The sequence below is a fragment of the Juglans regia genome, chromosome 2 (assembly GCF_001411555.2).
Source record: "Juglans regia cultivar Chandler chromosome 2, Walnut 2.0, whole genome shotgun sequence".
Taxonomy (NCBI): domain Eukaryota; kingdom Viridiplantae; phylum Streptophyta; class Magnoliopsida; order Fagales; family Juglandaceae; genus Juglans; species Juglans regia.
The window spans coordinates 33,794,828-34,045,566 of NC_049902.1; the positions used below are offsets into that span (position 1 = coordinate 33,794,828).

The following is a 250,739-nucleotide window of genomic DNA, read 5'->3' on the forward strand; positions in this document are numbered from 1 at the left end:
AAGAAGTGGGGAGGAATCCCTCAAACAAAGTGATAAAGCTACTGGAAAATAGTAAAGCAGTTTTTCAGAAGTGGAGCAGGAAGCTAAGTATAGGAGGACAAAAGGATATTGAGGAAAAGTCAAGGCTATTACAGAGACTTCAAGAGGATGAAAATAGTGGTAATGCATTAGTGATAAGGAGAGTGAAGGAGGATATGAACCTGCTGCTGGAAAAAGAGGATCTGAGGTGGCGACAGAGGGCAAAGGCTAATTGGTACATGCTTGGAGATAGAAATACTAAGTATTTCCATGCTTGTGCCAATCAAAGGAAAAAAAGGAACCTGATTAGAGAGGTGATGAATGAAAACAATAGAAGAGTTATTGGTCATGAAGAAATTGAGCAAACTTTCAGGAGGTATTTTATGGACCTTTTTCAGACTAGCAATCCCAGTGAAGAGGTGATAGAGGACTGCATTGGAGGCATTGAAGCAAAGGTTACCCCAGACATGAATGACTGGATCTCGAGGAGCTTCTCAAGAGAGGAGGTGGAAGAGGCAGTTAAACAAATGGGACAGTTAAAATCCCCGGGTCCAGATGGTTTTGGAGCTTGTTTTTTCCAAAACCATTGGAAGATAGTAGCTGAAGAAGTGTGCCAGGCAGCATTATCTATTTTAAATGGTAACTCTATGGACTCTGCCCTTAATTACACTTATATTGCTTTGATTCCTAAAGTTAAAGACCCTTTGTTGGTTAGTGACTTTAGACCAATTAGCCTTTGCAATGTCATTTACAAAATTGTGTCAAAAGCTATCACTAACAGATTTAAGAGTGTTATCTACCATCATCTCCCCCTCCCAAAGTGCCTTTTTACCTGGGAGAATGATTAGTGACAACATTATGATAGCCTATGAATTACTTCATTCCATGAAAACAAGGAAGAAGGGGAGGGTGGGAAGTATGGCCATGAAGTTGGACATGTCCAAGGCCTATGACCGAGTGGAATGGAAGTTTATTGAGGCAGTAATGATTAGGCTTGGTTTCTGTGAGAGATGGGTGAAGCTTATCATGAAATGTGTCTGTTCAGTAACATTCTCGGTTTTGATCAATGGAAAGGTGGGCCATACCTTTAAGCCTTCAAGGGGGTTAAGGCAGGGTGACCCTTTGTCACCCTACCTTTTTATCCTTTGTGCTGAAGGGTTGAGTTCGATGCTCAATTGCTATGAAAAACAGAATTTGATTAGAGGTGTGCAAGTGTCTCGAGGGGGGACAAGAATCAATCATCTTCTCTTTGCAGATGATTGTATTCTGTTTGGTAGAGTTAAGTTGGAAGAATGGGATAAGTTTCAAGAGCTTCTATACAAATATGAGCAAGCCTCTGGCCAGCTTCTTAACAAATGGAAGACTTCTATTTTTTTTAGTAATAATACCAATGAAGGGGATAAGAGAAGGATTATGGTGGCTGGGGCTTCTGTGGCTTGCGGCAGTTATGAGAGATATCTAGGTCTTCCAGCTTTGGTAGGAAGATCTAAATACAATTCATTTAAAGTATTGAAGGATAGGGTTTGGCAGAGGATCTCTAGCTGGAAAAACAGCTTCCTTTCACAAGCTGGAAAAGAAGTATTGATAAAGGCAGTGCTTCAATCTATCCCCACGTATACCATGAGTGTGTTCTAGCTCCCTGTGAAGTTGTGTAAGGATATGAATGGATTATTTTCAAGATTCTGGTGGAGGAAGCAGCACATGGAGGGGGGTATCCAATGGAAGAAATGGGAATCTTTGGGGTTGCAAAAAGGGAAGGGAGGCTTGGGATTCAGGGATTTGGAAAGTTTTAACTTAGCTCTCTTAGCAAAGCAAGGGTGGAGGCTAATCAAATATCCTGATTCTCTAGCAGCAGTGGTTTTTAAGGAAAAGTATTTCGGGCATTCAAGTTTTTTGGAGGCAAGGCTTGGCAGACAACCCTCTTTTCTGTGGAGAAGCATCTGGTCAGCAAGAGATTTGCTTCTTGAGGGATTGAGATGGAGAGTGGGGGATGGTAGTAAGATTCAAATATGGGGCTCTAAATGGATGCCAACACCTACATCCTTTTCAGTCCAGTCACCAGTGTCTATGCTAAGGGAAGATGCAAAGGTGGAAGAGTTGATTGACAAATAGAACAGAGCATGGGATGAAGGGAGAGTGAGAGCCATTTTTTCAAGTGAAGAGGCAGAGATAATTCTTAATATTCCTTTGGGCAGAGGTATGGCACATGATAAAATTATATGGGGACCTTCGAAGAAAGGGGCTTTTACTGTCAGTAATGCATATTATCTGCAACTTGAAAGACTGAGAAACAGCAGAGGTTCAAGTTCAGATGCAGAAATGGTAGATAAAAGATGGAGGAATATATGGGATTTAGAAGTTCCAGGTGTGGTCAAGTTATTTCTATGGAAAGCAGCAAGTAACTTGCTGCCCACAAAGCAGAACCTACTCAAAAGGAAGATAGTGCAGGAGCCAAGTTGTCCAATCTGTCATGGAGAAGAAGAGTCAGTTATCCATGCTCTTTGGGAGTGTAAAGCAGCAAATGATATATGGACTGATAAGAGAAGCCTAGTACAGAAATGGAGTTGTAAGGAGGCTGGTTTTATGAAGCTATGAGAGAAACTGATGGCAAGATTGAACACGCCACAGCTAGAAGAGATGGCTATCATTTTCAGAAGAGTGTGGCTCAGGAGGAATGAATATGTTTTCGAAGAGAAACTATCTTGTCCTAGGAAAGTCTTCACCTCAGCTATTGAAGGGCTTGAAGGGTACAAGAATTCTAAAAGGGTACAAAGGCAGGAAGTTCACTCAGTAAGTGTAGAAGAGAATAGACACATATGGCAGTTACCAAAGGCTGATTATGTGAAGGTTAACTGGGATGCATCATTAGATTTAAAGAGGAAGAGAATGGGGGTGGGTATTGTGATTAGAGACGAGAAGGGAGAGGCACTGGTAGCAGTCTGTGATCAGAAGAAGCATGTGCAGGATCCATTAGTGGCAGAATGTCATGCACTTTGGAAGGCATTGGAGCTATGTAATGAACTGAATTTTCAAAAGGTAATGTTGGAAGGAGATGCCAAGAATATTGTTTCAGCTGTTAACAGTGAGGAGGAGGATCTGTCCTCTGTTGGTTTTATAGTTGATGATATACGTTCAGTGTTCAGAAACAGACCAAATTGGTCTTTACATTTTGCTTATAGAGAAAGAAATATAGTGGCTCATACATTAGTAAAAGAAGCTTTGAAGGTTGAAGAAGCCAAGATTTGGATTGAAGAAGTTCCAAGTGTTATTGTAAACTGCTTGAAAAAAGATAAACGTTGTATTACTTAAAGTTTGATTAATGAAGTTTTTGAGGTTTATTTCAAAAAAAATAATAATAATAAATTTAATTAATTTTGCACATGAATCTACTCTTCACCCACCCTGTTGATTTTCTTACATAGTATTAATTGGAAAGTTTACCAATTATCTTGGTCAAAATAAACAAGCCAATTAATTTGTGATCGGTAAGTTCCAATTGGATGGCATGTTAATAGCCTAGGAATACGATCCAACTGCATTTCGTTAAAACTTATGATATCCTTTTATTAGTACAAAAATAATAGATATTTTTATCATTTTTTTTTTTATCAATTGTATTACAATGACCAAAATCTCGCATATTTTGTACAAACTACTAAATGAAAGTTCATGCATTATATTGATTTTCAATCACATCTAGCAACAGAATTTATAAAAAGCTTTTAAATTATCTTGAGAATTTATCTAAAAATACACATTTCCTTGAGATTTAAGCTTTTTTTTTTCGTTGAATAGGTTTATCATTTGAAAAAATTTGTTCTCTACAGTATACATATCTAGTAAAATATTTACGTCATATAATTTAATTTGAAAGACATTTTAAAATTTAAATTTTATAAATCAAATCTTACCATTTAAATTATGTGAATAATGTTTTCTGTATATCGACTTGAGAATATAATAACATTTATAATTTATTTCTTTTGGCCAAAGTCATATACTATTATTGTAAAGTAAAATGCTTGGTGCTCAAGTTGTTTTCACATCCACAGCAAGGTTTACATGCTACGATGACCATAGAGGCATGTCGTTCTCATTAGAATATGAAAAGGGTTTGCGGCCAATCAAGGCGAAGTTTAAAAGATGGTTTGGAAATTATTTTGAGTAGAGGAGGGGACGCACGCCGACAGAACAGAAAAGTAAAATACTTTATTCTCATGAGTGGCACTATAGCCACTGAAAAATTGAATAGTGCGTTTTAATTTTTTATTTAATTTTATGTATTTATTTAATTATCATAAATATTTTTAAAAAATAAAAAATTTATAATATCATTAAAAAAATACTTCTTTACTCGTTAAGTTAAAAAAGAAAAATATTTCAGAAAAAATATTCAAGATCCTAAGCATTTCTCTATTCTCATTGATATTTTTTGAGCCGAAAAATAACATCTTATTAATATATTTTGATACAAAAGTTGACTAACTAATGTAAAATATTAGATATATTTTATAATAAAAATAATTTTATAATCTTAATACATCAAGTTCTATCAATATGTAAATTTATTTTTATAAAATTTTTTTGTGACTAGCCCCGTTTGAATAGAAATATTATCAACCTATTTCATTTCATTTCATTTCATCTCATTATTATTATTTTTTTAAATTTTTAAATAAAATATAATAAACAATTAAAATTTTAAAATAATAATAATATTAAAAATAATATTATAATAATATTTTATTCATCTAATTTGATCTCATCCTACTATTTAAACGAGAACTAAAATATTTCTCATATACTTTAATATCTCGCCTCCAAAATGACATAGGTAATGAAGATAATTTTCAGTGTATTAAATAAGAAAATAGTACTAAAAATTATTGTACTTTTCTTGTTTAAAACAAAATAAAGTAGAAAGGGCATCGCCGAAGTAATTTAATTACAAACCACACAAGGACAGGTAGTTAAGAAAATGGAGAAGCCTACTCCTATCGAGAATACCCACCGAGTATGGGTATTGATTGTGTATATATATATATATATATATATATATATATATATATTTTTTTTTAAGAAATATTCTAATTATATAAAGATTACATAAAAATAATTTTATAAATTGACGTAATTTAATGTGGTTCGTCAGATTATAAAATTATTTTTATTAAAATGTAGACCTAACGGATCAGATAAAGGCACGTCAGTTTGTGAGATTATTTTTATGTAATTTTTTTGTAAATATAACAGTTACTTAAAATTAAAGAATTATTTTTTAATATTTTTATAATTTTTTAAAAATATTTAAAGAGTTTAAAAACAGATTTTAAAAAAATTACATGTTTCGGTGAGGGGGTGGATGTAACAATCCCCCAAGAACATAAACATGGTTGTTGCAGAAAATGAAACAAGACAGGCCCTTGAACTAGGGTGAGTTTGGTTACCAAACTTATCTTAACTCATCATTACAATTTTTTTAAATTTCAATACAAAATATAATAAACAATTCAACTTTTTCAAATCTCAAAATAATAATAATATTAAAAAATAATATTCTAACAATATTTTATCATCTCAACTCAATTCAATTCAACTCACTTCAATATTCAAACAGGTTCAGTGCTGTAGTACTAACAGATGATGCCTTGAAAACAAACAGAAAATGGATGAATTTCAGATAAAACTTCAATTGAAGCAACTTCTACTCAAGTCGTGCAACTCCTCTTTCCAGATAACCTCGAGAACTGGAGAGAATATTGATAATTACGGCCATTACCATCACTCCAGGGGAAAGTTCCCCCATCTCTGCCATTTCAAGATGAACAAGAAACCTCAATTCACTGAAACAAAAATGGGGATCATGCACAAGACACCTGGACTAGATGGTTAATTTTATTGTTCTCTTATTTAACAAGTCGATCGATAAATCAAAAGAAATTTTTTTTTCATCAATTACTATTTATTATTGTACACTCTATATAAAAAACACATCGCACCTTATAAAAAACACTTTTATACTATTAAAAAAAAATTTATAAATTTGAGGTATGAAAGTAAATAGTGACCGATGCATAAAATTCATCAAGTCAAAAACCCTCCATTCACTTCACACCCTATATGGGCCAGCTCCACTTGAAATTGTCTGCCCTCAACCTTAAAAAAAACCACCAACAAACTCCCGGCACCTCCTTTCCATCTTATTTTTCAACAAAATCCATAATTTCCTCCTACACCATGTCTTCCCTTTTACTCCAAATACATGTATGGTGTTCATCGTTTGACACCACCCTCTTTCAAAATTTTGGTGGTGCTTCAATCCTGCCAAGAAAAATAACCTAACTCTAAGCTTGAGACTTGATTTGCCACCCAAAACTTATCGAAAGGATTCAAGGATGGCAAATTTATTTCGATGATAATAGGCTCTGGGGTCTGGACTCTGGATACAAGCACTCAAAACAAATGCCTTCTAAACTCCTTATTTGTTTTCATATATAGGATAAGATGAATTGAAATAAAAGTTAAAAATTAAATAAAATATTATTAAAAAATATATTTTTTAATATTATTTTTATTTTTAAATTTTTAAATATTAAATTATTTATTTTATTTTATATTAAATTTAAAAAAAAAATTATAATAATTAAATGAGATTAGAAAATATCAAAGGCGTGGGTGTGACCGATGGATACCTTCTTTACCAGCCTTCAAACCCACACCCTATTCCCGACCAACTTCCACTGTTTCTATTTTCATCATTCCCCAAAGCCCTCGAAAGTGCAGATTCAATTTTCCAACACTAAAGCCAAATGCCAATGGGAAATTCTCGGTCAAACTACTTATCTTGAACCGATGCAAGACCTCCACGCAAATGTCATCACAATTGAAGAAGAGAGTGAAGCTATTGATTCACTATGCTTCACTGACACTGACGATACAGAGCATCTATTCATGAATTGCAGAGCATCTATACAGAGCATCTATTTATAAAGTAATATGAACAATTCCCAGCTTGGTCAATCCATATGAATCACTTTCCATGAAACCGAATGTCTGGATGGATAAAAATGATCATGGATCCCCACAAATGGCTTGGAATATACATAAAGAATTCTCAATTTCTTGTCACTTTACAGTCTATCCTCTGGTTGCCATGGATGAATACAACAATAATGGACAAGGCACCAAATACCATACTACAAGTGGCACATACAAAGGAACTCTTCAAACCAAACAGAATGGATACCATCATCCCCTGAAGGATCTTTCAAACTCGGTTCTTATGTGGGACTCAAATTCATTTGTTGTGGTGTATTAAGTTAATGGTCTTATAAGTAGCAATGATCTTATGCACCACATTGTTTTAAACGAGACATAATTTATAAAAATAATATCGTTTTATGTAAATATATTTAATTTAAAATTTAATTATATAAAAAATTATAAAGAAATATAAACCTATCACTTGAAATGTTATACATGTGATTTTACAAATAAGATTAGTCTAATAAATAAAGAGAAATAATATTTATAATTATAAAGAATTTAGGCTGCGTTTGGATGTCAATAATAGTAGTGAATTGAGATGATAGAATGAGTTTTGTAGGGTCTATCTAAAATGAATTTAAATGTATTTGAATGTTAAGATAAATTTAGATGTATTTATGAGAAGTTGAAAAAAGTTATGGGTTCTACGTTTAAAAAAATTTTGAATTAAGATGAGTTTAATAATTTAAAAATTAGGTACTTAAATGTTAAATTAAATTTAAAATTACATTGAATTAAGTTGAAATTAAATTACTTAACAACTAAACGGGACCTTTATCACCGCACATAATTTTTAAAAAAATTGATAAATATAGAATTTATATAAAAATTAAAATTTTTAATAATATATCGGATTATTTAAAAAGAAATACGCGCTCACTTGTAGAACCTATCATCATACTTAACATTATTTATAAATAAATAAAAAATAAGCGTACGGACCCCAACAAAGGAGAAGCCACGATCGTACATGCAATCAAGACGTGGAAGGACATATTTATGATGAGAGTCCCCACCAACCGGCAACCGGCGCAACTCTCCAATGATATAATGGCGTGGAGGTGGCATATAATGGTACCAATCCACCGAAGCATCATCCAGCCAGTCCTAAGAGACATGACAAGTTGACAACGATCTAACTTCTAACCGGGAACTAGGAAGTAAAAAAAAAACTGAAAAACCTACTTTAATTACGGTTTGAATAGTAAAATAAGATGGATTGATTTTAAATAAAAATAAAATAAAATATTATTTTTAATATTATTATTATTTTAAAATTTTAAAAAATTATAATAATAAAATAAAATAAAACATTTTTCTTATCCACTAAACGTGAGAGGAAGGATATAATAGAGAAGAGAGAGAGAGAGAGAGAGAGAGAGGCGGGGAGTTTAAAGTTGAAAGAGGAGCAAAAAGCTGGCGAGAGAGTTTGGTTGGGAGTTTTGTGCAGTGTTGCTAGTACAAGAACCAGCAGCAGACGCAGTGATGAGATCACAGAAATCTTTAATCCTCTTTCTGACCAAACACTGCCGCTCATCAAGAGCTCGTATAGGCCTATAGGGAATTCTTCTTCCTATAACCTTAATTTACTGTTCCACCACCCCCACACAAGCCTCTCTCTCTTCTCTCTCTCTGCCTCTGTCCCAGTCTCACACAGCATGGAAAAACTGCAGGAAGATTCCCAAGAAGATCCCTCTTGAAATTGGGTGTATCTAGTTCCCTGGGTTTGCTTGGTCAAGTGGGGTATTAAACTATTTACCAACAAAAAAAATTCCAGTTTAGTTGGGGCATTCTGGGTGTATCAAAAGCTGTGTAAAGAGACAGTAAAAGAGAGGCAAAGAGATGGGTTAGGCTGAATATAGAGTTGGCCTTAGCCTTCTGGGTCTGGTTTGTTGTTTTCTTTTTTCTTTTTCATTTTTTTTTCAACTTAGAGGGCTTTGGTTTCTGGTGTTGGGTAATGGAAACTGGGAAAACTGAATGGCAGAGCCTTTTGGGAGAGGCAGCAGCAGAAGTATCAGGTCTCAGTTGGGTGGCAGTTGCACAAGCAACAAGAGGAGAGTGGGAACCAAAGGGAGAGTAAAGAATCAACAACCCACAAAGAAAAAGTGTGCTGCTGCTTTAAAAGCTGGAAGGGGAAAAGCACAAGGGGCCGAGTCTGGATCCTCAAAAGAATCATCATCATGAACATCAAAACCCAGTTCTAAATTCAAGGCATGTTCAAGAAGAGGGAGAAGAAGAAGAAGACGACCAAGATTCCACATCACAGCAAAAAGAGCATCACCATCATCAACAGCAAGAGGCAGTCTTTCATTTCCAGCACCACCATCTCCATCAAAACCAACATTTGTATGGAGGATTAGACTCACAGCCACAACCATCGCAACCTCCAAAGAAACGCTCTCACTTTCCTTCTCCTCAAACTTGCATCGAATATGCAGGAAAAATGGGAGAGAACCACCACCAAGCCACAACATCGTCGAGATTGGGGATAAGAAGCGGAGGCGGCGAGATCGTGGAGGTTCAAGGAGGCCACATTGTTCGCTCCACTGGACGCAAGGACCGCCACAGCAAGGTCTGCACCGCCAAGGGGCCCAGAGACCGTCGTGTCCGTCTCTCCGCCCACACCGCAATCCAGTTCTACGACGTCCAGGACCGGCTTGGCTACGATCGACCCAGCAAGGCCGTCGATTGGCTCATAAAAAAAGCGAAGGCCGCCATCGACGAGCTCGCCGAGCTCCCAGCGTGGAACCCCACGACTTCGGTCACCACCACCACCTCACGACAAGAGCAGTACAACCAGCAGCCGCAGATAATCGACGAGAACGAGAATACAATCGGTATCCACCGTGGTCCGATGGATACCATTGCTTCAAGCAGTAGGAGGACAACATCTGCAATGGTGGGCTGCGATGGTGGTAGAGTTTCAGAAGCTGATATGCATAATCTTCAATCAGTCCAGATGGGCCAGAACCCGAATAATAGTTGTAGTTTTCTTCCACCATCGCTGGACTCGGACTCTATTGCTGAAACAATCAAGTCTTTTTTCCCTACGGGTGCATCGGCGGAGACAATGCACTCTCCTTCGCCGATACAGTATCAGAATTACCCACCAGATTTGCAGTCGAGAACTAGTAGCCAGAGCCAAGATCTGCGGCTCTCACTTCAGTCTTTTCACGACCCAGTTGATCTTCTGCACCGGAACCAGCACCAGGCCCAGACCTATCATCATCAAAATGAACAAATGCAGTTTTTCTCCGGAACAACCCCATTGGGTTACGGTGGGTCCTCCTCTGCTGGGTGGTCTGAGCACCACCAACACCACCCAGCAGATACGGGCCGGTTCCAGAGAATGATAGCTTGGAATAGTGCTGGTGCAGACACTGGTAATGCCAACAGTGGAGGCGGTAGTGGATTCGTCTTCAATTCACCACCGCCACCTCCTTTGTTCGGCCAAAACCAGTTTTCTACACAGAGGGGACCCCTTCAGTCCAGTAACAACACCTCTTCGGTTCGCGTTTGGATAGACCCGTCAATTGCCACCGCCTCCGCTTATCACCATCAAATTCCGCCAACAATCCATCAGTCCTCAACATCGAGCATTGGATTCGCCTCCGGCGGATTCTCCGGGTTTCACATTCCAGCACGTATCCAGGGTGAAGAGGAGCACGACGGCATCTCAAACAAGCCGTCTTCTGCCTCCTCCGATTCTCGCCATTGATCGATCAGAATAAAGCGACCGATTTCCCTCTCTTTACGAGGTGCTACCTTCAAAACCCACTTCTCAAATTCATCTAAAATGCCTCATTACCGACTTTTAACTTGACTTTCCAACAAATAATCTACCTGTTTGTTAAAATGCTTTTGCGGGACTCTTATCATGCACTAGGAGAACCAAGAAGAGTAGTTATTATGTCAATAGAGTAATGGAAGAGAGGAGACTTTCAGTCAATTTGATCCGATGGCGTATCCCGTGGGAAGAAGAAATCTGAGTACCTTTCAGGCTATTCGGTCCGCGGTTTGTTTAGTTTCTATCATCTGATTATGTTCTAGCTTTGTTGTTATGTTTGAGTGGGCTCCTAGAGCTCAACTTTGTTTAAGTTGTAGGATTGCTGTGTTTCTGTCGGCAGACTTCGTACATGTCATGCTGTTTGATTTCACTTTCATTTCTAGCGTTTCCAGCGGTGAAACAGCAACTAGTTTGTTCTAATAAACCTGGGCAGAGTATGGCTCTGTTTCGAACATTTGTCATAAAACCCGGCAAAACCAGATCAACTAATATGTTTCTTTCTCTTTCACCTCGTCTTAGAAATGGACTGGACATCTTCTTAAAGAATTGCCAAGTAGATGAAAGGTTTTTTTTTTTTTTTTTAATCATTCTGAATGATTTGTGATTGCTATGTTCCTTTACCACTTTCCGCTGGAACAGTTATAATTTCCTTCGAGGGTTTCCTTAGACCTGCAAAAGGAATTAAAAGATTATCTTATCTTTTACATCTTGCTCGGATTTTGGGATCAGAGGACTAGAGGTCATTTTCCTTGTACAGTAGATTGTTGAGAAGAAAAGTAGTTTGTTCCACAATTCTCTCTCCTCCCAAACTGAAAAGGAAAAATGGAAAATTTCTGCTTTTGTAGTGTCGTATCTTCTTACTGCCGATCTTTATAGCCTCTTTAGTATATATAAACTAACTGGAACAGTATTCACTAGGACTGCGAAATTGCTATAGACCTCACTCTTGAAGGGAAAGCAAAACAAGGATGAATCTTGACAACTAATTTACTCAATTAGTGCCAGTTAGGTGGGGTCTAGAAAAGTTGAAACCCCTATATACCCATATTAGTAGAATCTGGTTTCCCTTATTCAGCCCTCCTATGTATTAGATTTAGCGTGTCTTCAAAAAGGTGATCTTAGGATGCATGCAACAAAGGTTTAGATTTAAATAAGTTGTGAAGTCCGCTTTGCAATTAAGATCAGGTTGGTTTGGAATGATTGTGCGCTTTTGCCATGGGAAGTGGGCTAACTGGAGTAGGAGGAACCATGAAAGCGGAATTGATTGAACACATGTTCAACATGCTCAATTATAGAAGAATGCATGACAGAATGGATACTACCAAAATGTATTTTTGGCCATCTGTCTATGGTCCCCTATCCTTTAAATATCTGTGCCTAATAAAATCACTTCAGCCTAGGTTGGAACTTTCTTCTTTTCCCATGGGAGATTAGGGAGAAACAAAATAAACACATGGCTTATATATTGTTGATACTACCCCTTCCGAAGAATGTCGGTATCAATGGAGGAAAGGTGCTGCGACACCTTTAGAATCAGAAGAACGCAACAATTAGGTGGGGTATGGAATTTGGATAGTAAGATGAGATAGATGGTTTTAGATGAAAGTTGAATAAAATATTGTTAAAATATTTTTTTTAATATTATTATTGTTTTGAGATTTGAAAAAGTTGAATTGTTTATTATATTTTATGTGAAAATTTGTGAAACTTGTAATGATGAGATGATATAAGATGGGTTGAGATGATTTTAGTATCCAAATTGAGCCGCCAAAATCAGCGTCTTTCATACGAAAGGAATACGGTAAAGTATTGGATTCTCTCTAGTTCATTGGAAATTCAGTATTGAAGAATGGTAGAGAGGAAGGTTAACAGTGGAGGAAACAATATTCTTGTTGCTATTCAAATGCTTAATATAATATGTACAGGGGATATAATAACATCCTTTGACAATCCAGAATATGAAGTCTTTTTGTCTTATTTTACACCTGGAGAAAATCACACTAAACCAAATAAGAACACAAGATACACTAGAACCCCAATCAATCCGTGCCTCGCGACACCAATCAATAAGCAAATTCTTAGTTGGATATCTGCAGTTTTAGGCCAACTTAAAGCTGCTGTTCTCTGCTTAGACAGCTTATTTCTCGGTGGTTGGCTGCACTAAGTCTTTTGCTTTTGTGGTTCCTTTCTCATTCGAAAATGCCGGTTTCACTGAAACTGATATTTTCTTCTCTGGCTGGTTTGCCACTTTGTTTAGTGTGCTTTGCTTGGCCTGCGCTTTGTTTGAATCTGCAGAATTTGAGTGAACCCGGATCTCCCAAGGGCGAGCAGCTATCCAACGCTCCATCCAGCTCCAACCCCAGTTTTCTTTGCCAAGACTGTAGGAAGCCTGGCCAAGATATTGGCTAGAGTTGGCCCTCCACTGCAAATCACATTCATGCATAAAATTCTCAAAAGGAATCCATAAACATAATTAGTATTAGAAGTGAGGATGAAAGTGGTTTGTCATGGTTTGGCAGAGACCTGATGAGAGAAGGCATATGCCATGGCTCGCTCCCGCTTAATTGCTGCTTCTTCTCTCTGTCGGATCCTGGAAAGGATTTCCTCCATGGTTTCAGAGCCACCGCACCACTCCACCTGTTAAGCAAATTAACAATTGTTAAGCCAATGGTGCCATCCGTCTCTGACCAATTGCCATTACCATTTAGCCAGTGCAGCAACAAGAAGAATATTACAGGAGGCTGTTCGTTCAAATATTGGATGAACGTATCTGAAAAGAGTGACGAGTAAAGCACATATACCAGTCTCAAACGCAATAGAAATAGAAGAAAATTTCTCCTTTTTTTTTTTTTGTTGTGCGTTGGGTATTAATAAATCAGAGAGAGGCATAACAGCCGTGCTTTGAACAATACTGGCCGCCCACCAAGACAGCATAATACTAATATTTGTTGAAGGCAATGAAAGCATAGGTGTAATGATAAGTAGGAGAAGGTTAGAGTCAAGAGTGCCTCTAGCTCATGAAGCTTGGCTTCGAATTTCAACTGATTTTCCGACTTCTTTTGCCTAAGTCGGCCTTCTGTTACCATTCGGAGTCGGCGAGCTCTGATTTGGTCTTGTATCCTACTCCATAAATGGATATGGCTCAATGCAGTTGATGCTTGCTGCGTGACAGTCTGATCCTGAATCAAGCTCTGATATCTCACCGTCCCCTTCTTTAGATGGCACACTTTTTTTCTTACCTGCGTTACATAAGAGGCAGCAGAGACGACTGTGATGATGATAGAGTTGGATGGTATGGGCTCAAGCTCAAATTTTCGAGTACAGTTACACAAATGGTACAAGCTAATTTCTTGAGATATACATTTTGTATCTTTTAACTATATATATGTCTTGTATATTCGAATCTGACTCTACAATTCACCTAATCAATTAAAATTTGTATGTGTTTAGTCTATTTATTAAGTGAGAGTCTGGCTCACACGTCATGGGGAGAGTTAAATATGAAAATAATAAGATCTCTTGTGGTGATTTCACAGATCTAACTGTGAAAATTATGTCACATTACCTATTTTTCAATCATCTTAAATAGTTAAAATTGGACGAGAATACCATTTGTCAATTTTTTTAATAGTCAAACAATCTCTCTTGATGCTGAAAACATGTACATTGCAACTTAAAAAATAATCTACGAGAAGAGAGGTATTTGTCAAGTTCTCATTTAGGCACATTAGCATGGTGGCACTGCCTATATATATAGGTACACCACCAATAGTTGAACACCAAACAGAAGCAAATAAAGATATTGGGGCGAAAACTATGCATATGCTTCATACTGTGGTGAAATATATATACCATATATGCCCGAAATGCAGTTTGAATCCGAGTTGCAGCTATATCTTCTTTGACTGGAACTGGAGGAACATCAGGAAGATTTTCAATGGGACGATCATTAGAGGAGCTACTTGACTCGTTATGAGAATGATCCTTCGACTTTGATCCATTTGGTTTATCAGTAGTTGAGTGTACCTATATATGTTGTATACCACAGTATATTAGGGAAACGTAGTCATCAAAACAAAATGAGAGAGAGAGAGAGAGAGAGAGAGAGAGAGAGAGAGAGAGAGAGAGAGGCAGGGCCACTGCAAGTTCATACCACCAGGTGAAAATACATACAAATACTAATGCTTTATCAACTATACTTAATAATTAAACATGTTAAACTGTTATGCTTACCACTTTCGGCTTCTTTTTTTTCTCTCTCCAAAGGCCTTTTTCTCTCCACCCAACTTTTGGCCATCCTTCCATTTACTCCTCCGCTGGGTGGGGGGTTGGAGCTTTGGCTCCTCCCTCCCTCCTCTTGTCTAGCGAACACTGGAGCTGTCTATAGTATTTTCTTTCAATTTTTCCATTATTTTTCGTCCGTATCACCAATATGTGCTAATCTATTGCCTATCGGCCTCTTACGACCACCATGCACCTAGTCAATAGACTCTCTAGCCGTCGATTTGTCAGATGGTTGAAGAAAACTGATCAAAAGAGTGGCGCGTGAGTCTTACGTGCGGCTCATACTGCGTCGCCGCGCCAGGGAGAGTCTGCCTTCGTCACGCGCAGCACTACTGAGATATGTGGCTTCGGATCTCTCAGATCCGACCACCCATTTATTTTCTAGATTGGCGCGTGAACCACACGCGCCTCCATAGATAGTGAAGGTCCTATGCTTGCGTATCAACGCATCCTCCAATTGCTACATTCCTATATTCCAGCTTTCCCTAACTGATGATTGAGACCAAGCAGTCATGGAAGTCTCCTACAACCAGTTTAGACAAACAAGATGTAGCATACATCGATTCATTGTGACTAAAAGTTGCAGGCTTACAGTCTGTTTATTAGACTATGCTGAAACCGCTTTAAGCGGCTTCCCCTTAGTGGGAAATGGGTGGGAGCCAATTTTTGACTCCAGATCCTCTTTTTTTATTCCACTTGTGTTGCATTTGTTTGTTTTGGGATGATTGTTGGGGACTCCCACCCCATTCAATCTAGTATCATGTAACCACTTAGTTTATCTATGAATTTGCTTGCTTAGGACGAAAAAAAAAAAAACATGTCAAACTATTTACCTTTGCTTGCTTTGATCTATCTTCCTTCACTCTTTTTATGCTAATCAATGACCTAAACCAGTCTCCTGAACCCATTGGTATTGATCAGAATGCAGAAGGTTGGAATGAAACCTAAGACAGACCTGGCACAAAAAAGTTTCCTCAGCCATTACCATAGATTTCATTCATGTGTGCAAGTAATAGGGGAAAACAGTAATAACAACATGAATCCAGTTCTGATATCATCCAAATCCTGTTGGGTAATAATATGTTGGCACTCGAGAAGTAAACAAGGATATCATCATCGCCAGCACAACAATTTAAAAGCTACAACAGAACAGAAGGCCACAAGGATTTGTATGCTGCAAGGGAGATAACTCTGCCAGAAAACACCATCATACATTCAAGCACAAGAAATGGAAGTAAAGATAGATGGTTTAAGGAAATGCATACCGGAGAAGAGGCAAATTAGGCATGGGCCTGGGAGGAGTTCTGGGTAGTTTTAAAGGTTTGGAGTATAATTCAAGAAAAGAACAGTGAGAGAGAGAAAGAGTTGCATGGTCTCTCTCTCTCTTTACACGTTCTCAACTCTCAAATGACAACCCAACTAAACTGAAGCTGCTGTTTGATCTTTGGAAGGTCCGCAGTCAAAAACATTAACACGGGCTAAAGTTCCAACAATTATCCCGAAAATTTAAAAACATTTATGTTACATTCCGAGTGGGTCCTGTGCAGGTTATGTACTCTGTAATCAATTGGCATTGCCAACCTAAAGGTTGATACGCTGTAAATGATGTGGACTATGAAGAAAAAGGTTTAAGTTAAGAATGATATGGTCCCGGCGGGGCTCGAACCCGCGACCTTCGGCTCATAAGACCAACGCTCTAACCAACTGAGCTACGGGACCGATTTGGGACAGATATTCCCTTCTCTTATTTTGATTTAATTCTGTTCTAGATAGGTAAAAATGCCATTTATTAAGATAACGGTGGCCAAGTTCATGTAAATTAAGGATCGAAAATGTTTGCAATATATTAGAATTATACCTAGGCGTACAGTCAACTAGTTAGTTACTTCACCATTTTTGTAACAAAATCTATTGATCTGTTTCTCTAATACAATAAGCATGTATTTATAATTTAGAGTTACTTTATTTTTAAACTGTTGTGTAAAACACACCATCTAGGTAATTTAAATAGTAAAACTTGATTTGTAAAATTTAAAATTTAAAAATTTATCTTTCATATCAAATTATATTATGTGGCGCTCTTATACACACCGGCTTAATATATAATTGAATTTCTTTATAATTTATAGTACCTCAAATGGCCAATGACTCGATAGATCAAAAGAAATATAAAGGAAACTATTGAAATAAGTTTATTTTATATCAAAACCCCAATTGATCTATATGACCAAGATTAATATTGCGACTTTCATGTACTAATTAGGACTTAAAAAGTGCTTTGATTAATAGATATTATTATTTTTATTTTTCAATTAGATCGAACACCAAGTACTTAAAAAACAAGTTTAATGTCCGAAAATTCCAAGAAGCAATTGAAGAATAAAAAAACCATAAATCTTAACTCTTACTAACTCACCAAATGAGTGATGACTAATATGTACTAATTAAAATTATCCAAGTATCTTTATAACGCAGCGGGAATATCTATCAATTCACTCAATAAATTGGTTAGTTGTCAAACATGCAATTAATTTAATAAACAATCAAATACATAAAATAAACGAAGTGCGTAACACCAAGATTGATATCGAAAGGAAATATTTTAAAGAACTCTTTAAAGGTAAAACCATACGAGGCAGCCAAATCTAAAAAAATAAATTTTATTATTTGAAAATCAATTACAAGTAAAGTTCAATAACAAAACCTTTGTCAATTGACACTCTTACTTGACCAGACAAATGATCAATTTGTCTTCTACCGCAGTAGCAGCCAGAACCTCTGATGATCTTCAAATATTGACTTTTCTCTAGGAACTCCGGTTGCTGAAATTTGATCACCTCAACTTCAACACGGAGTATATATATATATGCACTAAAAAAAAGAGATAAAACACTAGAAAATTTTCTAAGAGAATTTTCTCACACTCAAGTATCACTTTCTGAGATAAACAATATGAAAATTTTTTAAGGAATTTCCTCACCAAAATATGCGCTAGAAAGTGCTATAGAAAATATACAAATATGAATCTCTACTGATTCTAACCAATAAGATCCCTTAAATAAACAATCTGAAAATCAATTCCAATTACAGTAGTATTCTGCTGATGGAACAAATTTGATAGGAGTTTGATATGCAGTAGGACTCCGCTGACGGAATGAGTCTGGTAGAAATTTGATCTGCAGTAGGACTGTGCTGACGGTTGCGAAGTTGTCTCCTAACGGAATGCTGACATTTCGCGATAACTCTTTGCTGCAGTAACAGATTTTAGATCAACCTCTTCTCTATATAAGTGCAGATTCATTGGGACTCGATTTTTCTACTTATGACTTATCTAAACAACCTCTAATATCTCCTAGATAAACTTAATATTATTATAGATAAAATCAATAAATAATTTATATTCATCTAAAATTAATATCGTAATGTTAGGATAAATTCTATCATTTTAGTCACCTAATCCTTTATAAATTTATTAACTTAGTTATTTAGTCTTAACCAAACTTTTACATCTATACTAGCTATTTATGATTTTTTTATATATAGCTAGCTGGATCGAACCATGAAAGTACTAATGCATGCATTCTAGCTAGCTGGTTTCAAGTACTAACTATTTCCTCTTAATCAAGTGTATAGATATACATCAGCTGGATCGAACCATGCTGCATGCATAAACGTTTCGGTTTTTTTTTTTTTTAATATATATATTTATATATAAATAGAGCATAAGAAATAACATGAATTGATCATATACTATAATATATCTGTGAATATTAATCCAGTGAAAACATTCGTTAATAAAATCTTTCTTGATTAATTAGGACATTCACTATAACATATTTGATCTATTGTGATGGATGAAACTGTCACAAAAAATAAACAAACCATCATCAAAATTTTTTTTGTGATGGTTTAAGATCGTCACCACAACTATCACCAAAAATGTATCACAAAAAGTATTTTGTGACAGTTTATTGTACAACCGTCACTATTTTTTTTTTTTTTGACGCCTTACTAGAGATATAACATTCGAATATGAAGTTTTTTTTGTGACGGTTGAATTCCATTGCAGAAAGTAACGTTCACACGTAACGAATAACGTTTGAATGTTTAACCGAAAGATTAGCATTGGAACGATAAATATGTAACATATATACTATATATAGATAATATAGTATATATATAGCTAGTATAGTAATCCATATTATATAGTTAGTACTTTATTAATATATTGTAATCTAATAAATTGTAGTCTATTATATACTGAGGAATCTGTATAGTATATTTATAATATATAGTGGTCTATATAGGTAGTTTAGTGATATATATATATATATATAGATTAGTAATCTATTAATATATAATTAGTACATTAATATATACTTGGTTCTCACCATGACTTTGGCATGTTGAGAACCACTGGAGAAGATCGATCCATTAATTCTTATTTTTTAATTTTTTAAAATAATTTATTCATTTTTTATTGGAAGATCATGTAAAGGAACTGGCTATATGTTTTTATTAAATTTATATATTTTTTATATTTTATAAAAATATGTATGATGATTAGGACCACATGAAGTAATGTTACAGGCTGAACTCAAACCCTTACGATCATTAGCAATTAGTTAAACCATTATTAATCCACTCAAACATAGGATGGTAGAATCCGGCCCTTAAATGGCCGGCCAGGAGGACGACTTCTCAAAGATTGATGCATGCCTAGCTACTTGATCGAGTCAGAATAAGCTGCTCAATATAAATTGAGTAACGATAGATACAAACTTTAAAAGGACAATTTATATACAAGTCTGTAATAAAAAAGTAGATCTTATTAATAAATAATATTTTTTTTATATATTTTTTAAATGCATGTGATTAACTTTTTTACAAGGACTTATATGCGACTTGTCTATTTGAGAATTGTATAAATTATTTCTCATATAAACTTAGTCTTAAATTAAATATTTTTAATGTTTCAATAAAGGGATTATTATATTAAATATAAATTTACGTAAAAATCATTCTTGTGAATGTATGATAACGAGCATATCTTAATGTGTTTAATAAAAAATAGCTAGTAACATATATTTTGAAATGAAGTTAATATATATAAATATATTTTTTCAACTATTTTTGGTTAATCATATATATAATTAATTATGGCGGCCAGTCGACTCATTTAGGATTAATATGGAGGTCTTTAAAGGCCAATTGAATTACATATACTTTCTCTCAGTTTTTATGTAAAATTATGTTAATTCGATCAAATGAGTTATTCGAGTCAGTTCAACCTATTAGTATGAAACGTGTTGAAATGGATCATGTCGTGTCAATCTATTTTATAGATAATTAATAATGGGTCAAAATGTGTCGTGTCGTGTTAACTCGTCATTTTCATGGATCATATTAGAATATGAAATTTGACATGTTTAGCTTAACGTACGTGTCGTATTCGTATTGACTCATATAGTATAATATACATGCTTTGACACGATCCGTTTACACAACTTTCCATCCCTACTCCCATTTGAGGTGGCGGCATTAAGCCACCTGGCTATGAATACAAATTGCAAATTATGTAATACGTTGGGATGCAAAAAGTAAAATACAATTTTTTTAAGAACTCTAAAATAATTATTAGACTAATGGTACGGGACGAGGGGGCTAAGGCATATGTAAGAATATATATATATATATATATATAAAATATGACATAACTCTCTATATATATAATAATAAAATACATGTTGTTTAAGTACATGTTTGAATGCATATATAAAAAATAAAATATAATCAATTATACTAATTGAACTCGTCGCTCTTTTAATAAATAAAATTCATCAATTATGGGATTTTTGCTAAATTTTTCAACAATTGCCTTCTCAATATAAACTACTATATAATTTTTAAAAAAGTCATCCTCTATTTTGTTTTGAAATCTTGTTTTAACGATATTCATAATCTAGAAAGCTAGTTTAATTTGTAGTTGCTGTTAAAATTAGAAGTGTCAAGACAAGTCGAATCATTCTGTCAACTAGATAATAAACATTGGCATTTCCAGTAATTTTCAATACCCGACATAAATAAGAAATTATAGACAAGTCTTGTAGATGTAGATGATAAGGCATATCATTAATTCTTGTAACGTTGCACCTGAAATTTTAGTTGATCTTTGTCTTGTTCAATAAAATCTTTTGGATAAAACTTTCTCTATAAGATCACCTATATATATTCATGTCAATGTTAAATGATCAAGTTTTCAACTTCTCTAGTAATCCATAAATTTTTTTTTTTGGGGGGATATTTTGTCACCGCCACCTCCCCCCCCGCGCCCGCCAGGGCCGCCTACGTTCGTCCATGCTAATTAACAGCCGTATGTGATATTGCAAGCGTGCATCGTATGCAAAACCAACCCTTTCATGTATCATTTATGTCAAGTTCTGAAGTTTTCAACTTCTCTAGTAATCCATAATTTTTTTTTTTTTTTTGGGGATATTTTGTCGCCGCCCCACCCCCCCCCCCCCCCCGCGGGGGCCGCCTACGTTCGTCCATGCTAATTAACAGCCGTATGTGATACTGCAAGGCAAGCATGCATCGTATGCAAAACCAACCCTTTCATGTATCATTTATGTCAAGTTCTGACGTGGCTTGCTGCACGCATTTAGTTATCTCTATAAATAGCTGAGTTGCACTTCGACATTGAAGCACAAAAAACCCACATCGATCGACAGTGACTTGCAGTTTCTGCATACTACATATATACAGTACCCTAAATCATCTGAAATTGGAAATAGATCAGAGATCATCATGTCATTCCCAATTTCAGCAGTTCCTTCTTCAACCCAAATTGAAGCCTCTGGAAAATTAGTGGGTCGTAACTTGGCGCATTTTAGTCCCAGCGTATGGGGTTCTCATTTCCTATCTTATGCTTCTGATTCCAACGTACTGGTGAGGCGATACTACTCGATCCCTACATATATATAATCTTATTTATTACATATATATATAGCAATTAATATATAATTTCCTTTCTCATGATGTGTTTTACGTAATTTATAATAATTTTGCTGCAGCATGCATGCTATGTAAATTTGTGGTCGAAATATTAATATTGTTTTTACTCTTTGGAAATTTTCTTTAAAACAATACATGACCTAATTAATTAATTAATTATCAAGTAAATAACTTAATTTAGGTGAGGATGTACAACAAGTAAGTACTACTCCTAGCCTAACTTATTCCAGAATAATTAATCTCGATATCTTGATCACTTATGCACTACTACTGTCACATGTACAATGTACATGATCACGAACAGTACCAAGTTAAACGAAGGCCACTTTGTACTACTGTTTGTTCATCAACTTCTTAATTTCTTGTAGGGTAAAAAATATATTGTAGCGTTTCTGCTTAATTTCTAATTATATTATTTAATTTCTGGATTCTGATCACTAAAGACCGGATTTATAACCTAAAGAACCAAGTTGCCTATGATCATTTCCTTAATTCTTAGTATATGCAGTACTGATCATGATCTTATCGGAAACAATCTTTTATGATGTGAACAAATTATTTTCTTGATCAATTGTGTAGGACGCAGATGATGATCATAAAATCATGCAACAAGTTCAAGAGTTGAAGGACGAGGTGAAGAGGATGCTAATTATATCTCCCGGTAGTACCGATCAAACGCTTTCAGAAAAGCTGGATTTGATTGATGCAATTCAGCACTTGGGTGTTTCATACCATTTTGAAAGTGAGATCGACGAAATACTGCAAAAAGCGCACAAGATCAACCCTCCTTGCTTTAATAACATCAATATTATGGATCATGCTGCAGATGACCAGCTTAAACTTTACACCATTTCCCTTTGGTTTCGATTGCTTAGACAACAAGGTTATGACGTTTCATGCGGTACGTACGTAATTCTCATTAATTTGTTCTACTAAATCTCTATTGTTTTCTCCTTAATTCGGGGAAAACTAATAATATTCATGAAGTGAATCATGTATATATAATAACAGCATTCGATCCCTCCCTCATTTGAACCCTGCATGATCTACTGCATGATGCTAATATCAGCATGAACAGCATTAATATTCACAATAGCTGAATTCTTCTTTATCTGTTCTGAGTTCTCGATCACTAAGTACTATTCGTGTGGTTGTGAAACAGACATTTTTAACGAGTTCAAAGATGACAAAGGTAGCTTTAAGGCATCCTTAATTTCTGATGTGAAGGGCATGCTGAGTTTATACGAGGCTGCCCATCTTGGCATAAATGGAGAAGACATTCTAGACGAAGCCCTTGCTTTCACTACCACTCATCTTGAGTTAGCTGTGAATCATATAAGACCCCAATTGGCAAAGAAAGTAAAGCATGCTCTGAACCGGCCCATCCGCAAAGCGTTGCCGAGGTTAGAGGGATTATACTACATCTCTATCTACAAAGAAGAAGATTCATACAGCGAAACTCTGCTCAAGTTTGCCAAGTTAGATTTTAACGTATTACAATCACAACATCAGAAGGAAATAGGCGGTATTACAAGGTATATGCGTCCAATTACTTGATATATCGATCGCTGAGGCTTTTTATTTTGTCCTTGGCGCATGTATATTTTGGTGAAAATGAGTCATAAATTAATAGCTGTAAAAGAATCGTACGTGTATTATATACTACCAGATTTTATTTGATTGTCATAAATTATAATGTGAAGTTAAGTCGAATTTCTCGTTCAGATGTTGGAAAAATTTGGACTTCACTGCAAACCTGCCTTATGCGAGGGATCGAATTGTAGAGGGCTATTTTTGGACAATGGGCGTGTTCTTTGAACCCCAATATTCTCTTGCAAGAAGGATTATGACCAAAGTAATAGGCATGACATCGATTTTAGATGATACCTACGACGCCTATGGTTCATATGCAGAACTCAAGCTCTTTACAGAAGCAATTGAAAGGTTCGGTCGAGCACAATCACTACAACAAATTTCATTTTTAGTGACGAAATTTATTAGGGACGAATTTAATTAACGTCATTTTTAAAAGTACTAATTTGAGACAAAATTTAAATTTTGTCTCAAAACATGGATGAGGTTCTCAAGGCATTCGAACAGATAAATATCCGTCTGAACTAGATTTTTTGTAACGAAATATATTGTTTCAAAATTAGAAATATGTTCGAACATAGAGTTAACGTTTTTTCAAATGGTTTAGAGTTAATGTCTTTTCAAATGATTTAGTCTCTGTTAGAATAATAATTTTGGTGAAAAAGTTCATATAATTTTGCGAGGGAAAGTTCAAAACTATTTTGAATTATTGAAATTTTACGATCGAGCGAGGGTTTTTTGGTGGGGGAATCTGGCCGGATGGTTGCAAGATAGTTCGAACTCAAATGGGTTTGAACTAATTCGAACACTACATTTATTCATTCGAACGACTTATTTGGTGGGAAATTATAAAAATATTGGCGGGATTTTGATTCAATACTTTTGAACGGAAGTGTTCGGCTCGAGCAGTATGAACTTAGTTTGAACCCAATAAGAAATTTAGTGCTCATATTATAATTTGGTTTAAAAGTCCATTTTCCATAAGAAATTAATTAGTTTATAGCTTAAAAACTTTTCTCAGTCATACACATAATTTAGATGGTGAGATATGGAAATTCTTTGTTGTTTGAGCTTCAGATGGGACGTTAGCGCCATAGATATACTTCCCGAGTATATGAAGCTAATTTATAAGGCACTGCTAGATGTTTACGATGAAATTGAAGCAGAGACTGCGAAAGACGGTAGACCATTCTGTGTGCATTATGCGAAGGAATCAGTAGGCCAACAATTCCTTTAGTACTTCCAACTTTATTTTCCCTTTTGGACGAACAAGTTTACATTGACCTTGGATATTTTCTTTGCAGATGAAAAAACTAATCCAAGCTTACTTTATCGAAGCCAAGTGGTGCAACGAAGGCTATGCTCCAACAATGGAGGAATACATGTCTAATGCCATGACGACGTCAGCATATCAAATGCTAGCCCCAACTTCCTTTCTTGGCATGGGAAATATTGCAGACGAAGAGGTCTTTAAATGGGTATTCAATGACCCTAAAATTCTGAGAGCTTCAACAATCATTTGCAGACTCATGGATGACATTAAGTCACATAAGGTATAACGAAATACTTGTCATTTTCCCTTTGATATTTCACCCCAACATCGTTTTTATTTTGTTGACACTTGCAGTTTGAGCAAAGCAGAGCACATGCTGTGTCAGCGGTTGAATGCTACATGAAGCAGTACGGTGTTTCGGCAGAGGAAGAGGTATACAAATTGTTGGGGAAAGAAATCGTAAATGCATGGAAAGATATCAATGAAGAGTTACTCATGAACCGGACTGCAGATCATCATGTCCCGATGCCCATCCTTGAACGTGTTCTGAATCTTGCTCGTGTAATAGATTTGGTATACGAGGATGGCGATGCGTATACTGATTCTAATATGATGAAAGATTATATTGCCTCCTTGCTCGTAAATCCTCTTGTGCTACAGTGATCGATGCGCGTCGCGCGCGCGCGCGCGCATATATATATATATATACACACACACTAGTAGGGTTACCATGCACCTTGCATGCAGCTACGTACGTGTTCCCTTCAAATAAAGGTATTTTCAATTGCCCGTCTGCAATACATGATGCACTGTAAGTGTTTGTGCTTGTTGTCTTAATGTATTTATCAATATATGGAATAAGGTGAGAACTGGTTGATGAAGCAAGATCAACAACATGTATGCAAAGATATTAATGAATCGATATCATGCATGGACCACATGACTTTTGAGTCCTTGGAGTTATCTCTTCGTTGTATTTGCTATCAACTTAGCTTAAATCCGATCTCGAGGATATATATATATATATATATACACATATATATATATATATATATATATATATTAATTAAGTGCATGCATCATTTCACATTGTTGACACTAGACCTGAGCAAAATACCCGTTGAACCCGTCAACCCATTTGACCCGATCAGATCCGTTCGATAGAAGACGATTTTGCATCAACGTCCGGTTGAACCCGATAAATAACGGGCAGACTCGACTCTTATAAATATTAAAAAAACAAAAAAAAAAGACTTCAGTGTTCGATCTTCAGACACAAACCCTAGCAGCCAAGTCGCCCATGTTGGTCATCGATGATTGCGAATCGCCTGTCGTTTCATCTGCAATCAACTTCGGATGACCATTGATCAGATAAGATTTTACGTAGATTTCATCTGCCCTTCCCCAACTCAGGCTACCGTTGCCTCTTCTTCAAAATGCTTCAAAATAAAAATACCATTGTCTGGCTCTCACTCTACCTCTTCTTGCGTTCCCAGAAGTTCAGCAGCGCATTCGAGGATCCGCATTATACAACGACCAACGATTTGTTTACGACTAACACTGTCACCGCGTTCTCTTGTTTCAACAAAACCTGAACCAAGAAGTGCTTGGTTCTATAGATCCCTTCGCCATACCTTAATAGTTCCATTCGTTGAGCCTGTGAACACAAAGGCATCGAAGCCTATGACGATGTTGCATCTTCGTGGGCATTGATGGACTCCAATATAACAAGCCAAGCTCTTCATTCAAACTCATGCACAACACCTTGTCGAAGTATTTGATGTGAATGACGCTGCGATGGCGTTGGACTTTGTTAGGATTTTCGTTTTGCTTCTAAGGAATTTGGAACTTTCGTTTTGTTGTGAATGAGGAATTGAGAAAGTTTTCTCAGACTCGGTAAATCAAATTCATTGTTGCGCGAGAATGTCTTTAGTAATTTTAGACCCGACCCGCATATTACGGGTCGGGTTGATTTGTCCTGAGTATTCGGGTCGAGGTTGGGTTGGGTTAAAAAACAGTGCAGGTTAGACGGGTTGCATGCCTAGTTGACACGTGATCTTATTAATTAACATATCCAATAATCAGGATGTTCCAGCATGCAAATTAACCGAGCGAAGTCTGAAGGTTCGCTGCACATGATTTGCAATAGAAAATTCTTCATGACAATTAAAGCGGCCCCAATGTTCCTGCATGTGGCTCATGGATTTAAACACGTGCATTAAAAAAAGAGGGAGAGATCAGAATTAGAAAAAATCTAATACCAAAGACTGATTAATCATGGATTATTATATTATATTATATTATGGTTCTTAAAAACTCTCAAACATATGTATATAGGACAATAGATTGCGTAGGGATTTTGCAGTTTGAGCAAAGAGCACATGCTATGTCAGGGGTTGAATGCTACATGAAGCAGTACGGTACTGTTTCGGCAGAGGAAGAGGTATACAAATTGTTAGGGAAAGAAATCGTAAATGCATGGAAATATATCAATGAAGAGTTACTCATGAACCCGACTGCCGATCATGTCCCGATGCCCATCCTTGAACGTGTTCTGAATCTTGCTCGTGTAATAGATTTGCTATACAAGGATGACGATGCGTATACTAATTCTCATTTGATGAAAGATTATATTGCCTCCTTGCTCGTAAATCCTCTTGTTCTACAGTGATCGATGCACATATATATACTAGTAGGCCGGTTACCTTGCATCTTGCATGCTACGTACGTACGTGTTCCCTTCAAATAAAGGTATTTTCAATTGCCCGTCTGCAATACATATATGCACCGTAAGTGTTTGTGCATGTTGTCTTAATGTATTTATCAATACAAGGAATAAGGTGAGAACAGCTGGTTGATATATGAAGTAAGATAAAAAACATGTATGCAAATATATTAATGAATCGATATCATGCATGGACCACATGATGATGACTTTTGAGTCCTTGGAGTTATCTCTTCGTTGTATTTGCTATCAACTTAGCTTAAATTCTCGAGGATATATATATATATATATAGGACAAATGATTGCGTAGGGATTTTGCTTGGTCCCTTTTTTTCTTTCGTTGTTAGTTGGGCTAGCTAGCTGGATGCACCCCAGTACGTACTATAACAGCGCAGCAGCAAGAAAAATGTAGTGTTCAATTAAATAAAGGAAAATTAATTACTAGTGAGGATTTATGGATTTTTTATATTCGGTCGGTCGACAACTAACTAGGGAAGGACAACAACTCGGGAAGGGCAATAACTTTTTTTTTTTTTTTTTTTTTTCCCCCCTTAAAAAATGGAAGTACTAAGGAAACCTACGAGGCATCAAACAGGGATCTAGCACCAGCAATTTAAAGAAAATTAGGTACGTAATACACTATATATCTAGTTTCTGAGCCTTTCTCAAAGGGAAACTACATTATTGACTATACTCTTTAAAATTAATCGTGCCCTGAAATATTATTATTTATGTTATCACCTTCAATATATATATATATATATATATATATATATAAAGTGCATGGGCTGCAACGTTAAAAAATATATTTTATGTGAATCTAAAATTTACTCATTTTTTTAAAAGAGATACATGAGGATTAGACACTATAATAATAAATATTATATCTTCCTAATACTTAAAAGCTTGTATAAAGATGAACAGTAGTGAATAGTAATTCAGTTTCAATTCAGTTTCATCGTCTCATTGCCTTCTCAAATTCAGTTCCAATTTTAGTCTTCTTCTTCGTTCAGTTAGCATGATTTACAGACTTAAAATATCTAATCCTTACATACAACAATACATGTAAAATATCTGATCTTTACATATAACAGATGAAATATCTGATCTACACACTTAGAATTCAGATTTACAGAACAATTCTCAAACTCAACTCCAAGAAGAAAAAAATTTCCCGTGCTCTTGAGATTTCTTCTCGCCGTTGATACGCGGTTCTCTTCTAATTTCACCTCTAACTTCTGCATCTTATTTTTTATTTTCTCTGTTTCTCGCAAGTTTTTTTTTGTTTCTCCGTGTGCGTTTCCGTGGAGGAGACGGAGGGCTGCGCGTGGGGGACTCCGAAGGTGGGTGCGATGGTTGCTGCCTTGAGGGGGACTCCTCGGTGGTGGTCGTGAGGTTCGGTGGCCACGTACGGCGGCATAACATGAAACAAATGGGTGAAACCCATTTCCGTTCGGTTTTCGTGGGGGAGACGGACGGCTGCGCGTGGCGGACTTCGAAGGTGGGTGGGACGGTCGCCGCGTTGAGGGGGACTCCTCGGTGGTGGTCGTGACCTTCGTTGGCCGCATACGGCGGCGCAATATCACGTAAATGGGAGAAACCCATTTCGGTTCTCTTTCCATGGAGGAGAGCCATGGCTGCGCGTGGGGAACATTGGTGGTGCCAGAGATGCTCGTCGGCGTGAGGGGAACACGCCGGTGTTGGCGGTGATCATGGCCGGGGCTCGGCGGCACCGGGCTCCGCTGGAGGAGAACCACCCGTGCTCCCGGATCGCCTAGGAGAGAGAGAGAGAGTTTACAAATAAATTTTTTTTTCCTACAAATCACTTAAAAAACTATTTATATATTCTATTATTCTACAATTTCCCATCTGAAAATATTAAATAATAGTAATTTTTTTTTTTTTACAACTTTACTTTTGTTCTTACTAGAATATTATATTGTTGAATTTTTTATATAGGTTGAGCTCCGTGAAGTTGAATGTGGAAACAAGATATCCCAACAACTAGCTACTTATAAAAATATCAAAAGTATGGATCTTTTAACTTTTTATTTTCATACTGTGAATTAATAACTGAAATAATTTATTTTACTTATCTGATTCTAGAATCTTTTAAGTCATTTATTTAATATAATTTATTCAATAATTATTCTGCATGAACTTTGAGCTGTTTTAAATTATAATTTCGAATTAGTTTAAAAATAATACTACGTTTTAAGAAGATTTTTCCTGATATCTTCCACTGTAGATCATCTAGAATCTTTTGCAAATGTAGCAACTTTTATATAACTAATTGATAAAATAGAGTACATACTTATTAAAAATAATATTGTATATAAACTTATACTCTAAAAGATGCTTGAAAAATAAAATAAAATAAAATAAAATAAAAATTTTAAAAATGTAGTTTTGGATTAAATAATTATTGGATTTTAAAAAATGAGACATAACAGTTGAATAAAAAATATTATATATTTAAAATATTTTTAAATTATAATTCTTTAATTATACCTCTTTTACTATTATTTTACTACTAAGCAATTTTTTTTCCTTTTGCTATTTATATCTGAATTAAAAACCTCATAATTTATTCTTATTACATAATATATAATAAAATTAATTGAATCAATCAATATAATCATATAATTTAATTAAAAATAAATTTAATTTTATAAAATTTAACATTCTTTTGCTCTTTGAGTTCATTTTTATCATCAAACAATATCAATTTCTTAAAGTTGTGAACTTATAAACTAACATTCCGACATAATTAAATGTTATATCTTATTAGTTATATATGCATGTTTACAGAATTTTTTTTTTTAAAAATTACTATAAAATTGCTCATAAAATTTTACCGACAAATTTAGTTCTATATGTAAATACTTACATCAATATTTACAGTTTTATCCATATAATTATACATAATCAATTACTAAAATGTTGAAATTTTTAAAAATCAAAAATTTAATTAACATGCATATATAACTAATAACATGCATCTAAAAGATGCTTGAAAAATAAAATGAAATAAAAATTTTATGAATATTAATAATAAAGTTTGTAAATAATAAATATGTAGTTTCCGATTAAATAATTATTAGATTTTAAAAAATGAAACATAACAGTTGAATAAAAATTATTATAAAATTAAAATATTTTTAAATTATAATTTTATAATCATACCTCTTCTACTATTATTTTACTACTAAACAATTTGTTTTCCTTTTAAACAATTTGTTTTCCTTTTACTATTTATATTTGAATTAAAAACTTCAGAATTTATTCTTATTGCAAAATATAAAATAAAATTAATTCAATCAATCAATATAATCATATATTTTAATTAAAAATGAATTTAATTTTATAAATTTATTCAATTTTTCATTCTTTTTCAAAAGAAAAAATGCTCCTTCTTCTACAAGACAAAAGTTATTCCTCCCCCACAAAAAACATTAATATTTTTCATATATTTTTTTAGTCATCATAAATATTTTTAAAAAAAATAAAAAATTCACAATATCATTAAAAAAAACACTTCTTCAATCACTAGAGATTAAAAAAAAAAAAAATTGACAAACGTCCCTCGGACATTATCCTACTGCTAGTATATATATATATATGCCAGCACATTCGCTGCCAATGAGTATCAAGATATGACATTTTGTTAAGAAAACGACAATGTCTCGAGAAGACAAAACAAGAGTACAAAAATATATACAAGCAATACCTTGGATCTTTCTGTGTCTTTGCCTCAGGTTTTGCTTCTAGCTCACTTGAAATTTATAAACTTTAGATGGAAAAGAATAAAAATGGATAAAGCGGATCAAACCCCGAAGTAGAACAATAGCGGGAGTGGTGGTGGTAGTATCGGCGGCGTTGCTAGAACTACCGAAAACCCAAAGCAAAAGAAAGCCCAACACAGAGGACTTGGTGTAATAAACCCAGCCCACACAGCCCATTTTCTTTTTCTTTTTTTTTTACCCCACCCCTTCTCCCAATCTGATCCTACTCTCTCTTCAATTCTCTCTCTAACCCTCCGTATATATACATATATTATTTTTTATTTTATTTTTCTCTCTCTCTCAACCGTATATATATACCAGTAAGGGCATACGTGCAGCGTGTGATAAGTATAAAAAAAAAAAAAAAAGTACATAATAGTAAATAAGAAGGTAAGAAAAGAAATTAAAAAAAAAAAATCAATAAAAACAATACACCTGCAGTGCATGTGTGGCCAGATAGAAATAATATTAATGGTAATTTTATTATATTTCTATATTAAAAAAATGAATCTATTTCATATTTATATGGGAGAAAATATTTTTAAATTATGGACTGTACTAACAGATTATTTGAAGAATGTTATTAAATCTTGTCTTCTTTGTGAGAAGATAATTTCTTAGTAATTATCAAACATTTATTTATAAATATGTATTAAAAAAATTTCACCATTATATAAATTAAAAAAAAAAAAAAAGATTACAAATGTTATAGTATATATATATATATATATATATTAACATATTCTACACCAAGTTATTTAGTACTACAGACAATAATTTCATCATTGCATCTCTCCAAAGGCTGCTTAACTCTTACTTTAATAATAAAAACCATATCATCTTAATTTACTTCAAGAATTTTCATAACCTTTTTTAGCACTAATAAGACACAAAAATGAAATACTCAAAAATTTCTTAATGATTTCAATTTTTCTATGATAGTATAAGAAATATTAAAAATTAAAAAAAGTAATTGATTTAACATTCTCACACCTATCTAAGTAAAATAGTAAAAACCAAATTTTATATGTTTAAAATATTAAGAAGTTACAATTTATTTTTTAGCGAAAATTTGTAAATATACTATTCCACTTATTATTACTACTCTTAACATCTAAAATTGAATGCGTATGTTGTATGTTTGTTATTTATAGAATAAACATATAACACTTAAATTTTAAAATTCAAAAATACAATGATAAATATTACATAATTTGATCATATAATTATAATAAAAAATCTCATCCTTTACATTAAACAGAAAAAAAAAAATATACCACATTTGAAACTGTAAATGCACCTCAAATAACATTATAAATTTGATGTTAGAAAATAAACAATTCAATTCATAGGAAAATAAAACAAAGATTAAACTTCCGAATATCTTAAGAAATCAATAAGAATAAATCATTAAGAGATTGGAAAAAAAAATTATATATCAATTTGGATTTATTTGGAAGAATTTTTTTACATGGCTCACTCCTAAAGTTCTCTCTTTTTCACATGTAAGAGTAAGTCCAAAATACCCCTTAATTTCACACGACATCGTTTGACCAAAACACAGGTCTCGTTTAAATTCAAAATTCGTATCAATTTATCTCATTTCATCATTATAATTTTTTCAAATTCTCACTCAAAATATAATAAATAATTCAATTTTTTTAAATCTTAAAATAAATTTATCAAATTATTATATAAAATATAATAAATAATTAAACTTTTATTTTACTATTTACAAATTATTTCAACTCATCTATAAATTCAAACTATTCCAAAATCTTAAAAACTTTTTCTTTCTTCTCTCTTCCCAAAAAAAAAAAAAAAAAGGGTCCTTTCATGTATTTTCTCTCCTAAACTAATCTAGAGTTATTCAGGGCATCAACCCATAGCCGCAGCACACCCGTGTTGTGGTTTTTTTTTTTTTTTTTTTTCACCCAATACACTTAGTGTGCAGCGGCTGTTATGCACAGTAGAGTGCTATTTATATTTTCTCCCTAACCTAATACTCTCATTTCCCCCCCCTCCCCCCCTCTTCTCTTCTTCTGTCGGCAAGCTCACCCATTTCTGAAAAACATCATTCCATGTCTCCTTTCCTCCTAATACTCTCTCTTCCATGTATCTCTCTTTCTCTCTTCGTTACTGAGTCATGCGGACTCCACGCTCGATCGTCGCCATCTTGCCAACCTTTGAATTTTTTTTTTTAGATCTAAAATAGTTTGGATTGTTTTTTTTTTAGATATGAAAATATATTTTAAAGATTGTTTTTGAGTTTGGTTTAATTTAATGTATATGGGTATGATTTTTTTACTCTTAACTTATAGATTCTCAGATGTGCCCTCTATTTCTTGATTCATCTGGAAATTTTTTTATATGAACATATAGTTTGCAGATTTTTTTTGGGTTTGGTTAAATTTAATGGGTGTGATTTCAGATCTATTCTCTGTCTCTCCAATTCTTTGGAGAAGTTTTTTTATTATTATTATTATTATTTTTATTTAAGATCTGAATATATTTTGGGTTTGGTTTCATCTCATGCAAATGCAAAATAAGTTTTCTTCCCTCATCAAAACCGCCACCGAAAGGTTCTTGAGAAGGGGGAGGAAAATTTTTCCGGGGAGCTTGCGAAATAAGTACAAATTCAGAAATCAAACGCTATTCTTGTTTGGGTTTTTTTTTTTGTGTGTAAAAATACTCATATTAATAGTTTCCAGATTCTGTTAGATGAAAAGAAATACAGAGCACTTCTTGCGAAGAGCAAGTGAGGCAATTACAAAACCCACAAAGGGCTAAAAACGTAAAAGTGCTAACAAATGAAAGGAAAACTGAGGGATTAAAATGGAAAATAGCAAAAGCGAAGGGGCAAAATAGGAAATAAAATTGTTAGACGAAAACACTATTCCTACACCATTCGCACTTATATATATAGAAGAAAGATATTCTCTCTCTATATAACCTCTACCGAGGCTGTTGTTCCTTACTGTTTCATCACCATCAACAACAATATTAGGTAAATTATTATCCCTCATAAATAGTATATTTAATTAATTTTTTATATAAAATTTGTTGATATTTAGTGTTATGAATTGTTGAGAATATACCTAATTGATTACGTTGTTAGGATGTATTGACAATGAATTTAATATTCAAGTATTATTGGTGGGTATTAGTTATAATTAATCTATATTTATGTCATTATTATATGGTTGAGTGTAGGCATTATTTACATTGAATTAGTAAGGGGAAGTGGAAGAAGCCATGGTAGTGGATCTTCTCAAGGTAACCACTTTAATACCATGAAACAGAGAAGAGAAAGAAAGAAGATCTTGGATCAGAGATGAAACCTTTACTTTTATTCCTAATGATTCTTTATATGCAAAGAAACAATAGCTTATTGGAAGGCGTTCATAAGTGTCATGCTCTTGGGTTTTATTGTGTTCAAATAAAGACTGATTCGTAACTAATGGTTAATTGGATTACTAAGAATAATTGTCCCATTTGGTATTTAGAAGATTTTTGAGATGAGTTACATGTAATGTTTTGAATACCGTACCGGAAGTTGTACCGGTCAAAGCACTAGAACGAAATATTTCGATACCGGTACCGTTTCGGGATAGTTGATATATAAATAAATTATATATATAAATATATATAAATTATATTCCAAAATAATAGTCAATATATGAATAAATTATATATAAATACATATATATATAAATTATATAAATACATATATATATAAATTATAAATAGCCTACTTTGAATTGGGGGTTAAAAAATAAGTTTGTAGTTTGAAAAAATGAAGAAAAAAAAATTGGAAGGCAGAAATATCGGCTGGTATCGATCGAAATATAGGCCGATACGAAACGTATGGGGTACCTGTACCGGCCCAACGACCGGTACGGAAAATTTCGATCGTACTGGTCGGTACGGTACGAAATTTAAAACAGTGGTTACATGAACAACTTAATAGCCTGGAGTATATTGTGAATCACATTTTTTGTGAAGATAATGTTGTGGCTGACTTTCTAGGTAAGTGTGGGGCTGAGAGTTTGAACTCTGATTGGTCTAAAATTCACACGTTGCTTAGTCTATTGATGGGACTTCTCCACATGGACAAATTGGGTATACCGTACCTGAGGATCTCGTAAGGTTCATGCCTGGTAAGTTTCGCGTTATTTGTTTGTCTCTTTTTTCTTGTGTGCTTGATTTTTTTGCAGGTTCCTCTCTTTGGCTTGGTCGGATTTAAGTTAAGTGTCTTTCTTAAGGCCGTGTACTCTATATGAATATAATGGTTTTGATGCTTGAGTTTTAAATTCTGAGCTTATATGTACCTTCCAGGTGTCGTGTCTATAACCACGGTTTTCATTCGCCACAAGTGAGGGCACTTAATAAAATTGAGGTCCTATCCTCTTCTTATATATATATATATATATATATATATATGCCAAGAAATAGAGTGTTAACTGAGAAAATTACACATCATACATCTAACATATGTACACATCACAGATCAATATATTAAATCTGTAATAGTCACCCTCAAGATAATGTGTATATATTATGCACATTCATTTTGGATAACAAGGACTGAAAAATCTTAGAGTCTAAAGGCTTGGTCATCAAATCAGAAACTTGGTGAACTAAGGCAACATGTAAAGTAGTTGATGACCCTTCTTGTAGCTTTTCACGCACTAAATGACAATCTAACTCACTGTATTTAGTAAGTTCATGATAAACTGGATTAGCCGCTATATGAAGTACATGTTGATTATCACAAAAAAGAAGTGCTGGCTAAGGGTGAAGTTGATGAAGATCAGTAAGCAAGGCACGAATCCAAGTTATTTCACAAACTATATAGGCCATTAACCTATATTCAACTTCTGCAGAGTATTGAGAAATTGTATGTTGTTTCTTAGATTTCTAAAAAATAAGTGATTCACCAATAAAAACACAATAATCATTGACTGAACCATGAGTATCAGGGCTACTAGCCCAATCCGAGCTTGAAAACGCCTTGATGTGAATATCAGATGTGGTTAACTAGGATTGTCCAGAAATTGACTTGGATGATGGATTGAATATGTGATATCTAGTCTAGTATGAGTAAGATAAAGTAATTTTTCAGTTAATCTTCTATAAGCAGAATTATCAGAAACTAACTCACCATCTTCTTTGGATAACTTGGAATGAGTATCCATAGGAAAAATGACTGGCTAAGCAGCAAGTAAACCATCATCTAAAATCAACTCAAGAGTAAATTTTCTTTGTGACAAACAAATGCCTTTATGTGATCGTGCAATCTCCATCCCAAGAAAAAACTTAGCAAGACCCAAGTCTTTCAATTTAAATTGAGCACTTAAGGATGCTTTTACAAAATCAATAGCAGATAAGTCACCACTAGCAAGAAGAATATCATCAACATTAACCAATAAGGCCACAAATGAGCTACCGTCCTTTTTAGTGAACAGTGAGTAGTCTACCTTAGATTATGAGAAACCAATATCAAACAAAACAAGTCTAAATTTTGAATTCTATTGCCTATAAGTTTGTTCCAATCCATACAAGAATTTTTGTAGTTTGTATATTCTTGTGTCCCCTTTACTAAGATAACAAGGAGGTACTCTCATATAAACTTTTTCATCTAATTCTCCATACAAGAATGCATTATTAACATTTAAATGAAATAACTGCCAATTATGAATAGCAGCAAGAGACATCACACATTTGACTGTAACCATTTTTGCAAAAGGTGAGAAAGTTTCAAAAAAATTTAAGCCTTTCTTTTGAGTATACCCTTTGGTAACAAGTCTTACCTTATGTCTCTCATTAGAATCATCAGCATTGTATTTAATTTTATAGGCCAACTAACAATCTATAGGAATTTTGTTTGAAGGAAGTGTTGTAAGAACCCCAAGTGTTATTAGATTTTAGTACAAATAGTTCTGCAAACATAACATCTTGCCAATGAGAATGCCTAACAACTTGGTGATAGAAGGTAAGTTCCAAATTAGAAGATATAACTACAATAAAAGCTCTTTGTGATGGAGACAATTTAGAGTAATATAGTACATTAGAAATGCTATATTTGTTACCTGAATATAGAGCAGGATCTTCAGAAAATATTGGAGAACTAGAAGCAGCCAAATTACAATGATAACTTTGCGGGTATCCTAGTATTTTATGCTGTCGATTTGACCTTCTAAGAGCATTCTCATTGGATTAGCTAAAAGCTAAATCCAATGAGAATTTAGCTATTAGGTCAGTAAATTGCTCACATTGAATTAGCTATAGCTACAGTAATATCCAAACTAATTTCTAAATTTGGAACATACTATTCATTCATCAAATCTTTTTTATATTATTTCTTTCTCTCTCATTTTAATATCAATTATTTATCTCTCTATTTTAAATGACAATTGAAAAAATATAATTAGAATATAATTACTAATTAATATATAATATTATGAATAGTAAAATATGATAGAATAAAATAAATTCATAATTAAAAAAATTAAAAATTTTTTAAAATTATTAATTACTCATTACTATATAATGAATAAATGGATAATCCAATTTGGAGATTTGATGTGAATAGTTAAAGTTAAATTTATCTTATATTATTTTATTATCATATAATGAAAAAATGACTATTCCAATGTAGAAACTTATGTGAATGTAATAGCTAAATGTTAAATTCATCTTATATTCATAAAAGATGTACTTTAACTTTGACTAATCCAATGAGAATGCTCTAAGAGGTGGAAAATGAGTTCATCATGTAGAGATGGGATATTTATGGTGTCTACAGTAACTGGATCATGAAAATTTGTTTCGAATGAGGAGGTTCAAAATATGTGAAGCTTTCAGTACAGTTAGGAATGAATTTAGGAAGAACAACATGATTTTGCTTTAATATTTGCAGGTTGGAATTTGAAGAAGCAGACTGAGAATGAAAAGGGAAAATAGATATTGAGAAGGTCTGCTGCCATGGCTTCTTCTACTTTTGTCTTTCTGAACTTGGATAATTCTGCAAGTCCTTATCACTTACAGAATGGTGATTTGCCAAGCACAGCACCATGTTGGTGTCTCATTTCCTCACTAGGAAAAATTATCATACACGGAGCAGATCGATGCATATGACTTTGAAAGAAAAGAATAAAATTGGGTTTGATGAAAAGAACACAGTAGTATCATCAAAAGCCGATGTTAAATTAATATTTGCTATATATGTGTGTTTTTTAGCTTTTGGGGGGAGAAAGTTTTCATCCCTTTCATCATTGTATTATTACTCATTTTGTTTCTGTAACTCCTTTAAGTTTTGGATTTGGAGAGGACTTTAGTATATGAAAATTGTAGGTGAATGTCTCATCAAATACCTCATCGTCTTCTGTACTAAAGTTTCGGATGGAGCCCCCTTCAAACCAAAGTTAGTATTGCAACTGTACACCTTTGTGGCCTCCTTCTTGAGTTAATGCATTATGCTTGAGTTTTTATTTTATTATCTAATCATTATAATTTTTATTAAATTTAAAATAAAATATAAAATAATTACTTTACATTCTAATACTGCATTATGCTCGAAATTTTATTTTATTACTTAATCATTATAATTTTTACAAATTTCAAAACAAAACACAAAAAAATATTAAAAAATATATTCAAACAAATTTTTTAACTCTATAATATTTTTATTCAATTTTTTATCTCTCATTTCTCAAAACACAATAAAACATTTTAATTCAAACAGTTTCTCTAATATTCACAGAATTTTGAGATAGTTTGAGGACATGTTTGGAACATAACTGTTATCAGATAGTCTTACAAATAGTTTGAAATATTCTTAATATCCAAACAAAACTATAAATATAAATGTCCAAGCGAGCCTTGATTAAGTGTATTACAAAATGTCCAAGTGTCCAAGCCAGCCCTAAATAAAATCAAAATGATTAAATGTATTACAAAATAAACAATGACATCTTATTAAAAAGAAACAACCGCGGTTCTTCTTTCAGGAAATGGAATACATCCGTGAATCTATGACCAGTCCAAAACATAGTGAAGAACATAGATCAGGGCAAGGGAGAAAGGGTAAAGTAGGAAAGCAACAAGAGCTGTCCATAGAGGGAAATGGGTGCGGAAGCTGGCGAAGATACCCACCACAAAGCAGACAATAACAATAACCAGCACTTCAGATGAGAAATCCCATGTCAATCCCCTAATGTTAACAAGGGCTAAGAACACTGAGATACATAGAACATTATTCACTGTTACTACCCCATATAGCTGCATGCACCAACAAATATATGAATTATAATCAATCACTTCAAATCAATCACTAAACATTGATATGAAGAGTGAGAGATGAGAAACGAACCTCGGAAAATGTTAAGGAGGCTGTTATACGTTTGTCATGGCTAGCAGATGTAATTGTTGACACAGCTTCCCTAGAGTTGGTAGCTAAAGGCAGCGCGATGAAGGAGACGAAGAAAGAAGGAATACCGGTGGCATCAGCAAAGTTATCAATGGCATCTACCAAGGGGTCAGCAAATGCGATAGCAATGAGAGTTCCCAGCAACAACAATAGCACTGCTTTAATAGATGTCCACTTGGAACCCCCAACATCCTCCAATACTTTATCGCGCACATCCAACAAATCATGCTCTCTATTTGTGTCCTATAATAAATGAGTTTCCAAAGAAGTCAAACATCTTGTTTGATAGGGAAATCACGATTGAACACAATACAGCTCAACTTAATTACCTGGTGAAAGGCATTTAAAATTGTAAGCGTGGGAGCACCAGGATCACCAGAGGCAGTCCGTATGCGTGTTGCCCTCCTCAGCCATTTAGAAGTGCCATTGACAAACTCTGTCTCATCGATGAAAGAATCCTGGGATGTATCAAAATCTCTCATTAACTTATCTACAGCTTCATTCTGATTCAGTTTACTCTCTTCAAACCTAATTCCAACAACCAATGCTCTCAATTCACTATATGAAATTTTCCCATCGCCATCTATGTCTACTACAGAGAACAACCTGTCATGATATTGAAAATTCAGCAAATACCAAAAAAAACTTTGTAATGGACAAAAAACCTGTTACATATTTTAAGAAAATCAAGATTAAAAAAAAAAAAAAACTAACTTTTTAATGCTTTCCTCATCCGGTTCACCATTATCCTTGACCAGCCTTCCCACTGCCTGCATTTTTAGATGCCTTAGAAGTCCAAATATAACACGCTTGTGCTCCACATAAGATATTTTCAATTCCTGGATCCAAGGTTGAAGGACCTGCAAAAGGTTTTCCATGTTATCCATCCAACAACCAATGCTCTCAATTCACTATATATATATATGCAAAAGGACCTGCGAGTTTGAGATTATGGTAATTAATGGAATGTTCGTTCCTCACTTTCAAATTCCCTTCTTGGCAACGGTGAACAGGGCAAAAAACAGAAAACCTTAGGGCCCAATGTGCACCGACCCAAGTCTCTAAAGAGGAACTAAGGATGGTGGATAATAAAGTACTTAAAACTACATCCGCCGGGGGTGTGGTGGGGTGTGGGGTACTTCATTTGAGGTGTGCTTCAGGACTCTTTTCTTCAAAATTACTTGGCAGAAAATTAAATTTCACCACTTACATACTGTGAGGTCAAAATCTCAATCAGATTTTATATGGAATAGGATCAAACCTAAATACATGGTACTATTTGACAGGTTATGCGTATTAAGTATACAAGTTTAGTTTATCAATGTTACAGTTTTGGTGGCCAGAGTTCACTTCCCTTCTAAGACCCCTGACTAAAACTCTTGCCATCCCCAAACTTAACTTCAACCATGTGTTAGTTAAAACCAGCAGCTTTAACAATCTGATCATGGACCAGTTTGGCTGCTTATCAGGTCCCATAACATAAACTGGAGTCCTTGGCCTTCACATACTTGCGTATGGGGCCTGTTTGCTTCAACCTCATAAACATGCCGGACCACAGGTACTCTTTGATTCTGACCACCTAGAGTACAGGTTTAATAACGCTGTCTAAAACCCTTAGTAGAACAAATTTTCAAAGTTTCCACATCAGACAAAAATTAAAGGACCATTCAATATGATCCACAGGAGAACGAAAATTAATTTAGATAAACATGGCTAAAGAAACTATACAGAAAATATAATTATGGCATAGACACATTTACCTGATAAAGACAATAGGAAATCAATAGTAGGAGAGAAACAATAAGCGCAATCCAGACTGCCAAGTGCCTCCCCGAGGTTGAATTGAGAACTTGTGGTATTTGAACGATTATAAATGGGACGACAGAAATCACCATAATCCTTGCTGTATAGCTAGTCCATATATCAGTACTAACACCCGATTCTGCAACCATGGGGATTTTATCGGGTCATGAATCCATCTAACACGTTTAATCCTACAGTTAAAATGCAGTTCACTCTACAGGAAACATAAACAAACGATTCCTATGTATAGAATAATAACTTAAACATCCATTCATAACTCTCATAACTTCACATGAATGCAATACAGTTCAGTGGATGGCATGGTTTATGCATGCATGTCTAATGCATATGATCAGCTGGGTCCCATGTAATGAAAAACCCAAAGGACATACATACCAGTTAAGTTAAAGCCTTTTGTATCTTGTGCATCTTGTGCAACATCGTCAACGAGGTCGCACTTGCCAACAATAACGCATGTTCCCCATATTATCGTAAGCAGCGTAACAGTTGAACCAGCTAGCATGCCCATACCAACAGAAACTTGACTTTGAGCAATTTCTATGCTTCCTGAAAGACCGGATACTAAACAAGGCGCGCAACAGATTATAAGAAGCATTAGAAAATCAATCGAAAATTGGGGGATTTAATTTCAATGGCTCTGACGGATAAAATGCAGTAAGAAAGAGATCGATTATGACAAATTAATAATCATTTCTCATAGATAAATAAACAACTTATTTATTAGTGATCCGTATTGCCTACACTGTATTTGCTCCCCAATATCTCCACCTTATTCTCATTATTACTCAATTCGTATTTCGGCTGGGTTTTCTAGGCCTTGTTTGCGTGACGAATTTTCATATAATATTTTCTTTAGAAATATCAGTACTCACGTATAAAAGTTTTTCAATTTTAAATTTTAAATTTTTTTTATCTGATCATTACCTAATCATTGTCTAACACAAAATCCAATATAAATTTTTTAAACTTACAAACAAAATATAAAAAATAATACTGTTTTTTTCTTTTTAATTTCAAATAAATTTTTAATTTTATAATATTTTTATTTAACTTTTATTTTCTAATTTTTAAAAATTTAATAAAACATTTGAACTAAAAAATACGAGAAATTCTTTGAGTGTACAAACGTGAAACGAGCCCTTATTTTTACGCTTATCCCAATCAAAACTCGAAAGCAAATACGTTGCCACCAGTCTTTATCAAATATTGTACAAAGTATCAACAGAAATGGGCCCAAAAGTTTATACGTCTCAACTTAACCATAAATTAAAGGAAAATGACCCTCACAAGTAGTACTGTACTACTGTGAAAGTAGAAGAACTGGGCAGGTGGTCCAGAACCAAACTGAATCAAAAAATTTTAAAGACATCTCCACATATTTTCAGCAAGAATATTCTTTTATATATATATATATACAATATTTTTTAGAAATTTTTTATCAAAGAAATAAAGGGAGAGAGAGAAAAAAAAAACTTCACAAATAGGATCCAAAATTATATTTTTTCTTGTTATGATGATCAGTCTATCTTACATTTAATTGCTGAGAAAATCTAAAAGAGAGGAAAAATGAAAGAAAGAAAGAAAGAAACTCGACATGATGTTAACATTAACTTCCAAGTTTTAAAATTTTCTTCAGCTTTCCAACAGACAAACAGACCAAAGAAACAAAACGAAAAAAATAGATAATCCAAATTACAATTTCTTCACAAAAGAAATAGAGAAAATTCGGAAAGTGAATAAAAGTGCGCACCGAGAATAAGCATGGCATCCGGAACGGCGCCGAGGATTGGAAGGACCAAACCGCCGACAATACCAGGGCCAAGAATCTCCAACAAGACCTCGCTGCCATTGGACAAATAGGTGGCGGAGAGGAACATGAGGTAGTCATAGATGACGATGAGGAAGATATTTCCAAGGATGGTCTTGGTGCAGGGCAAGAACCCGTAGGTCTGCTCGCAAGTGGACTCAGCAGCAGAGAAGGAAGAGGACAGGTTGAGAGCGAGGTAGGGCGGGCCACGGAGCGGCTGGACCCCATCGGAGACTAGATCAGAAGATAAAGAGAAGTACGTAGTGTGGGTGATGAAGCGGCCATAGGAGGGATCGCATAAGATCAGGAAGAAGAAGGGGAGGAGGAAGGAGAGGGTTAAATGCTTGGACATGGCCTTAGCCTTAGCCTTAGCCTTAGCCTTAGAAGAAGGTTTTTAGGGCGGGGGTGGGGATTTTGGGGGAGTGTTGATCAGTTAGACATCTGAGAGCGAGAGTTTCTGCTATGGCTTTGTGCGGCCATTATTATCGTACTACATACAGACACATGATGATGATATAAGTACATGCACACAGAATGTGGTGAGAGGGAGAAGAGGGTCGAAGACCTTACTAGTACGTTGACTTTGATGGCTTGCCTCGTTCACGTAAACCCGATTATTTTTTTGAAAAATGAATGGATCGGATGAGTTGTTTAAACTAAAGAGAAATGATACTTGCAGTCGTGAGCGTGCAGTCGCCGTGCAGTCGCTTTGAAAAAAGTGAATAAATAAGGGATCCACATGAAAAAAAATTAATTTTTTAATAGTGAACCCCACTCTTTTTCAAAGCGACTGCACGGCGTTTGTGCATTCCACGACTGTATGTAGCATTACTCTAAACTAAAACATAAATTTGCAATTGACTATATCTTAAGATTACGTACGTACTAATTAATAAGATTAACATTATAAAATCCCCACATGATGTCCTTTCGATCACATGTCGATCAAGTACTTCAATCATGTACAAACAGTACAACAATTTTCCTAAACGTGGCGTGTCACGTGAAGAATATGCTCCACACTCCGCAGTGATGAAGACACAACATCTTTGTTTGGAGGTGACGAGAATCCAATGGTTGGCATCCAAATGTCAGCCTGATCACCTAATTAATCGAGATATCAGCATTTATAATATGGCAAATAATAATGAAATTGGGTGGTTGCAGCATGCAGACCTGCAAAATAAAAGTAGAGGCCGTTGGTTGGGTGTGTTAAAATCACGTGGATGGATAACATGCTAGCGTACTGTCACTTTTTATGGCAGGCAGGAAAACACAGAACAGTAAGTATATATCAAGGCATTTAAGGAATTCTATGGTTGGCATCCGCGTGAAGGTAAATGATAATTAAATTAATACAGAAAATTACAAATAATAATTAAGGATAATTGTAGAAATTAGAGTATATATGAATTAATGTTCTTGTATTTTATTCTAGTTTTTCTTACTTATTATTGGAGGCTAGGATTAAAAAATAATATTTTTTAAGTATTTTGGAACATATATATATATATAATATCATGTAATTAGTTATACGTCCGTATTTAATTTGGACGTGGTTCGATATATAGGTAGTAGCAGCTTGCACGTTCGTAAATATACAAGAGAAATGATATTTAGAGCTCCTTGTTTGTGCAAGTTTCGTTCATTTATCTTTTAAAAAAAGAAATACATCTAAAATTTATATGAAAATTTTATTTTTATTAATAGTACTAAACTCCTATTTTTTCAAATAGAATCTACGACGAGACTTTCACGTTATTATTTCCAGTACTGTTACTCTATAATATAATGAATTTTCTTTTGATAACCAGTTCAGTCTAATAATTTTAGAGTAGTGCTGAATCTGATCAAGATTCTATCTAGCTAGCTAGCTAGCATCATATATATATATATATATATAAAACATTAATTGATATATATTTCATGAAGTCAAGCAACGACAATATGCATCCAGTATGGTCCATTAACGTACGTACGTCGACTTACAATAGCGTAACGGTGTTGATCAATATATAATATTAATGATCAGTTATTAATATAAACACTCAACCAACCCAACTAAAAGATCACTAGCCTGCACGCTAGCTGGGGACCATATATTCGAAAATGATATTACACTGATAATTTTTTTATAAAATAACTTATAAAAATAACATAATTTTATACAAAAGAAAATGTTATTCCAATCGATGGAATAGGCTGATGAAAGCAATTACCAATGCTTTATTTTTTTAAAATTTTTTTTAATGGTTAAAGAAGTTATTATTAGTGAATTTGTATACTTTTTTAATCGTTAAAGAGTTTATTTTTTAATTCCCTCACTTTCATGGCCTTTGTTTTCTAACTTGCACAAGAGGCAACAGCAGGAAGGACCCCCACATGAGTACGTAGGGACGGACCACGTCAGGGCAGCAGAGGGACCGATGGTAGATGACAGCCATCGAGCTGGGAAGGAACAGAAAGTGGCTATGAAATGGCGATTAAGGATTTTTATGACAGACCAAATCAAAGTTTCGATTTTCTCGTGAAAATTTATCGAGGGGAACAACCTTATCAGGAAGTTCTTGCAGGTTTGTAGACATGATCGCGCACATTTGATGAAAGATCTCTCTAGACGTTTAACGATCGATGCATATGATCGATGGTGTCTTTTCCACAAATATTAATTACTCCCAAGATTACTGAGATATTGAACCGTCCAACAAAATTTCAACATAATCTTGGGGTCTAATCAATAAACAAGAAGTCCAAGCTATAATAATCTCACCAGGGACGTGGGAATCATTAGGAGCTTCTCTCGTTGTAGAGATTGGTAACCAAGCTAAAATCCCAGTCCTTTCTATTGCTGACTCGACTCCACTCTGGGAATTAAAGCGGTGGCCCTTCCTGCTCCAAGCTTCCCCAAACTATTAATGAAAGCCATCAATACTAGCTACTATCGTTCAGTCAAAATAGTAAGAATTATAACTCTCCTGCAAAATATGCTCGGGCACTTAGAGCACTCACAGTGGCTATTGTAAAATAGATTTTTCTTTAGAATATAAAGAAATAGTCTTAAAATAGGACTCCATCAGATTTTGTATTTTACAAATATTTTATATTTTAATACAGTGCTCCCGCTACATCTACAGAATCATGTTCATCATTGTAAACTTTTTAAATTAATTTCTCTTTCTTCCGTCCTCAATTTTCCTCATTCTTTCATATTTCTTTTATTCTCATTTCAGACCCTCTCTCTCTCATTCTCACGCTTTCTCCATTGCTTTGCGCCAAAGACAGAAGCACAGCCTTCTTCCTCGACTACGCTCACTGCTTCCATCTCTGATCATCCAGCTTCAAGCTCTACTCTCATTATTGAGGTAAACATTGGAATCTCTCTTTATGTCTCTCACTCTCTTCAAAAGGCATGAAAGCTTAAATTTTTTTCTTTTCAAAATATGGGTGTAAGAGTTTGCATTGGTACATGTGTATACTGATTCACAGAATATAAGGGTGAAATGTGTTTGCTTTCTTGGTTTGCTTTCTTGGAATCTCTCTCTCTCTCTCTCTCTCTAAATGCAAGAAAGCCCAAATTTTTTCTTCTCAGAAAATGGGTCTATGAGTTTGCATGGGTACATGATTGTGGGATTTTACAGCATATGAAGAGTTTCTGTATACAAGTTTGTTCTCTTAATTATTTGATGTTTTCATTGAGTTTTTGTATATTGATGATTTTTTTTATGATCAGTTTGTTCTCTCAACGATTTGTGCTTTCCTGCAACTCAACAATGGAGAATCTCCAAAAAACTCACCTTACCACTTACGCAAACAATCTCTCCTTTTTTATACTTTGCTTCAAGACTTTTCAAAAAAGGTTGAAATGTAAAACGAGTAGCATGAAAAAACTTTTTCAGATGCAAAAAAATTGTTTCTTTTCCTTGCTATTAATATCATTAATTATTTCCTCAACATTTGATTTATGTTATGCTATCTCACAGCCCATTACCACCTAGAGCATCTTCATTGGCTTGGCCAAATGAGGAGGTGGTTGGCTAAAATTTGTATAATTGATGTAAAAAACATCACACATTGAATTGGACAAATCTAAAATAATTTAGACTTTTGCTACAGTAGTTGGCCAAATATGGAGAACCACAATTGATTCACCAAATATTAAAATACTAATTTCTCACTCCAAACAAACATTAAAATATTAGTTTCTCACTCTAAGTAAAAATACTATTTAGTTTGTAATTAAGAAATTTAAATATAAATTTAAATGAGTTTAATCAAATATTTTTTATTATTAGCATTAAATGACTTTTGAAAATATGATTTTTTTAATATTAATTTAATTAGAATATAATTATTATTAACATTTAATTGGTAGATATACAAAATGTGATAAAAATAAATTAAATAAAAAAATTATTAAATTAATAATATTTTAGTATTATATAGAGAGTGAATGGATAATCCAATGTGAATGTTGAATTTAAATAAAATAGACAAATATAAAAAAGTGATATTAATTAAATTTTAAAAATAAATTTAACTAAATCAATGAGAATGCTCAGCCATACAAACAAAATTTGTATCCTCCCACGTATTGCTGGGCCACTACAGTTGCCATTTGTGGACAAGACTGATACATGTAATTTACTGTCATTGGTGAAAAATATACATAGTTTTTGTCTGTGGCCTTTGCCTATTGAGGTATGGATATAACAGATCTGTAGTAATTGTTTGGAGGAAAAAGAATTTGTGAAAGAAAAATTGAGTAAGAGTGAGATGTCCATTTCGTTTTATCTTTGTATATTGAAGCATCTGTGTGTGCAGATAGAACCGATATTGTTGATGAAGCCATCACATTCTTTCGCGCGAATGTCTTCTTCCGAAACTTTGATATCAAAAGCTCAGCGGATAAACTCCTCATCTATTTGACATTGTACATTAATGTGGCTTTGAAGAGGCTTGAAGGCTGCAGAACTTTGGCTGAAGGAACCAAGGCCATCATCAACTTGGGTCTGGAAAAGGTTCCTGTCCCTGGAGAGCCTGGTTTTCCTTTTCCAGGCCTTTTCCCCCTTCCTCAGTCTCAGAAGGAAGCAGGTGACACTCGTTGTCTTTTGTGTTCATTATTAGAATGTGTGATAGAAAGCTTATTGTCATGTTGCTTGCCCCAACGCTAGTATTGGTTATTCTAGGATTAATTGACTTCTATCTTGTATATGTCCTGTGTACATGATACACATTGTCTATGCCTATTATTCTCATCAATAAATTATTTAGTACTTACCAAAAAAAACTGCTGTACATGTGAAGATATTTTATGATGTAGCTTCATCTCGACATTGGATGATGTACTGAAAATTTAGTTCGAAACTTTTGGACTTTGTGATGAGTAGAGCAAGCATCCTAGTTTGATTTTTCGTTCATTTTTTATTTTCATGATGATAATTAATTGAACAAGTAGTTCTAATCTATAAATGAATAGTAGACATGTTTGAAATGAATAGTATATATGGATAGAATCATAAATTCAACTTTTCCTACTGTTCTCTACCTAGTTAATAGTTATTCTGACAAGTTCTTGAGCATGACAACTTCTTTGGTGCCCTTCCGTTTGATCTTCAAAAAAGTCCACCTACTATGCTTTCTATGTCTTTTTTGTTATTTTCTGCATCTTTGTTTATGATTCGTGATATTAAAATAATGTTCTTATCATTTTAATACCGATGATTTTTCCTTGGAAGATTTTTAGATCGATATGCTTTAACGTTTGGGTACTTCATATATCATGAGATTTTGGCATCCTTCCCTGCACATTTTTTTTCATAGTTTGGATCTGTATTACTCAACTTTGAACTGAAATATAATTTCTGCACGAAGTTATGGATCCTTATTACTTTTAAGTGGGGAATGTTGATATATGATCCAGACATGTGGCATGTCGGTCTGGTCTTCTGCATAAACATCCCCACTTCCATATGACCGAATGCAGAAGCATTAAATATACTTTTTGTTCTTATTTTTTTAATAATTGAATGCAGAGCTGCTGAGGAATTATCTGAAGCAGATCAGGGAGGAAACAAGTGGAAGATTATTGAGTGTTGCATATAGACCCAATGGGACTCCAAATAAATGGTGGCTGGCTTTTGCGAAAAGGAAATTTATGAATGTCATTGTGCCTTGAAGAGTTTGCTCTAAATGCTCCATCTAGTGACTCCATATGATGAGTTGTGGAAAATACCTGTGCGGTTGATCTGTGATAAGAATATGAAGAGCTGATCAGGGAGCATGCTTGCTTCTTGTGAGCAGGTATGAAATGGGTAAGGGCTCGGTTATCCCTGCAAGAACTTTGAATCAAGTAATCGAACTAGGGGGGCAATCATTTGTTATAGTTTGTGTAAATGATCAACTTCTTATTTTTCTCTGACGATGTTGGTTGTCTTGTTCTCATTCTGTCTTGTCTTGCCTCTTATTTTCTCTTCCTTCTCAAGGCTGCTCTCTGGAATAATTGCTTTAATCCGGTATTGAGTTGGTAATTGAGAGACATTTTGGGAGTTTTTTTCTGGCACATTGAGAACGACTTCCACATCAAAGCTCAAAGGTACCATTTTCCCTGTCAAACAAATGTCCATCAGAAAGAAAGCTTCCACTGATTTCTTGCTTCCTCGTCAAATTAATATACTACAAGAAAAATGGACTTTTGTGACCAATTTATTGCAACCAAAAGACTATTTGCAACTAATTTTTATTATAAATAATCATTTCGCTGGAATTAACTGGTAGCAAATAAACAGTTTTCTTGTAGATATTGAAAAATGTCGAGGACGGTTGACCGTTATTTGCAATTCCCATTTTCCCTGGACACAGCACCCCCCATCTATCATCTTCTATCTTAATGAGACGATTTGAGAATAGATATTTCCTTCTTAAAATGAGTTGTCATCAGAGTTCGAGTTGTTTGCTGTTGTCACTCACATGCGTAAATTAGATAATGTGAAATGATTAAGGAGTTATATTATCACGTGAGAAACAGGTTGCTTCATGATATGCTGATAGAAGAACTGGTAACTTTTAAAGAAAGAGAATAACTTCCTGCAGGTGTCTCCTATAAACCTTCTGCATCGGAGACCAATGGAAAACCCAAACCCTCCCTCACGCTGCCTATCTCGCTCCTTCACTCCATCTCCATCTCTCTCCTTCTCATTCAAGAATACTCATGCTGAAGCGTGGTTTGATAGGCTAAGGAAAGGGATTGCGGATCCTGGGGTGGTTTCTTTGGGTTGTTTCAAGAGTTGTTTCCAGGCTGAGTGGAAGGCCTGGATTTAATTTCACTGTGTTGCTGCCATCGGCATTTTATCCTGTTGATTGGAGTCGGATTCGAAGTCTGTTTCGAGGGCCTATAGATGAGCTGCATTCAAAATGGTTGCTTAAAAAGTTGAGGCAGATCCAGTCCCGAAGTTTGGTCGTTCACTTGTGGAATAGGCAGAGTAGGAAGCTAGAGGTTGGAAAGGGAAGCATCATCAGTCATATAGTCTCCGATTGTTGTATCAATTCAGCCCTCTCCAGCTTGTAAATATAGAATAAGTACGACAATGGCAAATTGTCTTCTGCAATCGTTCGTTTTAAATCCTTAGTTGGAGCATTGAGCCTGAATGTTTTAGGCAGTGTGGCAATTGGGAAAAGTAAGTTATAATGGTATTTATTCCTCCGGAGAGTATAACTTTTCATTTTGTGTTTTATCATATTTAATTACATCTAATACATTTTAAGTGATTTTATAGATTAACCAAACCAATATTAATTCATTCCAAAAGAGAGAGAAGGAAAACTAATAAATATTTTTCCCTCCCTCTGTTGGGATAGAATATACAATAGAACTAATGAAATCGTTACAAGTTATGAATGTATCAAAAAATTTCTCATGGAATTCAAGAGTGGCAATCCCAACGTGGGTGAGAACCAATCAGAAAGGTTGGCAATTACAAATCCCAGTAATACCTGCAACACATCACCCCCATAGATGGATCAATGGCAAGCACAAATATGGGAAGATAAAAATTATATTTTGTTATTTTTCCAGGAAAGTGAGCTTTTAGGTGCCGTTTGGATAGTGAGTTAAGATGATAAGAGTGGAAATGAAAGTTGAAAGTTGAATAAAATATTGTTATAGTATTATTTTTTAATATTATTATTGTTTTGAGATTTGAAAAAGTTGAATTATTTATTATATTTTATGTAAAAATTTAAGAAAGTTATAATAATGAGACAGGATGAGATAAGATGAAACACTTTCACTATTCAAACGGAGTCCTAGAGAGTCTCACCTGAAGTGAGCCAAGAATATAAATAATTGAATAGTGTCGGCCATGGATAACCATGTCCTCCAGCATTGCAAGTGGTATAGTAAGCGAGGCTCCCAGTGCAGCCACCAGTGGGGTGGTCCAGACAACACCTAATGCCCTGTGAGTATGGAAATTAAAAAAATGGAACAGAACACTTGAAAAAATCACTATGTTAAATGCACAAGACACTGACAGTGAAAGGGTCTTTTTTTTTTTTAATCTGTTTTTTTTTTTATGTTCTCCCTACATACCAGAAATAATCTGAGAGGAAACTTCCTGCAAAGCAATTGGCAACGACAACTTCAACCATTTTAGCAGAGTCAGGAACCATGAACTTGGGTTCAATGCCTAATGCAGTCAGCGGCAATACTGAAAAGGACACAGCAAAAACATTGTACTTGAATCAATGCTAAAGCCACTGGTTTGAAACCAAGAGAGAAACTTGGATATCATTAGCTTTGTCTAAGTGAGTAAAAAGAGTTTCATATTCCATCTGATTGATACATACAGGATTCTTTGGACTATCTTGATAGTTTTGCAGAAGTGCTATCTGTCCGTGTATGCTAAGAAATATATATAAGGTATCGCATCAAGTTATGTCGATTTGTAAGTTTCTGACGTTTTTCATATATAATGCTTTTAAGGAAAAGACATCTGCATTGTGCTAATTTGGATAGGTGCACATTACATGTAGTACCTAGGAGAATAGAAAAGTTTGTCAGAAGATTGGTCTTTACCTAGCCACCAAAGGGAAACAAGGATGACTAATCCAATATATCCGAATAACTTTTGCAGATCCACCTTTTCTCCTTCTTCCCCGGCAAACTTTTTAAGGAGTACTGCAGGATTGATGTTTATCTTTTGTTTGTCAATAATTGATTCTATGATGATTGACTATAATAAATATAAAGTGTTTGACCTGTGAAGAGTCCATCAGTCATAGCTGAGAGCAAAGCAAAAACGTATCCGAGAAAAGAATGGTTTCTGTCTCTGTGCACCAGATCACACAGGTGGGAAAAAATGAAATCAAATTTCTGGATAACACTCGAATATATAAGATGTAAATAATTCGAGAAAATGTGAGGAATAAAAACCTACAATGATGTGTTCGACTGGGATTCATTCTCGGCCCAAGTCTTCCCGTATGTTGTCATGACAACACCAGCCATGCTGACAGAAACAGAAACCAAATTTACTACATTTACAGAGGCTTGTCCCAGCATTGACTCGATTAGAATAACGAAAAGTCCTGAAGTTGAGAATAATATTGTTGTACTAGCAACGCTTGTTCGTTCAAGTGCTGCATTCATAAAATACTGCAAAAAACAAAACATCAAACTCGATGATTTCTTGTGTTTCTGCACCGCAAATGCGAACTCGATGGTAATGCTTCTTTACATAAAAAACAGCATTTGAGAAAACGTGAGAGGAAAAAAAAAAAAAAAAAAAAAAGATTTGCTCTGCTGACCTCTGATAGAAACCAGATTGGACCAATGAATAAGCCTAGCGTAGCGACTTCCTTTGTGCTGAGTTTTCTACGATGTATCAGCATGTCCTGATCATGTTCATCGTCTTTGCTATAAAAAATGGTTGGTTTTTCTAGCTTTTGAAAATCCAGGCCTTTGACACATTTCTCATCAGCCAAAGGTTGCTGTTGTTCGATGTCCATATCAGTTTGTGCACAGTTATTATATATAGGAGATTCAATCCCCCCTGAGAAGTCATCTGCAGGATCATGGTCACTAGTGCAAGAGGAACTTCTCAGAAATTTCAGTAACCAATCCTTAATGTATGCTATTGGAAGATAAGCTGCCAACAGAGAGGTTCCAAGATAAGTTACTGCAAAGGGGTGCTTATATTCTGTGAAAATACCCTGTTGAAAAAAAAAATTTATATATATTAGTCAGGTCAAAAGTGCAAAAGCTCCTGCAGAAGTGTTCGAACTAGCAAGAACCAAAGTGAAGTAGGACTTGATATGTGTACTCACACAACAAACAGAAACCTATTGGAAGCACATCATATGTAACATATAAAGCTTTTTCCTGTACAATTAGAAGTTGAAGACTGTCGAAAACTTGGTTTTTCATATCAATCAAATTGTATTAACAAGAGATTATGAGCACTGTGAACTATATCTGCTTCAAAAAGATCATGACTCGTTAAGTGAGATTTATAAAAGTACCATTACTTAAAGTTACATAAGATGTTGGTTTAGAAACACAAGATGTAGAGATTTTCTGTGCATTGTTAATGCTTGCTTATTGCAAGTTTCTCGCCCGAAAATTTTCATCCCTTACTCAGAAGAAACATAACATCCATACAAAAAAACAATGACAGAATTCCATTGTTAACAGATAGCTAGAGAGAGAAATAGACTCACCTGAGTGATTTCTGCAGAGGTGACCCACACAATGGCAACAGTTATGATAAGGAGCAATCCTCCCCCATATCTCCAACCCATTACTATTCAAATATATCTAAAGAAAGAAAAATGATATCTTGACACACACTCTCTCTCCAAATTGAGCTTCAAATTGATGTACTTGGACTTCCTGGCTGCTGATCAGAAATGTGATAAGCTTGAGTATAAAATGTTGTCAAGGATTATATAGCCTAGTACCTCAACTGAAAGGCCTTTGCTCTAGTGCCACACTTCTCCTTCAAATAAACATAAAAATAACAATAAAAATAAATAAATTGAGCAAACTTTCAAAAACCGTGTAATGTAGTACTAGACTACTAGTGCAGCTAAGAAAGCTTGCCGAATCCAACTTGGACTGTCCAGCCCATCAATCTACAATTATAAGTAAATATTGTGAGAAAACTGTTTATATAATGTATACACACACACACTCATCAAAGATATATATATTAATATAATATCTTCCGTTGGGTTTTAATGATGACAATAATCCATAGATATGTACTTCGGTGCAAAAAGCAAATAAAAAACATGTGATCCTCTCCTATGGTTTTTTCTGTACATATTTCATTGTCAAATCTCCAAAGTTTGGCAACTTCCTCATGATCATTCAGATAATTTTTTTAAAGGAGAAAAGAAAGATTCACACGTATGATATCCTATATATATAGGAATTGTAGGGCACACAGCGAATTAATGAAAAGGGTAGTGTGTGAATGCGTCCTATAATATATCTAAGAAGCAGTGGCGGAGCTATGAAGGGCAGGGGGCCAAAAGTTCGAAAAAAAAATTATATATATATATATATTAATTTTTATGATTTAATAAGATGATATTAATCTCATCTTGTATTGGCTCTCTCTCTAAAAAATTATCTCCCTTCTCTACAAAATTATTTTGATCTTATAGATTAATTACTTATAAGTCTAATTTTAAAAAAATTAATCCTATTTAAAAATAAAATACATTTCACATAAAATAAAATAACCTAATAACATGATAACATGTTTTTACTATTAATAAAAATAAAAAAATAAATTCAGATAGTTTTCTTCTCCTTCCGCTGCGGCCTACAAGGCTACACTGTAGTTCTAACTTTCTAATGCTAAAAGTTTAAAGTCTTATCCTCAATGGTGAACCTATGAAGGGGTAGGGGCCATGGTCCCCAAAAGTTTAAAAAATAATAATATATATTAATTTTTTATGATTTAATAAGATGATATTAATCTCATCTTATATTGATTTCCTTTCTAAAAAATTATCTTAACCTTTTTTATAAAATTATTTTAATCTTATAGATTAATTACTTATTAGTCTAATTTAAAAAAATTTAATCTAATTTACAAATAAAATAAATAAAATACATCTCACATAAAATAAAATGATCTAATAACACGTTTTTACTATCAATAAAAATAAAAAAAAAAATTCTGATGGTTTTCTTCTCCTTTCACTGCCGCCTACAAGACGCCACTGCATTTCTTTTATGGCAGTACTTCAGGAACATGCTATACGTTTGTTTTGGTCGGGGCGATTCATTTGCTCTTTCTATATATATATATATATATATATATATTATATTACTGTTGACTTGATTCGGAAGACAGTGATAAAATGTTCATGAAATCCAGTTTTACTTGCACTTCCATGCATGGTCGTTCATATCATTATTTGAAGTTTGGCTACAAGAAAGCAGCTTGAAGATCAAAACAAGGAAACAGACAATTTCGATGACGGTGTTTTGTTTTTTGTTTTTTGTTTTCTTTTTTTGATGATAAATTATATATGTAGTAGTTTTGAAATTAGAAAACAATAAGTATTAATAATATTCCTGCTTTAGTTGTAGATCTGCATGCAGTCTTCGATCCAATTATTCGCATTGCATGCCTGCATAAAGTTTTATATTCCCAACACCCATTACTGAGATGGGAATGCTTAATGGATTAATATCATGTTATTAGTCATGATTAGCCCAAACGTTGACATAATATACATATATATATATATATATATATATATTGTGTGTACACAGTACATGTGTGTCTGTCAAAACGAGTATTTGCACAAGCAGTTCTGAATTGCTAAGCTGATCATAAGCATGTGATGTGATAAATGAGAATCAACAACCAGATGTACTCTTTAAATCATTTTTTAGCATCTGGACTATCCGAATTCGAGGGTCATGTCAAATAGGGCGGCTCAATATATTTAGTGCCTTAAGATACATATTTAAAATGAGCTTTAATTTAAAAATGATAAATTTTACATTCAATATAAAAGAATGAGTTTTAAAAACCAATAATGAGAAGCAAAATTACAGATCAAAGTTTTATATTCATGTTTTTTTTAGTATATCATTTTCTATTGATAATATAGTTAATTCATTTAATCTTTCTTATATCGAAGCAAATGTTATTGGTATTGTTAGTCATGTTCTATAAGCAACATAATCGAGGGTGAATTAGTTTTATACTTTTAGATCCAATAGGATAGCGAACGTTGTGACACGATTTTTATTTTCTCTCTCCAGACGATTTTGCTCTCAACAAAAAACCTAAACATCACAGTGGTTGGCCAAATAAGGAAGTTGGCTAAAATTTATATAATTGATGTTAAAAATATCCCATATTGAATTGGGCAAATGTAAAATAATTTAAACTTTTGCTACAGTGGTTGGCCAAATATGGAGAACCACAATTGATTTACCAAATATTAAAATAATAATTTCTCACTCCAAACAAACATTAAAATATTAGTTTTTCACTCAAATCAAAAATACTATTTGGTTTGTAATTAAAAAATTTAGATAGAATTTTAAATGAGTTTAATCAAATATTTTTTTTATTAGCATTAAATGACTTTTGAAAATATTATTTTTTTAATATTAATTTAATTAGAATATAATTATTATTAACATTTAATTGAAAGAGATACAAAATGTGATAAAAATAAATTAAATAAAAAAATTATTAAATTAATAATATTTTATTATTATATAGAGAGTGAATGAATTATCTAATATGAGAGTTAAATTTAAATGGAATAGGCAAATGTAAAAAAGTGTGATATTGGCTAAATTTTGAAGATGAATTTGATCAAGTCAATAAAGATGCTCTAAGAAATGAAAAAGAACAACTAGCTTTGACTCCCCTACAAGAAAATCCATAAAAGTTATGTATAAAAAAAGATCTCATTTCCTTAATATTCTAAATAGGTACAGATTTGTACGATCGGAATAGACAAAATCAAATGATCTAAAAAAATACAAAATATTAAATCAAAAGTAAATATGTCAGTTGATGTGGTTTTGTAAAGGTTGTTTTATAATATATTTATGATATATTAAGTGTCATGTATGAATGTTATGGAATTACTTTCTGATTTTTTCTGCTATATATATATTTTTTTGTAGTAAATTTATTCCAAGTTCAGATTTCATTAGGGTGTCAAGCAACCTTTAAAAAAAATATAAAGATTTGCAATGATTTCTTTATGAATAAAAAGATGATCACTTTAATTGCTTTTGTTCCCCAAGTCCACCTCCATTCAGGTATATCCACTGCACCCACACGATGAGAGGTATGCAATCAAACAAAGCATTCACTTCCTCTAGAATTTCTGTGATCATGTTTGTGTGGCCCTTAAGAAGTGGCTAGCTCTGGTACAAATTTTCTATAGATTCTCCCAATCCCATCTGATTCGTAGGATATTTCTTTTAGGGTCACAGGGCCTCTGTACATTATTACTTCAATTATTTTGAGGCAAAAGCAATTTCTGTAACCTCGAAACTGAGGCATACTGAATGAACGATTTCATTCCGTTTACATCTCTCTTAACAATTTTCATCTTTTCACTTAATTGGGCTTGAAAATGATAGAGGCAAATATTTGTTGATTGCAAAGAAATATCAATACGAGTGCTTCCTTTTTTTATAAGTTCAATACAGAGTTGTACCTTAGCATACAGAGGACATATAAGCCAATCTGGAAATCCTAAGCGTTTTGTGGATTTGTGCTTGTTATATTCAATAGGCCAATTACTTTTGAAAATGTACTCTTATAAAGAGCCTCTTTTGATGTATAAAATTTCATGATTTTAACTTTTAAACTTACATTTGGTGTGCAGATTATACTCAAGAGTTTAGGGTCATGGGGCCTCTGTACAATATTTCTACAAATTTTCTACAGAGTTTATTATTACTTCAATTATTTTGAGGTTGAAATTTAATGCTTTGGGAAGGAAATCATGTACATTTTGCAATTACTACTGGCAACCTTTGTTTTACATACTTGCTGCTATATATATATATATTTGTATATATATATATATATGTATATACTTTGAGAATGTATATTCTCATAATATACTTTGAGAATTATATAATCTCTTATTTTTATTTTTTGAATTAATTTATATTTTGGTTTAACTTATAAATTTGAATTAATTTAAAATAGAACATAATTATATTACATTGTATATGGAGAGATATTACAAATATCAAAAGATATGAGAACATTATTAATAGTTAGAGAAAATATTTGAAATGAATAAAAAATATTAAAAAATATAATATTTAAATGATATGAAGAAAAAATCGATAAGCTGATGTATAATATATTGTAAAAATTAATATATAAAATAAAAAATTAATTTTAATGATATATTTTAAAGAATAAAATGAAGAAATCATTGAAAGTGTTATTAGAAGTCAGGAAATTGCAGCTGCCTTGAAAATTTTAAAGGCAGTTCCCTTGCGCTGATGAGCCTTGCGCCTTGGGCCATGGGCTGTGCTATGCCACGGTAACTGTGGGGCTGCTGTGCCTTGTGCCTTGTGCCTTGTGCCATGGCTGGGCTGCACGCCCAGGCACGTATGGAGACCCATCCTCTCAATAAATCATTACAATCCCTTCTTGATTGACATAGGGGTGGTTCAAACTTCAATCTTCAAACTTCAAACGTCTTCCATCAGGGTGTCAATGGTGGTGCTCAATATTACTGAGCCATTAGTGCTTAATCTTATATGTAAAGACCAAATTTATTAAAATCATAAGCCATAACCTATAAACTTTCTATATTTTTTTCTCCTTTTTAAAATAATTCATAATTTTTAAAATAAATTCTAAAATATTATTAATAATAAATATAATTATTTTTAAAATATCTCCAAGGTTTATAACAAAAATCTTGGCAGCTTACACGACAAAAGAGGTACGTGGTGTCGTGTCATGGAGACTCCACTGTCCTTCTCAAAGGATCTTGAGTTGAAGACAAAACAGTTTGTTTCGTCAGTAAGTTAGAGAAGGTTTGTTTTTTAGGTAAGGTGGGGTCCCTAATTGAGAAAGATAGAGATCATAGCTTCAGTCATTGACATGATATCCATGCAATATGAATATTATCATCGTGAAATCTCCATAACCTTGACCTCTCAACTTGCTTTCTACATTTCATTTTGCCCCAATATTAGTTCCTCAAGATCAGTTCTAGTAATTGTAAATTGTCATGTCTAGATCATAAAAAAAAAATAGGTTGATTTCTTTTCCTTTTTCTTGAATAAGATTAGGACATCAGACCTACCAAGCACATTAATGCACCTCCTCCTGAGACAGACAATTTGGATTGGAATGTGCTCACTATAATGTAATTTCCATTTTTATCCCATTCATTCTTGAAATAACCTTTTACTAGTATCTGAATATATATCAAGACTTTTAGGTGATTGCCCCTTAACATAAAAACCAAACATTCAATATAGGGATTAACAATGTGGACAGTGTAAACATTATAAATGCATGCATTATACAATTGCCAACATGAGTTGTGCTTTAAGGTTTTTGTCTTTTATTCCTTTTGGCTGAACCATAGAAGAGGTAAAATTTTTGTCAATCTTTTTACTGTGACAGCAAGCACATACCCACCCTTAGTGCTTAATTTACCAGTCACTTTAATGGGTTGTAACTTGTAAACACAGGATCAAAGGCATCACTACTTGAAGCATTCGTGTCCATGAGCAATCAAATCGCTCATGACTCTTGCAATATCGCACTCAGAATTAATGGTAAAGAGAATTCTTATAAAGAAATTCTGTTTTAATTTCTCCACAAAAACACACTTCTCGTGGACGATACTAATGATCTATGAATTCTACTACCGCACGATCTGAAATGCCAATTTATAAAAGAGAAATACCCAATCCAAGAATAGGAAAGGGAACAAGTGATTTTGATATCTAATGCCAACGTTAACAAATGAACAGACTAAAAAATCTTCACAATCTCTTAACTCTTTACACACTATATTATTTTTAATTTTTATTATTTTTTTATTTTATCAAGTATTTTTTATATGAATAATGAAGAGAAAATTTGGAATAATTTAAAAAGAATAAATTTAAAAAAAAATTAAAAAAATATAAAATATAGAGTATGGTGAAAGTTATTTAGCAAAGCTACGAACAGAAACCATCCAATCAGGATTGTAAAACGCTGCCCACATCAAACCTGACTTCTATCTTTCCTTCTCACCTATCATGAACCACAAAGTTCTAATTTTTTTTTTTTTTTTTTAATGAATGCTCCCTTGGGGGGATGGGCACCATATGACCATAATGCTGTGTACAACCCATTGCCACACAGCATAATGAATATTGATTGATTCATTATTGAAGGTTAGTCTGAAGAAAAAAGTTTCGTGACATTATTGTTTGTCGGGGCTAATATGACTGAAAGAGTGAGTATATATCATGCAGGTGCACGCGTTTGTGGGACATGTTAGGGGTCCCACATGAGTTGGGTCCTACTACTGCAATGCCAACCAGAGGTTTCCCAAATGAAACAACATGTAAACGGCCTAAAGGTAACACTCCTTTGTCGTGCAGTTTACTTCTTTGCTTTCAGAGAGAGAGAGAGAGAGAGAGAATATCTGATGTGGATTGGCCTTTAGATCTTAAAAGAGTCCTGGATTGAGAGAGAGTTCATGAGAGTCGGTCTAGGAAGGAAGCGAGGAGTGGACCGAGGATTTGGGCGAGAAATGAGCGAGAATATTATGCATGGTTTGAGTTTTGAAAAAATATAGGCTTTTTTAATTTCTTTATTTCTGTTTGTGTTGACATATATAATATAAATATATCTATATCCGATCTGTCTCCCAGACAAAGAGCTGGGTCTCAGGAAAATCAGAAACCTCTCAGATACTCCTCTGAGTTCTCTCTGTACACACACTGCTTTCTATCTCTACCTCTCAGTCTTTGCTCAAAACTTGGCTACGTTCTGTGTTTGTTCCTCAAATTCGTTAACCTGCGAGATTTGGGGTAACCTTTTCCAGCCTCGATTCTTCAAATTCCTTTAGATTTTACTTCCCTTTGATTTCGATTTAATGGGTTTGTGTAAGTTGAGATTCGGTTCTCTCTTTCAATATATCTGTATCTGCTTCAAATTTTCTTGAAACGTTATCAGAAGAAAACGACAATGTCTCGAGAAGACAAAACATGAGTACAGCAATACAAGCAATAACTTGGGTCTTTCTCTGTGTCTTTGCATCTGGTTTTGCTTCTAACTCACTTTAAATTTATAAACTTTAGATGGAAAAGAACAAGAATGGATAAAGCGGATCAAACCCAGAGGTATAACAATAGCGGGAGTGGTGGTGGTATCGGCGGCGTTGCTAGATCTTCCAAAAACCCAAAGCAAAAGAAAGCCCCACAGAGAGGACTTGGGGTGGCGCAGCTTGAAAAGATCAGGCTAGAAGAACAGCAAAAGAAAGATGTAGCTGCAATTTTGTCACCACCAGCTTCAGTATCACAGAGAGAATCTTCCTTTCTATCTTTGCCAATTCCAACTTACCACCATTCTAATCCATCTTCATGCTCAATTCCCTTTCCTTCTCCATCCCTGCCTGATCTTTCATCGCGAGATTTGTTAATCCGGCCACCTCAACCGGGTCAAAACAACGATGAAAAAAATTCAAGCACGGTAAATAGTGCTGGATTTGAAGCCGGATGGTTGGGGATTTCAGTTCCCGGGCTGGGCTGCGTGCCTAAATTGCGGAACTCCCACGAGTATAATCTGGAAAAGGAGAATTCTGGCATGGATCCCAGATTGGCATTTCGGTCGAATTTGAATTTGCCTTACGAATCGGACAACCATATTTGGCCTCCCCCTAGTTTGATGCCAAAAACACAGCAATATCAGCAACAGCCGATGGTAAAATATTTGCTGCATATGTGTTTTTTTTAGCTTTTGGGGGAAAAAGGTTTTCATCCCTTTAATCATTGCATTATTACAACTCCTTTTAGTTTTGGATTTGAAGAGGATTTTGGTGTATGAAAATTGTAGGTGAATGTCTCATCAGGTACCTCATCATCATCTGTACTAAATTTTCGTATGGAGCCCCCTTCAAACCAAAGCTATTATTGCAACTATTCACCTATGTGGCCTCCTGAGGAAGTGAAGGTGCGTAATCGCAAAACCTGTATACTTTTGGTGATCCCAATCTTCTTCTTCTTCTTCCTTTTTAAATTTCCAATCTTTTAAACATGGAGACATGAGTCTTGGTGACAGATTCACAAGAATTTTTCTCATTGATTGAATTGAGCTCTTTAAATTGCAATTACTTTATATGCTATTACTGTATTATGCTCGGGATTTTACTTTATTCTTCCAACTAAGACATCTAAAAAATGAATTTATTTCTTATGGTTTAGTTGTTTAAATGTAGTATAGATGGTTGGCACGAAGAGGCTGTATCCATTCTCTCTAGACAATTCTTCAGGCCCCTCTTCCCACTACAAATTACCTAGCCTTGTTGTTCCTGTCAGATCAGATGAATCAGCCTCATGCGAAAACGTAGGCATGTTTAATTTTGAGGGCAGCAATTCAATTCTAAGGTTAGCTTATTTTGTTTCCAATCTATATGTTGGTCTGTACTTATAATGTTACATATATGGCCTGATCTTGTTTTTTTGTTTTTTTTTTTTCCCCATTTTCAGAGGAAGACCCTCATGGTCAACTTCCATTTCCAACTCTAACCTGAATTCAAATAAAAGCATAAAAGAAAATGAGGTTATCAAAGGAGAGTTTCTGTCATTATCTCCCAGAATCACTTCAACATGTCCAAGCTCAAAGTTCATGCAGCATTCAGCTTGTCTGGCCTCTCAAGACCCCAGATTCCGTGATGAATCACTACCTTATCAAGTAAGATCACAGAACAAAAGGCCACATCCCATTTAAGCAATATTGTGTTTCTCTCAATTTTGATACATCCCTAGCTGTTGGTTCTATTAATTTATTGAAGGGAATTGTGGAAGATCCAATTATCAAGCCGGCAGGGTCAAGTCTGTTGAATCAACAACCACCTTTTTATTACTTTCTCCCACCAGCAAAGGAGCAAATTGGCAAAGCAACAACCACTATGAACAATTGCAACGGCGGAGTAGGAGAAAGGATTGATCTGAATTTGAAGTTATAATGGGTTCTGCCCATTCTTCTAGTTTGTTTGGCAGGCTGTTTGTTCCTCTCTATGAGACAAAATATACTAAGAGATAATCCTACTATCGTCTTGGTTGTTCTTCTGAATGTTGCAGCAGGTTACATACAATATATCTCTAAATCTGCATATGTAAGCTTGAGTAGAAAGGTAGGCCGAATCTTTGGCATGTGAAGGGAAGAGTAATGAGTAAAGAGTGGAGAGAGAGAGAGGGAGAAGTAGATTTGTTTGTTAGAATGTGTTTTAGTTTGATGAAGTCATGGTTGGTTTAGTGGGTGGTGATTTTGGGGCCTTTTGCATTAATGTTTGTGATGTGTGGTTGGTGGATGGATGGAGGAGGCACGAGATTGGTAACAAACTGTTTGCGTTTGGATTGTGGGAATCTGTCTGTGCTTTGTCTTCACCTTGTTTATCTGGGGTCCTCATCTTTGACCTTTCATTATGGTTATAGATGGGTGATGCAGGAAGGGCCTACATAGGGCCAGAGAGAGAGAGTATGCGCCTGAGGTTTTGTTTTTTTAAAGCTAATTGTGCAAATTGATTTTCATGAATTTTTTTTCATCTCTTTTTTAGTCTGAAAATCTTTTTTGAAAGGACCATCTTGGAAATTAGAAGTATAACCTGGTCTCAGATTCAACCAAAAAAAAAAAAAAAACCTCCGGCCCCAAGTTTCAGGTGAATATTCATGCAACCTTATGCAAATTGGCTCTTTCAAAGAAGGATACAAGCGAGTTTTTAAAATTCTGATTTTGTTATCTGGTGTTGCAATCATTCAAATGTTCCTAAGCAATTTCTGAGCTACAAATTGAAATACTTCAATCACACTCTGCTATACCCATTTTTATAGAAAGATAGATGGTAAAGAAGTAATGGAGATTAACAAAAGCCACTAGCAGAACTAAAGATTTTGTTCTTCAGGGATTTCATCAAACAGCAGCCAAAGGCCAAAGGCCAAGAAAAAAAAAGATAATAAATAGAAAATATACCAGACTTTGAAAGCAATAGTTTTGCAACTACAAACTTGCCCATACTGTTGCTGCTCTCAATAAAGTTTTTCAAGTATAAACCAAGACGCTTATGTATTACAAAAATAATCAGTAACAACTGATTAAAAAGAAACAGCCTCCGTTCTTTGTACAGGAAATGGAGTATATCCTCCAATCAAAATCTTGTGCAGGGATCCGTGAATCTATGACCAGCCCAAAACATAGTCAAGAACATAGATCAAGGCAAGGGCGAATGGGTAAAGTAGGAAAGCTACAAAAGCCGTCCAGAGAGGGAAATGGGTGCGGAAGCTGGCGAAAATACCCACCACAAAGCAGACAATAATAATAACTAGCACTTCAGATGAGAATTCCCATGTCAATTCCCTAATGTAAACAAGGGCTAAGAACACTGAGAGGCAGAGGACATTATTCATTGTTGCTGCCCCATATAGCTGCATGCACCAACAAATATATAAATTATAATCAATCACTTCAAATCAATCGAGGTTCAAGAGATGCAAAATATCTGAATTGTAATTCTACCTATCAATTATATGAATGACATTGACATTCATATTTTGGCTGATTGTTTTCCTTTAGCTAAGACACCAAAAATACTATTTGGTATATATATATATATATATATATATATATATATATATATTGAAACTTCTGTAATTTATCCGGCATTCCACCCTATAGAACAAGCACTAAACATTGAGTAAAAGAGTGGGGGAGGAGAAACAAACCTCGGAAAAAGTTAAGGAGGCAGTTTTACGTTTGTCACGGCTAGCAAATATAATTGCTGTCACAGCTTCACTAGAGTTGGTAGCGATGGGCAGCGCGATGAATGAGATGAAGAAAGCAGGAATACCAGTGGCATCAGAAAAGTTATCAACGGCATCTACCAAGGGGTCAGCAACTGCGGCAGCAATGAGAGTTCCCAGCAACAACAATAGCACTGCTTTGATAGATGTCCACCTGGAACCCCCAGCATCCTCAGATTCTTCATCGCTTTCATCACCCACATCCAACAAATCATGCTCTCTATTTGTGTCCTATAATAAATGAGTTTCCAAAGAAGTCAAGCATCTTGTTTGATATGGAAATCACGATTGAACACAATATAGCTCAACTTAATTACCTGGTGAAAGGCATTTAAAAATGTAAGCGTGCGAGCACCAGGATCCCCAGAGGCAGTCCGTGTGCGCGTTGCCTTCTTCAGCCATTTAGAAGTGCCATTGACAAACTCTGTCTCGTCGATGAAAGAATCCTTGGATGTATCAAAATCTCTCATTAATTTATCTACAGCTTCATCCTCACTCAGTTTAATCTCTTCAAATCTAATTCCAACAACCAATGCTCTCAATTCACTACGTGAAATTTTTCTATCGCCATCTATGTCTACTACAGAGAACAACCTGTCATGATATTGAACAAAATTCAGCAAATACCCAAAAAACTTTGTAATGGACAAAAAAACTGTTACATATTTTAACAAAATCAAGATTTAAAAAAAAAAAAACTAACTTTTTAATGCTTTCCTCATCAGGTTCACCATTATCCTTGACCAGTCTTCCCACTGCCTGCATTTTTAGATGCCTTAGAAGTCCAAATATAACACGCTTGTGCTTCACATAAGATATTTTCCGTCCCTGGATCCAAGGTTGAAGGACCTGCAAAAGGTTTTCCATGTTATCCATCCAACAACCAATGCTCTCAATTCACTATATATATATATATATGCAAAAGGACCTGCGAGTTTGAGATTATGGTAATTAATGGAATGTTCCTCACCTTCAAATTCCCTTGGCAACGTTGAACAGGGAAAAAAAAAAACAGAAAACCTTAGGGCAGGATGTGCACTGAGCCGAATAACTAAAGAGGAGCTAAGGATGGTGGATAATGACGTACTTAAAAGTACCTCAGGAGTACTTCATTCGAGATTTATCAAAATTACTTGGTGGAAAATTAAATTCACCTCTTGCATACTGTGAGGTCAAAATCTAAATCAGATTTTATATAGAATGGGATCAAACCTAAATACATGGTATGGCATTTATATGGGATTCCTCTCTTATTCTTATGCGAGATGCAAGTGTGCCAAGTGCCAAGTGCCAATTGTCAAACCTTAGCATCTAATTAATTAAACCCGCACCAAGCATTAGACAGGTTATGCATATTAATCTCAAAACAGATTTTGTATGGAATAGGATCATACCTAAATCCATGGTATTTAGATGGATTCATCTTTCTTATTCTTTAGCAGGTGGTGCAAAACCTTAGCATCTAAAATTAAGTCATTAAAGCCGCACCAAGCATTCAACAGGTTATGCGTATTAAGTATACAAGTTTAGTTTATCAATATTACTAGTTTTCATCAAACCAAAAAAGTAACTCAATGGTTTGGCATTGTCAAGGTTCTTAAGGGGTCATAGCTTACTTCCCTTCTAAAATCCCCGACTAAAACTCTTGCCATCCCCCAACCTGACTTCAACCATGTATTAAGTAAAACCAGCAGTTTTAACAATGTGAGCATGGACCAGTTTGGTCGTTTAGCGGGTCCACAAGATAAACTGGAGCCTAAAAGCAGGTCTTATCATTCTAACCAGCTAGAGTACAGGTTTAGTAACGCTGTCTAAAACCCTCAGTAGAACAAATTTTCAGAGTTTTCACATAAGAAAAAAGAACCATTCAATATTTTTTTTTTTTATCAGTAAACAATTTTTTCTTGAGCAAAAGAATAGGCAAGAACCCAAGTATACAAGACAAGTAAAATTTGACCTTTGATCTGTTACCCACAGTAAAACGGATATTTCTTGCATATGTATCCCAACCTCTTCTTATATGCTTTCATAGCCCCACTCCATAAAAGGCTCACTCGCCTCATTAGAACACCATCCTCCCCACGATTCCACATACTTCAATTCAATGACAATTCTCCACAAGGCCCCCTTGTTCATAGAGGCTGGACAGACCCATTGTGCTTCATCTGAGGAGCTCACATCAGCTAAGTAGAGAGCAAGAGAACTTATAAGGGTATGCTTGGGAAATAGGACGAGATGATGATTCTATGAATAATAGTAAAATGATTTGTGAATAATAGTAGAATGGTTTAAGTAAGTTGTTTTATTGGGTTTTGGGAAAGAATAGAGAAAAAAATAAATAAAAATATAATAAAATTAAGATATTGTTGGAATATAACTTTTTAATATAATTTTTATTTTGGAATTTGAAAAAGTTGTATTGTTTTTTGTGTTTTGTTTGAAAGTTTGGAAAAGTTTTAATGATTAGATAATGATTAGATGAAAAAATTAAAAATTAAAAATTGAAAATTGTTGTGTGTTTGAGTGATGTTTGGAAAAGAAATGATGATATGAGATGAGATGTACTCCCAAACAACCTCTTAGTCACCTTCATTCCCCTCCCTATAATGCGTATTGCTCGACTTCCTGCACAAATCACAAACAACTTTGTCTCTATGAGGACTACCTTCGTGCACCCCTTCCTTAAAAGTTACACCTCCTAATATCTTCCAAAAAAATGCTAATCGTGATGGAGATTACTGACCATGAACATTGATCACAAGTAGCAATGGAAATGAAAGAAGATGTACAGAGAGAAAAGTTCAGAACAAATGCTATTCAAAGATACCATTCGATATGATCCACAGGAGAACGGAAAATTTAGATAAGGATGGCTAATGAAACTGTACAGAAAATATAATTATGGCATAAACACACTTACTTGATAAAGACAATAGGAAATCAATAGTAGGAGAGAGACAATAAGCGCAATCAAGACTGCCAAGTGCTTCCCTGACGTTGAACCGAGAACTTGTAGTATTTGAACGATTAAAAATGGGATGACAGAAATCAACATAATCCTTGCAGCATAGCTAGTCCAGATATCAGTACTAACACCCGATTCTGCAACCATGGGGATTTTATTGGGTCATGAATCCATGTAACACGTTTAATCCTACAATTACAGAGAAGCACTACAGGAAACATAAACAAACGATTCGGATGTCTATGATAATAACTTAAGCATCCATTCATAACTCTCACAAGTTCACAATGCAATACAGTTCAGTGGATGGCATAATTTTGTGCATGTCTACTAAATATCAGATGGGTCCCATGTATATTTGCCACAGGATCACATTAAAAATGAGATATTATTAATACAGTTACAGATCAGGGACAATGGAAAATCTTTTGACTTTCATAATTGACAACTAATAAAAAAAATATGAAGGACATACTGATCTGTTTATGGCGGTGCACATGGATGGAGAGAAATGGTCGGAATTTGATCATGAATGGACAATGGACTAGATCATAACCTTTTTTTTATACTTTATTCCGTAATAGACTTTAATGGCATGAACGCACATGATTTCCGTGTATCTTTAGACAGTCATGCATAAGTGTTGCTCTTGTATATGATCCGTGTATTTGAATTCACCTATTTTAATAAAATTATTATTTACTGATAAAAAAAAAAAAAAACAGAGGACATACATACCAGTCAAGTTAAACCCTTTTGTATCTTGTGCATCTTGTGCAACTCCATCAACGAGGTCGCACTTGCCAACAATAACGCATGTTCCCCATATTATTGTAAGAAGCATAATAGTTGAACCAGCTAGCAAGCCCATACCAACAGAAACTTGGCTTTGAGCAGTTTCAGTGCTTCCTGAAAGACCGGATACTATACAAGGCAGGAGATTATAAGAAGCATTAGAAAACCAATCGAAAAGTGTGGGGTTTTCAATGGCTCAGACAGATAAAATACAGTGAGAGAGAGAGAGAGAGAGAGAGAGATAATAGGGTCAAGTTTATGTAAGATAACATAAGAAGTTAAGAACACTAATCAGTAACTGGTCAGACCTTTTGAGCACAATGAACCAAACAACACCCTGAGCTAGCTGTGCAATTAGAAGGATTCTTTATGAAAAAAATTGATAAGCAAATTAATGTTTAAATGAATATCATCATATTTTTAATTTAAAGGATAAAAAGCAATCAAGAAAATTACTTCAAAACTCGGTAGCTAGCAAACTTCTTAGTTATTTCAAATTATCCAACAAGTTCCATTTTAAGCGTGATTGAAGCCTTTTTAATGAAACCCAATAGGAAAACAAATTAATAGAACATTATTTAGAGTCCTTAATTGTTTATTAGTCCACAACCAGTGAGCAAACTTTTAGAATTTCCTACATCGTATTTGCTCACTATCTCCACTGAACCCCCTCGTTACTCAATTCGTATTGCGGCCAAGACTTACCGGAGGTTTGAATCGTGAAATGAGACGAAATGAACTAAAAGTTGAAAATTAAATAAAATATTATTTTTAAATATTATTTTATTTTAAAATAATTAAATAATTTATTATATTTGATATGATAATTTAAAAAAATTATAATAATTAAATAAAATGAGATAAAGATAAGTTGAGAGATCTCTCTCAGTCCAAATAATGATACGTTTGGAATTAAAACTCCTCTCAACTCATCATTATAACTTTTTTAAATTTCAACACAAAATATAATAAACAATTCAACTTTTTTAAATTTCAAAATAATAATAATAATAATAAATAATATTCTAATCCCAATACAAAGCATAGTCAAAACTCAAAAGCAAATTCGTTGCCACCAGCCTATTCAAATGTACCAGTATCAACCTTTTTCCCACTATTCATGGTGGTAGCTTGATCTTCGGATGTTGACATTCTGTATTGATGTCGTTGGAGGGATTTATGGCCTGATCAATGGGTATGCTGACACAACTTAACCATAAGAGGGATGCTACTGGCTCAAGTACGTAAGTGATAAATAAAAAAATAAAAATAAAATAAAATACATAAAATCTCAAACTAAATGAACAAATTGAATAGATAAAACGTCAGGAACTGTTAGGTATGGACTCAATACTACTGTGGAGGAAGATATTTTTAAAGATATATGTAGATACTACTGTGGAGGTAGATATTTTCAAAGATATTTTCACAGATCGCACTTCGCAGCAAGAATACTATTATACTACTGTGTGGAGGCAGATATTTTCAAGGATAAGTTTCCGTTAGAATTTTTGACCAAGGAAATCAAGGGGAGAAAAAAATAATAACAAATAGTATCCAAAATTCTATAATCTTATGGTCAGTCTTATCTTGTATTTATAAGTTGCTGAGCAAATCTAAAAGGGGTACTGGAACTTGGAAGAGAGGAAAAAATAAAGAAAGAAACTCGACCGACATGTTAACATGATCAAGATCCGGTTTGGAAATTTCGATATATTTTCATTATTATAATTTTTTGAAATTTTTATATAAAATATAATAAATAATTTAATTTTTTAAAATTTTAAAATAATAATAATATTAAAAATTTTAATATAATAATATTTTATTTAATTTTTAAAAAATCATCTCGTCACATCCGTAATGATTCCGTATAACCAAAAGCACTAACTTCCAAGTTTTAAGATTTTCTTCCGCTTTTGAAGAGACAAACAGAGCAAAGAAACAGGGAAAAAAATAGATCCAAATTACAAATTTTCACAAAATAAATAAAGAAAAACTGAAAAGTGAATAGAAGTGCTCACCAAGAATAAGCATGGCATCCGGAAGGGCGCCGAGGACTGGAAGGAACAACCCGCCGATAATACCAGGTCCAAGAATCTCCAACAAGAGCTCGCTGCCATGGGACAAATAGGTGGCGGAGAGGAACATCAGGTAGCCATAGACGAGGATGAGGAAGATATTTCCAAGGACGGTGGTGGTGCACGGCAAGAACCCGTAGGTCTGATCGCAAGTGGACTCGGCAGAGATTAAGGAAGAGGACCGATTGAGAGCGAGGCAGGGAGGTCCACGGAGCTGCTGGACCCCATCGGAAACTAGATCAGAAGATAAAGAGAAGTACGTACGGTGGGTGATGAAGCGGCCATAGGAGGGATCGCATAAGATCAGGAAGAAGAAGAGGATCAGGAGGAAGGAGAGGGTTAGATGCTTGGACATGGCCTTAGTCTTAGAAGAAGGGTTTTAAGCCGTGAGTGGGGATTTTGGGAGAGTGTTGATCAGTACTTTGAGACATCTGAGAGTGATGAGCATGAAAGTCTGTCTATATATGCTTTTGAATCTGTAAACCGTAATTTGGCCCTGAACATGAAAGTCTTCCAACCAATACAAACAACTTCATGCACGCGCGAACGAGCTGCATGCAACGCGGCATAATATATTAATAGGGAAACTATATCCACAAATAGAAAATAAGGCATCTGAGAGCGAGAGTTTCTGGTATGGTTTTGTTCTGCTGCCATGATCATCACATCACTACATACATTCATACATAGAGAATGTACTGGTGAGAGGGAGCTAGAAGAGTGTCGAAGAGTGTCGTGTCATGAGAATTGAATTATTTGAATTGAAAATCCTTCGCCAAACGAAAATAATATTCTACCGACAAAAAAAATTATATAAATTAATATAATTTATTAAATTATAAAATTATTTTTATTAAAATTAAATTAAATTAAATCACATATGATTATTTTTATATAATTTTTTTTTATGAATTTAACAGTATTATCTGCCAACAAAAATAGTAGTAAGTTACGGTCCATACACGTGGTCCATACTCCATACACTTAGGAGCTGTACAGCAGCAAATGATGAGTGGTATGGGTGTATCTAACCCAATACAAAAGTGGCGAACCAGAGATCAACAAGATCATCATTTCATGCAGTCATGGGAAAAGTTTACTAAAAAGCGGTGTTAGAGCATTTATATTGATATATATATTATATATATATATATGTAAAGTTATAATATGATTTTAAAATTCTTTATATTAGCTTATGCGTATTTAAATATTTAATTAATTATAAACAGTACTTATTTAAATTTAGATAATTATTATTTATTCTATAAAATATATTTTAATCATTATTTTTCTTTTCTCCTACTCACTCTCTCACAATTTTTTCATTTTTTCTCTCTTTTAACAACACAATAAACCTGCACATACATATTCATTTTATTATTATAATATTATATATTTTTTATTATTATATTTGTATTATTAATATCAAATGTATATAGTGGATGCTAATTGTAAAATATATATATATATATAAAATTGATTTTAGCAAAAAGTTATTAATAATAAAATAATAATATTTTATTATTATTTTGTCTCAAATATGCATAAATCAATGTGAGAATTTTGCTTGAATGACAAAATGGTTATACAAAAGAGGTGATTTTATATATGCATATGCATAAACTAATGCTAATGCTCTTAGTCACTCAGAGTAGCTCTTATCACTACCTCAAAATCATATTTTTATTTTTTTAATTAATTAATTAATTTATTTATTATTTTAAGATATTTTTAAAAAATAAAAAAAATATATCAACACATTAATATTCATTTCCTTAACTATTAAATAAAGAAAAAAAATTTAAAAAAATTGAAATATATAAAAGTGTCAAAATGAGAGAACAAATTGAATTGACAAAATAACATTTTTCTTACTAAAAAGCTGCCGAAAGAGAGACTTTGAATGGATTGTAATCACAAGAATTTGACAAAGGAGAAATAATCTTTTGAAGGAAAAATGGCTAGCCTGAGGAAGATCGTCCAAGCAGCTAGCTCATCATGTTGAACTCCAAGCTAAATTTCTACAAGCACATTTGTGTGGAAATTAATTAGGAAAAGCAGACTTTTAAGAGAAGGTGCCTGCCAGTGTTATACTAAAATGGAGGGAAGCCTGGAATTGATTATGTTAAGGCCAAATAACAAAATGATGGGGATGGGAATAATTATTAGAGATGAAGTTTCAATCTCAAGTACCTGTAGTGTAAGGTGGCTCTGTGAAGAGCAATGGAGCTGTGTGTAGATCTGGGTTTTAGAAATGTTGTCTTTGAAGGAGATGCTCATGAAGGGGGGTCATTAATATGACCAATATCAATAGTGAAGATGATAATTAGTCATGGTATGGACAAATTATAGATGATATAAGATGCTTCTTAAGAGGGAGAAAATGATGGCCGGAAAGTTCAATTTACTCACAGAGGAAATGGTGTACGTTGCCCATCAACTTGCAAAGTTGGGTTTTACTTAGGATGAAGAAGAAGATGTTTGGATAGAAGAGGGTTCTCATATCATTATAGGAAATGTATTCAAAGACAATATTTGTATTGATTGAAGGGAAATATTATAACCAAAGATGAATTATATAAAAATAATCTTACAAATTAATGTAACTTGATGTGATTTTTTAAATTATAAAATTATTTTTATTATAAAGTAGATCTAACGGATTAAATGAAGTCGTATCAATTTGTAAGATTATTTTTATGTAATTTCTTTATAAATGTAACAGTACTATTATTGCAATAAAATTCATGTTTAAAAAAATAAATAAGAAGAGCCCAATGGGGACATCTTTTATCGTTTTTGAATTTTGGATGTCCTATTTAAATGAGTCTGGGAATCTCACACAGGAAGGAAAATTATTAAAAATATTTTTAAAATATGAATAATTCAGTAATCTTATTTAATTTATAAACGATGTATTATAATTACAAATATTTATACGAATTCTATTTCTTAATAACATATATTTTGTAATAAAATAAAAAAAGTATTCACAAATTAATTTCTCAAGAAGAAATAGAGTAGAGAAAAGACATACTTCCATCACAAGTAAACTGTTTTGAGAAAATCTTCAAACCGACGTGGTGTTTTTGTGAGTTTTACACGCACAATGAAAGAGTGACACATCATGATTTTTTTTAATATACTTACCGTAGACCCACATGCAAATTACAAAGTCCGTTTTCCTTTACTTCTCTCATCTACTCACCCTTTGAGTTCCTTTTCCTGGTTCCTGTCTCATCTTATCGCCCACTATCTCTGTCCTACTCCTCACCATCCCTTCTCTCTCTGTGGCCCCCATCGCTCTCTTTGTCCACATCCCGTTTAAGCAATTTGGACAAGCAACAACCACTATGAACAATTGCAACGGCGGAGTAGGAGAAAGGATTGATCTGAAGTTGAAGTAATAAAGGGCTCTGCCCATATCTGCTAGTTTGTTTGGCAGGCTGTTTGTTCCTCTCTATGAGACAATATATACTGAGAGATAATCCTATCGTCCTGGTTGTTCTTTTGAATATCTCTAAATCTGCATAAGCAAGCCTGAGTAGAAAGGAAGCCCCAATCTTTGGCATGTGAAGGGAAGAGTAAAGCAAGAGTAGAGAGAGATAGGGAGAAGTAGATTTTGGGGCCTTTTGCATCAATGTTTTTCATGTTTGGTTGGTGGATGGAGGAGGCACGAGATTGGTAACAAACTGTTTGCGTTTGGATTGTGAGAATCTGACTGTGCTTTGTCTTTACCTTGTTTAACGGGGTCCTCATCTCTGAACTTTCAATATGGTTACAGATGGGTGATGCAGAAAGGCCTACAAAGGGCCAAAGAGAGAGAGAGAGAGAGAGTATGAGCTGGTGTTGCAATCATTCGAATGTTCCTGAGCAATTTCTGAGCTGTAAATTGAAATACTTCAATCACGCTCTGCTATACCCATTTTTATAGAAAGATTGATGGTAAAGAAGTAATGGAGATTAACAATAGCCACCAGCAGATCTAAAGATTTTGTTCTTCTGGGATTTCATCAACAGCAGCCAAAGGCCAAAGGCCAAGAAAAAAAGATAATAAATAGAAAATATACCAGACTTTGAAAGCAATAGTTAAGCAACTACAAAATTGCCCATACTGTGGCTGCTCTCAATAAAGTTTTTTAAGTATAAACAAAGACGCTTGTGTATTACAAAATAAGCAGTAACATCTGATTAAAAACAAACAACCTCCGTTCTTCGTACAGGAAATGGAGTATATCCTCCAATCAAAATCTTGTGCAGGGATCCGTGAATCTATGACCAGCCCAAAACATAGTCAAGAACATAGATCAAGGCAAGGGAGAATGGATAGAGTAGGAAAGCTACAAAAGCCGTCCAGAGAGGGAAATGGGTGCGGAAGCTGGCGAAAATACCCACCACAAAGCAGACAATAATAATAACTAGCACTTCAGATGAGAATTCCCATGTCAATTCCCTAATGTAAACAAGGGCTAAGAACACTGAGAGGCAGAGGACATTATTCATTGTTGCTGCCCCATATAGCTGCATGCACCAACAAATATATAAATTATAATCAATCACTTCAAATCAATCGAGGTACAAGAGATCCAAAATATCGATCTGTAATTCTACGTATCAATTATGAATGACATTGACATCCATATTTGGGCTGATTGTTTTCCTTTAGCCAAGACACCAAAAATACTATTTGGTATATATATCTTGAAACTTCTGTAATTTATCCGGCATTCCACCCTATAGAACAAGCACTAAACATTGATACAAAAAGTGGGGGAGGAGAAACAAACCTCGGAAAAAGTTAAGGAGGCAGTTTTACGTTTGTCACGGCTAGCAAATATAATTGCTGTCACAGCTTCACTAGAGTTGGTAGCGATGGGCAGCGCGATGAATGAGATGAAGAAAGCAGGAATACCAGTGGCATCAGAAAAGTTATCAACAGCATCTACCAAGGGGTCAGCAACTGCGGCAGCAATGAGAGTTCCCAGCAACAACAATAGCGCTGCTTTGATAGATGTCCACCTGGAACCCCCAGCATCCTCAAATTCTTCATCGCTTTCATCACCCACATCCAACAAATCATGCTCTCTATTCGTGTCCTATAATAAATGAGTTTCCAAAGAAGTCAAGCATCTTGTTTGATATGAAAATCACGATTGAACACAATACAACTCAACTTAATTACCTGGAGAAAGCCATTTAAAAATGTAAGCGTGCGAGCACCAGGATCATCCGAGGCAGTCCGTATGCGCGTTGCCTTCTTCAGCCACTTAGAAGTGCCATTGACAAACTCTGTCTCGTTGATGAAAGAATCATTGGATGTATCAAAATCTCTCATTAACTTATCTACAGCTTCATCCTCATTCAGTTTAATCTCTTCAAATCGAATTCCAACAACAAATGCTCTTAATTCACTATGTGAAATTTTTCCGTCGCCATCTATGTCTACTACAGAGAACAACCTGTCATGATATTGAACAAAGTTCAGCAAATACCAAAAAAACTTTGTAATGGAAAAAAAACTGTTACATATTTTAACAAAATCAAGATTAAAAAAAAAAAAACTAACTTTTTAATGCTTTCCTCATCAGGTTCACCATTATCCTTGAGCAGCCTTCCCACTGCCTGCATTTTTAGATTCCTTAGAAGTCCAAATATAACACGCTTGTGCTTCACATAAGATATTTTCCGTCCCTGGATCCAAGGTTGAAGGACCTGCAAAAGGTTTTCCATGTTATCCATCCAACAACCAATGCTCTCAATTAACTATATATATGCAAAAGGAGCGAGTTTGAGATTATGGTAATTAATGGAATGTTCCTCACCTTCAAATTCCCTTGGCAATGGTGAACAAGGAAAAAAAAAGAAAACCTTAGGACCCAATGTGCACTGAGCCGAATAACTAAAGAGGAGCTAAGGATGGTGGATAATGAAGTACTTAAAAGTACCTCAGGAGTACTTCATTCGAGATTATATGGGATTCCTCTCTTATTCTTATGCGGGATGCAGGTGTGCCAAGTGCCGACTGTCAAACCTTAGCATCTAATTAGTCATTAAACCCGCACCAAGCATTCGACAGGTTATGCATATTAATCTCAAACTGATTTTATATGAAATATGATCAAACCTAAATCAATGGTTTTTAGATGGGATTCATATTTCTTATTCTTTAGCAGGTGTGCCAAGTGCAAAACCTTAGCATCTAAAATTAAGTCATTAAAGCCGCACCAAGCATTCAACGGGTTATACTTATTAAGTTAACAAGTTTAGTTTATCAATATTACAAGTTTTCATCAGACCAAAAAAGTAACTCCATGGTTTGGCATTGCCAAGGTTCTTAAGGGGTTATAGTTTACTTCCCTTCTAAAATCCCCGACTAAAACTCTTGCCATCCCCTAACCTGACTTCAACCATGTATTAAGTAAAACCACCAGTTTGGTTGTTTATCGGGTCCATAAGATAAACTGGAGCCTAAAAGCAGGTCTATCATTCTAACCAACTAGAGTACAGGTTTAGTAACGCTGTCTAAAACCCTCAGTAGAACAAATTTTCAGAGTTTCCACATCAGAAAAAAGAACCATTCAATATTTTTTTTTTATCAATAAACAAATTTTTATTGAGTAAAGGAGTAGGCAAGAGCCAAGTATACAAGATAGGTACAAGAGAAACACCTAAGCATGCTAGTTTAGTGATACAAGGAATTCATGAAAGGTCAATCCATGAAAATCAATTACAATTGACCAATGGAGGAAAGTATTGAAAAATAGTTTCTAAACTCATCCCTTAACCGCTCTTGGTGTTCAAAACTTCTTTTTAATAAATGTCTTTAAAACTTATTTCATTCCTCTCCCTCCAAATGTACCACCATAGGCATATTGGGACCATCTTCCATATTGATGCAATTTGAGAGTTTTCTCGAATGCCTCTCCAAAAACCTAGGAGGTCGCTTACCCTTCTGATCAACATCACCCAAGCTAGTCCCAACCAAGCAAAGACTTCATTCTACAAAGTCATGAAAATATCACAATGAAGTAGTAGATGGTCAATGGACTCTCTGCACATACAACATCAATCCATGACTATGATTCGACATTTCCTAAAATTGTCTAGAGTAAGAATCTTCCCCAAAGAAACCGTCCATAGGCAAAATATTGCCTTTAGTGGTGCCTTTGTCTTCTAAATGCTCTTCCATGAGAATGGATTTGTATTGTGCGTGGTCATGGTTTGGTAGAAAGAGCGTACTGTGTATACCCCTTTCTTAGAGGAGCAGCAAAGATCTTGTCTTCAACTCCCCTCGACAAAAGGAGTATACAAGTTCAAAGAACATCGAAAAAACATCAATTTCTCAATCTCGTGCATCTCTGAAGAATGTAACTTTCCATTGAGGAATACCATTGGAGATGATTAATAGATCCGCAATCGAGTCTTCTTTCATTCTTGCTAAGCCATAAACTTGGGATAAACTTCCTTGAGTGCCATATCGCTACACCATACAGCTAAAATTTGACCTTTGATATGTTACCCACAGTAAAGCGGATATTTCTTGCATATGTATCACAACCTCTTCTTATATGGTTTCACAGCCCCACTCCATAAAAGGCTCACTCACCTCATTAGAACATCATCCTCCCCATGGTTCCATATGCTTCAATTCAATGGCAATTCGCCACAAGGTCCCCTTGTTCATAGAGGTTGGACAGACGCATTATGCCTCACATGGGGAGCTCACATCAGCTAAGAAGAGAGCAAGAGAACTTGTAAGGGTATGATTGGGGAATGCGACGAGATGGTGATTTTGTGAATAGTGTAGTAAAATGGTTTGTGAATAATAGTGAAATGACTTGAGTTAAGTTGTTTTATTGGATTTTGAAAAAGAAGAGAGAAAAAGTTGAATAAAAATATTATAAAATTAAGATATTGTTAGAATATAATTTTTTAATATAATTTTTGTTTTGGAATTTGAAAATGTTGTATTATTTTTTGTGTTTTGCTAAGAAGTTTGGAAAAATTGTAGTGATTAGGTAATAATTAGATGAAAAAATTGAAGAATTGAAATTGAAAATTGTTTGTGTTTTAGCAATGTTTGGAAAATAAATTATGATTGAGATGAGATAGTTTGTATTCCCAAACAAGCTCTTAGTCACATTCATTCCCCTCCCTATAATGCGTATTGCTCGAGTTCCAGCATACTAAATCTCAAACAACTGTCTCAATGAGGATTACCTCTGTGCACCTCATCTTTGAAAGTTACACCTTTTTTTTTTAAGAAGAAAATGATACTCTAATTTTATTGATAGACCTCACTTATGGCGGAAGAAAATCGTGGTTACAACTAGGAACCGGAGGGTTACAAATATTCAAGAAAGACCAAAAGGCAGGCCTAAAAAAACCTAGACACCAAGCCAAAAACAAGACAAATACCTGGGGATTACAAATATTCAAAAAAACCCAAAACCATGTATTAAAAAAAAATACCATAAACCAACCAAACACTATACCATATACCTAGAAACCAAAATAAGCCAATAAAAAAAAACCAGATAAACATTAAAACATGTGAAGCAAACAAAACAGACCCAGTAACAGAATAAAGCAATCCTAAGCAGATTGAATAATAGGAAGACCTACGTTTGGGTAGCAAAGACTTCTCAACACTTTCCAAGTATTCTCGTACTTATGAAAATACTTCACATGCCAAACACAATGAACCATTTTCGTATCAAAGTCACTTCACTATAATATTTATCACTATTATATATAAATAAAATCATTAATAAAAAAAATTAATCATTGATGGGACCCATACATTTTTCAATTATCTATCCAAAAGTCAACAACTCAACATACTTCATACATCCAAACAACTCAAAATACTCTCAATGGGACTCACAAACCCATTTCAATCTCTACTCATAACTATTCAAAAACATTCTCAACACTTCTCAGGTATTCTCACTACCCAAACGTAACCTAGTCTTTCTATACACAAAGAGCCCCTAAGGTGAGACAGACTATCCATAGAAGACCACCATAGGCCGTTGCTTCCCTCCGCTTCCATCCTTTCCAGGAAATCTGTCGAAGCATTCCCCTCTCTAAAACTAAGAAATAATCGGATCGAGACTCCCTTGATAATATCCATGACTTCGTCTCAATAGTCCTCTAGGTATATTAAAAGTTACACGTCCTAATATCTTCCAAAAAAAATGCTAATTGTGATGGAGATTACCGGCCATGAACATTGATCACAAGTAACAATGGAAATGAAAGAAGATGTAAGAGAAAAGTTCAGAACAAATGCTATTCAAAGATACCATTCAATATGATCCACAGGAGAATGGAAAATTTAGATATGGATGGCTAATGAAACTGTACAGAAAATATAATTATGGCATAGACACACTTACTTGATAAAGACAATAGGAAATCAATAGCAGGAGAGAGACAATAAGCGCAATCAAGACTGCCAAGTGCCTCCCCGATGTTGAACTGAGAACTTGTAGTATTTGAACGATTAAAAATGGGATGACAGAAATCACCATAATCCTTGCAGCATAGCTAGTCCAGATATCAGTACTAACACCCGATTCTGCAACCAAAGGGATTTTATTGGGTCATGAGTCCATATCACACGTTTAATCCTACAAATACAGAGAAGCACTACAGGAAACATAAACAAACGATTCGGATGTCTATGATAATAACTTATGCATCCATTCATAACTCTCACAAGTTCACAATGCAATACAGTTCAATGGATGGCATAATTTTGTGCATGTCTACTACATATAAGGTGGATCCCATGTATATTTGCCTCAGGATCACATTAAAAAGGAGATATTATTATTACAGTTACATATCAAGGACAATGGAAAATCTTTGATTTTCATAATTGACAACTAATAAAAGAAATATGAAGGACATACCGATCTGTTTATGATGGGGCATATGGACGGAGAGAAATGGTCGGAGTTTGATCGTAAACAGACAATGGACGAGAGATCATAACCTTTTTTCTTTATACTTTATACGTAATAGACTTTAATGGCATGAACGTACATGATTTCCTTGTATCTTTAGACAATCATGCATAAGTGTTGCTCTTGTATATATTCTGTGTATTTGAATTCGCCTATTTTAATAAAATTCTTATTTACTGATAAAAAAATTCCGAAGGACATACATACCAGTCAAGTTAAACCCTTTTGTATCTTGTGCATCTTGTGCAACATCGTCAACGAGGTCGCACTTGCCAACAATAACGCATGTTCCCCATATTATCGTAAGAAGCATAATAGTTGAACCAGCTAGCAAGCCCATACCAACAGAAACTTGACTTTGAGCAGTTTCAGTGCTTCCTGAAAGACCGGATACTGTACAAGGCAGGAGATTATAAGAAGCATTAGAAAACCAATCGAAAAGTGTGGGGTTTTCAATGGCTCTGACAGATAAAATCCAGTGAGAGAGAGAGAGAGATAATAGGGTCAAGTTTATATAAGATAACATAAGAAGTTAAGAACACTAATCATTAACTGGTCAGACCTTTTGAGCACAATGAACCAAAGAACACCATAAGTGAGCTAGCTGTGCAATTAGAAGCATTCTTTATGTTAAAAAAAGCAAATTAATGGTTAAATGAATATCATAATTTTTTTAATTTAGAGGATAATAAGCAATCAGGAAAATTACTTCAAAACTCGGTAGCTAGTAAACTTCCTAGTTCTTTCAAATTATCCAATAAGTTCCATTTTAAGCGTGTTTGAAGCCTTTTTAATAAACCCAATAGGAAAACAAATTAATATCCGGTACCAATTAATATTTTAAAGCTGTTGTCAGTTATGTTAAAAAAAAAATTAAAAAAAGAGCAAAATGCGATAGAAACATCCCAGATAACTGAAACGAAGCGGACGAAAGAAACATCAGGAAAACATGATCTTGCACACCAGAAAGAACACCGTCAAAACTCGGTGATGCTCTCGCTTCCTTAAGCAAATAGAATCTCCACGTAAAAATTTTGATTTTCAGTTGTTTCTCCTTTCCCATTACCCACCCCTCTCTCTCTCTCTCTCTCTCTAAAAACAGCCTCTCTCACTCTAAAATAAATTTTCACATCGGTATATTATATACACAGATCCTCAGGGTCTTTCTCTATATTGTTTGAATAATATACACAGATTAGAGGAGGAATTGAGGAAGATCGACGCGTTTAAATGTGAGCTTCCTCTCTGCATGACTTGATTTATTGAACGATGGTTGGTTTTGGATTTTCTTTCCTTTATTATGCCATTTTTTAGGAAATACATTTGGTTTTTGGGATGGGCTTGGATTTAAGAAGTTCAAATAGGCAGGCTTCTTTTTATTTATTAATTTGGAACCAAATGATACAATATCAAAGATGGGTTCTTGGGTTTTGATTATTTTCTTTCTGTGGGTATTTGTTCTTATACATATGAAAATCTTCTGCTAGGAACAGGTTTTCGGATTCCCGACATGGGTTTTAGATTTTGAACATGTTGATCGATTAAGTTATGTTATTTTGACATTTTTCTCTTTTATCTGTGCGCGTGCATTTTTGTAGCGATTCGAGCTCTGAAGGAGGAGTCAATACAATGCACTACGCCAAATGAGGCTCAACCACTGAGGGAGGAGTTCATACCACTGAAGAAAGATTGTGATTGAAGTGAAGAAACCAAGAAAGAAAAAGACTCTGATTGAAATACTCCGTGGGATTTATGCCATTCAAGGCATATTCAGGTTATCCCGTTGCAAGCAAGGAAGAAAGGGAGGAATCTCCAGTTCATGGGCTTTCGCATATGCCATTCAAAACGATTCGTTTAATTAAATTAGTCCATGTCAGCATCAGTGCATTTCGGTGCATAAATTCGCTTGAAAGAATCATTTTCCAACAAATTAATAGCACATTATTTAGAGTCCTTAATTGTTTATTAGTCCGTAACCAGTGAGCAAACTTTTAGAATTTCTACATCGTATTTGCTCACCATCTCCACCGAACCCCTCGTCACTCAATTCGTACTGTGGCCAGAACTTTAATGGAGGTTTGGACGTTAAGACGGGATGATATGAAAGTTAAAAATTAAAAAAAATATTGTTAAAATATTATTTTTTAATATTATTTTTATTTTAAAATTTGAAAAAATTAAATTTTTTATTATATTTTATATGGTAGTTTAGAAAATTTGTAATAATTAGATGAAATGAAATTAGATGAGTTGAGAAGCTCTCTCAATCCAAACAACTCGTAACTCGTACGTCTATGCGCTTGGCCAGTGAGATATTTTCAGGTATTTTGTTAATAAAAGTTAAAAAGTAATGATATAATATTAAATAGTAATGAATAGTAATAAAAAGTAGATAAAAAATAATAATAAAATAATAAATAATAGTGGTACATTTATTACTATTAGATGATAAATAAATATGTAATAAATAATCATTTCATTGTGATAAATATATCGTATCATATTTAGTGAGATAATAGTATAATATATAGAATTTTTCCTAGTCTAATGATAAAAAAGATTGATAAAAATCTATTTATCTATCATTTTTTTATCATTATCTTCTCGACTTATTTTATGTGATATTAAATAATAAATTTATAAATAAAATATAAAATATAATTCTTAATTATTTAATACTGCATCTTGAAATAATGAGAAAAATATAGATATGAGCAGCTGAAATGGATAAAAAAACAAATGAAATCTTATATACGGAATCTGGCCCCAGAAGTTGTTAAAAGGAAAATGACCCTCAATCAAACGAGCAGGGTCAGGAACTGTTAGGTTTGGACTCAATACAACTGCAGAGGTAGATATTTTTAAAAGAAACTGTTATAGTTACAAAAATATTATATAAAAATAATTATATAAATTTATAAATTAATATATTTTTATATGATCTGTTAGATTTATTTTATAATAAAAATAATTTTATAATCTGATAAATTACGTGAAGTCACGTTAATTTGTAAAATTATTTTTATATAAATTATTTGTGATTAAAATATTTCTTTTTTCAAAAATATTTTCACAGATCGCAGCAAGAATTTTTTTTTTTTTTTTGAATAAAAGACTTTTAACAAATTAGTTACCGTCAGAATTTTTGACCAAGGAAATCAAGGGGAGAAAAAAATAATAATAAATAGCAAAATTCTATTATAATTTTTTTCTTATGGTCAGTCTATCTTATATTTAGTTGCTGAGAAAATAAAGAAACATGATTAACTTCAAGTTTTAAAATTTTCTTCCGCTTTTAAACAAACAAATAGACCAAAGAAACAAAAAGAAAAAAATAGATCCAAATTGCAATTTTTTCACAAAATAAATAGAGAAAAACTGAAAAGTGAATGGACGTGCTCACCAAGAATAAGCATGGCATCCGGAAGGGCGCCGAGGATTGGAAGGAACAACCCGCCGATAATACCAGGGCCAAGAATCTCTAACAAGAGCTCGCTGCCATTGGACAAATAGGTGGCGGAGAGGAACATGAGGTAGCCATAGATGACAATGAGGAAGATATTTCCAAGGATGGTGGTGGTGCACGGCAAGAACCCGTAGGTCTGATCGCAAGTGGACTCGGCAGAGAGGGAAGAGGACCGGTTGAGAGCGAGGCAGGGCGGTCCACGGAGCTGCTGGACCCCATCGGAAACTAGATCAGAAGATAAAGAGAAGTACGTACGGTGGGTGATGAAGCGGCCATAGGAGGGATCGCATAAGATCAGGAAGAAGAAGAGGATCAGGAGGAAGGAGAGGGTTAGATGCTTGGACATGGCCTTAGTCTTTAGAAGAAGGGTTTTAGGCCGTGGATGGGGATTTTGTGGGAGTGTTGATCAGTACTTGTGACTACTGAGCCGTAACTAGGATTTGGTGTGGGAGAGCCGATTAGTAAAGTGTGTTATATCAATATGTATGGACGAATAGTAATTGATATTTAAAGTAATAAAGTATATTACCGACATTTAATATTAATCTTATAAGATTATTATTTAAAGATAAACTAAATTATTAAAATCACTTATTCAAATCTTTCACTTGAGCTTTATTAAATTTAAGTGAAAGATAAAAATTAAGATATAAATAATTATGTAAAATTTTTTGAAATAAATGATAAAAATTAAATAAATAAAGATAAATTTTTTTGTTAAATTTAAGATTGAGCATGAAAGTCTATATATGCTTTTGAATCTGTAAACCGTAATTTGCGCCTGAACATGAAAGTCTTCCAACCAATACAAACAACTTCATGTACGTGTGAATGAGCTGCATGCAACGCAGAGAAACTATAGCCACAACAGATAATATAGACATCTGAGAGCGAGAGCTTCTGGTATGGTTTTGTGCGGCCATGATCATCACTGCATACATTCATACATAGAGAATGTACGTGGTGAGAGGGAGAAGAGTGTCGAAGAGCTTACGTGTCGTGAGAATTGAAGTGTTTGAATTGAAAAGTCTTCACCAAAGGAAAATAATAGTAGATAGTCCTACATGTCCTATCTGCCAACTAGAACGGTAGTACTAAGCTGTGGTCTGATTTGTGGTATGGTACTGTATCTAACCCAAAACAAAAGTGGTCAACCAGAGACCAAGATGATCATAATTTCATGCAATTATGGGAAAAGTATACTAAAAAGCTGCCGAAAGAGGACTTTGAATATATTTTCTTCTGACTAAGGAGAAATGAGTTTATCTTTTGAAGGAACAATGGCTAGCCTGAGGAGGATTGTCCAAGCAGCTAGCTCATCATGTTGAACTCCAAGCACATTTGTGTGGAAATTAATTAGGAAAAGCAGACTTTTAAGAAAAGGTGCCTGCCATTGTTATACTAAAATGGCATGGAGGGAAGCCTGGAATTGATTATGTTAATTGTTAAGGCCAACTGGGATGCAGCCATTGATACAAATAACAAAATGATGGGGATGGGAATAATTATTAGAGATAAAGTTTCAATCTCAAGTACCTGTAGTGTAAGGTGGCTCTGTGAAGAGCAATGGAGCTGTGTGTAGATCATCTGGATTTTAGAAATGTTGTCTTTGAAGGAGATGCTCATGAAGGGGTCATTAATATGGTCAATATCAATAGTGAAGATGATAATTAGTCATGGTATGGACAAATTATAGATGATATAAGATGCTTCTTAAGAGGGAGAAAATGATGGCCGGAAAGTTCAATTTACTCACAGAGGAAATGGTGTACTTAGCCCATCAACTTGCAAAGTTGGGTTTTACTTAGGATGAAGAAGAAGATGTTTGGATTGAAGAGGGTTCTCATATCATTAAAAAAATTATAGAAAGCCCAGTGGGGACGACATCTTTATCGTTTTTCTGTTTTGGATGTCCTATTTAAATGAGTCTGGGAATATCTGCTAGTTTGTTTGGCGGGCTGTTTGTTCCTCTCTATGAGACAAAATATATCAAGAGATAATCCTATCGTCTTGGTTGTTCTTTTGAATATTGCAGCAGGTTACATACAAGAAAGGAAGCCCCAATCTTTGGCATGTGAAGGGAAGAGTAAAGAAAGAGTAGAGAGAGATAGGGAGAAGTAGATTTTGGGGCCTTTTGCATCAATGTTTGTGATGTGTGGTTGGTGGGTGGGTGGATGGATGGATGGATGGAGGAGTCACGAGATTGTTAACAAACTGTTTGCGTTTGGATTGTGGGAATCTGATAGTGCTTTGTCTTTACCTTGTTTATACGGTGTCCTCATCTCTGACCTTTCATTATGGTTACAGATGGGTGTGGTCTTCACCCGCAAAGAAGTGAATCTGACTGTTCTTTGTCTTCACCGGCAAAGAAGTAACGGGGATTAACAATAGCCACCAGCAGACCTAAAGATTTTGTTCTTCAGGGATTTCATCAAACAGCAGCCAAAGGCCAAGAAAAAAAGATAATAAGTAGAAAATATACCAGACTTTGAAAGCAATAGTTATGCAATTACAAAATTGCCCATACTGTGGTTGCTCTCAAAAAAGTTTAAATATAAACCAAGACACACTTGAATGTATTACAAAATAAACAGTAACATCTGATTAAAAAAAAAAAACAACCTCCGTTCTACGTACAGGAAATGGAATATATCCTCTAATCAAAATTTTGTGTATTGAGCCGTGAATCTATGACCAGCCCAAAACATAATCGAGAACATAGATCAGGGCGAGGGAGAATGGGTAAAGTAGGAAAGCTACAAGAGATGTCCAAAGAGGGAAATTGGTGCGGAAGCTGGCAAAGCCACCCACCACAATGCAGACAATAATAATAACCAGCACTTCAGATGTGAAATCCCATGTCAATCCCCTAATGTAAACAAGGGCTAAGAACACTGAGAGGCAGAGGACATTATTCATTGTTACTGCCCCATATAGCTGCATGCACCAACAAATATATAAATTATAATCAATCACTTCAAATCAATCGAGGTTCAAGAGATGCAAAATATCGATATGTAATTCTACCAATCAATTATGAATTACATTTGACATCCATATTTTGGCTGATTTTTTTCCCTTAGCTAAGACACCAAAACACTATTTGGTATATATATATCTTGAAACTTCTGAAATTTATCCGGCATTCCACCCAATAGAACAAGCACTAGACATTGATATGAAGAGTGGGGGGGCGAGAAACAAACCTCAGAAAATGTTAAGGAGGCAGTTTTACGTGTGTCACGGCTAGCAAATATAATTGCTGTCACAGCTTCACTAGAGTTCGTAGCCAAAGGTAGAGCGATGAAGGAGATGAAGAAAGTAGGAATACTGGTGGCATCAGAAAAGTTGTCAACAGCATCTACCAAGGGGTCAGCAAATGCAGCAGCAATGAGAGTTCCCAGCAACAACAATAGCACTGCTTTGATAGATGTCCACCTGGAACCCCCAGCATCCTCCAATACTTCATCGCTTTCATCACCCACATACAACAAATCATGCTCTCTATCTGTGTCCTATAATAAATGAGTTTCCAAAGAAGTCAAGCATCTTGTTTGATATGAAAATCACGATTGAACACAATACAGGTCAACTTTAATTACCCGGTGAAAGGCATTTAAAAACCTAAGTGTGCGAGAACCAGGATCATCAGAGACAGTCTGTATAGTCATTGCCTTCTTCAGCCATTTAGAAATGCACTTGACAAACTCTGTCTTGTCAATGTGATCATCATGGGATGTATCAAAATCTCTCATTAATTTATCAACAGTATCATCCTTATTCAGGTCAATCTCTTCAAACCGAATTCCAACAACCAATGCTCTCAATTCACTATATGAAATTTTTCCATCTTCATTTGAGTCTACTACAGAAAACAACCTGTCATGATATTGAACAGAATTCAGCAAATACCAAGAAAAATTATGTAATGGGAAAAAAAAAAAAAAAACTAACTTTTTAATGCCTTCCTCATCAGGTTCACCGTTATCCTTGAACAGCCTTCCCACTGCCCGGTCTCTTAGATACCTTAGAAGTCCTAATATAACACGCTTGTGCTTAACATAAGATATTTTCCTCCTCTGGATCCATGGTTGAAGGACCTGCAAAAGGTTTTCCATGTTATCCATCCAACAACCAATGCTCTCAATTCACTATATGCAAAAGGAGCAAGGTTAAGATTATGGTTAATGGAATGTCCTCGCCTTCAAATTCCCTTAGCATCTAAAATTAAGTCATTAAACCCACACCAAGCATTTGACATGCTATGCATATTAATCTCAATTAGATTTTATACGGAATAGGATCAAACCTAAATCCACGGTAATCCCTCTTTCTTATTCTTTAGCAGGTGTGCCAAGTGCAAATTCCAAGCATCTAAAATTAAGTCATTAAAGCCACACCAAGCATTTAACAGGTAATGCGTATTAAGAATACAAGTTTAGTTTATCAATGCTACAAGCTTTCATCAGACCAAAAAAATAGCTCAATAGTTTGGCGTTGTCAAGCTTCTGAAGGGGCCAGAGTTCACTTCACTTCTAAAACCCCAGACTAAAACTCTTGCCATCCCCAAACTTGACTTCAACCATCTATTAATTAAAACCAGCAGTTTTAATAATCTGATCATGGACCAGTTTGGTTGCTTATCAGGACTTTCATTCTAACCAGCTAGAGTACAGGTTTAATAACGCTGTCTAAAACCCTCAGTAGAACAAATTTCCAAAGTTCCCACATCAGACAAAAAGGACCATCCAATATGATCCACAGGAGAAACGCAAATTTAGATAAGGATGGCTAATGAAACTGTACAGAAAATATAATTATGGCATATTCACACTTACCTGATAAAGACAATAGGAAATCAATAGTAGGAGAGAGACAATAAGTGCAATCAAGACTGCCAAGTGCCTTCCCGAGGTTGAACTGAGAACTTGCAGTATTTGAACGATTAAAAATGGGATGACAGAAATCATCATAATCCTTGCAGAATAACTAGTCCAGATATCAGTACTAACACCCGATTCTGCAACCATGGAGATTTTATTGGGTCATGAATCCATATAACACGTTTAATCCTACAGTTACAGAGCAGTTCGCTCTACAGGAAACATAAACAAACGATTCAGATGTCTAGGATAATAACTTAAACATCCATTCATAACTCTCACAAGTACACAATGCAATATAGTTCGGTGGATGGCATAATTTATGCATGTCTACTACATATCGGGTGGGTCCCATGTATACTTGCCTCAGGATCACATTAAAAAAGAGATATTATTGATACAGTTACAGATCAGGGACTACTAATAAGAAAACCAAACATACATACCCGTTAAGTTAAACCCTTTTGTATCTTGTGCATCTTGTGCAACTCCATCAACGAGGTCGCACTTGCCAACAATAACGCATGTTCCCCATATTATCGTAAGAAGCATAACAGTTGAACCAGCTAGCAAGCCCATGCCAACGGAAACTTGACTTTGAGCAGTTTCTGTGCTTCCTGAAAGACCGGATACTATACAAGGCAAGAGATTACAAGAAGCATTAGAAAATCAATCGAAAAGTGGGGAATTTTCAATGGCTCTTACAGATAAAATGCAGTAAGAAAGAGAAAGATAATAGAGTCAAATTTATGTAAGATAAAGTATTGATTGAGAAACAAACAGATTGAAAATATTTACACAAAACGGTAACATAAGAGCACTAATCAGTAACTGGTCAGACCTTCTGAGCACAATGAACCAAACGAGAGCATATACGACATCTAAGTAAACTAAAATTAGCAAATTTTGGAGAAGTTTGAGGTTTAATTCACACCCTAAGTGAGCTATGATAAAAACAATGATAAGTAAATTAATGGTTAAATCAATATCATCAGTTTTTTCTTTTTAATTTTCAAGGATAAAAAATAATCAGGAAAGCTTCAAGACTTCTTAACGCTACCAAAATTCAGTAGCAAACTTCCTAGTTCTTTCAAATTATCCAAGAAGTTCCATTTTAACCCAATAGGAAAACAAAATAGCATTATTTAGAGTCCTGGTTTATTAGTCCGCAACAAATGAGCAAACTGTTTGAATTTCCTACACCGTATTTGCTCACCTTATCCACTACGAAGCAGTCAAAACCCAAAAGCAAATTCATTGCCACCAGTCTTATCAAATGTACAAAGTACCAACAGAAATGGGTAAACCTAAAAGGTCGTTCAACAGCCACCAACTATTGCTCCCGATCGCAGCTACCCATGACATGACACAGTGACTTCTTTTAATTTTTTTTTTAATGAAAAAAAAAAAAAAAAGGAGAAGGCACTTTCCTTTTAAAGCATTTCCGTATCGCTGTTATCCCTAAATTAAAAAAAAAAAAAATTTAAAAAATTTCAAAAATTCACTCCCGTCCCATTTCCTAATTTAGAATTTTGGTTTAAGGGTTGAACAATAATTTCTTAAATATAAAAAATTACTATTCATCCTCTAAATCATTTTTTGTTAATATTTTATTCTAATAAATAAAATATATTTTTCTTCTAATCAATTACATTTTCTCTTATATTCATATTTATTATAATTTTAAATAATAATTTTAAAAATAATTTAAATAAGTACTAAAATATAAAAATAATAATTTTAAAAATATTATCAGATCTGTAAAAAAATAATTTAAATTTTTGTTTAAAATATTCACTACAATAATAGTTCAAAACATAAGAAAAAATATTAAGTAGTTAAGTTTATAAATAGAAGTGAGAGAAAAAAATAATAAAGAAAGAATAGAAGAATATTATTTTAATAGAAGTGAGAAATGATAGAAAATGAGATGTAGAAGGTTTTTTAAAAATGAGTAAAATTTAAGATAAAATTATAGAAAGTGTCCTTTTTAGCTAAAATTTAAGAAAAAATTTAGGAATCAGATGTGAATGCTCTTAGAGCCAAAAACCAAACTCCTGAAAACACAGTGGCTTTTTTTCCCTTGTTTCAGTCCTAGTTTGTATTCAAAACCCACCTCAATTCATCTCATCTCATCGTTACAACTTTTTCAAATTCTCACACAAAATATAATAAATAATTCAACTTTTTTAAATCCTAAAATAATTTTTTAAAATTCTCACATAAAATATAATAAATAATTCGATTTTTATTCTACTATTCACAAACTATTTTAACCTATTTCAACTCATCTATAAATCCAAAACAAATCTCCGAGAACAAGAATAATATCCAGATCTGAACTATTCCTTCCACACCCGATACAAATTATTTCCCGGCCTACTTGAATCTAATCCAAATTGTATAAACAATGCATTAAAAATTCTTTAAAAAAAAAAAATCCAATGTAGATACCTACTTGATGGTGATGCATGTATGATAATTTTAAAATTTATCAATAGTCAAGAAAAAATTGGACCAGAAAGTTATTTTCGGAAAATGATTTTAAAAACGAGAGATTTGGCAAAAAAATCACACGAAGTTGCATTTCCATGAACATTTAAAAAACTGATAGATTTAGATAGACCTTCAAACCTATATTTCTAAAGACTCTGTTTTCGAGAGAAAAGGCGTAGCTTGAGTTTGAAGAAGACGAAGGAAAGGGCGTAGCTTGAAGAAGTTTTATTTTTGGGAAAAAGGGCCTAGCTTAAAGGAGATGAAGTCTAATTTTTGCTTGAAGAAGACCTAATTTTTTAATTTATTAAGTCATGCCACACGGGACGCCACATCAAGCGGGATGGTCAAGTGGGAAGGGAAAGCGGTGAGCGTAGCTTTTTCCTTTCATTTGTGCTTTTTTTTTTTTCCTTCCCACGTCGTCTTCCAGAATTCCCATTCCATTTCGCCTCTCTGAATTTTTTTTTCTTTCATTTTTGCTTTCCTTTTTTTTCCTTCCCAAGTCGTCTTCCCCATTTCATTTCGTCTTCCGAATCCGAATCCTTATTCCATTTCGTCTCTCTATATTTTTTTTCCTTTTGTTTTGCTTTCCATTATTTTTCCTTTCCATTTCGTCTTCCCCTCCAACCAATTTCGTCATTAATGGCTGTATGACCTCAAGAAAGGAACATGAGATTTAAAAAATAAAAAATAAAAAGGCAAAAACACAGTCCCATTACATATTTGATCAAAAGATAGCATGAAATCATCACATGTAACTGAAACAGAGCAAGACAGGGAAGAAGTAGGACACGTGGAATTTAGTCTAGATCAGAACAAAGCAACTGATGTAAACTTTATGTCTAGAAAATGTTTTCTTTTCCAAAATACCCATTCAGTAATTATCAAAATTAAAGCATGTATACCATTCAGAATTAGGAAATCAAAAGATAAAAATAGGATCTGTAGCAAAAATGCAGATCCATTAAGAAATTGAAAGAAAATCTTTGAAGGAGGCATGCATTTATGTCCTTAAGACCATGTACAGCTGAAATGAAAACAGAAAAAAATGGATAGAAGGTAATTAGAATATCAATTGGATGATAGTATCTGGGGAGATCTGAAAGAGAACGAAAAAAAGCAAGAAACAAATTACAAAAGAACAGTAAGGGAGATGATGAGTGAAAGAGAAAGATGATCGGCGAGTATGGAGAAGACGAGATGAAATGGCAAAGACGTGGGAAGAAAAATTAAAGGGAAGCAAAATTGAAAAAATAAAAAATAACCTGTCACGTCAAGCGGAGGAAGAGGAAACTGTAGATGTAAATAAAAAAATAAAAATAATACACGGAAATTGGAATCTGGGCCCAAAAGTTGATTCGTCTCAACTTAGGGTCAGGAACTATTACAGTTGAGGAACCGGGAAGGGTAGGATGCGAAACAAACTGAATCAGAGAATTTTATGGCCATCTCAACAGATTCACAGCAAGAATATTCTTTTTTCTATATATATAAAAGATTTTTAAGAAATTGTTTCTGTTAGAAGTTTTTGATCGAGGAAATTATAGGGGGGAGAAAAAAACTTAAATAGGATCCAAAATTCTTTTTCTTTTTTTTTTTTTTTCTTATGACCAGTCTATCTTATATTTAGTTGCTGAGAAAATCTAGAAGAGTGGAAAAAAGAAGGAGAGAAAGAAAGAAACTCGACATGTTAACATTAACTTCCGAGTTTCAAATTTTTCTTCCGCTTTTCAACAGACAAACAGACCAAAGAAACAAAAAGAAAAAATAGATCCAAATTAAAAAATTTTCAACAAAAAAAATAGAGAAAAATCGAGAAGTGAATAAAAGTGCGCACCGAGAATAAGCATGGCATCCGGAAGGGCGCCGAGGATTGGAAGGAACAACCCGCCGATAATACCAGGACCAAGAATCTCCAACAAGAGCTCGCTGCCATTGGACAAATAGGTGGCGGAGAGGAACATCAGGTAGCCATAGACGAGGATGAGGAAGATATTTCCGAGGATGGTTGTGGTGCACGGCAAGAACCCGTAGGTCTGCTCGCAAGTGGACTCGGCAGAGAAGGAAGATGATCGGTTGAGAGCGAGGTAGGGCGGGCCACGGAGCTGCTGGACCCCATCGGAGACTAGATCAGAAGATAAAGAGAAGTACGTACGGTGGGTGATGAAGCGGCCATAGGAGGGATCGCACAAGATTAGGAAGAAGAAGAGGAGGAGGAGGAGGAAGGAGAGGGTTAGATGCTTGGACATGGCCTTAGAAGAAGGGTTTTAGGCCGGGGATGGGGATTTTGGGGGGAGTGTTGATCACTACTTAAGATATCTGAGAGTGAGAGCTTCTGGAATGGTTTTGTGCGGACATGTTCATCAGTACATAAGTATATACATACACACAGAATGTGGTGAGAGGTCGAAGAGTGTCGTCTCACGAATTGAATTGCTTGAATTTCGTAAATGGGAAGCCCAGTGGGGACGACATCTTCTCGTTTTTTCCATTTTGGATGCCTAATTTAATGAGTCGGGCTGGAAAATCACATGCAGAAAGGAAAATTATTTAAAATATGAATAATTCAGTAATCTTATTTAATTCAAAAACAATAAATATATCATTACAAATATTTATATGAATTCTATTTCTTAATAACATATATTTAATAATAAATTCAAAAATATGTATATAAGTCATGAAAAACTCTGCTTACAACTGATTGAAAAACTCCCACGTAACCGATTACATAAAAAAGTTTATTTTTTTTCACCTCTCATTTCGTTCCTTCGTCTACCATGATGTTTTCATGCTCTTAGAGTATTTTTAATGGATTAGTTAAAAATTAAATTTATTAAGTACTTAGTTATTAGAAAGTAAAATATGCTCACAATAGATTAGAAAATTTATTTGAAATTTAGTTACAGTAGCTTTAAAAAAAAATTTAAAATTTAAAAATACCATACATACATCAAATATATATTTTATCAATTATTTCTCTCTCTTTCTTCTATCACATATTTTATCACAATTATTATATTAATTTGAATTAGTGATATATTAATTTAATTAGAATATGGTTATTAATTAATATATAATAGTAAAATTAAAAAAATTAATAATTAAAAAAATTAAATATTTTTGAAATTATTAATTACTCATTACTATATAATGAATAAATGAATAATCTAATGTAAAAATTTGATGTGAATAACTAAAATTAAATTCATCTTATATTATTTTATTATTATATAATAAAAAATAACTATTTTAATATGAAAATTTATGTGAATAAAATAACTAAAAGTTAAATTTTTTTTATATTCATAAAAAATGTCTTTTATCTTTGATTAATGATACTCATATTACGTTTGGTTTGTGAGAATATATAAGAAGTATTGAGAATGTTTGTGAATAGTTATGAGTAGAGATTGAAGTGGATTTGTAGATCTCATTGAGAGTATTTTAAATTGTTTTGATGTATGAAGTATATTGAGTTATTGACTTTTGGATAAATAATTAAAAAATGTGTGGGTCCCATCAATAATTGATTTTTTTTAATGATGATTTTATTTATATATAATAGTGATAAATATTATAGTGATTTTATTTTTTATTTATATATAATATTAATAAATATTATAGTAATTTTATTTTTTATTTATATTTAATAGTGATAAATATTATAGTAATTTTATTTTTTATTTATATATAATAGTGATAAATATTATAGAATGTTTGTGAATAGTTATGAGTTAAGATTGAAGTGGGTTTGTGGGTCTCATTGAGAGTATTTTGAGTTGTTTGGATATATGAAGTAGGCCTGGGCAAAAAACCCGTGGACCCGTCACGTCCGAATAATCCGACCCGACCCGACCGATAAAATGCGAGCCAAATGTATTTGCGTGTCGAACCCGTCAAATGTCGGTTTTAACCCATCTAAAGTGCATACTTCGAATGCTCCCTAGCTATTTGATCCAACGGTCACGAAAAAACCCTTTCTTTCTAACATAAGTCGAATGCCATCTACACTTCCAGACTTTCAGTTCCTTCTTTGCAAGACACAACTCGAAACAACCATCTTTCAACACGAACAATCATATTCTCCGCATATCTTCATCTTCTTCAGCGACCTATGATAGGGAGTCTTGCCCGAGAACCAGCCCGTCGTTGTCAAGGCCAAACTCGTCTCCAAGATCACCGAGAAGAAGATCAAAGAGGCCAGTGGGGCCTTGGTTCTCACTACTTAGGAAGTTTTGTGATTTGTGGGTTCATATGCTTTGGAATTTTGTGTTTGATGGTTTGATTAATTTGAACTTGTTTTGTTTGTTCTTTTATTTTGGTTCGTTCTTTATCGTAATTTTCAATTTTGAGGTTGCAGAAAATGATTTTGTGGTCAATAACAATGGAAGTTCATCAGAGATAATGATCAATCAAAGAAATTATAGGTGTGTAAATTCTAAATTCTCGTTGAAAAGAATAAATCTAGAGCTTGCAAATTTTCTGTCGGATGATACGCTGCCATCTTTGAAAAATAAGAACATTGAAAAATAAAAAATAAAAAAGGAAGAAGATGGAGAAGAGAGGTGCTTATCAGACTTGACTTTCAGTAGATCAGACCAAACTGACATGTGCTGCGGATCGGGTCGGGTCAGGGCCATATACTGTGCGGTTTGGTCGGGTTGCAGCTCTAGTATAAAGTATGTTGAATTGTTGATTTTTAGATAGATAATTAAAAAATATATGGATCTTATTAATGATTAATTTTTTTTTAATCATAATTTTATTTATATAATAATAATAATAAATATTATAATGAAAAGACTTTGAAAAGACCTTAATATAAAGATAATTCCCTGTATTTAATATGTGGAATATTTTTATTAATTTTAGAAAGTATTAAGATATCTTCAATACCCAACTCTGAATGACTTTGGATCTGTGGGTAAAGAAGATGCAGAGAGTGATTGGAGTGGTCCCATGCAAAGAGAGGGGAAGTGGTGGTGGGTCCCATTTCTTTTCGGTGGGTTTTTTTTATTTTAATTAAAAAAATAAAATAAATAATTTAAAAAAAAGGCTGATTGTACTGCAGTTTTCACTTTTCATAGCCAGTTGTACGGGAAAGAACAGATTAGCTGCTGACAGTCTTCACGTCAAAAAAATGTTCAAACCACCCACAGATCCGATTGGAAACTACTCCTTCCTCCCTCGTAAATAATGCAACTACCTACCTACCCCCCAACTTTGAAGGTTAGCGTCTTTGTTTTTTTTGATAAAATGAAATTAATGAAATGAAATATTAATAAAATATATTTTTTAATATTATTTTTATTTTTAAATTTAAAAACATTAAATTATTTATTTTATTTTATATAAAAATTTATAATAATAAAATAAAATAAAAATAATTATAAAATCGAGATCTTAAGATTAGAACTAACTACATCTAGATTTTAAAATAATTTATAAATAATAATAAATAAATACTAAATAGTACTAAATGAAGTGAGGTAGTCTGCGCACTAACTAATAATAGGGTACCCTTTGACCACAGTCTATTTTCAAGGGACCTTGTTATCCATCCGTCTATATCATATGTCACGTCTATTTTAATTTTTTTATTAAATTAATTAAAATTTTTTATTTGTCATTCATATATTATATACTTAATCAGAGAAAAAAAAAATCAAAAAAATCATGACATAACATCCCTGAATTCAAGATGCTTAACTGTCTCTTTTATTTTCTCAGCAAAAACTTGAAGAAGTAATAAACCTTAAAAAAATAGAAATAATATATAATATGGTGGATTTTTTTCAATTTACTATTTATTTGAATATTCAACATAAAATTAACATTACTATAGGAATAAGATCAAATAATATTATATAATTTATATACCAAAATAATTCGGAGAAATAATAAGAAAATCTCAACATATGAAAGAAATATCTACGCAAAAAGAGGAGTGGTAAGAGTATGAGCCTAAAGGCGAATGCATGATTAAATTAACTAAAATCGTCAAATGTCAATGGTCTAAAGATTCTTTAACTAAATTAAACAACATGCAGTGATCATCAATTAGTACACGTGATAATTACTGGATTTAAATAACAATATATTCAAAAATTCAAAGAAGGGAAGGGGATGCAACTTGAGTAAAACTTTATATTAAATTTGGATTGGGACTTTATATTAAATTTGATTTAAATTAATAAAATAAAAAAATGAGCACGGAAATAGATCAAATTGATGCCAAGGTCAATAATATTATAAAAAATATTTATATAAAAATTGAAATAATTTACTAGAATTATAAAGGTAGTTAGAAATTATTATATCACTTATTTAATTGTATTATTGTATTGATTTTAACGAAATCTTTTAAAGAAAAATCCAATACAATTCTCTTGATGTATCATTTAAAAAAAATATTAATATGTCTTCTCATTTTGACTGCTCATATGTATATATATATTTTAATTAATAATTAATGAAGTAACTATTAGTATATTATTTTTTTATTTTTTTAAAATTTTTAAAAATATAAACAAAATGTGAAAAACATAAATAAAAAAAATAAAAAATATGAATTTTACCTATACGACATGCCTAGCTGTCACTACTGGCAGTAGCCGAACATAACTTTTAAGAAAATTCCAAAAGTACTAGCTAGCTAGAGCACCAACAAATTAATTAAAGCGTTTGTTAATTAATTATTGTATAATCATGCAAATCAATGGTAAAATAAATAATTAATTAACCATTAATATAATTCTTATATTAAGTGGGCCAATTAAAAGTGTTACTATTATAATTAATATCCTAATTAGTGGTCCAATTAGGTTGTGTTTGGATGTTGAAGTGAGTTGAATTGAGTTGAGTTGAGATGATAAAATATTGTTAGAATATTATTTTTTAATATTATTATTATTTTGAGATTTGAAAAAATTGAATTGTTTATTATATTTTATATTAAAATTTGAAAAAGTTATAATGATGAGTTGAGATGAGTTTGGTAACCTAACTCACCCTTAGGCAGTATATCTCAAGATTTGCGCTCTTTGTTGGTTGGTGGCAAGTTGGCAACGTTATCATGTAACGTCCCCCCACCTTTATTAAAAGTAAGGTTTTTGTTTTTTTCAATGTTTTTTTAATTTTAAACGAAATAATGGTTCTTTAATAGAAATCTCTTGAGATTTGAAACTTTTAGAAGTTTTTAATTGAGATTTAAAATTTATTAATATTTGAGTGAGTTTTTCATACATGAATTATATTAAACAATTAAACCAACTCACTATTATTTATAAATTATTTTAAAATTATAAAATTATAAAATCCCTACATATATATATATATATCATGATGTCCTGTCAATGATCCTCAACATGGCCCTGCTGCCATGCGAAGAATACGCTCCACATCTTTGTTTGGAGGTGCCGACTTCGACGGTTAATTGGCATGGATATGGCAAATAAAGTAAAGGTTGGTTTGGTGCGTTGAAAAGTGGATAACATGGTAGCTAGCTGGCCTGGGGGGGGGGGGACTAAATTTTTTAAGTGGGGACACACTTATGGCATTGCATGAAAGTCATCAAGTTCTGGTCTTCATGACAATCAAGAAATATATAGAGTGAAAGTTACGTGAAAACGCAGCCGGCAGTTATTATATCAAAAGACAATGTACTTTTAATTTTAGACTTATTAGACCCTTTTTTTTTTTTTTAATAGAATGGAATGGATTAAGATAAAAATTAAAAATAAATTAAAATATTATTAAAATATATTTTTAATATTATTTTTATTTTAAAATTTAAAAGAATTAAATTATTTATTTTATTTTACATAAAAATTTAAAAAAATTATAATAATTAAATAAGATGAATTGAAAAAAATTATAAAAATATCTAAATAATTTAGTTTACATGAATGATTGATTGATTGAGAAAAGAATTAAATTAAAAGAAAATTCTATTCAGAAGTTCCATTATTTTGCACACTCCGCACACCTTCCACGTCATGGGTTTGGATTGTCAATTTTATTCTTATTTAAAGAGAATAATTTATGACCAATCGGTCTACTATCTTCCAAATAACAATCCTCTAATGATTGTGCCAAGTAGGCCTTCCATATCAGCTCTCATGTGTCTAGAGCATAAAGAAACAAAAAACCTTCACCCTCTCAGCAACCCTTCCCCTCTCCTCCCGCTTAAAAAAGTAGTACTGTTCATCCAATCCGACCTGATCAATGGCAATTCCGTTTGGTCGATTATCCGATCAAAAAAAATATCGGATAAACGGGTATTTCAACCAGACTTTTTTTTTTAATTTTAAAATTTTTTTATGTATGTGGTAATAATCTTAAAAATCTTGATTAACATTCTATACAAAAAAGTTGAAGGAAACAAAATCAATACATAGATTAAGAAATCACTTAAAAGTTAGTTATCAAATTAAAAAAAGTAATACTAAAAAGAAAAAGAAGAAAAGTGACTAAAGACATATTAAGGCTTCATTTGTTTTCACAATTCCTTTCAACTCATATTCTCTTATTTAATCGAATCATTATAATTTTTTAAAATTTTTATACACAGTTCAATTTTTTAAATTTTAAAATAAAAATAATATTAAAAAATATATATTATTTTATTTAATTTTTAAATTTTAATTTCAATTAAAATCAACACATTTCATTTCATCTATAAAAAACGAGGCCTTACGAACATACATACCGATAGACAAGTATAATGTACAAGGGAGCACGTATTTCATTTTACAATAAATTATAAAATCTTGTTTTTGGGCCAGTTGGGATAAAGGTTATTAAATTATCACAGGCTTTTTGGACGTGAGCCTACAAGTTGACATGCTGTCATGCACCATAAGAGATTTAAGACAAGGCAAATGGCGGTACATAAATTAAACTTTTTGGCTCGTTTATGGAAAGGGTTACGAAGTTACGGGTAACGAGTAATTAGCCGATACCGAACCGTTTTATATGGAAAAAAAATGGAAGCGGAATTATTTACCCGTTTTACATTTCGGGTCAATTAAATAAGTCCGGGTCTGTTACACGGTTGTTCAGCCCCACCAAAAACCTCGAGAGCCCCTCTCCCCCTTACACAGAAACAAAAACCCACCTTTCTAGGACCAGAACCTCGAAGCCGACCCCAGGACCATTTGAGACAGGTTCTTTCCCTTTCCCAGCCCACAACCACACTGAAAAATAGGTAAAAGAGACTGTCATAGTTTGACCCCCAACAATGGTTAGAAAGCATTTTTATTTTATAAATTAACGAACTCTTTGATAATAAAGATTTGTTGAAAAATGAGGAGAAACATGAAATAATTAGAAGTGGTGCCTGCATGTTACAATAACCACTCCGTTGGGCAAATATCAAATTCCTTATTAGAGAGATAAAGCTCATCAATCTCTATTGCCAATTTCAGAAAGGCCAAAGCTTCACAAAATCAAAAGCATGATTAAATGTAGGGGTGCTCATCTGGGTTCCGACCTGGGAACTGGATGAATCTGAGTTTTTAAAACCCGCAAATTCGGATAACGTGTTGTACTCGGTTTTTTTTTTAATTCCATGTAAAGCGTTTAGAAGCATCATATATATATATATATATATATATATATTTTTTTTTTATAAAATCCTATAATTAAAATGTTGAAAAGCATAATTCTTCTATACTTATTAAACAAATTTTAAAAAAGTGTTGAAAATCATAATTTTTTTTATAAAAGCATAATATTTTATGAAAACAATTTCTGAATCATCATTAAAAAAATATAATACTAACATTTTACAGAATAATAAAAATATATAAAAATAAAAAACTAAAATGCATGCAATCCACTACATATTACAATATTTTGTTATTTACACATTACATTACATTGCAAAATAGGAAAACTACAATATATGAATTACAAAATAATTATGGCAAGTAGAACTTCAAGTGATCTGACAGAGAGATCCTGCATATTCTGTAAGCAAAAACGAAGAAGCTAATGTTAGTTGAAAAATAGTGACAATTCACGGAAGGGAAAATGTCACAATTCAGACCCATGACACCGACAACCCCACCCAACTGTTCTTACAAGACTTGTGGGATACAGATCACATCTTTCCCATCTAACTATCCTAGCTATGATGAGGCAATGCAAAATTGAACCAAAAAAGAAAATTAATTAGTTACTAAATGTGGCAACATAATAATAATGGCTCCTAAGTAATGAATATTAGTGAGCAAGGAGGCTCATGCATCACATAAATGACATTATCATAAAAGAAGGCATAAAGCAATGGAGTACCAAGGAAATTTTTGAGCTTATTAGAGCATAAAACAATGAGTATCAAGCATAAAGCATAAAGCAAAGCAGAAGTTATATGTCCACGATCCAAATCTCACAAACCCAGTCAAGATCTTATAAGGAATTTAGAAGACTATGTGGTTATGAATATTTTCACCCGTCTCCCTTCTAGGTCTCACAAACCCAGATCTAACCCGTAAAAACACTACACAAAGATTACTCCATTCAAACATTCACATCAAAATAAACTCAAAATCAAGCCAAGCCAGTCGTAGAAAGCAAGCCAAGACCAAAAAAAATAGCAGATCTAACAAAATATCAAAATGAAAAACTACATTTATGTTAAGAATAGCTAAGGCTATAAACAACTAATTAACTTGTTAACTCTCTTAGCCGTGGCCATTAAAAAGACCTAAGGCCAAATGAGAAATTATAATCTTCTGTAGAAAGGGCATATTATTTAAGCCATTTTATTAGCAAAATAACAAAAAAAACCTAGATCTATCAAACTAACAGCATATACATACCCATGTTTAACAAAAAAAAAAACCCAAATCTTACTTGAGTAAAAGCTACACAAGCTGTAGCATTTCATTGTCGTCATTCCAAGGTAATAAAATAGACTCAAATCGGAATAAAACGGACCCAAATTGCAGAGAACAAATCTTGGGTCATGAGGAGGAGGCGAGTCGGCAACGACGATGATGGGGTCACGAGGATGACGGGGTTTCTTCGATTGGCACTAAGGGGGAAGGCTAGGGTTTCTTCGTCGGCACTGAGGGAGGGATGCGGTGAGGGCGAAGGAAATGTGGCGACGGAGTCACGATGGCGGCGGCTAGGGACCTAGGGTTTCTGCTTCTGCCGCAGCGCAACGAGAGAGAGAGCGAGAGACTAGAGACTAGAGAGAGAGAGAGAGAAGTGAGTCGGGGGGCAATCACACGGGGGATTTTTTTTAAAAGACCCAGGTACAGAGTTTAACGCTTCGGGTTCAAGATCCGTTTTGATCAAGGCCGGAACCGGAATCTGGTTTTCTGGGTTCTGGACCGGGCCGGGAAAAAACCCGGCCCAAATGTATAGTGCTAATTAAATGGATGCAAAAGTTTCCATCGTTTTGGGCGAGAATACCAACGGGAATGGCAGACTTTGCATCAAGATGAATACTTCCAAGGCTAAATTGGACCCAGTTGTTTGATTATGAACATGAACACAAACACCATTTTTGCAGCTGCAAAATGTTTCCCTCGCATCAAGGTTGACCCTTTTGATCATGAACGAGTAGAAGAACAAGCTTCTGCACTTGCAAAAGGATCCCCTCGCATCTGCAACATTTGCAATAAGATATTTGGTTCTGGTACAGCCCTCGGTTGTCAAATAGCAGAGAGAGAGAGGGTAGAAAGAGGGGAGAAAGTGAGAGGGCTGAGATTAAATAGGATTAGCTGAGGCCGGTTGTATTTTAAGATCTGGCATGACGGATTTTTATTAGAGGTTGTTAAAGCCTTAGTAATGGACGGACCATTCCAAATCGTTTCTCTTGTTTAAAACTCCTCATTTCTTTCTTTAGAAGCTCGAAAAACTTCTTTAAAGGCAAAGTTCTCTTCACGTTTGGGAGGGAAGTTCTCTTCTCCTTCAGCCCTTCAACGGAAAACATCCTTAGGCAATCACATGTTGCAGAAAGGATCTACGGAAAGACTCATTTTGGCAGAAATGGATCTTCGTCAGCGTTACAGGGATATGAATGAAATGGGTATGTTCTTCAAAGGAGGTTTGGAAAGATGGGGTCTAGATCTGGATCTGACCTGCCTGCTTGCATTAACATTGAATAGATTTGGACCCTTGTACTCAGATTCACACAGTTCATGTTTCTCTCTTGTGGTTGGTTTGCAATGAAAAAATAGAGACAAAGAGAGTGGAATAGAAAGGAAGAAGAAAATGCCTGATTTTGAAGTGTAGAGAGAGAGAGAGAGAGAGAGAGAGAGAGAGAGAGAGAGAGAGTAAACTTGCTAAATTGCTAATGCTCCTAGCGGGCAGCCATAATTGGATAGACACAAGCAATTTTTCAAAATCAATTGCTTTCCTTTTGTGCGAAAGAACTTCCTATGCAGGAGGTGAATTTTCCTTCTTTCCTCTGCGGATTTGTTTGTCTCTTTGTATTTTTTTTAAAATAAAATAATGCCACATGTGCAAAATAGAAAGGCTTCTTGGTGGCATAAGTACTAAAAGAGGGAGAAAACTTACAACAGATGAAACTAGATGATATTTTTGTATTGAATAATGCTACATACAGTCGTATAATATGTAAGTGTCATGCAATCGTTTTGAAAAAAAATAAGGTTTACTATTAAAAATTAATTTTTTTCATGTAGATTTCATATTTATTCACTTTTTATAAAATGATTGTACAGCCCTTACGGCAATCCTTGCACATTCACAACTGCAACTATCACTTCTATTTTTATTTATCTTGGGGCCAAAGTTGTAGTAGTATCTTTGTAGCTATGTGTATTTGTAGAGCTGTTAGAACACATTTGAAGAGAGGGGTATGCTTCCATCTATTGCAGTTTGGTGTTTCTATTAGAACACATGGAAACATCATTGGAACAATTTGTAGAGCTGCAGATAAGAATCCCATTTTTGTGATCACTAATTTCATATGCAGCACAAATCCAAATGTGGGTGAAGCCTCAGCAGCTCTAGAAGGCGTTCAGGAAGCTCTTCGTAGATATGCTATACCTAATGAAATCTATAGAATCTTGAACAGTGAAGAAAATTCATCAATCTCAAAATTGATACGCGCATCTCCTCAATCTTTCCTAGTTAATTTTTATAGTGGCAGGACCTTCTTTAATTTGATTTATTGTAATTTAATATTATATGAACATTTATCTTTATTAATAAAGTAAACTTGCCGAGAAAAAAGCTATGTGTATTTCTGTGAACATGGGTCCGCCCCTGCATGCTAGCTAGCGTGTCACTTATTATGGCAGGAATATACAGAAGATCATCCTAACTAAGGGTAGATCTGGGTAATGAGATGAGTGGATAATAAGATGAAGATATGTAATTTTTAGAACTTCTCACAATTTAATTCACAAATATTAAATATAAAACACTTTAATTTTTAATTTTAAATTTTTATAAAATTCTAAACAAAATATAAAAAACAATATAAATTTTTCAAACTTTAAAATAGAAATAAAATTAAAAATATATATTTAAATAAATTTAATTTTATAATATTTTTATTTAGCTTTTTTCTTTTAATCTCATTTTTTAAAACCCAATAAAAAAATTTTAACTCAAAATGTTAATTTAGATTCAAGATTCTAGCTAGCTGCATATATATCAAACAATATTATTAAATATATTTCAAGTCAAGCAATGTCATGCACGCGGAATATATATGGTCTAAGGTCCACGCTTCATACAATAGCTTAACGGTCTTGATGAACAATATCGGTCAGTATGCACCGGCACCGCGTTCTAAACAAGTACAAGACTTGTACAGTATTATTATATATTGATGGTCTTGATAACCTCAATTATACTCTACGAGTAGAGTAATGTTAAAGAGAAATTATTATAGTAGTATACACTTTACATTCACCAACCCAACTTATAAGACTATTCTTAGATATTATTGCACTACTGTGTATCAATACTCTTCCTATTATATATTATTGCACTGTGATGATCAAAAGGTCCCATATATAGCTATAGATACAATATTATAGCAAGTGATATATAGCATATACATTTGCTCTTCCTTTGGATGATATTGACGTGTCAAACTTTGTGTGGCTAGTTAATGTAGCAATTCAAACATTCTTTCAGTTCTGGTGTTCTACAAAAAGTTGGGTTCAAACCTTGAGAACCTTCCCGGTGCATCTCTCGGATTCAATTCCAAAGACTAACTAGAAAGAGACCAGGTCAATCCGAGAAACGCCTATGCATGCATGCGTATAAATAGAATGATCACCATTTTTTTCAAATAAAGTAAGTTTTGAATCAAATGGACATGTTTTCCTTCACTTTCTTGGCCTTTGTTTTCTTACTTGCACAAGAGGCAACAGCAGATCATGTTGGAAGGACCGCCACAGTAGGGACGGAACACCACGTCAGGGGCAGCATAGGGGCGATAGTAGATGACAGCAATCGAGCTGGGAAAGAACAGAAAGTGGCTATGGAAATGGCGATTAAGGATTTTTATGACAGGACAAATCAAAGTTTCGATCTTCACATGAAAATTTGTCGAGGGGAACAACCTTATCAGGAAGCTCTTGCAGGTTTGTAGACATCGCATTTGATGAAAGATCTCTCTAGTTAGTTTAACGGTCGATGCATATGATGGTGTCTTTTCCACAATTACTGCCAAGATTACTGAGATGAACCATGTCCAACAAAATTTCACTCATTATCTTCACAATCAAGTAAGCTAGAATTTTAGTGTCAAAAACAAAATTTGTATATGATTTTGAGTCTTTTTGCTAAACTTAATCAAAATAAGAACATATCTCTTCTGCAACCCATACATGAACGTCATTAATTACTTGTATGAAAACATTAAGTACATGCCGGCCTTTATTATACGATCAAGTCATCCCAAGGTTGGGTGGCCCTGTCTTTCTGTATACTACCTGCATGACACCGTGCTATCATACTTAGGTGCTGACTTCGGATAAGATAATGTCGGAACAAAAAGTGTTTTGCATACTAAAATATGGTAGCTTAATACCACTGCAAAAGAGATAAAAACCAATGCTCTAAAGCCGGCCGGGGACTTTAGATAATTAGCAAGCAAGTTTAAAGTGAAGAGAGCAGAAATAACTATGAGAATGAAAGCAAAAAAAGGTATGGAAAACAAAACAAAATCATAAATTAAATGATCCTACTATGTACTTATAACGTGGGCACTTCCGGTAGTGCAACTACATTTAAAAGGAAACAGTTCCATAAATTTATTTTTTGTCATTTCATAACGGGTTTCATGGTAGTGCTGCGTATATAACTGAACAAGATCACTGTTCAGAGTTCTAGCATCAAGTTAGAGGATTTCACGTTGTTATTGTAAAACAAGAAGTGGTGATGTGCGAGTATTTTTCTGATAACAATATTGTGGTAATTTGCAGCTTGGGATCTTATCAATAAACAGGAAGTCCAAGCTATAATCTCACCAGGGACGTGGGAAGGAGCTTCTCTTGTTGCAGAGATTGGTAACCAAGCTAAAATCCCAGTCCTTTCTATTGCTGACTCGACTCCACTCTGGGCATTAAAGCGGTGGCCCTTCCTGCTCCAAGCTTCCCCAAACCAGAATGCACAAATGAAAGCCATTGCTGCTATTGTTCAGTCCTGGGAATGGCATCAGATCACTGTAATTTATGAAGACATCGACTCTTTTCGCAGTGGAGTCATGCCTCATCTTTCTGAGGCCCTGCAAGAAGTAGGAGCAGAAATAAGCAATCTTTTAGCCCTCTCACCATTTTCTTCTCCTTCACTGTCTAAAGAACTTGAAAGGCTTAAAGGTGAACAATGCAGAGTTTTTGTGGTTCATTTGTCCTTGCCATTGGCTGTGCAACTTTTTGAGAGGGCTAAAGAAATGAACATGATGGAGATAGATTATGTCTGGATCACAACCGATCCCCTTACAAGCCTTGTCCATTCTCTCAATGCCTCCACCATTTCTTCCATGCGAGGAACTTTAGGAATCAAGAGCTACTTCCCCCAAGAAAATCCCAATTTTCAAGACTTCTATAATAGATTTCGTAGAAAGTATAGCTTGGAAAATCCAGAAGAGGAGGACAATCATGAACCTGGGACTTTTGCAGTGCAGGCCTATGATGCTGTGTGGACAGTGTGCCTAGCAATGAGAGAAAGCAGCAAGGGTGGCAAACAATTATTAGATAAAATGATGCTAAGTGAATTCAACGGCTTGAGTGGAAAGGCTCGGTTTCTTGACAGGAGAGTAGCTCCTGCACATAGATTTCAGGTCATCAATGTGATTGGGAAGAGTTATAATGAACTTGGGTTCTGGTCAGATAGATTGGGTTTCTCAGTGACCATTGATGAAAAAAGTCAGTACAATCCTTCAATGAGAGGCTTGGGGCAGGTGTTTTGGCCTGGTGGACCTTTGATCACTCCAAGAGGATGGACTCCCCCAACAGATGCCAAACCACTGATAATTGGTGTACCCACAAAATCGAGTTTCAAAAAATATGTGAATGTAATCCTCGGTAACTCAACAAACACTACTCATTTTGATGGATTTGCAATCGATCTGTTCAAAGCAACCGTTGAAAGGCTGCCATTCTACTTGCCATACAATTTCACTTCCTATAATGGAACATATGATAACATAGTGAAGCAGGTTCATTTAAAGGTGAGGAATTTTCTACTCTTTCTAATTCAAGAAATGATTGAGAACATCTTAAATCCATTATTCTGCCATTTCAACTTTTAGTTTTAATTTTAGAGTTGTGATGATTTTTTTTATTCTTCCATGGGAGTAGAAATTTGATGCAGTAATTGGTGATATAGCCATAGTGTCCAAGCGATATCAACATGCAGAATTTACAATACCCTACACAGAATCAGGATTGGTGATGATAGTTCCCGCTCGCCCCCAAAGCAGCAGTGATAGAGCATGGCTATTCATGAAGCCCTTCACAAAAGCCATGTGGGTCCTAATAGGAGCCATAACTGTCTACAATGGCTTTGTCATCTGGTTGATAGAGCGAAAGCATTGCCCTGAATTCAAAGGTTCCGGATTGAATCAAATGGGCACCTTGCTTTCTTTAGCCTTCACTACTCTCTTCTCCTTACATGGTAACAGGGAAACTTTCTTTATCTTAATATCATTTTACCTTAGATGCTAAAGCTTATACCTATCTGAAATCAATCTGAAAAACTTTGAGTATATGGCTAATATCACTTCATTTCATCTGATTGAGCACAGGGGGAAAACTGCACAGCAATCTGTCGCGGATGGCAATGTTGGTGTGGCTGTTTGTGGCACTTGTCCTCACTCAAACTTTCACTGCTAACCTCACCACTATACTCACATTGCAGCGGCTTGAACCCACAGTAAGTGACGTTGAGTCGCTGCGGAAAGGCAATGCAGTGGTTGGAAACTGCAGGGGATCTTTTGTGGCAAGTTATTTGGAGGAGGCCTTAGAAATCCACCCCCGAAACATTAAGAATTATGACTCTCCTGCAGAATATGTTCAGGCACTTAGAAGCCAGGAAATTGCAGCTGCCTTTCTTGAAGTTCCTTATGCCAAATTATTTCTGGCAAAATATTGCAAGGAGTTTACAACAGCTGGGCCGACTTTTAAAGTTGGAGGATTCGGATATGTACGTCTTCAAGTCTCTTTTTCCTTTCCTACAAATCAATGCAACTTAACTTAACCGTGAGTTATTTAGATTAATGATCAGATTTTTCATTGATGGTGCCTCAGGTATTTCCAAAGGGTTCTCCACTGCTTCCTGAGGTAAATAAAGCACTACTGAAAGTATTTGAGAGTGGTGAATTACTTGATTTAGAGACCAGCATGATTACATCCCAGAGATGTGTGGACATGGAAATGATTGATGACATTTCAAGTCTTAGCCCCAGTAGCTTTTGGGTTCTATTCCTTCTAACGGCAGGTACATCTACAGCTGCTCTTGTGGTCTATGTTGTTGCTCACAAATTGTTTGGACATAGAACCATCTGGACACTCGTGTTGGCTGTAATGAGACATTGGTGGCATCTGAGGAAGTCATTCTCTCGAAGAGTCAGCATCACTGAAAGATCTGGAAATTTCTCAAACACATATAATTCTAGGACCCAGGTGTAAAAAAATTTTTGAGGCAATGGCATGGGAGAAAGGATTTTGCTATAAATCTTCCCAAGGCTTCCCATTTACAGAAGTAGAAACACTAGCGCCATTTGCACAGCAAGACTAGTTCAGTCCTATTGCAGGCTTAAATACTGTTGTTTTGCAGCTGCTATATAGAACTGAAGATAAGGAGTCTGGAGGAAGCAACTAGCACTTCAGGGCCTCAGGCAACATCAGAAAATTTAGTTTTGTTAATAGTTCTTTTATTGCTTGCTCTTTGTAATTAGGTTCATATGTACATTTAACGCTCTTGATATTGACCAAAGGCACATAAAAAAACAGATAGAACATGCAACGAAAATGATCTGAAAGAGAGAATTTGGGTATGATTTGGGCTTCAAAAAAGACCTGTTACAGAGACAGCTGGAAGCAACGAAACGAATCCATTGGGATTCTTCAGCTTAATCCCAAAATCTTTCTCAAAAGTCAATATATTTACATTCTTACAGGAAAAAAAACTAAAATCAATAAACAAAAGTCATAGCACATTATTAGGCCAAAGGGGATAGAAGAGCACAGAAAAAGATACAACAATCAGGCATTAACAACACCTCAGTCCTGACATCTTTCTTGTATCCCAATGCAACCCCACCAAACAAAAACACACCATCATTTGCCACCCTCCTCCTCCCACCCCCCACCACCAAAATAAACAACTAAAAAGTTAGAGATGAGAAAAGAAAATTGTAATCACGAAAACAACAATAAACAAATAAATAAATAAATAACCCAACTCCAGTCTCCAACCCCCAAATCCCCAAATAAATTGGAAAAGAAAAACAAGATGTTTTCACCACCCAATCTAAGCAGTCAACACCAATCTGGCCTCTAAAATCCCACCCAAAAAAAAGCTTGGTTGGAGGGGCCCCATGTCAGCCAACAAGTGGGAACACATCACGTGAAAACCCAGGTTAGCAGAATGCATGCACCCACCCGACCCCCAGCCTCTCACCCTGATGATCAGAAGCGAGCTGCTCCTAGTTGGCCGTACATCCCAAGGTATCAGAACTTGGGGGCTGCTGTGCTTGTGATGCTGCTCCTGCTGTATTTTGATTGCCTGGGCTGCTCATCTTCTTTAGGTTCTGTTGGTGATAGATTTGCCTTAATCTCTCTATTTCCTTCTTTAATGCCTCTTGATGAGCTGATAATATTAGACCATAACAAGAACAAAAGAAAAGCGGCCATGAGATCATGAAAAGCACCAAGATATAGATCTCTTCTTTCCAGAAGTTTGAAACCCAGATAAAGCCCCTCCCTTCTCAACAAACATTAACATGCAAGGTGACCGAGGAAGTAGTAGTGATGCACATTTAAGAGTAATATTTCTGGTAGGTATGTAGACTTAAACGAATTCCTGCACATAATCTAAATATTGGAGACCCACAAGCAGTACGTGAGATGGTACAAGTACGACCTCAATAATATGATCATCAGTTCCAATAGCTAGCTCGTTACTCATATTACATCTCATTAAATTAATTTCATTACCCTATATTTTCTATAATTAATTTCTAAATGGTTATTATAAGTAACATATATAATTAATTATCTGGTAATTTCATGCTAAATTAAGCACGCGGATCTTAATTAATTTACTCACCCTAAAATTAAGCATGAATTCTCGTGTGTCATGCAGGATTGTGAACGAAACTATTTCCCGCATGTGTTAAAAAAGAAGAAGAAGATAATGAATTGAAGTGCTAATTAATTACCATCTTTGAAAATCTTATCTTGAGCCAAAGCAGCAATCCTTTGCTTGAGAGCGCTATTATCAACATTAAGTATCAACCTTTGGTGGTCCAAGAATGCAACCCTTGGTGACAATGCTGATACTTCCGTCTTCAGTAGTAGTTTGCATTACAAATAAATATTCATTTTTTACTAGAAGATCAGGTATTAAATTAGGAAAAATAAAGAAATAAATTTTTATCAATGGCAAGTGAATTATTCATGAGTACCTGTAATGTTGTCACGCTCCGTTCAAGCTCCGAAATATACTGTAGTTTCCTCACTCTTGACCTCTGCGCTGATTGCCGGTTTGCCAAGATTCTAGCACCCGCCCATGAAATAATTCAGTTTTCAATCTTCTTTTACAGATCCGATATGATCAGTACCTCATGCAGTTATGTTAACTAATGATAATTAAGAACGTTTCTGTGTTTTCTTAATTATCGATATGGTTACCTTTTGACCCTCTTAGGATCGAAGACGGAGTCTCCGGTGGGGATGGCGGAGGTTAGTGGCGCTTGTTGCTCGGGTTTACATGAGCTTTCTACCTCGCCCGGTTCACTTTTGAGCTTTTGGTCCAGCGGCATTATTGCCTTATTCTCGTCGTCAATGCTGTTGTGGTCGGACGGCGTGGAGGCGTTGGAGGAAGATACAGTGGGCGGCAGCGCGACGGAGATGTCGTCGGAGAACATTGACATGAGCTGCTCGTCGTCCAAGCGGTCAAAGCCGCTGGCGCCATGCATCAGCGAGGTGCCGTTGGTAGGATTAATATTCCGGCATTCCTCGATGAATGGAGCCTCGAGGAAGGCTATAGAGTCGCTCATGGAGCGGCGGTGGGCACCGCGCCGGGAGGATGAGAAGTCGAGGAACTCATCCACCCAAGAGGGTTGTTGTTGTTGGGCGGTGGCGGTGGCCATGGAAGTGGAAGTATTAATATTGCTGGTGGGAACGAAATTTGCGGTGGAAATGGGCATTCTTTGGTGAGAAGAAGAATGCCAATTTTGAGCCATGCTTGGTATCTTGGGCGGTAATTGTGCCATATAAACACCAAACAAAGTAATAAAACAGATAGCGAAGTATATGTGCAATTTTGAGAGAGAGAGAGAGAGAGAGAGAGATTCAAGAATGAACAAAAACAGACAGCGAAAAAAGTGTGCTATATATATATGATAGGCCCGGAAATTGACTTAATTAGAGCAGCAAACTAACCCAGCAAAACACAAAACCATAACCTTTATCGAAATCTTGGAATCCGAAGAACACTTGGGAGACGTTGAAGGTGTTAGAGAACCAGAACATAACGTGGGCAACAACGACAACAACATGCTCATTGTCAAATCAAAGCAAACAGCATTTGTTGCTGATACATATCTCTGATCTCTTTTATCATGAATTGTGGTGACTTTTCTAAGGACAATAGGCCTTCGGAGGGGTCACATGGGTGGGATTAGAGACAGCTAGCAACAGCTGGTAGGGGGGGTGGGGGTGGCAATGAGGGGGGTGAAAGGAATTAGAGGGCTTGGGGGCGGGGGGGACTCAAAAGGGTTCGACAGGGAAGTCGTCAGTATAAGTTTAATAGATGGCGGAATCAGCCACCACGTGCCGATGTGACACCTCTGCTTGGCATCCATCACCTTAATTCTATATATATTAACTGATCTCATCACCAAGAACATATATATATATATATATATATATTGGTATACACGTAAGATTTCCCTCCATATTATATGCATATCTCACATTGATGTTGGTTGTCATGTACAAGTGATCAAAGATGATCCTCATGATCATGGCCCACTTTTCTTGTTACCAAAGAATATATGGTGCAAATCAAAACTATCTGATTGATGATGTCTGATGATCATCAGGATTATTTAGATCTTGGGAATTGATGGGTACCCATTATTTTAGTGGTTATAAGGTTATGGATTAATGTGCTCGTTTTCTTCAAGGAAGGAAAGAAAAGAGATCAATTGTGTCATGATCATGAGTTGGATTGGTCTAAAGATGATGATGATGATCTAAAGGTCAATTCTATGTGCAAGCGTATATATATATATATATATATATATATATATATATATATATCAATGTTGCGGAAAGAATACATATATATGGGAGAAAATCTTTTAGGGAGGATAAAATATAAATATATTGGATAGTGGAATATAGTGGGATCAAGATGTAGCAGGATTTAGGGAGGATATCGATGAGCTGTGAAAACAAAACAAAGGTTGGGTTTGTAAGAATCCTCCCATGTGATCAGCAGCTCTTTGTAAGATCTACCCTTTGCTTTCTAGCTCACATGGGAGGGTTTGTGACCCTATTTTTCATCTCTCTCTCTCTCTCTCTATATATATATATATATATATGCAGGTTTCTTGATAACTTCGATCCATCATCTCGTGTCGGAATTTATTAATGAAAGTACTTGGAAGACACCGATAATGATTAGTGGAAAAGGTTAGAATGCATGTTATGTACCTCCCTTGTTTAATACACAATGATCAACAGCTTGTCTATATCTTTGTTATTATTTTCTGAATATATTAAATCATATTTGTAATTGGTCAATGCCAAAAAAAAAAAAAAAAAAAGTCATAAGTTTTAACAGTGGTGATCTTAATCCCATGCATGTTCCGATTTGTAATTATTTATTAACCGGCCACCACCCAACCAGGACCTTTTATCTTAAAAAATATATCCATATATGCTGATGCTTAATTATTTGATCGTCACAAATAAGTGCTACTTAAATGGTTTGCATGTGCGTGCCATCGGTAGCTAGCTCACAGCTAGGTCACCAATTAATAACACAAATATATATATTCCTATATATATATATATATATATATCGCCTTAATAGAAGATCTATGTCATAAGATTTATATTTTAAAAAGATTGGTCAATGATATAATTGAAATCTCATTAAAATTTTATAAAGATCAATAATTTTTTTTTTTTTTTAAAGATATTTTTTCGATCCCAAAAACAAAAACTCTGAAGATACAGGAGAGAGAAGGGAGAGGGGGGAAGGGGCAAATTAAGGACTGTTGTGAACTGAACACAAAAGAAGCATTATTGCACGTGGAAGCAGCAAAGCAGAACCCAGTACCCTACTACATGTGTACTCTTTGTGTGTCATGTGTTGTTTTTTCTTTTCTTTTTTTTTAATTATTTCAATCAGTAAAATAATAAAAGGTCCAAAAAGAGGACGCGCAAACACATTAATAAAGAAGCAATGGTGGGTGGTGACCACATTTTGCACCAACTAGACTTAGATAGAGATGTCTTTCTCTCTTCTTCTTTTTCTCTTACTATATATATATATATATATATATATAGCTTTTTTGATCGTATATTATCTTAGTTTCTCACAATTTCTTGCAGTAGTACTTTCGATGACAGTATGCATGCCCTCGGAGGTTTTGGCCACTTAAGCGATTTGCGACCCCATTTCATAAATATACTTAACTTATAATTACTTAATTCTTCTGGTTGTAAGTTATATATAATTTGCATCCGACTAATGATTTAAATAAAAAAAAATGAAAATTTCAATAATTTATTTGTCTAAGAAATGAAAATATAAGGTTAAATAAAGATAAAAAATTAAGATTAAGAAAAAATCTAAACTTCATCAAAGTATGAGCATTGGTCTGCATCCACATTGGATTGTTTATTTATTCTCTATATAATAATAAAATATTATTAATTTCTATTTAAAAAAATTGAAACAAAAAAAAATGAGTACATTGTCAGAACAAAAATGATATGAAAAAGAGACATAATTCATGCGCGCCGCAGGGCTATTAAGGGTCTTTTCGTAAAGAGAAATGATTTGTACAAATCCCAAATAGACAAGCCTCATACAAGCCTCATACAAGTCTTTGTAAAAAAGTAGACCTCACCTTAAAAAATAAAAAAAAAAATTATTATTTATTAGTGGGACCCATTATTTTATAAAATACTTATATGGAGCTTGAATATTTGGGACTTGTTTCTAGCATTACTCGTTGGTAAAACATGATCTTTTATTAAATTCTACAAAGGGAACTACACGTGAAATGGTCAATAATTTTAGGGACCTTTTGATAAAATTGGACTTAACAGAAAAATAATAAAAATTACTATTCACAATTAGATAATCATTTATTATAATATAGTAGATATTATATATATATATATATGGTTCCTCCTATTTAGTTCTCCCAATGCAATTTTATTTTTGCATGATATTTATATATATTTCTGCACTCATAGATGAATTCGAGTACTTCGATAATTTTTGGGAATTATTAAAATACATGATGCAGCTAACTAGCTAGCTAGCCCGACCCTGTGATCTGCACTTAAAATTATATAGCAAGTCAACACTAATAATTATCTTAACTTTTGGTAGCATTCATTATTAATTCTAAAACAGGAAATATTTGTACGTGCATTCTGTATATATATATTTTTGGGAATTTTTGCACTGAATCTACACCAATTAGAAGCGTGAATAATAATATAATATTCCATACTTTCAAACTCAAAATTAATTATCAACTCAAAATTAGGTTACAAGAATGTGCAGGTTTAGGTATCTAAACGTGGTAAACAGCACTAATGTGTTTGCAAGTGGAATCCAAACCTCACGTGGAGTAGGCCAAATTGTGTTCATGGGTTATGATGGGTCTTCGACCAACTTTTAAGCCTCAAAGTTGCGAGTCTCGATTGGGATGAACTTTTTAGGTTCGTACTGATGAAAATGGTGCAGATATCAGCCGGCTTTCTCACGATTTTGATGCCCGGGTGGGCCAAGTAATTATACGATGTCGTTTTCTTTTCTAAAGTTCTATCTATTGAGTGGTACATACATACATACATACATGATGTACCTTATGATCATGTTCCCATCTTTGAATTCCCTAACTTTTGCGGATCCAAATAAAGTATAAATAGCTTAAGAAAACAAATATTTAATAAGTAAATGTTATGACAATCGTATTTATAAACAGCAAATGTACATAGTTTGCACAATCACGAGATTATTATACAAAGACACGACAAGCAGCACCATAAGACAGACAGACATGCACTAAATCCTCTCACACTTCCTATTATTATTATTTTTTTTAATTGCGTTGCATATTAATTATATATGTACATGCTGGATGGAAATATATATATTTTTGCCTTTAGCTTGATAGTGTAATATCAACCACGAAAGGAAGGGTGCAATTTAAATGTCATCATGTCCATTCCGTATGGCTTTATCATGATTTACGTCTCGATCCAGGTTTAAAATGGGATCTCAGTCCAAGCCAACACTCGTAATAGTTGGGATCCATGAAGGGTGAGTCGAGAGCCCATGGGCAGATGCGGGGGATGAGACTGGATTCGAACATAAAAGCCATGGTATCAGCAATTCTATACGGCCCTGCCTCATTTCCGCGTGCAATGGTTCCCTGTGCATCAAAGAGATGGATCATGTGAGGTTAGAACTTCCTTGACCATTGAAGGGGCCTGCTGGCTCAAGAGTTGAGCCACAAAATTTGAATTCCTCCACTTTCAGCTTCACTCGAGGTTTTAAAAGAGGAATACCTCATATGACTTGGTATCAGGACCATGGGGACTCATGCAGCTATGAAGGCTTGCACCACCTGGGAGGAAACCATCAGCTTTTGCCTGAGAACAAAATTACGTAAATAGTTATTATCTGCCATACCAAAGAACAAAGCTGAATTTATGTTTCCACTTCCTCAAACATGTTTTTTTTTCCCTCAAAACATGTTGATCTTCCCATCTATTACCCTGGCATATCTAACCTGAGCATGATACTAAAATTTTATGGTTTTACAGGAACATCTATATGCATTCATAGCCCTAGTATAATGATGCTATTCATTTTAAATTTCAATGGCATTTGGAAAAGAAGCTTTACATTTTTTTCATAAGTAAGCCAATCTGATTCCAAGTGTAGAGAGGTGCAACCCAAATACAGTGGAAGTATACAGCAGGAAACACCCGACTAGAGAAAATAAGAAAAAGAACACAATTCCATGTAATCTAGGCAGCTAGTCTCTTTCTCCATTCATATATATGAAGGTTTTCTTTTCTTTTACATTTGCTAATCTCACTCAAAGCTCAATACCAACACATACGAATATGCTGAGATGAGCAGTTAAAAGTCAAATTTATTACCTCATAGCCACCGCGAATGAGACCCATGAATTCACTCATACAATTGCGATGGAAATATGGAGGCCGGAATGTATGCTCAGCAACCACCCATCGGGGAGGGAAAATGACAAAATCGAGGAGCGCCACACCAGGTTTTTCAGTAGGCACTGTCAATACTGCATTATAGTTGCAAAATACCAATCAAGATTATTAAACACACGATATAATTGGTTCGGGAAAAAAAAGGAAATCAAGGTTTCCCCATAAAGAATACCTGTGTTTATTGATGGATCACCATGATCAATTAAAACGGTATTGTAAGGGCAGAACCTACCTAGATCGTACTGCAAGTAAATAACATTTTAATTCAAATCAGGTCCACACATAATCATACTAATTAGAAGTGATTTTTCAGTCTATATGTCTTATCAACAACTAAACACAGTAAAAAAAAGCTGTCGATTCTCGTTGTTTCATATGTGCAGAAAGGATTAATTCTTCAGTAGTAACACCCACCTTGTATGGAAAATAGTTACCATGCCAAGCAACTACATTGAATGGAGAGAAATCCTGTCTTGCAGTAAACAGTTCACCGCCAAACTTTTGTACAATGGTATAGCCTGGACAGGAACAGTCTTCAAACCAGGCCATAGGAACAAGAAAATCCCTTGGAGCAGCAAGACCATTAGCACCTACATGTAATCAAAATAAGACCTCCACATAATGAAAATGTTCAAAAAAGTAATTTATGTAATATAATCTGTATATAATCAGAGTTACAAAGATTTTCACACAAAGGCCACAGCTAAAACAGGAGATTAGGTACCTATGAGTCCAAGATCAGGAAGTTGAAAATGGCTACCAAAAACCTCAGCAACATAACCACGTGATGGGCCATCAGGTAGATTAACAGCAAAACGAAATCCTTGAGGTAAAACAGCAATTTCACCAGGGGAAACTTGCAATCTCCCACATTCAGTAGTGATCCATAGCCCTACACAGTCAGCATGGTGTATTCAATTCTAAGGCAAGAAGGCATGATGGTTACGTGATTCGTGTAAAAAAACAAATAAAAAGCTCATCGCTCATCCAAAAATCAATAATTTGCCATGCAGCTCCTTAATTAAGGGAATTGTGTTTCACAGAAGGTCGTCTACAAATTTCATTCCTCCCTAGTCTCTAGTGAAAGATGGCCTTCTAACAGGGTAACAAAGAAAAATCCCATAGTCATAAGCCAAAGAAACAATTCCTTTAATGAAAAATGACATCAAGAATGGAAGCGCAGCTATCAAGATAGTGACAATCACTTACTTCCTTCTTGTGGAACTATTAAGAAGTCACCATCAGCATTGCAAAAGGCGCAGCTATCCATTGTTTTGTTGGCCGAGTACCTACAGATCGAATTCCTTCGTTATCAAGGTGAATATATAATCTGCAAAGTTTCAACAATAATTGCATCGAATCTGGTCATAAGGGAATGAAAGACAGTTCAGTTTCAGAATCCAGTTATCTCTTCCAACAATATTCTTCTGAAGAATCTTAAAAACGCATAGACGAACTGCATGTAAGCATTTCTTGCCACCAGGCATACAAGCAAAACGCATAAAAAAGAAAATGCTTTTGGTCTGCAACAGTTCAGTCAATACTAGTAAACAGACTAGTGGCACCTGAGAAGTATCTCATTTTGTTTAGCTTGTGACTCTGTAAGACCAATTCAAGCTTAGGTATAACATCACAACTATACTGTACAGGTCCTTTACATTAAATCCATCAAAATACAGCAGTTTGATAGCTGGAAAAAAAATAAAAAAATAAATTAAAATAAAAAAACCAAATTAAAATCAAAGAAAGCTTCGACACATGGAAACCCGAAGTAAAATTTATGGTCATTCGACAATTATGGTTTCCCGGAAATAAAACAGAGCTCAAAGTAAATACTAGATCCTTTTCTCTTTTATTTCTTTTTCTTTTTACAAAACGAAAAAAATTCTTAATTCAGTTTCAGAACTTGGACTTTCGTTTAAGCTTGGTGCTCTTTACCATGTGTAGGTAAATTTAGCGGTTTTCAGAACACTAATGGGTGGATTAATGCCAATTGGAGAAGTGTCAATAATGCTAGATTTCTCCTATTTCTCATTCGACTATCAGAAAATAGAAGAGAATCAATTGTAGATAACATATCAAACAAATCAAAATTCTGAAACTGTGAATTGAATTGCAACCAATATACCGGTTATAGAATACCGATTACATGTGAATAGCAAATCCATGCCGTAGGAATGAGCTGCCAGCCCCGCATACAGTGTATAGCCCATCAATAAAATCTGTTGGTGAATGGGGAAGATCTGCAGGCTTCCATCGTAGTTGAGTCGGCGTGAGAGAACTGTTGGACTGGTTAAATTCACTCACGAGCTTCCCATGACCTGGTATGCGAGGTTTAAATGGCTCGTGGGTAACCGATGGTTTGATACGATATAGCCAACTGTCAAAGGGAAAAAGGAAAAAAAAAATTACATATTAAAAGCAGAACTATGAAAGATACATAGCACAACAACCTGAATCATAGAAGATAGAGCTACAAACACTGAAAAAAGGAAACTGATCGAGAAAATTTTTGTAACACTATAACCTCAAGAAATAATGCAAGGCTGTACATAAATGCACCAATGCAAACGGCTGATTTCATGGAAGAATGAGTCCCAAAGAACATGGACAGAGTAAATGCGAAAAGGCACGAGTGGCAATGATTTTGACCGAGAACACTGCTTTCAACATCGAATAGTTAAGGATTCACGTACCGCAATAATTATTTGACACCAGATTTTTGTTGAGTTTTTTTATAAGTCCTCCGTAAAATTTAATCTTGAGTGATTAATATTCAAACAAAGGGAAGAAAGCCGCTAAATATGGACCTGCGCAGGTTGAGCTTGCGAGGGGAGGTGAAGGAGGTGCCAGATATCTGCTCGGCATAGAGGCCGTAGGGGCAGATGAGCGGGCTGTTTTGACCCTCAGGCAGAGCTCCAGGGATAGCCTCCGACGCCAAGTGGTTCCCAAACCCAGATTGGTAAGAAAGGTCTGGGGGGAAATCAGAGCCGTCGGTTTTGCTAACCGGTTTGCTCTCCATGTGTAGTCCTTCGCAGCACAAAGAAGAGCAGAGGAATTAGGGAGATGAAGGTATTAATACCGATTACTTGGAAAAGCGAAAGAGGATGATGGTGATTACGTGGCATGATTGCCTGCTAAGGAATATAATTAATTATTTTCTCAGGATGTGCATGAATAATAAATTAATATAATTCGTTAACGAAATCCTGTCCGCCTTGGATAACTCGAGAGGATTCCATCATACCCTATGGCCAATGGAATTGCGTTTAAATTCGTTTTACTTTCTCAAAAATATATTTTTAAAAAATTGCCTAATATTATTAAATTATCATTTCATCTTTAAATTATTATTTAATTCATTTTCTCTTTTAAAAACAAGGAAAATAATATTAGTTTCAAGAATAAGTTAATATTATAACAAAATGTGTGATCATCTAAGGAGGATGAGAAAGCGACGGTATAAAAATACATTTATTTGATGAGATTGGAAGTGATCAATTTTACAAAGATTATGGTTGTTTTATTGAGCTTTAATAACTTAGATTGTTATATAGTTCATTGCTTACTATTAGAGAATGTGGATATGATTGATTGGAGTCATTATCCAAATCTTATTGAGTAATTAGATAGTTTTGAAATGTTAAAATTATGTAATGTTATTATTGTTTAGGAAAGGGGTGAAAAGGATCAAGAATCTCTCAAATTATTATTCAAATTTTAGTATTGAGTAATGGTGTAAAACTCACATTATATATAGAATAATATTAAACATAATCGTAAGGTGTGCAAGTCCTACGAACCCATTTAAATAAAATGAAACTCATAAAAATATTTTTTTACGAATTGAATATACGAGATTTGCATATTTTAAGACTGTAAATATCACTTCTCTTATATATATTTGTCTATCTCATTTAAAATTTTGTAAGCTAGATAATAAAAATTTAAAGATATATTTTGAAGATCAATGTATCACCTCATTTATTGCAAAAAGAAATAGATGAGAGACATATCTCGTTTGGATAGTGAGATGAGATGGTTTTAGATGAGTTGAATAAAATATTGTTAGAATATTATTTTTTTAATATTATTATTGTTTTGAAATTTGAAAAAGTTAAATTATTTATTATATTTTATATGAGAATTTGAAAAAATTGTAATGATGAGATGAAATATTCCGTTTCAGTATCTAAACGGAACATGATTATTGCGCAAAGAAGTTGAAGGGTAATAACTAAAGTCTCGTTTGGATAGTCAATGGAATAAGATGAGAAATATGTGAATAGTAGTAAAATAGTTTAAATTAAAATTTTTATTGAGTTTTAGAAAATGAGAGAGAAAAAAGTTAAATAAAATTGTTATAAAGTTAAAATATTATTAAAATATAATTTTTTAATATGATTTATGTTTTGAGACTTAAAAATATTGAATTAATTTTATGTTTTATATTAAAATTTAAAAAAATTATAATGATTAAAAAAAAATGTATAAAAATTAAATTAAATAATATTTATATTTAAATAATATTAAATTATTAAAATAAGATAAAATAAGACAAGTGCATATCCAAACATGCCTAAGAGAGATCATAATGTAAGGTGAAACATGCTTAAAAAGTAAAAGGAGACTTTTGGACCAAAAACCGAAAAGGAAACAGAAAAAGGGTACTTTTTGGACCCTCTACCGAATATAGCGAGGGGCACTTTATCTCGTCAGACAGAGTCACTATTATATCGAATTAAAATGAGATTTATTGTAATAATTTGTAAATAATAATAAAATTATTAAATTGAAATGATATAAAATTATTTTTAAAAATTATATGTGTTTAAATCTAAAAATGAGATGTGTTAAGATCATTTTAATTTTTTAGAAATTTGATAGATATAGATCCCACCAATCATTACATAATATTTGTAATGAATTTGTTTTATTTATAAATATATATATAAAATAATAGTAATTAATAAATTACCTATCCAAATTTTTATTTTTAATTTTTATAATATATTTCGTAATAATATTATAAGATGATAATATTTTTATAAATTTAAATTATTTTTTAAGAAATATCTTATAAATTATTTTTTATTTAAAATTTAATTAATTAAAATATTATAAAAAATATTGTGAGGGACGCAGATGCCGTGAGGTTTGGAAACGAGGTGAGGTGGAGTGAGGGGAAGGTGTTGGAAAGAAGAACTGAAAAAGTCAAAGACGACGAGATCTACCGGGCTTGCAAAAGCTGACCTGGTTTTCTCCAAGTTTCAAAGTATAAATGGCGTCGACAATACTTTGGTGAAGTACAATTTAAAATCGTTTTATACAATTTTAAATCGTTTTCTAAGTAGATTTAAATTTTTAACTCATCTTAATTTATTATTATAATTTTTTTAAATTTTAATATAAAATATAATAAATAATTTAAAATTTGTAAATCTCAAAATAATAATAATATTTTATCATCTCAACTCAACTCAATTTAATATTTAAACACAGCGTTAAAATGTCTATTTGGATATAAAAGTAATTGTCTGTACGATTAAAATTGAGATGGTTTCATCTCGTCTCTGTATCTAAATCTTAACTTATTTTACATGTTTCATCTTATCAGAACTCACAAAATATTTTGGATCGAAATTATTAAAAAAATCCTGAAGTTGTAATTTTGTGTTGATCAAGAGCAATAGCCAATAGCCAATAGCCAATTTCTTGAAGTTGTTAGTCGAACTTAATTCTGGAGATGACTAGTCAATTCCAAACACCAGTTTGATTTGTGGAAATATTTACAATCTTAATTATTTATTAGTGGAGTTATTATGTCGTTCTATTCTTATCGTTCAGTGTTTTCTTTTTATATTTTTTTAATATATTTAAATATTTATTAAAATTAAAAAATATTAATGCACCTAAAAATATTATTTTAATCACTAAATAAAAAAAATTTAAACCAATAATCAAATGGAATGATGTGGAGACAAAGTAACTTTTTGCATTATTTATACGGTGATATTTATATAATAAAGTAGTACCAAAGTTTCACAATCAACATTTTGACTTGACCTCAATCATTATCGATGAGAACTCGAGTGTTGGGTGTAGATTCTTAGGGGAATCTTATGTGCGGCACCCTTTCTAAATATTTTATTTTTTCTTTGACATCGTTGACATAATTTAGCTCCATTTTGATATAAAAAAATATTTCATTTCATCTTATTTTATTATTATAATTTATAAATTTTTTATATAAAATATAAAAATAATTTAATTTTTTTTAAATTTAAAATAATATTATTAAAAATAATATTTTATTCAACTTTTAACTTTTATCTTAATTCATCTTATCTCAATTTATTATTTAAACAGTACCTTAATTTATTCTATAAGATAATTTTATAATTTTAAATATTTTAAGTCAAATATTAAATAATTTGATTTGTATGTTTTTTATACCGGCTTGCGTGCATGTAAAAGTAACTATAAAGTATAAACTGGCTTCAATAATATTTATTATTATCCATAAGAGTCTACCTGTGAACATTAAATGCTTAACAAAGCGTTAAATTCAAATAAGTGTTTGAGTTTCATGTTTTTACATAGAAAAATGATTGTTGTAAGTGTCTGGTGCAAACGGTGTGCAAACGTGATTGATGTGGAGATACTTGATAAAAGAGAGACCGAGTTAATGAGAGAGAAAAATTTTATTTTAAATCTGACGTGATATGGACGACTACACGTCGATTATATCTAACGACTATATATGGAAGAACGGTTTTACATATTGATATCATATTTTTCAAGTTTTGCAATATTGACATATGGGAATTAAAAAATTCACAATTAAGTATATTTATCAATCGCCTCATTAAAAAGCTAATTAGAGAATTGTCAAGTGACATTACGCTAATCATTTTTCAAAAATGTAATATCGATTTGTAAAGATATGAAAAATGTAATCTTTGGCTTCGTTTGGATATATAAATAGTTTTATTTCATTTATTTTATCATTATAATTTTTTTAAATTTTTATATAAAATAATAAATAATTTAATTTTTTTTAATTTTAAAATAATAATAATATTAAAAAAATATTTTATTTAATTTTTAACTCTAATAAAAGAGAAAAAACCATCCTCCTTTTTTATTTGTCGGGTAACAACACATTATCTATTCATAGAAATCAGATTAAACCATACAAATAATTCCAAATATAGTAACAGTTGTGCACGTCTTTTATGATATCAGAATTTTTGCAAATATATATTTGATAGACAAAAGGAGAATTTGTATCATTAATAATTAATAATAGCAATTTTTTAGTGTAACTTATTTTTCAAAAAATGTTATTCTTACCATTTATTTTGATTGTTGTGATTTTTATTTTTTTCCAATTTTTTAATTTAGTGATTAAAAAAATATTTTTAAAAAATATTTTTCTAGACTTGAAACAAAATCATTTATCTTTTATTCTTGAAAAATTCTATTCCTAAGTCTCATACACCACACACTATTATTTTTATGATTTTTTTAATTTTATTCTCTTATTAAATATGTGGTATATGAATTATGAGTAAAATAATTCAATTATTTTAAGAATAATAAAACCAAAAAAAATTTAAAAAAAATAAAAAAAATTATGGTGTGTGGTGTATGGATTTATGAATAGTAATGGTCTTTATTCTTATCTTGTAGTTGAGTCAGCCAATGTATCTAATCATCACATACAGTTTGGCCTTATCGATGAGTCCAAAGGGGTTCAGGACAGACAGACCGTTATCCAACAACAATGCATAGAAAAAAGCAACCACCCAACTCCCTTTGATTTGGAGGACAGGTCATTTCATTTAAGGCTTCGTTTGCTTTCTAAATTCATCTCAACTCATCTCAATTCATCATTATAACTTTTTCAAATTTCAATACAAAATATAATAAATAATTCAACTTTTCAAATCTCAAAATAATAATAATATTAAAAAATAATATTCTAATAATATTTTATCAACTCAACTCAACTCAACTCAACTCAACTCACTTCAACATCCAAACACTACCTAAGAGACCAATAATAGAGAAGAGAAATGCTTTGAGTCCCGGGATCCAAAATTTATTCTGAATGGGATTTTTTTTTTATTTTTTATCAAATGATTAAAAAATATTTTTTAATAATATTGTGAATTTTTTATTTTTTTTAAATATTTATGATGATTAAAAAAATATATTAAAAAAATAAAAAAAAAATATGAAAAAATATTACACCATTCGGGACAAATTTTAGATCTCGAATTTGAGACCCGTAGCAGTGCTCAAAAGAGAAAGAAAAAATTCTAGATAATAGTTTTAATCGTGAATTGTATAAAAAAATAATTAGATACAGAATTTATATAAAAAAATAATAATTTTTTAATAATAAAATTTACGATTATATATAATATTATTATCAATGATATACTCAATATATTTTTAATATATTTCACAATAATATTATAAAATAAAAATATTTTTCTTAAATAATATTATTTTTATAAGATATTTTATAAAAATACCAATCATTTAAAATATAATTATGTAAAAATATTATGTAAAAATATTTTTTATGTAACCAGAAAAAGTTTGTTATTTATTATAATAAGCATGGGAATTATTCCAATATATTGCAGTTGCTTCCCTCTTTTAATTAAGATACAAATTTTAAATAGATAAATTTTATATAATTTTTTTATTAAATATAAATATCATTTTTTTAAGGTGTGATTTAGTTTTTTAATAAAAAATGGCAAAAATTATCTATTTAGAATCTATACAAATAATTTATTTTTCAAAAGTTCCTCCTTGCTGTTGCAAAACATATGGAACAATGTGGTGTGAACCGTGTGATGGTACAAGGAGTTATCTTAAGGCCCTATAGCGAACATGACCCAAGCCTCTTTAAAATTTGCTAAAAAGTCATAACACATTCTTATCGATCATCAAATTGTACCAACGCACAATAAATCAAGTTCGACAGACCCAATAATTGCCCCTTTAGAAAAGTGATTACTCGTATTTTTTAAATGTAAAAAAAAAAATAATAATAATAATAAAAAGAAAAATCACATGGCGACACAAATGAGTAGTCCCCGTAACCGATGCAGCCCATCTCCAATGCCCATGATGGTATCTTGGGATAGGATTATTCACTATGGCGCGGTCAAACTACTCGAACCCAAGATAAATTCATCATTTTGATTAGTACTGTTCATATGAGTTTTGGACGAGATATCCCGATGTGGATTTGGATTTAGAGATGAGTTGAGATGGATTAAATTGATTTGTAAATAATAGAATAAAAGTTAAATTATTTATTATATTTTGTATAAAAATTTAGGTAAGTTGTTTTGAAATTTAAAAAAATTAAATTGTTTATATATTTTGTATGAGAATTTAAGAAAATTGTAATGATGTGATGAGATGAGATTAGATGAGTTGGGTTGAGATGGGTTACGAATACAAACGAGACCTAAATCTTCACAATTTCCTCACATTCCACATTTTTTAAAATTTTTATTATTTTTTTCTTTTATCAAATATTTATTATATGAATAATGAATAGAAAATTTGAAATAATTTAAAAATAATAAACTTAACAAAATATTAAAAAATATATAAATTTTTTTTTTAAAATATAGAATGTGGAATGTGGTAGAAATTGTGTAGCAAGACTTCCTAAATATATCCCGTTCGGGTTAGTCCGGATTATGACCTTAGCCGAAATTTGGACGAATCAGATTTTTTACTTACAACTTGAAAATTCGAATTTCGGACTGCATCTGATATTTTTTTTTATTATTTATAAAAGCTTATATTATTAAACTTTTTTTTTCAAGAAAAATATTGTTGAAAAGCATAATTTTTTTTTTATATCTAAAAGCCTATATTCTATTACATTTTAAAAAAAAAATGTTGAAAATCATAATTTTTTTATATATAAAGCCAAAATATAATTAAATTTTTTTAAGTCATGTTGAACATTGTCCATAATAATAAAATATATCAAAACGGAAAACTAAATATTATGTAAAAAATAGTTAAAGTTAGAAACAACTAATTACCTTTTTTACTAAATGCATCTAAAAAAAAAAAGAAATTCAATATTTATCATGTAAAATATATGCAACGCATAATACAATTCACTATATATTACATTATCAGGTAGTTATACATTATAGGCTTACTATTTTCTACCACCAATTTATTACTCTATAGTGTATTCGAAAGACAAACAAACCCATGAATCCATATTCCAAGCACACAAATGGATTCTCATTTTTTTTTTCTCCAAATACACCCATACTAACAAATATTTTGTAGACTTTTCATTCAACTAGATATCCCTATACAACTACTTCTGTTGGCAAAATTAATAAACAATAATATAAAACAGAGTATAAATATCCCACGATTCCCACCGCATGTGATCAAAAGGTTTCAAAAATATAATGAACCAATCCTTTATTCAATACTTCATGTTTGACAAAGTGTACCCATAAAACTTCAAGGAATTCAAGATCTCTCGTTGAAATCCAAAAGCCAGATTCTTTCTTCATGAAAATTAAACATAACCAAAACATAAATGATAAAGAAAAAAAATGAAAAAAAGAGTTCTTACCCAGAATAGTGATAGCAACGACAAACCTGAAAATCAGACATATATATACCTATCAAAGATTCTATAAATTCATATCTAACCCATAAAAATACTCCTCAAAGATTCTATAAATCCATATCTAACCCATAAAAATAATCCTCAAATATTCTTTCATTCAAACATTCTCACCAAAATAAACCCCAATCAACAAAGTAATAAAAGGAAAAAAAAAAAAAACTCTAAAAAAACTACTTTAGATCTGAACTTGAACGAAAAAGATAAATGCTAGCACCGAAAACCCTAAAAAACCCATATTATTATGTTCTTAAAATATGTTTTATTTTTGGTTTGAAAAGCATATCTCCAAATCTACAGATCTGACCTGAACATATGCTAGCATGGAATGTCATGCTAGATGATGCATCCAAATCTACAGATCTCCACGAGTCAAAAGCTACAGAAGAAGGATGCCACAGATCTGACCTGAACTACACAAGTTGTAGTAGTTCATCATTGTCATTCCAAGGTATCTGATGACACAAGATAGAAAGCAATGTTTTGAATACTGTAACGGAAGTCATACCGGTCAAGGCACTGGAACGAAATGTTTCGATACCGGTACCGTTTCGTGTACCATTTCGGGATAATATTTCGGTACCGATACCGTTTCGATATTGGTACCGTTTCAGAATAATTTATACATGGATAAATTATATATATAAGCATTAACTATATTCCAAAATAACAATAAAATAAGTCATAAACTCAATACTTTTCAATACAAGTTTTAAGTTTTAAGTTACAACTAACATAAAGTTATAAACACCAACATTATCATGATAAAATCATGATCGTCACCACGTCATAAAAAATACTCATTCTCATAAAAAAGACAATAAAGATCAAGATTCAACATATTAATCAAAATATTTTCATCAACGTTATCACCATCATCAACATCAATACCAATATTATCATTATCTTCCTCATTTAGTAGGCTAATGGCTCCTCAATACTTGCCCAATCCAAATATTCTCTATCAAAAAGCTCAAATTCTTCATTCACCCATTCTTCCATCAAATCAATGTTTTAAAAATTGATTGGATCTAAAGCATCTCTTCCTTTTTTTATGCTCCTTTAAGAATCTGATAGAGGGTATGGTTGTGGTGTAAGATCCACCAGATGCTGCCAAATAGAAAAAATACAATGGCTGGCAGAGTCTTAGCAAGGTTCCTTTTGAAATGTAACTAGATTTTGAAAAATCCATTGTCTGATTGCATCTCAAAGCTAATAAGTTGTACCATAACATTTTTTTTATCAGTTGTAAGAACTTTATTAAAAAATAGGCATAGCCAAGTACCATAACATATTGTAGATAGCATTCAAATCTTTTTAGGCTGGGCTGGTATAGTATAGATGTTTTCTTAGTGTAGTGTGCTCCTTTTTGAAATCTTAAGACATCCTTTATGAAGGGGATGAGATAAAAACAAAGCTTAAAAAAAAAAAGCTAATTAATCAGTTATAGTTAAAAGTGAAGAGTTCTATTGCTGTGTGTACCACATGTTAACCTTCTTTTTAACAAGCTTGTGAGCTAATTGTGAATTCAAATATATTCTATTCCTGTAGGTTGAAATAACAATGTTGATTTAGTTACTTTGTTTGCAACATGATTTGGTTTTGCAAAAATGGTGAAGGCAAAAAGCACAATAAGATTGACTATATTTCTATAAACATTTTTTTTTTTTTTATCTCTCAACTTCTTGAGTTTCCAGTGTTCGTTATTTGAATTATGTGGTCTTAAAAAATAGTGTCAATTTGTATGCTCTCTGTGTATATGGACTATGCCTAATTACTTGGTTTAATAAAATTTCTTTTTACCTATAAAAAAAAATTATGTGGTCTTGAAAAACATGTGTTTGCATACCTTGATATAATTGCAAAATATACATATTATATATATATATATGTATAATATGGTCTACTGACAAAGGACATGATTAACGTCTTCAGAAACAGTTGTACTCTGCTTTGGTTGCATCACTAATAAGTTTTGGCCTTCTTTGGTAATAAGTTTTACATGGATGCTGAACTATGGCATGATTCTAGGAAGAGTATGAATGGCTTAATGAGAAATTAGCAATGCTGGGTTTCAGTCATTTATCACTTTTCTTTTCAGCCTTAAGCAAGATTAACGTGAACTTGGTGCTGACCCTATTTCAAATATGGTCTTGGGCTTGACATTCTATCAGCTTTGGTACTCAACTATCCCAAAAGAGATACAGTGGGGAGATTTAGACCAATTTTACTCCCCCAGGCGCTCGGACATGTTGGGAACAAGATTCATCAACTCAGTTGGAAATTCCGAGTGGGATAATGCAAATGATACTTACAAGGCTGATATTCCCTATCGACGTGATTCAGAAACCTCTGTCATGAATGATAAACAAATATCTGGGGATGCTGATATTAATCAATCCGGAGAAGTATCTATGGATGTTGATGTTGGTCTGCAAGGAGAAAATCATACGCAGAACTTCCAGCCTCAAGATTTTTCCATGAACTCTGATGAAAATACTGGAAATGAAACCTCGTTCTAATCATGGCGATTATATGCAATATGCTTCCAATTTATCTACTCTTCGTGAGTTCTAAATCCTTTTCATTTTTTTTAGTGTTGTTAGGTTTTACTCCTTAATTACCTCATTGGACCACCTCCACCCCCAGGCAATGGGGCACATATATCTATTATGAACTTCAATTGGGGCTTGCTTTTTTTAATTGTCTTTGTTTTGTGATATCCTTTGCCACCGTTGTTTATTAAAAGAGTAAATCTGGAGAGCAGCCCCTGTTCACGCATTAGCCGTTGCACTCCTTACGTGTCAGACCAGGTTCACTAACAACGAACCGGTTCTGACCTCAGCCCCCTCATCCCCAAGCCTCCCTCTCGAATTCGAAATCTTCTTCAACAACCCCATGAATTTTCTTCTTCTTCTTCTTCACGTCGAAACCGTCAATCCCCCTCACGTCATGGCCTTTCTTCTTCTTCACTGTGAAGGCCTCCCTCAGTCCCCTCACAAAACCCAGCCCTTCTTCTTCTCCTCTGTGAGTGTCGCTGGAGCGAAAACCCTCGATTTCTATAGATGCGATTCTTCTCGATTTCTAGACGCGGTTCTTATTCTTCTCTTTGATTCACTCACTCCCTCAACATCTTTGTGATTTCTCCTACCTTTATTCGCTTAAACTGTGATTTGCCCCCCAATGTGATCTGCCCCATCTCAATCCCACGACCTTTTATCTCAGTCTCACGACGGTGTGAGTCTAGACACTACGAAATCGCGTCCAGAAGTCTACGAGAGGGGTAATCTTGTTCAAACCGACCCCTTCTTACTCCTTGTTTCTCTACGATGTTAGGGTTTAAGAATACGTTTCTTTTTTTCCTGTGTGTTTATTCCTTTATTGTTATCTCTAGGGTTTAGGTATATTAGTTGTAAATTAACTAGGGTTTTGGTTTTGGATTTGGTTCTGTAAATTAATGGAATTTAGTTCTGGGTGATGCATATCTCACCAGTTTCAATATTGGTTCATGTGTTCATGTGAAAACTTTGTAAAGTTTAAATTTCAAAAGAATATATTGCAGACAAGGGTAGCATAGTCAGCTTTATATTGAGTTTTATGGTTTGATATGATTTTTGGTGTGCTTGAGCAGGTTCATTGAATTTTTTAGGAGTAGTATATATTAGACATTATCCCAATGTGGACTTTTACATAGAAATGAGATTGATATACGTTTCATTAATTGCATGTTGTTAGCTATTTAGGAAGTACATTCTATTTTTAAGGTTTAAACTATGATCTTCTTGTTGATTGACCACATTGATGTCATCGTTAATCCAGGGGGACTCTTTAAATGAGTAAAGTAACATTTTTCTTATTAAAATAATATTAAAGTTGTAATTTTGGTGTTGATCGACAGAAATAGCCAATTTCTTGAAGTATTTAGTCGAAGTAAAGTTAGGTGATGACTAGTCAATTCCAAACACCAGTTTGATTTGTGGAAATATTTACAACCTTAAATATTGATATAGTTTCATAATCATATTTTAAAATGAGGAATATTAGTGTAAAATATTATATAAAAGTAACACTACTTTACAAAGTATCCTCATTTTACATTATGTATTGCGAAAGAGTAATACTATACATTACACTCTCATTCTACTATCATTCTATTAAGTAAGTATTGGACTATTAAATTCGATTCAAGGAAAAGCCCAACCGAAGCCCAGTCCACCATCATCCCCCAAAAGGCCTTAGAGACAGACCATTCATTGATAGAGGTCCTACTTCGAGGGATTTCACTATAATTCAGATTCCACTGACTTCTAACAAACTAGGGCCTGTGCTAACATAACCCCCTCAAGCCCAACACAACTCTACAGCCCACACGGCTGACCCAGTCCACGAAGGACCCTTAATGTTTGACTGACTCAACACAACACTACACTTCAGTTTCAGTGCAGTACTCAATAGTTCCCTTCACATCCGTAGCACACGTGACTAGGGCATCTCCATCTTCTAGATTCTTCAGCCTGTGCCTTACACCCATTGCCGTCTTCATCCCTTCCCTGGTCAAGGTTCTCGCCGGCAGTGTGTAACAAATTGGACTTTTGAGAGTATGGTTCGGTATGGATCCGGACTTGTTCAAGCCATGCATGCATCCCATGCACCTCATACAAATCATAGTACACGACCTGCAGCAGAATGCAACGAGTGTGTGCAGCAGAAACTAGAAAGCAACGAGTCCCCACGCCGACTCCATGCAACGTACACAGCAGCACTCACCATTACGCTCACAACATTCCAAAATCACTGCAACGAATCATCCACTGTAATCAATTATATTACTAGCTGTACAGTGTACTAGGTCTAGGAATACTCTTCATCTTTGTGTACAAATTGAGAGGCACTGCCTAGAGAAGGTTTTATCAATATACGAGTTTTAGCATGATATCAGAGCATACGTCACTACAACAAATAGTAGTCTTTGAGATAATTTTTTTCCGAGACTTTTATTTGATAGCAAATTATTACCTTTTGCGACAAAGTTTTTTGCGGCGACGTAATTGTTATCGCAAGAAAATAATTTTGACATTTTCATACTTTTATTTCCGACATGTAAGAAATTGTCGCTAATTCTTACTTTTTATGGCAAAAATCACATCGTTACAAATATTTTTGACTACTAAAGTTGCGTTTGGATATTGAGTTGTGTTGAGTTCTTTATGAATAGTAGTGAATTGAGATAGTAGAGTGAGTTTTATAGAGTCTATCTAAAATGAGTTTAAATGTATTTATGGAAAGTTGAAAAATATTATGGGTCTCACGTGTAAATAAGTATTGAATTGAAAAAGATTGTAGGTCCCACGTGTAAAGATATTTTGAATTGAGATGACTTTAATAATTTGAAAGTTGAGTGTTTGGATGTTATATTTAGTTTAAAATTAAATTGAACTGAGTTGAACTTAGATAAGTTTAACAACCAAACGGAACTTAAGCTATTAGACGTTTTTAGTTATTTACGGCGATATTAGACCGCCGCAACTAATCATTTCTTAATTTCTTCCCCCAGTGTAGGGCTATAATTGAGTCGAGTGAAGCTGGTCTTTGGCTTACCGAGCTCGGCTCGATTCAAAATACTTGAAGTCGATATTTTTTTTTATTCTTCATTCAAGCTCGGCTCAATAAGTTAAATGCTCAACTCGAGCTTGAGCTCGAGCTTGTCCTACAAACGAATTCGAGTCAAGCCAAGTTCCAGCTCGAACTATGTATTTTTTTTATTTTTTGAATATGATTTAATAATTAATAAAATAAATAAATAAATAAATAATTTAATATTAAATTTATACAACTAACAAGTAGAATCTCTATTGAATTATAAAATTTTAAAAAATTTATAAGTAATTAATATCTAACTAGTTGATATTTATCCAAAATAATAATATATTATATGCTTACATATATTATTAATACATACACTTAATATGATAGCACATATTTATTTCATATATGATTCTCACGTATTAGTATATGAAATTATTAAATTTTATCTATTAATTATTATACAAATTATAAAATATACTTATGAAGTATATTCATTATATAGACATAAGTAATTAGATTACATATTATATATTTAATTATAAAAGTGGTATACTTATATTATTAGTTACTACATATATATGTGTATATACACATAGGTGTATGTATATATTTATTAATATATGAATGAGTTTTAATCAAGTCGAGTTAACGAGTCAACTCGAGCATAAACGAGAGAGCCTTAACTGAATTGAGTTGAGTTTTATCAGATATGTGTCATTTACAATTCGAGTAAATATATACTTTTACGAATGAGTTTTATTTTTTCGCGAGTCGAGTTCGATTTGAGTTTAACTGAACGAGTATCGAGTGGGCTATCGAAGAAACGGGTACATTTACAGCCCAGCCCCAATGCGCATATATGAATATGCTCTGAACAACCCCCCCCCACCTCCCCCCCCCACGTCTCTGTCTCTGTCGCCAGCTCTTCTCTTTGTTCTCTCACTCTCCCTTTGCGCCGCCGCAGTCCTTAGCTATCGCCGTTAGCAGTTTCGTCATTCATGTTAGTCTCCATCTATCCCTCTTATCCATCTCTCTTTTCTCTCTATTCATACGCATCTCTCACTTTCTCAATTTGCTTTGGATCCAAGGGATCAAAGAGAAACAGAGTTTTCTGCCTTTCCTGTAATGGGAAATGATTTAATGATGTGCCTGTGTTCTCAAATTTTCTGGTATTTTTCTTTTTGAGTGGCTGATAAGAGATATCAACGTTTCTTCAAAGCTTTCTCTTATGAAGGGTGCTTTTGTTTTCATTTATCGAATCATACTTAATACTCAACTCCTTGGTTTCATTTCTTTTCCGTTCCAGTACAGAATTTTAGGGGTTTATATAAGCGCGGGGTTGATCTGGTTTTTAGGGGTTTAAATGGCTGGAAGGTGTTTGAGAAAAGACTCAAGTGAGTCACATGTACTGCATATTGGAATGATGGAATGATGGAATGATTATATATAATAAAAATGACTATATATAAAGTAGGTAGGTATCATTCCCTTTATCATATGTCATGATGTTTTGCATATTATATAAGAAATTGTGGATCACTAAATTATTTGATTTTCCATCAAATTAATGTGGTTCATACACTTTTAATCATTAAGGTTTCTCTTATCGTCATGTTCTAGATGTAATGACTTCTTGATCAATCTGATGCATTAAATTATAATGCTTATAAACTGTAAAGTCCTATTGTTTTGGGGTACCCCCAATAAATAATAGCATGAACTTATTATTTTTTCTCTTAAATTCGAAGCAAAAAGACATGTGAAATGTCAAAAATTAAGTTGGCTTGTGTCATCTTGTACCCTAATTTAGTTTAAAGGTCACAATATAGAAATATGAGGTGACAATTTAACTAATTATGTTGTTTTCTTTAGAAATAATCAGCTCTACCGACCGCTTGTCTTCCCATTTAAACTTGTATGTATATTATATTTTTATGGTGGTCATAATATAATACAAGAATTAATCATGTAGAATATAATTAGTGTTCCTTAATTATCTTGACATGATGGGGACAAAACGTCACAAATAAGAGAGGACACATAATTCATTTTTTTTTTTTTAATGAAGCTATAAATGATTGCATATTGAAAACAAGAAATCATGGAGTAGTATTGCTACATCGACCGGAGTTGCATCCAAATTAATGGAGTACCAAAAATCATGGCACATGAAACTTTCTTACTGGAGGCTATCACAAATACCCAGAAATCTAACAAGTTCTGAAAAATACCATGATTTTCCATTATTTTGCCCATCGAAAAACTCCAATGATCCCTTGAACACCGATATGAGCAAAATAGCCTGCTGCCACCTGATTGAATTCCCTATAAACATGCATGCACCCATGATAGAGATAATTGTTTGCAATATTGTCTTTGATGATTATGAAATGAGTAATATTTTAGTTACAAAGGTTTGAGATTTCCTGTACTGCTCATCGTGTAGTGACTGGCCTGCATTATCCAAATGTATGGCTTCTTGAGAAAGAGAGGTCCTTATAAAACCTGTTATAAGTGGAGATAATTATGCGTACCATTCCTGAAGCTAGGATGGTAGTCAATCCTGTTTCTGTGCAATAGAACTTGAAACAGGATTGGGAAGATAATGGCTTCAGATGCTGAGTTTTAACTTTTCTTCTTTGTTATTGGTATGTCTATTACTAAAGGTATGTTAGCTTGTTTTTTAATTGTAGAAACTGTGTTTGCTTCTATAAAGTTTCTGAAGTTGGAAAGCATTTGGGAGCTCAACAGGATTATTTATAAATGAAATATGTTACAAGTTTACAGCAAATGATGTTATCTAATCTTATCATCATCTGTTACCTCTTATCATCACCTGTTACATTTTAATTTACATTTGAAACTTGTGATGAATCATTTTGAGTTGATCTCTTCGCAGCAGCATTTTTGGAAGACGTGTTTTTTGAGTTATCTGCAGAAAAGTACTTTTGACAGTTGTTTGGTTCGGTATGGATTCGGACTCCTTAATGTTGGAAGCTCAAGAAGTAAAATTAGAAGACGGTGCTGAAAGAGCCAAAAATCGGAAAAGAAAGTTAAATAAAACCGTGGATAATGCGCACGCCATGCAAGACAAACTCGTCAAAAGGATTATATTATCTTTGACCAAGCCATCTTCCGTTCTAGGACTTGGCCCAAGGACTGGCTCGAAGATTGTGAGATGGGAAAATCGTGTCAGGTTATGCTATCTGTTGCGCAAGCTCACGAGACAGCAAAATTGGATAGAATTAGGCGGCGTGCTGAGCATGTTCTTAAAAGGGACATGCAAGGACAGATCTCCCGCAAACAATCGTTTGAAGTATTCGGTATGGTTTTGAAGCTAGTTTTCTGGCCTGGCAGTTTTAATATTTTCTTAGTTGCTTATGTTTGAATTGTTTGTCACACCTCGATAATTTAGTACGTTCGTATAATGGTTATAGGTCTTTGTGACTCAATAGGCGAGAGCTACCCTGTACTGAAACAGAAGAAGATTATGTGTGTATTCAATGTTGTGACATGTAGGGGAGGCTCTGCGGATGGGGGCTACCAGGGCGCCGCTTGAGGTGGTGAAGGGGGGAGTTCGAGACTGAGAAGGGGTGAAATCGCATAGTAACCCTAATTTGAAGTTGGGTGATTTGGGGGAGATTGTATTGGGGGCCGTCAGCCAGAGGATGGGCCTGAATACTAGTGGGCTGCAGAATAAACTTAAGTGAGTCAATTAGTTGTATGGGTTAAGGCCGAAAGGTCTGTCTGGGTATAAGGCCCAACTTATGTTTGTATTTCCGCCTGTAATGCTTTAGAGTAATTCGTCTGTTATTTCCTTAGGTGCTTAGCTCAGTGAGGCTTGTCTTTATTTCCTTTTCTGTTATTTTGTCAGAGTCTATATGTAGTGTGGTGGGCAGTTATTTTCCTTTATGCAAGAACTATCAATATACAGAATTCCTTTCATCTCTCAATCTCTCTCGTTTCCTGGAGGCTGGAGGTCACCCCCCTCGAAGTGGGAATCCACTATTGTTACTCGAGCTGTTTGACAAATGTTTAAGACCTGATATAAGTTCAAATTTGGTCTGATTATATCATTCTCATAGGAGCAGTGGTTTTTCCTATTATTTGATTAGGATCTTGAGCTTTGTTTTAGCCCTCTAGAATTAAATCATCTTCTGATTATATTGAGTATACAATCATTTTCATATATAGAACCAATAGCACCTGGCTAACTAATGACATAATGCTCGATTGTTTTGGTCTGAATTCTACTGCAGATTTTCTTTGCATGATATATATAATGCATGTATTCTTAAGACTTCATATATACTTATATATATAAATATATAAGTTTCAGGTTCACTTGTATATTTTTTTAATGGGTTCTTCTTGAAGCTACTCATTTTATACTTGATACATCTTGACATTGATATCATGATTCTGAAATTATAGAACCCACTCATATATGTTACCAATACTTTTAGGTTTCAATGGAGCTTCTTAAGTATATGAAAAGTGATCGTATCAACCCCAGCAGGATTAAGAACATTTATGACGTTTGGATGAGAAAGATTGGATCAATGAAAGATTGCCCAATAGAGGTAATGTCTGGAAACTTGATCTTAAATATCTCAGAATCATCGACATTAAGTGTTTGTGATATTTTCAAGAATGAGTATATCGTATTTCAAGCTGTCCTTTTATTTTACTTTTTTTTCCCAATGATATCACATTACCTGGATTCAGGATATGGATTGTAGTTCTTTGTCTTATCAATTACTCTTTGTAGTAATTGAAAAGGGGTTTCCGATGGAAGGAGGGGAATTTATAGAAGCGCAAGAGATTTCTCATGAAATAAACATAGACAATGCAAACCGCACTGCAAATAGATATTTTATAGAGGAGAAATTTCCTATCGAGACTATAATATTAGTCATCGCATTTTGTAATCAGGCCAATATGAAGAGTCAAGTGTTGCGTTTGATCCCATAAATAAAATTTCTTTCACCTATTTGAATAAAGTTCTTACTTATCAATCCAAAAAAAAAAAAATTATTTCACCTATTAGAAAAATAAGAAAAATCAGAAGAGTCAAGTCTTGCGTGCTATACTTGATAAAAAAAAAAAATTATTATTCTTCTTTTTGATCACCGCCTCCCTAACCGATGTTGATAATGGATATGTTTAGACATTTTCCCTCCGTAGACCAGAGACAAGCTAAGCTGATCCTGAACTACACTCAAAGTTCAGGATTTGGATAGACTCAGATAATGTTCCTGTAATGTGTTTATTGATACATTTACTTGAAAAAAGTTGTGTTGATTGATACATTTATACTTGGTTGTACCTGTATGTCTGCATAAACTCTTTTGGTGAAGTAGAAAGAAAATTTTCTTTTGATGTTTGAGGAAATGAGAGTTGGGATCCTCTTTTTTAGATCTACAAAAGGAGGTTGGTATCTTGAATTATTTCAGAGGCTTTTGCACATTCCCATCATGGGATGAATCTCTGAAAAGCATATTGTCTAAATATAGATTCCAATGGTGGGGAAGTTGATGCACCAAAGTGCATATTTTGAAGGATTTTAGTTGATAAGCGGAGGCCTTTTGGGCTTACATTATATCAAATATCTCACTTGACTCACTTCAAAAGGCTGACGTTTCTCACGTCTATTTTTTCTTGTTGAGCAGGATAAATTTGTGGTTCACTCGGAGTTCATCCTGTTCTGTCTTATGCATGATAATATTGAGGAAGCACATCAGGCTGCCCTTTGGTAAGGTTATCATTTTTTTCCTGTGCCTAGTAGCTGTGATGTTGAAGCTTCAGTTTCTGATGCCTAACCTTGTGGGGAGTTCTTCTTATATCTCAACGATGTGGTTTGTGCAATGCTGCATGAGCTTTTGTGGATTACTGGAATTAAAAATTGTGGCCAAAATTTTTAATCCATAAGCCAATGAGCTCTAGCTCCAATGGCCACACCTGCTCCTTTAAGAATATGATAGAGGGCAAGGTTGTGGTGTAAGATCCACCAGATGCTGCCAATTAGAAAAAATGCAATGGCCGGCAGAGTCTTAGCAAGGTTCCTTTTGAAATGTAACTAGATTTTGAAAAATCCCTTGTCTGATTGCATCTCAAAGCTAATAAGTTGTACCCATAACATTTTTTTTTTATCAGTAGTAAGAACTTTATTAAAAAATAGGCATGGCCAAGTACCATAACATATTGTAGATAGCATTTGAATTTTGTTTTAGGCTGAGCTGGTATCTATAGTATATTATAGGTGTTTTCTTAGTGTGCTCCCTTTTGAAATCTTAAGACATCCTTTATGAGGGGGATGAGATAAAAACAAAGCTTAAAAAAAGCTAATTAATCAGTTATAGTTAAGAGTGAAGAGTTCTATTGCTGTGTGTACCACATGTTAACCTTCTTTTTAACAAGCTTGAGAGCTTGTAGGTTGAAAATATATTCTATAAAAAAAAAAAAAAAGAAGCTTGAGAGCTAATTGTGAATTTAAATATATTCTATTCCCATAGGTTGAAATAACCGTATTAATTTAGTTACTTTTTTTGCAACATGAAATGAAGGCAAAAAGCACAATAAGATTGATTATATTTCTATAAACATTTTTTTTTTAATCTCTCAACTTCTTGAGTTTGCAATGTTCTTTATTTGAATTATGTGGTCTTGAAAAAATGTGTTTGCATACCTTGATGCAATTGCACAATATACATGTATATATGTGTGTGTGTGTGTGTGTGTGTAATATGGTCTCCTGTCAGAGGACATGATTAGCGTCTTCAGAAACAGTTGTACTCTTGCTTTGGTTGAATCACTAATAAGTTTTGGCCTTCTTTGGTAATAAGTTTTACATGGATGCTGAACAATGGCATGATTCTAGGAAGAGTATGAATGGCTTAATGAGAAATTAGCAATGTTGGGTTTCAGTCATTTATCACTTTTCTTTTCAGCCTTAAGCAAGAACGTGAACTTGGTGCTGTCCCTATTTCAAATATGCTCTTGGGCTTGACATTCTATCAACTTTGGTACTCAACTATCCCAAAAGAGATGCAGTGGGGAGATTCAGACCAGTTTTACTCCCCCAGGCGCTCGGACATGTTGGGAACAAGATTCATCAACTCAGTCGGAAATTCTGAGTGGGATAATGCAAATGATACTTACAAGGCAGATATTCCCTCTCGACATGATTCAGAAACCTCTGTTAAGAATAATAAACAAATATCTGGGGATGCTGATATTAATCAATCCAGAGAAGCATCTATGAATGTTGATGTTGGTCTGCAAGGAGAAAATCATACGCAGAACTTCCAGCCTCAAGATTTTTCGATGAACTCTGATGAAAATACTGGAAATGAAACCTCTAATCATGGTGATTATATGCAGTATGCTTCCAATTTATCTACCCTTTGTAAGTTCTAAATCCTATTCATTTTTTTTAGTGTTGTTAGGTTTTACTCCTTAATTACCTCATTGGACCACCTCCACCCCCACGCAGTGGGGCACATATATCTATTATGAACTTCTATTATGAACTTCGACACACACACACAGAAGCTAAGTATTCTAACAAGTGTATTAACCAATTTTAAATTCCTGGACTAAGAAAATTGCTACTAAATGCTATCTCTAGCTAATATATATATATATATATTAGGAGTATTTTTGCCCTTCCCCCAATCCCGAAGTTTTCATGAAGTAATCAACTACATTAGGAGAAAGATCTGAATTACTTATTAAAAATTATTATCCACTGAATTTATCTCTCTTGACTAAGGGGGCATCGATACCTGGCTGCTGCCCTTTCAATTGCCGCACCCTCCAGAGAATCCTGAGGACTTCATCAATTTGCATAGGAAAATGCTTAATGACTATTATATGGATGCAGTTAAGTATTTTCAACAGGCTCTTCACTCAACACCCCCTTTGTCAGAGGCCTTACTCCCTTTGATACAGGTATTTAAATATTTATTCCTATATTTTGCAAACAAACTTTTCAACTCCTATGAGATCTAATAGAATTTGAATTGATCCACAATATTCATTCGTTTCTAACATATGTCAATAATGGAATTAGTGCGGCTTTTTCATTTTTGCTTTATTAGGCTCAAGTAGGAGATTTTGGTAAAAGATAGTCCTTCAAAATGGTCTAGTGTTATTAAATTTCTCTTTCAGCCAAAAATGTATTAGAAGGGAGTGTAGTGTTTAAAGGATGAACAATGTTCGTGGGTTCTCTGCTCTCAGTCAGTTGCTTCTGACTTGCAGATGGCTATCAGTGAAGCTTCTGTTCTTTCTCTTAGCGGTTCAGATGGTTATCAGTGAAGCTTCTGTGCATCATGCATCATGCATTTTGGTCGTCAAGGGTTTTTTATATATTCCCCGTGTGCTAGAGCTGCAACTTTTCTTTCTTACAAATTTCTTCACTTAAAACTCGTTCAGTTATGTATTTAGGTCTTCAATCGGCCTTGCAAAACATAATTTCTTTTACCACAAAAAATCTCATATTTCTACGATTAAGTATAGGTTTGCAATTGCTGCAATTATTCTTTATTTGCATTCTTAAATTCAAGTACTCTATTCTTAGTTTTTTTTTTTTAATTTCTTTATGTCAGTTGTTGCTGATGGGTGGTCGAGTTGACGAGGCCCTAAATGAGCTAGAGAAGCTCTGTTCTCATTCAATCGCAGCACTTCCTTTCAGGTACTATTACCTTTGCATACTAGATATCTTTCACTGATTGCTGAGAAATGAAAGGAGTCCGGAAAGATAAAAACATTCTACATGGGAAAGAAAATTGAAATTAATTTGATTGGTAAAGAAGATTTAAGTTCATCTGATTGCTTGAGAAAGCATAGGATTAAAACAATTAAAGAATGGCTGCCACAGGCTTTGACCATAGGAAGTGGCGGTGGTGCTTGTCATGTTGGAGGTCTATTGCCTTCGGTGGTGGTGCCAGCTTAAAACTGGTAGGATGCTGTTATGGTTTGGTATAGAACTTTGTTCAGGTCAGTCGGCCTGCATTGTGGGAGATTTCTGTACTGAAATGAAGTGGATGGTTTGATCTCTTTTTCTTTTAATGGATAACCTAGCCAAGGCAGTTCACCAACCAGTGAAAACCGAAAATGTGATTATCTTGTCTCAAATGACAAATGTGATGAGCTTGACGTATGGAATGTCACCAACCAGTGAAAACTGGGAATGTGATTGCGTTGTCTCAAATGACAATGTGATGAGCTTGACGTTCAGAATGGTGGCACTGCAAGCAAAGTTCAAAGGCACCACTAAGGCAGTGCAATAAAGTTGATTGAAGTGGGTCTTCTTGAAACAGTCACTAGACTTATACCTTTTTTGACAAAATATTTATGTCTTTGGGTATTCTTAATCCACCTGCAGAAACGACTCGAATACTTATAAAAAAAAGTATCTCTTAGCTCCAAATTCTGTTGTTGCTCTTTTTGTGGTCTTGTTTGTAATTATGTACTTGTTCACCCTTGTTACTCACGCCCTGAGGTCTTGACACCAATAAAAACACATATGCTGCAGGTTGAAGGCTAGTCTTTTGGAACATTTTAATTCCAACAACTCTGCCGTGCTCTCTGCCTGCTTTGAGGATATCCTAAAGAGGGACCCAACATGTTCCCATTCATTGGCGAAGCTTGTCAGGATGCATCAAAGTGGTATTTCATCATTCTGAGTCATGATCTTCGATACACTCTGGATGAGACATAATGTTTTCGTTTAATTCCCTTCTCTTGGTGATCAAGCTGTAAAATTTCCGCCCTAGTTTTAAAACCATTTTTTAATAAGTAATAAATATAATGAAACGATGAAAATAGGATACTCTAGTATGTAACCACTGTACCAGTGGATGGTAGACCAAAAATTGGTTGGCTGATACTTGATATTTTCATACTGAACCAAACTATTATTACTTTTTCATTTAATTCACTGTCATTTTAAGATGACAATACTGTCCTTAACTAGATTACTAAGAAAGTATAATTTCTTCCTCCTGATATTTTGCAGGGGATTATGGTCTTGAATCCCTATTGGAAATGATAGCTTTGCATTTAGATGCTACCTATGCAGAGTATAATACATGGAGAGAGTTTGCTTCATGTTTCATCAAACTTTCTCAATGTGAAGAGGATCGATTGTCTGTGTGCAAGAATGAAAACGAAGATATGCAGGAGCAACCTGACTCTATTCATTTTAGTAAGACCCCCAGGATATTTACAGAGGGGCAATCAGGAAAGAGTTGGAGGCTTCGATGCAGATGGTGGTTGACACGTCACTTCACTAAAACCATTCTTGAATCAGAAATTGCGGCAGGTACCTTCCATGATTCATATAAAGAAAACTGCTTCACTTTGTGCTACCCGTATCATGCTGTTGAAATAAAGAAAATCACTTTGTGCTGTTGCTTCTGAACTTGTCTGGGAAGCCAAAGTTATTTAACCATGATGAAATTTTTATGCCGTGATTGATGTGCATGCAATCGCAATCTGTTTAGTATTTGGTCTTAAAGTAGAGGATAGAAATAGCAACATCTGAACTGGACAACAACCAATTTAATTGGAATATTGTTAGCCAACTTAGTGAATCAGTTTGATTCAGCTCCATTGGTTTATTTTTGATCGGCTAAAGCTCTCCCTAATGCACATAACTTAGTAAATTGGTCTCATGCGGTTGGATTGATTTAGCTGTGATTGGCTAAGGTTCCCCTTAATGCATATTGTGAGAAAAACCGGGCTTCCCACATTGACTAACTGTTGAATATGACCTACAAGGGGATCTCCTAATAATAATGCATCTAGAGATTAGATCTGCATTGCAATGTCTCAGTGGACGTGAATGGTGTACTTTCAATCGACTTCTTTTACCCAAATTAGCTAAAAATTGGTTGTTTTGTTTTTACTTGCCACAGGTGATTTGCAGCTCCTGACTTATAAAGCTGCATGTGCAACACATCTTTATGGACAAGAGTTCAAATATGTTGTGGAAGCTTCTAATTGTTTGGAAAAGCAAAATGAGAGGGATTTGTTCATATTCTTGCAAAATCACATGCAGAACTCAATCGGAATATACTCAAACACAAACTCACGTGAAGAACTCATTCAGCATATACTCAAACTTTCTCTACAAAAATAGATAATATCATCTTCCATTTTGAAAGGCACAGAAGTTCATTTTCTTGATTGGTGAATTGTAATCATTTTCTCTACAAAAATACTGCACGATTATTGGAAAAGTCAAGGGGCAGCTGCTTTTAATAGATGCTTTTTATACAATTCGACCGGCAGTTATGGCACCTTGGCTGGATATCATGTACATTTTGTTACTCACTGGCCTGTGGAGAGACCCTTTAATACAAAGTGATTGTTTCTTCTTCACTGGCTGTTGGCTACCATGAGGAAGAAACAATCACTTTGTACTGACCCTTTAATAGCTGAAGCAATTGGAGCACTAATAGCAATAAACTTTGAGATTGAGGTGGGTATGAGAAGGGTTATATTAGAAGGTGATTCCAAAAAAGTTGTCATGAACATTCAAGAACAAAAGGATGATGACAGTTACTTTGGGATGATCATCTCAGATATTAGATCAAGGATCAATTGTTTTGCTGTGTGTGTTGTTAAACATGTTCATGGGGAAGCCAAACATAAACCGAGTAAATGAGATAATAAATATATAACTAATAATGAAATAGTTTATGAATAGTAATAAAATAGTTTGAGTCAAATTTTTTATTGAATTTTAGAAAATGAGAGAGAAGAGAGTTAAGTAAAAATATTATACAATTAAAATATTGTTAAAATATGATTTTTAATATTATTTTTGTTATAAAATTTAAAAATATTGAATTATTTTTTATGTTCTATATGAAAGTTAAAAATAATAATAATTTGATAAAAAAAATATGAAAAATAAATTATAAAATATTTATATTTAAAAAATATTAAAATATTAAAATAAAATGGAAGGAAACGAGACAACTGCATGCCAAACGGCCTAAAGAAATCAAAATGTAAGGTGAAACATGCTTAAAAAGTAAAAGGAAACTTTTGGGCAAAAAATTGAAGAAAAATTTTAAACATAAGCACCACATGCACTCTTAAAAATATGTGATTTAAATATGAGAATAAAATAATAAAATCACATATTTTTAAATAGTGTGTAGAGTGTGAAGTTTCTATGTAGCACGACTCAAATGATAAACACACAATATTTTTCACAATATATTTCATAATCATATTTTAAAATGAGGAATATTAGTGTAAAATATTATATAAAAGTAACACTACTTTACAAAGTATCCTCATTTTACATTATGTATTGCGAAAGAGTAATACTATACATTACACTCTCATTCTACTTTCATTCTATTAAGTAAGATATGACGCATTCATCACCATTAGATTATAAAGAAGCATTTTATAAATGATCATTCAATGATGGTAAATGTGTCACATCTTACTTAGTAAGATGAAAGTAGGATGACAGTGTGATATATAGAATTTTTCATTGTGAAAAATGTTGTGTGTATTATTACTCAATCATTATAATTTTTTTCAAACTTCTACACGAAATATAATAAATAATCTAATTTTTTTAAATCTTAAAACAGAAATAATATTACAAAATTATAATATAATAATATTTAATTTAACTTTCAACAAAATATCTCATGCGTAACTAAAGTAGGCCTAAATTATTTTACATGTTTCATGTTGTGAGAACTCACAAAATATTTCGGATCGAAATTATTAAAATAATACTGAAGTTGTAATTTTGGTGTTGATCGACAGAAATAGCCAATTTCTTGAAGTTGTGAAGTTTGGTGATGCCTGGTCAATTCCAAACACCAGTTTGATTTGTGGAAATATTTACAACCTTAATTATTGATGCAGTGATATTTATATAATGGAAAATGATACTCACAACACATTTTATAATACTTTACACGATATATATTGTAAAATAAGGATATTTTTATAAAATAATATTAATTTTATAAGATAGTTTATGAGAATATATCTCATTTTACATCATTATTGTGTAAAGTCTATTTCAAAATACTTTATATTTATCAATTTTTTTGTATAAAAAGTAGTACAAAATTTTCACAATAATTCATTTCTTTGAACACTTTGACTTGACTCGACCTGCACCTTGTGTAGCACGCTTTTCAGTAGCATTGACAAGAAGCCGAGCATGACAAACTGACAAAGGTCATCTGTGATAGGGAAATACTATTCTCACCGAGGAATGTCATCAATTCTTTTTTTTATTTAATAATAAAGAAAGTTTTTTAATAAATTTATAATTTGTTTATATTTTTAAAAAATATTTAAAGCATTTTGAAAAAAAAAATTAACTATTCGACGATGATCTTTTTTCTCAACGAGGATCTGTAGCATCACACTTTGCCATATAAGCTAAATATTTTATTTTATCTTTTACATTGTTGACATAATTTAATTTACTCTATAAGAAAAATTTATAATTTTAATATTTCTTCATTTTCTTATAATAAATATGTAATGTATATATAATAAATAGAACAACTTAATTAATTTAATAAGAATAAAATTAAAATTAAAACAATAAAAAAATAAAATATATAGTATGAAACGATGAATACATTTCTTTCTTTTTTACATATGAGAAGTGAGGTTTCAAATCTAAATTTTTTATTTTAAAAATTGGATCATTAGTCGTATTAGAAGAGCAGCGTAGGGCCTGACTCTGCCATTAGGCTGGAGTAATTACTGGACTATAGGAAAAGCCCAACTGAAGCCCAGTCCACCATCATCCCCCAAAAGGCCTCAGAGCCACACCATTCATCGATAGAGGTCGACCAACCTCCATACAGAAAATTCAACTACAAAGAAAGCTTAGGCAATATTCCAGAATGAGCCTGCACTGCACTGGTGCTCGACTCCACTATAATTCAGGATTCCTCCACTAACTTCTAACAAACTAGGGACTGTGCTAACACAACCCAACAAGATAGAAGGAAAATAACATACTAATAAAACGCACGTTTGGATGTTGTTCATTCTCCAAAAACGGTGCGCGTTACATTTTCTTAAGGAAATAACATCTGAATATAAACTAAACGGTGCACTTAACCTCCAGCGTCAAACTTATCGTTTCGTCCTCATCTGCTTAACTCAGCAACTCTAAACGACGTCGGTTCCAGATAGAAGCATAAAACAGTCAAACACTTCAGTTACTCGAGAGTCCGTATTTAAGACTAACTATTACCAGACCCCAAGCCTGCTGACTCAAGACCGGCTGAAACGGTCCCTATTACGTAGGAGTAGGATATGGTGATCCTATTCCTGTAAATCAAGTATTTGAATTTTAAACGTTGTGTGTAAATCAAGTATTTGATTTCAAACTCGTCTTCTACAAGCAGCCCCTAGGGTTTTTGCCAGTCACATAACATATTTATCTCGTTTTTATTGCTTTCAATATCTTGAGAAAATTTTTAGTTCGGAAGAGGAATTGCACATTTGAGATCAGTAGTTCCCTTCACATCCGTAGCACACGTGACTAGGGCATCTCCATCTTCTAGATTCTTCAGCCTGTGCCTTACACCCATCGCCGCCTTCTTCCCTTCCCTGGTCAAGGTTCTTGCCGGCAGTGTTTAACAAATTGGACTTTTGAAGTAGTTTGATTCGGTATGGATTCGGACTCCATGATGTTGGAAGCTGAAGAAGTAAAATTAGAAAACGGTGCTGAAAGAGCCAAAAATCGGAAAAGAAAGTTAAATAAAACCGTGGATAATGCGCACGCCATACCAGAAAAATTCGACAAAAGGATTATATTATCCTTTACCAAGCCATCTTCCGTTCTAGGACTTGGCCCAAAGACTGGCTCGAAGACTTTGAGATGGGAAAATCGTGTCAGGTTATGCTATCTGTTGCGCAAGCTCGCGAGACAGCACAATTGGATAGAACTGGGCGGCGTGCTGAGCATGTTCTTAAAAGGGACATGCAAGGACAGATCTCCCGCAAACAATCGTTTGAAGTATTCGGTATGGTTTTGAAGCTAGTTTTCTGGCCTGGCAGTTTTGATATTTTCTTAGTTGCTTATGTTTGAATTGTTTGTCACACCTCGATAATTTAGTACGTTCGTATAATGGTTATAGGTCTTTGTGACTCAATAGGCAAGAGCTACCCTGTACTGAAACAGAAGAATATTATGTGTGTATTCAATGTTGTGACACGTAGGGGAGGCTCTGCGGATGGCGGCTACCAGGGCGCCGCTTGAGGTGGTGAAGGGGGAGTTCGAGACTCAGGAGAAGGGGTGAAATCGCATAGTAACCCTAATCTGAAGTTGGGTGATTTTGGGGAGATCGTATCGGGGGCCGTGGGCCGTGGGCCGTGGGCCGTGGGCCAGAGGATGGGCCTGAATTCTAGTGGGCCGCAGAATAAACTTAAGTGAGTCAGTTAGTTGTATGGGTTAAGGCCGAAAGGTCTGTCTGGGTTTAAGGCCCAACTTATGTTTGTATTTCCGCCTGTAATGCTTTAGGAGTAATTCGTCTGTTATTTCCTTAGGTGCTTCGCTCAGTGAGCTTGTCTTTATTTCCTTTTCTGTTATTTTGTCAGAGTCTATATGTAGTGTGGTGGGCGGTTATTTTCCTTTATGCAAGAATTATCAATATACAGAATTCCTTTCATCTCTCAATCTCTCTCGTTTCCTGGAGGCTGGAGCTCACCCCCCCTCGAAGTGGGAATCCACCATTGTTACTCAAGCCGTGTGACAAATGTTTATGACCTGATATAAGTTCAAATTTGGTCTGATTATATCATTCTCCTAGGAGCAGTGGTTTTTCCTATTATTGGATTAGGATCTTGAGCTTTGTTTTAGTCCTCTACAATTAAATCATCTTCTGATTACATTGAGTATACAATCATGTTCATATATAGAACCAATAGCACCCGGCTAACTAATGACATAATGCTCGATTGTTTTGATCTGAATTCTACTGCAGATTTTCTTTGCATGATATATATAATGCATGTATTCTTAAGACTTCGTATATACTTATATATATAAATATATAAGTTTCAGGTTCACTTGTATATTTTTTTAATGGGTTCTTCTTGAAGCTACTCATTTTTATACTTGATACATCTTTGACATTGATATCATGATTCTGAAATTATAGAACCCACTCATATATGTTACCAATACTTTTAGGTTTCAATGGAGCTTCTTAAGAATATGAAAAGTGATCGTATCAACCCCAGCAGGATTAAGTACACTTATGACGTTTGGATGAGAAAGATTGGATCAATGAAAGATTGCCCAATAAAGGTAATGTCTGGAAACTTGATCTTAGATATCTCAGAATCATCGACACCAAGTGTTTGTGCTATTTTCAAGAATGAGCATATCGCATCTCAAGCTTTCCTTTTATTTTACCCCCTTTTTTTTCCCCCAATGATATCACATTACCTGGATTCAGGATATGGATTGTAGTTCTTTGTCTTATCAGTTACTCTTTGTAGTAATTGAAAAGGGGTATCCAATGGAAGGAGGGGAATTTATAGAAGCGCAAGAGATTTCTTGTGAAATAAACATAAACAATGCAAACCGCACTGCAAATAGATACGTTATTGAGGAGAAATTTCCTCTCGAGACTATATAATATTAGTCATCGTATTTTGTAATCAGGCCAATATGACGAGTCAAGTCTTGCGTTTGATCCCATTAATACAATTTCTTTCACCTATTTGAATAAAGTTCTTACTTATCAATCCAAAAAGACAAAAAATAAAAAATTATTTCACCTATTAGAAAAAGAAGAAGAATAAGAAGAGTCAAGTCTTGTGTGCTATACTTGATAAAAAAAATTATTATTCTTCTTTTTGATCACCGCCTCCTTAACCGTTGTTGATAATGGATATGGTTAGACATTTTCCCTCCATAGACCAGAGACAAGCTAAGCTGATCCGGAACTACACTCAAATGTTCAGGATTTGGCTAGACTCAGATAATGTTCCTGTAATGTGTTTATTGATACAATTACTTAAAAAAGGTTGTGTTGATTGATACATTTATACTTGATTGAACCTGTATGTCTGCATAAACTCTTTTGGTGAAGTAGAAAGAAAATTTTCTTTTGATGTTTGAGGAAATGAGAGTTGGGATCCTCTTTTTTAGATCTACAAAAGGAGGTTGGTATCTTGAATTATTTCAGAGGCTTTTGCACATTCCTGTCATGGGATGAGTCCCTGAAATGCATATTGTCTAAATATAGATTCCAATGATGGGGAAGTTGATGCACCAAAGTGCATATTGTGAAGGATTTTAGTTGATAAGCGGAGGCCTTTTGGGCTTACATTATATCAAATATCGCACTTGACTCACTTCAAAAGGCTGAAGGTTCTCACGTTTATTTTTTCTTGTTGAGCAGCATAAATTTGTGGTTTACTCGGAGTTCATCCTGTTCTGTCTTATGCACGATAATATTGAGGAAGCACATCAGGCTGCCCTTTGGTAAGGTTACCATTTTTTTCCTGTGCCTAGTAGCTGTGATGTTGAAGCTTCAGTTTCTGATGCCTAATCTTGTGGGGAGTTCTTCTTATATCTCAACAATGTGGTTTGTGCAATGCTGCACATAGCTTTTGTCGATTACTGAAATGAAGAATTGTGGCCAAAATTTTTAATCCACAAGCCAATGAGCTCTAGCTCCAATGGCCACACCTGCTCCTTTAAGAAAATGATAGAGGGCATGGTCGTGGTGTAAGATCCACCAGATGCTGCCAATTAGAAAAAATACAATGGCCGGCAGAGTCTTAGCAAGGTTCCTTTTGAAATGTAACTAGATTTTGAAAAATCCCTTGTCTGATTGCATCTCAAAGCTAATAAGTTGTACCCATAACAATTTTTTTTTTTATCAGTAGTAAGAACTTTATTAAAAAATAGGCATAGCTAAGTGTAGATAGCATTTGAATTTTTTTTAGGCTGGGCTGGTATCTTTTTTTTTTTTTTTTTGATAGGTAAAAAGAAGTTTTATTGATCCACGTAAAGAGACAAAGCCCGAGTACACAGGAAGTATACAAGAAAGTGCCTAATTACAAACTACATGCTACTGATAGTAGGGTACAAAACATTAAGGCTCGTTCCATCCCATACAATAGAAGAGGCCCAGAGCAACAAAGTATGAAAGAAGAAATCCCTAAAACTGTCTGGAGAGCGTTCCTTATCCTCAAAGCAGCGACCATTTCTTTCGTTCCACGTGCACCACATTAAACATAAAAGTACCATCTTCCATACAGCAGCGATTTGGCGATTGCCCCTAATCCCTCGCCAACAATCCAAAAGATCTATTACCCTCTTAGGCATGACCCATGCAATACCGAGCCTCAAGAAGATTATATCCCACAGTACCTTAACTGGGCTGGTATCTGTAGTATATTATAGATGTTTTCTGAGTGTGCTCCCTTTTGAAATCTCAAGACATCCTTTATGAGGGGGATGAGATAAAAACAAAGCCTAAAAAAATCTAATTAATCAGTTATAGTTAAAAGTGAAGAGTTCTATTGCTGTGTGTACCACATGTTAACCTTCTTTTTAACAAGCTTTAGAACTTGTAGGTTGAAAGTATATTCTATCAAAAAAAAAAAGCAAGCTTGAGAGCTAATTGTGAATTCAAATATATTCTATTCCTGTAGGTTGAAATAACCGTATTAATTTAGTTACTTTGTTTGCAACATGATTTGGTTTTGCAAAAATGGTGAAGGCAAAAAGCACAATGCGATTGACTATATTTCTATAAACAATTTTTTTTTTTTTTTTTATCTCTCAACTTCTTGAGTTTGCAGTGTTCTTTATTTGAATTATGTGGCCTTAAAAAATAGTGTCAATTTGTACACTCCCAGTGTAGATGGACTATGCCTAATTACTTTGGTTTAATAAAATTTCTCTTTACCTATCAAAACAAATTATGTGGTCTTGAAAAAATGTGTTTCCATACCTTGACTTGATACAATTGCACAATATACATGTGTGTGTGTGTGTGTGTGTATAATATGGTCTGCTGTCAGAGGACATGATTAGCGTCTTCAGAACCAGTTGTTCTCTTGCTTTGGTTGCCTCACTAATAAGTTTTGGCCTTCTTTGGTAATAAGTTTTACATGGATGCTGAACAATGGCATGATTCTAGGAAGAGTATGAATGGATTAATGAGAAATTAGCAATGTTGGGTTTCAGTCATTTATCACTTTTCTTTTCAGCCTTAAGCAAGAACATGAACTTGGTGCTGTCCCTATTTTAAATATGCTCTTGGGCTTGACATTCTATCAACTTTGGTACTCAACTATCCCAAAAGAGATGCAGTTGGGAGATTCAGACCAGTTTTACTCCCTCAGGTGCTCGGACATGTTGGGAACAAGATTCATCAACTCAGTCGGAAATTCTGAGTGGGATAAAGCAAATGATACTTACAAGGCAGATATTCCCTCTCGACGTGATTCAGAAACCTCTGTTAAGAATAATAAACAAATATCTGGGGATGCTGATATTAATCAATCCAGAGAAGCATCTATGAATGTTGATGTTGGTCTGCAAGGAGAAAATCATACGCAGAACTTCCAGCCTCAAGATTTTTCAATGAACTCTGATGAAAATACTGGAAATGAAACCTCTAATCATGGTGATTATATGCAGTATGCTTCCAATTTATCTACCCTTCGTAAGTTCTAAATCCTATTCATTTTTTTTAGTGTTGTTAGGTTTTACTCCTTAATTACCTCATTGGACCACCTCCACCCCCACGCAGTGGGGCACATATATCTATTATGAACTTCTATTATAAACTTCGACACACACACACACAGAGAAGCTAAGTATTCTAACAAGTGTATTAACCAATTTTAAATTCCCGGACTAAGAAAATTGCTACTAAATGCTATCTCTAGCTAATATATATATATATATATATATATATTAGGAGTATTTTTGCCCTTCCCCCAATCCCGAAGTTTTCATGAAGTAATCAACTACATTAGGAGAAAGATCTGAATTACTTATTAAAAACAATTATTATCCACTGAATTTATCTCTCTTGACTAAGGGGGCATCGATACCTGGCTGCTGCCCATTCGATTGCCGCACCCTACAGAGAATCCCGAGGACTTCATCAATTTGCATAGGAAAATGCTTAATGACTATTATATGGATGCAGTTAAGTATTTTCAACAGGCTCTTCACTCAACACCCCCTTTGTCGGAGGTCTTACTCCCTTTGATACAGGTATTTAAATATTTATTCCTATATTTTGCAAACAAACTTTTCAACTCCTATGAGATCTAATAGAATTTGAATTGATCCACAATATTCATTCGTTTCTAACATATGTCAATAATGGAATTAGTGCGGCTTTTTCATTTTTGCTTTATTAGGCTCAAGTAGGAGATTTTGGTAAAAGATAGTCCTTCAAAATGGTCTAGTGTTATTAAATTTCTCTTTCAGCCAAAAATGTATTAGAAGGGAGTGTAGTGTTTAAAGGATGAACAATGTTCGTGGGTCTTCTGGGAATTTTGTCCCGGGGGTTCTCTGCTCTCAGTCAGTTGCTTCTGACTTGCAGATGGCTATCAGTGAAGCTTCTGTTCTTTCTCTTAGTGGGTCAGATGGTTATCAGTGAAGCTTCTGTGCATCATGCATCATGCATTTTGGTCGTCAAGGGTTTTTTATATATTCCCCGTGTGCTAGAGCTGCAACTTTTCTTTCTTACAAATTTCTTCACTTAAAACTCGTTCAGTTATGTATTTAGGTCTTCAATGGGCCTTGCAAAACATAATTTCTTTTACCACAAAAAATCTCATATTTCTACGATTAAGTATAGGTTTGCAATTGCTGCAATTATTCTTTATTTGCATTCTTAAATTCAAGTACTCTATTCTTAGTTTTTTTTTTTTAATTTCTTTATGTCAGTTGTTGCTGATGGGTGGTCGAGTTGACGAGGCCCTAAATGAGCTAGAGAAGCTCTGTTCTCATTCAATCGCAGCACTTCCTTTCAGGTACTATTACCTTTGCATACTAGATATCTTTCACTGATTGCTGAGAAATGAAAGGAGTCCGGAAAGATAAAAACATTCTATATGGGAAAGAAAATTGAAATTAATTTGATTGGTAAAGAAGATTTAAGTTCATCTGATTGCTTGAGAAAGCATAGGATTAAAACAATTAAAGAATGGCTGCCACAGGCTTTGACCATGGGAAGTGGCGGTGGTGCTTGTCATGTTGGAGGTCTATTGCCTTCGGTGGTGGTGCCAGCTTAAAACTGGTAGGATGCTATTATGGTTTGGTATAGAACTTTGTTCAGGTCAGTCGGCCTGCATTGTGGGAGATTTCTGTACTGAAATGAAGTGGATGGTTTGATCTCTTTTTCTTTTAATGGATAACCTAGCCAAGGCAGTTCACCAACCAGTGAAAACCGAAAATGTGATTATCTTGTCTCAAATGACAAATGTGATGAGCTTGACGTATGGAATGTCACCAACCAGTGAAAACTGGGAATGTGATTGCGTTGTCTCAAATGACAATGTGATGAGCTTGACGTTCAGAATGGTGGCACTGCAAGCAAAGTTCAAAGGCACCACTAAGGCAGTGCAATAAAGTTGATTGAAGTGGGTCTTCTTGAAACAGTCACTAGACTTATACCTTTTTTGACAAAATATTTATGTCTTTGGGTATTCTTAATCCACCTGCAGAAACGACTCGAATACTTATAAAAAAAAGTATCTCTTAGCTCCAAATTCTGTTGTTGCTCTTTTTGTGGTCTTGTTTGTAATTATGTACTTGTTCACCCTTGTTACTCACGCCCTGAGGTCTTGACACCAATAAAAACACATATGCTGCAGGTTGAAGGCTAGTCTTTTGGAACATTTTAATTCCAACAACTCTGCCGTGCTCTCTGCCTGCTTTGAGGATATCCTAAAGAGGGACCCAACATGTTCCCATTCATTGGCGAAGCTTGTCAGGATGCATCAAAGTGGTATTTCATCATTCTGAGTCATGATCTTCGATACACTCTGGATGAGACATAATGTTTTCGTTTAATTCCCTTCTCTTGGTGATCAAGCTGTAAAATTTCCGCCCTAGTTTTAAAACCATTTTTTAATAAGTAATAAATATAATGAAACGATGAAAATAGGATACTCTAGTATGTAACCACTGTACCAGTGGATGGTAGACCAAAAATTGGTTGGCTGATACTTGATATTTTCATACTGAACCAAACTATTATTACTTTTTCATTTAATTCACTGTCATTTTAAGATGACAATACTGTCCTTAACTAGATTACTAAGAAAGTATAATTTCTTCCTCCTGATATTTTGCAGGGGATTATGGTCTTGAATCCCTATTGGAAATGATAGCTTTGCATTTAGATGCTACCTATGCAGAGTATAATACATGGAGAGAGTTTGCTTCATGTTTCATCAAACTTTCTCAATGTGAAGAGGATCGATTGTCTGTGTGCAAGAATGAAAACGAAGATATGCAGGAGCAACCTGACTCTATTCATTTTAGTAAGACCCCCAGGATATTTACAGAGGGGCAATCAGGAAAGAGTTGGAGGCTTCGATGCAGATGGTGGTTGACACGTCACTTCACTAAAACCATTCTTGAATCAGAAATTGCGGCAGGTACCTTCCATGATTCATATAAAGAAAACTGCTTCACTTTGTGCTACCCGTATCATGCTGTTGAAATAAAGAAAATCACTTTGTGCTGTTGCTTCTGAACTTGTCTGGGAAGCCAAAGTTATTTAACCATGATGAAATTTTTGTGCCGTGATTGATGTGCATGCAATCGCAATCTGTTTAGTATTTGGTCTTAAAGTAGAGGATAGAAATAGCCACGTCTGAACTGGACAACAACCAATTTAATTGGAATATTGTTAGCCAACTTAGTGAATCAGTTTGATTCAGCTCCATTGGTTTATTTTTGATCGGCTAAAGCTCTCCCTAATGCACATAACTTAGTAAATTGGTCTCATGCGGTTGGATTGATTTAGCTGTGATTGGCTAAGGTTCCCCTTAATGCATATTGTGAGAAAAACCGGGCTTCCCACATTGACTAACTGTTGAATATGACCTACAAGGGGATCTCCTAATAATAATGCATCTAGAGATTAGATCTGCATTGCAATGTCTCAGTGGACGTGAATGGTGTACTTTCAATCGACTTCTTTTACCCAAATTAGCTAAAAATTGGTTGTTTTGTTTTTACTTGCCACAGGTGATTTGCAGCTCCTGACTTATAAAGCTGCATGTGCAACACATCTTTATGGACAAGAGTTCAAATATGTTGTGGAAGCTTCTAATTGTTTGGAAAAGCAAAATGAGAGGGATTTGTTCATATTCTTGCAAAATCACATGCAGAACTCAATCGGAATATACTCAAACACAAACTCACGTGAAGAACTCATTCAGCATATACTCAAACTTTCTCTACAAAAATAGATAATATCATCTTCCATTTTGAAAGGCACAGAAGTTCATTTTCTTGATTGGTGAATTGTAATCATTTTCTCTACAAAAATACTGCACGATTATTGGAAAAGTCAAGGGGCAGCTGCTTTTAATAGATGCTTTTTATACAATTCGACCGGCAGTTATGGCACCTTGGCTGGATATCATGTACATTTTGTTACTCACTGGCCTGTGGAGAGACCCTTTAATACAAAGTGATTGTTTCTTCTTCACTGGCTGTTGGCTACCATGAGGAAGAAACAATCACTTTGTACTGACCCTTTAATAGCTGAAGCAATTGGAGCACTAATAGCAATAAACTTTGAGATTGAGGTGGGTATGAGAAGGGTTATATTAGAAGGTGATTCCAAAAAAGTTGTCATGAACATTCAAGAACAAAAGGATGATGACAGTTACTGGGTAAAAATGCACTGCATGTACAAGAGTGCATTGTGGAATTGGAGGAAACTCCACACCGTTTTAGCAGTTTGTAACTGTTTCAGTAATATGAAAAGTGTTCTTTTCAACAAAAAAAAAAAATTGGGGAATGAAGAATGATGGACTGGTTTTCTCACGTTGCATGGAATTGTGTTCTCAAGAGTTTCCAGTAGAAAGTTCTAGAATAGCAAAACCTCCCAAAATTTCATACGGTCTGATAAAAGCATAGTCCCAAATGTAGTCTAAAATCACAAAGTCAATTAAGCAATTACAAAGGCATGTATATGGATGGATATTCCGGGCTAAAAAAGATACATGCAAGCTCTTGGTACGCCATGGACATTGATTAGAAAAGCTTAAATCAATTCGTCAACAAATACCAATGGATTTTCATTGCGATCAGGTTCATTACATATGATAGAATAAAGCATACAGAGCATACTGTTTTTGTTTAGGCATACTCACACGAGAAGGTGCGTACAGTTTTCCAGAAACCAGCGAATAAATGAGTGGGGCAATGTAACTGTTAGTCCTACGCGCTAGTACACGTTCAAAATATCTACTTGTTACTGCAGTGAACTTTAAAGTGAAAATACAAATGGAAAAGCTTTTCACTTTAATCTTCTTCCAACTCGCACCCCATTTCTATGCATCCTTCCTTCCTGTGGTCAGTGCTTTAGATTTGCATATGGGGCAGACATTCCTAACGAGCAGCCATTTCTTTAAGCAATCCGCATGATACTCATGCCCACAATCAAGAAGTCCTATATTCTCTTGGTTCTTGTATTCATCCTGCAAATTCATAAGAACCTATATTTTTAGTAGGAAAATGGATTAATTTTATCCTAAAGACTAATCCAATATCCTGAATTGCTTTGAGTTGTTCGTGATAATGTCGGGAAAATGGATTAATTTTAACCTAAAGACTAATCCAATATTCTGAATTGCTTTAAGGTACCTGACAGATAACACATAAATCAGCTTCCTGATCCTCACAAGTTGCCTCCTCCAGATTGTTAATAGTAGCGAATGATTCATAAGTTTTTGTCCTTAACTGACTTGTGATCATTTCCATAGACAACCCAGTGCTTACGTTGCCAATCTGTTCCCCCAATGCAAGCAGCTCCTGAGGGAATAAAAAAATTCCAGTTAACAAGTTTTTATAGAGGTCTACAAAATTTGTACAGATTCAAAATCATGGACAACATGATCAATTTTTCAAACCTAAAGGACTATCTCCATGCAACTCTCCTTGTTTCAATTATCTACACCAATATACTTTTCCTGGTAAGGATTATACGTAATTAGATGTCCTGAGCGTACCTCATAAGACACGTGCTCTTCAACATCCAACCGTGTGTCTCTGTTATGGTCCATCAGGTTCACCACCTGATAAAATTCTGGCAGATCTATCACGGCAGTTTCCTACACATTAACCAGAACAGTTTATATCCAACTTATCAAAACAAGTAACATGAATAGTCACTTGCATAAATAAAAAACCACCACTTATTTTCAGAAAAAAAAGTGAAATAAGAAGGGCACAATAGAAGAGAATACTACATCAGCCACCCGCAGAACTCTCAAGTGCTGCAAACTGTGTTGTCTAAGAGTTGCCTCAGGCACAAATCCCCTTCTGTGAGGATGATATATCTGAAGTCCAGTTGATTGAACAGATACGAGATGCCTATAACCCATCTCCAAACTGTTATGAGCAGGACGCAGAGCACTGCGTGAAGGATTTGTAGGAATTCTATATGAAGCTGCAGCCACTTGGGGGTGAGAATTAATATTCTGGCCTCTCACTCCTTGCATTGGCCGGTTTGGATGATGATGATTGTGGTGCCGGTGGTTGATGGGAGGAGGATGCGGAAAACTAGGAGAACTGCTGCTGCCAGCTGTCTCATGGTATCTCTGCATGCCAATGCTCCGGGTATCCATAGAACCTCCATTGACATTGCTGCCCGTGATGACTGTGAAAAAAAATGGTATCTAATTAGTGGAAAATAGCTTAGTAACCATAACATAGGCTGGATTTGTCGCAACAGAGATCTTCTCAGGAAACAGACACTTTAGAGTTATCTTTGAATGGTAACAACCATGCTTATCAGAATAGGATTGACTAATCTACACGAAACCAATAGAACCGCTTTCACAATTTTTAGGGGAGAGACAGAATCCACAAAGCAAATTCAAAAGCTTTTTGCTAATTCTATCATGTCAACCTAAAAATAGCTTGTTGCAGATCAATGAGAAATATGAGCTTCCTGACATTAAATTACTACCATTGGTAAACCTGAGCACTAGGAAGGAGAAATGAATTAGGGAATAAATGATTTACCATGCACGTAAGGTGTTGCAGAAGCCTGGTTCCAGGATGAAGTACCCCTATAACCAGGATGACTGCTCAACTGTTGGTCCAACGAGAGAGTACCAGCTGGTTGAATATACTGAACCGTGTTATTGTCTTGAATCAATTGAGTATGATCATGGAACCTAAGAAAATCCATCCCCGTAAAGCCTGATCTGTTCCTCAAACTACTTGGATGTCCTACTCTTATGATTGATGGAAAACGAGGCCCTCTATACTCAGGCAGGGCAAAAGGTGCAGAATCAATCACAACAACTCCTTCGGGATGCCTATTATTTGAGGGGGCAACTGAAGAACTAAAGCTTGACGAGGAATTACCATGTTGAAAACTACCAGAAATTCCTTCAGAATATTTTCTCTCGCGTGGAACCCTGACATCATCCCTGGAGTGAGAGTTCCTTCCATGCTCATCTGCAGAACCGCCCATGACTCCATAATTGCTGGAAGATGACAACTGACTGGAGGCCCCAGATGAAGATGTCATGTCAGAAGACTCAGAACAACAAAAGTTGGTAGCGGGTGCAACACCTAGATTATGATGATCCTGAATTTCATTGAACTGCGTCATCCCATGGTTTATGACATTGTCACAGTGGTGTACTACAAATTGGGCGTCGACATTAGCTGCGTTATCTGAAGCTGATGCCATTGTTCTGATATTAGGTTGTGTAAAGGATGCAGGGTTCTCAGGACGGATATAATTCTGGCAATGTCGACCCGATTCAAAATCAGTCATCTGATTAGTGCATAGCTTATTTCTTTGCCCCATGTTCTATACCTGCCGTCAAGCCACAATACTAACAAAAATTAGTCAGGTCAGGGGAATAATATACCATAATAACAACAATAACATTGATAACTATGTACGGTTTCAACACAGAACATTGATTAGTGCATAGCTTAGTCATGTTTTTATTTAACTTATTAGGGGATGGACCATATGACAATCTAAATTTTCGTAAGCATGTTATAGCTTCCGGTAAAGCATTCCAAGTTCTACACCAATAATATGGTACAAGGAACTCAATCTACAAGGACGCTACCATGTTAAATCGGCTTTGAGAGAGAGAGAGAGAGAGAGAGTTCTGCAGACATGAGTCTACAATGGCATCAAGAACCCCCAACGGTATATAAGCAACAGTTAAAAAAAGACACTTCTGAAGTATCTCGTCAAAATCAATATGAGGAGCATCCATAAAGATCTTGCTCTCTTTAGTACTCTGAAACCGATCCTAAATCCTTTACTTTCTCCTCTACAATCTACCAACCCCGTGATGAGTTCTCGCATGAATAAACTTTGGTAAATCTTTGACAAACAAGAAAAAGAATAAATCTTTTACACTGTATCAAACCAAACAAGTGAATACCCAGAAGAAAAATTTACCGATAACAAGAGTATTCCCTCGCTTTCAACCAACCAATGCCGAAGAGAGATGTAAACCAAGAAAGCTGAGCGGCGTGCGCCGGTGCTTTTTATTTTTACTTTTTGAGACCTCTGCGTCGGTGCTGGAAGCTAATGGCTGAGACGCCGCAGAAGCTAGGTGCTTTGCTTTTTCCTCGACAACTATGACGATGTTGATCTGATGGGGTTAGCGGCATGTGTATATATACTGCAACAAAACGCATGCAGAGAAGGGTTCCTGTCGATTTCGGGTTTCGTGGAGCGAAAGTATTACCGTTTGAGTGCGGGTTTTATAATTTCCAATTAAAAACAAAAACAAAAACCCTTGTTCGTAGGATTGAGATATTGATTCTTGCTGGATCAAATCCCATGTCTTTTCGTGAATCGTATCGACGTTTGGGTAGGTCACTGTTCCATTTATTTATGAGAAACAAAAGTAAACTTTGAGAGTAGACAATCATAACTTTCAGCTTAAAATCCGGGTTTACGTTATTCTATTATTTAATAGAATTTTGCTACACAATTTCTGTCATACTCTATATTTTATATTTTTTTATATTTTTTAAATTTTAATATTTTTTTAAAAAAAATTTTGAGTTTATTCTTTTTAAATTATTTCAAATTTTCTATTCATTATTTATATAATAAATATTTAATAAAAGAAAAAAAATAATAATATAAAGTATAGAGTGTTAAGAAGTTGTGAAGATTTTTTATATTTAATATTACGCGTATTGTAAAAGTGCGTAAATAAGTTTAGTTCCAACAAATAATAAGTGAGTAGATAATGTATGTCTAATTTCTATGTAAAATACAAGTTGAGTTTAACTTCTCACTCAATTATATTTTATTCTATTCTTGAATAATTCATTTTTGTAAGATTCAATTGAATTGAGTGTTTAGATGTTAAATTTCAATTTAACATCTAAACACTCAACTCTCAAATTATTAAACTCATTTCAACTCAAAACTTTCTTACACGTAGGATCCACAACATTTTTTAACTTAACACATATTTATACTTTAAACCCACGACTTTTTTCAACTTTTCATAAAAAAAATATTAAATTCATCATAACATCCAGACACATTTTAAATTCAATTAAGATGGGTCTCACATAACTCTCTCCACTATTCAACTCACTAGTATTCATAAAAAACTAAAATAAACTCAGCTCAACTCAATATCTAAATGCAATCTTAACTTTTTAAAACAATTTCAAATTTGTTCATGAACTATCAGATTTTGACAAGGTAGAGTATGGACTTGGAAGTTGGATGCCAGTATATGCAAAGAGAGTTACCTATTTAGATTAATATTTTAAATTTCATTTTTGTGATAATTACGATTTAAGTTTTGGAATAGAATATTTCAATATCAGTTTGTTTTGGTGTCCTGTTTTGATATAAGCTATATATATTTATATATAAACATATATAAACCGATAATTAATAGAAGAAATACATGTGTGTATATGTGTATTTATATATATATATATATATATAAATAAATATATTTGAAAGCCTTTACATCAGGACGTAACTGGTATTTGGTGTGTGAGAAGACGATTAGCAAAGTGTGTCGTATGTATGGATGAACAGTAACCGACATTTAAGATAACAAAGTATGTCACTGACATTTAACATTAACCATATAATGTTGTTATCTAGGGACACACTAAATTATTAGAGCCACTCATCTAAACCTCTCACTTGAACTCCATCGGACTCAAATGAAAGATAAAAATTAAGATAAAAATAGCCATATAATATTTTTTGAAGTAAATGATAAAAATTAAGTAAACAAATATAAATTTTTTGTTAAATCTAAGATTGAATATTATAAAGTCTCTATAATATAGATAAAAATAGCTATGCAATATTTGTTGCATTCATTCCTAATTGTTAACTTGATGGTAGTATATATATACTTTCTAACAAAACTAATCCAAACAAGCTAGCTAGTGGAAGACCGAAAAGTATAAATAAATAGAAAAAATGAGGTTGTAAATTTACCAAATAGCTTATAAAAAAGATCAAAATATTTTATTGCCTCTTATGAGAAGTAAAAAAAAAAATGTGATATTTTATTAATGACAGAAAATATGTATAATTATGAAAAAAATATTAAAAAAACTAAAAGAAACCTAGACAACTAAGTACTAAATGAGATTTTTTAAAATGTTTTGGTGGGAATTATCTTTATATTCGGATATCTTTGAAAAACTCATATACTAAAGCATATTTTTGAAAAACTTTGGGGGGTGATAGCCCCCCAACCACCAACGTGGGTCCGCCCCTGCTTTACACCCATACATCATACACCATTCATATATCATAATTTGTTTTATAAGATTCAGATTTTATGATTCAAATAGTAGTTATGATATATATATTTATATATATAATATATCTATATACAAGCATGAAGGCTACGTGCAAGGCATGTATGCTACTAGTACGTAGCATTTACTTGGAGGAAACAAAAAAAATCTTAAAATCTCTTCGTAGAAGTATAATAGTAACAATTTATTAAATAAAAGCTCTTTAAAAATAGATTTTGAGCAACATCTAATTAAAAACACTATTATTTATATAAATAGGCCAACATACAAAATCACTATTCAATTGAAAAGCTCGTGAGAGTTACATACCAAAATACCAAGTTTATATACACAATTTTTTATGTAAATTTGGTTTCACTCACGCCGCCTCAATGCGTCGGTGTAAGGATCTCCAAGATCTCACTTGTTTCTATTTGTTAAATCGTCTCATCATCAATTGTTTTTTATTTAAACATATATTATATAATATTTGTTTCATCCAATTTGGTGTTTGTTAACAATTAAATAGTCTCATCGCCAATTTTTTTTAGATCTAAACATATATTATATAGTGTTTATTTCGTCTGATTTGATGATTGGTTTCATCCAAGTTGATGCATGTCTATTGATCCCATTATTTCGAATGAAGGCTAACCCGGATTATACATGTGAGTTTTCTGTATAGCTTCTAAAAATCTAAAGAACTTCAACTGAGAAGATAGACTAATAAAACTCATACAAACATAACAACAAGATTCAAAGGCAATAAGAAAAATAACAATGCTAAAGAATCCAAAAGTTTGTGTTAGAGAGTATGGAGTAAAATATATTGGAAACGCGAGAAAGTATGAGAAAATAGATTTTGACCAACCTTTGGATAAGAATAAAATTGTAAAGACACCGTAAAAATATACTTTACATATTGAGGGAAAGAAAAACACAAAAGGATGAGAATTTGAGAAAATAGAGGACAAAATTAGACAAAAAAATACTATTCATCTTGCACAGAATATTCAGGGACATAACTGTAATAACAATCAACTACACAGAAACATAAGTGGAATAGAAAGTGTCAAAAAAATACTATTTATTCATATTCATATGCGTATCGGCACTTTTAATATATAAGAGATATGGAAGAATTTAATATTTTAAAAAGAATGTTATTTGAACTTGAAGTCTTTTACACCACAGTTTCTATATGTCATTATATCATATGTCATGAGTTGATTTGTAAGATTCAAATTTTAAAATTTATTTTTTAAATCAGATTATACCACATAAATGATGTGTGATGCACAAATTTTCAAATAAAATTATTATTTTTAAAATAAATATTCGTTGAAAGCATTACCACAAAGATAAAGATATTGGTGTCAAGATATAATGTCAAAAAAATAGAAACTTTATTTGAGACAAAAAAAAAAAAAACAAGAAAAAGAAAAAGAAAAAGAAAAAGAAAAAGAAAAAGAAAAAAAGAGCTGGTAAATTATTAAAAATAATAAGATTAAAAAAGATAACGACGAGACATTTAAAGTTATAGGCAAAATAAAAATCATAAAAATCTCTTTTAAATTTTAAAATTATCATTTATATTTGAAATTTATAAAAACGTCATCAAAATTCAAGAAAATTATAAAATTGTTGTTAAAATAATATGGAACAGAATGCAGTCTGGAATTACATGGAACAGATCGAAATTGGCCGAAATAGGACAAAATCTAGAACAAAAGAGAATGAGAATAGGGCTGTAAGACTGATAGTCTTATTGATCGGTCTCGAGATATTTTTTTTAGATCGGACCGAACCGAGTCCGACTGAATATATATATACATATATAATATATTATTTTATATAACAATTGTATAAGTTAATTATGTAATTTTCATCAAAGGAATATCGTTATTGACCATATATATAATGAAATTATTTAATATTCATTATCTATATATAAAATGTTAAAGAGATCACTTAATTTTAATCTTGCTAATTTAATTAATTTTTTGTATTAATTTTTCTGTAAAAAGAAGAGGACAAAAATTCATGGACCAAATCGAATTAAATGGACTGACAGGACTGATAGCTAACTGTTCAGTATGGCAAAAATGAGGAACCGAAATTTTCGATCTGTGACCCCTCTAGACCGGACCAATTATACTCCTAAATGAAAATGTATATTATATCGAGTACTACACTGAATCAAAAAATCTGACTATTTCATCATAATGAAACAAAATTCAAAACTATGATTTAGATGCGAGGATTTGTTTGTTCCCTTTCAAAAGAGGAAAGAAAAAGCACGAATGATATCAATAGTGGAGTGAGGATCTTTAAAGCTCTCAACTCTTTCACATTTGCAACTGCATATTTTCAATAGCAATGCTATACAACTTCTTCAACTTTTACATACTATATTTTTAAAATTTTAAAGATTTTTTTAATTTTTTTTTTGAATTTATTCTTTTTAAACTAATTCTTCTATTTATTATTCATATATTAAATATTTGATAAAAATAAAATAAAAAAATATGATGTGTAAAGGTTGTGTGAATAGAAAGAAGTTGTGTAAATTTTTTTATTTTCAATAGGTTACAGAAAATTTTATACGCACGGGATTAGGTTAGAGTCCAATTCGTTCGAAAAATTACTCATCATTTTTACACTGTATACCTTTTATTTTTTATTTTTTAAATAAATATTTAATATAAAAATGATGAGTAAAATAATTCGTTTAAATTGATAAAAACGGGAAAGAATAATTATAAAGTTTCCTTTTATTATTTGAAGAAAAGAAAGTAAAGGAATACAGAAATTCGCAATAATGGCGAATGTGACATTATAAAAAGCCTAACAAATTAGTAGAGGTAGAACTGCGTGCAAGAGCTTCCACCCAAACACAGCGCAAACTAAACCGCCTCGCCCCCCCTCTCTCTCTCTCTCCGTTTTCTGCTTCAAAGATGGGCAGAGGAAAGTTCAAGGGCAAGCCCACCGGTCACCGCAACTTCTCGACTCGCGAAGAAATGAGTAACCTTTCTCTCTCTCTCTATTAATAATAATATGCTATATGTAGGGTTTTAGTTCTGCTCAATTGCATCGGATTCCCCAAAATTTCCTTTTTTTTAACACCGTTGAGTTTGGCTTAAGTTATTGTCATTTTCTGTTCTCTGATTTGAGATTTATGGTAAATAAACTTCATCTGCTTGCACCGTATACGGACTTGTACGATGTTATTTGTAAATTTTTTGGGAGACTCATTAATTTTCATAGAAAAACGAAAGATTTTTAAAGAATTTGGTGGGAATTGGTCGTATTAATGTTGATTTAGTCGAATCCGTTAGAAACTTGACCAACCTCGGAAACGAAAATAAAATTTGAAGGCAGTTGGGATCATCTTATTTGGAAGATTTTTTATTATTGACCCGGCCTGTCCTTGGGTGTAAATTTTGAAACTTGGTTCAGAAATTATCCAAAGTTTTGAGCTTGAAATTAGAAATTGTAGTGAACCATTGAATTACAAAACAATGGTTAGTTGTGGGGCCGTTGTTTCTTAAGTGGTTTGGAATTTGTGAATGTTCATTACAGTTTAATAAGAGTGATTTTACTGTAAGGTGCTTTTTAACATGCTTTTATTTTATTAGTTAGAGTTTGATGAAGTTCATTTATTTGATTTGATACATGTAATGAGCTGATTCTATGTGTTGCAGTTGCTGGTAGCTCTTCTCGCCCACGAACTTTTAAGAAGGTATGTTTTTTATTAATTAGCCCCGCCAAATAAAGGTGATTTACTTCTTGGAAAGAGTAAACATTGTTCATGTCATTCTACACTATTTGATGCACTCGGATTAGTCTCTGTGTTGAAACTTTACAGGAATGCGTGCTTCTTGACTTCATTATGTTTCCAAATTTCCAAGAACAAAAACTTCCAGCAGAACTAAAATTCTCTCGTGTCAAGTCAATAGCTAGTTTGCTATTTAGAACTCAAATCATCTCTGGGACTTTTTATAGTTTGCGTCATGAGTTACACTGCTGCTTTGCTTTTTAGAGTTCAGTTAAATTGTTTGTAGCTGTTCACAGGGGGCAAATTGCATGAATGTAAAAATATGATAAAACTGAGTCCAAGAATCAAGAATGAAGTTCTGCAAAAACAAACTAGGCTAGTTAGGGATTTATAAAGAAGGGCAATAAAATTTTGTTTACCGATCAAAAAAAAAAAAAAAAAATAAAGAAGGGCAATAACAGTCATCATTGATGTTTTGTGTAGCTTATTTCCTCGCCTTTTATGGTTCATTTGGACATTTGGATCCCCTCTAAGGAACAATTTAGGAGGACAATTCAATGGTATGTGAGAATCCATTGTCCTGGTATAAACATTGCACTTATAGCTGGTAATGGGGTCTCAAAGAAGATATTTCCCCAAAACTAGCTTATCTTTTTGATCCATTTTTTAGGCATATATGAGGAGTGGGGGGAAACAGGTATATGTTCTTCTACAGTCCAGAATCATATAAGTGCATTCTTGCTGGTAAGGAGTGTCCAAGCCTTGATTTTCTCAAAAATCTATTTTAAGAATATGGCAGATCCTAATATCGTAAAACAATTATTGTTTCTCCTTTGACCCATGCCTGTAGCATATCCCAAGATTATGGACTAGTTGTGTTTGGTAATGTTTGACTGTGTGGCTGACGATGAACTTTGGGCTGTATTTGATTACTAGTGGGTGCCCCGCTCCCCTCCCCCCCTCTCCTAAGAAAAAGAGAGCTAAAACGGAAAAAAACAAGAAGAAAAAGTCGTGGGCTAACCTGTGATTCGTTGGCTTTTGTTCTTTCTTTTTGCTACATGTTCAGAATCGTTAGTGCTGATTGTAACTTGAATTAAGCAATGCTTTACGCTAATACCTGCCTTCTGTGTATTTTGTCCTTCCCTCTCTCTCTCTCTCTCTCTCTCTATATATATATATATATTATATTTAAATCCTTGAATTACCTATAAAAAAAAATATTTAAATCCTTGAATTACCCGAGGTACACTTGCGAGAAACTTCTTGTCGAGGGCCTGTGCACCCCCGGGATTAGTCGGGACGTTGTTCCTTGACACCCGGTGCCAGTCAAAAAAATTATTATATATTTAAATTGTTGTGCTTACGGTACGAAGAATTGATGTCTTTGGTACTCTTAGGAAGAAGTGGAAGAAGAGGTAGAAGAGTCTGAAGAGGAAGTAGAAGAAGAAGATGAAGAACCTGAGGTCAGTTCCCTCTTTGGTGCTTCAGTTTTATATCTGTATGGCTTTCTGGCTTCCAAATTATTTCTTGTTGAGCCTCTACCAAATTTTGGCAGAAGCGGAAAGGCACCCAAGGTCTAATTGAGATTGAAAATCCCAATTTGGTGAAAGCAAAGAATGTGAAGGCTGGAAATGTTGATGTAAGTTTGGCAAATTTATTTTCTTGTTTGCTGCTTCAGTGGCTTGTTTGCAGCTTAATGATTTGAGTAAGCTATATCCATGTTGCAGCTGGAGAAAACAACTGAACTCTCAAGGCGTGAAAGGTCAGTATGTGTTCTTGACTTCTCCTTTACTGAAAGACTTGAGTCCCACTGCATTAAATGCATATGGTTACTGCTTGATTTGTGAAACATAAATCATAATTTAGTAGCATTTACACTGCATTGCAATTTTACCTCTCAAGAGCACAATTTTGCAATGCTCGAGTATGTTCACCAACCAAGCATGATTGATGTATGAATGCTTTACTACAATCATGCTTGTTCTTTTTGGAATGTGATTGAGATTTGAAATATTTTTTTCTTTCATATATGAAAGACTCGAGTCCCACTGCATTAAATACACACAAGAGTATTGCAATTTTACCTCTCAAGAGCACAATTTTGCAATACTCCAGTATGTTCACCAACCAATCATGATTGATGTATGAATGCTTTACTACAATCATGCTTGTTCTTTTTGGCATGTGATTGAGATTTGAAATATTTTTTACTTTTGTATTTGGTTGGTGAACATACTGGATTCGTTAATGTTAATACTACATCACTTTTGAACTCTATATGTTTTAAGACATGGGTATTCTGTAGTTATTATTGTTGCATCTTTCTCTGACATTTATATACTGGGGCTTGTGATTATTGCACTTCAAGTACTTTTGTGTCTTAACCTAGAAGGAACTGCTTTAGGTAACAAACAACTTCTGTCATTGACTCAATTTCCATATATTTATTTACAGAGAAGAGATAGAAAAACAAAAAGCACATGAGCGATACATGAGGCTGCAGGAACAAGGAAAAACAGAACAAGCAAAAAAAGATTTAGGTAATTCATTTGAAAGTGACAGGTCTTTAGCTTTTTTATTTTTGTGGTTAATTGAATTATCTTGGGCATGGTATATGCCAATCGACTTCACTTTAGTATGCAAGGACTGAACTACACTTGATGTATTGTTGCATTAAAAAAAAAATTATATTCTCTATCTTTCCTTTGTGATACGCCGTTCCACTTCTTTTGGTGGTTAATTTAGTATACAGTGTGCATAAAACAAGGGAAACATATTTAAAGAATCATTGAATCTCGAGATCTGGAATCCTCGACAACTGAACAGGCCTTTAATGGCTTTCTCTTACCAAGATGTTACACGATTGGGTTTAGCAGCCTGCTTCCTGATCCATACCACCTGGCCATATGCTTTGCCACCTTCATGAACCTTTGAAACGGTTACCTTTCTTTGTGAACGTTGTTGTTTCACTAAAATTGTTTTTGCAGAACGCTTAGCCATGATACGGCAACAAAGAGCGGAGGCTGCTAAGAAGCGAGAAGAAGAAAAGGCTGGTATGATTCTAGTATCCCTAACTGTGTGCCTTTACTGTCTGAGCAGCCCTCTTCTTGCTACAAATTCCTGATGCTTCCGCTCCATGGTCTTCCCTCATATGGGTTAAAGCATTACAATGGAGCAGGAACAGGATGCCAATGGTTTTCTTGTTTGGTTCTCTTTGTGCTTCTTTTTTTCTACTTTACCTGGGATAAAAAGATTGATTGTTACTTATTTATTCTTGTCAGCCAAAGAACAGAAAAAAGCGGAGGCCCGCAAATGAAAGATTCAGAAGACGCCAAGTAGATAAATCTTGGTTGTTTATCTTAATGTTTAACCCTTCTACCTGTACTCTCAAGCTATTAAATTTCCATAAATAGTGAAGCATTTTATCTTGCATCCCGAAAATGTCAAGAAAATTGTTACAGATGTTGTCTTGTTATGGAGGAAAACTTGGTGTTGACTGTTGACGCTTATTATTCTGGTAGATGGTTGGTTTTATCTTTTATGAACTTATACATATCTTCTTCATTTTCATTCTGAGCTCTTTTGGCTACAAAACGGCTTGCAAAGTGATTAGTGGTTGTGATCTCAGAGGCTTACAAGTCCAATCCTATCCCTTCCCTGAACCCCCACCACCAAACCCCAAAAAAGAGTATTTTTCAGCTAACCTAATGCTTATTGCAGTTGGAATCAATTATACTAACCGGCATAAGCTTTACTCTCTCTCTCTCTCTTTCTCTCTCTCTCTCTCTCTCTCATGATTAGCTGAACTAGATAGCCACTCTAAGCTTTCCTGTGATTTAAATAAATACTACAAGGATGAGAGAGGGCGGCGTTCGTTGATCCTTCCTTTAAACAAATGGAACAATGTGAAGTCTTGGAAAGAAGTGGTGGGTAGGAGAGGTAGCCTCCAAAACTGACGAAGCCACCACATTTGGTTTGGTTTGGTTGGTTTCAAGTTTCAACTTTGAGAGTAAAAGAGAACCTGATTCGACCCAATTGTTCAAGTAATTCACAAGCGGACGAACGAAGGAAGATACCTTTGATAATATGCCTTGGTTCATCTCAGTTGGGCGGCTAGATGCAAAAGGCCTACAAAAGACAGACTTCCATTGAAATTATTCTTTAGATTACATATTAAGTTGGGAACTCAATCAACAGCCCAGTTTCTCACGAAACCCAGTTATGATAATTCAGTTGTCAGCTGATCATATTGTCGATGATGCAAAAAAAATGGCGAGAATCAGAGCACATGATGCATGTGGATGAGAATAAGGAACCAGTGGGCCCAACTCAATGAAGTATTTTTGCGGCAAACTAGCATTTGACTCGTAAATTTATCTTTAAATTTTGATAAAAAGTATATATTTTTTATATATCTAAAATTTTCTTATTCATAACTCCACGTTGAATTAGCTATTGAATTTATCAAAATAATAATAATATATTTTTTTTCATATTCTATAATTACATTGATCATATGTTAATTAATAATTTAATTTGACTCTTACATAATTATTATAAAACAGTTGGAGATTAAACGTGAATAAAAAAATCATTGAAGATTAAAAGTAAATAAAAAATAGATTTGATGAGTGAACAATAATTCTTTAAATTTGAAAAAATATATCTATTTATTGTAATTTAAAATTTTATACTTATTTCTTTAACTAATTCAATATAACTCTTTTTTTTTTTATAAAATTTATCATATTTTATATTTAGTTAAGTTTTTGATAAAGTTAATGTTAATGCTCAAGAGAAGAGAGGTGAGGAGAGAGGACCCCGCATGAATATTTTAGCAATCTTAAAACTTAACGTTTGCTGAGAAGAATATACTTTGGCATTTATACCCCATGTTTTGGTCAACATCTTACTACAGTTTTATTCTCTTTTTATTGATGGATATTATATATTATATATTTTATTGTATACATTTTATTATGTTTTACAGATATAATAAAAACACAAATTATATTTATATTTATTTGATTAATGATGTGATTTTTTTTTTTAAATATGTATTTTTATCCGACAGCTGTTATTAGAATTCTGTTATATATAATTATTTTTGTGTATTTAGTTAAAATAATTATTTTATATTAAAAAATATAATATAATTAATTATATTAATAGAATGCATGCAAAATATTTAAATGACTGTACCTAATTTTTTTATTAATTTATAAAATAAAATAAATTGCCCTTATCAATTTATTGAAAATGTTGACAGCTGAGAGGTAGCAGCAGTACGAAAAAGTAATTTGCAAAGGAAAATGATTTATCTACAACACATTTTATAACATATTGTACAACAATATGTTAAATGAAGGGTATTATTGTAAAATTATCTTATAAAAATAAGATGATTTTACAATAATACCCCTCATTTAACACATTGTTATACAATATGTTGTAAAATGTGTTGTAGGTGTATCACTATTCATTTGCAAAAATGTAACTCTCAAAACTCAGAGGTTGCTTTTTTTTATCGTAATGCGATCAGAATATTGTAAGGTATAGGTTACCTTGTGTGGGGCCAAGTAAAAGGACAATAAAAATAAAAATAAAAATAATCTGTGGAGATTTTCCACTTTGTACTCGAGATTATCCCATATTTGTTTTTATCCGTACTTTAAATTCTCAAAATTATCACTTTTATGGTGAGCTTGGATGGCAAGATTTGGATCCGGATCATGTATTGAATTTGGGATTGAAATTTTTCAAATAAGATTTTAAGCTTTTTAAAATTGTGATTATTTAAAATCTAAATCTAAACCTAAATTTATATCTAAATCTAAATTCTTATATCTATACACAACCTGTTCGGTTTGGATACACTCATCTCATTTCATTATTATATTTTTTTAAAATTCTCATACGAAATATAATAAATAATAATAATATTATAAATTATATTATAATAATATTTTATTTAATTTTTAATAAAATATCTTATCTCATCTCATATGGTTACGAGCTCGTTAATTCACAACCATCCTCTCTTTGTTTCATTAAATTAGACAAAACTCTAGGCATGTGTGGTACACATTATATTTCTTACGTGAAATATCCAACCACACAAACCCTAAACTGCTTTGATTTTGAATAGATCTTTCAATAATTAATTTTATCCCATATCAATATATCCTTAATTATAATAAAATTTGTTCTCGTCAGTCATTATTCACTACTCACATCACATGAAAAATTTATAAGTATAGAATGTGAGAGTGAATAGTAACTGATGTATAACATTCATATAATTATAAATATATAAAATTGATTGGGGTCAGTCACTGTATAGGGATGATGATCCTCAAGCTAGTTAACCCATGCTTCTGAATTTATTTTGTTAAGAATAATGATACACTTAAAAATTTTTTTTATAATTTTTTTATCACTTATTATAAACCAACCAATGTAATTGTACCAATTCATTTAAAGATAATTTTAATTTTACACCTAATATTAATTTTAAGTAGAATTATAAAATAGGTGTGGACTAATTCCAGATTTATCATTTTCCTTTGACGTATCGATTATGCGTTTCAATACATCTTATGTAATCCTAGATACCAAGACAATAATCATAGCATTGACGAGGTTGAAACGATACAAGCCATAAGAAAGCAAGAAAGAGCACATTGCTCAAGCATTACATATTACCAGAGACATGCAATGAATCATCATGAGTCTTTTTTTTGTTTTTTTGGTCTCCAATCCACACTTTCTTGTCAATATCCTCCTAGGCTGTTGGCAGTTGTTGCACTGTTCTAGCATTTCCATTCACTTTCCTGCAGATTTTGGGAAGATGCATTGCAAAAGAAGTTAAAACTCTTTAAAACATCAGCCACAGTTTGTTTGAAACTACTCAGATTCCGATCATTCACTGTCACTGCATTTACTATCTATCTGCAACGCATCTTCTTCTGGCATGCCTATTTGCAGACCCAACTCTTTATTACTGAACTCCTATCCTATGCAAATGCAGACCCAACTCTTCTTGATTTGCACGTAAACAATGCTTGGTAGAGATTAGAGAATAGATGATTAGATTAGAATTAGGTAATTTTAGGTGTCTTGGTTTTATTTATATATTATTTATTTATAGGCATAATTGATTTTTTAATATATATAATCATTTTTTCTTCCTTTTCTAGTCTCTAATATTTACATATATATATATATATATATTATATTATATTATTATTATATAATAATTAATATATGTAGACGGTGGACGTAACCCGCTTTCTTCATTGTTGCGCTATAAAACATACGAACCGCTTCTCTCACCGTAGCTTCTCTCTCTCTCCGAGATCAAGCTTTATTATCTCCTTCCCAAAGCTTCGTTAATCCTCTCTGCATCTGTCTGAAGATTGTCTCTTTTCTCCCGGCGAGATCGTGGATCGCCTTCTCTACGATCACAAGTGAGTATTTTATGCTGCGAATTCTTATCCTATCTTCAAAGTTCAACATGATCGGTAATAAAATAACGGTAAAATCTTTTGTTCTCTTTTATTTTTTCTTCTTGAAATTTCCGTAAAGGGTTCGATATTATATGTTTGGTTTCCTGGAAACCGTGGAAAGATGATGAAAGGAAAGGAGTTTTTTAAGTGATGATAAATTTTCTTCTGGGTGTACAAGAGTTGGGATAAAAATCGTATGAACAGCTCATACTCTTCGATGTATTTGTTGTTTTTAAATTTCGGCATGATCGTTAACAAGAATAACGCTGAAAGCTTTAATATTTTTCTTCAACTTTCCATAATGGGTTTCATTATCCATTTTTATGTTTACCTGGAAAACTCGGGAAAGATGAAGAAGTGTGAAGGAAATTTGTTTGCATCTCGTGATAAATATCCTTCTGGGTATCAAAGAATTCGGTAAAAATCTTATCGACAATTCGTTCTCTTTTATGTTTTTGTGGTTTTGAAAAAAAAATTGAGCATGATCGTACTCTTTTTTCTTATTTTAAAAAAACATAAAAGAAAAGGCTTTGGCTTTCCTATCCTCTGGTTTGATTACCCGGAAACTGGGGAAAGAGAGAGGAAAGCGAAGGAAAAATTTGACTATTTCTGGGTAGCCAAGAAACTGGTAAAAATCGTAACTTACATAAAAAAAAGTTAAAAACCGTATCAAGATTTTTTTTTTAATGTTTTACCATGGTCGAGCTCGTATTTTCCCTGCAATGAGATGGGTTACTTTTATTTTCCCCTCTAGGCGAAAATCTGCTTGCAATTAAAAGTCAGGGTCTTTATTGGTTGAATTCAAATATAAATTTTTTGGATGTTCTAACAAATGTAAGTCCCTCTCTATGGGGTCATGATGGTAGAAAGAAAGCGGGTTGTCATGCAGTCTTTGTTTGGTAAAATTGTTGGGCGTTTTATGCAAGTGAGCTTTTAATCATTTGGCGAGAGCGCCATTCTCTTTGTTTGTTGTTTACAGTGAAGGTTGCGCCATTCATTGTTATAGTGGAGAGAGAGAGAAAAAACAGAAATAGAAAATTAGATCCTAGAATTTGGCTTTCTAGAAATACTAGCAGAAGGAGCGATAGATAATTTTTCAAATAGGAGCTTCGAGGTGGTATCTAGAAAGACCATGTTTAAGAGTAGAAATTATTGACATGCATGGATGATTCTCATATTGATCGGGAGGTCTCTGAGCTTACCTTATGGATTTTGGAGGAGATAATGCAGATCTAGTTTTATTAAAATTGAGGCTTAGTAACTGCAGTGGGACCGTTGTGCCATTTTAGACTGAAGTGCTGTAGAATCTCTATTCCCCTATGTCAATGCTTCTGTTTCTTTTTCCCCTTATTGGAGTTTTATAACTGGAAAAAGATCATTCCAATTCTAGAACATCCATTTAGGAACTTTGTACACCTTGTGGGAGCACTCCTATTTTTTGCGACTTGTTAAATGAAATCCTGAAAGAAGGAATATGGAGCCAAAATAGGGATTGTACATAGTAGTGGCCTTGTAGGTTGAGTTCCTCACTTCCCTGCACCATATCTTTGGTGTAGAATCTGGGATGCTTAACAGGAAGCTATAGTTAAACATGAGGGGAATCTAATCTCATATCACATATTCTAGTTTTGAAGGTCTTTTTAATTTCTTTGCTGGGTGATGGGGATGTATAGTCAATCACCTGACAAGTTAAATGGCAGCACATAAACATTTTTATATCTTGAATCGGTGCCTATTCACCAATAGTTATGGTTATTGCTTTTGCTTATATTGTGGGGCATCATTCTCCTGAGTTGACTGATTTTTGTCAGTATTGTGGGCCTGTGGCTTGAAAGCAGGTAATTCAGGATGGGGCAGAGAAATATATTATGTCCTAATCAGATGATTGGTTTTGAACCAGATCGGAATGGCCAGAATTATCTCCATCCTGATCCTTGCATCCTTTTCAATACAAACTTTGCACAACCCAATATTCGGAATATGGTATCATCTTCAGGGAGCATAGCTAATGTTGACCTCCAATATTCAGTAGAGCACTGCAACAATCCCATGATCTATGGGATGCCACAGTACAATGGAATGCAGCGTCATCCTAATCTCGATTTAGCTGTTGCACCTGCAGCCAACTTTTATTATTCTTACATGACACCATCATCTGGTGGTGGGGCATTACCTGCTCCCCGAAGCCATGGGGCCTCTGGTCAGTTGCCATCTTCTAGCAGTTATGGAGTCGTTGGAATATCTGCAGATGAGCATGGAAGCAACGGTCACTTTACAGATGACATCAGGGGTCCATGCAAGAGAAAATATGCTGAAGGAATTCCAGGGAGTTTTCAACATAATGATGTCTCATCAAGCTCTAGTTCTTCAGCTTCCCCTTTGAATACAAGGCATCCTGATGGGGTTGCTGTGATGGACGCTACCTCATTTGACCTGTCTCTGCACAGAGGGGCAGGTACTCCATCACTCATGGAAGTAGGACCGCAGAGTAGTTTGAGGAACAGATCAGGTGCTACTGGGATGGATTCTCTTATGATGCATGAACACAATCATTTGGTTCAAGGAAATTATATGGGACAGCCTTTTCAACCAGCAGGTGCTCTCTGGTTGGACCAACAGTTGAGCAGCACGTCTGGTGATGGAGGTACCTGGAACCAGCCTCCTGCAATGCCTTATGTGCACGGTTAATCACTCTTTCTCCAAGTCATTTCTCCTTTTCAGTGCTCCATTTGTATGAGCGGTAGTAATTTTATGTCAGAAAACTCATGTTTCTTATTGGTTTGCAACAAGCTATTTGTAGGTTTACATGATGGATGATGGAATTAGCAATTTTAAAATCAAGACGATCAAGTTATAGATTTTTTCCTGTTCTGTATCTTTAATTTATTTTAGAATGTTAAAGCAGTTCCAGATCTTCGTATGGATCTAATGAAACCTATCCTGATAAGCATGGTTGTTTCTATTCGAACCCATTCTTCCAGATCTTTGTCATGACAAATGAAGCCTAATTATATTGCTCGACATTTTGGACTAAGATACCTGTCTCCTCATTCCTCTAGGGAGCAATGCCAATGGAGGTTCTATGGAGACTCGCAGCATGGGTGTGCCAGGATATCATGATGCAGCTAGCAACAGAACTCCCCCTAGTTTCCAGCATCCTCCTCTCGTCAATCACCGCCACCACAGCCATCACCATCCAAGCCCGCCAATGCTAGGAGTGAGGGGCCCGAATATTAACTTTCAACCCCAAGTAGCTGCACCTGTATATAGAGGTTCTACAAATTCTTCTCGCAGCACTCTGAATCCTGTTCAGAACAGTTTTGAGATGGATCTTAGGCATCTGGGATCTGTTCTACCAACTGGGCTTCGGATGTACCGTCCTCACAGAGGGGGATTTGTGCCAGAGGCAAACCTTAGACATCGCAACCTGCCACACCTGAGAGTTCTGCAGGCTGAAGTATTATTCTTTACTAATTTTCGTTCTTTCTCTATTTTAATTGAAATAAGCGGGTGGTCTTTTATTTGGAACGGAACCATATAATATGTATATTTGTGACTATTCATGTTACTTGTTTATACAAACTGGCTTAACTCTTGGCTTGATGTGTAGGAAACTGCCATTCTAGATATGCCAGACTTTTATGAGGTGGGGAATTTGATGGACCATCACAGAGACATGAGGCTGGATATAGAGCACATGTCTTATGAGGTTAGCGGAGGATGTTTGGTTTGGTATAGCTCTTGCTAGGAAATGAGTAGGCATATAGATAATGGAAGCTGAGTGTTTGATAGCTTAGAAAAGATTACTGCTTTGATCTGGAATTTGTATAAATTTTCAGAGGCCTCTATAATAACCTTTTTTTTTTTAACTTGGCATTTCTAATTTCCTCAGGACCTTCTTGCTTTGGGGGAACAGATTGGGAATGTGAGCACAGGGTTGTCAGAGGAAACTGTCACAAGTCAATTAAGGACAAAAACCTATGCATCATCTGCTTCTGTTATAAATCTGGAGGAGGCAGCTTCTGGGGATCAGGAAGTTGATTCTTGCATTATATGCCAGGTACCTTAAAACATGCTGTTTAGTGATATAAAAGTTGAATTGTATTTTGCTCATATTTCTATGAGGTATCCTGTCCTTGTTACTCAATTCAAAATATGTTTCAGAATATTTTATTGTTTTATCTTTATCATCGAAAACCCCATATTCCTCGGTAACATATGGGTTTCTCTTGATTTTGCAGGATGAATATAAGAACCAAGAGAAAATTGGTATTCTTGATTGTGGGCATGAATATCATGCGGGTTGCTTGAAGAAGTGGCTGCTCCTGAAGAATGTCTGCCCCATCTGCAAATCCGAAGCACTGACCACAGGAAGGAAGGATGTATAGAGATGGGACGAAAATTGAAAGATCAAGAGAAAAACTCTTCCATTTTGTCTTTTCACTTTAAAGCTAATTATCTTAGCAAGTTTATAGTTTGTACATGTACTTAGGATATATATGACTAACGGTTGTATTATCCGACTCATTTATTTGTTGGCTCATGAGAACAACGGGTCTCGCGCCTTAAACAAAAACTGTACAGACTTTCTCATGATCTGTATACTCTTATTCTATCACATTCTTGTTCTTTCATGTGTTGATATATAATGGTGTGTTGATATATTGTTACTTATAAAACAAAACTAATATAGGCTTTTGCTATCAATGTCTTATGCTTGCAGTTATATCTGTTTGTATGCGTAGAGTGCACAAGACTTTGAAAGGAACAGAGTTGCTTTCCTTTTTCTCTTATAAAATCTTCACCACTTTGATACGTATGGTTTCCTTTTTCTTGAGATTGTTTATATTGAAGTTTGAAAAGGTGATGAGATCCATTGAAATGTTGTTTAGAGAGAGCTTTTTGTGAGAGGTCCATTGAAATGGACAAACTTGTCTTGATACGCCAATCTCTCCACCCCCTTTGTCTGAGTCACGATGCATTTTGTCGAACTTCTCCCAAGTACACCGTCAGATTGCGGAGAATGAAGGATGCAAGTCTGCCTTGAATGATGGATTCTCCAACAGTTTCCGTCACTGTTAGCACCAGCAACCCCGCTTCAACTGGTGTTACACATTTCTCGAGCTTGTAACAGGCATGTCTGGACAGGAAGTAGGAGTGCGAAGTAACGTGCAGTCATTTTGAAAATAATGAATTTTATTATTATTATTATTATTATTTTTTTATATAAGTCTTATATTTATTTATTTTTTTTAAAGTGATTGTACGGCGCTTGCGCACTCACGACTACAACTATCATTTCTATTAGAGAGGTAAATAATTTTCATAATTATCAAAACTTTTTGTAATTTCATTTCTAAACATTAATCAAACAACTTTTCATGTTTCAACAAAAAAAAAAAAATTAATTTTCAACATTTTTATCTAATCATTATCTAATAATTATTCAAATACAAAAATCAATACAACTTTTACAAATTTCAAAACAAAACATAAAAATCTATATAATTTTTACGAAATTCAAAACAAAAATTATATTCAAATAATTTTTTAACTTTATCCCTTTTAATTCAACTTTTTTAATAAAATATTTCGCTTGTATCATTTTATTACTATTCACAAAATTTTTTAGATAAGCATTCCTTAAATCTTATAACATTTTTTAATTTTTTGTCCGAATTTTAAAATTTAAAATGAAAAATAAACATATAAAATATTTTTTTATAGTATTTGTTTATCATTTAAACATGTCCAAAAGATTTTACTTGCTTAAATATTATAAGAGCTAATCTATAATTTTATACGTTTATTTCTTAAATCATCAACAGAAACTCCAGGAATTTAAAAGCCAAACATAACTCCATCGTCTCATAATCTTTTAAAAACAACGCAAGTTATTCTCTTTCCAAAAAAAACTCTTTTCTTGATCTCTGGTCACTGTTGGCGTATGGACATGAGGCGCTGTAGGGTGAGAATATGTATTACGACTCATGAACTTAACACAAGTAGGACTAGAAATTAACAGGTTTATATTTGATGTCAAGGGGTTTGGGTTAAAATAGATTTTCTCGATCCAAAATCAATCTATTTAAATTTAATTTTAAATTTTAAATTTAATTATTATTAAATTGTAATATTGATATTTTTCAATAATCTCATATTTTTATTGTTGGAGTTATAATTTTGTGTATATGTTCATATTTGTTATTGTATCCTTGTAGGATTTGTAATATTGATTTCTATATTAAAATTTAAAAAATATTGATATTATTTTAGTAGATAGTCTTATTTCTTTTAAAAAATATTATGACTATTAATAAATATATATTTTAACTTATACGTGAAATTATGTTAATCAAATCAAATAAATTATACGTGTTAATTTAATTTATTTATATAAAATAAATTTAAATGAATCGTGTGGTATTGACTTATTTTTAATTAATTATTAAATAAATTAAAATGAGATAAAATCAGAATTTGAAAATTTTATACGTTTAACTAATGAGTCGTTCGGATTGATTATACAGTAAAAAAAATATATATATATTTACAGCTATAGATTATAAGCATTGAACACTCATTTTTAAAAAAAATAAAAAAAAATATTTATATAAAAATATTATTTTTTTAATAATAAATTTCACTTTTTTATTTTAAAAAAAAACGTAACAATACAACTCATAATTATAGCCAAGTACAGTCAAATGTTCATAACACAGCACAACCCGTAGCTCGAATTACCACCCCATGTGGCGGGACCGTGCATTAGATCAACAGAGCCTGTTAAAATCTCTCTCCCTCTCTCTCTCTCTCTGCAAAACCATATTCAGAGCTGCTTTGGTTTAGGTACGCTTACGTCCCTTTCGTTCCCCTGATTCTTTTCTTCTTTTTCATTTGATTTTCTCATTGTTGTGGAAATATTTGATCTTTTGATTTTGTTGCCAATAAATCGAAGAAAAATTATTGAACTTCTGATTATTTGTTTTGGTTCTTGTTGGAGAAAAATGTATCATTTACTAGAGTTTCCTGCTTCTTGGATGATCAATACTGTAAATCAAATGAAAGTTGGACTTTTGTTTGTATTTATATGAGTTTATCTGATCTGGTTGAGAGCATAATGTTTCATTTTGTCCGTCTGTATTAGGGTTTCTATGAATTATAAGCGGGAAATACTTGTGTTCCAAGTTGGTTTCCTTTTTTATTTATTGAATGGATTCGCCTATTTGAATGATTTCGATTTCCTTTTAAAAAACCTTTTAAAAAAAATCTCAGGCTACCTACCCATCTTGGTCGGAATTTCTTATTATTGATTGATTGAATTTGAAATCCCTTTACGGTTGCAATCCACTTACTCTTTATGAATAGAGGTAAATAAATTTCGAGAAAACAAATTTGGGTCTATAAGTCAAGGTTCTTCTTTGATCCTTAATGTTTGTTTATAAATCTCTGCTGGGTATATCACCTTTGCAAGTGCTATATAGCCTTTGTGGTCAAGTAATTGACTACCATCTCTTGATCAAAGATTCTATGTTTGGTAGTGATGATGGTGGTGCCTGGTGTAGGCAAAAAGAAAATAAATATTGGAGGAAGGGAAACTCTTTAATTATCAATGAGAGAAGATGCTAGTCAAAGCACTGATTAGGGGCATTGAATATGCGTAAAAAGCTCTTGCTTTCTGTTGATAAAGTGTGGTGTTTATTGCATTTTATGTATCAATTGAGTAATGATCCCTTACTTTGTATACTTGATTTCTGAAATATGAGGTGGCTTATTGAAAGATTGATATCAAACAGATTTGAGTTGACAAATGGGGAAAAGGAAGTCAAGGGCTAAGCCACCCCCAAAGAAGCGAATGGACAAGCTTGATACTGTCTTCAGTTGCCCCTTCTGCAACCATGGAACTAGTGTTGAATGTCGTATGTAAGTAGAATTAATTATAAGATTCATTTCCCTATGCTACATCAATGTGCTGAGGTGTTGTCCGTTGATTGAAATTAAATATTGGAAAGTTTTTCAGCTGAACTTTTTGAGGATACCCTACTTTTGATTTGTTTTCATTGTTTTTTGGAAGAACTTACATTGTAAATATTTTATCAATTCTGCTATATATAGTCAACTATGCGTACTCCGTTGATGTGGCGTAACTCATCAGTTATTTTATATTAAAAGCCAATCACATTGGCTTGTGCACAAAGGAGTATGCAAAAGTGACGGCATATAGAGTTTTTCTTATTTTATTTTATTGGCACCGGGTGTCCGAGAACAAAGTCCTACCTAATCTTGGGGTTGTATGGGCCCTCGGCAATTAGTTTCCCGCAAGTGCATCTCAAGTAATTCAAGGGGAAGTTCCCTTAGTCCAATGGCCTCTTGAAATTGTTTGCACCCAAGTGAATTTGAACCTTAGACTTGGAGGGAGCATACCACCAAGGCTAAGGTCTTTACCACTTGAGCCAACCCCTAGGGGTTCATTGGAATTATTTGTAGCTGATATAAATAATAGATAATTGTGAGAGATACGGTTATGTGACAATTTGACATCTTCCACTTCACTTCTGGACTCTTTTTACATTGTAACTTAAAAAATGGCATAGTTTATGTGCTCATATACTTAATTTCCATATTGCTGTTTATTGTAACTCAAAAATTTGTTTGGTCTCAGTGATATGAAGAACTTGATTGGTGAGGCTTCTTGTGGGATATGCCAAGAGAATTTCAGTACAACTGTAACCGGTACCGTATTATTATTATTCTCGGATTTGGGCTGTGACCTATTAATTGCCTAGAGTTTATTCTCTCTCTCTCTCTCTCTGTTGCTTTCCACCTGCTTGTCTTCTGTAAACTTCTTTTTTCCCCAATAAAATCAGTAAAGAACTAAAATTTCCTTTTTGTTCTCGCAGCTTTAACTGAACCCATAGATATGTAAGCCCATTTTTTTTTTCAAGAATTTCACTTACTACTAGAGAATTCCTTTTTCTGCCATCCTTTTTATCTCTTTTCCTATTTTTGGATTGCAGATATAGTGAATGGATCGACGAATGTGAGCGGGTCAACAACCTTGAAGATGATGGTGCTTAGGAAGCTTTCTTTCATGAAGTCATAATTCTGGTTCTCTTAAGCAGAGCAAACCGGAAAGTATGTAGTCTTTGTGCTTGTATCTTGTATTGAGTCTACCTTGTTGGCGAGGATGTTCTATTCCTGATTTCCATATAGGATGTATTGCATGTATATAGTCTGACATCGATAAATATATGAGCATTGCAATTTAGTTTGTGCTTTGAGAACATTTCAAGTCAGATGCTTTATTAGTGTAAGACAGACTAGACAAGAAGTTACCTTTTGAGGGCAACTTGTTTTCTACCGTCTCTCTGGGTGCATGCTGATGGCTTAGCAACGGAAGGAGGGCTTGCCTCACAAAAGTTATTCTCGAACTATCACTTTTACGATTATTGTTTTTATTGGTAAAAGTAAAATTTTTATTGAAATAAAGACATTAATGAAGTACACCGGAAGTATACAAGTAGCATGCCTAATTACATCTAGGTACTAGTGAGAGATACAAGCAGATCATGAAAATCGTAAAAGTTATTCTCGAACTATCACTTTTACGATTATTGTTTTTATTGGTAAAAGTAAATTTTTTATTGAAATAAAGACATTAATGAAGTACACCGGAAGTATACAAGTAGCATGCCTAATTACATCTAGGTACTAGTGAGAGATACAAGCAGATCATGAAAATTGTCCGTATTACAAATAATGGCCGAAGTCCAAGAAAGTAAAATATTGTAGAAGAATCGATTCAGCTCATCCAAAGAACGCTCTATGTCTTCAAAGCACCTTTTATTTCTCTCTAACTACAAGCACCACATAATGCAGTGAGTGATCATTCTCCACACATCAACTATTTATGTATTCCTCCTAATTCCTGTCCAACACCACAGAATATCCCTAACTCTTATGGGAATGACCCAAGCCACCCTTGTCCTATTAAGAATCTCATTCCATAAACATCTGGCCACCTCACAATGTAACAAGAGATGATTTATTGATTCCCCATCACTCTTGCACAAAAAACACTAATCTATTATGATACGACCACATTTTCTCAGATTATCCGATGTGAGGATCCGCCCAAGAGATGCAGTCCATATAAAGAAAGCGATCTTAAAATGTAATTTATATTGCCATATAACTTTCCAAGGAAAATTATGATTATTAGAAACTCCCAAGAGAGCCTTGTAGAAAGTGCGCACTGAAAATTTGTTATTTCCATTCAAATACCAAATCATTCTATCCTCTATCTCACTGTCCATCGATATTTAGGGGTGCTACCCGCCCCCTACAGGGCGGCGGGGGCATCCCTTCCCCTCACCCCGCCCCGCCCCATGTGGGGGGCGGGGTTTTCACCCCCGCCCCCAAGATGCGGGGGCATCCGTCCCGCCTCTTTTTACTTAAAATAAAATACTACAATTATTTGATTTAAAAATTATTTCTAAGTGGAAAAGTAATTAAAAATATATTTTTAAATCTAAATTATAAATTTAAATTTTGTAAATATGACTATAATTTAAAAACTATGTAATTTTTAAATTTGCTAGTGCATATTGTGTAAATTGTAGTGTATTAATTTTTAAACTATGTAATTTTTAAATTTACCAATGCATATTTTGTGAATAAGTCTAACAATTGTAATATATATTTATATATATACACAATTTGTAAAATATAAATATATATTTATGTTTATATATATGTATATAATATATATATATATATAAATCTAAGCAGGGGCGGGGCGGGGGGCCCTGCCCCCGCATGGGTGGAGCGGGGTTGCTTGCCCTGCCATGAGGGGGCGGAGCAGAAGCGGCCCGCCCCCACTACCCACCCCTATCGATATTACATATAACGAGTCAAAGAAATCAACAAGCATATCCAACTCCCAATCATGAGTAGCTCCCAAGAAACTTACATTCCAATGGACTGCACCATTAGATATTACCACTAAGTCAGCCATGGCAACCTTTCTGTCGCAATAAATCTAATAGAGCTTGGGAAACACCTGCTTTAAGACCCTTTCACCACGCCAGACATCATGCCAAAAATAAACTCTATTACCTCTTCCAATTGCAAATCTAAAACACTTGGAGAATCTTCCCCATCCAGCTTTAATATTTTTTCACAAGCTCACACCATGTGTCCCTCTAACTTCCTTAGAACACCATTCCCTCATCATACTCCCATACTTAGCATCTATGACTTCTTGCCATAAACCATCCCCTTCCTTATGGTATCTCTACAACTATTTCCCCAAAGGTGCTTTATTGAAGATCCGCCCAAGAGATGCAGTCCATATAAAGAAAGCGATCTTAAAATGTAATTTATATTGCCATATAACTTTCCAAGGAAAATTATGATTATTAGAAACTCCCAAGAGAGCCTTGTAGAAAGTGCGCACTGAAAATTTGTTATTTCCATTCAAATACCAAATCATTCTATCCTCTATCTCACTGTCCATCGATATTTAGGGGTGCTACCCGCCCCCTACAGGGCGGCGGGGGCATCCCTTCCCCTCACCCCGCCCCGCCCCATGTGGGGGGCGGGGTTTTCACCCCCGCCCCCAAGATGCGGGGGCATCCGTCCCGCCTCTTTTTACTTAAAATAAAATACTACAATTATTTGATTTAAAAATTATTTCTAAGTGGAAAAGTAATTAAAAATATATTTTTAAATCTAAATTATAAATTTAAATTTTGTAAATATGACTATAATTTAAAAACTATGTAATTTTTAAATTTGCTAGTGCATATTGTGTAAATTGTAGTGTATTAATTTTTAAACTATGTAATTTTTAAATTTACCAATGCATATTTTGTGAATAAGTCTAACAATTGTAATATATATTTATATATATACACAATTTGTAAAATATAAATATATATTTATGTTTATATATATGTATATAATATATATATATATATAAATCTAAGCAGGGGCGGGGCGGGGGGCCCTGCCCCCGCATGGGTGGAGCGGGGTTGCTTGCCCTGCCATGAGGGGGCGGAGCAGAAGCGGCCCGCCCCCACTACCCACCCCTATCGATATTACATATAACGAGTCAAAGAAATCAACAAGCATATCCAACTCCCAATCATGAGTAGCTCCCAAGAAACTTACATTCCAATGGACTGCACCATTAGATATTACCACTAAGTCAGCCATGGCAACCTTTCTGTCGCAATAAATCTAATAGAGCGTGGGAAACACCTGCTTTAAGACCCTTTCACCACGCCAGACATCATGCCAAAAATAAACTCTATTACCTCTTCCAATTGCAAATCTAAAACACTTGGAGAATCTTCCCCATCCAGCTTTAATATTTTTTCACAAGCTCACACCATGTGTCCCTCTAACTTCCTTAGAACACCATTCCCTCATCATACTCCCATACTTAGCATCTATGACTTCTTGCCATAAACCATCCCCTTCCTTATGGTATCTCTACAACTATTTCCCCAAAGGTGCTTTATTGAAGATCCTCACATTGCGCAGCCCCAACCCACCACATGGAATTAGTGAGCAAACTTTGTCCCAACCCTCAAGATGGAATTTAATCTCTTTCCCCATGCCTCCCCAAAAAGAGTTGCGAAAAATTTTCTCCATACAAGAAGCCATTCTTTTAGGTAAGAAATATGTAGGAAGGTTAGATAGAGTGCTCTTGATAAGAGTCAAACGATCACCTTTCGACAAATATAGTCATTTCCACCCAGCCAATCTTCTTTCAATTCTTTCTAATACACCATCCCTCTTTGTCTTGAAAGCAGCCCCCAACGGGAGGCCAAGATATTTCAAAGGTAGCGAAGAAACCTTGCTACCTAAGATATTTGCAAAGTCTTGGATATTATGTATACCATCCACGGGAACCATTTCAAACGTTGAGAGATTTACCTTCAAGCCTGAAACCACTTCGAAGTAAAGTAATACAACCCTCAAGTACTGCAATAATCATTGTGCAGCTCGCAAAACAAAAGTGTGTCATCAACAAAGAGAAGGTGAGATATAGTAACCTCACCCACTGAAAATCCAGCAAGAAAACCTCCATTCATTGCCGCTCGCAACATTCGACTTAGTGCTTTCATACCAACAACAAATAGCAAAAGGGAGAGATGATCCCCTTGCCTTAGTCCCCTAGAGTTTCCTAGAGCTTTTAAAGAATCATTCTGGTACTCTATTCACCAAAATCAAGTAACGAACTGTAGATATACAATGCCTAATCCATGATATCCATCCATCTCCAAATCCGCACCTCCCAAGTAAATAGCACAAACATTTTCCATGTCTAACTTGCACAAAAGCCCATGTATGCCCTCATCGATTCTATAATCCAAGCATTCGTTGGCTATCAATACCGAATCTAAAATTTGTCTTCCATTCACAAATTGAGATTTTGAAATAATATTACTCATAACTGTTTTCATGCTATTGGCAAACACATTTGAGATAATCTTATATACTCCATTTATAAGACTAATAGGCCGAAAGTCTTTCACATCCACAACACCAACTTTCTTAAGGATAAGAGCAATAAAAGACGCGTTAATGCTTTTTTTTTTTTCGAATTTGCCGAAGGTGTATAGTTCCTGAAAAACCTACATAATATCTCCACCCATTACATCCCAGCAATCGTGTTAAAAGCCATCGAAAACCCATCCGAACCCGAAGCTTTATCCTTAGCCATCCCACAAGTCACCCGAAAAACTTCCTCTGACTCGAATGGTCTCTCCAACCATATAGAGCTTAGCTGGTCAATAGTTTCAAAAGGCATACCATCGAGTTTGGGTCTCCAATAGACTTTTTCAACAAGAAGATCTATATAAAAATTGACAACGTGGTTCTTAACAGCATCATGATTCGAGTAAACCTGGCCCTCAACTTGAATCGCCTTGATAGTATTATTTCTATGATGAGAATTAGCAACCTGGCGAAAAAACTAGTACATTTGTCCCATTCCTTCAACCATAGGACTCGTGACTTTTGTCTCCATGAAATTTCCTTCATAAGAAGCACCTTCTCCAAGTTCGAAGTGATGACTGGTTTCCTGCAAGAGACCTCAATCGAAAGAGGAACGGTTATCTCCCTTTCCTCCAAACCCCCTAGTCCTCCATAAGGGACTGTTTTTTATTATTAATGTGTCCAAAGACTTCAATATTCCATATTTTCAAATCTCTCTTTAATGCTTTCAGCTTCCCCACCAATATGAAGCTTGGTGATCCCTTAAAGGAATACGAGGACCACCACGACCTCACCTTTTTCACCAAATCCTTGGCTTTTAGCCACATCTTTTCAAACTTAAAATATCTTTTACCCTCTTCAATGGCTTCACAATCCAGTACAACGGGGAAGTGATTCGAGCAAACTCTATCTAATCTCTTTTGAAGCAAGGTAGAATAATGTGCCTTCCTAGAGAGGGACCCCAAAAATCTGTCCAAGCGAGACCAAGCCAGGTTATTAGACCAAGTGTGCATGCCGCCTACTAGTGGTAAGTTCACTAGGTCCATATCGAAAATAAATTCAGAAAACTCATTCATTGCCTAACTATACCAGACTTCTCCCAATCTTTCACTAGGGAACCGAGTGATGTTAAAATCACCCCCCAATACACCATGGTAAATTCCACCAGTTTCCCAATCCCTCTAGCTCTTCCCATAACATCTTCCTAAGTGTGTCCACAATTGGCCTATATACACCAACAAAGGCCCAACAAAAACCATCCTCCACATTTTTGAACGAACACGCCACCATATAATTCCCAACACACTCCTCAATAAATTCAACCGCACAGCTTTTCCCTTGGATCTACTCTTGCTAGTACTCCCCTCCCTTTCATCATAGTTGATTGAATGGGTGAGAGGCTTCAATTCCCTATTTTTCTTATAGGCAGGTCTAGGAGATTGAAACCGACCCTCCTCGATAGCAATAAGTAATGCCCTAAATTGCTCCTTGAATCCGTCACAAGAAATCTCCACACACTCATGGATATCCTTCACTTTCTGAATCACCTGATCTGATGTCACACCTTCTGTTGTGAGTAAAGGAGACAAAGTGTATAATGGTTCAGGGTCCACCTCCGCCTCTTTATACACCTACTGAAGAGTGTAATTCAGGTCCTCAAGCTCAAATGAGAAGTCGAGAGGCGTTGACTTCACTGCCCCATGTCACTGCCTAGAGACCTTTGCCAGAGTAGAAATCACCTGAACATCTTCTCCACAACCCCTTGATCTTGTCTGTGGGTGTTTAGACTGGGAACCCACCACTGTCAACGAGGAAATAGCCTAAGCCCTTTTCCTTCTACCCATTAGCCCTGTATGTGTATGTTGTGGCTGGGATTCTACTACCGCCGATGAGAAAATATTGAGATCCAACACTGGATCTACCATCGGAACCACCAAGATCTCTCTCCTTTTGGACCACTGTTGGTGGTTCCTCAAACCCTTGCAAACCCCCCATCAACATCTCGGCACCTTAAGATATTGATCCAAATTATGAAAGTTATGAACTTACTAATTTCTCATAATTTTGTTTTTTTTTTTTTTTGTATTTTTTATTCCTCACCTATTTTTCATCTATATTAACAATCAATCTTAATGAGAAATTGTGTTTTAAATTGGAAGACTTGACAATTGTGTTTTTATCAATGTAAAAATTAGGAATAGAATTACTACAATTGATATTTACGAATGCAAAGTAGGGTTGTACAAACCCTCTGCCCACTCCTACTCTGTCCGACCTCCGCTCTGATTCTGACTCCGACAGAGCCGGAGTAGTTGAAATGTGGAGTCGGAGTCGGAGTTTGGAGCTTCATGAAGCTCTGAACTCTGACTTATTTTTTTTTTTTTTTTAGTTCTAGAACTAAATGACGTCGTTCCACATGTCAATTCTTCACACGAGGGTCCAAAACGCAGGACCCCCCTTCTTCCTTCTTCCCCTCACTCTCTTTCCCTTCTGAATCTCTCCTCTAAGTCTTCTTCTTCGTTCTCTGTTCCCTCTCTGAGTCTCCATTCCCGTTCACTTCTCAGGCCAACCTCCATTCCTATTTGTTGTCGTCTGCGCCGTTCAGTTGTTGCGACACCATAACTCGTAAGTGTAGTCCGATTCCAAGCCCTAAATTAATTAATTTTCACAATTTTTATTTTTTGCCATGATGTTGATTGTTGGGTTGCCTGAAATTAGTTGTTGTGGGGTGAACAACTCACGTTATGTTGATTTAAAGTGGCTTAGCTGTGTCTCTCTCACTCATGAATTCATTGTGACCTAGTTGCTTAGGCCTTTTGATTTGGATTATATCATGGTATCTGGTTCCAAATGTTAGAGTATTGGAGAATGTTTACTTATTAAACAAAATGTTTAGAGTATCGGAGAATCTGTATTTGTTAAAAACAGTTGATTGAAGTTTCAGAATGAAGTAAAGGACTCCCAAATTTGATGGCTAGTTGTTTCTAATAATATAGGTTAAGATCATTTGCCAATATTCTTGTCAATTTCCATGACTCAGTATCCAATAATAGATAAAGGTGCGCTAGAAACATCTATAAGCATGCATTTCTTTTTTAATATTCGTATGTGGTCATGTTGATGGGAAGCTCTCTCCAGTGTTTTGGGCTGTTGGGTTACTGCTTAGTGAAAGCGGGGGAGATTCTGATTCCAAGTTGTCTCTTTGTTATCTTGGCTATTGATGCAAATTGTGTGCCGATGTGGTAAATCCAACCGTTTGATTGTTGTTGCTAACGGTTGAGAAGGCTGGCTAACATGTTCTGGTGGGCTTAAATGATATCTTCTCATTACATACGTGAACTAAACTGATGTGGATGAATCCTATAACTGATGTGGAAAGAATTGCAAAGACGAGAGAGATCAAAGTTCAATAAACATATGGAAGTGTGTTAAAAACTTCACTGTATGAACATTGAAAGCAGCTAATAATTAGGTGCACACTGCACATCTCCATCAATTTGCCATGTGTTTAAGGAACATGCATATGCATGCAGTTTCATAATTAGGTGTCATGATTTGTTAAAGCTGGAAACATTACTTTTCATTAAGTAACTTGTATTAGAAACATGATCTTTCTCCTACCTAGACCAGACATGTTTTTTTTTTTTGGTAACATGCAGAAACCTTGTTAAAACCATGCACATGATCTCATGACTTATAAAATAGATGAAAAATTATATACATAAGCCTTACACTCCTGTACACCACTTAAAAGTATGTGAATTTATTCTCTTACCTTCATGTTTCATGAAATATGAAATATGAAACATGAGGATAAAAAAGTAAAATCACATATTTTTTAAGTGGTGTGCAGAGTGTGAAGCTTACGTGTAGCATAACTCAAAATAGATGATGATCGCAGGCTTGCAGCTTCCAACCAAAATTAATGGTGATTTGTGAATCGATATATATCACAACATACTGCATGCCTTCTAGCAGTCTACTGAACATGGACTCGAAACTTTGTTTTCATTGACTTATTATATATAATTTTAAAAGGATCCCTCATATGCTTAATTAATGCATTTTTTGTTATTGAAAAAAGAGGGTACCTTTGAGATACAATTTAATTTCTTACTTCCAACTCCAAGAAACAGGCACATGAGCCAAATAATCAGGGCATTCTAGTCACTTTGCAAGCATCATCTGCAAAGTTGCTAAACACATGTTTCTAATACAAGTTACATAATGAAAAGTAATGTTTCCAGCCTTAACAAATCACGACACATGTAAAATGAAACTGCATGCATGCAGATATTTTGTCATCCACTTGTTCCGCAACTCCTTAAGGCTTAAGCAGATATTTTGCAATTACAGAAATCATGAATATATATATATATATATATCTTTGCTTCGGAACAAAACAATTAGAATTAGACTCGCGGTCAATTGGAATGTGTATTATCTATATGGAATGTATATTATTCATATATGAGATCTTTCAATTGAGAAGATCCGTCAACTTGAGAGACGAAGAAAAATGTCTATCTATTTTATTTAGTTATTCAGTTAAATCAATGATTTATTATTGTAACAGATAGCAACAACCATTTCATCAGACATGAGTATTTTTTTATTTTTTAATAAATTTAAATTTTTCATTAATGGAAATCTTTCATATATGTCTAATATGTATATTAGATATTTCTTGTTGCTAGCTGTATGTACATGATGTGGACTCGTGGGACAAAGATTGATGTTTTACCTTTTCTTTGCATGCTTGGTCTTGGTCACAGTAGTTTTGGTCAGCCACGCGTTTTACATTGGTTCCGGACCTGTCCTGTCACAGAAAGGAATAAAAAATACCATGAACCAGAATACTGGAAATTTGGTGAGGATGGAAATAAGTACTTTAGGCATGCGACAGGGCAAGCATATGCGCTCTCCAAGGACTTGGCTACATATATTCCAGTTAATCGGCACATACTTCATAAATATGCAAATGAAGATGTCTCTTTGGGTTCCTGGTTTATCGGCCTTGATGTTGAGCACATTGATGACCGGAGGAGCCTCTGCTGTACGACGCCCCTTGATTGCGAGTGGAAGGCTCAAGCTGGAAATCCTTGTGCTGCATCCTTTGACTGGAGCTGCAGTGGCATTTGCAAATCAGTGGAAGAATGGAGGAGGTGCACCAACGCTGTGGGGAGGGCGATGAGGCTATTTGGCACACCAGTTTCTGAGGCAAGTCTTTGTCCATTGTAATATACGTGAGATCAAATGGTGGTTTATTTGGACAACTAAGCTATTTTTATTTTTAGAAATCATCTCATCTCATCTCAATTTTTTTAATTTTTAATATAAAATAAAATAAATAATTTAATTTTTTTAAAATTTTAAAATAAAAATAATATTAAAAATATATTTTAATAATATTTTATTTAATTTTTTTAATTTTAATTTTAATTTATTTCATCTCATTTACGAAAAGAAATGACCCCGGCCCATTTTTGTTTATTGATGCCTCGGGACAGTCGGTATATGATTGATTGAAGTACTCACAGCACATAGAGATTTTCATGATCAGAAAAAAAGAAAAAGAAAAAAGAATTGTCAATGGTATAAAACTATATATAAATATAAATATATATTTCTTATTAAAAAGACCATCTATATGCAAACTCAAATTCTACTAAGATATATTATATAAAAATGATTTGTATAAGTCTTAAATATACAAATTTCACGTAGTCTATTTTTAAAAGAATAATATTATATACAGTCATAAAATGTGTAAGTATCATATAGTCATTTTGAAAAAGAGTGAGATCTACTATTAAAAAATTAATTTCTTTTTACATGAATATCGTATTTATTTATTTTTTTAAAGTGATTACATGACGCTTGCACATTCACGATTGTAACTATTATTTTTTTTCTTAAAAAAGTAGATCCCACCATGAAAATATGTAAAACAAACTTTTCATTTTAGTTTAAATTTAAATTGTGTAAAACAAAAAAATAAATTTAAATTTATGGTTTGCGATTTAATGGATTTGTAGTTTGATTTAATTTTAGATTTTTTTTACAATACTTATTTGGGGCACTCAATGGAGTCGAAGCCCACCCCTAATGTAAAGTAATAAAATTGTTTCTGGTCACAACTAGGATTGTAAATAATTTGGCCTAAACCGGTAAAACCAATCGGATTGGGCTAAATTCTGGACTGATCAATCTCGGTCACAAAATATGTGGACCGATGAAATTCAATCCGGTCTCGGAGTTTACAAATTTTAGACTGAACTAAACCGAATTGGACCAAATTCCTATATATATTTTTTAAAAATATTTTTTAAAATTTAATATATTATTTTTATATAGTAATGATGTAATTTTTATTTAATTTATTATCATTGACTATATAAAATATAAAATAATATATGCTATCAATTAATAATAAATCATATATCATATGATAATTTATGTCATTATATATAAATAGTCAATATATCATACATTTATACATACTCTACTATTTACACTTAATTAAAATAATTAGGTAATTTTTTTTAAATACCTAAGTTGCAAATAAACATGAATAGTCTATGTATAATAAAATTATTTGACATTTACTGACCATATATACAATATATGACATTGTTAATAATTATGCATATTAAAGAGTAAAATCTAAGTTAGTAAGTAGTAATAATCAATATCATAAATATAATTATAGTAAAATATTTTGTAATGAGTTAGTTACATAATACATATTAATAAATCACTTAATTTTAATTTAATAATTTTTGTATTAATTTATTTAAAATAAAGATAAAAAAAATAAAAAAGTAATTAGATCAAGCTGGACCAAATCGATAGCTATAGGTCCGGCCCCAATAAATGTTCGGTTCGGTTCGGTTCGATTTGAAAAAATAAATGGAACAAAAATTTCAATCAATCACCAGAATGTACCAATTTACACTCCTAATACGCAAGTTTTTCCTAATATTATTCGGAGAAGATTGGTTTTGATTAATGACCAAGGATGAGATCTAGTTTTGATAAATATTTTTAAAACAAAAGTAATTTGATATAAATTAACGTGAATTAACGTGATAAATCAAATTATAAAGTTAAAATAGATATAATATTAGTTTATAAATTTATTTTATAAAATTGGATGTAGTAATTTTTTTTTTTTTTTTCTTGAGACAGGAGAAGCAAGAAATTTATCTAGGAAGATGGTGATTGGTTTAAAGAACAGGAGTATCATTTTCCAAGAATAGAGCAAAAATAACTCTGTCCCCGCAATAGTCACGTGACTTTCGATTTACTTTTAAAATGTTCGCAGTCTGCACTCCAACACGCCGCCCTCTCTCTCTCTCTCTCACACTCTGCCATCGGAAGTTTGCAGGGATTTTTTAAACAGTCTACAGCCGTACAGCGCTCCGACAGAGCCTTCTAAATTCTAATTATTAATTATAATACCCATTTTAGCGAACACAGGCACTGTTTTGAATCTTTGATCAGAATCGACCGACGTTTTTTTTTTACTCGTTGAAGCACTTTGTTTCGGAGGGAGATAGAGAGAGAGAGAGAGGGGGGGAAGAGATTATGGGTCGGCCTCCTAGTAATGGAGGCCCTGCCTTCCGCTTCACACAAAATGAGGTATCTTCTTTTTATTATTCTTCTGCAACTTTTGTGTTACTAATTTGCGATTGATAATTCTATCTACGAGTATGGGAAACCTGTATATGGATTTATGAGGTATGTATTTATGTATTGTTTTGACATATTACAGAATTGAAGCCAAAATTTTGGGTTTTGGAGTGTAAATTGCTTAATGGGTCAGCTTGATTTAAAAAATTCATTTTCTTGATTTTCTGGGTTTTGGATATGTGCCTTCGTGTGTGTGCGCGCGCGCTAAATTTTAAATTTAGCGGTTAAATTATTTAATGGTTCAACTAAATTGCAGGTCTATCTGCTACGTTTTCTGGGTTTTTTGAATTCCATGGTTGGTGGTTGATTTAATATAGAGCGTTGAATTTACAGTTGCATGTGAATACATATCAAATTCGAAGTTGAAGTATTCGTCAAATGGGTCCGTTCTATTGCAGTTATCGGCGTAATTTATTGAATTATTTGTTTGTTCATTATATCCTTTCCTCATTTTTTTTTTTCAAATTTATTTTTGTTGGAGGGTAGATGTATTTATGGTGCTATGAATAACATGTTTGTAATATATATAATGTTTAGTTCTCTACCTCTGCCCGGTATCTGTTTATAGCTTTTTGTCTTGTGTGGTTTGGTATCTTTGTAACTTAGATTGCATTTTGCACTGAACGCACAGGCAGAGGTAGATCTTCTCAATGACCTCTATGTTCATGATGCCATATTAGTAACTGTCTTCATTAATATGGGAACAGAACAGAAAAATAGCGTTTGATGGAGATTCTAGCTATAATTTTTAGACCCTCAGTTATTTAATGTCTTGCTCCTTTACCAAGGTTGCGGAGATGGACGTCATTCTGCAACAACACAATAATACTATGCCATCACGTGATGTTCTCGTGTCACTTGCTGAGAAATTCAGGTGTGCCTTCATCTCTTTCAATATGTTAATCATTGAAATTGTACTTGTGATGTATCTCTCTTTTGATGTAGTGAGTCAGCGGAGCGTAAAGGCAAGATAACAGTTCAGATGAAGCAAGTATGAAAACTTACTGTATTTTTTCCTGAGGAGGAATCATTTGGAATCAAGTTCTCATTTAGAATCTTCATTTTAGGTTTGGAATTGGTTCCAAAACAGGCGGTATGCTATAAGGGCAAAACTAAGTAAGGCTCCTGGGAAGTTAAATGTCTCTCCTATGCCTCGGGATGATTCAACTCCGGTGAGAAATGTGTCACAATCTATACCTGCTCCTATACGTGCTCCTTCAGGTAGGATGTGTCCCTCTCTGTGTTCAAAGTTTTAATTACCTCCTCCTTTGCTTTTTCTGGACTTCTGGTCTTATGTGCTTGTTTGACATAGAGCCAGGTAGCCAGATTAAAGTCACTTCCTACTCAGATTTCTTCAATTTATATACGTCGCTTCATATCTATTAGAGTGCTTAACTTGGCTTGGTTTGGTTACATAGTTCAAACCATCTCATCTCATATAATCATTACAACTTTTCCAAATTCCTACAAAATATAATAAACAATTCAACTTTTTCAAATCCCAAAACAAAAATAATGTTCAAAAATTATATTCTAACAATATTTTATTCAACTTCCAACTTTTATCTTATCTCATTTCATCTGTGTAACCAAACGAGGCTTTAAATCTGCTAGTTTTTTCAAGCACTCTTGTATATGGCTCAATATGTGAATTTATTGGCTTTCATGCACATGACGTGTTTGTTATTTCCTTTTCTGAGCTATTACAAGGTGTAACAAATATCTAAGCATCCCCCACATTTTCTGAGGCCTATTTGGTTAGGCATCTAGTTCTACCTGTCCTATTTCCAATATATCTAGCCTCATTTTCTTTTAGCCAGTTCCAAGCGCAGGAAAGGGTGCTCCTGAAAATTCTCCTATGGAGTTTGAAGCCAAATCTGGGAGGGATGGTGCATGGTTAGTATCTATTGTCATTTATGCGTAGTAATTCTAGTGTATATTTTTTTTATGCTTCCCGTATTCTATCTGATACTTGTCATTTTTTTTTTCCTGGTGAATGAGTTATTTCTATTTAATCTAAAACTATTGGTTTTTTTTCTTAGGTATGACGTTTCTTCTTTTCTTTCACATAGATATTTGGAAACTGGCGATCCAGTAAGTTTCAAGTTCTTCTTCAATACATTATTAAAGCTACTTTACTTATAAAAAACATCATTAAAGATACTTCAGTTTTTTAAAACACATTTTTTTCTTTTTTTGTAAATATTCGTTTCATATGTGTCCATGCAGCCCTTTACATTGTGATTTCTTTACACATTATTTTTAGGAATCACTTAATTTTCAGTGAATTAATGGTCATAGGATAATTCCTTGTTTCCTGGGAGAAAGATTAGTCATGAAGGTGTTAAGTCCGAGTACTTGATTGGATTTGCTCCTTACCATAAAATGGAAATAATATTGGTGTTATGTTTTGGGACAAGTTTTTTTGGCCTTAACCTGCTGCTTACCTCACATAATTTCTGTCGTCTTGCTGGATGTTTCAGGAAGTACTGGTACGTTTTTCTGGTTTTGGACCCGAGGAGGATGAGTGGGTTAATGTTCGCAAGCATGTCAGGCCACGGTCTCTCCCATGTGAATCTTCAGAATGTGTAGCAGTTCTTCCTGGAGATCTTATACTCTGTTTTCAGGTGGGAATATATTTATGTAAGTGTCAATAGGAAATATATATAATAAACAGAAATAAAAGGAGTTATTCTAATCAGATTTCAGAACTTTTTTAGCCCCTAGGGGTTAGCTCAAGTGGTAAAGGCCTTGGTCTTGGTGGTATGCTCCCTCTAGGTCTAAGGTTCAAATCCTCTTGGGTGTAAACAATTTCTAGGGGCCATGGGATTGGGGGAACTTTCCCTTGAATTATTTGAGGTGCAGTTGCGGGAAACTTCTTGCTGAAGGCCTGTGCACCCCCGGGATTAGGCAGAACTTTGTTCTTGGACACCTGGTACCAATAAAAAAAAAAAAGATTTCAGAACTTTTTTGTTTAATGTTCTAAAAATTTTCAGGAAGGTAAAGAGCAGGCTCTGTACTTTGATGCCCATGTCCTTGATGCACAAAGACGAAGGCATGATGTGAGAGGTTGTCGTTGTAGGTTTTTAGTGCGCTACGATCATGATCAGTCTGAGGTATATAATTGCCCGTATTTTCCTAGTTTGGGATTTCACTCTCTTTTGTTTTTCAATAATTTAGCTCTATCTCTCTTCTCCTTGGCCTATCAGATATAAATTTTCTCACTTGTATGATGTTGGGTTCTTTTACATTGTTTAGGTTGCCAATTTGCCTATTCATGGTGGAATTTTTATAGGAAAATTCTATATACCATATTATTATCCCACTTTCATCCCACTAAGTATGATGTAGCATATTTATCACTATTAAATAATTATTTATTGCATGCTTCTTTATCATCTAATGGTGATGAATGTGCCACATACCACTTATTATGATCAAAATAGGATGAGTGTGATGTATAACATTACTCATTTTTGTATTTCTTTGTGATCATTCTATGTGAGTTTCTGTTCAACTGTAAGATTTGAGTCCCATACACCTTGTCATGTAGGTGTTTATTATCTAATGCTTCAGGGAATCCATTTGATTTCAAGAAGCCATGAAAGGGACTGAAAATTTTGATTCACTCCTTTCCTTGCAATTTACCATGGCATTTCAGCCAATATAAGCCTTTTATCCTTTCCCAACGTGTCTTCCCGTTCTTAGGTTTGAAGGAAATCATTTCTTGATAAAAAACTAATGGAAGAGTGATTTAACTGGATTTGTTTGTTGATGTGGGGAAAAGGTGAGGAGGAGCAATAAATGCAATTTGGCAAGGGTTTCCAGCGAAATAATTTTAGTGCTATACAGTAGAAATAAATCCCCCTTAAGTTATGAAGTGAGCAGTTGAAGCATGAGTACCCTGTTAACCGTTAAGTAATGACTTCCATTGGAATGACTAATGGGAACGGATGACCATGAATGCTATAAATGCAATTTTGTTTCATGTGGTCTTGGGAATGGATTTTTAGGGATGCTGGATGTGAATTCAAACATAATATGCAGCCCCCAACGTCCAATACCCGTTGTTTCATATGGTCTTAAAAATATGATCTTTCTTTGACATCTTTAATATCAATTGGATGACTATTTTGGTTGTACATTTTTCAATATCTGTAGTTGTGTTTTTCTTTTATGTGCTTTATCTTCTGAGCACATTACAACTTTATCAAAAGGCACTGGAGATGGTATTCAATAACTCGTACTGTGTACTTAACAGAAGATGCATCGACTCTTAAACAGGACTTAATGATAGCAGTGTTATGCCCATTCAAATGCAGTTTATGATCTCATCTAATTTGTTTGCTTCATAAATTTCAACCCTCAGGAAATTGTGCCACTGAGAAAGGTTTGCCGTCGGCCTGAAACTGACTACAGGTTGCACCAACTTCACGCCGTGAATGATGCAGCAGCATCCATAGAACAGGAGAAAATTAGCATGGATCCTTCAGCAGTTACTGTGCCAAGGTCTAGCACTTCTGCCGAAACAAAGCAAAAGCAGCGGTATGACAATGCAGCTGTGGTGGCCCCAGTATCGAATGCCAATGTTTCTGTAGCCACTCACACAGTAGCCCCAGAACCAAAACAAGCTGAAATTAGCAACACTAACATCGCAGGAAATTCTATTGTTCCTCCAGGTGCTGCACCCGTGAGCAGCAATGCTGTCGGTGGCTCTATATAGAACAGGCCAGAAGCAAAATAGAAGGTTGATCAGACATTCTGCTATGATCTTTATTTTTATTCTCGCTTTCAAAAGTCTTACGTCTTCTTCAGTGATGGTTTCCCTCATCACTTCTATTTTGTTTTCGTCTGAGCTTTATAATTATTAAACATGAAATTACGCTCGCGATTTCTCTGAATGCTAAGAACAGCAAACTGGAAAGGAGAGAGGAATGAAGAAATTATAGCTGTTACCATGTCCAATTGTTTGGATATAATCTTTTTCTCAAGTTTCCCTGGGCTCGGAGCAAAGCATTATACAATTGTAAGTTAATCTGTAAGGTATCAAAGCTTTTAAATTTCGAGACACACAAATGAGAAATGATAGTTATAGTCAGAAGTATTTATATGTCATGTAATTATTTTAAAAAAATAAATAAATACAGGATTTAAATAAAAAAATTAATTTTTTAATAATAGATTTTATTCTTTTTTAAAGTAGTTGTATAGTATTTGTGTATTTTATGACTGTATATAACATTATATATAATAAAATTATAAAACAAGTTAGTTACTTTTTTTTTATAAAGACTAAATTAAATTTTATTTGTCTAATTATTATTAGTGAGAAAATAAGATGAAACAGATCCGTTATTGCGTTCACTGATGAGTGATGAGGCAGTAATTATTCTTTTGAAAAATCTTATTATTCATGTGCTATTAAATAATTAAAAAAAACTGTTTTCTTAATGATCATTTAAATTTTAAAGTCTTTTACTGAAATTTAATAAATGAGATGATGGATTATAAATAGTAATTAAATTTATGAATTAAAATTTATAAATAATAATAAATAGTAATGAGAGTTACTTGATCCAAACCGGCTTCGAAAAAGAAATTTGAGGAAAAAAAAAAAAAACGGCGGCGATCAAAATGACGGTCAATGGCGCACGTTAGCAACCAGCCTAACGTTCCCCCCGCCATATCTGCGGACCAAAACACAGACACGTCTTCACTTTGCACTCTTCTCTCCATTTATTGATTCGATTTGATCCCCGGATTTACCAAACCCTGTCGAATTCTCCGAGTCTTCTTTTGTTCTCTCTTTCCGATTACAAAACAAAATAATTTTCTCAGCTCACAAATTTATAGAAAAATGCGAATTCTGCGGTCTCAGAGCTTCGCAATGAACAGAAACGTTCTTAGTCCGAATTCAATGGCTGTGGGGCTGAGAGGCATCGTTACCAGCTGCAGAGCCGTGGTGTTGCCGCGCTTTGGTGGCCCGGAGGTGCTTGAGCTTCGGCCTAACGTCGAAGTCCCCGATCTCAAGCCCAGCGAAGTCCTCGTCCGTACTCGTGCCGTCTCCATTAACCCCCTCGATACCAGGGTATGCTCTCATTGTTTTTGTTAAAATTTGTTCGTGTGCTGGAAGCTTGTTAAATTCGTTGCTGCAATTAGATATACTTAAACCGCAAAAAACAATTATCCGGAATATCTTGAATGTCCACCGATTTTACAATCTTAGAATTAGCGTAAGATTTTTTTTTTTTTTTTCTGCAACTCCTGTGGATGCTTAAAATATATATATATATATATATGTATATATATATATATATATATTAACTATGTGCAGTGCTTAAACAGTCCAATCTTCTGCCATACCCGGTGCCCCTTCCATTTCCCTCCACTCTGGACACAAATTGAACGTTTACGATTTTAATGTTTTCAGATGCGATCTGGTTATGGTCGTTCCATATTTGAACCACATCTACCTCTCATTTTGGGGCGTGATATTAGTGGTGAAGTGGCAGCGCTTGGAGCTTCAGTTCGGTCACTGAGTGTTGGGCAAGAAGTTTTCGGGGCATTGCATCCTACTGCCATTAGGGGTACTTATGCCGACTATGCTATTCTTTCTGAAGAGGAGCTTGCTCCCAAACCCGTTGGAGTTACACATGTGGTAAATATTGGAGCGTTTTGCGTTTTTAGCCGAAGCATTATTGACATAAATCTTTACCTCATGTGAGTGGACATTTTCATCGCAACTATCAAAATCTGTTGTAGTGCCGAATGAAGTTCATTTACAGGATTATGTCAATAAACTTTTGTGTCCTTTTGAACAAAGTGCTGAACGGTGATGCCAAATAATCAGAATGCCCCATCATTGTTGAGATGGACAAAAAAAAAAAAATTAAAAAGCTGCAAAAAAATATCATTTTTGGACATTACAGGTAGTCAAGAGAACAAAGACAAAAAAGAATTTGGCTTCAGATTGTTTGATTGATGAGCAGTACTTTGAATTCTGAAAATCACCTCTTCAGAATGCACTGTTGCAAAAACTGTAGTTGTTATTTCCATACCTTGTTTTAGCCTGTGATTTGGAATTTTCATGCGAGAAAACATAAAATTAGTTTTTTTTTAATAAGAAATGGTTGATTTATGGAGAAAACATTGAATAAGTTGTGATGATAACATTTCTTGTTGCAGTCCAGAGTTTCTTATTTCAGTATGACATGTGGCCTAACTGCAGCTCTCAACATACGATGAATAACATAATTGAAAAGTTGTTAAAATGTGCATATTTCCTTGTCTGCGGAGATTGACTTTGCATATACCTTTTGTGCTCCTAGGAGGCAAGCGCCATTCCTTTTGCTGCACTGACAGCATGGCGTGGTTTAAAAGGTACTGCTAGGATAAGCGAGGGGTATGGTTTGATCTCTCTCTCTCTCTCTCTCTCTCTCTCTCAAATATGTTTTCTTTGCCATTTCTTAGCCACTTCTTTTTTCATCAAGGTGTATAAATACTGAGTTACTTTGTATTGTTTATACGTTTCATTTTCATTTTCTTTTCCATAGTATTGAAGGCACAAATCTGTCACCATTATATATATTGGAGTCTTCACCACAAAATGGCTGAAATTTGAGAAGAATTTATTTCAGGAATTTGGGTAATAATTTTACAAATGAGGACGGTTTTACAAAAAGATATTCCTGAAAGTTTTCTGAATTTAGCATTTTTGAGTTGATTGTGTGAATGTAAACATGCTTATTTAACAAGTGTCAGCCATTGATGGTGCTTGACTGGCCCTGTGTTTTTATTACAAATATCACTTCACTGGGATATGCTGGTATGATTGATACTGACGGAAGAATTTAGTAACTGGTATACAATTTTAATATGATAGCAATTACATACTTTCAGTTCATTACATGAGCTTTGGAAAAAATGATGAGATACGTGACCATGCATTTTTCAACCCAAAGTTACCTTATGTTCTTTATGTTAGGTTTTCATTATGTATTCCCTCGTAATGCATCCTTGATCTCATCTTCACAGGCAAAGACTATTAGTTGTGGGTGGTGGAGGAGCAGTAGGGTTTGCTGCAATTCAGCTTTCAGTGGCTGCAGGGTGCCATGTTACAACTACATGTGGAAGTCAAAGTATTGGTCGATTATTGGCCGCCGGTGCTGAGCAGGCAGTTGACTACACTGCAGAGGTCACTATCACTCTCTTCAGATACCTTACTAGATAGTGATTTGATTGGAATGTGGGGACCGATACTGAAATTTCTTCATTAATTTACAGGACCTTGAATTGGCAATAAAAGGGAAGTTTGATGCTGTTTTGGACACTATTGGTGTACCAGAAACGGAAAGAATAAGCATCAACTTCTTGAAGAGAGGTGGACACTATATGACACTTCAGGTAGGAGATAATTTCATGGTTTTCTCTAAATAATTTCTGTATTCTCCTTTGCTGAATTCTGCCACATGAGCGTTTGAAGTTTTTAGCCTCTTACATTGTAGGGTGAGGCTGCAGCTTTGGCTGATAGGTATGGGCTAGCTGTTGGGCTTCCTTTAGCTACGGCTGTCTTACTGAAGAAACAAATTCAATACCGTTATTCTCATGGAATAGGTAAAAGGCTATAGGCTACATCTTTATTCTAGCAGAATATTTGATTATATATTTGAACATTTTGTAATTTCTCAATAAATTTTTGGTTCAGAAGTCCCTGTTTTAGCCTCAGTGTAGGTTGCTTTTAAAGTTTTGATCAATGTACAAAAAAACAAATGCCAAACAAGATCAAGTAAAAGGCTATAAACGGGGAAGTAAGAAGGGAAAACATGATCATACATGAAACACTTTGATTGTTTGTTGTGGCACTCTTGTTATTGGGTTTGTGGTTTATTGAGTGTAGTCGTTAATCTGATGCAGCATACATCTTTAATCTGATAAATAATAAATTCAGAAATATATTATCACCCTTGTGAAAAGATCTTAGGGAGTTAAGGTCCTTCCTCAAACAATTTGTGAGTGTTAATTACCTTGTATTCAGAAGTTGGAGGATCAAACCTCTCTAGGGCCCAAACTTCACTTCTCCTCCTTTCTTGCTTAGGCCTTCTCTAAGGGGGTTGTTGTGCACCAACTTTAGGAATACCTTTGTCCTTGGTTATCTTTCTTAGAGCCTAGTTCAGTTGTGCATGTGTGAGAAATTATAAACCTTGACTCGAATTGGGTTGTGGGTCTTTGTCAGAGGAACGAGTTTATGCTAAAGAAAAAATTCAGGGTTAAAAATAAAAATTAATAAATAGCATGTGGAGGTGGAGGGAATGGCTACTGCTATCTTTATAAAACATGTTATTAGATGAAGGAATTTTGGTGTCCACTTAATGTTATTGTCCATGGTATGACTTAAATGGTCTCGACATATCTGCAACTCTATTTAACTCTCTGTTAAAGTACATATCTAACCTCCAGAATGAAATTTTGACAAATTCCAATGTCTTCTGTCATGGGTTCCAACCTTGATCCCATAATTGATCATTTTTTAATGCCTATTAGCTCTCCTTATAATACACGCGGCCTCTTCATTGTGTGTTTGTTCATATTAATTTCTGTCTTCAAATTCTATGAGTTACACATCTTCATACGGTTTTTGTACCCTGCATTAACATGTGCAAGCACCTGAAGGTCATTTAACCAATGCCTGCAATATTGTTTTGATGGTGCAGAATATTGGTGGACTTACATGAGGGCTGACTCAGAAGGTTTAGATGAGATACGCAGGCTCTCTGAAGCTGGGAAGCTGAAAATGCCCGTGGAAAAAACGTTTCCCATCACACAGGTGAGAGAGGCTCACAAGGCCAAAGACAAGAGGCACATTCCCGGTAAAATAGTGCTGGAACTTGACTGAAGAATATGCCATGACTTCTACTTTTTGTTTTGCATGACTGGGATTTTTTTAAGACCAAAGTGCCATCACATTGAAGTGCCATTTTGGTCGGTGGATACTGCATTATAGGTCGTTCCAGTACAATAAGTAATAGGATTTTGTACAGGAGCTGAAAGTTTTCGTGGTAGAGACATTAAATATCTAGTTGGCAAGGTGTAAATGTTTGAGAACGATTTATTATGCTAAATATTTGTTATTATTTCATTGCTATTGATCGCAGTTTGATGTTAACTGGAGATAGGCAGTATGTGCAGGTTTGGGGGGTGAGATGGAAATTTTGTGTTTTGTTTTAATGTTTAAAATATTATGTTTTAGTATTATTATTGTATTGAGATTTGAAAAAGTTGAATTGAGATTTGAAAAAGTTGAATTCTTTATTATATTTTGTATGAGAATTTGAAAAATGTGTAATGATGAGATGAGATGAGAATTTTATATCTCATCCCACCCCCCCAAACCTGTCCTTGTGACTTGAATTCATAGCCAGCACGCCTGAGGAATTACCAAATAAACCCATCATATATAACTGTCTCTAACTACCATTTCCACCTAGTAAGGCAAAATCGAATTTCAGAAGCTTGAAGAAACAAGATCTCTTTTTTATTTTTATTTATTTTTTCCTGCAATATGGATAAGGTACAAAAGAGGTCTAAAAGAACATCTTGAAATAATGAAGAACCGCTGGTGGATTGTGGAACTGCAGCAAGGCAACCATGCCATATCCCAGGTGCCTGCGTTTGTGTTTTTTTTTTATTCGGGGAGGGGGGTCGAACCAAGACCTCCATTTTGGATTTTCTGTTTTTGCCTTCAACCCCAACTTTTCATTCCTTGCTTGCTTTGCCCTGATTTTGGCATTTTGCCCAAGCACTACTAGTCTACTACTACTACTACCGTTCCATGTAGGGAGTAAAACTAATCGAGGATGAACTCCAGAGCACATGCATAGTCTTGCACTGGCTCGAACCCCAGCATCTTCAAGTGTCGCAGTAACACTGCACTAAAAAAGAAAATACAATTAACGGTTGTTTGGTCAGGGATCGGTTGCTTTCTATGGTCTGGTAAGTTTGGGGTATTAATTGTGGTCAAACTCATCCCTTTAGGAGCCATCTCTTTTCAAGGTCCCATTGAAGCATTCTGAATCTTTTACGGATCCAACTCGTAAGGAGTTGTGAGCTGTTTCTGTGCCTTGATGTATAGCATTAGCTTAGGCTTTGTACATACTTGGGAGTAAATTTGCACCAAATTCAATTTCCGCACAGCCCCGTCTACACAGTGAAAAGCGGCCATGGACCACCTAATCTTGAAACACATGTAAAGCGGGTGATTTTCCACTCAAAACACACAGTGATTTTCAGTTTGATTAATAGATAATATGAGATGAGTTGAAATGATTTGTAAATAATAATAAAATTTATTAATTAAAATTTATAAATAATAATAAATAGTAAAAAAAATGAGTTGAGCATCACTCATCCAAACTGACTCTTAGGATACGTTTGGGTAATAAGAAGTGTTGAGAAGTGTTGAGAATAATAGTAAAAAAGTAATGAAAAAGTAATAATAAAATATTGAATAGTAGTAAAAAATAAATAAAAAGTAATGAATAGTAAAAAAATAGATAAAAAATAATAATAAAATAAAAAATAATAATGAATACTAATACTCTCACTTACCAAACATATCCTTAATATATAACCTTAAAAAAAAGCATTTTCTTTTTGTCACATTCAAGCTGTTTGTTTATTTTCCTGCTTTCTGGGCAACATTCAGAAAGCCCATTATAATATTGGATCCTATTTTTTTGTTAAAAGAAATCATTAACTTATATAGTCTGCTTTTAAAAAGCAAATAAGAAAAAAAAGAAAAGAAAAGAAATAGTTTTGTTGTCTGCTTGTGGTGTAAATGTTTAGTCAAAGCCCTTCCCTTTAGGTGAAGTAACCTTGACCCACTCATTATTTTGGTTATCATTTCACTTTGAAGTTAGGGTCTATGATTCTTTTATATGGTATTGTATTGTATTGGGGTAGCTTTCTGCAGCTTAGGCATTCACTATGAAATTACCACTTAGTACAAGCCGGAATTTATTCAGTGAAAAAATTACCCATTACCAGGGAGCGTGGGTCGAACTATACTTTTTTTTTTTTTTTTTTTTATCATAATTGATCCATGCATGGAGAAGATTATCATCATGGTCACCACCTGTATTGGGCTCCGGTCACGTGGCACCTTTGGATTCTTACACAGTCTACACCTCGTCCCTCTCGACCCCTACCATGTGAGCTCCCCTCCAAAAAGGACTTTCATTCTTGCATTTAATATCGAAAATGCCACTTTGTCATTTAGCTTCGAGAAAACGGCTCCTGTGCGTTGGTGTGGGTAACTCTCAGAGAGAGGCCGGGAGAGAGGCTCAGGCACGAGGTCACACGTACGGATGGGTCATGGGTTCTTGATGTTCTTCCCAATACATACTTCCTCTTTTATCTCTATTCTTTTTTTCTTTCTGTTGTCCCTGATCTGGCCACGTTGTTGTAATGTAAAAGACCATCCTTAGAACATGCTACACACATTTTTACTGTAAAAAATATGAATCAAGTCCTGACTATTCTCTTCTCCCACTATGCCATTAGAGAGATAAACCAAGTGGTAAGAATTTAAGGCACAGTAATACTGTCAGTGCCTTTAACTCGGGCATGTCTTGTATATTATAATGCTTCTTGTCATTGTATTCTACTGCTTTTATCAAATGTTCATCTTGAAGGGTGTTAATGGCATTAGAAACTTTATTAGACCAAAGTTGCTTGGAGGGCATGCATCTCATATTCTGTCCCCAGTTTCTCTTATGAGGGCATGCATCTCATAACCTTATAAATTTATGACATTGTGGTAAGATCCATCAAGTATAATCTGTAATCTTACAACATTGGTGACTACTCTCAATCAACCTTATTGGTAATTTGGTCTACCATTTAGAGATTGGGAGAGTTTGGTTGATGTCGTATTGTACACCAAAATGGATGGGAAAAGAGCTAAAGCACAAAGCAGAGCACTAGCTACTTTCTTTAGAAAACATTGCTTTCCAATTTTTTTTAGGGCTTTCCCTTTTCCTTTATGAGTTTCAGACTGGTAAAGCATAAGAATTCCACACCTAGCTATAGAACTGAAAATCTCGTGCAAACCAGGACACAAAACCTCCTTGTTCACCTGTGTGAACTGAAAACCTCTGCATAGATGCAAGTGATAAAACTTTATTCTAGCACAAGTGTCCAAAAGCTTTGTCCAAAAGCTTTGTGCGAAAGGTAAGGGCATTATTTTCGTCATAAGTTATTAACACCGAGGCCCATAGAACCGGACCCTACACTCACTTGGTTACATAAACTTACATTTCGCTAAAGACAGAGCTCTCTCTCTCTCTGTTGCTCTGCAGTCTGTACCTCTGAAACCATAGCCCCAACGATACCACCAACCAAAGATCTTCTTCATCCAATAGTCTCCTCCAATCGATTGACTGTCCCAAAAAAGGTCCCACACATCTTTCACCTCCAATGGCCGAAACAAAGTGAAAGATTATCGAGAAAAATTGAAAATGGAATCAGGGAGACCCCATCGCACAACAAGCACTAATAGCAGTAGCACCAGTGAGCTCTTCATCTGCTTCACCTCGCGGCTTTCCTCCTCTTCCTCCATGAAGCTCTCCAAATCCATCCTCAGCCCAGGCCGTACCAGAGAACCATCCCAAATCTCTCTCTCCTCCTCTCTAAGCCGAAGACTGAAAAGCAGTGGCAGCATGAAGGGCGGCCAGGCGTCGCCAATGTTCCCAACTGGGGGCAAGAAACGAGGGTGCGCTTTCGAAAACCCGGAGCCTTCGTCCCCCAAAGTGACCTGTATTGGCCAGGTGAGAGTCAAGACCAAGAAGCATGGGAAAAAGATGAGAACGAGATCGAAAAGAAGAGGCGAAGCGAGCTTCCGGAGAGTGGAGCAGCAAAATGCGACTGTTGTCACACATCAAGAGCTTAACATTCAGAATAATGTGAATGGTCAGTTTCAAAGCCACCAGATTTTACAACAACAGCATCAGGAGTGCTTGCCGCATCGGAACCAAAGATGGGTACATCTACCAGTAACAATTTGCGAAGCTTTGAGGGCTTTCGGTGCTGAGTTGAATTGTTTCCTACCGTGTCGGTCTTCGTGTATGACAAGCGAGAGGGAAAAGGAAGAAAAGGCCGCAAGATCGGACGGCGGTGAGAGTGGAAATGGAAGTTCTTGTGGGGCTGTGTTTGGGAGGTGGCTGGTGACAATGCAAGAAGGTGAAGGCAAGGGGAGGGAGATAGAGTTAGTAGTGGGAGAGGAAGACGGAGTGGCGGATAGGAGGAGTCACAGTATGCGGAGGAGGGAGATTCTTGATGGGGACTTTGAGATTAAGGAGCAGGGGAATGAGGTTGCTCAAGAAGAGGAAGCAAGGGTGAGTATTTGTATTCCGCCCAAGAACGCTCTGCTGCTCATGAGGTGCAGATCTGACCCGGTGAAAATGGCGGCCTTGGCGAATCGGTTTTGGGAGTCCCCGGTTCAGAAAGATGAGGACGGCGATGAAGATGAGCGTCAGAAAGATGAGGGAGAAGACCAAGAGGATTTGGTAGTGGGTGAAGAAAGGCAAGGAAAAGTTGAGGTGGAAACAGAGGTAAAAGGGGATGAGATTCGTGAAAAGCGGGTTCCTGATGGTGAAGAGCATTCACACATGATTATTGAGGAACAAGACGGGGGTGTAGAAGAAAACCCAGAAAGGAGCCCAGAATATGTCAATGAGCTACAAGAACACCAATTGGAGCAAGATGAAGACGACGATAATGCTGAAGAAGACGTAGAAGACGAGGAAGAAGAAGAGTTAGAGTTGTGCCAGGCGGTACCAGCAGAAGAATCTCAGTTGAGTTCTTCACCTGAAGATCTCGTAGCTCGAGAGAACTCGGAGACGGAACAATACATGCACAAGCTTGTTCAAAAGGATGAGGAAGTCCACCAAAATGAACCCGTGGCCGAACATAAAGAACCAGAAGCAGAAGATGACAAAGTAGCTAGCTTTTCAACTTCTTCTGTAATGTCGGCACAGTCAGAGCAAGAATCAGAAGCGCAAGAAGAAGGGCAAGAAGAGAAGACTGGAGCTTTAGCCGAAGAAGCAGAGGAGTCAAAGGAGGAGAAAGAGACGCAAGAGAGGCCTCGGGAAGACGGAGAGACAGCGACCCACGAAAAACCCAAACCCGAAGTACCGAGAACCAACGAAGATAATCCGAGTTTAGAGTCAAAGATACGAGAAAGTCGATCAAAGTCAGAGAGAGGGAGTTCGGGCTTGCCGGATTGCTTGCTGTTAATGATGTGCGAGCCGAAGCTGTCCATGGAGGTCTCCAAAGAGACCTGGGTTTGCGGTACGGACTTCATCCGATGCCTCCCAGAGAGACCGGTCAACAAAACGAACGGCGGAGATGTGATCAAGAAACGAGTCAGCACCGAGAATTCCAATCCAACGTATCCGGCGCAGCAGCAGCAACAGCCGCCGCCGCCGCCACCTCTGCATCCGCCTCGATCTTCGTGTTCGTTTCCTATTGCGGCGGCTCCTAGAGCCGGCGCTTCGATGGCTGGCATGATAGAGCAGAAGCTGGTGGGGTCCAATGGGTACGAGCCGTTCGTTCTGACACGGTGCAAATCGGAACCGATGAGGTCGGCGAAAAAGTTCGCACCGGATGCTTGCTTCTGGAAGAATCGGAAGCTGGAGCCTCACCGCCCGGCAACGTTTGGGGTGGGCGCGGCTGGGATCGGGTTCTGAGCCGAGGTAATTATGGGAATCTGATAAAAAGAAGAAGAAACAAAGGGGGTAGCAAATTCTGAATGTGTTTTTACTGTAGTTTTTACAGGGTGCTTTTATTGCTCTCTCATGTTTGTAAATCTCTGTCTAATGATTTCCGAGCAATTTTTTTTTTCTTTTTTTGTTCTTTTTCCTGTTCTTTTTTATTTTCTTCATCCAATTTCCCCCATTTGGGTAATAGTTATATAGTTAAAATCTGTTTAATGGTCCATGTGTATGTTAGGCTTAATACTCTAAATTTTAACTCTTTATTCCTGTAATTCTAATTGTGATCAAATTGTCAAATAGTATAAAAAATAAAATTCATATAAAAACACAAAAAATACAACTTAAGAAAACATCTACAACATATAAAAATAATTGAAAGTCTAAAAAAGAAAAATGTCAAATTGAAGAAAAAAGGTTAAAGGAATTTTAAAGTATGTTTTATCATTTTTAACTAAGGGATTTATTATACATTAGTTATTATTCACTCTTATACTCCAAATCTGTAAATTTTTTATAGGATGTGTGGGTGTTTTTTATAGGGTATGAAAATATTTTTTATAAGATGTGGGGTGATAAATAGTAGTTGATGAGAATAATTTTGCTTTAACTAATTACATATTGTTCTTAGTTTTCATATATATTCAGGTTATAACTTTTGTATTTTCTAATTTTATTGTTTGGTTTCTCAAATGGTTTTTAATTATATATACTACTTGAGGCTTTTTTATTTTTCTTCCTTGTGTCATGCCACGTGGCACGTCAGGTTAACATGTGTTTATTATCTGAAGGTTAGTTAAACAGCATATAGTTGAAAATTAAAATATAAAAATAATCTATTCAATCCTAGATTCCTAATAATAATTCATGAATAATGATAGAGGGTGGGGTTGGCAAAAGCCACACCAGTGGGACAGTGAAGGTGAGGCAGTCAAGCTGGAACTTGATGGTTCTGGATGATTAAAGATTGGCAGTTTGCTTTAGCTGTTTATTACGTGTCTCTGAAATAATGTTTGGTAGTTTTATGGTCTAATCAATTCACATTCCTCTTATAGCTATAACTCTTTTTCATTATGTGCCCCTGAAATATAATGAGTTTTTTGTTTGTTTGTTTTTTTTATTGCTTCAATCAGCATTTTGATGAATTTTCATGTTTGATTTGTTGTTGTGATCAAATTGAAGTAGACTCCATTGATTCTGTATTAACATTAACAGCTTTGGAACTTGACTAGTTAAACCCTTAAAACAAAAGTCAAGAAACTGATAAAAAAGGGTTTATACAACTCCAGAACAGAACAGAAAATAAAGGGAAAGGCCAAAATAGCTCCAGACCAGACTGGATGAGTTGTAGGCTCTGCATGCACTAATCAATTTCCAAGGCAGCAGAAAAGCTAAGCTAGTGGATTCGATATCATCTTTTACAGAGATTCCAGCCTTTCTGAGGCTATATTTTTTTTTTTTTTTTTTTTTCACCTGTACTCAGCTTTGTGTGTTTTCTTTATGAGATGTGAACAAGAACAAATACAAATACTGAAAACCAAAAAGAAGAAAAAGTAAGACCAGTAGTACATTTGGCTCCAGAAGGACATATGCTGGAGTTTTTTGGACAGATTCCTATTGGCCTTATTACATACATGCTTGAAGTTTCTCCATGAAGTACCCTTTGGTGATCCACTTGTACAGGAAAAAGATGCTGCAGGTTGTTGCTCAAGCTCTTGTCTCTACTTCTGTGGTTTTGTTCTTTCAGCTTCATCGATATTGTAACTCTTATAACTTAAAATTAAGGTCATTTGTCTGATAAATACAGAAATTAGGTTTAGCTACATTTGATTCACTTGTGATTTGAATCGAGCTTGATTTGTCATTGTATGGTTTAAAAAGCATTTTTATCTGCTCAGGTCACATCCTTCAAATAATTTTCAATCCTAAATTGTTGAAACTCATGTTTAAACAATATGCCTCAAAAGGAATGTCTGAAAAGAATAGTAATCTTATCGAAACCATTCATGGAAATGGCATGAAAAACAATATATATATATGTGTGTGCGTGTGTGTGTGTGTGTTTATCTAAAGAAAAGCATCAAAACTATGAAGGGAAGTTCCAAAGTGATTTCTAAGCCTGAACTCTATCTCATGTACTGGTTGTGTCCCAAAGTTGTTCCAAGGTAACAAGGCAACATCGTTCAAATTGAAATTTATATTATACCCCGAGAGTGCTGTTTTAGCCACACTCGAGCACACATGGAAATAAGATATGGTATCTTCGACAAACATTTTGGCCACTCACATATGGAGAGAGAGGCATTTAAAAGCATGCCGATAAAAACTAAAGACCCAAAGGGAGGCCAGATGACAAGCATATAAAGGTCCTCCAAGCACCTTCTCTCTCTTTTTTGGGTAGTGGTTTCCTCTCCGTAGTGTTCCAGTCCATTCCAGTGTGTATCCCACCAAACTTATTCCCAACAGGTACCTCCAAACGAAGGTGCCAGACATGGAGACAGGTAACACAGCTTAGATAAAATATTAATCCCCCGATAGAATGTGGAGTATGATTTCTATTCCGAAGTCCTCCACACCCCCGCCCCCTCCAAGGATTCAACAACAAATTAGAAAACTGAAGCCTACAACTCAAAGTCTCAAAGACAGGTGTAGCTGCCTGAACTTTTCTACACCGTCCCTCGATGATTTTCACCACTAGAACCAACAAAAAAATAGTAAGAAATTTTTATTGGGTCTATAAAACAGTAATCATCTTTCTGCAATAATAGTCTAGTAATTCCATAGAGAATTGAGTACACACCCATCGATGGTAAAGACCAAGAACCATGATGAAGAAAATGAGTTTATAGCTTTTATGTTTTCTTTTCAACATGGCGTTTACATTATCGTGTATCATTTGACTTTTGATCCCCCTTGCTGCTGCTTACTTCAGTAGTGTTTGTGGCACTCTCAGCTGCTGAATTTGGTGGCTCATCACCTTTGCTTTGGTTTTCTATATTTGTAGAACTTTCCATCATGGAATAAATGGCGAGCTGACCAGAATGAAGGAATAAAGCAATAGAGTTGGTGCAAAAAACAAAGGTTGCAATTAGGTAGCACGACCCATTTACAATAGTCCTGCCAACAGCAAAAACAGATGATAATGAGTTTTTTCACATCAACATGTGCTGGAAGGGAGTGGTAGGAACTACCCCATGGTTATAGTTATCTGGAGGACCTAAAAGATTGGAAGGTATCAGAATTATATGATGACCATCTCAAGACATGTCAATCATCTCAAGATTTTCTTGAACGGGCAAGGATACTGTGTATTATGTAAAGATAACATGAAAGGTTTTTGTTGTGGATTTTCCTTCATTGGTCTTTAGGAAAGCCCTCTGTCACATGCATATGCATAAAAAATAATTTCTCCCATTTTTGTTTTCTTGTAGACAATAAATTGATTACAGACAACTATGCATCTTGGATGTATGTATCACTGTCACATGGTTTTTTAATTAAAACATGAGTTCGATGGGACCCTCCTCAGCTGCAGAGGTGGATGTTGGTTAGGGAACCTGGGCAAGCTATGTCTCTGGTCTTGCTCGAGGGAGGGCTAAGACATGGTGGAGGGCAATGGGTGTGTAATGGAAGTTTATAAGAATAGGTAAGGAAAGAGAGCAGTTGCGGATGTGAGGGAAGGAGCCAGGGAAGTTGAGAGAGAGTGGCAGGATTAAGACTGCAACATTTGAGGTTTTTCACGTTATGGATCAGTCACTTTTCGGCTATTGATGATTGAATTTGCGTCCCATGAAGCTCCTGTTTTGAAATGGAAGACAAAGATGCTATAATATCTGGCATGCATTTTAGGCTTTTGTTCTTTTCTTCCTGTGTTTGATTCTGGAAAACGACAACATTCGCAAATACGCAAGTTCAGAATTTAGTATTTCTCATGATAAGTTCATAACATGCAACGGAATCAGGGTTCAGTCAAGAACTAACAAGCTCCCATAGTACATTTCCTACATAGCAAATAAGAAAAACGAAACTGTTTACATAAAACTTTATTAGGACTAAATACTTGCAACTTTATTTGCTTGATTCGTTCAGCAATCCCTGCAACTCAGTTTCGCTTTGGATGAAATGCTCATCAATCCCTATATACACCTATATTAAATTCAGGAATTGCAAAGGACCAAAAGATTAATTAGCATTGTATGGAATTATGGATTAGATATCTGAGCATGATAGCCGATCGCATTCTGTTGTCAAATTTCATAAGTTGATTGATCTTCAGCATTATCAGCGGACATTGGATGCCACAGCTCTTGCCCAAAACTTGATCTGTGCCTTCATGTCTTCTGTAGATCCTTTGGGAGCCCAATTTGGGACTGGAGGGGCAGAGCCTTGCACAAACCATGCCTCGGAAAGATAAGGCCTTCTCCCCTTATCTTCTTCCTCCAAATCCTCCTCAGGCTTATTCCCCTGCAAACCAGGAAGTATCTTTACCACATTTGGGCTCAAGTCCTTGTCAAATGTGAACCCCAAGTCCTTAAATCCTTGCACTTCTTCAGACTCAAGATCGCTTTTGCTCTTCCTCAACTTGGTTTGTGGAAGGAGTCGTCGTCTCATTTCCTTGGTAAAGTCCGAGTTAATGTCTTCCACCTCCGGCGGTCTGTATCTAGGAAGACTGTAACTTTGTGCCATGCCCTACAGTCCAGAAGGTACGCTACATTATAAAGTGAAATAATGTAGAAAAATGGCATGGTCAACTTAAAATTAACTGCCATTCAATCAGCACAGATGCAGAGTTCAGGCATTCAAATCAAACAAGACGATTCAAGACTTTCTAGGTGGTCATCTCATCTGTGTTTAGTTCTCATAAGCTCAAAACGAATGTTTACTGTGAAAGGCAAGGAAATTCATGAATCTGACCTATGATCATATAGAAGGTGATGGTTATGGTTACCTTGTGACGCAGAAGGTCAGGTGATGGATGCCTAGTAGATCTGCTCAGTCTAGGATCACTTTCTCTGTCTTGATCAGTTATTTCTTCCCTCCCTATACCTGGTGGTAGGGATGGTGTTCTAAGCAAATTGCGACGTGTTGATTGCCCAATCAATGTATTTCTTCTGCCATCTCTTTCTTTTTCTTGAGATCCTTTTTTTCTCCCTATACAAGTTGGCAGCTGCTTTGGCGTTTGAAACAAATTCTGATGCAGTCTCTGCAGATTCAACTTACTCGTACTGTGATTGAATTTATTTTCTCGAGTTTCTACTTCCCTCCCTAAATAAGGTGGTAAAGATGGCGTGCGAACCAAACATGGAGGAACAAAACCATCGTCCTCTTTGAGCTTCCCTGTTGCACCAGATAAATTCTTGACTGACATCTCTAGGCCGGAGTTTGAGGACGGACAAGGATCAGAATTGCACCTTGACATCCTTGTTTTTCTATTAAGCGAGTTCCCAAAGAACCAACCCTCCTCCAAAAGATCCAAAGCTTCCACCTTTTCATCTATACTAAAAGAGGTCTCGAAAAGGTCAGCAATATGCTCCATGCTTGCCCAATTTCTCCCCCCTCAACAAGTTAAAAAGCGTCCACATGGGAGTTGTCTTATTTGATCCCATATCAATTTGTTATCCATTAAAAGATGCAACATCCCACCTAAATATACATAAAAAAAAAAAAACGCTGCAAAAGGGCTAACTGCGAAGGGAAGCCATGTGGGATTCGTCACCATGTGCTTGAACTTGAAACCAAATATAGTCTATGTTGGAAATGGGACTTTGTGGAGGCGTTTGAAGCGTTGATCAGAGAGAGGAGGTGAGAAATCAAGTGAGGAAATGTAGGGAACAAGTACGAAGGAAATATTGGGGAGGGTGGAAATGGAATTGCAGAGGTGCATGATATGGTCATGCCAGCACACTTCCCATGTGAAGGCCTTTTTGTTTAGGCAACTACATACTAGGGTCTTCTTTTATAGTTTCATGTGACAGCTATGGTTCTCGGTGTTTACTTAATAGAAAAAAGGGGCCTATGGTTCTACGTGTCAACATATAGGAACAATATCCGAAAATATCTTCCCTTTTTCCCTTTTTTTAAATTGAGTTTTTTGATTGGGTAATGATATATACAATATATTTTTATAACATATTTTATAATAATTTTATAAGATGAGGATATTTTTATAAAATGATATTATTTTTATAAAATATTTTATAAAAATATTACTCATTTAAAATATAATTATATAAAATATTGTGAATAAATTATTTTCCTGACCGACTCCTGATCTTGCAAACATGGGCTGGCCAAATAGTCCCAAACTCACCTGGAGAGGCATCCCATTTGCAGAGACAAATAGGCCCAAGCCATGTCAGAGAGAATCTAGAGAACAATCAATCATACCCACCTGTATCGTGGGTCGTGTTAGGCGCAGGTCAGGAGATGAACCTAATTAGAATGGCATACGACATCTACGAATATGAGCGAGTCCTAGCTACCTCCAAAAATTCCCTCTCAAAAGAAAAAACTGACCAAATTTCAAGTTTGTCGCTTAAAACTTAACTGGAGTCTCATTCCATTCCTATCCAACTACTGTATTGATACCGTATTCATCAATCAAAAATTATTATTTGGAAAAAGAGAGAAGCTACTCTACCGAGGATCCAATGGATGGATTACGATCATTTAAAAAAAAAAAGAAGTTGCTTAGTGTTTAAAGAAGTGTTTTTTAATAATATTGTAAATTGTTTTTTTAAAAAATGTTTAAAAATATGAAAAAAAAAAATGAAAAAGATCAATTGATCTTATCGGAAGCCATTCTCGTTCTACACCCACCGCTACAGCTATATCCCACGTCTCTTGGGAAAAAAAAGTACTTGATCTGATATTAGTGAGGAAGCTGCCACATCAGCTATTGTATTATTAACAGTTCAAATGAGATGTTTTGTTAAAAATTAAATAAAATATTATTTTTTAATATTATTTTTATTTTAAAATTTAAAAAAAATTAAATTATTTATTATATTTTATATGAGAGTTTAAAAAAATTGTCAGAGATGAGATAATATTGTGAATCCAAACCTGGCAGCTATGATCTTCACCTCTGCATAAGATTCCACTGGCCCCAGCATGCAGAGTCTTCCAATTCATGCTAAGAAATTGCTTAATGAAACCACAGCATCTACCTATTAGCTAATCAAAACTGAACAGAACAATAGCAAACTTCCAATGAATTGCTTACTCATAATCTATTTCAAATACTACTAAAACTACAGTTATTAATAGCACTAATTGAAAAAATCAACAGTAAGTATCACCACATAAGAGAATGTACAGTTATTGATAGCATAACCTAATAGTCATGAAAGGATAACCCGAAAATTATACACGTACAGGGTGGTATAAGATTAGCTCCTACAAGGGAGTGTTAAAATATACTTTCATAAGATATTTGTGGGGGAGAGGAAGAAATGCCCTTGTATTGTTGCTTTTCAAAGACAGAACAACAAGGAGCTTCAGGAAGGCAGTAGACAAAATTGGGTTTCTTTTTTTTTTTTTCTCTCTTGAAAATTGTTTCACACCTAAATCCCGTAGCAGCAGAAAATCACTGCGATGGCAGAGCAATCCATGTTGAAAACACATCAAGTCAATCAAAAGGCAGCTTGGTCATTGCTATAAACTCTATAAGAGAACAGAGGCACAGAGTCTCATATTTACAGTGAAAAGAAACATCCTTGTCAGGATCTACATGAACCAGTACACCATCTCTGAAAAGAAATTTTGAATCAAGCATGAGTCGGGTATTCCGGGAGGTGTTTTCTTTTGCAGTGCAACTTTGGCTTATGTTGTGACAACTACATTCCACCGGCATCACAACTCTATTTCCCGACTTTTTGCAATGACATGCTCTAATTTCTGGACATTCAACATACTTTTTGCCTTTCAGGCTCTCATCACATGAATTGCTGAAATCTTCAGCAGCAACATAAATTTTTGTAATTGCTGAAAGAAGATGCACCGATAATGATGCGACAACATCATGTACATCCTCTACCGTCCAATGACTCCCGTTCAATCCCCACTCATGAATAAGGATTTTCTGCGTCAAACCATGGAGGTTGTATAGGCATTCAGCACAACATTGATAAAAACAAACAACCCCCTTGGCAGAAATGCTGTTGTTGCTAGAAGAGAAGCTGTTACCTATAATGTGCTCATCAGTGTCTGGCTTACCATCACTGGCCATAACGCCAGTCTTTATTGAGGACACATTATTTACCTGGTTGCAGACTTCTTTGGCGTTGGATGACTTAACATTACCCAATTCACTAGAACTACCAAGACCATTCTCAGAAAGGCCAACAGATTCTGTGGACGCAAATCCGTTGGAATGTTTTGATGACCCAGACTTGCGGCTCACCACTGCAAGATTTTCACTATTTTCCAACCCGCAAAGTCCAGATTTCATCCCATTCTCCTCATTCAAAATCGCACCAACCAAATGACTTACAGCAGGTGAATTGTGAAGTTTATCCATTGTGGAATGGCCCAAGGTGACAATTTGCTGTGGAGAGCCTTCTTCAGAAATTGCAACTCTATTACCAGAGCAAGGATAACTTGAATCACCATTTCCTGGGTTCAGGTCAAGATGTTCAATGTCTACAGCAGCAATTCCCATAGTACTTTCCACCAGCACTTCAGGCACATGGCAGCTATCACCACAAACACTTGGCCTGCATTCTTCACTTTGAACTTCATTATCCACACGTGCATTCTGATTATCTAAAAATTCCTTACTAGTCAGGCTAGGGTTTGCCATAGTTGGAGTGTCCAGCTCTAAACTGAAAATGGAAGGAATTATTATTAGGTAACAATTCAACAGGTGAAATTAATTATACAAGCATGTTAGCGAGCAATGACAACCGTACCTCTGCAGTGAGTACACCCAGCTGTTAACCATATCTTCCAGATAAGCTACTTGTGACAAAAGACGAACATATTGATATCGATCTTTTCCAGCTTGAACCTTTTCATTGATCTGTCCAACTAGAAACTCAAGAACCTTGCGTACCTCAATTGAGACTTCTCTAGGTGATGAGTAGACACCTCTATATGCCAATAAACCAACAGCAATGAGGCCTCTAACCAACCCAGACTTTTCTTTGCTTCTAATATTGCTGGCACTACAAGCAACAGCCACCTTTTCTAATGAATTATTTGGACGAATAATACAGGAATTGAATGGCCAGCCCTTCCAAGGCCCAATTATGTCAGCAGAGGGACCCTCTTTCAGCTTTGATGTGACCCAACAAAGTTCAGCAAAATGAGGATATCGCAGAATTTGATAGCCGAAAGTAGATGTTGCAAAGAGCAAGCTTGGTTTCCCCTTCACGGTTCTATTATTGGGTGGCTGTGGAACTTTTATAAAAGACTCATCAGGATAGTATGTTTTATGCTTGCATTCATTGGCTAATCCATGATCAGAGCTGATATTTATTGTATCTGTGCGGCCTTCAATGGAATCACAATCTATGTACTCCTTGCATGAACTGGCATGGATGTGAGACTTTTTATGAATCAACTGAACAAGCTGTTGGACTATATCCTTGGATAATTCTGCCACAGAAAGATTGATCACCATATCACGGTTGAACTTCCCATCAATTTGGACTGAAAATCGAGGGACTGTGTGCTCTGAAGTTGACTGACTGCAATTTGATAATTCAGTCCTAAAGAACTGTCTTATTTTAACTGGAAGTTCCATATATGGAACTTCTGAAGTAGCCTGTGCGAGAATTAGAAACAATGAGTACATAATGATCTACAAGAAGAAAAAGTGGACTACAACACAAAGTATTGCAAAAGCTTGACTCAAGTGAAGGCTCTTACATTTAAAACATTTTTTAAAAAAGTAATTGATTTTATTGATAGCAAATAAAGGCAAAGTCAAGTACACATAATGTATACAGGAGAAACACCGGATTGGAAAAAGAAATCTGAGATTTAAACATATTAACATTATTTTTATAAGTAAACATATTAACAGATTATAAATTTAAATTACTACCTAGAGTAATAAATTCCGACTGATTCAATTGTTTGTCAAAAAGTGGTATCTATTATTCGTAACTTATAAATGCTTCACAGAAGAAAATAAAGATACGCAAATCCAGGAAAAAGGCTTTATTCTTTGGAGATAGATAAGGAACCACAGCAATCTTGATAAAAGAGATACCCTAAGGCATTGTCAAGAGAACATTCGGAATAATAAACCTGTAAATTAAGCCACAAGCACATAACCTCAGGGAATATTTGAGGTTGGGGGGAAGGGAGGAAGATTCGTACCAGAATCATCAAAGATGTAGATACACATAGAGATTCTGCCTGTTCAATGAATGAGCTCCAGGCATGTGAAGCACTTTGACCAGCACATTGTTGGTCAGTCATCTCTGCTGATTTGAATTTCTTTTTATCTGACTCACTTTCCTTTTGAACAACCAGATCAGGAAATTGATGATGCTTTGAGCAGGAATCGCTCTCCTCAGGAACTTGGTGATTTATCCCCATGGCCCACAAATCAATTCTTGGCATAAATACTACACAAGGCCCAGCACTAGCACATTTCACTGCCAATGACAGAGATAATTATGAGGAAATTTTCAATGAATTAAAAGTAGCTATCTCAGCGGCATAACATCCACACAAGCACTTAATTCATCAGGTTATGGGCATAATTCTTGAGTTCGGGGCGTTCCCTTTCTCAATTATGGCATACTAGGTTTGGTTGCCATCTAGGTCTCCTATAAGATGCCACCCATAAATGGTAATAATTTTGACATAAAGCTTACTGAGTTAAACCCTATCCACATTATAGTATGGGAGAAAAATGGAATAGCAACCACATTCACAAAATGATCACAAGACATTAAAGTGAGCTGTCTCATTTGGGGGGGCGGCTTAAGGAATTACTGTATGTGAATAAAATCACACTTTTCTCTGCAGTGAGTGATATCCTCCCAACTACTTTCTCTCCCAGTATAGCAAGTCATTGAAAAAACTTAAGGACTACAGCAAGTCATTGGGACTAGATGTATACTGAATAGAGCTGCCACATGATGGGCTTGGACTAGTTAGGGACTGATTTAAGGCTTTCATCAAAGTTGGCAAGGTAGGTTTTCACATCGTATACATCAAAACCACTTGCAAAAATTCCAAATGATAATATTAAACCACTTGTCAAGGCCCTGTAAATTAACGTCAAGAAATCTCCTCTCCCTTTCCCCAACCCTCATGCTAAGCCAAGTCAAACAAGTGTTGCCATGAGTGACAATATTTTTAATTGTTATTTTTTTTAACTGAGTGGCAATCTTTTAAGCTTAATGATATATTTTTTTCTAACATGCCAGAGCATGCCAACAGCGCGACTGAGACAAGTACAAGTCCAACTTACCACCTTGTGTTCTACATTGCAATGTCCCTAGTTTACTCATAGTTTGAACCATATCACTGAAACAGAAGATAAAGAGGTGGAACATACTTAATAATTGTGTTATCCCTTGCACCACATCTCCATGTCCTTCTTGTGAAACTGTAGCCATATCAATCTTTTGAATATCAACATTCCCAACAAAGCAGTGGAGAAGACAAGATGCAAGATGCCTCTGGCCAGATCTGGGACTTCCAGCAATCAATATTCGGAAACCTGCTTTGCTTCTAGATGCAAATGACATGTTTGGGAACAAATTTGTGCGGGTGCCACCATGGTATTCAATGGAAGGTTCAAAGCTTACCACGTTATCAACACTACCATCATTCAAAGCATCAGAACCAGCAGAGTCAGCATCTCCTAGTAAAATGCCGGAATATGAAAGCTTCCTCTCTATATCCTTCGCAATATCTGCTTCCTTCAGAAAATCATCAAGATGGGACCACCAACGTTCAGTAGACATGTTCTTCTTATCCAAAGCAAAAACTATTACACTTTTAATCATTGCTGCAGCTTTAGAGATAGGAGGCGGTAACCCAAGGCGTTCATCGAGATAAAGGGAAACAATCAAACTGCAAAATGATTGCAGCAGACAAGGGATAAGATATCTGGGGAGAGGAGCAGATACTACATCATTAGCAGCAATTCCTGCTTCTCTACGAGAGCATGGAGGCGGAGAAGACAATAGGGCCTCCAGCCAATCCCTCTCCTCCACCTCAAAGGCAGGAAGTGGAAGGCGCTTATGAACAGAAGCTTTCTCTGCAGCAGCAGATAAAATTCGTTGCAAAGGGAAATTTCTCTTCAAAGCAATGATGGCTGCTTGAGTACAGAGAGCCTGTAGATCAGCACCAGCAAAACCTGCAGTTCTTTTCGCAATCCACTGGAGCAAGGATCCTGTAATTGGTTTTGGCCACCTTTGAGTGTGTAGCGACAAGATAGCAGCTCTGTCCTGAACTGAAGGCAGAGGAAAATAAATCTCCCGGTCAAATCTCCCAGGTCGCCTTAATGCCGGATCAACAGCATCAGGACGATTCGTTGCACCTATTACTATGACTGAGCCTCGAGACTTTAACCCATCCAATAAAGCAAGTAATGTTGACACAACTGAACTATGTGTCTGATCTTGCTGCCTTGTGCGACAGGGTGCCAACCCATCTATCTCATCAAAGAATATGATAGAAGGTTGACATCTTTCGGCAACCTGAAACAAGAGTCTCAGCTGACGCTCTGCATCGCCAACATATTTTCCTAAGCAATCTGCACCTTTGCGAGCAAAATATGCTATCCGTTTATCACCACGAGCACATGCACCTATCAGTGCCCGAACAACTAGAGTTTTACCTGTTCCAGGATACCCATGCAAAAGGACACCTCTAGGAGGTGTAAGCCCCAGATTATTAAAAAACTCAGGATATAGCAAAGGTAATATGACAACTTCCTTCATGCATCGTATGACATCTTGAAGCCCAGCAACAGAATCCCAACCCTGAAATAAATTTCCACTTTCTGATTCTGAGCCACCAATGTATACAGGTGCAATCCTTAATAAGTCTCGGTGAAGCCTCCTACTCTCACGCTTCAAAAATTCTTCATCCTCACCGCAGTTCTCTAACCATTTCTCTTCAGTTTCAATATCCTTTCGCCAAGCATCATTTGAAAGCTTCCTCATTTCCAACTTCAATTTCTTAGCCTTCAGTTTCTTTATCCGTGCTAGATATTGGCTACCTTGAGGTTGAAAAATATGCCGATGATCTGTGCAGGCAATAAGAAATTTGCGATGATCAAAGATGCAACCATTTGCTCGCGCACAAGGCTGCAAAATATAGATAGAATACAAATACTTCAAGGTTGGTAACATTAGATGATTGCCTTGTCCTCAAAACAGGAAAAACAAAATCCCAGAAAAAATATAAACTTCATTGACACCAAATAACTAACCAAGTGGTATGTTTTTGGACACCGATCAACACGACATCCAATAGTTGCTCCCGGCCTCCCACAGCGGGTGCACTTTAAAGCTCTTCCTCTGCAAAGCGCAGCTCTTACGTTCTTCAAGCATCCCAAACCAGCAAAATAAACCTGCAAACACAGATCACAAATATTTACTGCACTTTGGACAGTAAACTGAACTGCAAATAAATGAATGAAAAATGATGTCAACTTCCAGTAGCAAACATATTAAACCAATGAAAATGTAAAGAAAAAGAAAAGGGAAGATAGAGAAGGCATCTATTAATAGACACTCCCTTCATCCTTAAGTTAGTCCAAATTTCTATTTTGGATGACCCTAAACTATTACCCATGTCAAAAGGTAAATACACAATGGGGTTCTTAGTTACATGATATTAATAATTACATGTTAAAAAATTAAAAATATATATATGAGAATTAAAATGAAGGGCAAAAGAGTTAAAATAAAAAATGAAATGCTTTTAGTACCCTTCTTATATAGTGTGCCCTCTCCAGAGAAATTATAAATTTGGGACAGAGGGAGTGTAAGTTGTGACGATTAAGAGAAGAAAGCTTTTAATTGAAGCCATTGATATTTAGGCCTCATTTGGTTACGCATATGAGATGAAATGAGTTGAGAAATCTGTGAATAGTAATAAAATAGTTTGTGAATAGCAGTGAAATTGTTTGACTTAAAATGTTTTATGGGTTTTTGGGAAAAGAAAGAGAAAAGTTGAATAAAAATATTATAAAGTTAAAATATTGTTAGAATATAATTTTTTTAATATTATTTTTGTTTTGGGATTTGAAAATGTTGAATTGTTTTTTGTGTTTGTTTGGAAGTTTGGGAAAGTTGTAATGATTAGGTAATTATTAGATGAAAAAGTTGAAAATTTGAAAATTTGAAATTGAAAAATGTGTGTTTGAATAGTGTTTAGATGTTGAGATGGGTTGAGACCATTTGTGAAACCAAACCGGGCAAGTAATAGTAACATCACAGTGCAGTATCTTTTCAGATGAGTATGTTTATGATTTTTTCAAATTATAAAAATTGTTGATTGCTTATACAAAAATTATTTTCTCAATTATAATTGCTTCCACTAAAAAAGTGAATCGCTTTTAGTACACTTCAGCAGGGAGACCACCACAATAATTTCTTGTAAAGATGTAGGGGTTTTAAAACTTGGAACTACTCAACAATAATAGTGAGGCTGACCTCCTATAATTCTTATGTAAACTATATCAACTAAGATTGAGGAATTTCTTTAAATTGGAAAAATAAGGTAACTATAAAACAATGAGCACGAAAACCAATATAAAATGGCACCAACAACAATCAGCATTAGCATCTTCTCAATGCTAAATATATTAGCAACTTTCAAATAGATAATGCCATCCTGAAAAGAAGCAAATAATTAAAAGTGAGTCAAGAACCATACCTCTGGGCTCCATACAGCACAGTGTTGATGAACCCATATCCCAGCAATACCATAGCGATCGTTTATAGGACCCAGGAGCCGGCCAAGCCAGCCAGGTTCATCACCAAAACCATCCCATAAGTCATAGTTAGGTTCCTCTGAACCTGAAGTGCCACTATATGCCTCATTTTCACTGTCACCGGCATCTTGGATTAACCTCTTCGGTGGTTTACCATCAGTCCCTCCCCCACACAAACCACACCGTCTACCCTCTTTAATGCGTGGCTTGCCGAGTGTATCACTTGAAGTACATTTGGACTTTTCCACCTTCATGGTGTTCTCGTGTTCCACAGTTTTATTACCAACCCTAGCCAAAACAACATCCTTCCCATCATGAACCTTAGCCAAATCAACATCCTTTCCGTCATGAACCTTAGCCAAATCAACATCCTTTCCGTCATCAACCTTAGCCAAATCAACATCCTTTCCATCATGAACCTTAGCCAAATCAATATCCTTCCCATCATGAGACCCTCCATCTTCATCTTCCACTTGGAATGTCGAAATTCCAACATCATTTGGATTTTCTCCTTCCTCCCCACAATCTGATCGTTCCACTTGCTTATCACCAAGCTCCACAGTTTCCACATTGTCATTGCCAACACAACCCTCCTCTGTCCTTGAAACGTTTACCGCTCCTCTCTTCTCTTCCTCGACTAACTCTTGGCCATTAACATCCACCCTATCCCTTTCATTTTCACCACCCATTTCACACTCCAAAAGTGAGTCACCATCCTCATCCTTGTCCCCAATGACCTCCACTTCTTCCCTCTCATTCTTCTCCTCCATCCCACTTAACACATTCTTGATCTCTCCTTCCCTCAAATCTCTCGTCCCTTTAGTCCTACCTGTTCTCTTTGACTTCACAACCATGGACTTCCCAGCCTCCAAATCCCTTTTGTTCTCATCCAATTCACCCGCTACCACCTTCTCCTCCTCCCTAATTCCACTCGTTTCCCATAAAAGCTTGCGTTTCCCACTGGGTGAGCCCCTCTCCTCCTGAACCCCAACACTTACATTCTTCCCCCTCGATCTCAACCTTGATTTCCAACTACCCGGCGTCTCCTCACCCCCTAAATCCCCACTCTCACAGGGAGAAGAACTCTTTGCAATCTTCTCACCACCTAACATTACACTCCTCGCAATCTTCCTTCTCTTCTTCACCGGAGGCGGTGAAACGTCGAGCAAAATAGGAGCCCGGCGCACCCGTGAGCTCCGTCTAAGCTCCGCAAGGTCATCCCCGCCGTCGCCCTCATTTGATTCACCATGGTTTCGATTATACTCCTCTTCACATATCGCATCGAGCCTCTTGTGCTTCTTCCGAAGCCGAGGACCCGACGGATTCGTATTCCCCCGCTTTGAAGACGAAGCTGGGGCCGTCGACGGCAATCGCATCACATAAAAGACAATTATATAGATTCTATATGAAGGTATAAATATCAGTGCGTAAACGAGCTTATATAGGTGTATATAGTATAGTAATCTGCCGAGTGGAAAAAAGGGTATTGAGTGATCTACTTCTTCGTCAAACTGGGTGTTCAGTTAAGCTTAGATTGAGAGGGAAAACGCAGTGTGAAGGATACGCGAGGGACTCACCGGGGGATTGCCGAGTCGGATCGGTCCGAGATAGGAATGAAGAAGCTGAAAACAAAGAGAGAAAGAAAAACCCTAGGATACAAAAATTAAAACGAAAGATTTGCCCCCCCTTTCTGCTTCAGAATCCTACAAAAGTATGAGGAATCCGTGAAGAATGGTAGGGGGTTTCAGGTTGGGGTGTCCCCGAGAGAAACCCATGTATCTCTGTGAAAGCTCTCTGTTAGTTGTTGCTTCACAGGAAGACTAGGGCGTGAGCTTAATAAGAAGAGGAGGGAGGGAGGGGTTCTTGATTCACAACGATATTTGCTTTGAACTTTTCAATCCCACGCGCGCCTTAAAGCACGTGTTGTTCTTTATATTCCATGAATTAGGCGGACCAACCAATGAGATTTCGATTATGTGGGCCCTATAGGAACACTTTTGGGGTGTATTTTTGGTAGTGTGAGAACCACGCACGTAAGAAGGGAGTGGGTAATTGGGGTTGCATTTTTGGGTTAATTTTTCATGTCACTAATTTTAGAGGGCCGAACGTTGCCGCCAAATATGCAAAGTGTTTGCAAATTTGCACATATATATATTTATATATATTTATATAGGAAAAGGAAAGAGAGATTGTTGTTTTTGGGGGGCATCTCTGTAGGGCTTAAAAAATAAATGGAAGGACAACGGCTCCTTCAGTGCCCAAGTTGAATCTATTTGATGAAGATGCTTTTTTTTTTTTTTTTTTTTTTTTTTTTTTTGTGGGGCTATTCCCTCAATAATAATTTCCTCCCACCAATATAAGCTCATATAAGATATAAGATATAAGATATACATCAGTTACTATTCACTCTCACACTTCATATTTATAATTTTTTTTTTATAAAGTATAAAGATATTTTTTATAGAGTGTAGAGTAATAAATAGTAACTGATAAGAAGAATTTTTTAAAATAAAAATATATTTGTTTGTGTATGTTCTAGTCTTTGTCAAGCTCTAAGCACCCATACCTATCATTTTAAGCTTTCACTATTTGTGGTTAGGGGATTTTCATGAGATAACAAAAAAAAAACTCAAATTATAAATTCATATTTGTGTGACAAGGCTGAAAAAATATTGTCTTGAGGCCACCTAAAATGGTAAATGGCTACAATCCCCACGTTTTTTGTGATTGTATTATATCATCAACACGGTATATCTACATCCAAACATGTCATCAATAAGCCTTACCACTTTATAAGATAAAGAACCTATTAAAACCTCCTATTAGGGATTTTGATTTTGATTTTGAATTTTTTTTTTTTACAATTTATTCATAAATATTTCTACACTAATTATGAAAACTTGGAGGATCCAAACATCCCCAGAAGCCGTGGGGCTTAAACTTATGCATGGAAGTAACAAGAGAAGGTCTAATAAGCTTTTCTTACTGTGCCTTTAATTTTTATTAAGAAGAAGTAAAGAAAGATTCTTGGTTGGCAGTGGTAGGTGCGTAATAATTAACAGCTCCCTTGTCAAATTTGCTTTTGGGTGGGTCAAGCATTATTGGGCTACGATAGGTGGCATAATATAATTGGTCACTAGATTGTACGAAGTGGGCTAAGCAAGCTCAGTCCTCCGGCCCAAACAATTTCAGACAATTTCAGGTTGTTACGTTTGAACAGTGATGTATTTTTAAATGAAAAATACTCTAGCTATAAAGAGATTACACAAAAATTTTAAATAAAATATTATTTTTAATATTATTATTATTTAAAAATTTAAAAATTTTGAATTATTTATTATATTTAATGTAAAAATTTATAAAAATTATAATAATAAAATAAGATAAGATGGGCTCGCTTTTCTAGAGCACGAAAAAAGCTTTTACTAATTGAGAGCTCAATTTATTTTAATCCCACCAAAGAAAGCGAACACTCCATTGAAAATTAAATTGATCTACCAAAAATAGCCTTTTATTGTTTTCATTCAATTGCAAAAAATGCTCATTTCATTGAACAAATGTATTGTCATGTGACAGATTAAACCCTTCTGCGTAAGAGCATTGTAATGTGAAAAATAATGAATTTCTATATTACCCTGAGGATGAAGAGAAAAGGTATAACCTTGCATATAAAAGAGTTGACACAATCCATCTTCAACAGTTCCACTCGGAGAGAACCCAGCAATTACACCAACCGAAGAGAGCATGGCTGTAATATTCTTTTTCCAGCCAAACTTCCCAACTTTCTTCCAGTTCTTGCTGCATGCTGTAATAGCATAATGTGTGTGTGTGTGTGTGTGTGTGAGAGAGAGAGAGAGGGAGAGAGTATAGATTAATGAATGGAATAAATTCGTTCATTTTTTTAATTTTTTCCTGAATACATGCAGTTAAGTGACAAATGACAAATCTAGCTGGAAGCAGCTATCTTATCCGATTCTTGAATAGGAATTCAACATCTTCAGGAGAAGTGGAACTCCTCTTAGCGGTAATCTGCATGACTGCACCATCAGCAAGCATATGTAGCAACACTCTTGCTATGTTCTTTGTGTCATCAATCCCAAGATGATGACTTCCCACCAATGGTATTCGAAGTTCCTTCATCATGGTCATCATTCCTGTGGCCTTCAACCATAATCAAATAAACATTCATCAAGAAAGGTAGAGAAACTTCATAAAGAAACTGCGAAAATAAGGCGCATTTCCAGACAGTCAAATCAGAAACTTAGTTATTGTGGGTCAGTTGACTTCCCCTCCGTTTTTTTTTTTTCTTACATCAAGTCTGGTTCTTTATTTTTCACCCCAATGCCGCATCACATGTTAAAAGAAGAATATATAATCTTTCTGTTAAACAAAGAAGTTGTGAAATTGTCCGAACGTACCCTCCTTTTATAGAAATTTAAATAGACATCTTTGAGATTGATCCACTCCATAAAATATGGGGGAACCTTCATCTTCGAGACTTTGCATTGCTGAGGGACCTTTGTTTTCAAATCCCAATTTCCACTGGTAAAGTAAAACAATATATGTTAGCAAACCAAATTGTAGAATTTGCTTATTCTTTGGTCCTTACTTGAATACCAGTTAATACTATACTATTCAAGTAGACATTACAAGGTCTAGATACTAGTTTTGAGGTGTGCTATCAAAACAGCATTCGGTATCATATGTATTTCAATATCAATGAATAATAACCGTATTTCACAATCCATGTCAGAAGAGAAGCAAATTAAAAAAATAAATAAATTCCAAGTGCATAGAAAAAGTATGAAAACGTAAAAGAGCAGTCAGACTCACCAAGTTATAAATGCTGCCCCATTAAGACTGCCACCCAACTGTTTTTCCCACAAGCGATGCTGAGCCAACCAAACTTCAAATTGATCAAGTACTTCCTTAAATGGTATAGCTGTATCATGCCAGACACTGCACACTTACGTGAGTTATATTAATCTGGCAGCTGTAGCTTATATATTCAAAATACCAGTGATTACTTAAAAGAAGATATTATATATTTACTAATGGAATACTAAGTTGCGGAAATTATCTATGATATAGGCATAAGCATGAATAAAACTAAATTCATCCTTAATGAATAATATACCTTATGATCAAGGTGAAATGCTTAATTAAACTTTCAAACATTGAACTTAAATTTCATGGAGAATAGATTGGGAACCTCAATTATTTGAGACAAACATGAAGTGGAAATAAAAGGTATAGGTTGGGGGATGGACGTGATGATAGAGCACGGGCATCCATTAATAGATTATTACTAAATAAAAAACAGTTGTTTTAGTCACAAAGTTAACAAATCTACCAATTAATATTGATAAAAATGAGTTTGTAGGACTCAAGTAGTTGTAATAGCATACCGGTCAACTCCAAACTTGCCATACTTTCCTTCAATATATTCATTTATCCTTTGCTCACTCATTTCCGAGGGCCTTACAAACCTGCAAAAGATAATGGAAAAGTAAGATTAAAAGATATGTTGCCAAAGACATCACAAGAAAATACAGCAAATTAATTATTTGAAGTAGGTAAGATTCTTGAAGAAACATTAAGCCAGGAATGTTTCCTATAGTGATATGTCAAATATACCCCGGCTAAATGAACAAAGCGACTTCGTACATAATAGGTCTGCTATGTAGAAAAGTGCAGAATCTGTTTTGCCCTAAAATGGTTTTTTTCCAAAAAGCTTGTTCTAAAATTTAAATACTCCAAATTAAGTTCATAATCGCACAAGCTTCATCAGGGCCACTTTTCCTTGCAGTAAAAATGCAATCATTTTTTTCTTATACCCAGAAAAATAAATAAATAAATAAATAATTGAGAAAAAAGTCCATCTTTTCTTTTGTTTCATAATGGTCCCAAGGGTAATGAACACACAAAACAGAGTGAAACTATATTTAACAAACCTGTGGAAAAAGTCCCTGACCTCCATGGTTTTTGCATTTATCATCAGAACTGGAAACTCAAGAATCTCAACTCTGCCCTCCAAATCAAGCACCAGAAAAAAGTCTAAGTTCTGGGAGGGTATGCATTTCAACATAGAAATATTCACTTCAAGGTCCCTGGAGCAATCATGATTGAACTTCCCAAGGTGGATAGCATCATCCATCTGCACAATATAGTAACCATAATTACAATTCAAAACTCTTTAAGGCATTTGAAATTAATATACACGTGTGACACATAACAGTTTGGGTTATATAACTTATGAATTTTGGTTAACTGCCACCAACAGCTAAGTATGAATCAGGAAACCAGTGGACAAGGATTATGAATAGAGTTTGAAACAACTGCAAAACTAACCTGTCCATATTCTTTTTATTTTGTTATCCTATAAAGCACCACGTTGTCACTAACAATTTATATATTCCTATTTTTTCTGTCAGCATCGTCTTCTAACCAGAAAGTGAAGCTGAATTCAGGTTTTGAAGATAAACATGCAGGTTCCAGCAATATATTTAGTAGTCAAGGAGACATTGTTTGAATTAATGCCCAGAGCATGTTGTGGCAAAAACAAAATAATGGGCTGTAAATGTGTTCTTTCATTGATGGGTAGCACTTGAATTCATCTACTCAGCTTCTTAGCTTACTGATATCCAAAAGTCGTGTTTGAACTAGCCCGGGTGAGTGATGCAAGTTGCTTTCCGTCTATCAGGCTGCAAGACTATGTTATAATGTATTATCACTATAAGGGCTCATGGGATGGCTGTAGAGGCTTCGAAGGAATTGTACAAGCCATTAGCCTGCCAAAGAAAATAAACGCAAGCTATTTGAGGGGGCTCGTCTCAACAGTCAAAATAAGCTGTAGTTTGTAACAAAGCTTTTCTTTTTAATCCTACGCATATATGTGAGTTTGAGTTAAAGGTGGCATGTTAGAGGCTTTTAGTTTTGATACTTGATGAGACACGACGCAGCTTGTGTTGTCAGTCTTTTGTTTGAGATTAAGAGATATTGGATTGTACATAAACGTATAGAGTGACAGAAGTTTGAGTATTTTCAGTTAATAATTTACGAGTAGAAATCCATCCTTTTCTCTTTTCATTTTGTTTCATCCGATTATAATGATTATAATCGCAGCTTGTGTTTGATAAAAGAAACTCTATTCCTATTAATCTAGTCTTATCAAACATGCTTCAAAAGTTCAATTTTCCCTTTTAGCGGTCGACGTTTGTATAGCGTAACGTAACTGTAAGTCACATGGTAGATTATGTGCCATTTGATGATCCAAAAACAAACAAAGAACACAGAAATAGATAAGAGAACGTGATTTATTCACAAAAAGGAGTTTCTTACTCGTTGAAAGATTTCATCAAACAAATGGATTACAATGCATAGAGGCCAATCAATCACGACAAACAAATAAACATTGCCGCAAAACTAAAACCTACTAGTACAGATACATGAATTGCAGAAAGCATCGAGGTTTCAGAAAGATGATGAGGCTGGTGGGTTAAGCTCACCTTAGTGCACTTGCCTTGCGTGTAGTACAAACACATGGGCTTCCAACGACTGCTGCTTCCTTTCTGAGATGGAAGAGTAGGAGGGGACGATTTGTCTTGGGGAGTAGTAGAGAGAGATGCAGAGAGATTGAAAGCATGCATTGGAGGGAGCGAACGAATTTGGGAAGAGAGAGCAATGGGAAGGAGAGGGTACAGATAGCTCGGGCGAAACGGAGAAACGCAGGAGAGATAAGCTTTGGGAAAGGTATACGCCATTGCTGCGTTCCTACCCAGTCTCTGGGAGAGTGATTTTGATGTTTTAACACACAAAAATGCTGTATACCCAGTTTCTGGGAGAGTGATTTTGATGTTTTGAGATGGATTGTGAATAGTAATAAGATGAGTTGTGAATAATAGTGAGATTTGTAAGTTAAAGTTACTTAATAGTAATGAATAGTAATCAGATGAGTTGAGATGAGCTGAGATGAGCTGAGATCTCTTTCGAATCCAAACGTCTCCTTGTCTAATTTAATATCGCTGAATACGAACAATATTAAATATTATAAAATTTACTTCAGTCTCATTTGTTTTCGCTACACATCTATCTTATTTCATCTAATTATTACAACTTTCTTAAATTCTCACATAAAATAAAATAAACAATTCAAATTTTTCAACTTACAAAATAATAATAATATTAAAAACTATATTATATATCTGTCTTTCTCACTTTTAGATCAGTTTAAAAGATGCTCCATGAGGGCACTTCTAGGTTCTAACGACACAACGGTAGTGCACCGGTGCTTGGGAAAATTGGAGCCAGTCGAGGAGGGTGAGACGATAATCTATATTAAAGTTACATCCCCAACTTGGAATGTTGTATTCTTCAATTTTGAGAGAATTAGAACATGTTCCTGCCTAAGAAACCAACATAAAAGAGCTACAAGTCATCCTTGAAAGTTGTCTCAAAAGACTCGCTACTCGCTAGTTAGTCACATTCTAACAGCTTTCAATTACATGCAAGATAATTAAACAAGAACACTGTCAAGTAAAAATAAAATTCAATCTCTAAATCTGAAAGGGAAAGAGACGGAGTAGAACAATATATATATATATAGATGGCACATATGCAATGAACTATACACATATATTCAGTTAGATCAAAGTTGTAAACATCTTTAAATCCCAAAACTACAATCAGACATCAACCAGCAGGCAGCAGCCGATTTCATCAGTCATTTCCTTCTTCATCAAGCTCGGTACAATCTTCTATCATGTCAGTTCTAGCAGTTTGATTACTCATTGTGCGCATCTCGTCAATTTCAATAAGCAGCAATGGGTCACACACCACTTTTTCTGCCTGCAGTAACTTAGGGCAACCTGACGCGAGAAAAAATGGTCAGTAGTGAGGTTCAAGCAGGAAATTAAAAATGAGTTTTCCTACAGGCAACCGGGGTGGGGAACCCCCGGGGAATCGGCTCAGCCGAGATATATTAAAAAAAAAACCACTGAAATGTCTGATCCCAACATTCAAACAGTCCTCCCCTTCCCATTCTCGTTCTATATCTCTCTCTCTCTCTCTCTCTCTTTCTTTTCTTTTATCTTTCCTTCTTTCTTAGTAAATTCAAAACAAATGGCGGCAGTAATATCTTCTTTCTCCGTTCTCAGTTTGAGAGAGTGATAATTCATTTTCAGTTCTGGGAGAGTGAACTTGCAATGCTGAAAAAAAGTCCAGATTTTCCGTTTGACCATGACGCAAGTTTCGCAAATGATAGTGAAATTTTTGCAAATGCTCTGTTTGGTTTGCAGGAAAAAGTAGGAAAGAAAAGAAAAGAAAACTAATAGACTGAATCTTAAATCATTTTTACATTTGGATTTCAGAAGACAAACATTTGGAATGCAAGTTCAGAACCGACACCTCTACTCTTGAAAGCAGATGACCATACTTGGATCTGCACAAAATGCAGGTTCTTTAGCCCAAAATAATTCAAGCTTCCAGGTCAATCTAGTTCAGATGAACACTTCCGGACAGAAAGAAAGAGGACGAAAGAGAAGCACGAAGCATGGTTTAAAAAAAAAAAAATCACAACCAGACTGAAAACAGTGAAGGCTGAGAAAACAGTGAAGACAGGCTACAAATCACAACCAGACTGAAAATCACAAATCGTTAAAGGTTTCAAAAGTTTGATCTGTGTTTGTCACCGTGGCACCCATTATTTCTTTACCACCAAAGCTCACAAATTTACTCCTGGTAGCAGTTGTTTTGGAGCAAACCAAATGGGTTTTGCAACTTGCTGTGAAGTACAATCGGATGTTTGCGATGTGCAGAGGAGAGAAATGTAGAGGGAGAATGAGAAGAAGAAGAGGGTAGAAAAAAACTGAAAGAGAGAGAGAAAGGGAACGAAATGAAAAGGAAAGAAATGTAGAAAAAATAAAATTCTTCATCAAAAGAAGCACCCGGTTACATGGGGGTTTCCCAGCTTGGTTGCAAGTAGAGTTTCTCATTATAAATCCATGGGCACTAAAAAGCTATTTACCTGCTACAGGGCATTGAGAACGTGGATTCTTGGACCGCATGTAAAGCATGACAGCCTTCTTTTCATAAATGTGCTTGCAAGCCACGCTGCATCCGCCAAAGAAAACGTTGGAAAATGTGTAAGATAAATTGATGAGTCATGCTTGCTCCAGTGTCTAAAATCAGACGTAACAAGGTGAAAATTATGACTTTTGGAGAATCTTTTACTCCATGAAACTTAGAATGTATGACTCGTGTGTTTGGCAAGGCTACAAATTTTACAAGTCAGTGTTGGCAAAATACACTAAACATCTGTCCGCTCACTGTTGTTATAAAACCATCACTTCTCTTTAAGCAAGAAGCTCCTTGAGAAGCTTGCCAGAAACGAAATTCACAAGGACCCAAAGCTATGTATTAGAAATAATTATCTTCAAGTGCATAATAATACTCACTGGACTTTCTGTCCTATTCATCAATCTCCCACTAGTAAATCGTAATTTTGGGGGGGGGGGGGGGGGGGTTCATGGGGTAAGATTTGAGTGGAAGAAGAGGGACATAGGGTAAGATGAGAACTATTTTTGGAACAAAAAGCCAGAAAAACTTTAAAGTGATTCATAAAGTACCTGCGAACAGGTTCTGCCAGTTCAGTAACAGGCTTTCCACTTAATGGGCAAGTGATATTCAAAAGGTTGCACTGGGTACTAGTCATTACAATGTCCTCCTGCTCTTCACCTGGCATTGGCTCTCCAGCATGATGAACATTCTGCAGGAAAATAGTGAGAGCATTGCTTAATTAGTACTAAAAGCTTGAATAACTTTTGTATAAGCGAAAAAAAACTCGAATGATTATACCCATAAAATGTTGCCTACGGGACCTGCTAGTATTGGGTGTTAGTTGTTAGCTGATGCTAATCACTGTCACTATCACTGTGTTGTTTCTTGTTTATTGTTACTATAAGTTTGCAATTTTCCTTTTTTGAAGGTAAATTTCATTCAAAGTGCAAAAGGGTGCAACCCAAGTGCACCAGAATTTTTTCTTTTTTATTTGGCACTGGGTGTCCGAGAACAAAGTCCCAACTAATCCCAGTGCACAGGGCTCAGGCCCTCGGCAAGGAGTTTCCCACCAGTGCACATCGGATAATTCAATGGGAAGTTCCTCTAGTTTGAAAGCCCCTAAAAATTGTTTGCACCCAAGATGATTCGAACCTTAGACCTAGAGGGAGCAAACCACCAAGACCAAGGTTTTTACCAATTGAGCCAACCCCTAAGGGTGGAGTGAGCCAACCCCTAAGGGTGGAGTGCACCAGAAGTATACAATAGAGAATACACAACTATAGGAATCAAGAATAAGGCATAATTGTTAGTAGGACTCAGGCATGAATAAGGATAGTTTTCCTTATTTCCATTCTCGGGTAGGACTGCGTTAAGTAGAATTTTTTAAAACTCTTTGGAAGCCTATAAGGCATAGATTCTGAACAAGAACGACAGTGAAGAAGCATTACTTTTAAGAAAGTAATAGATAATATTTCAGTAAAGAGATTAGAATAAAACACCTAAACAGAAAATTTTTAACATTTAAAAATTAAGAACAAAAACTAAAAAAAAAAATTGATAAGTAAGAAAACTTTAAAAAAAAAAGTTAGTTTTTGTTTATAAGCAAAAAGTTTTAGTTAGTTTTTTTTTAACAAAAACTAAAAAAATTAGTACTAAATTTTGAACTTTTTGTCTATCCTTTTAATACAGCACCATCCAAGAAAACTTCGAAAGAAATTGATAGAAAGCATACCCAGATAGCTTCTCTAAATTGGCGTGTTATACGATCGTTTTGTGGAGCTGAAGACGAACTAGCCTTGAGCTTCACAATCTCCTCCTCAAACAACTTCTTAAAACGTGATAACTGCATTTGAAATGCCAACTAAAACATAAGCCAGCGAAAAGGCAAAACAAATATTCTTATAAAAAAATCACTGGAAGAGAAAAATGATGAATGAAATATAGAATTAAATCACCTCTCCTGCAGGCTGGTACCTATCTCCTACAGATTTAATTGCTGATGAAAAATGTGTACAATCTTCATAAGCAGCCAACAACTCAACAACAGTATTTTCAAGCTCCTTCACCTGCAGCAACATCCAGTCACTATTGTTAAGTATCTAGAATACAAGGATTCATAGACTAACAATAAAATAACTCCAATTATCAAACCATACGAGAGAGAATATATCAACCAAGGCATCAAGAAATAAAGAAATAGTGGCTTCAGTTCCAGGGGACTTAATACAAGTTTTTGAGGCTGAGATCATTTATATATCCAAACCATTCATATTAATCTCTTTTTTTTTCCAAACACAAATTATTTGAACCTTATCAATTCAAATCAAAGAATTATTGGTAAAAACAAGGATCCATAAGATCTAACAGGGTTTCTCAGGATTGTAAACAAAAATGTCATAAGATTTTCAAACCACATCATGCTCTTTATGTTGCTAAAGAATGAACTCACCCAGAGAAAGTCCAGTAGTTATCCCAAGCTTAGTCAAGTGGAGAATTTTGTAATATGAGGTTCCAAATGACCAAAAGAAATTGACAGACAAATTTCATGAACTCACCCAGAGAAAGTCTGGTAGTTATCCCAAACTTAGTCAAGTGGAGAATTTTGTAATCTGAGGTTCCAAATGACCAAAATAAATTGACAGACAAATTTCAACTTCTTACCTTTCCCAACATTTTCTCAGCCAACAATCATAGGATTGAACTAGTGCTAAAAATTTTCAAGCATCAGATGAGTGAATCCATTTTCTTCTAGAATAACAAATGCTAAAACGAAATTCAAATCCAAAAAGTTAATTTCCTTTCACTTTTTCATATTCTCTTGCCAACGAGGCGGCAGAAACATAAATACTAGCAAAAGAACAAAAAAAAGGCCCGTTCTCCAGAATACCATCTCAGACTGATTATCTCTCTCCAAATCAACCGCAATTTCCTTCATCATATTCAACGCCTTACGAATTTCCTGAGGGGAAAAACCAAAATTGAGTTGCAGTAATATTGGAAGAATAATGCTACATTTACAAAGAAATTACACAAAACAATGTCATGACTTAATATGATCTGTTAGATCTACTTTATAATAAGAAAAACTCTACTTTCACCCGGGACGGGGACACCCCACGTACCCGAGTTCCACATCAGATTTAGTTAAACAGTGCGTTTGCACCTTTGATTTCAGAAGGAAATCAAACTCCACTCCATGAAGACAAATATCTTCACCTCCAGGATAGAACTCGCACCGAACACACCCAGAGGAGAAAAAAAAACATTCCCCTTCTCTCCAATGGCGTTCTCTGCAATTTCTACCAGTTGCCCCTTTTTTCTTCCTCTACCCCAGAACCCCCATCAAGTTCTTCACCTCAAAACTCAGTTTCTTTTAGGTTTTCACAGTCAAAACTCAACAGTCGCAAACCCAGTTCAGTCCGAAGAAGAGGGGCTTGATGTCTCTTGTAAAAAAGTTTGGATATTTCAGAATCTAAAATATGGGAAATTGGGATTTAAAATTTCAGTTTTAAGGGTGGTACAGCAGATTACAAAGAGATGAAGTAGTAGCAAAGTGGAAGAAAGTGAAGGGAAAGATGTCTCTTCATATTCACTGTCATATAAGTGGAGGTCATTTTCTCTTCGATTTGTTTGCTAGGCTCAGATACTTCATCTTCTGCAAAGAACTACCAGTGGTAAAAAGTCTCTTATTAATTCCTTCTAATTTTTATTTTCAATTTTTTGTTGTTGAATCAGTCGCTAACGAAGAAGGATTTTTACGAACATATTTTTGGGATGAGTTTGGCGCTAGGTGAGATGGCTTTCTGAAATGAGTTTTTTTTTTTTTAATATAAAAGTGACGTGGCTAATGCCACGTCAAGCGATTCCGCAACGGGTACCCAACGGCAGGTACCTATAGCAGAATTGTTATAATAAAAATAACATCACAATATGATGAACCACATCAAACCACATCAGCTTGCGAAATTACTTTTGTGTAATCACTTTGTGGTTAGGGTATATTCAGAATCAGAATATGAATTACAATGCGATTCAGAATCACTTGGCTAGGAAGTCAAAGCGCTTATCTTACTTTCAAAAGTGAAAAAAATCACAGCCTATACTCTGAAAAGCAAGATAGAACTTACAATGGAATCAAACATAAAGTAAATTAGGAGAGGCGATCAATAAGATTTACCATTTTCAAATCCCAGGAAGCACTTATATTTGTTTTAAAAGCAAGGGCTTACCGTTCCTATCAAAAAAGTTTTATTCTTGCTTATAAAAAAAAAGGGCTTACCAAGTTCACTTTCAGAAGAAAATGAAAAACTGCTTTCACAATCAAATAATAGACTACCTTAGGGTCTAAACTTCATTACATAAAAACGCTTCCAGTTAAACGCTTCAACGATGCCGAACAAACAGCCCCTTTTGGATTTTGGGGGATAGCTACAGGCACTGCTAGGCCAGCATTATCAAAGCACATAACATTTTCTTCGAAACCGAAAATTGGAAACGAATTTGATTCTTAAAAGCACGAAAAAGTACTTCCAAACCGGTAAATCAAGAAAAGATCAAAGAAGATTACGGTAATGAGGGAGTTATTGTCGGAGTACAGAGTAGAAGCTGCAGTTTTGATTCTTCCGGTGGCGCCGTCAAACCGGGAGGCGGAGGTGGATGCCATGGGTGATCTCTAGGGTTTCTCAATCTGAGAAGCGGGGTTGATTTGTGACCATTTTGGAGGGAGACGGGGAGAGAAAAAAGTTTCCCGCGCCTCGTTTGGGGAATCAGGAGAGGTATGGACTATGGAGTCTATGGACGGTGATGAGATTTGACGGATGAAAGTTAACATAAAATATTGTTTTTTAATATTATTAGTTTTTAAAATTTTAAAAAATTGTGATTTTGTTTATATTTATAATCTATCTCAATCCATCTCAATTTATTGTATCTTATCATTATAATTTTTTTAAATTCTCACACAAAATATAATAAACAATTCAATTTTTTAAAATTTTAAAACAATTTTTTTAAATTTTTATATAAAATATAATAAATAATTTAATTTTTATTATACTATTTACAAACCATCTCAATTTATCTTAATTCATTCCTGAATCTAAACTATTTCTGAATTGTTAAGAAATTTATAATAATTAAATTAAATGAAATAAAATGAGTTAAAGAGATTCTCTCTAAACTAATGCCCCTTAATCGGATGTTGATAAGTGTTTTTCTTTGTTTTTTTACCAGCAATATTTGATTCAAACAAATTTTCATAAATATGTCTTATTGAGAATTTATGAAAATAGTTAAATTTATTTTATGATAAAAAAAAGTCACAAATATACCAACTCTTTTATCAAAAGCTGATTCAATTTATAACGATTCGTAAGTTTAAAGAGTTATATTGAAGATGTAAAGTGACATTGGAGAATTAGGGTTAGTTTGGACACGAACATATTAGAATATTTGTGAATAGCAATAAAATTATATATAAATAATAATAAAATTATATGAGTTAAGATATTTTATTGAATTTTAGAAAATGAAAGAGAAAAAATTAAATAATATAGAGTCAATAAATTGTTTAAATATTATTTTTTAATATTATTTTTATTTTAAAATTTGAAAATATTGTATTATTTTTTATATTTTGTTTAAGAGTTTAGAAAAGTTGTAATGATTAAATGAAAAAATTGAAATTTTAAAATTGAAAAGTATTTTATATTTTTTAGTGGCGGAACCATAAATTTGTTTTAGGGAGGGCCAAGCAAAGCTAAAACTATAATAAAATATTTTTTGTTATATTTCTATACAATTTTTTATGCGGTATAGAACAATCTGATAGTAAGATCTAAAATAAAAATAAAATGCGTTCAGTATAACCTATGTATTAAAAAAGTATATGATATATTAAGAACAATATATCATTAAAATAACATAAAAATACTCATACAAATATATCAAACAAAAGAAACACAAAATGTCTAAAATTGTAACTTGCATTCTTTTAAAGAAACAAAATCATCAAGTATTAAATTTAAATCAAAATTATTAGCTATTTCTCTTTCAATATAGATAACTAAATTATTTACTAGAAACTCATCTTTAATTTTGTTGCAAAATCTTGTTTTAACAATTTTCATAGTTGAAAATGTTCGTTCACTGATCGTTATAGATACTGGAAAAGCTAAAACAAGACGAATCAATCTATCAATAAGATAGTATGTTTTTTATTTATCTGTCTCTACCAATCTTCAACGTAAATCTGCAATGGATGACAAACTTTGAAACTTTAGATTAGTAAGCACTTCAACTTCAATTCTGAAATGTCAATAAGATAAATCAACTTTTATAGGATGTCAACTTCAACTTCAAAATATTTCAATTGAAACCTTAAATTACTTTTCTCGTTCTCAAAAAAATCAATAAGATAATACTTTTCAGCAAAATAACAGATATCATCAATATTAAATGATTTATAAGCATCATTTGGATCTAAAACTGAACTAAGGGCTAAAAGCTTTGTTGCTCATTCACCAAACTTATTGTCAAGCTTTTGCATTTAAAAATCTATAATAGCATTAAATATTTCAAAATGATAATGATGATCTATTGTAATGTGATTTCGTTGATGACAACCACAACCATATACATAACGAAGGCTCAATTCTGGAATGTCAATATCAAATTTCTTGGAGAAAGAGACAATATTCTCAAGTAGATTTTCTCAACCTTTATTTCTCAACTTTTAAATGAGTCATTTTGTAGTAGAAACTATATTCATGACATTCAAGATGTCTTGAGATTTTTGCTACAAAACTTGACTAAGAATATCAGTAATACCCATGATTTCTTTCATTAAATGTAAAATAAATTTAAATTGGAATAATGTAATCATTTTATAAGCAGCATTCGCATCCCCGCATTGAGAGTAAGTGGATCATTATTTTATTATGTTTTCAAGCACCGAGCAAGTGGCTCCAAACATTCGTAGTACACTGCAAATAAAATAAAAATGAGAACCCCAACGAGAATCAACGGCTCGTTTGACAGTGCCAATTTGGTTAGCTCATTTTCCACTTTCAAGTTCATCAATAGCTATCATATGTGCAATTTGTGTTACCTGAGCAGTTTGCAGTTCATCGTGACGTTTACATGAAGCACCCACTACTTTGATAATAAAATTCAAATTTGAGAAAAACTCATGAACAGAAACTACATTTCTAGATGCAGCAACTAATGCTAAGTATAATCGATGAGCAAAAGAATGAACATAGTATGCATATGGGCAACTTTAAGAAATAATGCTTGCAATTCTTTCCATTTACCACGCATATTACTAGCATCATCATATCATTGCCCACAAATATTTTAAATATCAAGACAAAGATGAGAAAGAACAATATATATTTCATTATTTAGAATCAATGCCGATGTATCTTTAACATGTACAAGATCAAAAAATTGTTATTGTATAAAACCATCACCATCAACAAATCTCATGATTATAGTCATTTGCTCTCTCTTAGACTCATTTTGTGCCTCATCTACAATAATGCAAAATTTAGAATTTTCAACATCTTCACTAATTTTATTTCTCACTTTCTTTGCAATAATTTTCAAAATCTCTTTTTGAATTTTGGGTGAAGTATACTTTGAAGATTTATGAGCATTTTTCAAAACAAGTTTTCCAACTTTGTCATTATACGAAGCGAAGAGTTTAAGCATTTCAAGAAAATTACCTCGATTTTTTGAATCAGGGGTCTCATCATGACCTCTAAAGGTACATCCTTGAAATACAAGTCATCGAACAACATCAATAGATTTTTTTACTCAGAGTCAATTGTTGAGAATTTGCTCGGAGCTTTGTGCATTCATTGCTTTATCAATATGTCGTGATCGTTTTAATAAATCTTCACAAGCTTTCACAGCATTATCATGACAAGAGCAATGATCCTCCCTAATATGATTCAAAAAGGCACAATGTTTTCCATCATTAATCTTCTTCCAATTTATAAATCATATGACAGTAAATACATCACATCCAGAACGTTGAGATACTTTTATTGTAAAAAGATAATAAGGTAAACAATATGCAGCATATTTTGATAAAGAATACTCTAGCCAAGATGCGAATTGTACAAACCAAGAAGCTTGAAAGCGGCGAGAACGTTTTTTAGAATAAAAAAATGGATATTTTGAGAGACGTATATGATATGGACCCATTTTCAAGTAAGCTCTTCTTATTTTATCACGTTGATTGACTGGATAGTCTCACATAGGAGGACGTAATCTTGGATCTCGTTATAGAAAAAATATATCAATCTCTTTATAATCAAGAGTTGACGATGTAAAATGAATCTTTTCAGACTCCACAATTGAAGAGTTAAGATCATGATTTTCCTCAGGTTCAATCTTTGGAATTTTAGAAGAATTTTCTGGACTGTCAACTTCTTTTCTTTTGAAGAATGAGTCGATAGTTATCAATTTAGACATAATTCATGAACCTAAATTTAAAATCAAATTGAAACATATAAAATAAAGTTAGATATATATAAATTCAATTACTCATGAAATATGAATTTAAAGTTAATCTTTAAGCATAAAATAAATAATCATTCAATAGACATAATTATATATAAGCCAAACCAAGTAGTAATCAATCTATTTTAAAAAGAAAAAAAAATTAAACAAAAATACAACTACATGATGCATCAATACATGAAAGAAGGGGAAAAGTAAAAAAAAAACCTTTAAAAACACTGCATCAAATTTAATAGATTCAATACAATTATATATATGAATGAACATTAAATTCGAAAAAAGAGAGAAAAATCAAATCTTGTATCAGACAACGCACTGGTGAAAAACTTTAAATTGTTTAAAGGTATGAACACGTAATCGGTAACCGTAGGTCCGTAAGCCTTAAAAGCTAGCCTTTTGGTAGATCATCTAGACAAGACAACTTTAAAATTTAAACTTTTAGAATAGAAAAAGAGAACTGCAGTACAGAGGCGGTAGTGAAAGAGACCATCCGAATTCTTTTTTGTTTTTATTGAGAGTAAAAGCGTGTTATTAGGTTATAGATCATTTTATTTTATATGAGATGTATTTTATTTATTTTATTTTTAAATTTGATTAATTTTTAAAAAACTAGACTTATAAGTAATTAATTTATAAAATCAAAATAATTTTGTAGAGGGGGGCCAAGATAATTTTTTAGAGGGGACCAACACAAAATTAGATTAATATAATCATAGTAAATTATAAAAAAAAATAATATATATTATTATTATTTTTTCAAACTTTCTTTTGGGGGGGGCGGGGCGGTGGCCCCCAGCCCCTTCATAGGTCCACCGATGATTTTAGTGATATTTGTAAATGAAATATTTGACCGTTAGGGTGTTAGGGACTATGTACAAGAAAAATAGTTACAAGATTAATTAGAGAGATATGTTTGTAATTGTAATCATTGGTGTGCATATATGGGAAGTAGTGGAGGAATACTTGGGTGTGCATATATGTAAAGTATGCTCTAGCTTTGTCATGGTTATGGTTAACACTCCTGTGTGGTAGAAGGCAAAATTTGGTCCAGAGTGATCGAAGAGCAATTAAGTCGGCCAAAAGGCTAGGTAAAAATATTTGCAAAAGTAGAGTTGAAAATAAAATGCATATCTAGATCAATAGTACCATGTACATAATGAATAATACGTTTGACCATTTTAAAATGAGCATCGGTAAAAGAATGCAAAAATTGTGCCACAAAATTGACACTAAATGAAATATTAGGACATGTAAGAGTGAGATATTGTAGAGCACCTACAATACTACAATAATGAGCACGATCGAAAAAAAGGTATTTCACTAGTGAGGCATTTGGTATTTGGCATTATTAGTGTGTGCATAGGTTTGCTTTCAGGCATATGAGCACATTATAAAATTTCAAATGCATATTTTGCTTGAGATAAAAATAAGCCCAGATTGAGTTGGGATCACTTGGATTTTGAGAAATTAATGCAATGACCAAGATTTTTCATAGCAAACTTTTGAATGAGAAGAAAGAGAAACTCAATGATGAGGGTTCGGGTAAATCCAATTAGTAAAATGTCACTAACATATAATAATAAAATTAGCATACCACAAACTGAATTAAAAATAAAAAGAGATGAATCAGCAGTTAGGGGTGATACCCGCCCCTTACGGGGCGGGGCCACCCCTCCCCCGCCACCCGCCACCCGCCCCCGCATATGCGGGGGTGGGATTTTTTTCCCCGGACCCCGCCCCCGGCGGGGGCGGGTCCCCGTCCGCTGCCCGGGGTGCAGGGGTGGACCCCCACCCGTCCGCACCCCCGCACATGGTACTGGGCCTTTGGCCCAGTACTTTTTTCTGGGCCCTAAATGGCCCAGAATCAGTTTTTGGGCCTAGAATTCGTTTTGGGCCACTTTGGGCCCATTATTTAGATTTAAAAAAATATAAATTTAAGAACAGAAAAGAAATAATTTTTTTTTGATAAGTAGATATTAAGTTTTAACTATTAAATAATTAAGTAATATTCATCACTAAGGCAGTAAGACACTATGCTACAATAAATAGTTTACAATTATACAAATTAAGAGAACTAATAAACTATTACACTATTACAAACGCTTCTAAAAAAAATAAATATTACAAATTGTATAATTAACTATTGTAGCAACATTACAATAATTGTAAATTAAGAAAATTAATTTTGGGGTGGAGCCGTAGTTGTGAGTTCACTGAGTTGTGTCGAATGTCGATTGCTGTGAGACTGAAAATCAATAAGTTAAAAATAAAAGTTAATAAGTCAAAAAACCTGAAATATTAATAAGTTAAAAATAAAACAAATTAGAATTAAAAAGTTATAAAAATGAAACAAAGTTTTAAATGCAAAAAACAATTAGGGAAGAAATTATGCAAACCATGGCAATGGTGAGTCCAATACAAAAGTCATACTGCATCGGAGGTAGCCGTAGACGCCGTCTCATGTATCACTATAAGTATTAAATTTGAAATGAAATTAATGAATACCAATTAAATGAAAATAAATAAATGAAAATAAGAAATTAGAATAAATACCAGATCCAGACTGATCATCACCCTCCTCCTCGACGTCGGCCTCCTCATACTCAAGAACATCCGGAACATGAATTGGAGTTCCCTTGATCCAATTCTGCGTGCAAATCAAAGCCTCCACAGTGGCAGGAGCTAATGAACTCCGAAATGAATCTAATACACGTCCTCCGGTGCTAAAGGCCGACTCTGAGGCTACTGTGCTAACAGGGATGGCCAAAAGTGTGCGGGCTATCTCTCCAAGGATGGGATGCTTCACAGCATTCACCTTCCACCAACTTAATATATCGAAATCTCGTGAAAATGGTAGAATCTCTGCTACTAAGTATCTGTCTATCTCTGACTGAGCCTCTACAGAAGTCCGGAGGAAGGGGGTCTGCTCATACCTCTCACCCCACTCCAATCTACGCCTTTTCCCACTCTCGACTTCAGGAAACTGTGAGCCTGAGGCTGAGGGGGTAGATGTATGTGCCGCAATATTACCACCCCGCAGGGTGGAAAACTCATCAAATAATCTAGTAAGGGTTTCCCGAACCCTTGCTGCAATAAGCTCCGCCCATACTTGCCCGTACGCAAGGCCCAATCCAAATATCATGCCATCCAACTTATACCTCGGGTCAAAGACGACAGCTACATATAACAAAATATTAGCCCTAGTTAAATCTCCCAAATACTTGTCGTACTTTGACCTCATAATCAATGCCATCTCCCGCAGCCTAATGTGACCACCCGCGACCATGTCATCTAATTCTTCTTTTACCCTACATATTTGCTGGCATACAACATTGGATGTAGGGTACAAAGTTCCAGATAGCCTCGTGGTGATATCGTAAAAAAGCCTCAAAAACTCTACAAAAATAGTTACAATTTCCCAATCATCAGCTACGGATTTCCCCAATCTCCCGTGATCATCAAAATATTTTACATATTGGATGTCTTCATCACCCAATAATGCAAATGCCAGCCTATATTCTTGGGCCGCTTCCAACATCAGAAATGTTGAGTTCCATCATGTAGGCATATCAGTACAAAGACCCTTCTTAGATGTTAGACCCGCAGATCTCGCAGCAACCTTGAATTTCTCCAACCTTGAAGGAGAAGATCTCACCCATCTCACAGCAGTCCTAACTCGAGCAATCGAGTCATGAAGATCTCTCAAACCATCACTGACAATCAAATTCAGAATATGTGCTGCACATCTCACATGCAGACACTCACCACCCATAAGTGTCTTATTTGCCTCTCTAAGATAAATTTTCAAATGTCCTAATGCAACATCGTTAGACGAGACATTATCGACTATGACTGTAACAACTCGGCTCAAACCCCACTCTTTTATTGAAGCCTCCAAGGCCTTCTCAACTGTCTCATCCTTATGATCGGTGATTTTACAAAATTTTATAATTTTCTTGAGTAATGTCCAATGGCAATCAATAAAATGCACAGTCAAAGACATATAATTAAAATTTTAGATCGATGTCCAAGTGTCAATGGTGAGACAAACAAATTGATCCGCCAATTGACCCCTCAACTTCTCATTTTCAATGTAAAAATACTTTTTTACATCCTTTGCCACCGTGTGGCGAGAGGAAATATTAAACCTTGGTTCCAAGTAGTGAGAATACTCTTGGAACCCTTTCTCTT

General features: G+C 34.7%; 27 protein-coding genes, 1 non-coding gene and 1 pseudogene across 44 annotated transcripts; 15 read left to right on the forward strand and 14 right to left on the reverse strand.

The window, feature by feature from the left end:
* The first annotated feature begins 1,677 nt into the window (after window positions 1–1,677).
* On the forward strand, window positions 1,678–2,130 carry LOC118347707 (uncharacterized mitochondrial protein AtMg00310-like). The gene has a single exon (XM_035687747.1). It carries the CDS (start codon window positions 1,678–1,680, stop codon window positions 2,128–2,130), a length of 453 nt encoding a protein of 150 aa, XP_035543640.1.
* A 6,325-nt stretch (window positions 2,131–8,455) lies between these two features.
* On the forward strand, window positions 8,456–11,360 carry LOC109012585 (transcription factor TCP4-like). The gene has a single exon (XM_035687901.1). The coding sequence runs from the start codon at window positions 9,509–9,511 to the stop codon at window positions 10,781–10,783; it is 1,275 nt and encodes a 424-aa protein (XP_035543794.1). The 5' UTR covers window positions 8,456–9,508; the 3' UTR covers window positions 10,784–11,360.
* Window positions 11,361–12,663: 1,303 nt separating this feature from the next.
* LOC109012593 (protein IQ-DOMAIN 1-like) lies at window positions 12,664–16,458 on the reverse strand. 2 transcript variants are annotated; one of them, XM_018994311.2, is made up of 6 exons: window positions 16,402–16,458; window positions 15,970–16,091; window positions 14,705–14,878; window positions 13,861–14,091; window positions 13,376–13,489; window positions 12,664–13,274 (listed from the first exon to the last, which is right to left on the reverse strand). In XM_018994311.2, the coding sequence occupies exons 2-6, from the start codon at window positions 16,042–16,044 to the stop codon at window positions 12,990–12,992; spliced, it is 879 nt and encodes a 292-aa protein (XP_018849856.1). In that variant the 5' UTR covers window positions 16,045–16,091; window positions 16,402–16,458; the 3' UTR covers window positions 12,664–12,989. The 2 variants fall into 2 exon arrangements, with proteins under 2 accessions (XP_018849856.1, XP_018849866.1); XM_018994321.2 differs by lacking the exon at window positions 16,402–16,458 and adding an exon at window positions 16,173–16,377.
* Window positions 16,459–16,781: 323 nt separating this feature from the next.
* Window positions 16,782–16,855, reverse strand: TRNAI-UAU. The gene has a single exon. It is a non-coding gene; the product is annotated as a tRNA-Ile (tRNA).
* A 4,993-nt stretch (window positions 16,856–21,848) lies between these two features.
* On the forward strand, window positions 21,849–25,979 carry LOC109012609 ((-)-germacrene D synthase-like). The gene is made up of 7 exons (XM_018994330.2): window positions 21,849–22,084; window positions 22,730–23,051; window positions 23,313–23,685; window positions 23,876–24,094; window positions 24,821–24,959; window positions 25,048–25,296; window positions 25,371–25,979. The coding sequence occupies exons 1-7, from the start codon at window positions 21,944–21,946 to the stop codon at window positions 25,677–25,679; spliced, it is 1,752 nt and encodes a 583-aa protein (XP_018849875.1). The 5' UTR covers window positions 21,849–21,943; the 3' UTR covers window positions 25,680–25,979.
* Window positions 25,980–39,339: 13,360 nt separating this feature from the next.
* LOC109012678 (sodium/calcium exchanger NCL-like) lies at window positions 39,340–44,143 on the reverse strand. The gene is made up of 7 exons (XM_035686084.1): window positions 43,532–44,143; window positions 42,157–42,342; window positions 41,718–41,899; window positions 40,672–40,817; window positions 40,287–40,563; window positions 39,901–40,200; window positions 39,340–39,809 (listed from the first exon to the last, which is right to left on the reverse strand). Exons 1-7 carry the CDS (start codon window positions 43,938–43,940, stop codon window positions 39,561–39,563), a joined length of 1,749 nt encoding a protein of 582 aa, XP_035541977.1. The 5' UTR covers window positions 43,941–44,143; the 3' UTR covers window positions 39,340–39,560.
* A 1,921-nt stretch (window positions 44,144–46,064) lies between these two features.
* Window positions 46,065–50,026, forward strand: LOC109010451 (actin-related protein 2/3 complex subunit 3-like). Its single transcript, XM_035687749.1, has 3 exons — window positions 46,065–46,161; window positions 48,362–48,679; window positions 49,621–50,026. Exons 1-3 carry the CDS (start codon window positions 46,065–46,067, stop codon window positions 49,761–49,763), a joined length of 558 nt encoding a protein of 185 aa, XP_035543642.1. The 3' UTR covers window positions 49,764–50,026.
* Window positions 50,027–51,475: 1,449 nt separating this feature from the next.
* LOC109010461 (uncharacterized transporter C405.03c-like) lies at window positions 51,476–54,382 on the reverse strand. Its single transcript, XM_018991311.2, has 8 exons — window positions 54,302–54,382; window positions 53,390–53,794; window positions 53,020–53,237; window positions 52,841–52,911; window positions 52,659–52,760; window positions 52,173–52,290; window positions 51,904–52,039; window positions 51,476–51,577 (listed from the first exon to the last, which is right to left on the reverse strand). The coding sequence occupies exons 1-8, from the start codon at window positions 54,380–54,382 to the stop codon at window positions 51,476–51,478; spliced, it is 1,233 nt and encodes a 410-aa protein (XP_018846856.1).
* A 6,856-nt stretch (window positions 54,383–61,238) lies between these two features.
* On the forward strand, window positions 61,239–63,904 carry LOC109012693. Of its 3 annotated transcripts, none has more exons than XM_018994466.2 (6): window positions 61,239–61,830; window positions 61,920–62,541; window positions 62,674–62,790; window positions 63,061–63,224; window positions 63,327–63,531; window positions 63,632–63,904. In XM_018994466.2, exons 2-6 carry the CDS (start codon window positions 61,936–61,938, stop codon window positions 63,803–63,805), a joined length of 1,266 nt encoding a protein of 421 aa, XP_018850011.1. In that variant the 5' UTR covers window positions 61,239–61,830; window positions 61,920–61,935; the 3' UTR covers window positions 63,806–63,904. The 3 variants fall into 3 exon arrangements, with proteins under 3 accessions (XP_018850011.1, XP_018850020.1, XP_018850027.1); XM_018994475.2 differs by having other exon boundaries at window positions 61,239–61,649; XM_018994482.2 differs by having other exon boundaries at window positions 61,239–61,391.
* An 809-nt stretch (window positions 63,905–64,713) lies between these two features.
* On the reverse strand, window positions 64,714–72,039 carry LOC109012660 (sodium/calcium exchanger NCL-like). The gene is made up of 7 exons (XM_018994417.2): window positions 71,421–72,039; window positions 69,340–69,525; window positions 68,557–68,738; window positions 66,340–66,485; window positions 65,954–66,230; window positions 65,559–65,867; window positions 64,714–65,261 (listed from the first exon to the last, which is right to left on the reverse strand). The coding sequence occupies exons 1-7, from the start codon at window positions 71,830–71,832 to the stop codon at window positions 65,013–65,015; spliced, it is 1,761 nt and encodes a 586-aa protein (XP_018849962.1). The 5' UTR covers window positions 71,833–72,039; the 3' UTR covers window positions 64,714–65,012.
* Window positions 72,040–75,459: 3,420 nt separating this feature from the next.
* LOC109012670 (sodium/calcium exchanger NCL-like) lies at window positions 75,460–85,398 on the reverse strand. Of its 2 annotated transcripts, none has more exons than XM_018994429.2 (7): window positions 84,855–85,398; window positions 81,659–81,844; window positions 80,879–81,060; window positions 77,044–77,189; window positions 76,660–76,936; window positions 76,265–76,573; window positions 75,460–75,998 (listed from the first exon to the last, which is right to left on the reverse strand). In XM_018994429.2, exons 1-7 carry the CDS (start codon window positions 85,261–85,263, stop codon window positions 75,750–75,752), a joined length of 1,758 nt encoding a protein of 585 aa, XP_018849974.1. In that variant the 5' UTR covers window positions 85,264–85,398; the 3' UTR covers window positions 75,460–75,749. The 2 variants fall into 2 exon arrangements, with proteins under 2 accessions (XP_018849974.1, XP_035542807.1); XM_035686914.1 differs by lacking the exon at window positions 84,855–85,398 and adding an exon at window positions 82,415–82,537.
* A 1,986-nt stretch (window positions 85,399–87,384) lies between these two features.
* Window positions 87,385–94,754, reverse strand: LOC109012653 (sodium/calcium exchanger NCL-like). Its single transcript, XM_018994405.2, has 7 exons — window positions 94,131–94,754; window positions 90,247–90,432; window positions 89,756–89,937; window positions 88,872–89,017; window positions 88,520–88,796; window positions 88,124–88,432; window positions 87,385–87,854 (listed from the first exon to the last, which is right to left on the reverse strand). The coding sequence occupies exons 1-7, from the start codon at window positions 94,540–94,542 to the stop codon at window positions 87,606–87,608; spliced, it is 1,761 nt and encodes a 586-aa protein (XP_018849950.1). The 5' UTR covers window positions 94,543–94,754; the 3' UTR covers window positions 87,385–87,605.
* Window positions 94,755–106,589: 11,835 nt separating this feature from the next.
* On the forward strand, window positions 106,590–110,632 carry LOC109012618 (glutamate receptor 2.8-like). The gene is made up of 5 exons (XM_018994339.2): window positions 106,590–106,878; window positions 107,722–108,968; window positions 109,099–109,414; window positions 109,545–109,942; window positions 110,047–110,632. Exons 1-5 carry the CDS (start codon window positions 106,605–106,607, stop codon window positions 110,425–110,427), a joined length of 2,616 nt encoding a protein of 871 aa, XP_018849884.1. The 5' UTR covers window positions 106,590–106,604; the 3' UTR covers window positions 110,428–110,632.
* Window positions 110,633–110,775: 143 nt separating this feature from the next.
* Window positions 110,776–113,699, reverse strand: LOC109012706 (basic leucine zipper 61-like). The gene is made up of 4 exons (XM_018994494.2): window positions 112,654–113,699; window positions 112,428–112,518; window positions 112,182–112,308; window positions 110,776–111,610 (listed from the first exon to the last, which is right to left on the reverse strand). Exons 1-4 carry the CDS (start codon window positions 113,235–113,237, stop codon window positions 111,447–111,449), a joined length of 966 nt encoding a protein of 321 aa, XP_018850039.1. The 5' UTR covers window positions 113,238–113,699; the 3' UTR covers window positions 110,776–111,446.
* A 3,464-nt stretch (window positions 113,700–117,163) lies between these two features.
* On the reverse strand, window positions 117,164–121,527 carry LOC109012686 (homogentisate 1,2-dioxygenase-like). The gene is made up of 9 exons (XM_018994452.2): window positions 121,281–121,527; window positions 120,620–120,850; window positions 119,680–119,759; window positions 119,195–119,362; window positions 118,885–119,060; window positions 118,643–118,712; window positions 118,390–118,544; window positions 117,790–117,873; window positions 117,164–117,653 (listed from the first exon to the last, which is right to left on the reverse strand). The coding sequence occupies exons 1-9, from the start codon at window positions 121,490–121,492 to the stop codon at window positions 117,462–117,464; spliced, it is 1,368 nt and encodes a 455-aa protein (XP_018849997.1). The 5' UTR covers window positions 121,493–121,527; the 3' UTR covers window positions 117,164–117,461.
* A 14,116-nt stretch (window positions 121,528–135,643) lies between these two features.
* On the forward strand, window positions 135,644–146,207 carry LOC109012625. Of its 4 annotated transcripts, XM_035687489.1 has the most exons (11): window positions 135,644–135,758; window positions 137,658–138,081; window positions 138,196–138,464; window positions 139,225–139,341; window positions 140,431–140,513; window positions 141,709–142,166; window positions 142,533–142,711; window positions 143,368–143,453; window positions 144,297–144,430; window positions 144,780–145,085; window positions 145,681–146,207. In XM_035687489.1, the coding sequence occupies exons 4-11, from the start codon at window positions 139,231–139,233 to the stop codon at window positions 145,902–145,904; spliced, it is 1,581 nt and encodes a 526-aa protein (XP_035543382.1). In that variant the 5' UTR covers window positions 135,644–135,758; window positions 137,658–138,081; window positions 138,196–138,464; window positions 139,225–139,230; the 3' UTR covers window positions 145,905–146,207. The 4 variants fall into 4 exon arrangements, with proteins under 4 accessions (XP_035543382.1, XP_035543380.1, XP_035543381.1 ...); XM_035687487.1 differs by lacking the exon at window positions 138,196–138,464; XM_035687488.1 differs by lacking the exon at window positions 138,196–138,464 and having other exon boundaries at window positions 137,661–138,081.
* Window positions 146,208–149,038: 2,831 nt separating this feature from the next.
* On the forward strand, window positions 149,039–158,548 carry LOC118343690. 4 transcript variants are annotated; one of them, XM_035687773.1, is made up of 10 exons: window positions 149,449–149,799; window positions 149,914–150,205; window positions 150,969–151,085; window positions 152,188–152,270; window positions 154,010–154,467; window positions 154,849–155,027; window positions 155,709–155,794; window positions 156,638–156,771; window positions 157,121–157,426; window positions 158,022–158,548. In XM_035687773.1, the coding sequence occupies exons 3-10, from the start codon at window positions 150,975–150,977 to the stop codon at window positions 158,243–158,245; spliced, it is 1,581 nt and encodes a 526-aa protein (XP_035543666.1). In that variant the 5' UTR covers window positions 149,449–149,799; window positions 149,914–150,205; window positions 150,969–150,974; the 3' UTR covers window positions 158,246–158,548. The 4 variants fall into 4 exon arrangements, with proteins under 4 accessions (XP_018849913.1, XP_035543666.1, XP_035543668.1 ...); XM_035687775.1 differs by having other exon boundaries at window positions 149,726–149,799; window positions 149,996–150,205; XM_018994368.2 differs by lacking the exon at window positions 149,914–150,205 and having other exon boundaries at window positions 149,039–149,799.
* Window positions 158,549–159,057: 509 nt separating this feature from the next.
* Window positions 159,058–162,738, reverse strand: LOC109012710 (probable E3 ubiquitin-protein ligase ZFP1). Its single transcript, XM_018994507.2, has 6 exons — window positions 162,448–162,738; window positions 161,034–161,841; window positions 160,256–160,665; window positions 160,016–160,117; window positions 159,651–159,818; window positions 159,058–159,484 (listed from the first exon to the last, which is right to left on the reverse strand). The coding sequence occupies exons 2-6, from the start codon at window positions 161,830–161,832 to the stop codon at window positions 159,338–159,340; spliced, it is 1,626 nt and encodes a 541-aa protein (XP_018850052.1). The 5' UTR covers window positions 161,833–161,841; window positions 162,448–162,738; the 3' UTR covers window positions 159,058–159,337.
* A 4,865-nt stretch (window positions 162,739–167,603) lies between these two features.
* Window positions 167,604–172,137, forward strand: LOC109012721 (28 kDa heat- and acid-stable phosphoprotein-like). Its single transcript, XM_018994518.2, has 8 exons — window positions 167,604–167,813; window positions 168,494–168,531; window positions 169,965–170,030; window positions 170,123–170,206; window positions 170,295–170,329; window positions 171,022–171,107; window positions 171,555–171,620; window positions 171,849–172,137. The coding sequence occupies exons 1-8, from the start codon at window positions 167,747–167,749 to the stop codon at window positions 171,881–171,883; spliced, it is 477 nt and encodes a 158-aa protein (XP_018850063.1). The 5' UTR covers window positions 167,604–167,746; the 3' UTR covers window positions 171,884–172,137.
* A 3,723-nt stretch (window positions 172,138–175,860) lies between these two features.
* Window positions 175,861–180,709, forward strand: LOC109012737 (probable E3 ubiquitin-protein ligase ZFP1). 5 transcript variants are annotated; one of them, XM_018994541.2, is made up of 6 exons: window positions 175,861–176,036; window positions 177,911–178,758; window positions 179,135–179,532; window positions 179,686–179,784; window positions 179,968–180,135; window positions 180,317–180,709. In XM_018994541.2, the coding sequence occupies exons 2-6, from the start codon at window positions 177,924–177,926 to the stop codon at window positions 180,461–180,463; spliced, it is 1,647 nt and encodes a 548-aa protein (XP_018850086.1). In that variant the 5' UTR covers window positions 175,861–176,036; window positions 177,911–177,923; the 3' UTR covers window positions 180,464–180,709. The 5 variants fall into 5 exon arrangements, with proteins under 5 accessions (XP_018850086.1, XP_018850074.1, XP_018850080.1 ...); XM_018994529.2 differs by having other exon boundaries at window positions 177,914–178,758; XM_018994535.2 differs by having other exon boundaries at window positions 175,906–176,036; window positions 177,887–178,758.
* Window positions 180,710–182,791: 2,082 nt separating this feature from the next.
* Window positions 182,792–185,424, forward strand: LOC109012765 (transcription elongation factor 1 homolog). 3 transcript variants are annotated; one of them, XM_018994582.1, is made up of 5 exons: window positions 182,793–182,924; window positions 183,872–183,998; window positions 184,738–184,808; window positions 184,976–184,997; window positions 185,093–185,424. In XM_018994582.1, exons 2-5 carry the CDS (start codon window positions 183,886–183,888, stop codon window positions 185,151–185,153), a joined length of 267 nt encoding a protein of 88 aa, XP_018850127.1. In that variant the 5' UTR covers window positions 182,793–182,924; window positions 183,872–183,885; the 3' UTR covers window positions 185,154–185,424. The 3 variants fall into 3 exon arrangements, with proteins under 3 accessions (XP_018850121.1, XP_018850127.1, XP_018850113.1); XM_018994576.2 differs by lacking the exon at window positions 184,976–184,997 and having other exon boundaries at window positions 182,792–182,924; window positions 183,857–183,998; window positions 185,093–185,199; XM_018994568.2 differs by lacking the exon at window positions 184,976–184,997 and having other exon boundaries at window positions 185,093–185,199.
* An 8,895-nt stretch (window positions 185,425–194,319) lies between these two features.
* On the forward strand, window positions 194,320–194,803 carry LOC109010469 (annotated as a pseudogene).
* Window positions 194,804–196,909: 2,106 nt separating this feature from the next.
* Window positions 196,910–202,321, forward strand: LOC109012784 (protein SAWADEE HOMEODOMAIN HOMOLOG 2-like). Its single transcript, XM_018994595.2, has 9 exons — window positions 196,910–197,228; window positions 198,068–198,153; window positions 198,225–198,270; window positions 198,347–198,500; window positions 199,100–199,175; window positions 199,322–199,373; window positions 199,763–199,906; window positions 200,276–200,395; window positions 201,649–202,321. The coding sequence occupies exons 1-9, from the start codon at window positions 197,175–197,177 to the stop codon at window positions 202,000–202,002; spliced, it is 1,086 nt and encodes a 361-aa protein (XP_018850140.1). The 5' UTR covers window positions 196,910–197,174; the 3' UTR covers window positions 202,003–202,321.
* A 580-nt stretch (window positions 202,322–202,901) lies between these two features.
* Window positions 202,902–207,446, forward strand: LOC109012790 (reticulon-4-interacting protein 1, mitochondrial-like). The gene is made up of 7 exons (XM_018994608.2): window positions 202,902–203,367; window positions 203,710–203,937; window positions 204,608–204,681; window positions 205,314–205,473; window positions 205,563–205,682; window positions 205,784–205,892; window positions 206,990–207,446. Exons 1-7 carry the CDS (start codon window positions 203,137–203,139, stop codon window positions 207,169–207,171), a joined length of 1,104 nt encoding a protein of 367 aa, XP_018850153.1. The 5' UTR covers window positions 202,902–203,136; the 3' UTR covers window positions 207,172–207,446.
* Window positions 207,447–210,278: 2,832 nt separating this feature from the next.
* LOC109012804 (histone acetyltransferase KAT6A-like) lies at window positions 210,279–213,316 on the forward strand. The gene has a single exon (XM_018994628.2). It carries the CDS (start codon window positions 210,794–210,796, stop codon window positions 213,020–213,022), a length of 2,229 nt encoding a protein of 742 aa, XP_018850173.1. The 5' UTR covers window positions 210,279–210,793; the 3' UTR covers window positions 213,023–213,316.
* Window positions 213,317–216,951: 3,635 nt separating this feature from the next.
* LOC109012813 lies at window positions 216,952–218,958 on the reverse strand. Its single transcript, XM_018994636.2, has 2 exons — window positions 217,995–218,958; window positions 216,952–217,735 (listed from the first exon to the last, which is right to left on the reverse strand). The coding sequence occupies exons 1-2, from the start codon at window positions 218,580–218,582 to the stop codon at window positions 217,328–217,330; spliced, it is 996 nt and encodes a 331-aa protein (XP_018850181.1). The 5' UTR covers window positions 218,583–218,958; the 3' UTR covers window positions 216,952–217,327.
* Window positions 218,959–220,253: 1,295 nt separating this feature from the next.
* LOC109012823 lies at window positions 220,254–229,776 on the reverse strand. Its single transcript, XM_018994646.2, has 6 exons — window positions 227,906–229,776; window positions 226,455–226,595; window positions 224,568–226,329; window positions 223,376–223,656; window positions 221,959–222,815; window positions 220,254–221,871 (listed from the first exon to the last, which is right to left on the reverse strand). The coding sequence occupies exons 1-6, from the start codon at window positions 229,337–229,339 to the stop codon at window positions 220,677–220,679; spliced, it is 5,670 nt and encodes a 1,889-aa protein (XP_018850191.1). The 5' UTR covers window positions 229,340–229,776; the 3' UTR covers window positions 220,254–220,676.
* A 1,823-nt stretch (window positions 229,777–231,599) lies between these two features.
* On the reverse strand, window positions 231,600–235,859 carry LOC109012829 (uncharacterized exonuclease domain-containing protein At3g15140). Its single transcript, XM_018994659.2, has 6 exons — window positions 235,472–235,859; window positions 233,918–234,120; window positions 233,372–233,452; window positions 232,797–232,922; window positions 232,382–232,505; window positions 231,600–232,124 (listed from the first exon to the last, which is right to left on the reverse strand). Exons 1-6 carry the CDS (start codon window positions 235,724–235,726, stop codon window positions 231,924–231,926), a joined length of 990 nt encoding a protein of 329 aa, XP_018850204.1. The 5' UTR covers window positions 235,727–235,859; the 3' UTR covers window positions 231,600–231,923.
* A 640-nt stretch (window positions 235,860–236,499) lies between these two features.
* On the reverse strand, window positions 236,500–242,838 carry LOC109012836 (E3 SUMO-protein ligase MMS21). Its single transcript, XM_018994672.2, has 7 exons — window positions 242,587–242,838; window positions 240,907–240,978; window positions 239,975–240,085; window positions 239,752–239,862; window positions 238,589–238,728; window positions 237,988–238,073; window positions 236,500–236,830 (listed from the first exon to the last, which is right to left on the reverse strand). Exons 1-7 carry the CDS (start codon window positions 242,680–242,682, stop codon window positions 236,682–236,684), a joined length of 765 nt encoding a protein of 254 aa, XP_018850217.1. The 5' UTR covers window positions 242,683–242,838; the 3' UTR covers window positions 236,500–236,681.
* Between the last annotated feature and the right edge of the window lie 7,901 nt (window positions 242,839–250,739).

Coding starts and splice junctions, on each gene's coding strand:
- LOC109012693 (XM_018994466.2), top strand. CDS start 61,936: ATGGATAAAGCGGATCAAACCCAGAGGTATAACAATAGCGGGAGTGGT. Junction 62,542..62,673: donor AATATCAGCAACAGCCGATG/GTAAAATATTTG, acceptor TGAAAATTGTAG/GTGAATGTCTCATCAGGTAC. Junction 62,791..63,060: donor GGCCTCCTGAGGAAGTGAAG/GTGCGTAATCGC, acceptor AATGTAGTATAG/ATGGTTGGCACGAAGAGGCT.
- LOC109012737 (XM_018994541.2), top strand. CDS start 177,924: ATGGGGCAGAGAAATATATTATGTCCTAATCAGATGATTGGTTTTGAA. Junction 178,759..179,134: donor TGCAATGCCTTATGTGCACG/GTTAATCACTCT, acceptor TCATTCCTCTAG/GGAGCAATGCCAATGGAGGT. Junction 179,785..179,967: donor TAGAGCACATGTCTTATGAG/GTTAGCGGAGGA, acceptor TAATTTCCTCAG/GACCTTCTTGCTTTGGGGGA.
- LOC109012836 (XM_018994672.2), bottom strand. CDS start 242,682: ATGGCATCCACCTCCGCCTCCCGGTTTGACGGCGCCACCGGAAGAATC. Junction 240,086..240,906: donor GAGATAATCAGTCTGAGATG/GTATTCTGGAGA, acceptor ATGTTGCTGCAG/GTGAAGGAGCTTGAAAATAC. Junction 239,863..239,974: donor GGTACCAGCCTGCAGGAGAG/GTGATTTAATTC, acceptor TTTCAAATGCAG/TTATCACGTTTTAAGAAGTT.
- LOC109012823 (XM_018994646.2), bottom strand. CDS start 229,339: ATGCGATTGCCGTCGACGGCCCCAGCTTCGTCTTCAAAGCGGGGGAAT. Junction 226,596..227,905: donor GTGCTGTATGGAGCCCAGAG/GTATGGTTCTTG, acceptor CTGTGTTTGCAG/GTTTATTTTGCTGGTTTGGG. Junction 222,816..223,375: donor CTACATCTTTGATGATTCTG/GTACGAATCTTC, acceptor ATTCTCGCACAG/GCTACTTCAGAAGTTCCATA.
- LOC109012784 (XM_018994595.2), top strand. CDS start 197,175: ATGGGTCGGCCTCCTAGTAATGGAGGCCCTGCCTTCCGCTTCACACAA. Junction 198,154..198,224: donor TCACTTGCTGAGAAATTCAG/GTGTGCCTTCAT, acceptor CTTTTGATGTAG/TGAGTCAGCGGAGCGTAAAG. Junction 200,396..201,648: donor ACGATCATGATCAGTCTGAG/GTATATAATTGC, acceptor TTCAACCCTCAG/GAAATTGTGCCACTGAGAAA.
- LOC109012593 (XM_018994311.2), bottom strand. CDS start 16,044: ATGGGTTCAGGAGACTGGTTTAGGTCATTGATTAGCATAAAAAGAGTG. Junction 14,879..15,969: donor ATAGATCAAAGCAAGCAAAG/GTAAATAGTTTG, acceptor CAACATATATAG/GTACACTCAACTACTGATAA. Junction 13,275..13,375: donor CATATGCCTTCTCTCATCAG/GTCTCTGCCAAA, acceptor TGTGATTTGCAG/TGGAGGGCCAACTCTAGCCA.
- LOC109012721 (XM_018994518.2), top strand. CDS start 167,747: ATGGGCAGAGGAAAGTTCAAGGGCAAGCCCACCGGTCACCGCAACTTC. Junction 170,031..170,122: donor AAGAAGATGAAGAACCTGAG/GTCAGTTCCCTC, acceptor AAATTTTGGCAG/AAGCGGAAAGGCACCCAAGG. Junction 171,621..171,848: donor GCGAGAAGAAGAAAAGGCTG/GTATGATTCTAG, acceptor TATTCTTGTCAG/CCAAAGAACAGAAAAAAGCG.
- LOC109010451 (XM_035687749.1), top strand. CDS start 46,065: ATGGCGATTAAGGATTTTTATGACAGACCAAATCAAAGTTTCGATTTT. Junction 46,162..48,361: donor TTATCAGGAAGTTCTTGCAG/GTTTGTAGACAT, acceptor AGTAAGAGTGAG/ATGTCCATTTCGTTTTATCT. Junction 48,680..49,620: donor TCAGTCTCAGAAGGAAGCAG/GTGACACTCGTT, acceptor AATTGAATGCAG/AGCTGCTGAGGAATTATCTG.
- LOC109012790 (XM_018994608.2), top strand. CDS start 203,137: ATGCGAATTCTGCGGTCTCAGAGCTTCGCAATGAACAGAAACGTTCTT. Junction 203,938..204,607: donor CCGTTGGAGTTACACATGTG/GTAAATATTGGA, acceptor TTGTGCTCCTAG/GAGGCAAGCGCCATTCCTTT. Junction 205,893..206,989: donor CCGTTATTCTCATGGAATAG/GTAAAAGGCTAT, acceptor TTGATGGTGCAG/AATATTGGTGGACTTACATG.
- LOC109012710 (XM_018994507.2), bottom strand. CDS start 161,832: ATGGGGCAAAGAAATAAGCTATGCACTAATCAGATGACTGATTTTGAA. Junction 160,118..160,255: donor GAGTTCTGCGGGTGGCTGAT/GTAGTATTCTCT, acceptor GTTAATGTGTAG/GAAACTGCCGTGATAGATCT. Junction 159,485..159,650: donor ATTTATGTGTTATCTGTCAG/GTACCTTAAAGC, acceptor ATGAATTTGCAG/GATGAATACAAGAACCAAGA.
- LOC109012765 (XM_018994576.2), top strand. CDS start 183,886: ATGGGGAAAAGGAAGTCAAGGGCTAAGCCACCCCCAAAGAAGCGAATG. Junction 183,999..184,737: donor ACTAGTGTTGAATGTCGTAT/GTAAGTAGAATT, acceptor GTTTGGTCTCAG/TGATATGAAGAACTTGATTG. Junction 184,809..185,092: donor TTTCAGTACAACTGTAACCG/GTACCGTATTAT, acceptor TTTGGATTGCAG/ATATAGTGAATGGATCGACG.
- LOC109012804 (XM_018994628.2), top strand. CDS start 210,794: ATGGAATCAGGGAGACCCCATCGCACAACAAGCACTAATAGCAGTAGC.
- LOC109012653 (XM_018994405.2), bottom strand. CDS start 94,542: ATGTCCAAGCATCTAACCCTCTCCTTCCTCCTCCTCCTCCTCTTCTTC. Junction 90,433..94,130: donor GGATGCCATGCTTATTCTCG/GTGCGCACTTTT, acceptor TGCCTTGTATAG/TATCCGGTCTTTCAGGAAGC. Junction 89,938..90,246: donor AAAAGGGTTTAACTTAACGG/GTATGTATGTTT, acceptor CCATGGTTGCAG/AATCGGGTGTTAGTACTGAT.
- LOC109012618 (XM_018994339.2), top strand. CDS start 106,605: ATGGACATGTTTTCCTTCACTTTCTTGGCCTTTGTTTTCTTACTTGCA. Junction 108,969..109,098: donor TGAAGCAGGTTCATTTAAAG/GTGAGGAATTTT, acceptor CCATGGGAGTAG/AAATTTGATGCAGTAATTGG. Junction 109,415..109,544: donor TACTCTCTTCTCCTTACATG/GTAACAGGGAAA, acceptor GATTGAGCACAG/GGGGAAAACTGCACAGCAAT.
- LOC109012686 (XM_018994452.2), bottom strand. CDS start 121,492: ATGGAGAGCAAACCGGTTAGCAAAACCGACGGCTCTGATTTCCCCCCA. Junction 118,713..118,884: donor GTAACTATTTTCCATACAAG/GTGGGTGTTACT, acceptor ATTTACTTGCAG/TACGATCTAGGTAGGTTCTG. Junction 118,545..118,642: donor TGATCCATCAATAAACACAG/GTATTCTTTATG, acceptor ACTATAATGCAG/TATTGACAGTGCCTACTGAA.
- LOC118343690 (XM_018994368.2), top strand. CDS start 149,446: ATGGATTCGGACTCCATGATGTTGGAAGCTGAAGAAGTAAAATTAGAA. Junction 151,086..152,187: donor TGAAAGATTGCCCAATAAAG/GTAATGTCTGGA, acceptor CTTGTTGAGCAG/CATAAATTTGTGGTTTACTC. Junction 152,271..154,009: donor GCACATCAGGCTGCCCTTTG/GTAAGGTTACCA, acceptor TTTTCTTTTCAG/CCTTAAGCAAGAACATGAAC.
- LOC109012609 (XM_018994330.2), top strand. CDS start 21,944: ATGTCATTCCCAATTTCAGCAGTTCCTTCTTCAACCCAAATTGAAGCC. Junction 24,095..24,820: donor TTTACAGAAGCAATTGAAAG/GTTCGGTCGAGC, acceptor TTTGAGCTTCAG/ATGGGACGTTAGCGCCATAG. Junction 24,960..25,047: donor TGCATTATGCGAAGGAATCA/GTAGGCCAACAA, acceptor TTTTCTTTGCAG/ATGAAAAAACTAATCCAAGC.
- LOC109012660 (XM_018994417.2), bottom strand. CDS start 71,832: ATGTCCAAGCATCTAACCCTCTCCTTCCTCCTGATCCTCTTCTTCTTC. Junction 68,739..69,339: donor AAAAGGGTTTAACTTGACTG/GTATGTATGTCC, acceptor CCATGGTTGCAG/AATCGGGTGTTAGTACTGAT. Junction 65,262..65,558: donor CCTCCTTAACTTTTTCCGAG/GTTTGTTTCTCC, acceptor TGGTGCATGCAG/CTATATGGGGCAGCAACAAT.
- LOC109012706 (XM_018994494.2), bottom strand. CDS start 113,237: ATGGCACAATTACCGCCCAAGATACCAAGCATGGCTCAAAATTGGCAT. Junction 112,309..112,427: donor GGAGCGTGACAACATTACAG/GTACTCATGAAT, acceptor CTACTACTGAAG/ACGGAAGTATCAGCATTGTC. Junction 111,611..112,181: donor AGATAAGATTTTCAAAGATG/GTAATTAATTAG, acceptor TAATATTATCAG/CTCATCAAGAGGCATTAAAG.
- LOC109012829 (XM_018994659.2), bottom strand. CDS start 235,726: ATGGCGTATACCTTTCCCAAAGCTTATCTCTCCTGCGTTTCTCCGTTT. Junction 232,923..233,371: donor GGCAAGTTTGGAGTTGACCG/GTATGCTATTAC, acceptor GTAAGTGTGCAG/TGTCTGGCATGATACAGCTA. Junction 232,506..232,796: donor GGGGCAGCATTTATAACTTG/GTGAGTCTGACT, acceptor TTACTTTACCAG/TGGAAATTGGGATTTGAAAA.
- LOC109012585 (XM_035687901.1), top strand. CDS start 9,509: ATGGGAGAGAACCACCACCAAGCCACAACATCGTCGAGATTGGGGATA.
- LOC109010461 (XM_018991311.2), bottom strand. CDS start 54,382: ATGGGTTGGAGATATGGGGGAGGATTGCTCCTTATCATAACTGTTGCC. Junction 53,238..53,389: donor CAATCTGGTTTCTATCAGAG/GTCAGCAGAGCA, acceptor TGTTTTTTGCAG/TATTTTATGAATGCAGCACT. Junction 52,761..52,840: donor GACTGATGGACTCTTCACAG/GTCAAACACTTT, acceptor TCAATCCTGCAG/TACTCCTTAAAAAGTTTGCC.
- LOC109012625 (XM_035687487.1), top strand. CDS start 137,728: ATGGATTCGGACTCCTTAATGTTGGAAGCTCAAGAAGTAAAATTAGAA. Junction 143,454..144,296: donor ATCGCAGCACTTCCTTTCAG/GTACTATTACCT, acceptor CATATGCTGCAG/GTTGAAGGCTAGTCTTTTGG. Junction 145,086..145,680: donor TGAATCAGAAATTGCGGCAG/GTACCTTCCATG, acceptor TACTTGCCACAG/GTGATTTGCAGCTCCTGACT.
- LOC109012678 (XM_035686084.1), bottom strand. CDS start 43,940: ATGTCCAAGCATTTAACCCTCTCCTTCCTCCTCCCCTTCTTCTTCCTG. Junction 42,343..43,531: donor GGATGCCATGCTTATTCTCG/GTGCGCACTTTT, acceptor CGCCTTGTTTAG/TATCCGGTCTTTCAGGAAGC. Junction 40,818..41,717: donor TTTCCTATTGTCTTTATCAG/GTAAATGTGTCT, acceptor AACCTTTTGCAG/GTCCTTCAACCTTGGATCCA.
- LOC109012813 (XM_018994636.2), bottom strand. CDS start 218,582: ATGGAGCATATTGCTGACCTTTTCGAGACCTCTTTTAGTATAGATGAA. Junction 217,736..217,994: donor CTGACCTTCTGCGTCACAAG/GTAACCATAACC, acceptor TCTGGACTGTAG/GGCATGGCACAAAGTTACAG.
- LOC118347707 (XM_035687747.1), top strand. CDS start 1,678: ATGAATGGATTATTTTCAAGATTCTGGTGGAGGAAGCAGCACATGGAG.
- LOC109012670 (XM_018994429.2), bottom strand. CDS start 85,263: ATGTCCAAGCATCTAACCCTCTCCTTCCTCCTGATCCTCTTCTTCTTC. Junction 81,845..84,854: donor GGATGCCATGCTTATTCTTG/GTGAGCACGTCC, acceptor TGCCTTGTACAG/TATCCGGTCTTTCAGGAAGC. Junction 75,999..76,264: donor CCTCCTTAACTTTTTCCGAG/GTTTGTTTCTCC, acceptor TGGTGCATGCAG/CTATATGGGGCAGCAACAAT.